Source organism: Platichthys flesus, chromosome 10 (genome assembly GCF_949316205.1).
Source record: "Platichthys flesus chromosome 10, fPlaFle2.1, whole genome shotgun sequence".
In the NCBI taxonomy this organism is placed as follows: Eukaryota; Metazoa; Chordata; class Actinopteri; order Pleuronectiformes; family Pleuronectidae; genus Platichthys; species Platichthys flesus.
Genome location: NC_084954.1, coordinates 21,842,061 through 22,077,597, shown reverse-complemented (window position 1 = coordinate 22,077,597; position 235,537 = coordinate 21,842,061). Strand labels below are relative to the sequence as shown.

Sequence of the window (235,537 nt, the reverse complement as noted above, 5' to 3'; positions counted from 1 at the left end):
TTACTTTGGCATCATGCAGTTTTTCTTTTCTTTCTTTTTTTCTTTGCTCAGCAGCTGGTACATGATGGAAGAGAGGGAGGGGGTTGTCGAGGACGTACACAAATGCTGCATGATTTTTTTTACTTATTGTATTTCTCTGTATTATGTTGATCACTTGAAAAACTTAGTTAAAGATTGGAGAAAGTTGAACACATGAAAGAGTAAAGTTCATGTCACAATCTGTTAGCATGTAAATGTTTTGTTGACCTGTTTATTAGTTATTATTTCAAAGCCATGAAAACGAAGTAGAGAAAATATTACCATGATTAAGAATGCCATCTGGATTTGTTTTAATCTATACTGACATCCCTCTCCAATATCTGTATCTCCAACTTAGATTTCATTTTTAGTTTTTAGGTTGTTGATACCGTAAAATGTAAAGTTAAACCTAACTCAAAGAGGCAGACACATGTAACACATTTGTAAATTTTCTCTTAACTCATTCTTCCTGTATATCTGTAAGGGCAGATTAAGTCATAGTTGAACCATCTTAATGCAAATAGAACACTGTAATACTCTGATTGTGTTAGTGGAATGGCTTAAGTCGCAACCGCAAGTGGAAGTTGAAGCTAATTCAAGCTGCACCTTTTCTCGTAAGCCAGGATTGGTTCAGCAACTTTGATAGAGTACCCCTCAGGAAAAGTGGCAATTGATAATTTAAACATCTGTATCACATCACAGTTAGAAACATGAGATAAACCTTGGGCAGTAAATTTGACCAGTGTATCTCATATCCAGAAAACATGAATGGAATGGAAAAATAAGAAGACCTTTTGTATATTTGAGCTCGATAAGTACTGGAATAATAGCCTGACGTTGTCAGACTCACAATTCTAGTCAGAATGTGAGTCTGAGGCCGCTCCATTGGGCTGTGATTATGGGGCTAGTTTCAACTGACCAGGAAATAAAATTCGTCTTCGCTCAATTGGATGGACCTACAACCAATCAGAGCAACGTAGTATGTGACGTATGTTAAGCAACGCATTGTGAGTTATTTACTAACGCCGGGTTCACACCAGACGCTAAAGCGATGCCGAAGAGACCCTCCAGCGCAGCGTCAAGCCTTAAATAACAGCTGGCTCCCATCCACTCCCATGTTAAAACTTTGTGCGGGTCACAGCGGAGGCTGAAACGCCGCCCTGCGCCAAGGCTGCCTCGCGCCGCGCAGCGATGGTTTCTGCGTTGAGTCTATTTTTTGCGCTTGACTCGAGTGTATCGCACCAGGAAACACACTGAAAAACGATCTTAAACTATATTGATGGCATGTTTTATATGATATAAATGATCAAATTCATCCCATACTTTGAAGTCGCCTTCTGTTGTCCTGGAGTTTTAATTTGACCAATGACATTATTAAATGTCCCCCTCTGCCCATCCACTACAGCCACACAAGCAGTGATACAGATAAAAAGAGAGAGAGGGGGGGACTATGTATTCTCCACATAGGCTTGAGTGGAGAATGCGCAATTTACCCTCGACACCCGACATTTAACGGAGCAAACAGTGGAGAAGTTCTTCAACATGGATGACATTAAATTAATAATTGAAGTGAAGAAGTGCCGTGAGTTGTATGATCCTCGAAACATGTTGTATAAAGACAACACCAAGAAAGACAAATGTTGGGATGCTGTTGCTTAATGTTGGAGCAACAAGTAAGTATATGCTTTTAATCTACTGGATCAACGGGTGATATTATTAGCGCTGCCCGGCGGTTTAGCGTCGCTTCAGTGTCCGGTGTGAACAGCCAAGCGCCGGCGCGATAGGGATTAGCGCGGTGCTTTGGCGTCGCCTCCACGTTCTGTGTTCCTCTTTCAAAATGAATGCGCTGTCGATGTCTTCTAAAACAGACTCAACGGCAGCATCTACACATCTCAGCTCTCCAGCAGCAGGCATGTTTGTTGAAAACGAATTCAACCCAAGGGCACTTTGATGACGTGGTTGATTACGTTACCGTTATCAATCATCTGTCCATCATCATATAAAGCCCGCCCTGACAATCTGATTGGTCCGGATGATTTCGAACCGGGCATAATTTCTCCCCAACGGAGCGACTCCAGACCGAACTTCCCGACCTCAAATGTTGTGGGCGGGGCTAAGTTTGTCTGGCATCCAGGCTACTGGAATAAGGCTACCCACCACACACTAGAGCAGTGGTTCTTAAAGTGGGGGGCACTCTCCAGGGGGGACGCAATGTCACAGATAAAAAAAAAAGGGAAAAAAAAGAATGACGACCTGTCACTGGTTAGTGAAAGCTCCCTCAGTGGTGAAATGCTAGGGGCTGGACCGACACAAACAAATCAAATACAGTTTTGTTCCTGATCCACCAATCAAAAGAGGAGTGTTATGATTTAAACGCGAGTTGCACGTACGCTTCCGAGTATAAAAGTAACTGCAGGCATGGTCAGCGCTCACCCTCACTGAGACGACACCCTGCAGAGTTTGTGCGATTGCTCTTGTTTCCTCTATAATTCAGATATTCATTGCTTTATAAACAGTCTTTTTAAAGACTCACTCCTTCCTTAGTAATACCTTCCTGCACTTGTAGCAGGCCTATTCGTAGCCTAATCTAAGGAGTAATTTGCTCCACAGTCTTTTTTAGAAAGCTCATAGCCCCAAGAGCTAGCCTTCTAGCTAGCTAACTGCTGCTAGCCCTTTCCTATACTATTCTGTGCTGTCCCTGTCTACATTGTGTACTGTTTGTTTTGTTAGGAACCATTGCGTCGCACAGCCCTTATTCATTATTCGTGTGCAAGTCGCTCACAGCCAAACACACAAACACACTCACAAGACCACGACGTTGCAATTAGAACTTTATTAATATCACACACACTATCAGCAAACAAACACAACTATTGACAAGTTTCTGATTCGTCAAAGTCAGATAACCGATGCGCCAGTTGCGAAGAAGCCAAAGCTTGGCAAATATGACGAGAGCTATTTGCACTTTGGTTTCACCGTCACTGGCACGACTGACCAACGTCCTCAGTGTGTTTTGTGTGCCGAGGGGCTGGCAAATGACAGCATGAAGCCATGCAAATTAAAAAGACACCTCGACACCAAACACCCCGACTTAAAAGAGAAGCCTGTTGACTTCTTTAAAAGGTAAACGTGATGGCCTCCAGCTACAACAATTCACCATCTCCAAACATAGCACTGTCTCCAAGCTATCTATCTATCTATATATTGTGGTGTAGTTGAGGGTTGTAGTTGGTGGCGGCCGGCGCGGGGGGGACAGGCGGTGGGCCCCCAACTACCCCTAACCAGCTTGCCAAAGTTTAGGAACCCCTCTACTAGAGGTATATCTGCTACCCAGAACATGGCACCTAAGAATCGTTTAAAGAAATGATTAATTCTTAGATCAGAATTAATCTATCATGCATAGTTTCAGGTTATAAAACAACAATGGAAACACAAAATATATACAGATGCAATCAGAAATATTCAACCCCCCCCAAAGATTTTAACGATTTATCAATTAAAGTTTTATCAAAGAGCATTTGTTTGCAACAGTATATTTTGTTAAGATAGCCATGTCACATTTATTCAACCCCTATATAATAGTGTTGTTTTTAAAGCTGTCTGACAGTTTTTATGGCCTAAAGTAGAGTTGAAACATAATTAAGCCTTTGGGAACTCTATAATGATCATTCATTTGCTTCAGCTGTGATGCATATAAACCCCACCCTTGAAGGTATTCAATGTGAGTTGCAATCATGTTATATTCAAAGAGACACCATTGGTGCATTATAAGGAAGTTTAAAATGTATGGAGCAGCTTCAAACCTGCCTGGCTGTTAAAGAAAGCCCAACATTTCATCAAGGGCCCTTAGCAACTTACTCAGAACAACTAAGAGAAACCTCTGTGTGACTGCAAGACAACTACAGGATGACCCGATGAAGGCTGTTACAAGTGCCTCAGTGGCAACTTTAAGACGTGCACTGAATTACCAAGGACTTCGTGGCCGGATTCCAAGTTGCACTAAGCTCTTAACCAAAAGTAACATCAAAAGTCGACTAGAATATGAGAGGAGGAATTTGGATAAGACGACTAAGTTTTGGTTGACAGTTCTATGGACTGATGAAACCAAACTTGAACTGTTTGGACATATGGACCAGCGGTATGTCTGGCATGCGAAAGGCCAGGCTTATGACCATAAGAATACCATCCCCATTGACAAGCCTGGAGGTTGGTCAATGATGATGTTGGACTGTTTTTCTGCGGCAGGAACTAGAAATCTTGATCGTGTACCTGGCATCATGGATTCCCAGAAATACCAGGCCATTTTAGAGAGGAATGTGATGCCTTCCGTTGACAAATTAAACCTTGGTGATCATTGGACTTTCCAGCCAGACAATGATCCAAACCCAGCTCCAAGTCAACCAAAGCTTGGTTGAGACAAAGGAACGTCCTGGAGTGGCCTTCTCAGTCACCAGATTTAAAACTGATTGAAAATCTTTGGTGGGATTTAAAGAAGGCAGGTGAAGCACGGAGGCATCAAACATCATTAAGGTAGAGGATTTTGCACATGAAAAATGGGCAAACATTCTGATCGAGCTGCTAGAAGGTTGTCCGCGTTTACCGAAAATGTTTGTTAGAAGTTATAAAAGCCAAAGGATGCGCCACAAAGTACGGAATAATACTGCACATGCACTTGTGTTAAAAGAGTTACATTTTTCATTTGAACTTCAAAGTTAAGTCAACTTCTGTTGTCAAGATAAGTCAAATATGTATCAATAAATATCTTTGTTGTTTAATGAGTTTTTTGTCATTTATTGTCATTATCCTATATCCACATCACTACAATGTCTTTTGAGGTGAGGGGGTTAAGTTATTGTGATTGCAACTGTATATATACATATAATTTTATTAATACATTGCATGTGCATCTACTGTACTAATGTCCCTACTTGTGACTTTGACACTTGACACATTACAAATGAAGCTTAGTGTAAGTTCATTGAGGATCAGCTGATCATAACCGAGCACTTAAGCTGTAATCAGCTGATTGTGGGTGTTCCTAAAGGTCCAATCAGGTCTGGCGCAGTCATTTCAGCCAATCATTCAGCACCTGTCAAACTTTAACAATCCCTTCTCTTCTCTTCCGCAGTCAGGCGTCCTTCAGTAACGAGCATAACCCCTCCTCCACCCCAATCTCCTCCAGTCTCCAGTAGAATATTCATCGACCTCAACTGATTATATGCCTAATATCAGATCATGTTGGCAGCAATCAACTTGATGACGGACCCCAATAGTGTCAGTGGATCGTGATTACGGCGGCACCCGATCACAGTGGGAGCTGATAGCGGACTGAAAAAGCAACAAACTGCCTGACAATATACCTGTTAATCGTGGCATCCATTGCACTTCTGTCCGTCCTGGAAGAGGGATCCCTCGCATGTGGCTCTTCCTGAGGTTTCTACGTTTTTCCTTTTGGTGAGGGTTAAGTTCAGAGGATGTCACAATTGGCGAAGTCCAATAAGACAATTCACACGAATATGGGCCATCCGAAACTCTTGTTTGACTGATGAACCAACACCAGTGTCTAAACCCCGGGGGGGGGGGGGGGGGGGGGGTATTCCTGTTCGATGCTCTGCTCCACCCCCTTCTAATCCTGATGACATCTCACAGGGGTCTAAAATGCCATAGACTGTAAAACATTCATATCTTCTGTGTGTATGCAAAATAATTATTGTAAATTGGGTATCAAGTCTCTCCTGATTGAAATTACATAACTGTACATTTTGCATAACCCATTCCGCTTAGAGTATATTTTATATTTGCCTATAGTTTTATATTTTAGTAATATCGTAATTTTTGTTTCCTATTTTTCTATTTAAAATTGCACAAACTCACCAAAGCAAATTCCATGTATGCGTTAACCTACTTGGCAATAAACCAGATTCTAATGTGCAACAGACTCACTCTTCCCGGAGCCTAATGTTACTAAGTGGTGCAGTATGACCACTTGCTTTTCATTAGCAAGACACTGTGATTAGAACATTTACTGCGATTAAAGTATGAATCATTTCTGCTCACCCGATAAGCAAGAGAGAAAATATTTGTATTGAAGAGGCAGGTTTATTACAACTACCTGCACTGTTTTCCTTAGGTGAATTTATGCTCAAGCTACTAACTGAACATCAAATTGTAGGTACATTTGGTTCATTGAAACTACCATTGTTTTGTTGAAGGAAACATCTGGCAATATTATCAAGTTGCCATCAAGGATACATGTGTAGTTTTGCCTTTATATAAATCCGGCAACCTATTAAAGCTTTATTTAAAAGAGGGATGAACTTTGTCACCTATCATCAGTGACAACATCTGTTACTATTTCTCCTCAAATCAATCCACATTATTGCACCACAATAGCAGAATATTCCAAATGTGTCCAAACAAGACAACGCACCAAAATGTAAACAATGCACAAGAAAGTGACTAATGAATGATCAATCAAATATTATTTGCACAGCCCATATTCACAATTTGTTTCATAAGGCTTAACAAGTTGTGACAAATCTTTTGTCCTCAACCCTCTAAATAAACAGGTGAAAATTGCGTATATACCTCAGAGAGAGCCACATGTGAGGGATCCCTCTCCCAGGACACACAGGAGTGCAATAAATGCAACGTTTAGCTGAGAACATCAGCAAAATAATATTTTTTATGATTAGAAGAAACAGTTTGTTACATAATGGAACAGTGCATCAAGTATTTATGCACTGTGATGCTCAATCAATCAAGCCTGTAAGAGAAACAGTGAGGAACAGGCCTGTAGAACCAATCACTTCGTGTAACAGAATGTAGCATTCAATATGAAGGATGCACAAAAAAATACTTCATAGAAATGTCCGTCTTCTAATGTTTGTTTATGTCACTTAAACATGGTTATGAAATATATTCAAATACAGATATGAATAAAAGGTTTTGACCGAATTGGTTGCAGTTAAAAAACTGCACTTTAATCAGGATGGCTTTGCAGCTGTTGAGGAAGAGACCATTAGAAAGTCTTCACTGCCCTCTTGTGTTAAAACCATATTATATTCATCGAGCTCTGTCAGTCTACCTGAGACCAAACAATTAATGGATGTATTTTTACTGCTGTCAAATGTCAAAAGGAGTTAGGAGACATGGGCCTCATTCACAAACAGTGCGTACATGCAAATCTATGCTTAAGCTGTGCATATGAGCGCTTGATGCACAAATCTGGGATTCATCAATATCTTCTTCCCTTAATTTTTACTCCGACCATGCGTACGCACAAATGATGATGGCCCAGCTCTCCTTTTGACTTAATGCATAATATATTAAAAATACTTTAATGGACAACATGATTAGTTTACTAATGCATTGACCAAATATAATAAATAACCATGACGTTGACACCCTTTCATCCTCATCATCTATAGTCATAAATCATAAATCATGCCATGATATTGTGCATCTGTAGTTGATTTTAACTGATTAATTTGTAGCAAAGGGATCAGATCTTTGAGCTTGTACAATTATAGTGTGGTACTGTAGTGGCCGCTCCACTAAGTTCCAAATACGATGGCCACTTGCTTGTGTCTGAGGAGTAATTTCTCACAGCTGACTCGTGTCCAAACATTAGACCCCGTCCCGTTGTAACCGAATGTTAAACGAATCCAGGAGGCTGGATTACACTTGAAGTGATGGATTTTATTTTCCTTTCCAGCACAGTTCAGAAACACCGTTCAAATGATCCATTCTCGAAGATTGGGATGCCTTATATCCAAACTGGTCACAATGTCACTTTATCTCTTATCACTGACGTCAACATTCACTTTCTCATCGTCTTCACGTAAATGTCATTCAGATTTTACCCACAGTCCATATAAATGTCACGTATATTTCACGATCAAACTTTGTGGCACCTATTGCACTTCTGTCCGTCCTTGGAAAGGGATCCCTCACATGTGGCTCTCTCTGAGGTTTCTATGTATTTTTACCCTGTTAAAGGGTTTTTTCGTAGTTTTTCCTTACTCTTGTTGAGGGTTAAGGACAGAGAGCGTCACGCCCTGTTAAAGCCCATGAGAAGAATTGTAACTTTTGAATATGGGCTATACAAGTAAAATTTGATTGATTGATTGATTGATTGATTGATATTCCTATATATTTATATATATATATATATATATTTCTGCTGTTTTTATAATATATATACAGTTTATATTTTGTTGTACTATCCACTCCAGCAGCACAAGATCACTTTAATAATGGACACTGACACAATCACATCATTGCATTCCACCTGTATCTGTATATATGCCCTCCGTATGTGATGTATGTGATTTATGTGATTTATTTATATATGTCAGTGATGTGTTAAGTGTACATGCTACTGGATGATCTGAATTTCCCTCGGGATTAATAAAGTATCCATCTATCTATCTATCTATCTATATACCTTGAAGGTGAGGAATTATCTTGGCATCTGTGTCCTGCACAACCTATGGCTCATGGCATTACCTTGTCACCTGCAGTAGAACCAAAACAAGACAGTCACGAAGGCGCACAGCCAAATGTGGGGCTTCCTGGCAGGGCTGTAGGGCTAGCTCACTACACCTTAAAACTTTTGAGTCCATGCCCATCCGCTGTGGGCCACAGCCAGGACTCACCTTGAGTATAAATTGGACTGAGACCAGAGAATCGGCTCACATTGTTTGGCAGCACATGATTGAGCAAGCATTGAGTAACACTTTCCAACAATGGCAACCCTAACAAGTCATCAGGAGCGCCCCTGCACTCCAAAAGACCTCAGTCTCCTGAGCAGATACAGTCTGCTCTGGCCCTTCTTAAAGAGTTCAGTGGCATGATCGGTGCAGTCCAGTTTATTGTTCAGGTGAGAAGTGGTCGATAGCTCAGAAAATAATAATGACGGCTGAGTTCCATTTAGCTGCTACAGTTTTATGTTGTGCATGCTGGATCACTGTCATGTTAACTGGGGCACTTGAATACAACAGAGGACTTGGTCAATGTTTTTGATGAAACACGTCTATAATCACACATGTGACATGAAGCAGAGCACCTAACTTTTAAAACCTGATATTACAGCTTAAGCAAAAGCATCACCAGAGTTATTGTTCATGGATATATTACTTTGTAAATAATAGAGGTAGTAATAAATAAATATTATTACCTCTTCCACTAGATTTGCATCATGACGAGTGTAAAGAGGTTGAAAACTGCATTTGATATGCTGTGCCTGCACAAGCTTCTTTCAATATATAAATATTCATACTGTACATCTTGGCAGATGTTTGGAGGTCCCTTTAATGCTGTGGATCCATGTAAATGATATGTATGGAAATTGGAAGTAAATGATATTTATATTAACACTTCCAGATGTGTGCTGGTTTCCTCACTACCTGAGAATAACGCGTGACACAGTAAAACTACGCCAACGAATAAGAATTAAATGCTAATGCCTAAAATGATATGTGTGTGTGTGTGTGTGTGCGTACTTCAAGATGGTGGGTGAAATGAGGAGATTTGCTTGAAATATCCACTCAGGTTGCAATATTATATTATAATTTATTCATAATTATAATTATTACAATTTGAGGATAACAGGAGAGCTAAGGGAGAAACTGTGAGCTTAGTATTTGTGTGACCACTGGTTTTCACTAAAGGTTGCTCAATATTAATACATTGTCTAAGTTCTTCCCTAATCAGTCCTAATATACTCTTATTTTTAACCAAGCATTTTAAACAGGCACTATTCCTACTTGATGGAAACGTGCTACAGTCCTACTGCTACACAAAACTGATAGTGTCAAACCTTAATATCTACCGACCTACATCCAAACCTCTGGAGGCGCTAGCGCACCACGTAGTTATTTATCTTCGGCCATGAGGATCCACAGAGGAAGAAGACGCCTGCCTCTGTCTTCTACCAGGTCCTCAGTCAGGCGATGTATGGCTGTGGTTCCTTTTGAGCAGTGTATTTACTAAATCTCATTTTACTGAAGAAAGATGTCTGGACGAGGAAAGGGAGGAAAAGGGCTCGGTAAAGGAGGCACAAAGCGTCACCGCAAAGTTCTCCGTGATAACATCCAGGGAATTACCAAGCCTCGCCATCCGCCGCCTGGCTCGCCGTGGCGGAGTGAAGCGTATCTCCGGTCTGATCTACGAGGAGACCCGCGGCGTGTTGAAGGTTTTCCTGGAGAACGTGATCCGCGATGCTGTCACCTACACCGAGCACGCCAAGAGGAAGACCGTCACCGCCATGGACGTGGTGTATGCTCTGAAGAGACAGGGCCGCACACTGTACGGCTTCGGCGGATAAACTTACTTTCCAACAACTCAACGGCTCTTTTAAGAGCCACACACCGAGTCAATGAGCTCACATCCTCTGCTCTCAAGTCATTCTTCCAGATTACAACAATTAAACCACCCACTAATCAATTTGAATACATTACTTTATTAATATTGTATATATAACCCATGTTAACCTGTTGATATAACGACGGCTGCCATTTATGACCTTTATTTATTGTTACGCAAGAGCTAATGTGTAACAGACTGCAGTGAGTTTTCCTTCCAATATTTACATAAATACAAATGATTATTGTTGCCTACAACAGCCATGTCAACATTTTCACTCACCTTAATCATGTTATGGATATAGAACCTTTGCTATCACAGATCGAAGTATTATGTACTATGTGATTGTCCGGAAAAGGGTTTATTCGTTCATCCGTTTCAACTACAATCTAAAACTAACATTTATATCTAATCTAGACTCTCAAATAACCTTACTGAAGAAATTGATATCTTTCTAATAATAAAACAATTAGAGTAGGGCGGGCATAAAAACAAGATTTTAGGCTTGGTTTTCGCGTCCATTGTAAATGACCTATTAATGCCCTATTGCTTTTTTTTGGATACTTTATTTTGAAACGGTTTCTTTTATTTTGAAAAGGCACTTCCTGGAAATACGGAAAAGATCGCTGCTTTGTGGTTGAATGAAAAGTATTCTTTTGTTGTTTTTAAGCACCTGGCTGAGAAAGGCACAAGTTCTTACGGTGTGTTCATATGTCACGGATGTGTGAAGAGAAAATAAAGGATAATGAACCATCAGTAAAAAAAAAAGAATCCGACCATCATTCAGCTGGGGACGCTACAGTAAGAACTTCACCTCATCGGTCACCGCCGCTCTGATCGACACCGGGATTACGGCGGAGGGACTTGATGTGATGGTCTAAGTTTGTGGCACCTTTTTTACAAAATGGAAGCATCTGAGGAATCACCTTTGGACAACACGGACTCAGACCAGCTGAGGGAGGTTTGTCAGCTTAGTGAAGAGGAGAATCCCCGCCGCTGTGGTCGACAACGGAACCCCACGGAAAAGATGCTTGCATTTCAGAGAGAGGAGGCTCAAAGAAAGGAGAAATGGCTCGTCCACTTTTACGAACTATGGAAAATCAAGGCACGCAAAGTAAGAGAACAGCTCAAATCTGACATTTCTGAAAGCCAAATGGTAACTCTTATAGAAACCCTTGAGAAAGGTAGGGATGATGTTACCAGTATATATGTGGAAATTAGAGATCACATTACTCCATCTAGAGAGATAAGACGTCGTGTTGATGCCTGCGATGCAGTCACAAAGGACATTGTAAAAATTGCATATGAACAGATATCAGGTATAGATGGAGAATTTAACAGTGATGTAGTAAAACAGCGTCTCCGTGAGCTGCTTAACAGAGACTATGCTCGCTCCATCTATGGATCCACAGCCTCACCTTCAAGTCACAACTTTAGTAGCAAATCCAGCATCCACTCTGTGAGCTCCATCGTAGCAGCTAAAAGAGCCGATGCTGCAGCAGAGTTAGCAGCTAAGGAAGCAGAGTATGAGGTGTTATTGGAAGAGGAAAGACAAAAGGAAAGGATCCAGCTCCTAGAAGAACAGCAGAGGAAAGATCTGGAAGTTCAGAAGCGTGAGCTGGAAAGACTGAAGGCAGAGAAGGATGTTAGAGCTGCACGAGCAAGATTAGTGATTTACAATCAGGAAGTGATGCAAGAGGCCAGTGTGTATTCTGATCACAACACTAAGAGACAGCAGCATGTGTCTCAACAGCAAACTGTGTCTTCAACTCCCATCCAGCAGTCTGCTCATGTCCCACAAACTGCTTCACCTTCACAAACAGATGTGTCATGTCTTGCTCAAGCAGTCCAGGATTCTATATCCTTGAACAGACTCCCAATGCCAGAGCCGTCTGTATTCACTGGTGACCCCATTCAGTTCATTGAGTGGAAAGCTTCATTCATTTCATTGATAGATAGAAGGAACATTTCTTCAGCAGACAAGCTGCATTATCTGAGAAAGTACATTGGAGGTCCAGCTCGGAAAATACTTGATGGCATATTTTATAGAAGTGATGATGAAGCCTATATGGATGCATGGAACCGTCTCAACCACAGATACGGTCAGCCCTTTGTTATACAGAGAGCCTTCAGAGAAAAGCTGACTAACTGGCCAAGGATCCAACCAAAAGATGCTGAGGGATGCGGGCATTTTCTGATTTCTTGCATGCATGTCAAGAAGCCATGCCTCACGTTAAAGGCCTTGATATTTTGAATGACTGTGAGGAAAATCATAAATTGGTTCAAAAGCTGCCAGACTGGGCAGCATCACGGTGGAACCGCCAAGTCACCCAAGTTATGAGAGACAGGCAGGAATTCCCAAACTTCAAAGAATTTGTTTACTTTATGGTGATGGAAGCAGAGGTCGCCTGTAATCCTATAACGTCAATCTATGCTCTTCATTCTACAGAATGACCTAGAGAGAAGCGTTATATCTACGAAAGGCTGAACAATAAATCTAGTGTTCTACATACCCAAACAGTTACAGAGACAGAAAACCAAGTGAAATCAAGGCCAAGTGTAAAACCACCATGTATGCTCTGTAAAGACATTAACCACCGTCTGCACAGCTGTCCTCAGTACATAGGGAGATCACTGGAGGATAAACAGAGATTTGTGAAGGAAAAGAGACTCTGCTACGGCTGCTTAAAGCCAGGCCATAGTGCCAAAGATTGCCGTTACAGACACACATGTGACACATGTAAGGGAAGACATCCAACTTGTCTCCATGATGACAACCACACTAAAGCCAAACAAGTGCCGGTCTCAAATCACGGCATCATAGACGAGTCAGCAACCACATTGTCTCTGAGTGTGGACACCAAGGACCAATCTGTAAACACTTCCATGATTGTGCCAGTCTGGGTCTCCTCCATCAGCAATCCAGGTTTGGAAAAGCTTGTTTATGCCTTGCTGGATACACAAAGTGACACAGTCTTCGTTGACCAGGATGTTAGCCAAGGTTTACAAACCAAAGCACAACCTGTGAGGCTCAAGCTAACTACCATGATTGGAAAGGATGCCTTAATGCACAGTGAAAGAGTTTCAGGCCTCAGAGTTCGTGGATACGACTCAACAATCCTCATTGATCTTCCTCCGGCTTACACCAAGGACTGCATACCAGTGAATCGAAAACACATTCCTACCTGTGAAACGGCAAGGCACTGGAATCATCTCAGCATTATAGCAGATGAAATTCCACCACAACTGGAGTGTGAAGTTGGTCTCTTAATAGGCTACAACTGCTCAAGGGCACTGGCACCTAAGCAAGTAATCATGGGAGGTGATAATGAACCTTATGCAGTGCGCACAGATCTAGGTTGGAGTATCGTGGGATGTTCATCACCTCATCTCGAATTACCATCTATCGCTAACATGTGTCACAGAGTTATCGTCAGAGAACTTCCACCAATTACCCCATCAGATGCTATCCGGGTCTTAGAGTCTGACTTCAAGGACAATAAGGAGGGCAAGGCTGTTTCTCAAGATGACATTCTCTTCCTAAATATGTTAAAAAATGGAATTCAAAGAAATGCTCATGACCATTGTGAGATGCCACTCCCCTTTAAGGAGAGACCACACCTTCCTAACAACAAGCAACTAGCCATTGTCCGGCTCGGTCATCTGAAGAAAAAGCTTTTGAAGGATGAAAAATATAAGGAGCATTACACGAAGTTCATGAATGAGGTTATTGAGAAGGGTGATGCAGAGGCTGTTCATCATGAAGGGAAGGAAGGAGAAAAATGGTACATCCCTCACCACGGGGTTTATCACTCCAAAAAGCCAGAAAAGCTCCGTGTCGTTTTTGACTGTTCAGCAAGGTTCAGGGGGAGCAGGCTTAATGACCACCTGCTATCAGGCCCAGATCTGACAAATAATCTAACTGGTGTCCTCATGAGATTTAGGCTGAATCACATTGCACTGATGTGTGATGTAGAAAAAATGTTCCACCAGTTCCACGTGTCTGAAGTTGACAGAGATTATCTACGTTTCCTCTGGTGGAAAGGCGGAGACCTGAGTGCAGAGCCACAGGAATTCCGTATGAAGGTTCATCTATTTGGTGCGACATCATTGCCAGGATGTGCCAACTATGGACTAAAATATCTTGCCAAGGAAAACGAGAGCCCGTTTCCTCTCGCCTCACAGTTCATTATGAGACACTTCTACGTTGATGACGGCGTCACAAGCATAGCAAGTGTAGATGAAGCTATTCAGCTTGCAAGGGAAGCTCAAGACCTCTGTGCTACTGGTGGTCTGCGACTTCACAAATTTGTGACCAATAACAAGTCAGTGCTAGAGAGCATTCCCCCCTCTGAGCGTGCCATTGAAGTCAAAGCACTTGATATCGCCTTCAATGATTCAACGTTGGAGAGAGCCTTAGGGATTCTTTGGCACATTGAATCTGATACTTTCAGATTTCTCATCTGCATTAAGGATCAGCAAGCAACTCGTCGTGGCATTCTTTCCACAGTTGCCTCCATCTATGACCCGCTGGGGTTTATTGCTCCCTTCATGCTCATTGGGAAAAGAGTGCTTCAGGAAATGTGTAGGCAAGGTACAAGTTGGGACGAACCTCTCCTCAGTAAATTAAAACCAGTGTGGGAACGGTGGCTGAGTGACCTTGCAAATCTGGAGAAAATCAACATACCTCGATGCTACGTGCCAGTTGATTTTGGATGCGTCTTCAGAAAAGAGCTACACCACTTCTCTGATGCGAGTACATGTGGTTATGGTCAATGTTCTTATTTGAGACAGGTGAATGAAGATGGAAGTGTTCATTGTGCTCTCATTACAGCAAAGTCTAGAGTAGCTCCTATCAAGGTTACAACTATCCCCAGGTTAGAGTTGGCAGCTGCAGTTGTCTCAGTTACAGCAAGTGACACCCTAAGGGAGGAGCTAGGTCTCATAGACATTGATGAGTACTTCTGGACTGACTCCAAAGTAGTTTTGGGGTACATTAACAACGAGGCACGACGCTTCCACACGTTTGTATCAAACCGGATACAAAGGATACGTCTGAGCACAGCTCCAGAGCAGTGGAGATATGTCCCCACAGACAAAAACCCTGCAGACCTGGCTTTGAGGGGTTCAAGTGCAGGTGAGCTTCTCACATCAAACTGGTTCACAGGACCTCAGTTCCTATGGGAGAAGGATTTACCTCCAGCTGCTGATGTCATTACAGAAATACCGATTGGAGACCCTGAAATCAAAAGAGTTCAGATACTGAACACACAGACCACGGAACAAGCAAGTCTCTTAGACCGTTTGTCTAAGTTTTCATCATGGTATAAGGCCACTCAAGCTGTAGCACGTCTCATCCGCCGTGTCAAAGGAAACAAATCTACAGACCACAGTACTGTCCAAGAGCGAGAAGATGCACAGTGCATTGTCATAAAGGACTTACAGAGACAAGTGTACAGAGAAGAGATTAAGTTGCTCAGCAAAGGGAATCGTCTTCCATCTCAGAGTAAACTATATCAGATGGATGCTCTCCCTTCCTCACAGAAACATCCAGTGATAATCCCAAAGGATCATCCCATTACCAAGATGATAATTGCACACTCCCATGAGCAAGTCAGACATCAAGGAAAGTGTTTTACGATCAATGAGATCAGATCTAATGGGTTCTGGGTTCCTGGAATAAACAGAACTGTTGCTGCATATATACGTCAGTGTGTTAAGTGTAGGAAACACAGGAGAGCTGCAGAAGAGCAGCGTATGGCAGATCTGCCGCCAGACCGTGTAGATCCATCACCACCATTCACCTATTGTGGAATGGACTGTTTCGGCCCATTTTACACCAAACAGGGACGTAAGGTGCACAAGCGATATGGACTTCTTTTCACGTGCCTTTGCTGCCGGGCTATCCACATTGAAATGTTGGACGACATGTCAACAGATGCTTTCATTAATGGCCTTCGTTGTTTTGTTGCCTTAAGAGGAGCGGTACGTCACATACGGTGTGATCAAGGAAGTAATTTTGTTGGAGCTAAAAACGAACTGAGTGAGGCTCTTAAGCAGGTGGACTGCAATCGTCTGACAACATTTTTGGCTGAGAAGCAGTGTGACTTCATCATGAACGCTCCACACTCAAGCCATGCAGGTGGTGTATGGGAGAGACAAATCAGAACGGTGAGGAATGTTCTTCAAGCCACTTTCTCATCCTCATCAGGTCGGCTGGATGATGCCTCGCTGCGCACATTCTTCTATGAAGCAATGGCTATTGTAAACAGTCGTCCACTCACAGTGGACAGTCTGAGTGATCCGAACAGTCCCGAACCATTAACGCCAAATCACCTGCTCACCTTAAAATCGGTTGTAGCCTTACCACCTCCTGGCAGCTTTATCAGAGAGGACATGTATGCTCGCAAGAGGTGGCGTCACGTTCAGTATCTTGCAGAGCAATTCTGGAGCCGTTGGAAAAGAGAGTACCTCTCGAACATCGCCACAAGACAACGCTGGCATGCTCCGAGGAGAAACCTGTTGGTCGGCGACATAGTCATGGAGAAGGCAGATGGTATGCCACGCAACGAGTGGAGATTGGCCAAAGTTGTAGAGACAGTGACTGATTCCGATGGACTGGTAAGAAGAGTGAAGATTCGTCTTGGAGAGGAAAAAAGGGACAAGGAAGGACGGCGTTCTGGCAAGCCCTCTATCGTTGAACGCCCAGTTCAGAAGCTGATCCTGCTACTAGAGACTGTTTAACCATCCTCCTCACACCAAACCTTTATCCTTTAAAGTATTGAAGTCATTATTTAGTAAATCATTCGTGTTTGCATCCCATATTGTTCTGAAATTCACTCGTGATTTGGTTGTAAATGACCTATTAATGCCCTATTGCTTTTTTTTTTATACTTTATTTTGAAACGGTTTCTTTTATTTTGAAAAGGCACTTCCTGGAAATACGGAAAAGATCGCTGCTTTGTGGTTGAATGAAAAGTATTCTTTTGTTGTTTTTAAGCACCTGGCTGAGAAAGGCACAAGTTCTTACGGTGTGTTCATATGTCACGGATGTGTGAAGAGAAAATAAAGGATAATGAACCATCAGTAAAAAAAAAAGAATCCGACCATCATTCAGCCGGGGACGCTACATCCATCAATGATACAGACAGGAGTTTAACTAAAAAAGAAAGATGCTGCTAGAACCTTATATATTGAACTCAATTTTTGCCTGTCACTCTCATCCCTGACTCAAACTACTGATTTACTGTGATTCTTAACCTCGAACTTGTTCATACTCAGCCTGTTAAATACGGCTCTCTTTAATGCCGTGGAGCCATGTACCTTAGGCGTATTCAAATGTGAATTATATTAATGTGTATTATGACTCCTAGCCCTTGCTTCCTAAATAATAATAAGACTAAACCAATGACACATATTGAATGCGAATATGCCCTACATGGCTTTTGTGTGTATTATACATGTTGCTGTGTGATATGAGGAGTTTTGTTCTTCAGAGGTGAGTGTGTGACTCTTAAAAGAGCCTTTGTGTCGGTGGTTTCCAGCGGCTTGGCTTTACTTGGACGTGGGGGCCTTCTCGGTCTTCTTGGGCAGAAGAACAGCCTGGATGTTGGGCAGCACGCCGCCCTGAGCGATGGTCACTCCGCCCAGGAGTTTGTTGAGCTCCTCGTCATTGCGGACGGCCAGCTGCAGGTGGCGGGGGATGATACGGCTCTTCTTGTTGTCGCTGGCGGCGTTTCCAGCCAGCTCCAGGATCTCAGCGGTGAGGTACTCCAGCAAAGCCGCCAGGTAGACGGGGGCGCCGGCACCAACGCGATGTGCGTAGTTGCCTTTACGCGGCAGCCTGTGAACACGACCGACGGAGAACTGGAGCCCAGCACGGGAAGAGCGAGTCTTTGCCTTAGCTCTGGCCTTTCCGCCGGTTTTACCTCTGCCAGACATTATGGATGAAGGTTGTTTCCTGAGATACGTCAACAGAAACTGCTGTGAACACAGCGAACCCTACTCTATATATGCGAGGAGCCAGCACGAAGATTAGTACCAGACCAACCAGAAAGAGCAGCGGAGGCCCGCCGGCACTTTCCTCCAATAAGCAGCGGGGACTCAGGGGTCGGTCCTTTGGGCGGCGCTGATCTCCATGAGGAGTCTCTCACCAATCAGGACCCCGGGATCTTCTTCTTCGCTTTGTTGTTTAATTGCGGCTGGCACCTAACGTTAACAGCGCATACTGTCACCTATTGTACTGGCATTTTTGTGTTGTTTAATTTGTTGTTTATTCGTTTTATTTATATATTTTAGCTGGCTAAACAACCCCTCGCCCCTTAATTTAAAGTTAAATATTCCTCATTCATCCAGAACGGGTTCAAAGGGAGCTCAAGCGCAGCATCAGGGAGAGCAAGGACAACTTCAGAAGAAAACTGGAGCACAAACTGGAGGAAAACAACACCAGGGACGTCTGGAGTGGTATGAATGAGATCACTGGTTTCAAGAGGAAAGATGGGGGAGCAGCTGGGGATGAACGACGTGCGAACGAGCTGAACACAGTCTTCAATAGGTTCAACTCCAACCCCCCCACCCCCAGCGGACCCTCCACTGACTCTATGACTGCCTCTACTGCTTCTCTGAGCAACAGAGAAGCAGCCGGTGGCACTGACCTCTCACATCATGAAGGTCATGAAAAGATTGGTCCTGACCCACCTCAGACCGCTGGTGTGCCCATCACAAGACCCCTTGCAGTTTGCATATCAGCCCCTTGTTGGGGTTGATGATGCAATCATCTACCTGCTGCAGAAGGCTTACTCCTCCCTGGAGAGACCCAACACCTCAGTCTGGATCATGTTTTTCGACTTCTCCAGCACCTTCAACACCATCCAGCCCAGACTGCCATACTGGAGGGCACGCAGGTGAGTGCTCCCCTCATCGCTTGGGTCGATGACTATCTGACGGGCAGACCACAGTTTGTGAGATTACAGAACTGTGTGTCAGATCGTCTGATCAGTAACATCGGGGCCCCCCAGGGAACTGTACTGTCCCCCTTCCTCTTCACCATATACACTGCTGACTTTAAGCACTGCACAGAGACGTGTCATCTGCAGAAGTTCTCTGATGACACGGCCATTGTGATGTGTGTTGAGGGCGGAGGGGAGGCTGAGTACAGGGACCTGGTTGACCGCTTTGTGAAGTGGTGTGGGGAGAACCGCATGCAGCTCAACGTGGCGAAGACGAGGGAGATGGTGGTGGATTTCAGGAGGAACAAGCCCCTGCCCTCTCCTGTCTGCATCGGTGGGACGGCTGTGGAGGTGGTCCCTGCATACAAGTACCTGGGTGTCACACTGGACAATAAACTGGACTGGTCCACCAACACAGAGGCCGTCTACAAGAAGGGCCTGAGCCGGCTTTATTTCCTGAGGAGGCTCAGGTCCTTCAACGTCTGCAACAAGATGCTGCAGATGTTCTATAAGTCTGTTGTGGCGAGCACCATCTTCTTTGCTGTGGTTTCCTGGGGTGCGGGCATCAAGGCTAAGGACGCCAACAAACTGAAAAAACTGATTAGGAAGGCAGAGTCTGTGGTTGGCTCTAAGCTTGTCACCCTGGAGGAGGTGGTGGAGGACAGGATGCTGGCAAAACTGTTGGCAATCATGGACAATCCGTCTCACCCCCTCCACAAAACACTGGATAAGCTAAGGAGCAGCTTCAGCCACAGACTCATTCAACCCCGCTGCTCTAAGGAACGATACAGGAAGTCGTTCCTCCCAACCGCAATAAGACTGTACAACGCATCTACCTCTGTCAGAGCCACCATCACAGAACTGCACTAAATATACCTGTCTCAATTCATCACTTTATACAATAATATTGTCTTTTGCACACTCAGTCTACATATTCTCACACTCATAGTATATTATATTATCTATTGTATCGCCAAATACTTATATTTATACCCATACTATATATCATATATTATATCATACTCTTTGTATATTCTTTGTATATATAAGTCTATATACACATATTTATACATGTGTACATGTTATTATTATTATTATTATATTTTACTATTATTATTATTATATATACTGTTGCTGCTATTATTACTATATACTGCTATTATATTGGTATAATTACTATCATATATAAATATACATTACATACTATATATACTCTACTATTTTTTATATACTGTCTAACAATAACATTTACCATCATATCATCAGTACTATTACCATCATCTGCCACTGCACCTTATCTACCTATTTATCTTGTGTTTCTGTTATTATTCTTTCTACTGCAATATTTTATATTTTATTCTATTGTATTGTATTTTATTGTATTCAAATGTACCGGCTGCTATGACGACTTAATTTCCCTTCGGGGATGAATAAAGTAATCTATCTATCTATCTATCTATCTATCCAATTTCTTTTAAAAACTCTAACAGGACTTTAAATTTCACTTCCCAAATACCCACATCTCCCCTGATCCTTCTGTAGCTTTCCTCGGTCTGTGTTAAATCTTTGGCAGTGACTGATGACATGTTCCACAATTTCTTTACCTAAACCACATTCACATGGTCCTTATGGATGTGTCACTATTCATTGCTTATTGTTTTCATTCATCCCACTTTTTGCTTTAACTGATACATATGGCCTCCTTTTCCTCCCTCATCCCATTGTTTGCGCCAGTCATGCATGATGGTACTCATTATTATTGTTCTGGCTTCGGCATAACTGATTGCTTCCTCCATAATTATTCCCTGTTTTAATGATTGTTTGGCGCGTGAATCAACCATTTAATTTCCCTCAATGACCTTTCGATTTGGGACCAACATGGATCTGACTTCAGTTTGTGAATAATTTGGTCTGTGTTTCATATATGTCATAAAAAAACTCTGCTCTGCAATGGGATGATTGACTGTATTGACAACAATGCTGATAGTGAATCTACATATTCTATAACCTTTTTATTTTGTTTGCTCCGTCCACTGTAATGCCATTGTTATTGCCAACATCTCTACTGTGTATACTTTTTACATTTATCTCTGGGGTAACAAAAGCAAACCAAGTCTTTCCTTCTTTCGGCTCCTTTGACCCATCTGTATATAGAATGGGTCAAGAGCATTGTCTGTTTTCCGTAGTCTTACCTCTACTATGTCTGCCCAATTTCCTTTTCTTTTGTCTCTCTTCATTTTTTCTTTAAAATAAAACTCATGTCATACAGGAGGAAAATGGAACTGTTGCACTTGATATTTTTTCAGGTAACCTCAGACTTTTTTGCTATTTTAGTTGCTATATATACATAACATTCGGTCTTTACTTTTTCCCTTTCCCAGCATGGTCTGACTTTAAGGGCCCTAACATTTGAATGTTCTTCTTCTTTGTGTCCTTTTAGGTTCGACCAGTAGATAAAAAATCTTCTGTTTGTATCTGAGGTTCATTGACAATTACCCCATCTCCACTTGGTGAGCTATATTTGGCAAGTTCTGACATTAAATTCACAGCTATTTGTCAGTAACATACATGAAAGTTGTCGAAACATCAAACCCCCACTAGTTGCTAACGTTGTTAAATGTACAGCAGCCTCATTTTAAACAATCCTTGACACTGCCGCCCTGCTGAACAATACGAAAGTAAACCAGAGCAGACTATCTCCATAGTATAGTTATCAAATATCTTTTAAAACAGATATCACAGACGTTGGAGAGGAAGTGGCGTTCCATCCACCAAGAGCATTTAAAGTGTACATACGAACCAAAGCCAGAAAATGGCTTACGCCAAAGAAAGTCATGATTTCTAAAACCTAGCGTAGGTGAGCGCACACCTGAACGCAATGTTTGCTTCATAAATCACAGTCCTACTGGAAACGTTTATACGTGGATGTGCCTCCAAATCCAAATCGGCCCTCCAAACGCCTACATTCAACAATAAATGGTGAATGCTTGAATATTAAATGATGCTGCTGACCAATGGGTTTCCACCGTGAGTTCTGACGGAGTCACGTCTTCAAGCGATGAGAAAAGGAAGCGAAACTTTCTGACACTGACATGAGGTATTTGTTAGTGAGGTGGAGGTGAAGAACGATTTCATGGGACTGCATTGATGTCACTAATAAAGAAAATACACTGATACCCTGATGCTGCAGCTGCGGATAACACAATGTGTGAGAGTGAAGATGAGCGAAAGAACGGAACCTGAAGTAAAAAAAAGATCAGTTATCACAGATCGATATCGAATCTAAACATAATTTACTTTAAGTTGTTTTATATATTTTTTTAATTAAAAGGTTCTTGTGGAACAGATATGTTGCGCAAGAAAAACCAGGCTGTTGGTTTTAATGTAAAAGATGAATTCGATCAGTAATCTGCTTCAGTTCACCACCTCACGTCTGCGTCGCTACTTTCCCGTCTCAAAAACGTTTGTACGCATGGGTGAGAGTTTGCGTGGGAATGCGCAAATTTTCCCATCAAGTTTGTTTTTATAAATCCCAACGTTTGCTTGAGAAGATAGATATATAGATAGATAACTTTATTCATCCCCGAAGGGAAACTAAGTCGTCATAGCAGCCGGTACATTTGAGTACAATGAAAACAAAAAAATAGAATAGAATAAAATAAAATAAAATAAAATAAAACAAAATATAAAATATTGCGGTAGAAACAATAAAAACAGAAACACAAGATAAATGGGTAGATAAGGTGCAGTGGCAGATGATGGTAAGTACTGATGATATGATGGTAATATTATTGTTACAGTATATAAAAAATAGTACAGTATATATAGTATATAATATATATTTATATATGAGAGTAATTATACCAATATAATAATAGCAGTATATAGTAATATTAGCAGCAAGAGTATATATAATAATAATAATAGTAAAATATAATAATAATAACAACAACATGTACACATGTATAAATATGTGTATATAGACTTATCTATACAAAGAATATATAAAGAGTATGATATAATATATGATATATAGTACGGGTATAAATATATATGTATTTGGCGATACAAAAGATAATATGATAAACTATGAGTGTAAGAATATGTAGACTGAGTGTGCAAAAGACAATATTATTGTATAAAGTGATGAATTGAGACAGGTATATTTAGTGCAGTTCTGTGATGGTGGCTCTGACAGAGGTAGATGCGTTGTACAGTCTTATTGCGGTTAGGAGGAACAATTTCCTGTATTGTTCCTTAGAGCAGCGGGGTTGAATGAGTCTGTGGCTGAAGCTGCTCCTTAGCTTGTCCAGTGTTATGTGGAGGGGGTGAGAGGGAATGTCCATGATTGCCAGCAGTTTTGCCAGCATCCTGTCCTCCACCACCTCCTCCAGGGTGACATGCTTAGAGCCAACTACAGACTCTGCCTTCCTGATTAGTTTTTTCAGTTTATTGGCGTCCTTAGCCTTGATGCCCGCACCCCAGGACACCACAGCAAAGAAGATGGTGCTCGCCACAACAGACTTATAGAACATCTGCAGCATCTTGTTGCAGACATTGAAGGACCTGAGCCTCCTCAGGAAATAAAGCCGGCTCAGGCCCTTCTTGTAGACGGCCTCTGTGTTGGTGGACCAGTCCAGTTTATTGTCCAGTGTGACACCCAGGTACTTGTATGCAGGGACCACCTCCACAGCCGTCCCACCGATGCAGGCAGGAGAGGGAAGGGGCTTGTTCCTCCTGAAATCCACCACCATCTCCCTCGTCTTCGCCACGTTGAGCTGCATGCGGTTCTCCCCACACCACTTCACAAAGCTGTCAACCAGGTCCCTGTACTCAGCCTCCCCTCCGCCCTCAACACACCCCAAAATGGCTGTGTCATCAGAGAACTTCTGCAGATGACACGTCTCTGTGCAGTGCTTAAAGTCAGCAGTGTATATGGTGAAGAGGAAGGGGGACAGCACAGTTCCCTGGGGGGCCCCGATGTTACTGATCAGGGGCCGGTATTTCAAAATGATTCGACAGGATTAATCCACCTGGATTGGATTAAATCCTGATCAGATCCTAAAAACGGGTATTTCAAAGCAAATCTGATCCTGAAGATTCAGATTCAGATTTGGCAATCCAATCCTGCCTTTGATCCGGATTAAAAGCTGCTGTTGAGTATTTCAAAACTTAAGTGGGAAATCTGGATCAGATTGATCCTAAAAATCAGGATCACCCTGATCCCACCTCAGAGGTGGATTTGAGGGAGATTACATGTTAAGATTTGAACAGTTGAAGTGTAACTGCCCCCAAAGTTCTTTGTTTAATACACCTAAGCTTCACTGCTGTTTGATCAATGTTTATTTCCTTTTCACGTTCCTTTTTTTTTTCTGCAAACATGCACGCTTTTCACTGCAATACTTTAACAAATCGGCGTCAGAAGTGCAACACAGAATAAACATTACACTACTGCGTGTAAGTGACATTACAAACTCCAATTAACAAGGAATTATGAAGGAAAAACAATGTGATTTATTAAACAAACAGTGTTAAACTATGCAGTATACATTTCAGTCTTTTAACTGCTTTTCCAGCAACTGAATTCTTAACTTCACTTCTTCTTGTTTAAGAAGTGTTAGTTTGATTTGTTCATTTGTTAGAATTATTTGTTGCTGAGCCCGTTCCGTTTCCGCCTTCAGTAGTTCATTGTAGCCATCCCCCTTCTCAGCTTGCCTTTTGTGCTTACATGGTGGTGGTTAATTTGTATTTCTCTTGATCCTCATTGATAAGGTCTGGTGCTTTTGTTTAACAAAACTTTGTATGTTTAAGTTTGAATATGAATGCCTTATTTAAGTAACAGTTTTTTTTGTTAAGTTACCCACTGATAAAGGCCTCCACTGAAACTCTGTCAAATGTTTTTATTCACATGCATTCAGCACACACACTTAATTTTCATAGCCAAAGCTCAAAAAGTAATGCCATTTGGAGCAAGTCTGTGCAAGTCTCTTCCCACAGACATCTGTAAAGAAAATCTAATATTAAGGTTTTAGGGCTGTCCCCTTTGTTAACAACTGTTTCCTAAAAAGATATGTACAACACATTTTAAAATCTACACACAATGCCTTGCGAGTGAATGCATTCAAATGGACTGTGGACCGCGACATACAGACGCTAGCCTATTTACTAGCTTGTTAGCTCCTTAACACAGGAGTCAATGGAGCAGCGTTAGCTCGCATTAGCGCGAACTCTGCTTAATTAGAGATCGCCGAGCTCTTCTTTCAACTTTGTGCTGATTTACATAATTGGTTAACTCAATATAATGATTGCCTTTCATCTAGTCTGAGGACGCATCAACACTGGCTAAGATTATACTTTAATTCAGAGACAATAGTTGAGCTAGCTTCTCCTTTTTTTGTAAAATGTTGGCGCCATTTCCTGTTTCCTGTCTGTGATCCAGGGGGCGGGACGGATTTGGACATCCCAATCTGCCGGTATCAGGATCACTCTGATCCAATTTAGCAAAGTTTTGAAATACCGGGATAGATCCAGTTGATCCGTGGCTGAGGACAGGGGGATTTGGTTATCCGGATCATTCTGATCTGGATTACAAGTTTTGAAATACCGGCCCCAGACTATCAGACACACAGTTCTGTAATCTCACAAACTGCGGTCTGCCCGTCAGATAGTCATCGACCCAAGCGATGAGGGCAGCACTCACCTGCGTGCCCTCCAGTTTGGCCTTCAGCAGTCTGGGCTGGATGGTGTTGAAGGCGCTGGAGAAGTCGAAAACATGATCCGGACTGAGGTGTTGGGTCTGTCCAGGGAGGAGTAAGCCTTCTGCAGCAGGTAGATGATTGCATCATCAACCCCAACATGGGGCTGATATGCAAACTGCAGGGGGTCTTGTGATGGGCACACCAGCGGTCTGAGGTGGGCCAGGACCAGTCTTTCCATGACCTTCATGATGTGAGAGGTCAGTGCCACCGGCCTGTACTCCTCCAGTGCAGCATGACATCCTTTTTTGGGCACTGGGACCAAGCAGGATGTTTTCCAGAGCACTGGCACTCTCTGAAGGTGTAGGCTCAGGTTGAAGAGGTGCTGGAGAACTCCACAGAGCTGGCTGGAACAGGCCTTCAGCACACGAGGGCTGATGCGGTCCGGCCCCGCAGCTTTCCTCGGTTTGAGCCTCTCCAGCTCTCTCCTCACCTGGCTGGCTGTGATGTGGAGTCCAGACTGGGGGGTGGGGGATGTCAGTGGTGGGTTTGAGGGTGGTGCAGAGATGTGTGTGTTGCAGGAGGTGGTGGGGGGCTGTGGGGGATGTGAGGATGTCCTAGGGGTGGGAGGTGTGAAAAGGTCTGTGGTAAAGGCCAGCGGGGGGGGGGGGGGGGGGGTAGATGGTGACAGGGGGTGATGGGGGGAGGTGGGGGGGTTGTTGCTCAGAGATGCAGTAGAGGTAGTCGTAGAGTCAGTGGCTTCAGTGGAGGGTCCACTGGGGGTGGGGGGGTTGGAGTTGAACCTATTGAAGAACGTGTTCAGCTCGTTCGCACGTCGTTCATCCCCAGCTGCTCCCCCATCTCTCCTCTTGAAACCAGTGATCTCCTTCATACCACTCCAGACGTCCCTGGTGTTGTTTTCCTCCAGTTTGTGCTCCAGTTTTCTTCTGAAGTTGTCCTTGCTCTCCCTGATGCTGCGCTTGAGCTCCCTTTGAACCCGTTTGAGTTCTGCTCTGTCCCGTGATCTAAAGGCCCTCTTCTTCTCGTTGAGAAGGGCCTTCAGGTCGCTTGTAACCCACGGCTTGTTATTTGGGTAACAGCGGACCTCTTTAGTGGGGATGGTGTTATCGATGCAGAACCCAATGTACTCAGAGACACAGTCAGTCAGGCCATCAATGTCCTCACCATGTGGCTCATACAGAGCATCCCAGTCTGTGGCCTCCAGCGCCCTACGCAGTGTTTCCATGGCCTCATGAGACCATTTCCTCACTGTCCTCACTGTGACTGGGTGCTGCTGAATCACAGGCTTGTATGATGGTGGGAGCAGGACTAGGTTGTGGTCTGACCTGCCCAGTTGTGGCAGGGCAGTGGAGCTGTATGCATCCTTAACATTTGTGGATGAGAGGGAAGCATGATTAAAGTCACCTGTGATGATGATGAAGGCCCCGGGGTGTTGTGTCTGTAATCTTGCAGTCACAGTGTGGATGACATCACACGCTGCTTCTGCGTTCCCAGATGGAGGAATGTAAACATTGATGGCGAAAACATTGGTAAACTCCCTCTGCAAATAATATGGACAAAGTCCGACGGCGACAAGCTCAATGTCCGGGCTGCAGACACGCTGTTTAACGATGACGTGCCCGGGGTGACACCACCTGTTGTTCACGAGCACGGCGAGTCCCCCTCCTTTCTTCTTGCCGGTCGCGATGGTGTCTCTGTCGGCTCGAACCGTCTGGAAGCCAGGAATGGTGACGTTGGAGTCCGGTATCTGCTCGTGCAGCCACGTTTCCGTGAGACACACTATACTGGACTCCCTGTACTCCCTTGTGTCCTGATGAGCGCTTCCAGTTCGTCCACTTTATTTGCCAGCGACCTCACGTTTCCAGTGATGACTGCAGGGATGAAGGGCTTAAACTACCTCTTCTCCATCCTCCGTTTAAGCCCCGCTCTGCAGCCCCGCCGTCTCGTCTTAAGTTCCTCCGGGATGGTGGGTCTCTCTCCGGCCAAGAGGGTAGTGTGCCTCAGGGCGATCAGCTTGTCGCGGGTGCAGGTGCTGGCGCCCCCGTCTATCTGGCGGCTGTGATGGAGTACCTCACCGCTGAGATCCTGGAGCTGGCTGGAAACGCTGCACGCGACAACAAGAAGAGCCGTATCATCCCCCGCCACCTGCAGCTGGCCGTCCGCAACGACGAGGAACTCATCATACTCCTGGGCGGAGTGACCATCGCTCAGGGCGGCATGCTGCCCAACATCCAGGCTGTTCTTCTGCCCAAGAAGACCGAGAAGGCCCCCAAGTCCAAGTAAAGCAAAGCTGCTGGAAACCACCAACACAAAGGCTCTTTTAAGAGCCATACACTCATCTCCAAAGAGCAAAACTCATATCACCAACCAACTTTTAGATTGATCAAGTACACCCACAAGTGATTTGAGGCACATTAGCATTCAATTCGTATTGATTGGGTTGTTTTTCTTCGTCACATGTTCTTATCAGTTATTGAGGAAACCATAGTTTATCTGGAAGTGTTAATATACATTTAGATAAGCCTTAGATACATGAATCCAAGGCATTAAAGAGACCTGCATGTATCTGTCAAGATGTACAGTACTAACCGTATATCTACAAAGTAATGTAGTCATTAACCATAAATCAGATTTTCAGGCTGTGTGTCCGGTCACATGCATGATTATAGTAATGAGGCTGTCCTGAGTGACAGTGCATGGAGCTCTGTCACCATCCAAATGGTTTGGATTCCTAGATACATTTTTGGGCACTGAAGTTTTCTCTTATTCCCCAGAGGAGACTCTCGATCAATTCAACCATAAGCTCCACTTTCTGAGCTTTCCACCACTTATAACCACCAATAACCAGAGCAAATTCCTTGTAGGTGTAAACCTACATGGCAATAAAATACTTCTGATTCTGATTCTGATCATTCAGCACAGTTAGTTTACTTTCTCCTGCCTCCCCTTTTCCTCCTGAACCAATGAAAAGGAGACACTGGGATGAAACCTTCAATTGTATTTGTGCATCCTGGTCTTCTGTTTATACACTCCTGATCAAAATCTTAAGACCAGTTAAAAAATTGCATGAATTTGCATTTTGCACTGTTGGATCTTAGGCAGGTTCTAAGTAAGGCTTATAGATGCAAAAAGAAGAAATGGGAACAAGAGACCAAAAGTTGTGAGCAGGCAATTTATTGAAAACAACAATTTAACTCAAATAGGCTGTTCATCAGCTGATTAAACGTTTAAGACCACAGCCTTTAAAAGCCAAAATCTGTGCAAAAATTTGGATTCCATATCATTTCCTGTCAAGTAATCACACTGTGAAGATCTCTTGATGGCAAAGGCAAAAAAGCTCACCGTCTTTGAACGTGGTAGGATTGTTGAACTGCATAAACAAGGCCTCTCACAATGTGCCAACGCTGCTGAGGTTGGACGCAGTAAGACAGTCATTTTTGTGCTGAGACGGAGGATCTGAATGGCTGTCCGTCAAGACACGGAAAGATCCTCGTCCCAAATTAAGGCCATTACTGGTGCTGACTGCAGCCCAATAACCATCAGACGGCATCTGCGAAGGAAGGGCTTAAAAAACAAGAAACGTCTTCAAAGGCCACTGCTCCTTCAACGCCACAAATTGCCGTTTAGACTTTGCAAGGGAGCACCAAACATGGGACATTCAAAGGTGGAAGAAAGTTTTATTCTCTGACGAGAAAAAATTTAACCTTGATGGTCCTGATGGCTTCCAACGTTACTTGCATGACAAGGAGATGCCACCTGAGATGTTTTCTACGCGGCACAGTGGAGGGGGCACCATCATGATCTGGGGTGCTTTTTCCTTCAATGGAACAATGGAGCTCCAGGTTGTGCAGGGGTGTCAAACAGCAGCTGGCTATGTGGAGATGTTGCGGCGGGCATCCCTTATGACTGAGGGCCCTCGTCTGTGTGGTAACGACTGGGTTTTTCAGCAGGACAACGCTCCAATTCACAATGCCCGTCTGACCAAGACTTTTTTCCAGGAGAATAACATCACTCTTTTGGACCATCCTGCGTGTTCCCCTGATCTTTTGGAAACACTTGCAGCGCCAATATTAAGGCAGCAGAGGGCATCCTAAGACCATAGTTTGATCAAGACTCAAATTGTGACAGAGCCATTTCGTCCCCTCTTCCCCCAATTTAAATCTGTCTGGAGCCGCACAACATATTTGATAACACAGGTTATAAAGTTAGATATATACATATATCTATATATGTATATATAGATATACAATATATATAAAAACTATAGTTTGTTGTATTTATTAAATAATAGAACGACAATATAAAAAACTGTTGACATTTAACTGCTATTTTTACCTGTTACAAAATAGGAAAACACCAAACTCTTTGGAATTGGAGAACAAAATACATGTGTGGGCCTAGTTTGGATTAAACTAAACACAGAGCTCAGCTTTTTTTGCTCATCTCCAGCTTGGTACATTTCAGCAGATGCTGTGAGCTTGCTCTGGAAATATCTTTCCACATTACATTTCCTATTGTTTGCTAATTCCTCGCCACATATCAAGCATACATGTAAGACAGCATCGGTGGCAGTGAAAGCAAATTAATCTGTCCACGCAGAATTAAACTCTAGTTTCCTCCCAGACTTGTCTTTTCTGGGATTTATCCATGATTAATTTACCGAGGCCGGGGTTCGGAACTATAGATCAGCGACCCCCGGACGTAATAGTATGTCATGCATATTTTAGTTGCTGAAATATTAAAACAAAGCCTGAGAGCAGGTCAGACTGGAGGCCGACACAGAAACTGCAGATCGGTACAAACCACCTGCAGCTTCTGCTTTGATCAAGAAGCTTAGGAGATGATCTCTGATCAGCTGAGACCAGAGAAACTCGTTGTTTTCACTGTTTCCCCTGTTGAGAAGCAGCCGGTCAGTCACTGAGAGGCTGCTCCACGTGAACGAGCTCCGATCTCACTGTGTCTCTCTGAGCGAGTGAGCGTGGGCTCAGGGCGGGGGGCGGAGCCCTGGATCTGTGTGTGTGTCCACTATCTGGGAGCGCGCACTCACACACACACACATTCACCCGCTCCTGGTATTTCATGATGGCCTGATACGATGATTATTTAAAAAATGAACGTGAACGCTACATTCACTCACGTTCATCATGTGAAAGAACTGATTCGTTAAGTTCACCGTTCGAGAACAATATGCGCAACATGCACTGCACAGGGAGCCACTGCAGAGGGGCTAAAGAGCTGCATGCGGCTCCGTAGCCTATGTTACATCTATTGACAACATTAGGACTCACCATCACGAACGATGCCATACGATGAATATGAGCGCAACAGCACTGCTGTAATACATCACTGCTTAAAACACTGCATTTATTGAACGATTAAAAAAATCACATGATACAGCTTGTCACACAAATTCAGCTTTAAAAGTTACTGTCATTTGTCTATAACAGACGAAAATTAGCTGCCTGCAAATGAAACTGATTGCCCCCAACCACTTGGAACAAGGAACAGATGCCAACAAGTGCATTATTTAGTAGAAGACATCAAGTTATCAAATTAATCAACTTTTCGTCCCACCGTCTGACTGTGGCTTGGAGTCAAAGTCTGATGACACGCCATCAAAACACGAGCATCTGTATCTTGGACATATTTGATCCAATCGACTCCAAACTAGACATGTAAGACAAGAGTCGCAACCTGATGACATCTACAGAGACACCAAGACTTAAAATAATAGCGCCACCTGCTGGCTACAGGAAGTGAAGCGTTTATTCTTGCTGCAGAGCTTAAAACGCACGCAAGGCAGAGACATGCGCTTGGTCATCGATGGCTCTCTCTTCCCCGACCGCAACAGACTTGAAATTGCCTCTGCTCGGGCCTGTTAGTGCTACAACGTAGCCCTAGTTGTAATTGTGTTTACATTAACCAGTGAGTGAATAAATAGGTCAGTCAGTCAGGGTCCAACAGGCTGCAGTTTAAGGCCTTCGTCCAACTCCAGCAGTACGAGGGAACATCAGTGTCTAACTCACGCTGTGGTGCGTAAAGGACCCATGTGTTCTTCATAGCAACAAATGAAGTTGCTCAGTGTGTATTTATATATGCACTAAATGGCTCTGTGTCTCTGTGTATATATTAATGTATGTGTGTGGATATATGTGTGTGTGAATGTCGGTCTGTGTATTTGTGTGAATGTATGTATGTTAACATACACAGATAATTTTACCAACTGGATGAATTTATTTAGCATGACAAAGATATATTTGCTCTGGTTTAATTTGTTCTGGTTTTATTACCATTCTCACCAATGTCGACAACAATTTCTTATTTTGTGGTTACATTAATACTTTTTTGATAGTTATCTAGATACAGTTATCTCATTTTTCACCTATGTGTGTTTTTGTACAGACTTGAAGCGTAAAGCTCCACAACTTCTATTCAGGGCATCAAACTGTTGAGGTTAAGCACCTAAGTAAACAACTCTGTCCATGGTCCCGAAACAAGATTAAAACATTTAAGTCTTTTTAAATTATTCTCTGAAAAATTACTTAGTGTTCTAACCATGAATATGAGAAAAAAACGTCACCTGGATAAACCCTCTACTCCCTGTTAGTAAATCGAACCTCGTTACTTTCCCTCTGTTGGTGTTGCAGTGTCTGATGACAGTTCATCAATACTTTGGTTTAATGACAGTCAATGATCAAGTTGATGCAGCTACAGAGCTCATTTGTATGACTCAAACAAGAAGCTGCAATAAAACAGGAGAAGCTGAGCTACTGGAAAAGAACAAAGCTTCTGACAGGACAGGTAGGAAAGTTCATCTGGTAGTGGTTCTGGTTCACATAACTGGAGATCAGCCCCATCTGTAGGCTGCCTGGTGTTACTACAGTATATATACATATATATATATATATACATATATCACATATATACAGTTGCAATCAGAAATATTCAACCCCCTCACCTCAATAGACATTATAGTGATGTGGATGACACATATAATGACAATAAATGACAAAAAACCTCATCAAACAACAAAAGATATTTATTGATGCGTATTTTAGTTATTTTGACAACAGAAGTTGACTTAACTTTGAAGTTCAAATGTAAAATGTAACTCTTTCAACACATGTGCATGTGCAGTATTATTCAACCCCCCAGCTTCAGTACTTTGTGGCGCATCCTCTAGCTTTTATAACTTCTAAAAAATGTTTTCGGTAAGTGCGGACAAGCTTCTTACACCTCTCGATTGGAATCTTTGCCCATTTTTCAAGTGCAAAAGCCTCTAGATCAGTGATATTTGATGGCTTCCATGCTGCAACTGCCTTCTTTAAATCCCACCAAAGATTTTCAATCAAATTTGAATCTGGTGACTGTGAATGCAACTCCAGGATGTTCCAGGATCTTTTTCTCAACCAAGCTTTGGTGGACTTGGAGATTTAGCTTTGGATCATTGTCTTGCTGGAAAGTCCAATGATCACCAAGGTTCAATTTGTCAACAGAAGGAATCACATTCCTCTTTAAAATGGCCTGGTATTTCTGTGAATCCATGATGCCATGTACACAATAAGGATTGCTAGTTCCCGCCGCAGAAAAACAGCCCAACATCATCTTTGACCAACCTCCATGCTGGACTGTGGGGATGGTATCCTTCTGGTCATAAGCCTGGCCTTTCACACGCCAGACAAAGTGCTGGTCCATACGTCAAAACAGTTCCAGTTTGGTTTCATCAGTCCATAGAACTGTCACCCAAACCTCTGTAGGCTTATCCAAATTCCTCCTGGCATATTCTAGTCGACTTTTGATGTTGCTTGTGGTCAAGAGCAGTGTGCGTCTTGGAGCTGGCCATTAAGTCCTTTATTATTCAGTGCACGTCTTATAGTTGCCACTGCAGCATTTGTACCAGCCTTCATCAGGTCATCCTGTAGATGTCTTGCAGTCACACAGGGGTTTATCTGAGTTTTTCTGACTAAGTTGCTGAGGGTCCTTGATGAAATACTGGGCTTTCTTCCACGAACAGGCATGTTTGAAGCTGCTCCATCAGTTGTAAACTTCCTTATAATGTTCCCAATTGTGTCTCTTGGAATATAATTTTTTGGGGAATTCTTTTGTTCACATATATTCATATATATATATATATATATATGTATGTATGTATGATGTGAAGCTGGAAGTGTAATTTTTTCTAAGCCGCTCACCCACAACTTCACAACAAGGTTTTTTACCGTCTTATATGTGTGTTAATCTATGTATACCGTTTTTAAGTATCACATATTAAGTAAGTAAAGACACAATGAAACTACGATAAATATACAAACAAGAGACTCTTTGAGGATAATATATAATTAAAAAAGAAATCGCTGCACATCAGATTAAATGATGTGCTTCAATAGTGGTCTGGCTCTATTTTAAACAGAGTACACAACTTTGTTAAATATTATTTGATATTTTGATATGAAACATCTTCATCTTTACAATTTAAGAAATAGATATTTAATATCTTTGTATTTAACTTGACTCCCTTTAGTTAAGAACGCTGTCTCTACATATATGTATTGACAGTGGTGATGATTGATGAGGATCAGCTCTTTGTGGAAAGACGTGTGTGGCTCTTACAAGAGCCTTTTACCAGGATGGACATGTTTCACAGTGAGGACAGCTCACTTCTTCTTGGCTGCTGTCTTCTTTGCTTTGGGTTTGGCGACCTTCTTCGCGGGGGCTTTCTTGGCAGCAGGGGCCTTTTTCACCACCTTCTTGGGGCTCTTCGCCACTTTCTTGGGGCTCTTCGCCACCTTCTTGGGGCTCTTGGTGGGCGTCTTGGCCGCTGCTGGTTTGGTCACCTTCTTCGGGGACTTTTTAGCGGCTGCTGGCTTCTTGGCTGCCGCCGATTTGGGCTTTTTAGTCACTGCTGGTTTCTTAGCGGCGGGCTTCTTCGCTTTGGGAGAGGCCTTTTTCACCGGCTTCTGGACCTTGGTCTCCACCTTCTTGCTCATCATGAACGAGCCAGAGGCCCCAGTTCCCTTGGTCTGGACCAGGGTCCCGCTGACCACCAGCTTCTTGATGGTGGTGTTGACGCGGGAATTGTTCTTCTCCACATCGTAGCCTCCGGCAGCCAGCACCACAGCTCCACCAAAACCCGTTTCCCAGCTGCTTCACATATGTGTTCAGAGAAACCGAGTAAAATCCAGCACCTACTGATGATACCGTTGTAATGAAGTCAAGTTATTGTGCAGTCAGCAAACACACCGCTGATGGCCGAGGCTCCTGGTGAAGTTGAGCCATACTTCCTATCAGAGCAGTGAACGTGTCATGCTGAGGCTGCTAGAGCCTCATTCTATAATTAGGACTTCAATTCATATCCATTTGGAAAAAGTCCATTTTACTAAATATTCACTTCAAGCAATGATCCAATTCATATTGTGGCACATTTCTCTCATTTAATACAAAAAGTCAAAAGGTTGTATCATTTATTTTGTAGAATATGTTTAAGCTTCAGTGGAGTTTGCATTGTCTCTGCTGTTTTTGAAAAACTATTTGTCTCATCAGTGTTAGCTCTCAGTCAACCTGTCCATATGTTAACAAAACCACATTAATATTACAAATGAAGGCTTTAGTGTCAACCAACACACTGTGTATCCAGAATGGACACACATGTGCAGTATGTGAAAGTGTTTGTGTAGATTGGTGTGGGTAAATAGTAGCATGTAAACATGTTATTTGAACCATTCAAAAATACCTTATTTATGCATTACCTCAGGGGGGAATAAAAACACTTGAAATTTACACTTGAGTTATAATTTTCCAATATATATTTTTGTTTAAAACTATAATAATTACAATTTGAGGACAACAGGAGGGCTAAGGGAAAAATAATAACATTGGTTTGGTTTTTCGCTCAAGGTGGCCCAATATTCACAGAGTAGTAAGCACACACAGTATATTTGTCAAGATTGATAATTGATAATACTGCTTTAAAAAAAAAAGGATTCCTCTGACCTTAAAGTCACAGTCAATCACAATCATAGCAGCTGAAGAGGATGTGGCAGATCACTGATTTGAGAGAGAGGACAACACGTCCTGCAGTAGAAAACTGCAATTGGATTTGAAAGAAACTATTTTCAACTCTAGAGGTTATGCAGGATGTATTCAATAGGCGTATCCTCTTCAATTTAATTCATCAAGGTTACATTATTAGTAAAGAGAGGCTGTTTCCATTTTGATGAACATCTCGTTAGAGTCAGGACAGTTTGTCTCCATAGAGAAAGTGTGTGGCTCTTAAAAGAGCCGTTGGTTTGATGTCTCCGCAAAGTTGTTTACTTGGAGCTGGTGTACTTAGTCACTGCCTTGGTGCCCTCAGACACGGCGTGTTTGGCCAGCTCCCCGGGCAGCAGCAGGCGGACGGCGGTCTGAATCTCCCTGGAGGTAATGGTGGAGCGCTTGTTGTAATGAGCCAGACGAGAGGCCTCACCGGCGATGCGCTCGAAGATGTCGCTCACGAAGGAGTTCATGATGCCCATGGCCTTGGAGGAAATCCCAGTGTCGGGGTGGACCTGCTTCAGCACCTTGTACACGTAGATGGCGTAGCTCTCCTTCCTGGACTTTCTCCTCTTCTTTCCGCCCTTGCCGGGGGCCTTCGCCACCGCTTTCTTGGAGCCCTTCTTGGGCGCTGGCTTCGCTACTTCAGGCATTGTCACGAGATTTGTTCGTTCAAATGAACACATGCGTTGACGGCCAGGCTGTATATGAACACGTCACATGTAAAGCGGTATGTGCCGTTCCCTCTCTGTCATTAGCTGAATGTGGAGCGCCAGTGTAACAGCACGTGGGAGTGTCTCCATGTTCATGAGTCCATTATTCTGCGGGGGACAGAGGTTGAACTGTTGGGGGGTTAAGAAATGCAAGATGTCCCTGAAGCATATTATTATTTATGTTAGCATCACATACGTATCATTTAGAACAATCTGAACCAAGGCAACCTGATAAATACACAGCTCTAAATGATAAGGGAACACCGTGGAGAGGCGGTGGTCTAGTGGCAGAAACTTGGACTATGGGCAGAGAAGGTCTCTGGTTCGCCTCCACGGAGAGACAACAAAAGAAGAACCTGGATTGATCTGTCCAAAAATCCAAGAGTCTCCCTACCCTGTCTAGTGCCCCTGAGCAAGGCACCTTACTCCCCCAACATCTGCTCCCGAGCGCCATACATGGTCGCTCACTGCTCTGTGTCCTGCACCAGATGGGTTAAAAGCAGAGATTAAATTTCCCCACCTGCATGAGTGTGCCTTTGCATGTCTGTACATGTGTTTGGGACTAATAAATGCATCTTAATCTTAATCTTAATGTCACAGTAAAACACCAAGTCAGTTGGACTTCAGATTCATCAACCTTTCCATTTAGGAAGCCCAAGTGATTATGAATGAATTTCACCGGTTTTTGTGCAAATGAAAGTGACAACAAGTGCAATAAAGAGGCACAAGCAAGACAACAACACAAAGGGAACAGTTTTATATGTGCTGGCCTTCGCTCTCTCCTCATCCTTCCTGACTGAATCTTCTGAAGTTTCATGCTCTGCTAGTGTCCTTGTCACTACCTGTAGCATTAGGCGGTCCCTGAAGTCCTATCAGGTAGCAGAGATAATCTAGCTCCTCCAGGATAGAACGGCCAAACGTGTAGGAGCAAGAAGGTTTGTTGTGTGCCGTAGAAGAGCATCAACCCATCAGCAGAACCGGTATCGGCTCCTTTGTGCGTGGAACATATACAGGTGTAGCTGGCCAACCGCCCTCCCAAAGAAAAGAAGGGAAAAAAATATGATTGTGATAAATTTTGCACATTTTTATTATAATGGTCATTATTATTTAAAATTGATTATATTAGACACGTTATAGACACTTGGTCCTGCCTGCTGCCTCTGAATAGTATAGTCCAATTAGCTGCAGCGTCAAGACCTGTCAAGTTTAAAGCCTGAAACATGCTTCTGCGTTTTCACGGGCCCGTAAGCGCAAGAGCCCTTCCGGGTCCCTTACGTGCTGACGGGTGTCGACCCCCTTTTCTAAAATTTACGGCAAAGCTCCGCAAGCTCACTCAGCCCGCAAGGCTGTGATTGGTCTGCTCTACACCCCTTCTGGAGCTGCATTTCCGGTTTCATGCCCCATAAAACCGGCAGAAATCACGGAAGATTTAGAAGAACGAAATGGACCATATAGAAGAGCACTTGGCAGAAGATATCCGATAGTATGATCACTTGTATAACCTGTCACTGACTGGCGGATTTGTCCGCCAGAAAAAGGCTACGAGGAGCCGCAGTGGCTATGTAAATAAACAATCGACGAAGAAGAAAGAAGGCGTCTCTAAGGTCGTCTCGACAAAAAGCATTACTCCGCCTAGTGTTCTGGCGCGGAATTGCTTTGTAAGACGCGCAACGGTTGGGGAAGCATGAATGAAAACGAGTCTTGCGCCACAGCGGCGTGAAAAGACGCAGACGCAGTCGCAGAAGCATGTTTCAGGCTTAATAGAGTACAGGGAGATTTCAGCCGGTAAAAAGTCACCTACATCACTCAGATAGACTTTCATAATAACACGTTGTCTTTCAAAGTGCATGCACTGCAATCCCCGACAGCACACACATGCACACAGGCCCTGGGAGCCCACTCACTCGCTCAGAGCAACACAGTGATATGTGAGGAGCGTTACCATGAACAATCTGGTGAGTGACTTTGTTGAAGAACAGTGGACACAGTTATAATACAAAGTTTCTCACTGGTAACATCTGGTTACACAACCAATCAAGTGCTGTGTTTTATTTTGAGTGTGTATTGCAATAGTGTCTCCATTAACCAGTGAGTGAGTCCATAGGTCAGTCAGTCAGGGTCCAGAAGGCTTCAGTGTAAGGCCGTTGCCAAACTCCCGCAGTACGAGGGAACGTCAGTGTTTAACGCACGCTGTGGTGTGCACGTAGAGGACCACTCCTGTGTTCTTCATAGCAGCAAATGTAGTTGCTCATTGTGAATTTAGTTATGCACTGAGTGCCTGTGTGTATATATATAAATGTGTGCGTGCGGATATGTGTGTGAGTGTCTGTGTATTCATGTTAATGTCTGTTTGTTAATCCATTTGAATTAAAATAGTAGTCAGATAATTGTTGTAACATGATGAATTTATTGAGCTTGACCAACATTTCAGTTTTTCTGGTTGTCTTACCACTCTCTCCACATGCTTGAGTGAAAGATGGAATGAATAATGTAACTACCTTAATTTGTGGCCAGATTGTTGTTGATGTCATAGTTATGTAGATACAGGGGGTTACTCGTTTTTCAACTATGTGGGTTTCTACACAGACTTGAAGCGTAAAGCGGCTGCGCTCTGCGCCTCAACATCCATTCAAAGCAAAAAACTGATCAGGTGCAGCACCTAATCAAACAGCTCTGTCCCTGTTCCTGAAAACAGATTTAAACAGTTTTTTACTCAACTTAATGTTCAACTGATCAAGTGTATGCAGCTCCATAGCTCATTTTCCAAACTCAGAACAGACAAGAAGCTGCAATAAAACGAGAGAAGCTGAGCTACTGGAAAACAAAGCTTCTGACCAGACATGTAAGAGAGTTCAACTGGTAGTGGACGTTGTTCCGGTATCTGGAGAGCAGCTCAGTCTGTCGGCTGCCTGCTGTTACTACAGTATATCGACACATGTATATATAAATAACAGTATGAACAAACTGTTTTGCAAGTGTCACTTACAAATTTGGAATTAAAGAGGAAACTACGATTTATAATGTTATTATTTGATGTTTTGTCATGAAATAACTTCGGAATCTTGACAATGTAAGACATCTACTCGGATAACAAGTTATTGTTGATAAGCAGAGGATATGAGCTCTCTTTGTCGAAGTGTGTGGCTCTTAAAAGAGCCGTTGTGTTGTTGGCCTGTTGGAAAGTAAGTTTATCCGCCGAAGCCGTACAGAGTGCGACCCTGTCTCTTCAGAGCATACACCACGTCCATGGCGGTGACGGTCTTCCTCTTGGCGTGCTCGGTGTAGGTGACAGCATCGCGGATCACGTTCTCAAGGAAAACCTTCAACACGCCGCGGGTCTCCTCGTAGATCAGACCGGAGATACGCTTCACTCCGCCACGGCGAGCCAGGCGGCGGATGGCGGGCTTGGTAATTCCCTGGATGTTATCACGGAGAACTTTGCGGTGACGCTTTGCGCCTCCTTTACCGAGGCCTTTTCCTCCCTTTCCTCGTCCAGACATCTTTCTTCAGTAAGATGAGATCTAGTCAATGCCCCGCTCCGCGGAACCACAGCCATTCATAGGCTGACTGAGGACCTGATAGAAGACAAAGGCAGGCGGGCATCTTCTTCCTCCGTGGCTTATCATGGCCGCTTAAGTCTATGGTGCGCTAGCGCCTCCACAGGTTTGGATGTAGGACGGTAGATATTAAAGTCTGACACTTTATCAGTTTTGAGTAGCCGTAGGACTGTAGCACGTTTCCATCAAGTAGGAATAGTGCCTGTGAAAAAGGCTTGGTTAGAAATAAGAGTATCATTAGGACTGATTGTGGAAGTACTTAGTCAATGTATGGATATTGAGCAAAACAGTGGTCACACAAAGACTCAGCTCACAATCTCTCCCTTAGCCCTCCTGTCATCCTCACATTTAAATTGTTTATCTTTTGAGTCCTTTTGACCCCAGCTATTAAAACCCTCCATAACATTATTAGAATAAAAATTGTAACCTAAGTGACCAAGTATGGTTTGTTTATTTGTTGATTACTTAAATAGCTTTTTATCTAAAACACAATCCCCAACCAAACGTGTTGGTTAAGTGTCCAGCAGTGTAAGCACTTGATGCTTGTCTGGCACTGTTTTTGACAGTGTTATGGACATGAACATGTAGTATAAGTCCGGGGTGACAGCGTGACTATGTTGCCCTTTCATTTGGCAACATTGGATACTGACCATCTTTAAAAGCACCTCATGTATGCTTGAAAGTGTTGTTGATTACAACCTGACATACGGCTGGATTCTGTTTTCCTATATTCATCTGGTTTGATTTGCAGATAAGGACATTGGATGAAATGGTCATGGTTTTCGTGGGGGTCTCCTTAACATTGTATTTTCAAACCCCCGCTACCCGTAGCTGTCCGTCAACAACGACGACAGCGTAATGAATGTCGCAGATTCAAAGTTCCCAAAACAGGCCTTATCAGACAGCTGCAAGTTTGAACAGCGATGTGAAGCACACTCATTTTAACCAGCTTCCAGATTAACACCAAGCAGCAAAGGTTACTAAAAGTCACTATGTGAGGGCTACACATTTCCCACACATATTCTTCCCAAACTGCCCCTGTCTAACAAACGGCATTTTGTTTAAAGTTGACTTTCATTGCCAGCTTCACAGACACGCACACATGGATAATACAGATTTCAGTCTTACAGAGGCGGTGACACTAGAGGCAGAAACTTGGACTATGGGCAGAAAAGGTCTCTGGTTCGTCTCTGGTTCGTCTCCACGGAGAAACCACAAAAAGACGAACCGATATTTATCTGTCAAAAAAATCCAGAGGATTCTCCGTACCCTGTCTAGTGCCCCTGAGCAAGGCACCTTACTCCCTCAACATTTGCTCCCCGAGCGCCGTACATGGTCGCTCACTGCTCTGTGTGTCCTGCACCAGATGGGTTAAAAGCAGAGGTTAATTTTCCCTCCCTGCATGAGTGTGCCTCTGCATGTCTGTGCATGTGTTTAGGACTAATAAATGCATCTTAACAAGCTCAACTAACCTCTGGGCAGAGGGACCATCTCTCAAATTTGTCTTTGCTTTCGTACCTTTGATTCATGAGTTAAAAACTATGAGATCAACAACAACACTGCTATTTTTGTTATGCTGGGGGGGACGGGGGCAATCATTGTTGGCATTTAAAGTATTGTGTGTTATGGTGTTTTTATATAAAGTAATATGTAAATAAAGTCTGTTTGAATGGATAAAATGAAATGTTTACAAGGCTACAATTTACACAACAAACACTGTGTTTATCACAAATGTACACACGTGTGCAGTATGTGAAAGTGTTTGTTGACACTAAGGCCTTCTTTTGTAATAGGAATGTGTTATTGGCCATACAAATGTGAGAAGAATTGATCTATTGATCAATAGGTAACCTATTGACAGGTTTACAGAGATTTCTCACACACGGGTCAAATCGTTTTTCAGAAACGTTTGTCATGTTGAAATGATCTTTTTACAAAAATAATAATGATCAAAACATACAGAAACATGTATCCCAGTGTTAATATGATGAGCAAAAGGTGGTATTTACTAAGTAGAAAAATTCTCAAATTCATTTACAGCTTAAACATTTTCTGGAAAATAAATGATGTAGCCTGTTAACTTTTGGTGTTAAATGAGAGAAAAGTGCCACAATATTAAGTGGACCATTGCTTGAGGTGAATATTGACAAATTCAACATGGATATGAACTGTACCGCTACTGACTCTCCAGCATCCTCAGAATGAAACGTTCACGGCTCTGATAGGAAGTCTGGCTCAACTTCACCAGGAGCCTCGGCCATCAGCTGTGTGTTTGCTACCTGCACAATTACTTGATTTTATTAAAAAGAGATCATCAGCAGGTGCTTGTTTTCACGAGGTGTCTCCGAGTGAACATGTGGAGCAGCTAGGAAACGGGTTTTGGTGGAGCTGTGGTGCTTTGGAACTCATTTTAGGAGAGAAACTAGTGGGAAAAGCCGCTGAGCAGCGCTGCTCACCGCGATGAACGGGTCGTGTTTGGAGGCTCCACCGACCAAATGCAGAGAGTATCAGAGCTCTTCATGACTTCAATATGAAGACAAATAAGTCCGCTACCTGCTTCCTCACTGTCAGCCTCCAGCACCGCTCACCCGCTGAGTTTTTACTCGTTTATCAGTGGAGAGAAAACACAAGTGTCTCGGCGTTCACACTGCACACGGGAGCCACGGCTCGACTGAGTCTCCACGGTTCTCATGGTGTGTTCAAGTACCGCCTCCCGATCGGGACTCTCCATCAGTCCGGTAACTCGCTCCGATAGTTCGTCGTTGATCTATACGCAAAGAGAAATATGGCAGAAGTCGCTCCAGCTCCCGCGCCAGCCGCCGCCAAGGTTAAAGCGGCCAAGAAGAAGGTCGTGAAACCGAAGACCGCCGGCCCTAGTGTCAGTGAGCTCATCGTGAAGGCCGTGTCCGCGTCCAAGGAGCGCAGTGGCGCGTCAGTGTCCGCCCTCAAGAAGGCTCTGGCTGCCGGAGGCTACGATGTGGAGAAGAACAATTCCCGCGTCAACACCACCATCAAGAAGCTGGTGGTCAGTGGGACCCTGGTCCAGACCAAGGGAACCGGGGCCACCGGCTCGTTCAAGATGAGCAAGAAGGTGGAGACCAAGGTCCAGAAGCCGGTGAAGAAGGTCGCTCCCAAAGCGAAGAAGCCCGCCGCCAAGAAACCCGCAGTGGCTAAAAAGCCCAAGTCGGCGGCAGCCAAGAAGCCAGCAGCCGCTAAAAAGTCCCCGAAGAAGGTGACCAAACCAGCAGCGGCCAAGACGCCCACCAAGAGCCCCAAGAAGGTGGCGAAGAGCCCCAAGAAAGTGGCGAAGAGCCCCAAGAAGGTGGTGAAAAAGGCCCCTGCTGCCAAGAAAGCCCCCGCGAAGAAGGTCGCCAAACCCAAAGCGAAGAAGACCGCAGCCAAGAAGAAGTGAGCTGTACTCACAGTGAAACATGTCCATCCTGGTAAAAGGCTCTTTTAAGAGCCACACACATCTTTGCACAAAGAGCTGTTTCCTCATAAATCATCACCACTGGCCATAAATATATGAGAGACCGAGTTCTTAACTAAAGGGAGTCAAGTCTTTTGTTCAATGTTAAGATTTAGAAGTTAGTTCACATCAAATAATATAACACATAGCTCTAGACTCTGAGTGAAGGAGAGGCAGACTACTACTGACACACATACATCATGTAATATGATGTTCAGCGATATCCACTTTATTTCATTAACCATACTTCTTAAATAGTGTGCCTTTGTTGTTAGAGTTATAGTAGTTTCCTCGTGTCTTTCCTTGCTAAATATGTAAGTGACTGCTGCTTAGGAAAATGACAATTCCAACTTCACATCATATATATATGAATATGTACTGTAGTATCATCAGGCAGCCAACAGATGAAGCTGCTCTCCAAATGATGTGAACCGGAACAACGTCCACTACCAGACAAACTCTCCTCCATGTCCTGTCAGAAGCTTTGTTTTCCAGTCGCTCAGCTTCTCCTCTTTTTTTGCACCTGCTTGTTTGAGTCATACAAATGAGCTCTGTAGCTGCATCAACTTGATCAGTGGCTGTCATTAAACTAAAGTATTGAGGAACTGTCATCAGACACTGCAACACCAACAGAGGGAGTAGAGAGTTTTTCCAGGTGAGGCTTTTCTCAGATTTATGATTAGAACACTAAGATCATTTTTTCAGAGTAAAATAATATGTTTTTTAATCTTGTTTCAGGTCCATGGACAGTGATGTTTGTTTTGTTAAGGTGCTGCACTTCAACAGTTTGATGCCCAGAGGTTGTTGTGGAGCAGAGCGCAGCCACTTTACGCTTCAAGTCTGTGCAGAAACACACGTAGGTGAAAAATTAGATGACTGTATCTAGATAACTATAACAAAAAAAATGGTGTGACCACAAATGAAGCAAGTGTTGTCGACATTACTCAATCCACCTGTCACTCAAGCACATGGAGAGAATGGTAATAACACCAGAACCAACACATCTATGGTCAAGCAAAGTAAATCCATCATGTTGCTAAAATGGTCTGTCTTGTGTCTTAATACAAATAGATTAACAAACAGACATTAACATGAATACACAGACCGACATATCCCCAGACATGCATTCATATACACACACGGCCATTTAGAGCATAGATACATTCACACAGAGCCTATTTTTTTCTGCCTGATTATTTTTCTGACTGATCAATGACTGGCCCATGGGTCATCTCATGACCAGCATTAAACATGAGCTCACCTGATAAGGCCAAAGCTATTTGAGTTCAGTGAAGAAGACCCTGAGAAGTGGTTGAAAGCTCAGAAAAGAAGTGGAGCTTCTGGTTGAATTGATCAACATCACGCTCCTCTGGGGAACAAGAGTGAACGTCAGTGGTCAAAACGTTTAATGGAGGAGTCCAAACCATTCACCCCTTGGACAGAGCTCCATGCAGTGTCGTTCAGGACAGCCTCATCACTGTCACACCAGAAGAATCACAGGAGGGAAGTATACAATAATAATAATGATGGCTAATTTCCATTTAGCTGCTCCACTTCAATGGTCCTGAAGTTGTGTATGCTGGATCACTGTCATGTGTACTGGGGCACTTTATTACAACAGAGGACTTGGTCAATGTTTTGAATGAACACGAGATTCATGTGAAACACGTCTGTAATCCAACATGTGACCGGACACACGGCACCTAACTTTTCAAAGCTCATGTTACAGATTAAGCAAAGGTACCAGAGTGATTGTTTAGGACTACATTACTATCATATAATAGTTTGTAAAATGTGTAAGGAATAGATATGTTTACTTCTCACCCTAGATTTGCACAATGACAAATGTAAAGAGGGTGAATGTTGCATTAAATTTATTCTACCCACACTAGTTTCTATTTCATTAGCAAGATAATATGTGTTGTTTTTGGATTCATACCGTCCATCATGAGAGATGTATGCCAAGGAGCCATGTACCTTAGACGTACTGCAATTTGAAGTGTGTATCTTTAATGCATCCAATAGTGTATTCATATTTATATATACATGTATCTTGCTCGTAGTGTATTCATCGTTCTTATACCTCTTAATACTGCACTATTCCATATACATTTCCCACTGTATATGTCTTATGTATTTACAAATTTCACTTCACTTAAAATATGCACTCTGCACTGTGACCGCCTTTTTTGCACTTCTGGTTTTATGCTAAACTGCGTTTAGTTTTTAATAAGCACTTGTACTGTGCAAGGACGATAAAGTTGAATCTTATCTAAAAAAGACTTTTGCGTGTACTTTAAGTCGATGGGTGATATGAGGAGTTCTGCTCTTTGGAGGTGAGTGTGTGGCTCTTAAAAGAGCCTTTGTGTCGGTGGTTTCCAGCAGCTTTGCTTTACTTGGACTTTGGGGCCTTCTCGGTCTTCTTGGGCAGAAGAACAGCCTGGATGTTGGGCAGCACGCCGCCCTGAGCGATGGTCACTCCGCCCAGGAGTTTGTTGAGCTCCTCGTCGTTGCGGACGGCCAGCTGCAGGTGGCGGGGGATGATACGGCTCTTCTTGTTGTCGCGGGCGGCGTTTCCAGCCAGCTCCAGGATCTCAGCGGTGAGGTACTCCAGCACAGCCGCCAGGTAGACGGGGGCGCCGGCACCAACGCGATGTGCGTAGTTGCCTTTACGCAGCAGCCTGTGAACACGACCGACGGGGAACTGGAGCCCGGCGCGGGAAGAGCGAGTCTTTGCCTTCGCCCTGGCCTTTCCGCCGGTTTTACCTCTACCAGACATAATGGAACTAGATTGATTCCCTAAGACACGCCAGAAGAAACTGCGGTGAACAGCTCGAACCCTCGTTTATATATCCATGGATCGAGCGGGACGATTCATGCCAGACCAACCACAATAGAAGCCTCAGGCAGAGCAGCGGAGGACGGCCTGCACTTTTGTCCATTAAGCAGCGAGTACCTCAGGAGGAGCCTATCACCGATCAGGACCCGGGGATCTGGAGCAGCGTCACCATGTCACGGCTCTGCAGTTTATAAGCAGAGTGTCTGTCAAGCGCTCCACTCTTTCTCCCGATCGCAGAGACAAGAAACAAAATGGCAAGAACCAAGCAGACCGCTCGTAAATCCACCGGAGGCAAAGCCCCCAGGAAGCAGCTGGCCACCAAGGCTGCGCGTAAGAGCGCCCCGGCTACCGGCGGCGTGAAGAAGCCTCACCGTTACAGGCCCGGTACCGTGGCTCTGAGAGAGATCCGTCGCTACCAGAAATCTACTGAGCTGCTGATCCGCAAGCTGCCCTTCCAGCGCCTGGTGAGAGAAATCGCTCAGGATTTCAAGACCGACCTGCGCTTCCAGAGCTCCGCTGTCATGGCTCTTCAGGAGGCCAGCGAGGCTTACCTGGTCGGCCTCTTTGAGGACACCAACCTGTGCGCCATCCACGCCAAGAGGGTTACCATCATGCCCAAGGACATCCAGCTGGCCCGCCGCATCCGCGGAGAGAGAGCTTAAACCACTGTTCCTCCACTGGCCATAACAACGGCTCTTTTAAGAGCCACTTCACTGCACTCAAGACAAAACTCCTCCGCTGCCCCGCTTCTAAGCACCGTCAATACATATAACACACTGAATAATTGACTGCAGAGTTCAAAGTAAATATCAATACCATTGAGGCTATACTTAATTCAATTACTTTATGTAAAGTAACCAAAGTATATTACAAATCTGTCTATAGATTTAAACATTTATCCATTTTAGTTTTACAACACGTTTTTAGTATTTCATAATACTACATAAGAGAGTTGACAGTAAAATATTATACATTTACATTAATAATATACATTAGTAGCTCTGCAAATAATACACATTGGAAAGTATGCAAGCTAAGACCTGGCCTGCTATTAATCTAATCATTAATATTGCTTAGTGATGGGAAGATCGGATCATTTTACCAACTTGGTTCTTTGCATCTCGTTCAGTAAAATGAACAAATCGTTTTTCAAGTCATTCATTCATTTCAATGCGGGAATTCCTGCATTAAATTAATGTATTATGACAGTTTGGATGATTTGAAATGGTCAATTATTATCAAATTAGCATTTAATTATCACGGCAAACAATTACGCTGCACTGAACTGTAAGTAAAGTACAAAAAGTTGAAATGACGAAACCTGTATTTATCACTTGTGAACAAATATCATTCAGGTCTTACTAAACCTAGTCACGCGAAAGTGAACGAGGTAAACAGATCCTTTCTGTTTCCCCTTCTGAGCCTATGCAGGTCACGTGGAAAATGAGCCAAAGACTCGTACCCGGCAGATGAACGAATCGTTCACCTCCCGACCGTGTCTTCAGCTCAATGATTTGTTCATCTGCCGGTTACGAGTCTTTGGAGCCTTTTTCACGTGACCTGCATCAGCCTAGGCAACAGTCCCGATGCGCGGCCAGGAGAACATGAACGATTCTCTCTTTGAGAGGACTCGTTACTCCCACGTCCTTGTAAGGATTTTTTTCAAAATGAATTGTTCACGTACGAAACATCGCTAATATTGCTACTTTCGCTTCACCTGTTAATTGGAACCATGGCCAGAGGTGCAATGAAATAAACTGTTTATTTGAAATGACATGACCTAGCCTTTTCTGAGAAACCCATCTACTCGGTGCAAACATTTATTAAACAGTATAAGTTATTTAAAAATGTGTCTTTGGTAAAACATGTCCCCCAGGGATTGGGGCTCTCATACACATGTGAAATATTTGCAGCCTTGAACATAATTGTAACAGTTGCCGTACAGTCATTCATCAACAGGACATGTTTACCCCAACGACATAGACCCGGATTGATCCCTGTCACTGCAATTGTACTTGCATTGATGCATCTTACCAACAGTCACACATTGATTTCCAAGGCAACCATATCAATGTCCTATTCCCACTCATTTCTCATTTAATACAAAAAGTCAAAAGGTTGTATCATTTATTTTGTAGAATATGTTTATGCTTCAGTGGAGTTTGCATTGTCTCTGCTGTTTTTGAAAAACTATTTGTCTCATCAGTGTTAGCTCTCAGTCAACCTGTCCATATGTTAACAAAACCACATTAATATTACAAATGAAGGCTTTAGTGTCAACCAACACACTGTGTATCCAGAATGTACACACATGTGCAGTATGTGAAAGTGTTTGTGTAGATTGGTGTGGGTAAATAGTAGCATGTAAACATGTTATTTGAACCATTCAAAAATACCTTATTTATGCATTACCTCAGGGGGGAATAAAAACACTTGAAATGTACACTTGAGTTATAATTTTCCAATATATATTTTTGTTTAAAACTATAATAATTACAATTTGAGGACAACAGGAGGGCTAAGGGAAAAATAATAACATTGGTTTGGTTTTTCGCTCAAGGTTGCCCAATATTCACAGAGTAGTAAGCACACACAGTATATTTGTCAAGATTGATAATTGATAATACTGCTTTAAAAAAAAAGGATTCCTCTGACCTTAAAGTCACAGTCATGTGTCGGCAACAACACAAGTTAACCTCAGGAGATTAGGGCCATGGTCAAATTATCAATGATATCATAGCAGCTGAAGAGGATGTGGCAGATCACTGATTTGAGAGAGAGGACAACACGTCCTGCAGTAGAAAAGTGCAATTGGATTTGAAAGAAACTATTTTCAATTCTAGAGGTTATGCAGGATGTATTCAATAGGCGTATCCTCTTCAATTGAATTCATCAAGGTTACAATATTAGTAAAGAGAGGCTGTTTCCATTTTGATGAACATCTCGTTAGAGTCAGGACAGTTTGTCTCCATAGAGAAAGTGTGTGGCTCTTAAAAGAGCCGTTGGTTTGATGTCTCCGCAAAGTTGTTTACTTGGAGCTGGTGTACTTGGTCACTGCCTTGGTGCCCTCAGACACGGCGTGTTTGGCCAGCTCCCCGGGCAGCAGCAGGCGGACGGCGGTCTGAATCTCCCTGGAGGTAATGGTGGAGCGCTTGTTGTAATGAGCCAGACGAGAGGCCTCACCGGCGATGCGCTCGAAGATGTCGCTCACGAAGGAGTTCATGATGCCCATGGCCTTGGAGGAAATCCCAGTGTCGGGGTGGACCTGCTTCAGCACCTTGTACACGTAGATGGCGTAGCTCTCCTTCCTGGACTTTCTCCTCTTCTTTCCGCCCTTGCCGGGGGCCTTCGCCACCGCTTTCTTGGAGCCCTTTTTGGGCGCTGGCTTCGCTACTTCAGGCATTGTCACGAGATTTGTTCGTTCAAATGAATACAGGCGTTGACGGCCAGGCTGTCTATGAACACGTTACATGTAAAGCGGTATGTGCCGTTCCCTCTCTGTCATTGGCTGAATGTGGAGCGCCAGTGTAACAGCACGTGGGAGTGTCTCCATGTTCATGAGTCCATTATTCTGCTGGGGACAGAGGTTGAACTGTTGGGGGGTTAAGAAATGCAAGATGTCCCTGAAGCATATTATTATTTATGTTAGCATCACATACGTATCATTTAGAACAATCTGAACCAAGGCAACCTGATAAATACACAGCTCTAAATGATAAGAGAACACCGTGGAGAGGCGGTGGTCTAGTGGCAGAAACTTGGACTATGGGCAGAGAAGGTCTCTGGTTCGCCTCCACAGAGAGACAACAAAAGAAGAACCTGGATTGATCTGTCCAAAAATCCAAGAGTCTCCCTACCCTGTCTAGTGCCCCTGAGCAAGGCACCTTACTCCCCCAACATCTGCTCCCGAGCGCCATACATGGTCGCTCACTGCTCTGTGTCCTGCACCAGATGGGTTAAAAGCAGAGATTAAATTTCCCCACCTGCATGAGTGTGCCTTTGCATGTCTGTACATGTGTTTGGGACTAATAAATGCATCTTAATCTTAATCTTAATGTCACAGTAAAACACCAAGTCAGTTGGACTTCAGATTCATCAACCTTTCCATTTAGGAAGCCCAAGTGATTGTGAATGAATTTCACCGGTTTTTGTGCAAATGAAAGTGACAACAAGTGCAATAAAGAGGCACAAGCAAGACAACAACACAAAGGGAACACATTTATATGTGCTGGCCTTCGCTCTCTCCTCATCCTTCCTGACTGAATCTTCTGACGTTTCATGCTCTGCTAGTGTCCTTGTCACTACCTGTAGCATTAGGCGGTCCCTGAAGTCCTATCAGGTAGCAGAGATAATCTAGCTCCTCCAGGATAGAACGGCCAAACGTGTAGGAGCAAGAAGGTTTGTTGTGTGCCGTAGAAGAGCATCAACCCATCAGCAGAACCGGTATCGGCTCCTTTGTGCGTGGAACATATACAGGTGTAGCTGGCCAACCGCCCTCCCAAAGAAAAGAAGGGAAAAAAATATGATTGTGATAAATTTTGCACATTTTTATTACAATGGTCATTATTATTTAAAATTGATTAAATTAGACACGTTATAGACACTTGGTCCTGCCTGCTGCCTCCGAATAGTATAGTCCAATTAGCTGCAGCGTCAAGACCTGTTTAATAGAGTACAGGGAGATTTCAGCCGGTAAAAAGTCACCTACATCACTCAGATAGACTTTCATAATAACACGTTGTCTTTCAAAGTGCATGCACTGCAATCCCCGACAGCACACACATGCACACAGGCCCTGGGAGCCCACTCACTCGCTCAGAGCAACACAGTGATATGTGAGGAGCGTTACCATGAACAATCTGGTGAGTGACTTTGTTGAAGAACAGTGGACACAGTTATAATACAAAGTTTCTCACTGGTAACATCTGGTTACACAACCAATCAAGTGCTGTGTTTTATTTTGAGTGTGTATTGCAATAGTGTCTCCATTAACCAGTGAGTGAGTCCATAGGTCAGTCAGTCAGGGTCCAGAAGGCTTCAGTGTAAGGCCGTTGCCAAACTCCCGCAGTACGAGGGAACGTCAGTGTTTAACGCACGCTGTGGTGTGCACGTAGAGGACCACTCCTGTGTTCTTCATAGCAGCAAATGTAGTTGCTCATTGTGAATTTAGTTATGCACTGAGTGCCTGTGTGTATATATATAAATGTGTGCGTGCGGATATGTGTGTGAGTGTCTGTGTATTCATGTTAATGTCTGTTTGTTAATCCATTTGAATTAAAATAGTAGTCAGATAATTGTTGTAACATGATGAATTTATTGAGCTTGACCAACATTTCAGTTTTTCTGGTTGTCTTACCACTCTCTCCACATGCTTGAGTGAAAGATGGAATGAATAATGTAACTACCTTAATTTGTGGCCAGATTGTTGTTGATGTCATAGTTATGTAGATACAGGGGGTTACTCGTTTTTCAACTATGTGGGTTTCTACACAGACTTGAAGCGTAAAGCGGCTGCGCTCTGCGCCTCAACATCCATTCAAAGCAAAAAACTGATCAGGTGCAGCACCTAATCAAACAGCTCTGTCCCTGTTCCTGAAAACAGATTTAAACAGTTTTTTACTCAACTTAATGTTCAACTGATCAAGTGTATGCAGCTCCATAGCTCATTTTCCAAACTCAGAACAGACAAGAAGCTGCAATAAAACGAGAGAAGCTGAGCTACTGGAAAACAAAGCTTCTGACCAGACATGTAAGAGAGTTCAACTGGTAGTGGACGTTGTTCCGGTATCTGGAGAGCAGCTCAGTCTGCCGGCTGCCTGCTGTTACTACAGTATATCGACACATGTATATATAAATAACAGTATGAACAAACTGTTTTTCAAGTGGCACTTACAAATTTGGAATTAAAGAGGAAACTACGATTTATAATGTTATTATTTGATGTTTTGTCATGAAATAACTTCGGAATCTTGACAATGTAAGACATCTACTCGGATAACAAGTTATTGTTGATAAGCAGAGGATATGAGCTCTCTTTGTCGAAGTGTGTGGCTCTTAAAAGAGCCGTTGTGTTGTTGGCCTGTTGGAAAGTAAGTTTATCCGCCGAAGCCGTACAGAGTGCGACCCTGTCTCTTCAGAGCATACACCACGTCCATGGCGGTGACGGTCTTCCTCTTGGCGTGCTCGGTGTAGGTGACAGCATCGCGGATCACGTTCTCAAGGAAAACCTTCAACACGCCGCGGGTCTCCTCGTAGATCAGACCGGAGATACGCTTCACTCCGCCACGGCGAGCCAGGCGGCGGATGGCGGGCTTGGTAATTCCCTGGATGTTATCACGGAGAACTTTGCGGTGACGCTTTGCGCCTCCTTTACCGAGGCCTTTTCCTCCCTTTCCTCGTCCAGACATCTTTCTTCAGTAAGATGAGATCTAGTCAATGCCCCGCTCCGCGGAACCACAGCCATTCATAGGCTGACTGAGGACCTGATAGAAGACAAAGGCAGGCGGGCATCTTCTTCCTCCGTGGCTTATCATGGCCGCTTAAGTCTATGGTGCGCTAGCGCCTCCACAGGTTTGGATGTAGGACGGTAGATATTAAAGTCTGACACTTTATCAGTTTTGAGTAGCCGTAGGACTGTAGCACGTTTCCATCAAGTAGGAATAGTGCCTGTGAAAAAGGCTTGGTTAGAAATAAGAGTATCATTAGGACTGATTGTGGAAGTACTTAGTCAATGTATGGATATTGAGCAAAACAGTGGTCACACAAAGACTCAGCTCACAATCTCTCCCTTAGCCCTCCTGTCATCCTCACATTTAAATTGTTTATCTTTTGAGTCCTTTTGACCCCAGCTATTAAAACCCTCCATAACATTATTAGAATAAAAATTGTAACCTAAGTGACCAAGTATGGTTTGTTTATTTGTTGATTACTTAAATAGCTTTTTATCTAAAACACAATCCCCAACCAAACGTGTTGGTTAAGTGTCCAGCAGTGTAAGCACTTGATGCTTGTCTGGCACTGTTTTTGACAGTGTTATGGACATGAACATGTAGTATAAGTCCGGGGTGACAGCGTGACTATGTTGCCCTTTCATTTGGCAACATTGGATACTGACCATCTTTAAAAGCACCTCATGTATGCTTGAAAGTGTTGTTGATTACAACCTGACATACGGCTGGATTCTGTTTTCCTATATTCATCTGGTTTGATTTGCAGATAAGGACATTGGATGAAATGGTCATGGTTTTCGTGGGGGCATCCTTAACATTGTATTTTCAAACCCCCGCTACCCGTAGCTGTCCGTCAACAACGACGACAGCGTAATGAATGTCGCAGATTCAAAGTTCCCAAAACAGGCCTTATCAGACAGCTGCAAGTTTGAACAGCGATGTGAAGCACACTCATTTTAACCAGCTTCCAGATTAACACCAAGCAGCAAAGGTTACTAAAAGTCACTATGTGAGGGCTACACATTTCCCACACATATTCTTCCCAAACTGCCCCTGTCTAACAAACGGCATTTTGTTTAAAGTTGACTTTCATTGCCAGCTTCACAGACACGCACACATGGATAATACAGATTTCAGTCTTACAGAGGCGGTGACACTAGTGGCAAATACTTGGACTATGGGCAGAAAAGGTCTCTGGTTCGTCTCTGGTTCGTCTCCACGGAGAAACCACAAAAAGACGAACCGATATTTATCTGTCAAAAAAATCCAGAGGATTCTCCGTACCCTGTCTAGTGCCCCTGAGCAAGGCACCTTACTCCCTCAACATTTGCTCCCCGGGCGCCGTACATGGTCGCTCACTGCTCTGTGTGTCCTGCACCAGATGGGTTAAAAGCAGAGGTTAATTTTCCCTCCCTGCATGAGTGTGCCTCTGCATGTCTGTGCATGTGTTTAGGACTAATAAATGCATCTTAACAAGCTCAACTAACCTCTGGGCAGAGGGACCATCTCTCAAATTTGTCTTTGCTTTCGTACCTTTGATTCATGAGTTAAAAACTATGAGATCAACAACAACACTGCTATTTTTGTTATGCTGGGGGGGACGGGGGCAATCATTGTTGGCATTTAAAGTATTGTGTGTTATGGTGTTTTTATATAAAGTAATATGTAAATAAAGTCTGTTTGAATGGATAAAATGAAATGTTTACAAGGCTACAATTTACACAACAAACACTGTGTTTATCACAAATGTACACACGTGTGCAGTATGTGAAAGTGTTTGTTGACACTAAGGCCTTCTTTTGTAATAGGAATGTGTTATTGGCCATACAAATGTGAGAAGAATTGATCTATTGATCAATAGGTAACCTATTGACAGGTTTACAGAGATTTCTCACACACGGGTCAAATCGTTTTTCAGAAACGTTTGTCATGTTGAAATGATCTTTTTACAAAAATAATAATGATCAAAACATACAGAAACATGTATCCCAGTGTTAATATGATGAGCAAAAGGTGGTATTTACTAAGTAGAAAAATTCTCAAATTCATTTACAGCTTAAACATTTTCTGGAAAATAAATGATGTAGCCTGTTAACTTTTGGTGTTAAATGAGAGAAAAGTGCCACAATATTAAGTGGACCATTGCTTGAGGTGAATATTGACAAATTCAACATGGATATGAACTGTACCGCTACTGACTCTCCAGCATCCTCAGAATGAAACGTTCACGGCTCTGATAGGAAGTCTGGCTCAACTTCACCAGGAGCCTCGGCCATCAGCTGTGTGTTTGCTACCTGCACAATTACTTGATTTTATTAAAAAGAGATCATCAGCAGGTGCTTGTTTTCACGAGGTGTCTCCGAGTGAACATGTGGAGCAGCTAGGAAACGGGTTTTGGTGGAGCTGTGGTGCTTTGGAACTCATTTTAGGAGAGAAACTAGTGGGAAAAGCCGCTGAGCAGCGCTGCTCACCGCGATGAACGGGTCGTGTTTGGAGGCTCCACCGACCAAATGCAGAGAGTATCAGAGCTCTTCATGACTTCAATATGAAGACAAATAAGTCCGCTACCTGCTTCCTCACTGTCAGCCTCCAGCACCGCTCACCCGCTGAGTTTTTACTCGTTTATCAGTGGAGAGAAAACACAAGTGTCTCGGCGTTCACACTGCACACGGGAGCCACGGCTCGACTGAGTCTCCACGGTTCTCATGGTGTGTTCAAGTACCGCCTCCCGATCGGGACTCTCCATCAGTCCGGTAACTCGCTCCGATAGTTCGTCGTTGATCTATACGCAAAGAGAAATATGGCAGAAGTCGCTCCAGCTCCCGCGCCAGCCGCCGCCAAGGTTAAAGCGGCCAAGAAGAAGGTCGTGAAACCGAAGACCGCCGGCCCTAGTGTCAGTGAGCTCATCGTGAAGGCCGTGTCCGCGTCCAAGGAGCGCAGTGGCGCGTCAGTGTCCGCCCTCAAGAAGGCTCTGGCTGCCGGAGGCTACGATGTGGAGAAGAACAATTCCCGCGTCAACACCACCATCAAGAAGCTGGTGGTCAGTGGGACCCTGGTCCAGACCAAGGGAACCGGGGCCACCGGCTCGTTCAAGATGAGCAAGAAGGTGGAGACCAAGGTCCAGAAGCCGGTGAAGAAGGCCGCTCCCAAAGCGAAGAAGCCCGCCGCCAAGAAACCCGCAGTGGCTAAAAAGCCCAAGTCGGCGGCAGCCAAGAAGCCAGCAGCCGCTAAAAAGTCCCCGAAGAAGGTGACCAAACCAGCAGCGGCCAAGACGCCCACCAAGAGCCCCAAGAAGGTGGCGAAGAGCCCCAAGAAAGTGGCGAAGAGCCCCAAGAAGGTGGTGAAAAAGGCCCCTGCTGCCAAGAAAGCCCCCGCGAAGAAGGTCGTCAAACCCAAAGCGAAGAAGACCGCAGCCAAGAAGAAGTGAGCTGTACTCACAGTGAAACATGTCCATCCTGGTAAAAGGCTCTTTTAAGAGCCACACACATCTTTGCACAAAGAGCTGTTTCCTCATAAATCATCACCACTGGCCATAAATATATGAGAGACCGAGTTCTTAACTAAAGGGAGTCAAGTCTTTTGTTCAATGTTAAGATTTAGAAGTTAGTTCACATCAAATAATATAACACATAGCTCTAGACTCTGAGTGAAGGAGAGGCAGACTACTACTGACACACATACATCATGTAATATGATGTTCAGCGATATCCACTTTATTTCATTAACCATACTTCTTAAATAGTGTGCCTTTGTTGTTAGAGTTATAGTAGTTTCCTCGTGTCTTTCCTTGCTAAATATGTAAGTGACTGCTGCTTAGGAAAATGACAATTCCAACTTCACATCATATATATATGAATATGTACTGTAGTATCATCAGGCAGCCAACAGATGAAGCTGCTCTCCAAATGATGTGAACCGGAACAACGTCCACTACCAGACAAACTCTCCTCCATGTCCTGTCAGAAGCTTTGTTTTCCAGTCGCTCAGCTTCTCCTCTTTTTTTGCACCTGCTTGTTTGAGTCATACAAATGAGCTCTGTAGCTGCATCAACTTGATCAGTGGCTGTCATTAAACTAAAGTATTGAGGAACTGTCATCAGACACTGCAACACCAACAGAGGGAGTAGAGAGTTTTTCCAGGTGAGGCTTTTCTCAGATTTATGATTAGAACACTAAGATCATTTTTTCAGAGTAAAATAATATGTTTTTTAATCTTGTTTCAGGTCCATGGACAGTGATGTTTGTTTTGTTAAGGTGCTGCACTTCAACAGTTTGATGCCCAGAGGTTGTTGTGGAGCAGAGCGCAGCCACTTTACGCTTCAAGTCTGTGCAGAAACACACGTAGGTGAAAAATTAGATGACTGTATCTAGATAACTATAACAAAAAAAATGGTGTGACCACAAATGAAGCAAGTGTTGTCGACATTACTCAATCCACCTGTCACTCAAGCACATGGAGAGAATGGTAATAACACCAGAACCAACACATCTATGGTCAAGCAAAGTAAATCCATCATGTTGCTAAAATGGTCTGTCTTGTGTCTTAATACAAATAGATTAACAAACAGACATTAACATGAATACACAGACCGACATATCCCCAGACATGCATTCATATACACACACGGCCATTTAGAGCATAGATACATTCACACAGAGCCTATTTTTTTCTGCCTGATTATTTTTCTGACTGATCAATGACTGGCCCATGGGTCATCTCATGACCAGCATTAAACATTAGCTCACCTGATAAGGCCAAAGCTATTTGAGTTCAGTGAAGAAGACCCTGAGAAGTGGTTGAAAGCTCAGAAAAGAAGTGGAGCTTCTGGTTGAATTGATCAACATCACGCTCCTCTGGGGAACAAGAGTGAACGTCAGTGGTCAAAACGTTTAATGGAGGAGTCCAAACCATTCACCCCTTGGACAGAGCTCCATGCAGTGTCGTTCAGGACAGCCTCATCACTGTCACACCAGAAGAATCACAGGAGGGAAGTATACAATAATAATAATGATGGCTAATTTCCATTTAGCTGCTCCACTTCAATGGTCCTGAAGTTGTGTATGCTGGATCACTGTCATGTGTACTGGGGCACTTTATTACAACAGAGGACTTGGTCAATGTTTTGAATGAACACGAGATTCATGTGAAACACGTCTGTAATCCAACATGTGACCGGACACACGGCACCTAACTTTTCAAAGCTCATGTTACAGATTAAGCAAAGGTACCAGAGTGATTGTTTAGGACTACATTACTATCATATAATAGTTTGTAAAATGTGTAAGGAATAGATATGTTTACTTCTCACCCTAGATTTGCACAATGACAAATGTAAAGAGGGTGAATGTTGCATTAAATTTATTCTACCCACACTAGTTTCTATTTCATTAGCAAGATAATATGTGTTGTTTTTGGATTCATACCGTCCATCATGAGAGATGTATGCCAAGGAGCCATGTACCTTAGACGTACTGCAATTTGAAGTGTGTATCTTTATGCATCCAATAGTGTATTCATATTTATATATACATGTATCTTGCTCGTAGTGTATTCATCGTTCTTATACCTCTTAATACTGCACTATTCCATATACATTTCCCACTGTATATGTCTTATGTATTTACAAATTTCACTTCACTTAAAATATGCACTCTGCACTGTGACCGCCTTTTTTGCACTTCTGGTTTTATGCTAAACTGCGTTTAGTTTTTAATAAGCACTTGTACTGTGCAAGGACGATAAAGTTGAATCTTATCTGAAAAAGACTTTTGCGTGTACTTTAAGTCGATGGGTGATATGAGGAGTTCTGCTCTTTGGAGGTGAGTGTGTGGCTCTTAAAAGAGCCTTTGTGTCGGTGGTTTCCAGCAGCTTTGCTTTACTTGGACTTTGGGGCCTTCTCGGTCTTCTTGGGCAGAAGAACAGCCTGGATGTTGGGCAGCACGCCGCCCTGAGCGATGGTCACTCCGCCCAGGAGTTTGTTGAGCTCCTCGTCGTTGCGGACGGCCAGCTGCAGGTGGCGGGGGATGATACGGCTCTTCTTGTTGTCGCGGGCGGCGTTTCCAGCCAGCTCCAGGATCTCAGCGGTGAGGTACTCCAGCACAGCCGCCAGGTAGACGGGGGCGCCGGCACCAACGCGATGTGCGTAGTTGCCTTTACGCAGCAGCCTGTGAACACGACCGACGGGGAACTGGAGCCCGGCGCGGGAAGAGCGAGTCTTTGCCTTCGCCCTGGCCTTTCCGCCGGTTTTACCTCTACCAGACATAATGGAACTAGATTGATTCCCTAAGACACGCCAGAAGAAACTGCGGTGAACAGCTCGAACCCTCGTTTATATATCCATGGATCGAGCGGGACGATTCATGCCAGACCAACCACAATAGAAGCCTCAGGCAGAGCAGCGGAGGACGGCCTGCACTTTTGTCCATTAAGCAGCGAGTACCTCAGGAGGAGCCTATCACCGATCAGGACCCGGGGATCTGGAGCAGCGTCACCATGTCACGGCTCTGCAGTTTATAAGCAGAGTGTCTGTCAAGCGCTCCACTCTTTCTCCCGATCGCAGAGACAAGAAACAAAATGGCAAGAACCAAGCAGACCGCTCGTAAATCCACCGGAGGCAAAGCCCCCAGGAAGCAGCTGGCCACCAAGGCTGCGCGTAAGAGCGCCCCGGCTACCGGCGGCGTGAAGAAGCCTCACCGTTACAGGCCCGGTACCGTGGCTCTGAGAGAGATCCGTCGCTACCAGAAATCTACTGAGCTGCTGATCCGCAAGCTGCCCTTCCAGCGCCTGGTGAGAGAAATCGCTCAGGATTTCAAGACCGACCTGCGCTTCCAGAGCTCCGCTGTCATGGCTCTTCAGGAGGCCAGCGAGGCTTACCTGGTCGGCCTCTTTGAGGACACCAACCTGTGCGCCATCCACGCCAAGAGGGTTACCATCATGCCCAAGGACATCCAGCTGGCCCGCCGCATCCGCGGAGAGAGAGCTTAAACCACTGTTCCTCCACTGGCCATAACAACGGCTCTTTTAAGAGCCACTTCACTGCACTCAAGACAAAACTCCTCCGCTGCCCCGCTTCTAAGCACCGTCAATACATATAACACACTGAATAATTGACTGCAGAGTTCAAAGTAAATATCAATACCATTGAGGCTATACTTAATTCAATTACTTTATGTAAAGTAACCAAAGTATATTACAAATCTGTCTATAGATTTAAACATTTATCCATTTTAGTTTTACAACACGTTTTTAGTATTTCATAATACTACATAAGAGAGTTGACAGTAAAATATTATACATTTACATTAATAATATACATTAGTAGCTCTGCAAATAATACACATTGGAAAGTATGCAAGCTAAGACCTGGCCTGCTATTAATCTAATCATTAATATTGCTTAGTGATGGGAAGATCGGATCATTTTACCAACTTGGTTCTTTGCATCTCGTTCAGTAAAATGAACAAATCGTTTTTCAAGTCATTCATTCATTTCAATGCGGGAATTCCTGCATTAAATTAATGTATTATGACAGGTTGGATGATTTGAAATGGTCAATTATTATCAAATTAGCATTCAATTATCACGGCAAACAATTACGCTGCACTGAACTGTAAGTAAAGTACAAAAAGTTGAAATGACGAAACCTGTATTTATCACTTGTGAACAAATATCATTCAGGTCTTACTAAACCTAGTCACGCGAAAGTGAACGAGGTAAACAGATCCTTTCTGTTTCCCCTTCTGAGCCTATGCAGGTCACGTGGAAAATGAGCCAAAGACTCGTACCCGGCAGATGAACGAATCGTTCACCTCCCGACCGTGTCTTCAGCTCAATGATTTGTTCATCTGCCGGTTACGAGTCTTTGGAGCCTTTTTCACGTGACCTGCATCAGCCTAGGCAACAGTCCCGATGCGCGGCCAGGAGAACATGAACGATTCTCTCTTTGAGAGGACTCGTTACTCCCACGTCCTTGTAAGGATTTTTTTCAAAATGAATTGTTCACGTACGAAACATCGCTAATATTGCTACTTTCGCTTCACCTGTTAATTGGAACCATGGCCAGAGGTGCAATGAAATAAACTGTTTATTTGAAATGACATGACCTAGCCTTTTCTGAGAAACCCATCTACTCGGTGCAAACATTTATTAAACAGTATAAGTTATTTAAAAATGTGTCTTTGGTAAAACATGTCCCCCAGGGATTGGGGCTCTCATACACATGTGAAATATTTGCAGCCTTGAACATAATTGTAACAGTTGCCGTACAGTCATTCATCAACAGGACATGTTTACCCCAACGACATAGACCCGGATTGATCCCTGTCACTGCAATTGTACTTGCATTGATGCATCTTACCAACAGTCACACATTGATTTCCAAGGCAACCATATCAATGTCCTATTCCCACTCATTTCTCATTTAATACAAAAAGTCAAAAGGTTGTATCATTTATTTTGTAGAATATGTTTATGCTTCAGTGGAGTTTGCATTGTCTCTGCTGTTTTTGAAAAACTATTTGTCTCATCAGTGTTAGCTCTCAGTCAACCTGTCCATATGTTAACAAAACCACATTAATATTACAAATGAAGGCTTTAGTGTCAACCAACACACTGTGTATCCAGAATGTACACACATGTGCAGTATGTGAAAGTGTTTGTGTAGATTGGTGTGGGTAAATAGTAGCATGTAAACATGTTATTTGAACCATTCAAAAATACCTTATTTATGCATTACCTCAGGGGGGAATAAAAACACCTGAAATGTACACTTGAGTTATAATTTTCCAATATATATTTTTGTTTAAAACTATAATAATTACAATTTGAGGACAACAGGAGGGCTAAGGGAAAAATAATAACATTGGTTTGGTTTTTCGCTCAAGGTTGCCCAATATTCACAGAGTAGTAAGCACACACAGTATATTTGTCAAGATTGATAATTGATAATACTGCTTTAAAAAAAAAGGATTCCTCTGACCTTAAAGTCACAGTCATGTGTCGGCAACAACACAAGTTAACCTCAGGAGATTAGGGCCATGGTCAAATTATCAATGATATCATAGCAGCTGAAGAGGATGTGGCAGATCACTGATTTGAGAGAGAGGACAACACGTCCTGCAGTAGAAAAGTGCAATTGGATTTGAAAGAAACTATTTTCAATTCTAGAGGTTATGCAGGATGTATTCAATAGGCGTATCCTCTTCAATTGAATTCATCAAGGTTACAATATTAGTAAAGAGAGGCTGTTTCCATTTTGATGAACATCTCGTTAGAGTCAGGACAGTTTGTCTCCATAGAGAAAGTGTGTGGCTCTTAAAAGAGCCGTTGGTTTGATGTCTCCGCAAAGTTGTTTACTTGGAGCTGGTGTACTTGGTCACTGCCTTGGTGCCCTCAGACACGGCGTGTTTGGCCAGCTCCCCGGGCAGCAGCAGGCGGACGGCGGTCTGAATCTCCCTGGAGGTAATGGTGGAGCGCTTGTTGTAATGAGCCAGACGAGAGGCCTCACCGGCGATGCGCTCGAAGATGTCGCTCACGAAGGAGTTCATGATGCCCATGGCCTTGGAGGAAATCCCAGTGTCGGGGTGGACCTGCTTCAGCACCTTGTACACGTAGATGGCGTAGCTCTCCTTCCTGGACTTTCTCCTCTTCTTTCCGCCCTTGCCGGGGGCCTTCGCCACCGCTTTCTTGGAGCCCTTTTTGGGCGCTGGCTTCGCTACTTCAGGCATTGTCACGAGATTTGTTCGTTCAAATGAATACAGGCGTTGACGGCCAGGCTGTATATGAACACGTTACATGTAAAGCGGTATGTGCCGTTCCCTCTCTGTCATTGGCTGAATGTGGAGCGCCAGTGTAACAGCACGTGGGAGTGTCTCCATGTTCATGAGTCCATTATTCTGCTGGGGACAGAGGTTGAACTGTTGGGGGGTTAAGAAATGCAAGATGTCCCTGAAGCATATTATTATTTATGTTAGCATCACATACGTATCATTTAGAACAATCTGAACCAAGGCAACCTGATAAATACACAGCTCTAAATGATAAGGGAACACCGTGGAGAGGCGGTGGTCTAGTGGCAGAAACTTGGACTATGGGCAGAGAAGGTCTCTGGTTCGCCTCCACGGAGAGACAACAAAAGAAGAACCTGGATTGATCTGTCCAAAAATCCAAGAGTCTCCCTACCCTGTCTAGTGCCCCTGAGCAAGGCACCTTACTCCCCCAACATCTGCTCCCGAGCGCCATACATGGTCGCTCACTGCTCTGTGTCCTGCACCAGATGGGTTAAAAGCAGAGATTAAATTTCCCCACCTGCATGAGTGTGCCTTTGCATGTCTGTACATGTGTTTGGGACTAATAAATGCATCTTAATCTTAATCTTAATGTCACAGTAAAACACCAAGTCAGTTGGACTTCAGATTCATCAACCTTTCCATTTAGGAAGCCCAAGTGATTGTGAATGAATTTCACCGGTTTTTGTGCAAATGAAAGTGACAACAAGTGCAATAAAGAGGCACAAGCAAGACAACAACACAAAGGGAACAGTTTTATATGTGCTGGCCTTCGCTCTCTCCTCATCCTTCCTGACTGAATCTTCTGAAGTTTCATGCTCTGCTAGTGTCCTTGTCACTACCTGTAGCATTAGGCGGTCCCTGAAGTCCTATCAGGTAGCAGAGATAATCTAGCTCCTCCAGGATAGAACGTCCAAACGTGTAGGAGCAAGAAGGTTTGTTGTGTGCCGTAGAAGAGCATCAACCCATCAGCAGAACCGGTATCGGCTCCTTTGTGCGTGGAACATATACAGGTGTAGCTGGCCAACCGCCCTCCCAAAGAAAAGAAGGGAAAAAAATATGATTGTGATAAATTTTGCACATTTTTATTACAATGGTCATTATTATTTAAAATTGATTAAATTAGACACGTTATAGACACTTGGTCCTGCCTGCTGCCTCCGAATAGTATAGTCCAATTAGCTGCAGCGTCAAGACCTGTTTAATAGAGTACAGGGAGATTTCAGCCGGTAAAAAGTCACCTACATCACTCAGATAGACTTTCATAATAACACGTTGTCTTTCAAAGTGCATGCACTGCAATCCCCGACAGCACACACATGCACACAGGCCCTGGGAGCCCACTCACTCGCTCAGAGCAACACAGTGATATGTGAGGAGCGTTACCATGAACAATCTGGTGAGTGACTTTGTTGAAGAACAGTGGACACAGTTATAATACAAAGTTTCTCACTGGTAACATCTGGTTACACAACCAATCAAGTGCTGTGTTTTATTTTGAGTGTGTATTGCAATAGTGTCTCCATTAACCAGTGAGTGAGTCCATAGGTCAGTCAGTCAGGGTCCAGAAGGCTTCAGTGTAAGGCCGTTGCCAAACTCCCGCAGTACAAAAACGTCAGTGTTTAACGCACGCTGTGGTGTGCACGTAGAGGACCACTCCTGTGTTCTTCATAGCAGCAAATGTAGTTGCTCATTGTGAATTTAGTTATGCACTGAGTGCCTGTGTGTATATATATAAATGTGTGCGTGCGGATATGTGTGTGAGTGTCTGTGTATTCATGTTAATGTCTGTTTGTTAATCCATTTGAATTAAAATAGTAGTCAGATAATTGTTGTAACATGATGAATTTATTGAGCTTGACCAACATTTCAGTTTTTCTGGTTGTCTTACCACTCTCTCCACATGCTTGAGTGAAAGATGGAATGAATAATGTAACTACCTTAATTTGTGGCCAGATTGTTGTTGATGTCATAGTTATGTAGATACAGGGGGTTACTCGTTTTTCAACTATGTGGGTTTCTACACAGACTTGAAGCGTAAAGCGGCTGCGCTCTGCGCCTCAACATCCATTCAAAGCAAAAAACTGATCAGGTGCAGCACCTAATCAAACAGCTCTGTCCCTGTTCCTGAAAACAGATTTAAACAGTTTTTTACTCAACTTAATGTTCAACTGATCAAGTGTATGCAGCTCCATAGCTCATTTTCCAAACTCAGAACAGACAAGAAGCTGCAATAAAACGAGAGAAGCTGAGCTACTGGAAAACAAAGCTTCTGACCAGACATGTAAGAGAGTTCAACTGGTAGTGGACGTTGTTCCGGTATCTGGAGAGCAGCTCAGTCTGCCGGCTGCCTGCTGTTACTACAGTATATCGACACATGTATATATAAATAACAGTATGAACAAACTGTTTTTCAAGTGGCACTTACAAATTTGGAATTAAAGAGGAAACTACGATTTATAATGTTATTATTTGATGTTTTGTCATGAAATAACTTCAGAATCTTGACAATGTAAGACATCTACTCGGATAACAAGTTATTGTTGATAAGCAGAGGATATGAGCTCTCTTTGTCGAAGTGTGTGGCTCTTAAAAGAGCCGTTGTGTTGTTGGCCTGTTGGAAAGTAAGTTTATCCGCCGAAGCCGTACAGAGTGCGACCCTGTCTCTTCAGAGCATACACCACGTCCATGGCGGTGACGGTCTTCCTCTTGGCGTGCTCGGTGTAGGTGACAGCATCGCGGATCACGTTCTCAAGGAAAACCTTCAACACGCCGCGGGTCTCCTCGTAGATCAGACCGGAGATACGCTTCACTCCGCCACGGCGAGCCAGGCGGCGGATGGCGGGCTTGGTAATTCCCTGGATGTTATCACGGAGAACTTTGCGGTGACGCTTTGCGCCTCCTTTACCGAGGCCTTTTCCTCCCTTTCCTCGTCCAGACATCTTTCTTCAGTAAGATGAGATCTAGTCAATGCCCCGCTCCGCGGAACCACAGCCATTCATAGGCTGACTGAGGACCTGATAGAAGACAAAGGCAGGCGGGCATCTTCTTCCTCCGTGGCTTATCATGGCCGCTTAAGTCTATGGTGCGCTAGCGCCTCCACAGGTTTGGATGTAGGACGGTAGATATTAAAGTCTGACACTTTATCAGTTTTGAGTAGCCGTAGGACTGTAGCACGTTTCCATCAAGTAGGAATAGTGCCTGTGAAAAAGGCTTGGTTAGAAATAAGAGTATCATTAGGACTGATTGTGGAAGTACTTAGTCAATGTATGGATATTGAGCAAAACAGTGGTCACACAAAGACTCAGCTCACAATCTCTCCCTTAGCCCTCCTGTCATCCTCACATTTAAATTGTTTATCTTTTGAGTCCTTTTGACCCCAGCTATTAAAACCCTCCATAACATTATTAGAATAAAAATTGTAACCTAAGTGACCAAGTATGGTTTGTTTATTTGTTGATTACTTAAATAGCTTTTTATCTAAAACACAATCCCCAACCAAACGTGTTGGTTAAGTGTCCAGCAGTGTAAGCACTTGATGCTTGTCTGGCACTGTTTTTGACAGTGTTATGGACATGAACATGTAGTATAAGTCCGGGGTGACAGCGTGACTATGTTGCCCTTTCATTTGGCAACATTGGATACTGACCATCTTTAAAAGCACCTCATGTATGCTTGAAAGTGTTGTTGATTACAACCTGACATACGGCTGGATTCTGTTTTCCTATATTCATCTGGTTTGATTTGCAGATAAGGACATTGGATGAAATGGTCATGGTTTTCGTGGGGGTCTCCTTAACATTGTATTTTCAAACCCCCGCTACCCGTAGCTGTCCGTCAACAACGACGACAGCGTAATGAATGTCGCAGATTCAAAGTTCCCAAAACAGGCCTTATCAGACAGCTGCAAGTTTGAACAGCGATGTGAAGCACACTCATTTTAACCAGCTTCCAGATTAACACCAAGCAGCAAAGGTTACTAAAAGTCACTATGTGAGGGCTACACATTTCCCACACATATTCTTCCCAAACTGCCCCTGTCTAACAAACGGCATTTTGTTTAAAGTTGACTTTCATTGCCAGCTTCACAGACACGCACACATGGATAATACAGATTTCAGTCTTACAGAGGCGGTGACACTAGAGGCAGAAACTTGGACTATGGGCAGAAAAGGTCTCTGGTTCGTCTCTGGTTCGTCTCCACGGAGAAACCACAAAAAGACGAACCGATATTTATCTGTCAAAAAAATCCAGAGGATTCTCCGTACCCTGTCTAGTGCCCCTGAGCAAGGCACCTTACTCCCTCAACATTTGCTCCCCGAGCGCCGTACATGGTCGCTCACTGCTCTGTGTGTCCTGCACCAGATGGGTTAAAAGCAGAGGTTAATTTTCCCTCCCTGCATGAGTGTGCCTCTGCATGTCTGTGCATGTGTTTAGGACTAATAAATGCATCTTAACAAGCTCAACTAACCTCTGGGCAGAGGGACCATCTCTCAAATTTGTCTTTGCTTTCGTACCTTTGATTCATGAGTTAAAAACTATGAGATCAACAACAACACTGCTATTTTTGTTATGCTGGGGGGGACGGGGGCAATCATTGTTGGCATTTAAAGTATTGTGTGTTATGGTGTTTTTATATAAAGTAATATGTAAATAAAGTCTGTTTGAATGGATAAAATGAAATGTTTACAAGGCTACAATTTACACAACAAACACTGTGTTTATCACAAATGTACACACGTGTGCAGTATGTGAAAGTGTTTGTTGACACTAAGGCCTTCTTTTGTAATAGGAATGTGTTATTGGCCATACAAATGTGAGAAGAATTGATCTATTGATCAATAGGTAACCTATTGACAGGTTTACAGAGATTTCTCACACACGGGTCAAATCGTTTTTCAGAAACGTTTGTCATGTTGAAATGATCTTTTTACAAAAATAATAATGATCAAAACATACAGAAACATGTATCCCAGTGTTAATATGATGAGCAAAAGGTGGTATTTACTAAGTAGAAAAATTCTCAAATTCATTTACAGCTTAAACATTTTCTGGAAAATAAATGATGTAGCCTGTTAACTTTTGGTGTTAAATGAGAGAAAAGTGCCACAATATTAAGTGGACCATTGCTTGAGGTGAATATTGACAAATTCAACATGGATATGAACTGTACCGCTACTGACTCTCCAGCATCCTCAGAATGAAACGTTCACGGCTCTGATAGGAAGTCTGGCTCAACTTCACCAGGAGCCTCGGCCATCAGCTGTGTGTTTGCTACCTGCACAATTACTTGATTTTATCAAAAAGAGATCATCAGCAGGTGCTTGTTTTCACGAGGTGTCTCCGAGTGAACATGTGGAGCAGCTAGGAAACGGGTTTTGGTGGAGCTGTGGTGCTTTGGAACTCATTTTAGGAGAGAAACTAGTGGGAAAAGCCGCTGAGCAGCGCTGCTCACCGCGATGAACGGGTCGTGTTTGGAGGCTCCACCGACCAAATGCAGAGAGTATCAGAGCTCTTCATGACTTCAATATGAAGACAAATAAGTCCGCTACCTGCTTCCTCACTGTCAGCCTCCAGCACCGCTCACCCGCTGAGTTTTTACTCGTTTATCAGTGGAGAGAAAACACAAGTGTCTCGGCGTTCACACTGCACACGGGAGCCACGGCTCGACTGAGTCTCCACGGTTCTCATGGTGTGTTCAAGTACCGCCTCCCGATCGGGACTCTCCATCAGTCCGGTAACTCGCTCCGATAGTTCGTCGTTGATCTATACGCAAAGAGAAATATGGCAGAAGTCGCTCCAGCTCCCGCGCCAGCCGCCGCCAAGGTTAAAGCGGCCAAGAAGAAGGTCGTGAAACCGAAGACCGCCGGCCCTAGTGTCAGTGAGCTCATCGTGAAGGCCGTGTCCGCGTCCAAGGAGCGCAGTGGCGCGTCAGTGTCCGCCCTCAAGAAGGCTCTGGCTGCCGGAGGCTACGATGTGGAGAAGAACAATTCCCGCGTCAACACCACCATCAAGAAGCTGGTGGTCAGTGGGACCCTGGTCCAGACCAAGGGAACCGGGGCCACCGGCTCGTTCAAGATGAGCAAGAAGGTGGAGACCAAGGTCCAGAAGCCGGTGAAGAAGGCCGCTCCCAAAGCGAAGAAGCCCGCCGCCAAGAAACCCGCAGTGGCTAAAAAGCCCAAGTCGGCGGCAGCCAAGAAGCCAGCAGCCGCTAAAAAGTCCCCGAAGAAGGTGACCAAACCAGCAGCGGCCAAGACGCCCACCAAGAGCCCCAAGAAGGTGGCGAAGAGCCCCAAGAAAGTGGCGAAGAGCCCCAAGAAGGTGGTGAAAAAGGCCCCTGCTGCCAAGAAAGCCCCCGCGAAGAAGGTCGCCAAACCCAAAGCGAAGAAGACCGCAGCCAAGAAGAAGTGAGCTGTACTCACAGTGAAACATGTCCATCCTGGTAAAAGGCTCTTTTAAGAGCCACACACATCTTTGCACAAAGAGCTGTTTCCTCATAAATCATCACCACTGGCCATAAATATATGAGAGACCGAGTTCTTAACTAAAGGGAGTCAAGTCTTTTGTTCAATGTTAAGATTTAGAAGTTAGTTCACATCAAATAATATAACACATAGCTCTAGACTCTGAGTGAAGGAGAGGCAGACTACTACTGACACACATACATCATGTAATATGATGTTCAGCGATATCCACTTTATTTCATTAACCATACTTCTTAAATAGTGTGCCTTTGTTGTTAGAGTTATAGTAGTTTCCTCGTGTCTTTCCTTGCTAAATATGTAAGTGACTGCTGCTTAGGAAAATGACAATTCCAACTTCACATCATATATATATGAATATGTACTGTAGTATCATCAGGCAGCCAACAGATGAAGCTGCTCTCCAAATGATGTGAACCGGAACAACGTCCACTACCAGACAAACTCTCCTCCATGTCCTGTCAGAAGCTTTGTTTTCCAGTCGCTCAGCTTCTCCTCTTTTTTTGCACCTGCTTGTTTGAGTCATACAAATGAGCTCTGTAGCTGCATCAACTTGATCAGTGGCTGTCATTAAACTAAAGTATTGAGGAACTGTCATCAGACACTGCAACACCAACAGAGGGAGTAGAGAGTTTTTCCAGGTGAGGCTTTTCTCAGATTTATGATTAGAACACTAAGATCATTTTTTCAGAGTAAAATAATATGTTTTTTAATCTTGTTTCAGGTCCATGGACAGTGATGTTTGTTTTGTTAAGGTGCTGCACTTCAACAGTTTGATGCCCAGAGGTTGTTGTGGAGCAGAGCGCAGCCACTTTACGCTTCAAGTCTGTGCAGAAACACACGTAGGTGAAAAATTAGATGACTGTATCTAGATAACTATAACAAAAAAAATGGTGTGACCACAAATGAAGCAAGTGTTGTCGACATTACTCAATCCACCTGTCACTCAAGCACATGGAGAGAATGGTAATAACACCAGAACCAACACATCTATGGTCAAGCAAAGTAAATCCATCATGTTGCTAAAATGGTCTGTCTTGTGTCTTAATACAAATAGATTAACAAACAGACATTAACATGAATACACAGACCGACATATCCCCAGACATGCATTCATATACACACACGGCCATTTAGAGCATAGATACATTCACACAGAGCCTATTTTTTTCTGCCTGATTATTTTTCTGACTGATCAATGACTGGCCCATGGGTCATCTCATGACCAGCATTAAACATTAGCTCACCTGATAAGGCCAAAGCTATTTGAGTTCAGTGAAGAAGACCCTGAGAAGTGGTTGAAAGCTCAGAAAAGAAGTGGAGCTTCTGGTTGAATTGATCAACATCACGCTCCTCTGGGGAACAAGAGTGAACGTCAGTGGTCAAAACGTTTAATGGAGGAGTCCAAACCATTCACCCCTTGGACAGAGCTCCATGCAGTGTCGTTCAGGACAGCCTCATCACTGTCACACCAGAAGAATCACAGGAGGGAAGTATACAATAATAATAATGATGGCTAATTTCCATTTAGCTGCTCCACTTCAATGGTCCTGAAGTTGTGTATGCTGGATCACTGTCATGTGTACTGGGGCACTTTATTACAACAGAGGACTTGGTCAATGTTTTGAATGAACACGAGATTCATGTGAAACACGTCTGTAATCCAACATGTGACCGGACACACGGCACCTAACTTTTCAAAGCTCATGTTACAGATTAAGCAAAGGTACCAGAGTGATTGTTTAGGACTACATTACTATCATATAATAGTTTGTAAAATGTGTAAGGAATAGATATGTTTACTTCTCACCCTAGATTTGCACAATGACAAATGTAAAGAGGGTGAATGTTGCATTAAATTTATTCTACCCACACTAGTTTCTATTTCATTAGCAAGATAATATGTGTTGTTTTTGGATTCATACCGTCCATCATGAGAGATGTATGCCAAGGAGCCATGTACCTTAGACGTACTGCAATTTGAAGTGTGTATCTTTAATGCATCCAATAGTGTATTCATATTTATATATACATGTATCTTGCTCGTAGTGTATTCATCGTTCTTATACCTCTTAATACTGCACTATTCCATATACATTTCCCACTGTATATGTCTTATGTATTTACAAATTTCACTTCACTTAAAATATGCACTCTGCACTGTGACCGCCTTTTTTGCACTTCTGGTTTTATGCTAAACTGCGTTTAGTTTTTAATAAGCACTTGTACTGTGCAAGGACGATAAAGTTGAATCTTATCTAAAAAAGACTTTTGCGTGTACTTTAAGTCGATGGGTGATATGAGGAGTTCTGCTCTTTGGAGGTGAGTGTGTGGCTCTTAAAAGAGCCTTTGTGTCGGTGGTTTCCAGCAGCTTTGCTTTACTTGGACTTTGGGGCCTTCTCGGTCTTCTTGGGCAGAAGAACAGCCTGGATGTTGGGCAGCACGCCGCCCTGAGCGATGGTCACTCCGCCCAGGAGTTTGTTGAGCTCCTCGTCGTTGCGGACGGCCAGCTGCAGGTGGCGGGGGATGATACGGCTCTTCTTGTTGTCGCGGGCGGCGTTTCCAGCCAGCTCCAGGATCTCAGCGGTGAGGTACTCCAGCACAGCCGCCAGGTAGACGGGGGCGCCGGCACCAACGCGATGTGCGTAGTTGCCTTTACGCAGCAGCCTGTGAACACGACCGACGGGGAACTGGAGCCCGGCGCGGGAAGAGCGAGTCTTTGCCTTCGCCCTGGCCTTTCCGCCGGTTTTACCTCTACCAGACATAATGGAACTAGATTGATTCCCTAAGACACGCCAGAAGAAACTGCGGTGAACAGCTCGAACCCTCGTTTATATATCCATGGATCGAGCGGGACGATTCATGCCAGACCAACCACAATAGAAGCCTCAGGCAGAGCAGCGGAGGACGGCCTGCACTTTTGTCCATTAAGCAGCGAGTACCTCAGGAGGAGCCTATCACCGATCAGGACCCGGGGATCTGGAGCAGCGTCACCATGTCACGGCTCTGCAGTTTATAAGCAGAGTGTCTGTCAAGCGCTCCACTCTTTCTCCCGATCGCAGAGACAAGAAACAAAATGGCAAGAACCAAGCAGACCGCTCGTAAATCCACCGGAGGCAAAGCCCCCAGGAAGCAGCTGGCCACCAAGGCTGCGCGTAAGAGCGCCCCGGCTACCGGCGGCGTGAAGAAGCCTCACCGTTACAGGCCCGGTACCGTGGCTCTGAGAGAGATCCGTCGCTACCAGAAATCTACTGAGCTGCTGATCCGCAAGCTGCCCTTCCAGCGCCTGGTGAGAGAAATCGCTCAGGATTTCAAGACCGACCTGCGCTTCCAGAGCTCCGCTGTCATGGCTCTTCAGGAGGCCAGCGAGGCTTACCTGGTCGGCCTCTTTGAGGACACCAACCTGTGCGCCATCCACGCCAAGAGGGTTACCATCATGCCCAAGGACATCCAGCTGGCCCGCCGCATCCGCGGAGAGAGAGCTTAAACCACTGTTCCTCCACTGGCCATAACAACGGCTCTTTTAAGAGCCACTTCACTGCACTCAAGACAAAACTCCTCCGCTGCCCCGCTTCTAAGCACCGTCAATACATATAACACACTGAATAATTGACTGCAGAGTTCAAAGTAAATATCAATACCATTGAGGCTATACTTAATTCAATTACTTTATGTAAAGTAACCAAAGTATATTACAAATCTGTCTATAGATTTAAACATTTATCCATTTTAGTTTTACAACACGTTTTTAGTATTTCATAATACTACATAAGAGAGTTGACAGTAAAATATTATACATTTACATTAATAATATACATTAGTAGCTCTGCAAATAATACACATTGGAAAGTATGCAAGCTAAGACCTGGCCTGCTATTAATCTAATCATTAATATTGCTTAGTGATGGGAAGATCGGATCATTTTACCAACTTGGTTCTTTGCATCTCGTTCAGTAAAATGAACAAATCGTTTTTCAAGTCATTCATTCATTTCAATGCGGGAATTCCTGCATTAAATTAATGTATTATGACAGGTTGGATGATTTGAAATGGTCAATTATTATCAAATTAGCATTTAATTATCACGGCAAACAATTACGCTGCACTGAACTGTAAGTAAAGTACAAAAAGTTGAAATGACGAAACCTGTATTTATCACTTGTGAACAAATATCATTCAGGTCTTACTAAACCTAGTCACGCGAAAGTGAACGAGGTAAACAGATCCTTTCTGTTTCCCCTTCTGAGCCTATGCAGGTCACGTGGAAAATGAGCCAAAGACTCGTACCCGGCAGATGAACGAATCGTTCACCTCCCGACCGTGTCTTCAGCTCAATGATTTGTTCATCTGCCGGTTACGAGTCTTTGGAGCCTTTTTCACGTGACCTGCATCAGCCTAGGCAACAGTCCCGATGCGCGGCCAGGAGAACATGAACGATTCTCTCTTTGAGAGGACTCGTTACTCCCACGTCCTTGTAAGGATTTTTTTCAAAATGAATTGTTCACGTACGAAACATCGCTAATATTGCTACTTTCGCTTCACCTGTTAATTGGAACCATGGCCAGAGGTGCAATGAAATAAACTGTTTATTTGAAATGACATGACCTAGCCTTTTCTGAGAAACCCATCTACTCGGTGCAAACATTTATTAAACAGTATAAGTTATTTAAAAATGTGTCTTTGGTAAAACATGTCCCCCAGGGATTGGGGCTCTCATACACATGTGAAATATTTGCAGCCTTGAACATAATTGTAACAGTTGCCGTACAGTCATTCATCAACAGGACATGTTTACCCCAACGACATAGACCCGGATTGATCCCTGTCACTGCAATTGTACTTGCATTGATGCATCTTACCAACAGTCACACATTGATTTCCAAGGCAACCATATCAATGTCCTATTCCCACTCATTTCTCATTTAATACAAAAAGTCAAAAGGTTGTATCATTTATTTTGTAGAATATGTTTATGCTTCAGTGGAGTTTGCATTGTCTCTGCTGTTTTTGAAAAACTATTTGTCTCATCAGTGTTAGCTCTCAGTCAACCTGTCCATATGTTAACAAAACCACATTAATATTACAAATGAAGGGTTTAGTGTCAACCAACACACTGTGTATCCAGAATGTACACACATGTGCAGTATGTGAAAGTGTTTGTGTAGATTGGTGTGGGTAAATAGTAGCATGTAAACATGTTATTTGAACCATTCAAAAATACCTTATTTATGCATTACCTCAGGGGGGAATAAAAACACTTGAAATGTACACTTGAGTTATAATTTTCCAATATATATTTTTGTTTAAAACTATAATAATTACAATTTGAGGACAACAGGAGGGCTAAGGGAAAAATAATAACATTGGTTTGGTTTTTCGCTCAAGGTTGCCCAATATTCACAGAGTAGTAAGCACACACAGTATATTTGTCAAGATTGATAATTGATAATACTGCTTTAAAAAAAAAGGATTCCTCTGACCTTAAAGTCACAGTCATGTGTCGGCAACAACACAAGTTAACCTCAGGAGATTAGGGCCATGGTCAAATTATCAATGATATCATAGCAGCTGAAGAGGATGTGGCAGATCACTGATTTGAGAGAGAGGACAACACGTCCTGCAGTAGAAAAGTGCAATTGGATTTGAAAGAAACTATTTTCAATTCTAGAGGTTATGCAGGATGTATTCAATAGGCGTATCCTCTTCAATTGAATTCATCAAGGTTACAATATTAGTAAAGAGAGGCTGTTTCCATTTTGATGAACATCTCGTTAGAGTCAGGACAGTTTGTCTCCATAGAGAAAGTGTGTGGCTCTTAAAAGAGCCGTTGGTTTGATGTCTCCGCAAAGTTGTTTACTTGGAGCTGGTGTACTTGGTCACTGCCTTGGTGCCCTCAGACACGGCGTGTTTGGCCAGCTCCCCGGGCAGCAGCAGGCGGACGGCGGTCTGAATCTCCCTGGAGGTAATGGTGGAGCGCTTGTTGTAATGAGCCAGACGAGAGGCCTCACCGGCGATGCGCTCGAAGATGTCGCTCACGAAGGAGTTCATGATGCCCATGGCCTTGGAGGAAATCCCAGTGTCGGGGTGGACCTGCTTCAGCACCTTGTACACGTAGATGGCGTAGCTCTCCTTCCTTGACTTTCTCCTCTTCTTTCCGCCCTTGCCGGGGGCCTTCGCCACCGCTTTCTTGGAGCCCTTTTTGGGCGCTGGCTTCGCTACTTCAGGCATTGTCACGAGATTTGTTCGTTCAAATGAATACAGGCGTTGACGGCCAGGCTGTATATGAACACGTTACATGTAAAGCGGTATGTGCCGTTCCCTCTCTGTCATTGGCTGAATGTGGAGCGCCAGTGTAACAGCACGTGGGAGTGTCTCCATGTTCATGAGTCCATTATTCTGCTGGGGACAGAGGTTGAACTGTTGGGGGGTTAAGAAATGCAAGATGTCCCTGAAGCATATTATTATTTATGTTAGCATCACATACGTATCATTTAGAACAATCTGAACCAAGGCAACCTGATAAATACACAGCTCTAAATGATAAGGGAACACCGTGGAGAGGCGGTGGTCTAGTGGCAGAAACTTGGACTATGGGCAGAGAAGGTCTCTGGTTCGCCTCCACGGAGAGACAACAAAAGAAGAACCTGGATTGATCTGTCCAAAAATCCAAGAGTCTCCCTACCCTGTCTAGTGCCCCTGAGCAAGGCACCTTACTCCCCCAACATCTGCTCCCGAGCGCCATACATGGTCGCTCACTGCTCTGTGTCCTGCACCAGATGGGTTAAAAGCAGAGATTAAATTTCCCCACCTGCATGAGTGTGCCTTTGCATGTCTGTACATGTGTTTGGGACTAATAAATGCATCTTAATCTTAATCTTAATGTCACAGTAAAACACCAAGTCAGTTGGACTTCAGATTCATCAACCTTTCCATTTAGGAAGCCCAAGTGATTGTGAATGAATTTCACCGGTTTTTGTGCAAATGAAAGTGACAACAAGTGCAATAAAGAGGCACAAGCAAGACAACAACACAAAGGGAACAGTTTTATATGTGCTGGCCTTCGCTCTCTCCTCATCCTTCCTGACTGAATCTTCTGAAGTTTCATGCTCTGCTAGTGTCCTTGTCACTACCTGTAGCATTAGGCGGTCCCTGAAGTCCTATCAGGTAGCAGAGATAATCTAGCTCCTCCAGGATAGAACGGCCAAACGTGTAGGAGCAAGAAGGTTTGTTGTGTGCCGTAGAAGAGCATCAACCCATCAGCAGAACCGGTATCGGCTCCTTTGTGCGTGGAACATATACAGGTGTAGCTGGCCAACCGCCCTCCCAAAGAAAAGAAGGGAAAAAAATATGATTGTGATAAATTTTGCACATTTTTATTACAATGGTCATTATTATTTAAAATTGATTAAATTAGACACGTTATAGACACTTGGTCCTGCCTGCTGCCTCCGAATAGTATAGTCCAATTAGCTGCAGCGTCAAGACCTGTTTAATAGAGTACAGGGAGATTTCAGCCGGTAAAAAGTCACCTACATCACTCAGATAGACTTTCATAATAACACGTTGTCTTTCAAAGTGCATGCACTGCAATCCCCGACAGCACACACATGCACACAGGCCCTGGGAGCCCACTCACTCGCTCAGAGCAACACAGTGATATGTGAGGAGCGTTACCATGAACAATCTGGTGAGTGACTTTGTTGAAGAACAGTGGACACAGTTATAATACAAAGTTTCTCACTGGTAACATCTGGTTACACAACCAATCAAGTGCTGTGTTTTATTTTAAGTGTGTATTGCAATAGTGTCTCCATTAACCAGTGAGTGAGTCCATAGGTCAGTCAGTCAGGGTCCAGAAGGCTTCAGTGTAAGGCCGTTGCCAAACTCCCGCAGTACAAAAACGTCAGTGTTTAACGCACGCTGTGGTGTGCACGTAGAGGACCACTCCTGTGTTCTTCATAGCAGCAAATGTAGTTGCTCATTGTGAATTTAGTTATGCACTGAGTGCCTGTGTGTATATATATAAATGTGTGCGTGCGGATATGTGTGTGAGTGTCTGTGTATTCATGTTAATGTCTGTTTGTTAATCCATTTGAATTAAAATAGTAGTCAGATAATTGTTGTAACATGATGAATTTATTGAGCTTGACCAACATTTCAGTTTTTCTGGTTGTCTTACCACTCTCTCCACATGCTTGAGTGAAAGATGGAATGAATAATGTAACTACCTTAATTTGTGGCCAGATTGTTGTTGATGTCATAGTTATGTAGATACAGGGGGTTACTCGTTTTTCAACTATGTGGGTTTCTACACAGACTTGAAGCGTAAAGCGGCTGCGCTCTGCGCCTCAACATCCATTCAAAGCAAAAAACTGATCAGGTGCAGCACCTAATCAAACAGCTCTGTCCCTGTTCCTGAAAACAGATTTAAACAGTTTTTTACTCAACTTAATGTTCAACTGATCAAGTGTATGCAGCTCCATAGCTCATTTTCCAAACTCAGAACAGACAAGAAGCTGCAATAAAACGAGAGAAGCTGAGCTACTGGAAAACAAAGCTTCTGACCAGACATGTAAGAGAGTTCAACTGGTAGTGGACGTTGTTCCGGTATCTGGAGAGCAGCTCAGTCTGCCGGCTGCCTGCTGTTACTACAGTATATCGACACATGTATATATAAATAACAGTATGAACAAACTGTTTTTCAAGTGGCACTTACAAATTTGGAATTAAAGAGGAAACTACGATTTATAATGTTATTATTTGATGTTTTGTCATGAAATAACTTCAGAATCTTGACAATGTAAGACATCTACTCGGATAACAAGTTATTGTTGATAAGCAGAGGATATGAGCTCTCTTTGTCGAAGTGTGTGGCTCTTAAAAGAGCCGTTGTGTTGTTGGCCTGTTGGAAAGTAAGTTTATCCGCCGAAGCCGTACAGAGTGCGACCCTGTCTCTTCAGAGCATACACCACGTCCATGGCGGTGACGGTCTTCCTCTTGGCGTGCTCGGTGTAGGTGACAGCATCGCGGATCACGTTCTCAAGGAAAACCTTCAACACGCCGCGGGTCTCCTCGTAGATCAGACCGGAGATACGCTTCACTCCGCCACGGCGAGCCAGGCGGCGGATGGCGGGCTTGGTAATTCCCTGGATGTTATCACGGAGAACTTTGCGGTGACGCTTTGCGCCTCCTTTACCGAGGCCTTTTCCTCCCTTTCCTCGTCCAGACATCTTTCTTCAGTAAGATGAGATCTAGTCAATGCCCCGCTCCGCGGAACCACAGCCATTCATAGGCTGACTGAGGACCTGATAGAAGACAAAGGCAGGCGGGCATCTTCTTCCTCCGTGGCTTATCATGGCCGCTTAAGTCTATGGTGCGCTAGCGCCTCCACAGGTTTGGATGTAGGACGGTAGATATTAAAGTCTGACACTTTATCAGTTTTGAGTAGCCGTAGGACTGTAGCACGTTTCCATCAAGTAGGAATAGTGCCTGTGAAAAAGGCTTGGTTAGAAATAAGAGTATCATTAGGACTGATTGTGGAAGTACTTAGTCAATGTATGGATATTGAGCAAAACAGTGGTCACACAAAGACTCAGCTCACAATCTCTCCCTTAGCCCTCCTGTCATCCTCACATTTAAATTGTTTATCTTTTGAGTCCTTTTGACCCCAGCTATTAAAACCCTCCATAACATTATTAGAATAAAAATTGTAACCTAAGTGACCAAGTATGGTTTGTTTATTTGTTGATTACTTAAATAGCTTTTTATCTAAAACACAATCCCCAACCAAACGTGTTGGTTAAGTGTCCAGCAGTGTAAGCACTTGATGCTTGTCTGGCACTGTTTTTGACAGTGTTATGGACATGAACATGTAGTATAAGTCCGGGGTGACAGCGTGACTATGTTGCCCTTTCATTTGGCAACATTGGATACTGACCATCTTTAAAAGCACCTCATGTATGCTTGAAAGTGTTGTTGATTACAACCTGACATACGGCTGGATTCTGTTTTCCTATATTCATCTGGTTTGATTTGCAGATAAGGACATTGGATGAAATGGTCATGGTTTTCGTGGGGGTCTCCTTAACATTGTATTTTCAAACCCCCGCTACCCGTAGCTGTCCGTCAACAACGACGACAGCGTAATGAATGTCGCAGATTCAAAGTTCCCAAAACAGGCCTTATCAGACAGCTGCAAGTTTGAACAGCGATGTGAAGCACACTCATTTTAACCAGCTTCCAGATTAACACCAAGCAGCAAAGGTTACTAAAAGTCACTATGTGAGGGCTACACATTTCCCACACATATTCTTCCCAAACTGCCCCTGTCTAACAAACGGCATTTTGTTTAAAGTTGACTTTCATTGCCAGCTTCACAGACACGCACACATGGATAATACAGATTTCAGTCTTACAGAGGCGGTGACACTAGAGGCAGAAACTTGGACTATGGGCAGAAAAGGTCTCTGGTTCGTCTCTGGTTCGTCTCCACGGAGAAACCACAAAAAGACGAACCGATATTTATCTGTCAAAAAAATCCAGAGGATTCTCCGTACCCTGTCTAGTGCCCCTGAGCAAGGCACCTTACTCCCTCAACATTTGCTCCCCGAGCGCCGTACATGGTCGCTCACTGCTCTGTGTGTCCTGCACCAGATGGGTTAAAAGCAGAGGTTAATTTTCCCTCCCTGCATGAGTGTGCCTCTGCATGTCTGTGCATGTGTTTAGGACTAATAAATGCATCTTAACAAGCTCAACTAACCTCTGGGCAAGAGGGACCATCTCTCAAATTTGTCTTTGCTTTCGTACCTTTGATTCATGAGTTAAAAACTATGAGATCAACAACAACACTGCTATTTTTGTTATGCTGGGGGGGACGGGGGCAATCATTGTTGGCATTTAAAGTATTGTGTGTTATGGTGTTTTTATATAAAGTAATATGTAAATAAAGTCTGTTTGAATGGATAAAATGAAATGTTTACAAGGCTACAATTTACACAACAAACACTGTGTTTATCACAAATGTACACACGTGTGCAGTATGTGAAAGTGTTTGTTGACACTAAGGCCTTCTTTTGTAATAGGAATGTGTTTTTGGCCATACAAATGTGAGAAGAATTGATCTATTGATCAATAGGTAACCTATTGACAGGTTTACAGAGATTTCTCACACACGGGTCAAATCGTTTTTCAGAAACGTTTGTCATGTTGAAATGATCTTTTTACAAAAATAATAATGATCAAAACATACAGAAACATGTATCCCAGTGTTAATATGATGAGCAAAAGGTGGTATTTACTAAGTAGAAAAATTCTCAAATTCATTTACAGCTTAAACATTTTCTGGAAAATAAATGATGTAGCCTGTTAACTTTTGGTGTTAAATGAGAGAAAAGTGCCACAATATTAAGTGGACCATTGCTTGAGGTGAATATTGACAAATTCAACATGGATATGAACTGTACCGCTACTGACTCTCCAGCATCCTCAGAATGAAACGTTCACGGCTCTGATAGGAAGTCTGGCTCAACTTCACCAGGAGCCTCGGCCATCAGCTGTGTGTTTGCTACCTGCACAATTACTTGATTTTATTAAAAAGAGATCATCAGCAGGTGCTTGTTTTCACGAGGTGTCTCCGAGTGAACATGTGGAGCAGCTAGGAAACGGGTTTTGGTGGAGCTGTGGTGCTTTGGAACTCATTTTAGGAGAGAAACTAGTGGGAAAAGCCGCTGAGCAGCGCTGCTCACCGCGATGAACGGGTCGTGTTTGGAGGCTCCACCGACCAAATGCAGAGAGTATCAGAGCTCTTCATGACTTCAATATGAAGACAAATAAGTCCGCTACCTGCTTCCTCACTGTCAGCCTCCAGCACCGCTCACCCGCTGAGTTTTTACTCGTTTATCAGTGGAGAGAAAACACAAGTGTCTCGGCGTTCACACTGCACACGGGAGCCACGGCTCGACTGAGTCTCCACGGTTCTCATGGTGTGTTCAAGTACCGCCTCCCGATCGGGACTCTCCATCAGTCCGGTAACTCGCTCCGATAGTTCGTCGTTGATCTATACCGTATAGAGAAATATGGCAGAAGTCGCTCCAGCTCCCGCGCCAGCCGCCGCCAAGGTTAAAGCGGCCAAGAAGAAGGTCGTGAAACCGAAGACCGCCGGCCCTAGTGTCAGTGAGCTCATCGTGAAGGCCGTGTCCGCGTCCAAGGAGCGCAGTGGCGCGTCAGTGTCCGCCCTCAAGAAGGCTCTGGCTGCCGGAGGCTACGATGTGGAGAAGAACAATTCCCGCGTCAACACCACCATCAAGAAGCTGGTGGTCAGTGGGACCCTGGTCCAGACCAAGGGAACCGGGGCCACCGGCTCGTTCAAGATGAGCAAGAAGGTGGAGACCAAGGTCCAGAAGCCGGTGAAGAAGGCCGCTCCCAAAGCGAAGAAGCCCGCCGCCAAGAAACCCGCAGTGGCTAAAAAGCCCAAGTCGGCGGCAGCCAAGAAGCCAGCAGCCGCTAAAAAGTCCCCGAAGAAGGTGACCAAACCAGCAGCGGCCAAGACGCCCACCAAGAGCCCCAAGAAGGTGGCGAAGAGCCCCAAGAAAGTGGCGAAGAGCCCCAAGAAGGTGGTGAAAAAGGCCCCTGCTGCCAAGAAAGCCCCCGCGAAGAAGGTCGCCAAACCCAAAGCGAAGAAGACCGCAGCCAAGAAGAAGTGAGCTGTACTCACAGTGAAACATGTCCATCCTGGTAAAAGGCTCTTTTAAGAGCCACACACATCTTTGCACAAAGAGCTGTTTCCTCATAAATCATCACCACTGGCCATAAATATATGAGAGACCGAGTTCTTAACTAAAGGGAGTCAAGTCTTTTGTTCAATGTTAAGATTTAGAAGTTAGTTCACATCAAATAATATAACACATAGCTCTAGACTCTGAGTGAAGGAGAGGCAGACTACTACTGACACACATACATCATGTAATATGATGTTCAGCGATATCCACTTTATTTCATTAACCATACTTCTTAAATAGTGTGCCTTTGTTGTTAGAGTTATAGTAGTTTCCTCGTGTCTTTCCTTGCTAAATATGTAAGTGACTGCTGCTTAGGAAAATGACAATTCCAACTTCACATCATATATATATGAATATGTACTGTAGTATCATCAGGCAGCCAACAGATGAAGCTGCTCTCCAAATGATGTGAACCGGAACAACGTCCACTACCAGACAAACTCTCCTCCATGTCCTGTCAGAAGCTTTGTTTTCCAGTCGCTCAGCTTCTCCTCTTTTTTTGCACCTGCTTGTTTGAGTCATACAAATGAGCTCTGTAGCTGCATCAACTTGATCAGTGGCTGTCATTAAACTAAAGTATTGAGGAACTGTCATCAGACACTGCAACACCAACAGAGGGAGTAGAGAGTTTTTCCAGGTGAGGCTTTTCTCAGATTTATGATTAGAACACTAAGATCATTTTTTCAGAGTAAAATAATATGTTTTTTAATCTTGTTTCAGGTCCATGGACAGTGATGTTTGTTTTGTTAAGGTGCTGCACTTCAACAGTTTGATGCCCAGAGGTTGTTGTGGAGCAGAGCGCAGCCACTTTACGCTTCAAGTCTGTGCAGAAACACACGTAGGTGAAAAATTAGATGACTGTATCTAGATAACTATAACAAAAAAAATGGTGTGACCACAAATGAAGCAAGTGTTGTCGACATTACTCAATCCACCTGTCACTCAAGCACATGGAGAGAATGGTAATAACACCAGAACCAACACATCTATGGTCAAGCAAAGTAAATCCATCATGTTGCTAAAATGGTCTGTCTTGTGTCTTAATACAAATAGATTAACAAACAGACATTAACATGAATACACAGACCGACATATCCCCAGACATGCATTCATATACACACACGGCCATTTAGAGCATAGATACATTCACACAGAGCCTATTTTTTTCTGCCTGATTATTTTTCTGACTGATCAATGACTGGCCCATGGGTCATCTCATGACCAGCATTAAACATTAGCTCACCTGATAAGGCCAAAGCTATTTGAGTTCAGTGAAGAAGACCCTGAGAAGTGGTTGAAAGCTCAGAAAAGAAGTGGAGCTTCTGGTTGAATTGATCAACATCACGCTCCTCTGGGGAACAAGAGTGAACGTCAGTGGTCAAAACGTTTAATGGAGGAGTCCAAACCATTCACCCCTTGGACAGAGCTCCATGCAGTGTCGTTCAGGACAGCCTCATCACTGTCACACCAGAAGAATCACAGGAGGGAAGTATACAATAATAATAATGATGGCTAATTTCCATTTAGCTGCTCCACTTCAATGGTCCTGAAGTTGTGTATGCTGGATCACTGTCATGTGTACTGGGGCACTTTATTACAACAGAGGACTTGGTCAATGTTTTGAATGAACACGAGATTCATGTGAAACACGTCTGTAATCCAACATGTGACCGGACACACGGCACCTAACTTTTCAAAGCTCATGTTACAGATTAAGCAAAGGTACCAGAGTGATTGTTTAGGACTACATTACTATCATATAATAGTTTGTAAAATGTGTAAGGAATAGATATGTTTACTTCTCACCCTAGATTTGCACAATGACAAATGTAAAGAGGGTGAATGTTGCATTAAATTTATTCTACCCACACTAGTTTCTATTTCATTAGCAAGATAATATGTGTTGTTTTTGGATTCATACAGTCCATCATGAGAGATGTATGCCAAGGAGCCATGTACCTTAGACGTACTGCAATTTGAAGTGTGTATCTTTAATGCATCCAATAGTGTATTCATATTTATATATACATGTATCTTGCTCGTAGTGTATTCATCGTTCTTATACCTCTTAATACTGCACTATTCCATATACATTTCCCACTGTATATGTCTTATGTATTTACAAATTTCACTTCACTTAAAATATGCACTCTGCACTGTGACCGCCTTTTTTGCACTTCTGGTTTTATGCTAAACTGCGTTTAGTTTTTAATAAGCACTTGTACTGTGCAAGGACGATAAAGTTGAATCTTATCTAAAAAAGACTTTTGCGTGTACTTTAAGTCGATGGGTGATATGAGGAGTTCTGCTCTTTGGAGGTGAGTGTGTGGCTCTTAAAAGAGCCTTTGTGTCGGTGGTTTCCAGCAGCTTTGCTTTACTTGGACTTTGGGGCCTTCTCGGTCTTCTTGGGCAGAAGAACAGCCTGGATGTTGGGCAGCACGCCGCCCTGAGCGATGGTCACTCCGCCCAGGAGTTTGTTGAGCTCCTCGTCGTTGCGGACGGCCAGCTGCAGGTGGCGGGGGATGATACGGCTCTTCTTGTTGTCGCGGGCGGCGTTTCCAGCCAGCTCCAGGATCTCAGCGGTGAGGTACTCCAGCACAGCCGCCAGGTAGACGGGGGCGCCGGCACCAACGCGATGTGCGTAGTTGCCTTTACGCAGCAGCCTGTGAACACGACCGACGGGGAACTGGAGCCCGGCGCGGGAAGAGCGAGTCTTTGCCTTCGCCCTGGCCTTTCCGCCGGTTTTACCTCTACCAGACATAATAGAAATAGATTGATTCCCTAAGACACGCCAGAAGAAACTGCGGTGAACAGCTCGAACCCTCGTTTATATATCCATGGATCGAGCGGGACGATTCATGCCAGACCAACCACAATAGAAGCCTCAGGCAGAGCAGCGGAGGACGGCCTGCACTTTTGTCCATTAAGCAGCGAGTACCTCAGGAGGAGCCTATCACCGATCAGGACCCGGGGATCTGGAGCAGCGTCACCATGTCACGGCTCTGCAGTTTATAAGCAGAGTGTCTGTCAAGCGCTCCACTCTTTCTCCCGATCGCAGAGACAAGAAACAAAATGGCAAGAACCAAGCAGACCGCTCGTAAATCCACCGGAGGCAAAGCCCCCAGGAAGCAGCTGGCCACCAAGGCTGCGCGTAAGAGCGCCCCGGCTACCGGCGGCGTGAAGAAGCCTCACCGTTACAGGCCCGGTACCGTGGCTCTGAGAGAGATCCGTCGCTACCAGAAATCTACTGAGCTGCTGATCCGCAAGCTGCCCTTCCAGCGCCTGGTGAGAGAAATCGCTCAGGATTTCAAGACCGACCTGCGCTTCCAGAGCTCCGCTGTCATGGCTCTTCAGGAGGCCAGCGAGGCTTACCTGGTCGGCCTCTTTGAGGACACCAACCTGTGCGCCATCCACGCCAAGAGGGTTACCATCATGCCCAAGGACATCCAGCTGGCCCGCCGCATCCGCGGAGAGAGAGCTTAAACCACTGTTCCTCCACTGGCCATAACAACGGCTCTTTTAAGAGCCACTTCACTGCACTCAAGACAAAACTCCTCCGCTGCCCCGCTTCTAAGCACCGTCAATACATATAACACACTGAATAATTGACTGCAGAGTTCAAAGTAAATATCAATACCATTGAGGCTATACTTAATTCAATTACTTTATGTAAAGTAACCAAAGTATATTACAAATCTGTCTATAGATTTAAACATTTATCCATTTTAGTTTTACAACACGTTTTTAGTATTTCATAATACTACATAAGAGAGTTGACAGTAAAATATTATACATTTACATTAATAATATACATTAGTAGCTCTGCAAATAATACACATTGGAAAGTATGCAAGCTAAGACCTGGCCTGCTATTAATCTAATCATTAATATTGCTTAGTGATGGGAAGATCGGATCATTTTACCAACTTGGTTCTTTGCATCTCGTTCAGTAAAATGAACAAATCGTTTTTCAAGTCATTCATTCATTTCAATGCGGGAATTCCTGCATTAAATTAATGTATTATGACAGGTTGGATGATTTGAAATGGTCAATTATTATCAAATTAGCATTTAATTATCACGGCAAACAATTACGCTGCACTGAACTGTAAGTAAAGTACAAAAAGTTGAAATGACGAAACCTGTATTTATCACTTGTGAACAAATATCATTCAGGTCTTACTAAACCTAGTCACGCGAAAGTGAACGAGGTAAACAGATCCTTTCTGTTTCCCCTTCTGAGCCTATGCAGGTCACGTGGAAAATGAGCCAAAGACTCGTACCCGGCAGATGAACGAATCGTTCACCTCCCGACCGTGTCTTCAGCTCAATGATTTGTTCATCTGCCGGTTACGAGTCTTTGGAGCCTTTTTCACGTGACCTGCATCAGCCTAGGCAACAGTCCCGATGCGCGGCCAGGAGAACATGAACGATTCTCTCTTTGAGAGGACTCGTTACTCCCACGTCCTTGTAAGGATTTTTTTCAAAATGAATTGTTCACGTACGAAACATCGCTAATATTGCTACTTTCGCTTCACCTGTTAATTGGAACCATGGCCAGAGGTGCAATGAAATAAACTGTTTATTTGAAATGACATGACCTAGCCTTTTCTGAGAAACCCATCTACTCGGTGCAAACATTTATTAAACAGTATAAGTTATTTAAAAATGTGTCTTTGGTAAAACATGTCCCCCAGGGATTGGGGCTCTCATACACATGTGAAATATTTGCAGCCTTGAACATAATTGTAACAGTTGCCGTACAGTCATTCATCAACAGGACATGTTTACCCCAACGACATAGACCCGGATTGATCCCTGTCACTGCAATTGTACTTGCATTGATGCATCTTACCAACAGTCACACATTGATTTCCAAGGCAACCATATCAATGTCCTATTCCCACTCATTTCTCATTTAATACAAAAAGTCAAAAGGTTGTATCATTTATTTTGTAGAATATGTTTATGCTTCAGTGGAGTTTGCATTGTCTCTGCTGTTTTTGAAAAACTATTTGTCTCATCAGTGTTAGCTCTCAGTCAACCTGTCCATATGTTAACAAAACCACATTAATATTACAAATGAAGGCTTTAGTGTCAACCAACACACTGTGTATCCAGAATGTACACACATGTGCAGTATGTGAAAGTGTTTGTGTAGATTGGTGTGGGTAAATAGTAGCATGTAAACATGTTATTTGAACCATTCAAAAATACCTTATTTATGCATTACCTCAGGGGGGAATAAAAACACTTGAAATGTACACTTGAGTTATAATTTTCCAATATATATTTTTGTTTAAAACTATAATAATTACAATTTGAGGACAACAGGAGGGCTAAGGGAAAAATAATAACATTGGTTTGGTTTTTCGCTCAAGGTTGCCCAATATTCACAGAGTAGTAAGCACACACAGTATATTTGTCAAGATTGATAATTGATAATACTGCTTTAAAAAAAAAGGATTCCTCTGACCTTAAAGTCACAGTCATGTGTCGGCAACAACACAAGTTAACCTCAGGAGATTAGGGCCATGGTCAAATTATCAATGATATCATAGCAGCTGAAGAGGATGTGGCAGATCACTGATTTGAGAGAGAGGACAACACGTCCTGCAGTAGAAAAGTGCAATTGGATTTGAAAGAAACTATTTTCAATTCTAGAGGTTATGCAGGATGTATTCAATAGGCGTATCCTCTTCAATTGAATTCATCAAGGTTACAATATTAGTAAAGAGAGGCTGTTTCCATTTTGATGAACATCTCGTTAGAGTCAGGACAGTTTGTCTCCATAGAGAAAGTGTGTGGCTCTTAAAAGAGCCGTTGGTTTGATGTCTCCGCAAAGTTGTTTACTTGGAGCTGGTGTACTTGGTCACTGCCTTGGTGCCCTCAGACACGGCGTGTTTGGCCAGCTCCCCGGGCAGCAGCAGGCGGACGGCGGTCTGAATCTCCCTGGAGGTAATGGTGGAGCGCTTGTTGTAATGAGCCAGACGAGAGGCCTCACCGGCGATGCGCTCGAAGATGTCGCTCACGAAGGAGTTCATGATGCCCATGGCCTTGGAGGAAATCCCAGTGTCGGGGTGGACCTGCTTCAGCACCTTGTACACGTAGATGGCGTAGCTCTCCTTCCTGGACTTTCTCCTCTTCTTTCCGCCCTTGCCGGGGGCCTTCGCCACCGCTTTCTTGGAGCCCTTTTTGGGCGCTGGCTTCGCTACTTCAGGCATTGTCACGAGATTTGTTCGTTCAAATGAATACAGGCGTTGACGGCCAGGCTGTATATGAACACGTTACATGTAAAGCGGTATGTGCCGTTCCCTCTCTGTCATTGGCTGAATGTGGAGCGCCAGTGTAACAGCACGTGGGAGTGTCTCCATGTTCATGAGTCCATTATTCTGCTGGGGACAGAGGTTGAACTGTTGGGGGGTTAAGAAATGCAAGATGTCCCTGAAGCATATTATTATTTATGTTAGCATCACATACGTATCATTTAGAACAATCTGAACCAAGGCAACCTGATAAATACACAGCTCTAAATGATAAGGGAACACCGTGGAGAGGCGGTGGTCTAGTGGCAGAAACTTGGACTATGGGCAGAGAAGGTCTCTGGTTCGCCTCCACGGAGAGACAACAAAAGAAGAACCTGGATTGATCTGTCCAAAAATCCAAGAGTCTCCCTACCCTGTCTAGTGCCCCTGAGCAAGGCACCTTACTCCCCCAACATCTGCTCCCGAGCGCCATACATGGTCGCTCACTGCTCTGTGTCCTGCACCAGATGGGTTAAAAGCAGAGATTAAATTTCCCCACCTGCATGAGTGTGCCTTTGCATGTCTGTACATGTGTTTGGGACTAATAAATGCATCTTAATCTTAATCTTAATGTCACAGTAAAACACCAAGTCAGTTGGACTTCAGATTCATCAACCTTTCCATTTAGGAAGCCCAAGTGATTGTGAATGAATTTCACCGGTTTTTGTGCAAATGAAAGTGACAACAAGTGCAATAAAGAGGCACAAGCAAGACAACAACACAAAGGGAACAGTTTTATATGTGCTGGCCTTCGCTCTCTCCTCATCCTTCCTGACTGAATCTTCTGAAGTTTCATGCTCTGCTAGTGTCCTTGTCACTACCTGTAGCATTAGGCGGTCCCTGAAGTCCTATCAGGTAGCAGAGATAATCTAGCTCCTCCAGGATAGAACGTCCAAACGTGTAGGAGCAAGAAGGTTTGTTGTGTGCCGTAGAAGAGCATCAACCCATCAGCAGAACCGGTATCGGCTCCTTTGTGCGTGGAACATATACAGGTGTAGCTGGCCAACCGCCCTCCCAAAGAAAAGAAGGGAAAAAAATATGATTGTGATAAATTTTGCACATTTTTATTACAATGGTCATTATTATTTAAAATTGATTAAATTAGACACGTTATAGACACTTGGTCCTGCCTGCTGCCTCCGAATAGTATAGTCCAATTAGCTGCAGCGTCAAGACCTGTTTAATAGAGTACAGGGAGATTTCAGCCGGTAAAAAGTCACCTACATCACTCAGATAGACTTTCATAATAACACGTTGTCTTTCAAAGTGCATGCACTGCAATCCCCGACAGCACACACATGCACACAGGCCCTGGGAGCCCACTCACTCGCTCAGAGCAACACAGTGATATGTGAGGAGCGTTACCATGAACAATCTGGTGAGTGACTTTGTTGAAGAACAGTGGACACAGTTATAATACAAAGTTTCTCACTGGTAACATCTGGTTACACAACCAATCAAGTGCTGTGTTTTATTTTGAGTGTGTATTGCAATAGTGTCTCCATTAACCAGTGAGTGAGTCCATAGGTCAGTCAGTCAGGGTCCAGAAGGCTTCAGTGTAAGGCCGTTGCCAAACTCCCGCAGTACGAGGGAACGTCAGTGTTTAACGCACGCTGTGGTGTGCACGTAGAGGACCACTCCTGTGTTCTTCATAGCAGCAAATGTAGTTGCTCATTGTGAATTTAGTTATGCACTGAGTGCCTGTGTGTATATATATAAATGTGTGCGTGCGGATATGTGTGTGAGTGTCTGTGTATTCATGTTAATGTCTGTTTGTTAATCCATTTGAATTAAAATAGTAGTCAGATAATTGTTGTAACATGATGAATTTATTGAGCTTGACCAACATTTCAGTTTTTCTGGTTGTCTTACCACTCTCTCCACATGCTTGAGTGAAAGATGGAATGAATAATGTAACTACCTTAATTTGTGGCCAGATTGTTGTTGATGTCATAGTTATGTAGATACAGGGGGTTACTCGTTTTTCAACTATGTGGGTTTCTACACAGACTTGAAGCGTAAAGCGGCTGCGCTCTGCGCCTCAACATCCATTCAAAGCAAAAAACTGATCAGGTGCAGCACCTAATCAAACAGCTCTGTCCCTGTTCCTGAAAACAGATTTAAACAGTTTTTTACTCAACTTAATGTTCAACTGATCAAGTGTATGCAGCTCCATAGCTCATTTTCCAAACTCAGAACAGACAAGAAGCTGCAATAAAACGAGAGAAGCTGAGCTACTGGAAAACAAAGCTTCTGACCAGACATGTAAGAGAGTTCAACTGGTAGTGGACGTTGTTCCGGTATCTGGAGAGCAGCTCAGTCTGCCGGCTGCCTGCTGTTACTACAGTATATCGACACATGTATATATAAATAACAGTATGAACAAACTGTTTTTCAAGTGGCACTTACAAATTTGGAATTAAAGAGGAAACTACGATTTATAATGTTATTATTTGATGTTTTGTCATGAAATAACTTCAGAATCTTGACAATGTAAGACATCTACTCGGATAACAAGTTATTGTTGATAAGCAGAGGATATGAGCTCTCTTTGTCGAAGTGTGTGGCTCTTAAAAGAGCCGTTGTGTTGTTGGCCTGTTGGAAAGTAAGTTTATCCGCCGAAGCCGTACAGAGTGCGACCCTGTCTCTTCAGAGCATACACCACGTCCATGGCGGTGACGGTCTTCCTCTTGGCGTGCTCGGTGTAGGTGACAGCATCGCGGATCACGTTCTCAAGGAAAACCTTCAACACGCCGCGGGTCTCCTCGTAGATCAGACCGGAGATACGCTTCACTCCGCCACGGCGAGCCAGGCGGCGGATGGCGGGCTTGGTAATTCCCTGGATGTTATCACGGAGAACTTTGCGGTGACGCTTTGCGCCTCCTTTACCGAGGCCTTTTCCTCCCTTTCCTCGTCCAGACATCTTTCTTCAGTAAGATGAGATCTAGTCAATGCCCCGCTCCGCGGAACCACAGCCATTCATAGGCTGACTGAGGACCTGATAGAAGACAAAGGCAGGCGGGCATCTTCTTCCTCCGTGGCTTATCATGGCCGCTTAAGTCTATGGTGCGCTAGCGCCTCCACAGGTTTGGATGTAGGACGGTAGATATTAAAGTCTGACACTTTATCAGTTTTGAGTAGCCGTAGGACTGTAGCACGTTTCCATCAAGTAGGAATAGTGCCTGTGAAAAAGGCTTGGTTAGAAATAAGAGTATCATTAGGACTGATTGTGGAAGTACTTAGTCAATGTATGGATATTGAGCAAAACAGTGGTCACACAAAGACTCAGCTCACAATCTCTCCCTTAGCCCTCCTGTCATCCTCACATTTAAATTGTTTATCTTTTGAGTCCTTTTGACCCCAGCTATTAAAACCCTCCATAACATTATTAGAATAAAAATTGTAACCTAAGTGACCAAGTATGGTTTGTTTATTTGTTGATTACTTAAATAGCTTTTTATCTAAAACACAATCCCCAACCAAACGTGTTGGTTAAGTGTCCAGCAGTGTAAGCACTTGATGCTTGTCTGGCACTGTTTTTGACAGTGTTATGGACATGAACATGTAGTATAAGTCCGGGGTGACAGCGTGACTATGTTGCCCTTTCATTTGGCAACATTGGATACTGACCATCTTTAAAAGCACCTCATGTATGCTTGAAAGTGTTGTTGATTACAACCTGACATACGGCTGGATTCTGTTTTCCTATATTCATCTGGTTTGATTTGCAGATAAGGACATTGGATGAAATGGTCATGGTTTTCGTGGGGGTCTCCTTAACATTGTATTTTCAAACCCCCGCTACCCGTAGCTGTCCGTCAACAACGACGACAGCGTAATGAATGTCGCAGATTCAAAGTTCCCAAAACAGGCCTTATCAGACAGCTGCAAGTTTGAACAGCGATGTGAAGCACACTCATTTTAACCAGCTTCCAGATTAACACCAAGCAGCAAAGGTTACTAAAAGTCACTATGTGAGGGCTACACATTTCCCACACATATTCTTCCCAAACTGCCCCTGTCTAACAAACGGCATTTTGTTTAAAGTTGACTTTCATTGCCAGCTTCACAGACACGCACACATGGATAATACAGATTTCAGTCTTACAGAGGCGGTGACACTAGAGGCAGAAACTTGGACTATGGGCAGAAAAGGTCTCTGGTTCGTCTCTGGTTCGTCTCCACGGAGAAACCACAAAAAGACGAACCGATATTTATCTGTCAAAAAAATCCAGAGGATTCTCCGTACCCTGTCTAGTGCCCCTGAGCAAGGCACCTTACTCCCTCAACATTTGCTCCCCGAGCGCCGTACATGGTCGCTCACTGCTCTGTGTGTCCTGCACCAGATGGGTTAAAAGCAGAGGTTAATTTTCCCTCCCTGCATGAGTGTGCCTCTGCATGTCTGTGCATGTGTTTAGGACTAATAAATGCATCTTAACAAGCTCAACTAACCTCTGGGCAGAGGGACCATCTCTCAAATTTGTCTTTGCTGTCGTACCTTTGATTCATGAGTTAAAAACTATGAGATCAACAACAACACTGCTATTTTTGTTATGCTGGGGGGGACGGGGGCAATCATTGTTGGCATTTAAAGTATTGTGTGTTATGGTGTTTTTATATAAAGTAATATGTAAATAAAGTCTGTTTGAATGGATAAAATGAAATGTTTACAAGGCTACAATTTACACAACAAACACTGTGTTTATCACAAATGTACACACGTGTGCAGTATGTGAAAGTGTTTGTTGACACTAAGGCCTTCTTTTGTAATAGGAATGTGTTTTTGGCCATACAAATGTGAGAAGAATTGATCTATTGATCAATAGGTAACCTATTGACAGGTTTACAGAGATTTCTCACACACGGGTCAAATCGTTTTTCAGAAACGTTTGTCATGTTGAAATGATCTTTTTACAAAAATAATAATGATCAAAACATACAGAAACATGTATCCCAGTGTTAATATGATGAGCAAAAGGTGGTATTTACTAAGTAGAAAAATTCTCAAATTCATTTACAGCTTAAACATTTTCTGGAAAATAAATGATGTAGCCTGTTAACTTTTGGTGTTAAATGAGAGAAAAGTGCCACAATATTAAGTGGACCATTGCTTGAGGTGAATATTGACAAATTCAACATGGATATGAACTGTACCGCTACTGACTCTCCAGCATCCTCAGAATGAAACGTTCACGGCTCTGATAGGAAGTCTGGCTCAACTTCACCAGGAGCCTCGGCCATCAGCTGTGTGTTTGCTACCTGCACAATTACTTGATTTTATTAAAAAGAGATCATCAGCAGGTGCTTGTTTTCACGAGGTGTCTCCGAGTGAACATGTGGAGCAGCTAGGAAACGGGTTTTGGTGGAGCTGTGGTGCTTTGGAACTCATTTTAGGAGAGAAACTAGTGGGAAAAGCCGCTGAGCAGCGCTGCTCACCGCGATGAACGGGTCGTGTTTGGAGGCTCCACCGACCAAATGCAGAGAGTATCAGAGCTCTTCATGACTTCAATATGAAGACAAATAAGTCCGCTACCTGCTTCCTCACTGTCAGCCTCCAGCACCGCTCACCCGCTGAGTTTTTACTCGTTTATCAGTGGAGAGAAAACACAAGTGTCTCGGCGTTCACACTGCACACGGGAGCCACGGCTCGACTGAGTCTCCACGGTTCTCATGGTGTGTTCAAGTACCGCCTCCCGATCGGGACTCTCCATCAGTCCGGTAACTCGCTCCGATAGTTCGTCGTTGATCTATACGCAAAGAGAAATATGGCAGAAGTCGCTCCAGCTCCCGCGCCAGCCGCCGCCAAGGTTAAAGCGGCCAAGAAGAAGGTCGTGAAACCGAAGACCGCCGGCCCTAGTGTCAGTGAGCTCATCGTGAAGGCCGTGTCCGCGTCCAAGGAGCGCAGTGGCGCGTCAGTGTCCGCCCTCAAGAAGGCTCTGGCTGCCGGAGGCTACGATGTGGAGAAGAACAATTCCCGCGTCAACACCACCATCAAGAAGCTGGTGGTCAGTGGGACCCTGGTCCAGACCAAGGGAACCGGGGCCACCGGCTCGTTCAAGATGAGCAAGAAGGTGGAGACCAAGGTCCAGAAGCCGGTGAAGAAGGCCGCTCCCAAAGCGAAGAAGCCCGCCGCCAAGAAACCCGCAGTGGCTAAAAAGCCCAAGTCGGCGGCAGCCAAGAAGCCAGCAGCCGCTAAAAAGTCCCCGAAGAAGGTGACCAAACCAGCAGCGGCCAAGACGCCCACCAAGAGCCCCAAGAAAGTGGCGAAGAGCCCCAAGAAGGTGGTGAAAAAGGCCCCTGCTGCCAAGAAAGCCCCCGCGAAGAAGGTCGCCAAACCCAAAGCGAAGAAGACCGCAGCCAAGAAGAAGTGAGCTGTACTCACAGTGAAACATGTCCATCCTGGTAAAAGGCTCTTTTAAGAGCCACACACATCTTTGCACAAAGAGCTGTTTCCTCATAAATCATCACCACTGGCCATAAATATATGAGAGACCGAGTTCTTAACTAAAGGGAGTCAAGTCTTTTGTTCAATGTTAAGATTTAGAAGTTAGTTCACATCAAATAATATAACACATAGCTCTAGACTCTGAGTGAAGGAGAGGCAGACTACTACTGACACACATACATCATGTAATATGATGTTCAGCGATATCCACTTTATTTCATTAACCATACTTCTTAAATAGTGTGCCTTTGTTGTTAGAGTTATAGTAGTTTCCTCGTGTCTTTCCTTGCTAAATATGTAAGTGACTGCTGCTTAGGAAAATGACAATTCCAACTTCACATCATATATATATGAATATGTACTGTAGTATCATCAGGCAGCCAACAGATGAAGCTGCTCTCCAAATGATGTGAACCGGAACAACGTCCACTACCAGACAAACTCTCCTCCATGTCCTGTCAGAAGCTTTGTTTTCCAGTCGCTCAGCTTCTCCTCTTTTTTTGCACCTGCTTGTTTGAGTCATACAAATGAGCTCTGTAGCTGCATCAACTTGATCAGTGGCTGTCATTAAACTAAAGTATTGAGGAACTGTCATCAGACACTGCAACACCAACAGAGGGAGTAGAGAGTTTTTCCAGGTGAGGCTTTTCTCAGATTTATGATTAGAACACTAAGATCATTTTTTCAGAGTAAAATAATATGTTTTTTAATCTTGTTTCAGGTCCATGGACAGTGATGTTTGTTTTGTTAAGGTGCTGCACTTCAACAGTTTGATGCCCAGAGGTTGTTGTGGAGCAGAGCGCAGCCACTTTACGCTTCAAGTCTGTGCAGAAACACACGTAGGTGAAAAATTAGATGACTGTATCTAGATAACTATAACAAAAAAAATGGTGTGACCACAAATGAAGCAAGTGTTGTCGACATTACTCAATCCACCTGTCACTCAAGCACATGGAGAGAATGGTAATAACACCAGAACCAACACATCTATGGTCAAGCAAAGTAAATCCATCATGTTGCTAAAATGGTCTGTCTTGTGTCTTAATACAAATAGATTAACAAACAGACATTAACATGAATACACAGACCGACATATCCCCAGACATGCATTCATATACACACACGGCCATTTAGAGCATAGATACATTCACACAGAGCCTATTTTTTTCTGCCTGATTATTTTTCTGACTGATCAATGACTGGCCCATGGGTCATCTCATGACCAGCATTAAACATTAGCTCACCTGATAAGGCCAAAGCTATTTGAGTTCAGTGAAGAAGACCCTGAGAAGTGGTTGAAAGCTCAGAAAAGAAGTGGAGCTTCTGGTTGAATTGATCAACATCACGCTCCTCTGGGGAACAAGAGTGAACGTCAGTGGTCAAAACGTTTAATGGAGGAGTCCAAACCATTCACCCCTTGGACAGAGCTCCATGCAGTGTCGTTCAGGACAGCCTCATCACTGTTACACCAGAAGAATCACAGGAGGGAAGTATACAATAATAATAATGATGGCTAATTTCCATTTAGCTGCTCCACTTCAATGGTCCTGAAGTTGTGTATGCTGGATCACTGTCATGTGTACTGGGGCACTTTATTACAACAGAGGACTTGGTCAATGTTTTGAATGAACACGAGATTCATGTGAAACACGTCTGTAATCCAACATGTGACCGGACACACGGCACCTAACTTTTCAAAGCTCATGTTACAGATTAAGCAAAGGTACCAGAGTGATTGTTTAGGACTACATTACTATCATATAATAGTTTGTAAAATGTGTAAGGAATAGATATGTTTACTTCTCACCCTAGATTTGCACAATGACAAATGTAAAGAGGGTGAATGTTGCATTAAATTTATTCTACCCACACTAGTTTCTATTTCATTAGCAAGATAATATGTGTTGTTTTTGGATTCATACCGTCCATCATGAGAGATGTATGCCAAGGAGCCATGTACCTTAGACGTACTGCAATTTGAAGTGTGTATCTTTAATGCATCCAATAGTGTATTCATATTTATATATACATGTATCTTGCTCGTAGTGTATTCATCGTTCTTATACCTCTTAATACTGCACTATTCCATATACATTTCCCACTGTATATGTCTTATGTATTTACAAATTTCACTTCACTTAAAATATGCACTCTGCACTGTGACCGCCTTTTTTGCACTTCTGGTTTTATGCTAAACTGCGTTTAGTTTTTAATAAGCACTTGTACTGTGCAAGGACGATAAAGTTGAATCTTATCTAAAAAAGACTTTTGCGTGTACTTTAAGTCGATGGGTGATATGAGGAGTTCTGCTCTTTGGAGGTGAGTGTGTGGCTCTTAAAAGAGCCTTTGTGTCGGTGGTTTCCAGCAGCTTTGCTTTACTTGGACTTTGGGGCCTTCTCGGTCTTCTTGGGCAGAAGAACAGCCTGGATGTTGGGCAGCACGCCGCCCTGAGCGATGGTCACTCCGCCCAGGAGTTTGTTGAGCTCCTCGTCGTTGCGGACGGCCAGCTGCAGGTGGCGGGGGATGATACGGCTCTTCTTGTTGTCGCGGGCGGCGTTTCCAGCCAGCTCCAGGATCTCAGCGGTGAGGTACTCCAGCACAGCCGCCAGGTAGACGGGGGCGCCGGCACCAACGCGATGTGCGTAGTTGCCTTTACGCAGCAGCCTGTGAACACGACCGACGGGGAACTGGAGCCCGGCGCGGGAAGAGCGAGTCTTTGCCTTCGCCCTGGCCTTTCCGCCGGTTTTACCTCTACCAGACATAATGGAACTAGATTGATTCCCTAAGACACGCCAGAAGAAACTGCGGTGAACAGCTCGAACCCTCGTTTATATATCCATGGATCGAGCGGGACGATTCATGCCAGACCAACCACAATAGAAGCCTCAGGCAGAGCAGCGGAGGACGGCCTGCACTTTTGTCCATTAAGCAGCGAGTACCTCAGGAGGAGCCTATCACCGATCAGGACCCGGGGATCTGGAGCAGCGTCACCATGTCACGGCTCTGCAGTTTATAAGCACAGTGTCTGTCAAGCGCTCCACTCTTTCTCCCGATCGCAGAGACAAGAAACAAAATGGCAAGAACCAAGCAGACCGCTCGTAAATCCACCGGAGGCAAAGCCCCCAGGAAGCAGCTGGCCACCAAGGCTGCGCGTAAGAGCGCCCCGGCTACCGGCGGCGTGAAGAAGCCTCACCGTTACAGGCCCGGTACCGTGGCTCTGAGAGAGATCCGTCGCTACCAGAAATCTACTGAGCTGCTGATCCGCAAGCTGCCCTTCCAGCGCCTGGTGAGAGAAATCGCTCAGGATTTCAAGACCGACCTGCGCTTCCAGAGCTCCGCTGTCATGGCTCTTCAGGAGGCCAGCGAGGCTTACCTGGTCGGCCTCTTTGAGGACACCAACCTGTGCGCCATCCACGCCAAGAGGGTTACCATCATGCCCAAGGACATCCAGCTGGCCCGCCGCATCCGCGGAGAGAGAGCTTAAACCACTGTTCCTCCACTGGCCATAACAACGGCTCTTTTAAGAGCCACTTCACTGCACTCAAGACAAAACTCCTCCGCTGCCCCGCTTCTAAGCACCGTCAATACATATAACACACTGAATAATTGACTGCAGAGTTCAAAGTAAATATCAATACCATTGAGGCTATACTTAATTCAATTACTTTATGTAAAGTAACCAAAGTATATTACAAATCTGTCTATAGATTTAAACATTTATCCATTTTAGTTTTACAACACGTTTTTAGTATTTCATAATACTACATAAGAGAGTTGACAGTAAAATATTATACATTTACATTAATAATATACATTAGTAGCTCTGCAAATAATACACATTGGAAAGTATGCAAGCTAAGACCTGGCCTGCTATTAATCTAATCATTAATATTGCTTAGTGATGGGAAGATCGGATCATTTTACCAACTTGGTTCTTTGCATCTCGTTCAGTAAAATGAACAAATCGTTTTTCAAGTCATTCATTCATTTCAATGCGGGAATTCCTGCATTAAATTAATGTATTATGACAGTTTGGATGATTTGAAATGGTCAATTATTATCAAATTAGCATTCAATTATCACGGCAAACAATTACGCTGCACTGAACTGTAAGTAAAGTACAAAAAGTTGAAATGACGAAACCTGTATTTATCACTTGTGAACAAATATCATTCAGGTCTTACTAAACCTAGTCACGCGAAAGTGAACGAGGTAAACAGATCCTTTCTGTTTCCCCTTCTGAGCCTATGCAGGTCACGTGGAAAATGAGCCAAAGACTCGTACCCGGCAGATGAACGAATCGTTCACCTCCCGACCGTGTCTTCAGCTCAATGATTTGTTCATCTGCCGGTTACGAGTCTTTGGAGCCTTTTTCACGTGACCTGCATCAGCCTAGGCAACAGTCCCGATGCGCGGCCAGGAGAACATGAACGATTCTCTCTTTGAGAGGACTCGTTACTCCCACGTCCTTGTAAGGATTTTTTTCAAAATGAATTGTTCACGTACGAAACATCGCTAATATTGCTACTTTCGCTTCACCTGTTAATTGGAACCATGGCCAGAGGTGCAATGAAATAAACTGTTTATTTGAAATGACATGACCTAGCCTTTTCTGAGAAACCCATCTACTCGGTGCAAACATTTATTAAACAGTATAAGTTATTTAAAAATGTGTCTTTGGTAAAACATGTCCCCCAGGGATTGGGGCTCTCATACACATGTGAAATATTTGCAGCCTTGAACATAATTGTAACAGTTGCCGTACAGTCATTCATCAACAGGACATGTTTACCCCAACGACATAGACCCGGATTGATCCCTGTCACTGCAATTGTACTTGCATTGATGCATCTTACCAACAGTCACACATTGATTTCCAAGGCAACCATATCAATGTCCTATTCCCACTCATTTCTCATTTAATACAAAAAGTCAAAAGGTTGTATCATTTATTTTGTAGAATATGTTTATGCTTCAGTGGAGTTTGCATTGTCTCTGCTGTTTTTGAAAAACTATTTGTCTCATCAGTGTTAGCTCTCAGTCAACCTGTCCATATGTTAACAAAACCACATTAATATTACAAATGAAGGCTTTAGTGTCAACCAACACACTGTGTATCCAGAATGTACACACATGTGCAGTATGTGAAAGTGTTTGTGTAGATTGGTGTGGGTAAATAGTAGCATGTAAACATGTTATTTGAACCATTCAAAAATACCTTATTTATGCATTACCTCAGGGGGGAATAAAAACACTTGAAATGTACACTTGAGTTATAATTTTCCAATATATATTTTTGTTTAAAACTATAATAATTACAATTTGAGGACAACAGGAGGGCTAAGGGAAAAATAATAACATTGGTTTGGTTTTTCGCTCAAGGTTGCCCAATATTCACAGAGTAGTAAGCACACACAGTATATTTGTCAAGATTGATAATTGATAATACTGCTTTAAAAAAAAAGGATTCCTCTGACCTTAAAGTCACAGTCATGTGTCGGCAACAACACAAGTTAACCTCAGGAGATTAGGGCCATGGTTAAATTATCAATGATATCATAGCAGCTGAAGAGGATGTGGCAGATCACTGATTTGAGAGAGAGGACAACACGTCCTGCAGTAGAAAAGTGCAATTGGATTTGAAAGAAACTATTTTCAATTCTAGAGGTTATGCAGGATGTATTCAATAGGCGTATCCTCTTCAATTGAATTCATCAAGGTTACAATATTAGTAAAGAGAGGCTGTTTCCATTTTGATGAACATCTCGTTAGAGTCAGGACAGTTTGTCTCCATAGAGAAAGTGTGTGGCTCTTAAAAGAGCCGTTGGTTTGATGTCTCCGCAAAGTTGTTTACTTGGAGCTGGTGTACTTGGTCACTGCCTTGGTGCCCTCAGACACGGCGTGTTTGGCCAGCTCCCCGGGCAGCAGCAGGCGGACGGCGGTCTGAATCTCCCTGGAGGTAATGGTGGAGCGCTTGTTGTAATGAGCCAGACGAGAGGCCTCACCGGCGATGCGCTCGAAGATGTCGCTCACGAAGGAGTTCATGATGCCCATGGCCTTGGAGGAAATCCCAGTGTCGGGGTGGACCTGCTTCAGCACCTTGTACACGTAGATGGCGTAGCTCTCCTTCCTGGACTTTCTCCTCTTCTTTCCGCCCTTGCCGGGGGCCTTCGCCACCGCTTTCTTGGAGCCCTTTTTGGGCGCTGGCTTCGCTACTTCAGGCATTGTCACGAGATTTGTTCGTTCAAATGAATACAGGCGTTGACGGCCAGGCTGTATATGAACACGTTACATGTAAAGCGGTATGTGCCGTTCCCTCTCTGTCATTGGCTGAATGTGGAGCGCCAGTGTAACAGCACGTGGGAGTGTCTCCATGTTCATGAGTCCATTATTCTGCTGGGGACAGAGGTTGAACTGTTGGGGGGTTAAGAAATGCAAGATGTCCCTGAAGCATATTATTATTTATGTTAGCATCACATACGTATCATTTAGAACAATCTGAACCAAGGCAACCTGATAAATACACAGCTCTAAATGATAAGGGAACACCGTGGAGAGGCGGTGGTCTAGTGGCAGAAACTTGGACTATGGGCAGAGAAGGTCTCTGGTTCGCCTCCACGGAGAGACAACAAAAGAAGAACCTGGATTGATCTGTCCAAAAATCCAAGAGTCTCCCTACCCTGTCTAGTGCCCCTGAGCAAGGCACCTTACTCCCCCAACATCTGCTCCCGAGCGCCATACATGGTCGCTCACTGCTCTGTGTCCTGCACCAGATGGGTTAAAAGCAGAGATTAAATTTCCCCACCTGCATGAGTGTGCCTTTGCATGTCTGTACATGTGTTTGGGACTAATAAATGCATCTTAATCTTAATCTTAATGTCACAGTAAAACACCAAGTCAGTTGGACTTCAGATTCATCAACCTTTCCATTTAGGAAGCCCAAGTGATTGTGAATGAATTTCACCGGTTTTTGTGCAAATGAAAGTGACAACAAGTGCAATAAAGAGGCACAAGCAAGACAACAACACAAAGGGAACAGTTTTATATGTGCTGGCCTTCGCTCTCTCCTCATCCTTCCTGACTGAATCTTCTGAAGTTTCATGCTCTGCTAGTGTCCTTGTCACTACCTGTAGCATTAGGCGGTCCCTGAAGTCCTATCAGGTAGCAGAGATAATCTAGCTCCTCCAGGATAGAACGGCCAAACGTGTAGGAGCAAGAAGGTTTGTTGTGTGCCGTAGAAGAGCATCAACCCATCAGCAGAACCGGTATCGGCTCCTTTGTGCGTGGAACATATACAGGTGTAGCTGGCCAACCGCCCTCCCAAAGAAAAGAAGGGAAAAAAATATGATTGTGATAAATTTTGCACATTTTTATTACAATGGTCATTATTATTTAAAATTGATTAAATTAGACACGTTATAGACACTTGGTCCTGCCTGCTGCCTCCGAATAGTATAGTCCAATTAGCTGCAGCGTCAAGACCTGTTTAATAGAGTACAGGGAGATTTCAGCCGGTAAAAAGTCACCTACATCACTCAGATAGACTTTCATAATAACACGTTGTCTTTCAAAGTGCATGCACTGCAATCCCCGACAGCACACACATGCACACAGGCCCTGGGAGCCCACTCACTCGCTCAGAGCAACACAGTGATATGTGAGGAGCGTTACCATGAACAATCTGGTGAGTGACTTTGTTGAAGAACAGTGGACACAGTTATAATACAAAGTTTCTCACTGGTAACATCTGGTTACACAACCAATCAAGTGCTGTGTTTTATTTTGAGTGTGTATTGCAATAGTGTCTCCATTAACCAGTGAGTGAGTCCATAGGTCAGTCAGTCAGGGTCCAGAAGGCTTCAGTGTAAGGCCGTTGCCAAACTCCCGCAGTACGAGGGAACGTCAGTGTTTAACGCACGCTGTGGTGTGCACGTAGAGGACCACTCCTGTGTTCTTCATAGCAGCAAATGTAGTTGCTCATTGTGAATTTAGTTATGCACTGAGTGCCTGTGTGTATATATATAAATGTGTGCGTGCGGATATGTGTGTGAGTGTCTGTGTATTCATGTTAATGTCTGTTTGTTAATCCATTTGAATTAAAATAGTAGTCAGATAATTGTTGTAACATGATGAATTTATTGAGCTTGACCAACATTTCAGTTTTTCTGGTTGTCTTACCACTCTCTCCACATGCTTGAGTGAAAGATGGAATGAATAATGTAACTACCTTAATTTGTGGCCAGATTGTTGTTGATGTCATAGTTATGTAGATACAGGGGGTTACTCGTTTTTCAACTATGTGGGTTTCTACACAGACTTGAAGCGTAAAGCGGCTGCGCTCTGCGCCTCAACATCCATTCAAAGCAAAAAACTGATCAGGTGCAGCACCTAATCAAACAGCTCTGTCCCTGTTCCTGAAAACAGATTTAAACAGTTTTTTACTCAACTTAATGTTCAACTGATCAAGTGTATGCAGCTCCATAGCTCATTTTCCAAACTCAGAACAGACAAGAAGCTGCAATAAAACGAGAGAAGCTGAGCTACTGGAAAACAAAGCTTCTGACCAGACATGTAAGAGAGTTCAACTGGTAGTGGACGTTGTTCCGGTATCTGGAGAGCAGCTCAGTCTGCCGGCTGCCTGCTGTTACTACAGTATATCGACACATGTATATATAAATAACAGTATGAACAAACTGTTTTTCAAGTGGCACTTACAAATTTGGAATTAAAGAGGAAACTACGATTTATAATGTTATTATTTGATGTTTTGTCATGAAATAACTTCAGAATCTTGACAATGTAAGACATCTACTCGGATAACAAGTTATTGTTGATAAGCAGAGGATATGAGCTCTCTTTGTCGAAGTGTGTGGCTCTTAAAAGAGCCGTTGTGTTGTTGGCCTGTTGGAAAGTAAGTTTATCCGCCGAAGCCGTACAGAGTGCGACCCTGTCTCTTCAGAGCATACACCACGTCCATGGCGGTGACGGTCTTCCTCTTGGCGTGCTCGGTGTAGGTGACAGCATCGCGGATCACGTTCTCAAGGAAAACCTTCAACACGCCGCGGGTCTCCTCGTAGATCAGACCGGAGATACGCTTCACTCCGCCACGGCGAGCCAGGCGGCGGATGGCGGGCTTGGTAATTCCCTGGATGTTATCACGGAGAACTTTGCGGTGACGCTTTGCGCCTCCTTTACCGAGGCCTTTTCCTCCCTTTCCTCGTCCAGACATCTTTCTTCAGTAAGATGAGATCTAGTCAATGCCCCGCTCCGCGGAACCACAGCCATTCATAGGCTGACTGAGGACCTGATAGAAGACAAAGGCAGGCGGGCATCTTCTTCCTCCGTGGCTTATCATGGCCGCTTAAGTCTATGGTGCGCTAGCGCCTCCACAGGTTTGGATGTAGGACGGTAGATATTAAAGTCTGACACTTTATCAGTTTTGAGTAGCCGTAGGACTGTAGCACGTTTCCATCAAGTAGGAATAGTGCCTGTGAAAAAGGCTTGGTTAGAAATAAGAGTATCATTAGGACTGATTGTGGAAGTACTTAGTCAATGTATGGATATTGAGCAAAACAGTGGTCACACAAAGACTCAGCTCACAATCTCTCCCTTAGCCCTCCTGTCATCCTCACATTTAAATTGTTTATCTTTTGAGTCCTTTTGACCCCAGCTATTAAAACCCTCCATAACATTATTAGAATAAAAATTGTAACCTAAGTGACCAAGTATGGTTTGTTTATTTGTTGATTACTTAAATAGCTTTTTATCTAAAACACAATCCCCAACCAAACGTGTTGGTTAAGTGTCCAGCAGTGTAAGCACTTGATGCTTGTCTGGCACTGTTTTTGACAGTGTTATGGACATGAACATGTAGTATAAGTCCGGGGTGACAGCGTGACTATGTTGCCCTTTCATTTGGCAACATTGGATACTGACCATCTTTAAAAGCACCTCATGTATGCTTGAAAGTGTTGTTGATTACAACCTGACATACGGCTGGATTCTGTTTTCCTATATTCATCTGGTTTGATTTGCAGATAAGGACATTGGATGAAATGGTCATGGTTTTCGTGGGGGTCTCCTTAACATTGTATTTTCAAACCCCCGCTACCCGTAGCTGTCCGTCAACAACGACGACAGCGTAATGAATGTCGCAGATTCAAAGTTCCCAAAACAGGCCTTATCAGACAGCTGCAAGTTTGAACAGCGATGTGAAGCACACTCATTTTAACCAGCTTCCAGATTAACACCAAGCAGCAAAGGTTACTAAAAGTCACTATGTGAGGGCTACACATTTCCCACACATATTCTTCCCAAACTGCCCCTGTCTAACAAACGGCATTTTGTTTAAAGTTGACTTTCATTGCCAGCTTCACAGACACGCACACATGGATAATACAGATTTCAGTCTTACAGAGGCGGTGACACTAGAGGCAGAAACTTGGACTATGGGCAGAAAAAGTCTCTGGTTCGTCTCTGGTTCGTCTCCACGGAGAAACCACAAAAAGACGAACCGATATTTATCTGTCAAAAAAATCCAGAGGATTCTCCGTACCCTGTCTAGTGCCCCTGAGCAAGGCACCTTACTCCCTCAACATTTGCTCCCCGAGCGCCGTACATGGTCGCTCACTGCTCTGTGTGTCCTGCACCAGATGGGTTAAAAGCAGAGGTTAATTTTCCCTCCCTGCATGAGTGTGCCTCTGCATGTCTGTGCATGTGTTTAGGACTAATAAATGCATCTTAACAAGCTCAACTAACCTCTGGGCAGAGGGACCATCTCTCAAATTTGTCTTTGCTTTCGTACCTTTGATTCATGAGTTAAAAACTATGAGATCAACAACAACACTGCTATTTTTGTTATGCTGGGGGGGACGGGGGCAATCATTGTTGGCATTTAAAGTATTGTGTGTTATGGTGTTTTTATATAAAGTAATATGTAAATAAAGTCTGTTTGAATGGATAAAATGAAATGTTTACAAGGCTACAATTTACACAACAAACACTGTGTTTATCACAAATGTACACACGTGTGCAGTATGTGAAAGTGTTTGTTGACACTAAGGCCTTCTTTTGTAATAGGAATGTGTTTTTGGCCATACAAATGTGAGAAGAATTGATCTATTGATCAATAGGTAACCTATTGACAGGTTTACAGAGATTTCTCACACACGGGTCAAATCGTTTTTCAGAAACGTTTGTCATGTTGAAATGATCTTTTTACAAAAATAATAATGATCAAAACATACAGAAACATGTATCCCAGTGTTAATATGATGAGCAAAAGGTGGTATTTACTAAGTAGAAACATTCTCAAATTCATTTACAGCTTAAACATTTTCTGGAAAATAAATGATGTAGCCTGTTAACTTTTGGTGTTAAATGAGAGAAAAGTGCCACAATATTAAGTGGACCATTGCTTGAGGTGAATATTGACAAATTCAACATGGATATGAACTGTACCGCTACTGACTCTCCAGCATCCTCACGGCTCTGATAGGAAGTCTGGCTCAACTTCACCAGGAGCCTCGGCCATCAGCTGTGTGTTTGCTACCTGCACAATTACTTGATTTTATTAAAAAGAGATCATCAGCAGGTGCTTGTTTTCACGAGGTGTCTCCGAGTGAACATGTGGAGCAGCTAGGAAACGGGTTTTGGTGGAGCTGTGGTGCTTTGGAACTCATTTTAGGAGAGAAACTAGTGGGAAAAGCCGCTGAGCAGCGCTGCTCACCGCGATGAACGGGTCGTGTTTGGAGGCTCCACCGACCAAATGCAGAGAGTATCAGAGCTCTTCATGACTTCAATATGAAGACAAATAAGTCCGCTACCTGCTTCCTCACTGTCAGCCTCCAGCACCGCTCACCCGCTGAGTTTTTACTCGTTTATCAGTGGAGAGAAAACACAAGTGTCTCGGCGTTCACACTGCACACGGGAGCCACGGCTCGACTGAGTCTCCACGGTTCTCATGGTGTGTTCAAGTACCGCCTCCCGATCGGGACTCTCCATCAGTCCGGTAACTCGCTCCGATAGTTCGTCGTTGATCTATACGCAAAGAGAAATATGGCAGAAGTCGCTCCAGCTCCCGCGCCAGCCGCCGCCAAGGTTAAAGCGGCCAAGAAGAAGGTCGTGAAACCGAAGACCGCCGGCCCTAGTGTCAGTGAGCTCATCGTGAAGGCCGTGGCCGCGTCCAAGGAGCGCAGTGGCGCGTCAGTGTCCGCCCTCAAGAAGGCTCTGGCTGCCGGAGGCTACGATGTGGAGAAGAACAATTCCCGCGTCAACACCACCATCAAGAAGCTGGTGGTCAGTGGGACCCTGGTCCAGACCAAGGGAACCGGGGCCACCGGCTCGTTCAAGATGAGCAAGAAGGTGGAGACCAAGGTCCAGAAGCCGGTGAAGAAGGCCGCTCCCAAAGCGAAGAAGCCCGCCGCCAAGAAACCCGCAGTGGCTAAAAAGCCCAAGTCGGCGGCAGCCAAGAAGCCAGCAGCCGCTAAAAAGTCCCCGAAGAAGGTGACCAAACCAGCAGCGGCCAAGACGCCCACCAAGAGCCCCAAGAAAGTGGCGAAGAGCCCCAAGAAGGTGGTGAAAAAGGCCCCTGCTGCCAAGAAAGCCCCCGCGAAGAAGGTCGCCAAACCCAAAGCGAAGAAGACCGCAGCCAAGAAGAAGTGAGCTGTACTCACAGTGAAACATGTCCATCCTGGTAAAAGGCTCTTTTAAGAGCCACACACATCTTTGCACAAAGAGCTGTTTCCTCATAAATCATCACCACTGGCCATAAATATATGAGAGACCGAGTTCTTAACTAAAGGGAGTCAAGTCTTTTGTTCAATGTTAAGATTTAGAAGTTAGTTCACATCAAATAATATAACACATAGCTCTAGACTCTGAGTGAAGGAGAGGCAGACTACTACTGACACACATACATCATGTAATATGATGTTCAGCGATATCCACTTTATTTCATTAACCATACTTCTTAAATAGTGTGCCTTTGTTGTTAGAGTTATAGTAGTTTCCTCGTGTCTTTCCTTGCTAAATATGTAAGTGACTGCTGCTTAGGAAAATGACAATTCCAACTTCACATCATATATATATGAATATGTACTGTAGTATCATCAGGCAGCCAACAGATGAAGCTGCTCTCCAAATGATGTGAACCGGAACAATGTCCACTACCAGACAAACTCTCCTCCATGTCCTGTCAGAAGCTTTGTTTTCCAGTCGCTCAGCTTCTCCTCTTTTTTTGCACCTGCTTGTTTGAGTCATACAAATGAGCTCTGTAGCTGCATCAACTTGATCAGTGGCTGTCATTAAACTAAAGTATTGAGGAACTGTCATCAGACACTGCAACACCAACAGAGGGAGTAGAGAGTTTTTCCAGGTGAGGCTTTTCTCAGATTTATGATTAGAACACTAAGATCATTTTTTCAGAGTAAAATAATATGTTTTTTAATCTTGTTTCAGGTCCATGGACAGTGATGTTTGTTTTGTTAAGGTGCTGCACTTCAACAGTTTGATGCCCAGAGGTTGTTGTGGAGCAGAGCGCAGCCACTTTACGCTTCAAGTCTGTGCAGAAACACACGTAGGTGAAAAATTAGATGACTGTATCTAGATAACTATAACAAAAAAAATGGTGTGACCACAAATGAAGCAAGTGTTGTCGACATTACTCAATCCACCTGTCACTCAAGCACATGGAGAGAATGGTAATAACACCAGAACCAACACATCTATGGTCAAGCAAAGTAAATCCATCATGTTGCTAAAATGGTCTGTCTTGTGTCTTAATACAAATAGATTAACAAACAGACATTAACATGAATACACAGACCGACATATCCCCAGACATGCATTCATATACACACACGGCCATTTAGAGCATAGATACATTCACACAGAGCCTATTTTTTTCTGCCTGATTATTTTTCTGACTGATCAATGACTGGCCCATGGGTCATCTCATGACCAGCATTAAACATTAGCTCACCTGATAAGGCCAAAGCTATTTGAGTTCAGTGAAGAAGACCCTGAGAAGTGGTTGAAAGCTCAGAAAAGAAGTGGAGCTTCTGGTTGAATTGATCAACATCACGCTCCTCTGGGGAACAAGAGTGAACGTCAGTGGTCAAAACGTTTAATGGAGGAGTCCAAACCATTCACCCCTTGGACAGAGCTCCATGCAGTGTCGTTCAGGACAGCCTCATCACTGTCACACCAGAAGAATCACAGGAGGGAAGTATACAATAATAATAATGATGGCTAATTTCCATTTAGCTGCTCCACTTCAATGGTCCTGAAGTTGTGTATGCTGGATCACTGTCATGTGTACTGGGGCACTTTATTACAACAGAGGACTTGGTCAATGTTTTGAATGAACACGAGATTCATGTGAAACACGTCTGTAATCCAACATGTGACCGGACACACGGCACCTAACTTTTCAAAGCTCATGTTACAGATTAAGCAAAGGTACCAGAGTGATTGTTTAGGACTACATTACTATCATATAATAGTTTGTAAAATGTGTAAGGAATAGATATGTTTACTTCTCACCCTAGATTTGCACAATGACAAATGTAAAGAGGGTGAATGTTGCATTAAATTTATTCTACCCACACTAGTTTCTATTTCATTAGCAAGATAATATGTGTTGTTTTTGGATTCATACAGTCCATCATGAGAGATGTATGCCAAGGAGCCATGTACCTTAGACGTACTGCAATTTGAAGTGTGTATCTTTAATGCATCCAATAGTGTATTCATATTTATATATACATGTATCTTGCTCGTAGTGTATTCATCGTTCTTATACCTCTTAATACTGCACTATTCCATATACATTTCCCACTGTATATGTCTTATGTATTTACAAATTTCACTTCACTTAAAATATGCACTCTGCACTGTGACCGCCTTTTTTGCACTTCTGGTTTTATGCTAAACTGCGTTTAGTTTTTAATAAGCACTTGTACTGTGCAAGGACGATAAAGTTGAATCTTATCTAAAAAAGACTTTTGCGTGTACTTTAAGTCGATGGGTGATATGAGGAGTTCTGCTCTTTGGAGGTGAGTGTGTGGCTCTTAAAAGAGCCTTTGTGTCGGTGGTTTCCAGCAGCTTTGCTTTACTTGGACTTTGGGGCCTTCTCGGTCTTCTTGGGCAGAAGAACAGCCTGGATGTTGGGCAGCACGCCGCCCTGAGCGATGGTCACTCCGCCCAGGAGTTTGTTGAGCTCCTCGTCGTTGCGGACGGCCAGCTGCAGGTGGCGGGGGATGATACGGCTCTTCTTGTTGTCGCGGGCGGCGTTTCCAGCCAGCTCCAGGATCTCAGCGGTGAGGTACTCCAGCACAGCCGCCAGGTAGACGGGGGCGCCGGCACCAACGCGATGTGCGTAGTTGCCTTTACGCAGCAGCCTGTGAACACGACCGACGGGGAACTGGAGCCCGGCGCGGGAAGAGCGAGTCTTTGCCTTCGCCCTGGCCTTTCCGCCGGTTTTACCTCTACCAGACATAATAGAAATAGATTGATTCCCTAAGACACGCCAGAAGAAACTGCGGTGAACAGCTCGAACCCTCGTTTATATATCCATGGATCGAGCGGGACGATTCATGCCAGACCAACCACAATAGAAGCCTCAGGCAGAGCAGCGGAGGACGGCCTGCACTTTTGTCCATTAAGCAGCGAGTACCTCAGGAGGAGCCTATCACCGATCAGGACCCGGGGATCTGGAGCAGCGTCACCATGTCACGGCTCTGCAGTTTATAAGCAGAGTGTCTGTCAAGCGCTCCACTCTTTCTCCCGATCGCAGAGACAAGAAACAAAATGGCAAGAACCAAGCAGACCGCTCGTAAATCCACCGGAGGCAAAGCCCCCAGGAAGCAGCTGGCCACCAAGGCTGCGCGTAAGAGCGCCCCGGCTACCGGCGGCGTGAAGAAGCCTCACCGTTACAGGCCCGGTACCGTGGCTCTGAGAGAGATCCGTCGCTACCAGAAATCTACTGAGCTGCTGATCCGCAAGCTGCCCTTCCAGCGCCTGGTGAGAGAAATCGCTCAGGATTTCAAGACCGACCTGCGCTTCCAGAGCTCCGCTGTCATGGCTCTTCAGGAGGCCAGCGAGGCTTACCTGGTCGGCCTCTTTGAGGACACCAACCTGTGCGCCATCCACGCCAAGAGGGTTACCATCATGCCCAAGGACATCCAGCTGGCCCGCCGCATCCGCGGAGAGAGAGCTTAAACCACTGTTCCTCCACTGGCCATAACAACGGCTCTTTTAAGAGCCACTTCACTGCACTCAAGACAAAACTCCTCCGCTGCCCCGCTTCTAAGCACCGTCGATACATATAACACACTGAATAATTGACTGCAGAGTTCAAAGTAAATATCAATACCATTGAGGCTATACTTAATTCAATTACTTTATGTAAAGTAACCAAAGTATATTACAAATCTGTCTATAGATTTAAACATTTATCCATTTTAGTTTTACAACACGTTTTTAGTATTTCATAATACTACATAAGAGAGTTGACAGTAAAATATTATACATTTACATTAATAATATACATTAGTAGCTCTGCAAATAATACACATTGGAAAGTATGCAAGCTAAGACCTGGCCTGCTATTAATCTAATCATTAATATTGCTTAGTGATGGGAAGATCGGATCATTTTACCAACTTGGTTCTTTGCATCTCGTTCAGTAAAATGAACAAATCGTTTTTCAAGTCATTCATTCATTTCAATGCGGGAATTCCTGCATTAAATTAATGTATTATGACAGGTTGGATGATTTGAAATGGTCAATTATTATCAAATTAGCATTTAATTATCACGGCAAACAATTACGCTGCACTGAACTGTAAGTAAAGTACAAAAAGTTGAAATGACGAAACCTGTATTTATCACTTGTGAACAAATATCATTCAGGTCTTACTAAACCTAGTCACGCGAAAGTGAACGAGGTAAACAGATCCTTTCTGTTTCCCCTTCTGAGCCTATGCAGGTCACGTGGAAAATGAGCCAAAGACTCGTACCCGGCAGATGAACGAATCGTTCACCTCCCGACCGTGTCTTCAGCTCAATGATTTGTTCATCTGCCGGTTACGAGTCTTTGGAGCCTTTTTCACGTGACCTGCATCAGCCTAGGCAACAGTCCCGATGCGCGGCCAGGAGAACATGAACGATTCTCTCTTTGAGAGGACTCGTTACTCCCACGTCCTTGTAAGGATTTTTTTCAAAATGAATTGTTCACGTACGAAACATCGCTAATATTGCTACTTTCGCTTCACCTGTTAATTGGAACCATGGCCAGAGGTGCAATGAAATAAACTGTTTATTTGAAATGACATGACCTAGCCTTTTCTGAGAAACCCATCTACTCGGTGCAAACATTTATTAAACAGTATAAGTTATTTAAAAATGTGTCTTTGGTAAAACATGTCCCCCAGGGATTGGGGCTCTCATACACATGTGAAATATTTGCAGCCTTGAACATAATTGTAACAGTTGCCGTACAGTCATTCATCAACAGGACATGTTTACCCCAACGACATAGACCCGGATTGATCCCTGTCACTGCAATTGTACTTGCATTGATGCATCTTACCAACAGTCACACATTGATTTCCAAGGCAACCATATCAATGTCCTATTCCCACTCATTTCTCATTTAATACAAAAAGTCAAAAGGTTGTATCATTTATTTTGTAGAATATGTTTATGCTTCAGTGGAGTTTGCATTGTCTCTGCTGTTTTTGAAAAACTATTTGTCTCATCAGTGTTAGCTCTCAGTCAACCTGTCCATATGTTAACAAAACCACATTAATATTACAAATGAAGGCTTTAGTGTCAACCAACACACTGTGTATCCAGAATGTACACACATGTGCAGTATGTGAAAGTGTTTGTGTAGATTGGTGTGGGTAAATAGTAGCATGTAAACATGTTATTTGAACCATTCAAAAATACCTTATTTATGCATTACCTCAGGGGGGAATAAAAACACTTGAAATGTACACTTGAGTTATAATTTTCCAATATATATTTTTGTTTAAAACTATAATAATTACAATTTGAGGACAACAGGAGGGCTAAGGGAAAAATAATAACATTGGTTTGGTTTTTCGCTCAAGGTTGCCCAATATTCACAGAGTAGTAAGCACACACAGTATATTTGTCAAGATTGATAATTGATAATACTGCTTTAAAAAAAAAGGATTCCTCTGACCTTAAAGTCACAGTCATGTGTCGGCAACAACACAAGTTAACCTCAGGAGATTAGGGCCATGGTCAAATTATCAATGATATCATAGCAGCTGAAGAGGATGTGGCAGATCACTGATTTGAGAGAGAGGACAACACGTCCTGCAGTAGAAAAGTGCAATTGGATTTGAAAGAAACTATTTTCAATTCTAGAGGTTATGCAGGATGTATTCAATAGGCGTATCCTCTTCAATTGAATTCATCAAGGTTACAATATTAGTAAAGAGAGGCTGTTTCCATTTTGATGAACATCTCGTTAGAGTCAGGACAGTTTGTCTCCATAGAGAAAGTGTGTGGCTCTTAAAAGAGCCGTTGGTTTGATGTCTCCGCAAAGTTGTTTACTTGGAGCTGGTGTACTTGGTCACTGCCTTGGTGCCCTCAGACACGGCGTGTTTGGCCAGCTCCCCGGGCAGCAGCAGGCGGACGGCGGTCTGAATCTCCCTGGAGGTAATGGTGGAGCGCTTGTTGTAATGAGCCAGACGAGAGGCCTCACCGGCGATGCGCTCGAAGATGTCGCTCACGAAGGAGTTCATGATGCCCATGGCCTTGGAGGAAATCCCAGTGTCGGGGTGGACCTGCTTCAGCACCTTGTACACGTAGATGGCGTAGCTCTCCTTCCTGGACTTTCTCCTCTTCTTTCCGCCCTTGCCGGGGGCCTTCGCCACCGCTTTCTTGGAGCCCTTTTTGGGCGCTGGCTTCGCTACTTCAGGCATTGTCACGAGATTTGTTCGTTCAAATGAATACAGGCGTTGACGGCCAGGCTGTATATGAACACGTTACATGTAAAGCGGTATGTGCCGTTCCCTCTCTGTCATTGGCTGAATGTGGAGCGCCAGTGTAACAGCACGTGGGAGTGTCTCCATGTTCATGAGTCCATTATTCTGCTGGGGACAGAGGTTGAACTGTTGGGGGGTTAAGAAATGCAAGATGTCCCTGAAGCATATTATTATTTATGTTAGCATCACATACGTATCATTTAGAACAATCTGAACCAAGGCAACCTGATAAATACACAGCTCTAAATGATAAGGGAACACCGTGGAGAGGCGGTGGTCTAGTGGCAGAAACTTGGACTATGGGCAGAGAAGGTCTCTGGTTCGCCTCCACGGAGAGACAACAAAAGAAGAACCTGGATTGATCTGTCCAAAAATCCAAGAGTCTCCCTACCCTGTCTAGTGCCCCTGAGCAAGGCACCTTACTCCCCCAACATCTGCTCCCGAGCGCCATACATGGTCGCTCACTGCTCTGTGTCCTGCACCAGATGGGTTAAAAGCAGAGATTAAATTTCCCCACCTGCATGAGTGTGCCTTTGCATGTCTGTACATGTGTTTGGGACTAATAAATGCATCTTAATCTTAATCTTAATGTCACAGTAAAACACCAAGTCAGTTGGACTTCAGATTCATCAACCTTTCCATTTAGGAAGCCCAAGTGATTGTGAATGAATTTCACCGGTTTTTGTGCAAATGAAAGTGACAACAAGTGCAATAAAGAGGCACAAGCAAGACAACAACACAAAGGGAACAGTTTTATATGTGCTGGCCTTCGCTCTCTCCTCATCCTTCCTGACTGAATCTTCTGAAGTTTCATGCTCTGCTAGTGTCCTTGTCACTACCTGTAGCATTAGGCGGTCCCTGAAGTCCTATCAGGTAGCAGAGATAATCTAGCTCCTCCAGGATAGAACGTCCAAACGTGTAGGAGCAAGAAGGTTTGTTGTGTGCCGTAGAAGAGCATCAACCCATCAGCAGAACCGGTATCGGCTCCTTTGTGCGTGGAACATATACAGGTGTAGCTGGCCAACCGCCCTCCCAAAGAAAAGAAGGGAAAAAAATATGATTGTGATAAATTTTGCACATTTTTATTACAATGGTCATTATTATTTAAAATTGATTAAATTAGACACGTTATAGACACTTGGTCCTGCCTGCTGCCTCCGAATAGTATAGTCCAATTAGCTGCAGCGTCAAGACCTGTTTAATAGAGTACAGGGAGATTTCAGCCGGTAAAAAGTCACCTACATCACTCAGATAGACTTTCATAATAACACGTTGTCTTTCAAAGTGCATGCACTGCAATCCCCGACAGCACACACATGCACACAGGCCCTGGGAGCCCACTCACTCGCTCAGAGCAACACAGTGATATGTGAGGAGCGTTACCATGAACAATCTGGTGAGTGACTTTGTTGAAGAACAGTGGACACAGTTATAATACAAAGTTTCTCACTGGTAACATCTGGTTACACAACCAATCAAGTGCTGTGTTTTATTTTGAGTGTGTATTGCAATAGTGTCTCCATTAACCAGTGAGTGAGTCCATAGGTCAGTCAGTCAGGGTCCAGAAGGCTTCAGTGTAAGGCCGTTGCCAAACTCCCGCAGTACGAGGGAACGTCAGTGTTTAACGCACGCTGTGGTGTGCACGTAGAGGACCACTCCTGTGTTCTTCATAGCAGCAAATGTAGTTGCTCATTGTGAATTTAGTTATGCACTGAGTGCCTGTGTGTATATATATAAATGTGTGCGTGCGGATATGTGTGTGAGTGTCTGTGTATTCATGTTAATGTCTGTTTGTTAATCCATTTGAATTAAAATAGTAGTCAGATAATTGTTGTAACATGATGAATTTATTGAGCTTGACCAACATTTCAGTTTTTCTGGTTGTCTTACCACTCTCTCCACATGCTTGAGTGAAAGATGGAATGAATAATGTAACTACCTTAATTTGTGGCCAGATTGTTGTTGATGTCATAGTTATGTAGATACAGGGGGTTACTCGTTTTTCAACTATGTGGGTTTCTACACAGACTTGAAGCGTAAAGCGGCTGCGCTCTGCGCCTCAACATCCATTCAAAGCAAAAAACTGATCAGGTGCAGCACCTAATCAAACAGCTCTGTCCCTGTTCCTGAAAACAGATTTAAACAGTTTTTTACTCAACTTAATGTTCAACTGATCAAGTGTATGCAGCTCCATAGCTCATTTTCCAAACTCAGAACAGACAAGAAGCTGCAATAAAACGAGAGAAGCTGAGCTACTGGAAAACAAAGCTTCTGACCAGACATGTAAGAGAGTTCAACTGGTAGTGGACGTTGTTCCGGTATCTGGAGAGCAGCTCAGTCTGCCGGCTGCCTGCTGTTACTACAGTATATCGACACATGTATATATAAATAACAGTATGAACAAACTGTTTTTCAAGTGGCACTTACAAATTTGGAATTAAAGAGGAAACTACGATTTATAATGTTATTATTTGATGTTTTGTCATGAAATAACTTCAGAATCTTGACAATGTAAGACATCTACTCGGATAACAAGTTATTGTTGATAAGCAGAGGATATGAGCTCTCTTTGTCGAAGTGTGTGGCTCTTAAAAGAGCCGTTGTGTTGTTGGCCTGTTGGAAAGTAAGTTTATCCGCCGAAGCCGTACAGAGTGCGACCCTGTCTCTTCAGAGCATACACCACGTCCATGGCGGTGACGGTCTTCCTCTTGGCGTGCTCGGTGTAGGTGACAGCATCGCGGATCACGTTCTCAAGGAAAACCTTCAACACGCCGCGGGTCTCCTCGTAGATCAGACCGGAGATACGCTTCACTCCGCCACGGCGAGCCAGGCGGCGGATGGCGGGCTTGGTAATTCCCTGGATGTTATCACGGAGAACTTTGCGGTGACGCTTTGCGCCTCCTTTACCGAGGCCTTTTCCTCCCTTTCCTCGTCCAGACATCTTTCTTCAGTAAGATGAGATCTAGTCAATGCCCCGCTCCGCGGAACCACAGCCATTCATAGGCTGACTGAGGACCTGATAGAAGACAAAGGCAGGCGGGCATCTTCTTCCTCCGTGGCTTATCATGGCCGCTTAAGTCTATGGTGCGCTAGCGCCTCCACAGGTTTGGATGTAGGACGGTAGATATTAAAGTCTGACACTTTATCAGTTTTGAGTAGCCGTAGGACTGTAGCACGTTTCCATCAAGTAGGAATAGTGCCTGTGAAAAAGGCTTGGTTAGAAATAAGAGTATCATTAGGACTGATTGTGGAAGTACTTAGTCAATGTATGGATATTGAGCAAAACAGTGGTCACACAAAGACTCAGCTCACAATCTCTCCCTTAGCCCTCCTGTCATCCTCACATTTAAATTGTTTATCTTTTGAGTCCTTTTGACCCCAGCTATTAAAACCCTCCATAACATTATTAGAATAAAAATTGTAACCTAAGTGACCAAGTATGGTTTGTTTATTTGTTGATTACTTAAATAGCTTTTTATCTAAAACACAATCCCCAACCAAACGTGTTGGTTAAGTGTCCAGCAGTGTAAGCACTTGATGCTTGTCTGGCACTGTTTTTGACAGTGTTATGGACATGAACATGTAGTATAAGTCCGGGGTGACAGCGTGACTATGTTGCCCTTTCATTTGGCAACATTGGATACTGACCATCTTTAAAAGCACCTCATGTATGCTTGAAAGTGTTGTTGATTACAACCTGACATACGGCTGGATTCTGTTTTCCTATATTCATCTGGTTTGATTTGCAGATAAGGACATTGGATGAAATGGTCATGGTTTTCGTGGGGGTCTCCTTAACATTGTATTTTCAAACCCCCGCTACCCGTAGCTGTCCGTCAACAACGACGACAGCGTAATGAATGTCGCAGATTCAAAGTTCCCAAAACAGGCCTTATCAGACAGCTGCAAGTTTGAACAGCGATGTGAAGCACACTCATTTTAACCAGCTTCCAGATTAACACCAAGCAGCAAAGGTTACTAAAAGTCACTATGTGAGGGCTACACATTTCCCACACATATTCTTCCCAAACTGCCCCTGTCTAACAAACGGCATTTTGTTTAAAGTTGACTTTCATTGCCAGCTTCACAGACACGCACACATGGATAATACAGATTTCAGTCTTACAGAGGCGGTGACACTAGAGGCAGAAACTTGGACTATGGGCAGAAAAGGTCTCTGGTTCGTCTCTGGTTCGTCTCCACGGAGAAACCACAAAAAGACGAACCGATATTTATCTGTCAAAAAAATCCAGAGGATTCTCCGTACCCTGTCTAGTGCCCCTGAGCAAGGCACCTTACTCCCTCAACATTTGCTCCCCGAGCGCCGTACATGGTCGCTCACTGCTCTGTGTGTCCTGCACCAGATGGGTTAAAAGCAGAGGTTAATTTTCCCTCCCTGCATGAGTGTGCCTCTGCATGTCTGTGCATGTGTTTAGGACTAATAAATGCATCTTAACAAGCTCAACTAACCTCTGGGCAAGAGGGACCATCTCTCAAATTTGTCTTTGCTTTCGTACCTTTGATTCATGAGTTAAAAACTATGAGATCAACAACAACACTGCTATTTTTGTTATGCTGGGGGGGACGGGGGCAATCATTGTTGGCATTTAAAGTATTGTGTGTTATGGTGTTTTTATATAAAGTAATATGTAAATAAAGTCTGTTTGAATGGATAAAATGAAATGTTTACAAGGCTACAATTTACACAACAAACACTGTGTTTATCACAAATGTACACACGTGTGCAGTATGTGAAAGTGTTTGTTGACACTAAGGCCTTCTTTTGTAATAGGAATGTGTTTTTGGCCATACAAATGTGAGAAGAATTGATCTATTGATCAATAGGTAACCTATTGACAGGTTTACAGAGATTTCTCACACACGGGTCAAATCGTTTTTCAGAAACGTTTGTCATGTTGAAATGATCTTTTTACAAAAATAATAATGATCAAAACATACAGAAACATGTATCCCAGTGTTAATATGATGAGCAAAAGGTGGTATTTACTAAGTAGAAAAATTCTCAAATTCATTTACAGCTTAAACATTTTCTGGAAAATAAATGATGTAGCCTGTTAACTTTTGGTGTTAAATGAGAGAAAAGTGCCACAATATTAAGTGGACCATTGCTTGAGGTGAATATTGACAAATTCAACATGGATATGAACTGTACCGCTACTGACTCTCCAGCATCCTCAGAATGAAACGTTCACGGCTCTGATAGGAAGTCTGGCTCAACTTCACCAGGAGCCTCGGCCATCAGCTGTGTGTTTGCTACCTGCACAATTACTTGATTTTATTAAAAAGAGATCATCAGCAGGTGCTTGTTTTCACGAGGTGTCTCCGAGTGAACATGTGGAGCAGCTAGGAAACGGGTTTTGGTGGAGCTGTGGTGCTTTGGAACTCATTTTAGGAGAGAAACTAGTGGGAAAAGCCGCTGAGCAGCGCTGCTCACCGCGATGAACGGGTCGTGTTTGGAGGCTCCACCGACCAAATGCAGAGAGTATCAGAGCTCTTCATGACTTCAATATGAAGACAAATAAGTCCGCTACCTGCTTCCTCACTGTCAGCCTCCAGCACCGCTCACCCGCTGAGTTTTTACTCGTTTATCAGTGGAGAGAAAACACAAGTGTCTCGGCGTTCACACTGCACACGGGAGCCACGGCTCGACTGAGTCTCCACGGTTCTCATGGTGTGTTCAAGTACCGCCTCCCGATCGGGACTCTCCATCAGTCCGGTAACTCGCTCCGATAGTTCGTCGTTGATCTATACGCAAAGAGAAATATGGCAGAAGTCGCTCCAGCTCCCGCGCCAGCCGCCGCCAAGGTTAAAGCGGCCAAGAAGAAGGTCGTGAAACCGAAGACCGCCGGCCCTAGTGTCAGTGAGCTCATCGTGAAGGCCGTGTCCGCGTCCAAGGAGCGCAGTGGCGCGTCAGTGTCCGCCCTCAAGAAGGCTCTGGCTGCCGGAGGCTACGATGTGGAGAAGAACAATTCCCGCGTCAACACCACCATCAAGAAGCTGGTGGTCAGTGGGACCCTGGTCCAGACCAAGGGAACCGGGGCCACCGGCTCGTTCAAGATGAGCAAGAAGGTGGAGACCAAGGTCCAGAAGCCGGTGAAGAAGGCCGCTCCCAAAGCGAAGAAGCCCGCCGCCAAGAAACCCGCAGTGGCTAAAAAGCCCAAGTCGGCGGCAGCCAAGAAGCCAGCAGCCGCTAAAAAGTCCCCGAAGAAGGTGACCAAACCAGCAGCGGCCAAGACGCCCACCAAGAGCCCCAAGAAGGTGGCGAAGAGCCCCAAGAAAGTGGCGAAGAGCCCCAAGAAGGTGGTGAAAAAGGCCCCTGCTGCCAAGAAAGCCCCCGCGAAGAAGGTCGCCAAACCCAAAGCGAAGAAGACCGCAGCCAAGAAGAAGTGAGCTGTACTCACAGTGAAACATGTCCATCCTGGTAAAAGGCTCTTTTAAGAGCCACACACATCTTTGCACAAAGAGCTGTTTCCTCATAAATCATCACCACTGGCCATAAATATATGAGAGACCGAGTTCTTAACTAAAGGGAGTCAAGTCTTTTGTTCAATGTTAAGATTTAGAAGTTAGTTCACATCAAATAATATAACACATAGCTCTAGACTCTGAGTGAAGGAGAGGCAGACTACTACTGACACACATACATCATGTAATATGATGTTCAGCGATATCCACTTTATTTCATTAACCATACTTCTTAAATAGTGTGCCTTTGTTGTTAGAGTTATAGTAGTTTCCTCGTGTCTTTCCTTGCTAAATATGTAAGTGACTGCTGCTTAGGAAAATGACAATTCCAACTTCACATCATATATATATGAATATGTACTGTAGTATCATCAGGCAGCCAACAGATGAAGCTGCTCTCCAAATGATGTGAACCGGAACAACGTCCACTACCAGACAAACTCTCCTCCATGTCCTGTCAGAAGCTTTGTTTTCCAGTCGCTCAGCTTCTCCTCTTTTTTTGCACCTGCTTGTTTGAGTCATACAAATGAGCTCTGTAGCTGCATCAACTTGATCAGTGGCTGTCATTAAACTAAAGTATTGAGGAACTGTCATCAGACACTGCAACACCAACAGAGGGAGTAGAGAGTTTTTCCAGGTGAGGCTTTTCTCAGATTTATGATTAGAACACTAAGATCATTTTTTCAGAGTAAAATAATATGTTTTTTAATCTTGTTTCAGGTCCATGGACAGTGATGTTTGTTTTGTTAAGGTGCTGCACTTCAACAGTTTGATGCCCAGAGGTTGTTGTGGAGCAGAGCGCAGCCACTTTACGCTTCAAGTCTGTGCAGAAACACACGTAGGTGAAAAATTAGATGACTGTATCTAGATAACTATAACAAAAAAAATGGTGTGACCACAAATGAAGCAAGTGTTGTCGACATTACTCAATCCACCTGTCACTCAAGCACATGGAGAGAATGGTAATAACACCAGAACCAACACATCTATGGTCAAGCAAAGTAAATCCATCATGTTGCTAAAATGGTCTGTCTTGTGTCTTAATACAAATAGATTAACAAACAGACATTAACATGAATACACAGACCGACATATCCCCAGACATGCATTCATATACACACACGGCCATTTAGAGCATAGATACATTCACACAGAGCCTATTTTTTTCTGCCTGATTATTTTTCTGACTGATCAATGACTGGCCCATGGGTCATCTCATGACCAGCATTAAACATTAGCTCACCTGATAAGGCCAAAGCTATTTGAGTTCAGTGAAGAAGACCCTGAGAAGTGGTTGAAAGCTCAGAAAAGAAGTGGAGCTTCTGGTTGAATTGATCAAAGTCACGCTCCTCTGGGGAACAAGAGTGAACGTCAGTGGTCAAAACGTTTAATGGAGGAGTCCAAACCATTCACCCCTTGGACAGAGCTCCATGCAGTGTCGTTCAGGACAGCCTCATCACTGTCACACCAGAAGAATCACAGGAGGGAAGTATACAATAATAATAATGATGGCTAATTTCCATTTAGCTGCTCCACTTCAATGGTCCTGAAGTTGTGTATGCTGGATCACTGTCATGTGTACTGGGGCACTTTATTACAACAGAGGACTTGGTCAATGTTTTGAATGAACACGAGATTCATGTGAAACACGTCTGTAATCCAACATGTGACCGGACACACGGCACCTAACTTTTCAAAGCTCATGTTACAGATTAAGCAAAGGTACCAGAGTGATTGTTTAGGACTACATTACTATCATATAATAGTTTGTAAAATGTGTAAGGAATAGATATGTTTACTTCTCACCCTAGATTTGCACAATGACAAATGTAAAGAGGGTGAATGTTGCATTAAATTTATTCTACCCACACTAGTTTCTAATTCATTAGCAAGATAATATGTGTTGTTTTTGGATTCATACCGTCCATCATGAGAGATGTATGCCAAGGAGCCATGTACCTTAGACGTACTGCAATTTGAAGTGTGTATCTTTATGCATCCAATAGTGTATTCATATTTATATATACATGTATCTTGCTCGTAGTGTATTCATCGTTCTTATACCTCTTAATACTGCACTATTCCATATACATTTCCCACTGTATATGTCTTATGTATTTACAAATTTCACTTCACTTAAAATATGCACTCTGCACTGTGACCGCCTTTTTTGCACTTCTGGTTTTATGCTAAACTGCGTTTAGTTTTTAATAAGCACTTGTACTGTGCAAGGACGATAAAGTTGAATCTTATCTGAAAAAGACTTTTGCGTGTACTTTAAGTCGATGGGTGATATGAGGAGTTCTGCTCTTTGGAGGTGAGTGTGTGGCTCTTAAAAGAGCCTTTGTGTCGGTGGTTTCCAGCAGCTTTGCTTTACTTGGACTTTGGGGCCTTCTCGGTCTTCTTGGGCAGAAGAACAGCCTGGATGTTGGGCAGCACGCCGCCCTGAGCGATGGTCACTCCGCCCAGGAGTTTGTTGAGCTCCTCGTCGTTGCGGACGGCCAGCTGCAGGTGGCGGGGGATGATACGGCTCTTCTTGTTGTCGCGGGCGGCGTTTCCAGCCAGCTCCAGGATCTCAGCGGTGAGGTACTCCAGCACAGCCGCCAGGTAGACGGGGGCGCCGGCACCAACGCGATGTGCGTAGTTGCCTTTACGCAGCAGCCTGTGAACACGACCGACGGGGAACTGGAGCCCGGCGCGGGAAGAGCGAGTCTTTGCCTTCGCCCTGGCCTTTCCGCCGGTTTTACCTCTACCAGACATAATGGAACTAGATTGATTCCCTAAGACACGCCAGAAGAAACTGCGGTGAACAGCTCGAACCCTCGTTTATATATCCATGGATCGAGCGGGACGATTCATGCCAGACCAACCACAATAGAAGCCTCAGGCAGAGCAGCGGAGGACGGCCTGCACTTTTGTCCATTAAGCAGCGAGTACCTCAGGAGGAGCCTATCACCGATCAGGACCCGGGGATCTGGAGCAGCGTCACCATGTCACGGCTCTGCAGTTTATAAGCACAGTGTCTGTCAAGCGCTCCACTCTTTCTCCCGATCGCAGAGACAAGAAACAAAATGGCAAGAACCAAGCAGACCGCTCGTAAATCCACCGGAGGCAAAGCCCCCAGGAAGCAGCTGGCCACCAAGGCTGCGCGTAAGAGCGCCCCGGCTACCGGCGGCGTGAAGAAGCCTCACCGTTACAGGCCCGGTACCGTGGCTCTGAGAGAGATCCGTCGCTACCAGAAATCTACTGAGCTGCTGATCCGCAAGCTGCCCTTCCAGCGCCTGGTGAGAGAAATCGCTCAGGATTTCAAGACCGACCTGCGCTTCCAGAGCTCCGCTGTCATGGCTCTTCAGGAGGCCAGCGAGGCTTACCTGGTCGGCCTCTTTGAGGACACCAACCTGTGCGCCATCCACGCCAAGAGGGTTACCATCATGCCCAAGGACATCCAGCTGGCCCGCCGCATCCGCGGAGAGAGAGCTTAAACCACTGTTCCTCCACTGGCCATAACAACGGCTCTTTTAAGAGCCACTTCACTGCACTCAAGACAAAACTCCTCCGCCGCCCCGCTTCTAAGCACCGTCAATACATATAACACACTGAATAATTGACTGCAGAGTTCAAAGTAAATATCAATACCATTGAGGCTATACTTAATTCAATTACTTTATGTAAAGTAACCAAAGTATATTACAAATCTGTCTATAGATTTAAACATTTATCCATTTTAGTTTTACAACACGTTTTTAGTATTTCATAATACTACATAAGAGAGTTGACAGTAAAATATTATACATCTACATTAATAATATACATTAGTAGCTCTGCAAATAATACACATTGGAAAGTATGCAAGCTAAGACCTGGCCTGCTATTAATCTAATCATTAATATTGCTTAGTGATGGGAAGATCGGATCATTTTACCAACTTGGTTCTTTGCATCTCGTTCAGTAAAATGAACAAATCGTTTTTCAAGTCATTCATTCATTTCAATGCGGGAATTCCTGCATTAAATTAATGTATTATGACAGTTTGGATGATTTGAAATGGTCAATTATTATCAAATTAGCATTTAATTATCACGGCAAACAATTACGCTGCACTGAACTGTAAGTAAAGTACAAAAAGTTGAAATGACGAAACCTGTATTTATCACTTGTGAACAAATATCATTCAGGTCTTACTAAACCTAGTCACGCGAAAGTGAACGAGGTAAACAGATCCTTTCTGTTTCCCCTTCTGAGCCTATGCAGGTCACGTGGAAAATGAGCCAAAGACTCGTACCCGGCAGATGAACGAATCGTTCACCTCCCGACCGTGTCTTCAGCTCAATGATTTGTTCATCTGCCGGTTACGAGTCTTTGGAGCCTTTTTCACGTGACCTGCATCAGCCTAGGCAACAGTCCCGATGCGCGGCCAGGAGAACATGAACGATTCTCTCTTTGAGAGGACTCGTTACTCCCACGTCCTTGTAAGGATTTTTTTCAAAATGAATTGTTCACGTACAAAACATCGCTAATATTGCTACTTTCGCTTCACCTGTTAATTGGAACCATGGCCAGAGGTGCAATGAAATAAACTGTTTATTTGAAATGACATGACCTAGCCTTTTCTGAGAAACCCATCTACTCGGTGCAAACATTTATTAAACAGTATAAGTTATTTAAAAATGTGTCTTTGGTAAAACATGTCCCCCAGGGATTTGGGCTCTCATACACATGTGAAATATTTGCAGCCTTGAACATATTTGTAACAGTTGCCGTACAGTCATTCATCAACAGGACATGTTTACCCCAACGACATAGACCCGGATTGATCCCTGTCACTGCAATTGTACTTGCATTGATGCATCTTACCAACAGTCACACATTGATTTCCAAGGCAACCATATCAATGTCCTATTCCCACTCATTTCTCATTTAATACAAAAAGTCAAAAGGTTGTATCATTTATTTTGTAGAATATGTTTATGCTTCAGTGGAGTTTGCATTGTCTCTGCTGTTTTTGAAAAACTATTTGTCTCATCAGTGTTAGCTCTCAGTCAACCTGTCCATATGTTAACAAAACCACATTAATATTACAAATGAAGGCTTTAGTGTCAACCAACACACTGTGTATCCAGAATGTACACACATGTGCAGTATGTGAAAGTGTTTGTGTAGATTGGTGTGGGTAAATAGTAGCATGTAAACATGTTATTTGAACCATTCAAAAATACCTTATTTATGCATTACCTCAGGGGGGAATAAAAACACTTGAAATGTACACTTGAGTTATAATTTTCCAATATATATTTTTGTTTAAAACTATAATAATTACAATTTGAGGACAACAGGAGGGCTAAGGGAAAAATAATAACATTGGTTTGGTTTTTCGCTCAAGGTTGCCCAATATTCACAGAGTAGTAAGCACACACAGTATATTTGTCAAGATTGATAATTGATAATACTGCTTTAAAAAAAAAGGATTCCTCTGACCTTAAAGTCACAGTCATGTGTCGGCAACAACACAAGTTAACCTCAGGAGATTAGGGCCATGGTTAAATTATCAATGATATCATAGCAGCTGAAGAGGATGTGGCAGATCACTGATTTGAGAGAGAGGACAACACGTCCTGCAGTAGAAAAGTGCAATTGGATTTGAAAGAAACTATTTTCAATTCTAGAGGTTATGCAGGATGTATTCAATAGGCGTATCCTCTTCAATTGAATTCATCAAGGTTACATTATTAGTAAAGAGAGGCTGTTTCAATTTTGATGAACATCTCGTTAGAGTCAGGACAGTTTGTCTCCATAGAGAAAGTGTGTGGCTCTTAAAAGAGCCGTTGGTTTGATGTCTCCGCAAAGTTGTTTACTTGGAGCTGGTGTACTTGGTCACTGCCTTGGTGCCCTCAGACACGGCGTGTTTGGCCAGCTCCCCGGGCAGCAGCAGGCGGACGGCGGTCTGAATCTCCCTGGAGGTAATGGTGGAGCGCTTGTTGTAATGAGCCAGACGAGAGGCCTCACCGGCGATGCGCTCGAAGATGTCGCTCACGAAGGAGTTCATGATGCCCATGGCCTTGGAGGAAATCCCAGTGTCGGGGTGGACCTGCTTCAGCACCTTGTACACGTAGATGGCGTAGCTCTCCTTCCTGGACTTTCTCCTCTTCTTTCCGCCCTTGCCGGGGGCCTTCGCCACCGCTTTCTTGGAGCCCTTTTTGGGCGCTGGCTTCGCTACTTCAGGCATTGTCACGAGATTTGTTCGTTCAAATGAATACAGGCGTTGACGGCCAGGCTGTATATGAACACGTTACATGTAAAGCGGTATGTGCCGTTCCCTCTCTGTCATTGGCTGAATGTGGAGCGCCAGTGTAACAGCACGTGGGAGTGTCTCCATGTTCATGAGTCCATTATTCTGCTGGGGACAGAGGTTGAACTGTTGGGGGGTTAAGAAATGCAAGATGTCCCTGAAGCATATTATTATTTATGTTAGCATCACATACGTATCATTTAGAACAATCTGAACCAAGGCAACCTGATAAATACACAGCTCTAAATGATAAGGGAACACCGTGGAGAGGCGGTGGTCTAGTGGCAGAAACTTGGACTATGGGCAGAGAAGGTCTCTGGTTCGCCTCCACGGAGAGACAACAAAAGAAGAACCTGGATTGATCTGTCCAAAAATCCAAGAGTCTCCCTACCCTGTCTAGTGCCCCTGAGCAAGGCACCTTACTCCCCCAACATCTGCTCCCGAGCGCCATACATGGTCGCTCACTGCTCTGTGTCCTGCACCAGATGGGTTAAAAGCAGAGATTAAATTTCCCCACCTGCATGAGTGTGCCTTTGCATGTCTCTACATGTGTTTGGGACTAATAAATGCATCTTAATCTTAATCTTAATGTCACAGTAAAACACCAAGTCAGTTGGACTTCAGATTCATCAACCTTTCCATTTAGGAAGCCCAAGTGATTGTGAATGAATTTCACCGGTTTTTGTGCAAATGAAAGTGACAACAAGTGCAATAAAGAGGCACAAGCAAGACAACAACACAAAGGGAACAGTTTTATATGTGCTGGCCTTCGCTCTCTCCTCATCCTTCCTGACTGAATCTTCTGAAGTTTCATGCTCTGCTAGTGTCCTTGTCACTACCTGTAGCATTAGGCGGTCCCTGAAGTCCTATCAGGTAGCAGAGATAATCTAGCTCCTCCAGGATAGAACGGCCAAACGTGTAGGAGCAAGAAGGTTTGTTGTGTGCCGTAGAAGAGCATCAACCCATCAGCAGAACCGGTATCGGCTCCTTTGTGCGTGGAACATATACAGGTGTAGCTGGCCAACCGCCCTCCCAAAGAAAAGAAGGGAAAAAAATATGATTGTGATAAATTTTGCACATTTTTATTACAATGGTCATTATTATTTAAAATTGATTAAATTAGACACGTTATAGACACTTGGTCCTGCCTGCTGCCTCCGAATAGTATAGTCCAATTAGCTGCAGCGTCAAGACCTGTTTAATAGAGTACAGGGAGATTTCAGCCGGTAAAAAGTCACCTACATCACTCAGATAGACTTTCATAATAACACGTTGTCTTTCAAAGTGCATGCACTGCAATCCCCGACAGCACACACATGCACACAGGCCCTGGGAGCCCACTCACTCGCTCAGAGCAACACAGTGATATGTGAGGAGCGTTACCATGAACAATCTGGTGAGTGACTTTGTTGAAGAACAGTGGACACAGTTATAATACAAAGTTTCTCACTGGTAACATCTGGTTACACAACCAATCAAGTGCTGTGTTTTATTTTGAGTGTGTATTGCAATAGTGTCTCCATTAACCAGTGAGTGAGTCCATAGGTCAGTCAGTCAGGGTCCAGAAGGCTTCAGTGTAAGGCCGTTGCCAAACTCCCGCAGTACGAGGGAACGTCAGTGTTTAACGCACGCTGTGGTGTGCACGTAGAGGACCACTCCTGTGTTCTTCATAGCAGCAAATGTAGTTGCTCATTGTGAATTTAGTTATGCACTGAGTGCCTGTGTGTATATATATAAATGTGTGCGTGCGGATATGTGTGTGAGTGTCTGTGTATTCATGTTAATGTCTGTTTGTTAATCCATTTGAATTAAAATAGTAGTCAGATAATTGTTGTAACATGATGAATTTATTGAGCTTGACCAACATTTCAGTTTTTCTGGTTGTCTTACCACTCTCTCCACATGCTTGAGTGAAAGATGGAATGAATAATGTAACTACCTTAATTTGTGGCCAGATTGTTGTTGATGTCATAGTTATGTAGATACAGGGGGTTACTCGTTTTTCAACTATGTGGGTTTCTACACAGACTTGAAGCGTAAAGCGGCTGCGCTCTGCGCCTCAACATCCATTCAAAGCAAAAAACTGATCAGGTGCAGCACCTAATCAAACAGCTCTGTCCCTGTTCCTGAAAACAGATTTAAACAGTTTTTTACTCAACTTAATGTTCAACTGATCAAGTGTATGCAGCTCCATAGCTCATTTTCCAAACTCAGAACAGACAAGAAGCTGCAATAAAACGAGAGAAGCTGAGCTACTGGAAAACAAAGCTTCTGACCAGACATGTAAGAGAGTTCAACTGGTAGTGGACGTTGTTCCGGTATCTGGAGAGCAGCTCAGTCTGTCGGCTGCCTGCTGTTACTACAGTATATCGACACATGTATATATAAATAACAGTATGAACAAACTGTTTTTCAAGTGGCACTTACAAATTTGGAATTAAAGAGGAAACTACGATTTATAATGTTATTATTTGATGTTTTGTCATGAAATAACTTCGGAATCTTGACAATGTAAGACATCTACTCGGATAACAAGTTATTGTTGATAAGCAGAGGATATGAGCTCTCTTTGTCGAAGTGTGTGGCTCTTAAAAGAGCCGTTGTGTTGTTGGCCTGTTGGAAAGTAAGTTTATCCGCCGAAGCCGTACAGAGTGCGACCCTGTCTCTTCAGAGCATACACCACGTCCATGGCGGTGACGGTCTTCCTCTTGGCGTGCTCGGTGTAGGTGACAGCATCGCGGATCACGTTCTCAAGGAAAACCTTCAACACGCCGCGGGTCTCCTCGTAGATCAGACCGGAGATACGCTTCACTCCGCCACGGCGAGCCAGGCGGCGGATGGCGGGCTTGGTAATTCCCTGGATGTTATCACGGAGAACTTTGCGGTGACGCTTTGCGCCTCCTTTACCGAGGCCTTTTCCTCCCTTTCCTCGTCCAGACATCTTTCTTCAGTAAGATGAGATCTAGTCAATGCCCCGCTCCGCGGAACCACAGCCATTCATAGGCTGACTGAGGACCTGATAGAAGACAAAGGCAGGCGGGCATCTTCTTCCTCCGTGGCTTATCATGGCCGCTTAAGTCTATGGTGCGCTAGCGCCTCCACAGGTTTGGGTGTAGGACGGTAGATATTAAAGTCTGACACTTTATCAGTTTTGAGTAGCCGTAGGACTGTAGCACGTTTCCATCAAGTAGGAATAGTGCCTGTGAAAAAGGCTTGGTTAGAAATAAGAGTATCATTAGGACTGATTGTGGAAGTACTTAGTCAATGTATGGATATTGAGCAAAACAGTGGTCACACAAAGACTCAGCTCACAATCTCTCCCTTAGCCCTCCTGTCATCCTCACATTTAAATTGTTTATCTTTTGAGTCCTTTTGACCCCAGCTATTAAAACCCTCCATAACATTATTAGAATAAAAATTGTAACCTAAGTGACCAAGTATGGTTTGTTTATTTGTTGATTACTTAAATAGCTTTTTATCTAAAACACAATCCCCAACCAAACATGTTGGTTAAGTGTCCAGCAGTGTAAGCACTTGATGCTTGTCTGGCACTGTTTTTGACAGTGTTATGGACATGAACATGTAGTATAAGTCCGGGGTGACAGCGTGACTATGTTGCCCTTTCATTTGGCAACATTGGATACTGACCATCTTTAAAAGCACCTCATGTATGCTTGAAAGTGTTGTTGATTACAACCTGACATACGGCTGGATTCTGTTTTCCTATATTCATCTGGTTTGATTTGCAGATAAGGACATTGGATGAAATGGTCATGGTTTTCGTGGGGGTCTCCTTAACATTGTATTTTCAAACCCCCGCTACCCGTAGCTGTCCGTCAACAACGACGACAGCGTAATGAATGTCGCAGATTCAAAGTTCCCAAAACAGGCCTTATCAGACAGCTGCAAGTTTGAACAGCGATGTGAAGCACACTCATTTTAACCAGCTTCCAGATTAACACCAAGCAGCAAAGGTTACTAAAAGTCACTATGTGAGGGCTACACATTTCCCACACATATTCTTCCCAAACTGCCCCTGTCTAACAAACGGCATTTTGTTTAAAGTTGACTTTCATTGCCAGCTTCACAGACACGCACACATGGATAATACAGATTTCAGTCTTACAGAGGCGGTGACACTAGAGGCAGAAACTTGGACTATGGGCAGAAAAGGTCTCTGGTTCGTCTCTGGTTCGTCTCCACGGAGAAACCACAAAAAGACGAACCGATATTTATCTGTCAAAAAAATCCAGAGGATTCTCCGTACCCTGTCTAGTGCCCCTGAGCAAGGCACCTTACTCCCTCAACATTTGCTCCCCGAGCGCCGTACATGGTCGCTCACTGCTCTGTGTGTCCTGCACCAGATGGGTTAAAAGCAGAGGTTAATTTTCCCTCCCTGCATGAGTGTGCCTCTGCATGTCTGTGCATGTGTTTAGGACTAATAAATGCATCTTAACAAGCTCAACTAACCTCTGGGCAGAGGGACCATCTCTCAAATTTGTCTTTGCTTTCGTACCTTTGATTCATGAGTTAAAAACTATGAGATCAACAACAACACTGCTATTTTTGTTATGCTGGGGGGGACGGGGGCAATCATTGTTGGCATTTAAAGTATTGTGTGTTATGGTGTTTTTATATAAAGTAATATGTAAATAAAGTCTGTTTGAATGGATAAAATGAAATGTTTACAAGGCTACAATTTACACAACAAACACTGTGTTTATCACAAATGTACACACGTGTGCAGTATGTGAAAGTGTTTGTTGACACTAAGGCCTTCTTTTGTAATAGGAATGTGTTTTTGGCCATACAAATGTGAGAAGAATTGATCTATTGATCAATAGGTAACCTATTGACAGGTTTACAGAGATTTCTCACACACGGGTCAAATCGTTTTTCAGAAACGTTTGTCATGTTGAAATGATCTTTTTACAAAAATAATAATGATCAAAACATACAGAAACATGTATCCCAGTGTTAATATGATGAGCAAAAGGTGGTATTTACTAAGTAGAAAAATTCTCAAATTCATTTACAGCTTAAACATTTTCTGGAAAATAAATGATGTAGCCTGTTAACTTTTGGTGTTAAATGAGAGAAAAGTGCCACAATATTAAGTGGACCATTGCTTGAGGTGAATATTGACAAATTCAACATGGATATGAACTGTACCGCTACTGACTCTCCAGCATCCTCAGAATGAAACGTTCACGGCTCTGATAGGAAGTCTGGCTCAACTTCACCAGGAGCCTCGGCCATCAGCTGTGTGTTTGCTACCTGCACAATTACTTGATTTTATTAAAAAGAGATCATCAGCAGGTGCTTGTTTTCACGAGGTGTCTCCGAGTGAACATGTGGAGCAGCTAGGAAACGGGTTTTGGTGGAGCTGTGGTGCTTTGGAACTCATTTTAGGAGAGAAACTAGTGGGAAAAGCCGCTGAGCAGCGCTGCTCACCGCGATGAACGGGTCGTGTTTGGAGGCTCCACCGACCAAATGCAGAGAGTATCAGAGCTCTTCATGACTTCAATATGAAGACAAATAAGTCCGCTACCTGCTTCCTCACTGTCAGCCTCCAGCACCGCTCACCCGCTGAGTTTTTACTCGTTTATCAGTGGAGAGAAAACACAAGTGTCTCGGCGTTCACACTGCACACGGGAGCCACGGCTCGACTGAGTCTCCACGGTTCTCATGGTGTGTTCAAGTACCGCCTCCCGATCGGGACTCTCCATCAGTCCGGTAACTCGCTCCGATAGTTCGTCGTTGATCTATACGCAAAGAGAAATATGGCAGAAGTCGCTCCAGCTCCCGCGCCAGCCGCCGCCAAGGTTAAAGCGGCCAAGAAGAAGGTCGTGAAACCGAAGACCGCCGGCCCTAGTGTCAGTGAGCTCATCGTGAAGGCCGTGGCCGCGTCCAAGGAGCGCAGTGGCGCGTCAGTGTCCGCCCTCAAGAAGGCTCTGGCTGCCGGAGGCTACGATGTGGAGAAGAACAATTCCCGCGTCAACACCACCATCAAGAAGCTGGTGGTCAGTGGGACCCTGGTCCAGACCAAGGGAACCGGGGCCACCGGCTCGTTCAAGATGAGCAAGAAGGTGGAGACCAAGGTCCAGAAGCCGGTGAAGAAGGCCGCTCCCAAAGCGAAGAAGCCCGCCGCCAAGAAACCCGCAGTGGCTAAAAAGCCCAAGTCGGCGGCAGCCAAGAAGCCAGCAGCCGCTAAAAAGTCCCCGAAGAAGGTGACCAAACCAGCAGCGGCCAAGACGCCCACCAAGAGCCCCAAGAAGGTGGCGAAGAGCCCCAAGAAAGTGGCGAAGAGCCCCAAGAAGGTGGTGAAAAAGGCCCCTGCTGCCAAGAAAGCCCCCGCGAAGAAGGTCGCCAAACCCAAAGCGAAGAAGACCGCAGCCAAGAAGAAGTGAGCTGTACTCACAGTGAAACATGTCCATCCTGGTAAAAGGCTCTTTTAAGAGCCACACACATCTTTGCACAAAGAGCTGTTTCCTCATAAATCATCACCACTGGCCATAAATATATGAGAGACCGAGTTCTTAACTAAAGGGAGTCAAGTCTTTTGTTCAATGTTAAGATTTAGAAGTTAGTTCACATCAAATAATATAACACATAGCTCTAGACTCTGAGTGAAGGAGAGGCAGACTACTACTGACACACATACATCATGTAATATGATGTTCAGCGATATCCACTTTATTTCATTAACCATACTTCTTAAATAGTGTGCCTTTGTTGTTAGAGTTATAGTAGTTTCCTCGTGTCTTTCCTTGCTAAATATGTAAGTGACTGCTGCTTAGGAAAATGACAATTCCAACTTCACATCATATATATATGAATATGTACTGTAGTATCATCAGGCAGCCAACAGATGAAGCTGCTCTCCAAATGATGTGAACCGGAACAACGTCCACTACCAGACAAACTCTCCTCCATGTCCTGTCAGAAGCTTTGTTTTCCAGTCGCTCAGCTTCTCCTCTTTTTTTGCACCTGCTTGTTTGAGTCATACAAATGAGCTCTGTAGCTGCATCAACTTGATCAGTGGCTGTCATTAAACTAAAGTATTGAGGAACTGTCATCAGACACTGCAACACCAACAGAGGGAGTAGAGAGTTTTTCCAGGTGAGGCTTTTCTCAGATTTATGATTAGAACACTAAGATCATTTTTTCAGAGTAAAATAATATGTTTTTTAATCTTGTTTCAGGTCCATGGACAGTGATGTTTGTTTTGTTAAGGTGCTGCACTTCAACAGTTTGATGCCCAGAGGTTGTTGTGGAGCAGAGCGCAGCCACTTTACGCTTCAAGTCTGTGCAGAAACACACGTAGGTGAAAAATTAGATGACTGTATCTAGATAACTATAACAAAAAAAATGGTGTGACCACAAATGAAGCAAGTGTTGTCGACATTACTCAATCCACCTGTCACTCAAGCACATGGAGAGAATGGTAATAACACCAGAACCAACACATCTATGGTCAAGCAAAGTAAATCCATCATGTTGCTAAAATGGTCTGTCTTGTGTCTTAATACAAATAGATTAACAAACAGACATTAACATGAATACACAGACCGACATATCCCCAGACATGCATTCATATACACACACGGCCATTTAGAGCATAGATACATTCACACAGAGCCTATTTTTTTCTGCCTGATTATTTTTCTGACTGATCAATGACTGGCCCATGGGTCATCTCATGACCAGCATTAAACATTAGCTCACCTGATAAGGCCAAAGCTATTTGAGTTCAGTGAAGAAGACCCTGAGAAGTGGTTGAAAGCTCAGAAAAGAAGTGGAGCTTCTGGTTGAATTGATCAAAGTCACGCTCCTCTGGGGAACAAGAGTGAACGTCAGTGGTCAAAACGTTTAATGGAGGAGTCCAAACCATTCACCCCTTGGACAGAGCTCCATGCAGTGTCGTTCAGGACAGCCTCATCACTGTCACACCAGAAGAATCACAGGAGGGAAGTATACAATAATAATAATGATGGCTAATTTCCATTTAGCTGCTCCACTTCAATGGTCCTGAAGTTGTGTATGCTGGATCACTGTCATGTGTACTGGGGCACTTTATTACAACAGAGGACTTGGTCAATGTTTTGAATGAACACGAGATTCATGTGAAACACGTCTGTAATCCAACATGTGACCGGACACACGGCACCTAACTTTTCAAAGCTCATGTTACAGATTAAGCAAAGGTACCAGAGTGATTGTTTAGGACTACATTACTATCATATAATAGTTTGTAAAATGTGTAAGGAATAGATATGTTTACTTCTCACCCTAGATTTGCACAATGACAAATGTAAAGAGGGTGAATGTTGCATTAAATTTATTCTACCCACACTAGTTTCTATTTCATTAGCAAGATAATATGTGTTGTTTTTGGATTCATACCGTCCATCATGAGAGATGTATGCCAAGGAGCCATGTACCTTAGACGTACTGCAATTTGAAGTGTGTATCTTTATGCATCCAATAGTGTATTCATATTTATATATACATGTATCTTGCTCGTAGTGTATTCATCGTTCTTATACCTCTTAATACTGCACTATTCCATATACATTTCCCACTGTATATGTCTTATGTATTTACAAATTTCACTTCACTTAAAATATGCACTCTGCACTGTGACCGCCTTTTTTGCACTTCTGGTTTTATGCTAAACTGCGTTTAGTTTTTAATAAGCACTTGTACTGTGCAAGGACGATAAAGTTGAATCTTATCTAAAAAAGACTTTTGCGTGTACTTTAAGTCGATGGGTGATATGAGGAGTTCTGCTCTTTGGAGGTGAGTGTGTGGCTCTTAAAAGAGCCTTTGTGTCGGTGGTTTCCAGCAGCTTTGCTTTACTTGGACTTTGGGGCCTTCTCGGTCTTCTTGGGCAGAAGAACAGCCTGGATGTTGGGCAGCACGCCGCCCTGAGCGATGGTCACTCCGCCCAGGAGTTTGTTGAGCTCCTCGTCGTTGCGGACGGCCAGCTGCAGGTGGCGGGGGATGATACGGCTCTTCTTGTTGTCGCGGGCGGCGTTTCCAGCCAGCTCCAGGATCTCAGCGGTGAGGTACTCCAGCACAGCCGCCAGGTAGACGGGGGCGCCGGCACCAACGCGATGTGCGTAGTTGCCTTTACGCAGCAGCCTGTGAACACGACCGACGGGGAACTGGAGCCCGGCGCGGGAAGAGCGAGTCTTTGCCTTCGCCCTGGCCTTTCCGCCGGTTTTACCTCTACCAGACATAATAGAAATAGATTGATTCCCTAAGACACGCCAGAAGAAACTGCGGTGAACAGCTCGAACCCTCGTTTATATATCCATGGATCGAGCGGGACGATTCATGCCAGACCAACCACAATAGAAGCCTCAGGCAGAGCAGCGGAGGACGGCCTGCACTTTTGTCCATTAAGCAGCGAGTACCTCAGGAGGAGCCTATCACCGATCAGGACCCGGGGATCTGGAGCAGCGTCACCATGTCACGGCTCTGCAGTTTATAAGCACAGTGTCTGTCAAGCGCTCCACTCTTTCTCCCGATCGCAGAGACAAGAAACAAAATGGCAAGAACCAAGCAGACCGCTCGTAAATCCACCGGAGGCAAAGCCCCCAGGAAGCAGCTGGCCACCAAGGCTGCGCGTAAGAGCGCCCCGGCTACCGGCGGCGTGAAGAAGCCTCACCGTTACAGGCCCGGTACCGTGGCTCTGAGAGAGATCCGTCGCTACCAGAAATCTACTGAGCTGCTGATCCGCAAGCTGCCCTTCCAGCGCCTGGTGAGAGAAATCGCTCAGGATTTCAAGACCGACCTGCGCTTCCAGAGCTCCGCTGTCATGGCTCTTCAGGAGGCCAGCGAGGCTTACCTGGTCGGCCTCTTTGAGGACACCAACCTGTGCGCCATCCACGCCAAAAGGGTTACCATCATGCCCAAGGACATCCAGCTGGCCCGCCGCATCCGCGGAGAGAGAGCTTAAACCACTGTTCCTCCACTGGCCATAACAACGGCTCTTTTAAGAGCCACTTCACTGCACTCAAGACAAAACTCCTCCGCCGCCCCGCTTCTAAGCACCGTCAATACATATAACACACTGAATAATTGACTGCAGAGTTCAAAGTAAATATCAATACCATTGAGGCTATACTTAATTCAATTACTTTATGTAAAGTAACCAAAGTATATTACAAATCTGTCTATAGATTTAAACATTTATCCATTTTAGTTTTACAACACGTTTTTAGTATTTCATAATACTACATAAGAGAGTTGACAGTAAATTATTATACATTTACATTAATAATATACATTAGTAGCTCTGCAAATAATACACATTGGAAAGTATGCAAGCTAAGACCTGGCCTGCTATTAATCTAATCATTAATATTGCTTAGTGATGGGAAGATCGGATCATTTTACCAACTTGGTTCTTTGCATCTCGTTCAGTAAAATGAACAAATCGTTTTTCAAGTCATTCATTCATTTCAATGCGGGAATTCCTGCATTAAATTAATGTATTATGACAGTTTGGATGATTTGAAATGGTCAATTATTATCAAATTAGCATTTAATTATCACGGCAAACAATTACGCTGCACTGAACTGTAAGTAAAGTACAAAAAGTTGAAATGACGAAACCTGTATTTATCACTTGTGAACAAATATCATTCAGGTCTTACTAAACCTAGTCACGCGAAAGTGAACGAGGTAAACAGATCCTTTCTGTTTCCCCTTCTGAGCCTATGCAGGTCACGTGGAAAATGAGCCAAAGACTCGTACCCGGCAGATGAACGAATCGTTCACCTCCCGACCGTGTCTTCAGCTCAATGATTTGTTCATCTGCCGGTTACGAGTCTTTGGAGCCTTTTTCACGTGACCTGCATCAGCCTAGGCAACAGTCCCGATGCGCGGCAAGGAGAACATGAACGATTCTCTCTTTGAGAGGACTCGTTACTCCCACGTCCTTGTAAGGATTTTTTTCAAAATGAATTGTTCACGTACGAAACATCGCTAATATTGCTACTTTCGCTTCACCTGTTAATTGGAACCATGGCCAGAGGTGCAATGAAATAAACTGTTTATTTGAAATGACATGACCTAGCCTTTTCTGAGAAACCCATCTACTCGGTGCAAACATTTATTAAACAGTATAAGTTATTTAAAAATGTGTCTTTGGTAAAACATGTCCCCCAGGGATTGGGGCTCTCATACACATGTGAAATATTTGCAGCCTTGAACATATTTGTAACAGTTGCCGTACAGTCATTCATCAACAGGACATGTTTACCCCAACGACATAGACCCGGATTGATCCCTGTCACTGCAATTGTACTTGCATTGATGCATCTTACCAACAGTCACACATTGATTTCCAAGGCAACCATATCAATGTCCTATTCCCACTCATTTCTCATTTAATACAAAAAGTCAAAAGGTTGTATCATTTATTTTGTAGAATATGTTTATGCTTCAGTGGAGTTTGCATTGTCTCTGCTGTTTTTGAAAAACTATTTGTCTCATCAGTGTTAGCTCTCAGTCAACCTGTCCATATGTTAACAAAACCACATTAATATTACAAATGAAGGCTTTAGTGTCAACCAACACACTGTGTATCCAGAATGTACACACATGTGCAGTATGTGAAAGTGTTTGTGTAGATTGGTGTGGGTAAATAGTAGCATGTAAACATGTTATTTGAACCATTCAAAAATACCTTATTTATGCATTACCTCAGGGGGGAATAAAAACACTTGAAATGTACATTTGAGTTATAATTTTCCAATATATATTTTTGTTTAAAACTATAATAATTACAATTTGAGGACAACAGGAGGGCTAAGGGAAAAATAATAACATTGGTTTGGTTTTTCGCTCAAGGTTGCCCAATATTCACAGAGTAGTAAGCACACACAGTATATTTGTCAAGATTGATAATTGATAATACTGCTTTAAAAAAAAAAGGATTCCTCTGACCTTAAAGTCACAGTCATGTGTCGGCAACAACACAAGTTAACCTCAGGAGATTAGGGCCATGGTCAAATTATCAATGATATCATAGCAGCTGAAGAGGATGTGGCAGATCACTGATTTGAGAGAGAGGACAACACGTCCTGCAGTAGAAAAGTGCAATTGGATTTGAAAGAAACTATTTTCAATTCTAGAGGTTATGCAGGATGTATTCAATAGGCGTATCCTCTTCAATTGAATTCATCAAGGTTACATTATTAGTAAAGAGAGGCTGTTTCCATTTTGATGAACATCTCGTTAGAGTCAGGACAGTTTGTCTCCATAGAGAAAGTGTGTGGCTCTTAAAAGAGCCGTTGGTTTGATGTCTCCGCAAAGTTGTTTACTTGGAGCTGGTGTACTTGGTCACTGCCTTGGTGCCCTCAGACACGGCGTGTTTGGCCAGCTCCCCGGGCAGCAGCAGGCGGACGGCGGTCTGAATCTCCCTGGAGGTAATGGTGGAGCGCTTGTTGTAATGAGCCAGACGAGAGGCCTCACCGGCGATGCGCTCGAAGATGTCGCTCACGAAGGAGTTCATGATGCCCATGGCCTTGGAGGAAATCCCAGTGTCGGGGTGGACCTGCTTCAGCACCTTGTACACGTAGATGGCGTAGCTCTCCTTCCTGGACTTTCTCCTCTTCTTTCCGCCCTTGCCGGGGGCCTTCGCCACCGCTTTCTTGGAGCCCTTTTTGGGCGCTGGCTTCGCTACTTCAGGCATTGTCACGAGATTTGTTCGTTCAAATGAATACAGGCGTTGACGGCCAGGCTGTATATGAACACGTTACATGTAAAGCGGTATGTGCCGTTCCCTCTCTGTCATTGGCTGAATGTGGAGCGCCAGTGTAACAGCACGTGGGAGTGTCTCCATGTTCATGAGTCCATTATTCTGCTGGGGACAGAGGTTGAACTGTTGGGGGGTTAAGAAATGCAAGATGTCCCTGAAGCATATTATTATTTATGTTAGCATCACATACGTATCATTTAGAACAATCTGAACCAAGGCAACCTGATAAATACACAGCTCTAAATGATAAGGGAACACCGTGGAGAGGCGGTGGTCTAGTGGCAGAAACTTGGACTATGGGCAGAGAAGGTCTCTGGTTCGCCTCCACAGAGAGACAACAAAAGAAGAACCTGGATTGATCTGTCCAAAAATCCAAGAGTCTCCCTACCCTGTCTAGTGCCCCTGAGCAAGGCACCTTACTCCCCCAACATCTGCTCCCGAGCGCCATACATGGTCGCTCACTGCTCTGTGTCCTGCACCAGATGGGTTAAAAGCAGAGATTAAATTTCCCCACCTGCATGAGTGTGCCTTTGCATGTCTGTACATGTGTTTGGGACTAATAAATGCATCTTAATCTTAATCTTAATGTCACAGTAAAACACCAAGTCAGTTGGACTTCAGATTCATCAACCTTTCCATTTAGGAAGCCCAAGTGATTGTGAATGAATTTCACCGGTTTTTGTGCAAATGAAAGTGACAACAAGTGCAATAAAGAGGCACAAGCAAGACAACAACACAAAGGGAACAGTTTTATATGTGCTGGCCTTCGCTCTCTCCTCATCCTTCCTGACTGAATCTTCTGAAGTTTCATGCTCTGCTAGTGTCCTTGTCACTACCTGTAGCATTAGGCGGTCCCTGAAGTCCTATCAGGTAGCAGAGATAATCTAGCTCCTCCAGGATAGAACGGCCAAACGTGTAGGAGCAAGAAGGTTTGTTGTGTGCCGTAGAAGAGCATCAACCCATCAGCAGAACCGGTATCGGCTCCTTTGTGCGTGGAACATATACAGGTGTAGCTGGCCAACCGCCCTCCCAAAGAAAAGAAGGGAAAAAAATATGATTGTGATAAATTTTGCACATTTTTATTACAATGGTCATTATTATTTAAAATTGATTAAATTAGACACGTTATAGACACTTGGTCCTGCCTGCTGCCTCCGAATAGTATAGTCCAATTAGCTGCAGCGTCAAGACCTGTTTAATAGAGTACAGGGAGATTTCAGCCGGTAAAAAGTCACCTACATCACTCAGATAGACTTTCATAATAACACGTTGTCTTTCAAAGTGCATGCACTGCAATCCCCGACAGCACACACATGCACACAGGCCCTGGGAGCCCACTCACTCGCTCAGAGCAACACAGTGATATGTGAGGAGCGTTACCATGAACAATCTGGTGAGTGACTTTGTTGAAGAACAGTGGACACAGTTATAATACAAAGTTTCTCACTGGTAACATCTGGTTACACAACCAATCAAGTGCTGTGTTTTATTTTGAGTGTGTATTGCAATAGTGTCTCCATTAACCAGTGAGTGAGTCCATAGGTCAGTCAGTCAGGGTCCAGAAGGCTTCAGTGTAAGGCCGTTGCCAAACTCCCGCAGTACGAGGGAACGTCAGTGTTTAACGCATGTTCTTCATAGCAGCAAATGTAGTTGCTCATTGTGAATTTAGTTATGCACTGAGTGCCTGTGTGTATATATATAAATGTGTGCATGCGGATATGTGTGTGAGTGTCTGTGTATTCATGTTAATGTCTGTTTGTTAATCCATTTGAATTAAAATAGTAGTCAGATAATTGTTGTAACATGATGAATTTATTGAGCTTGACCAACATTTCAGTTTTTCTGGTTGTCTTACCACTCTCTCCACATGCTTGAGTGAAAGATGGAATGAATAATGTAACTACCTTAATTTGTGGCCAGATTGTTGTTGATGTCATAGTTATGTAGATACAGGGGGTTACTCGTTTTTCAACTATGTGGGTTTCTACACAGACTTGAAGCGTAAAGCGGCTGCGCTCTGCGCCTCAACATCCATTCAAAGCAAAAAACTGATCAGGTGCAGCACCTAATCAAACAGCTCTGTCCCTGTTCCTGAAAACAGATTTAAACAGTTTTTTACTCAACTTAATGTTCAACTGATCAAGTGTATGCAGCTCCATAGCTCATTTTCCAAACTCAGAACAGACAAGAAGCTGCAATAAAACGAGAGAAGCTGAGCTACTGGAAAACAAAGCTTCTGACCAGACCTGTAAGAGAGTTCAACTGGTAGTGGACGTTGTTCCGGTATCTGGAGAGCAGCTCAGTCTGTCGGCTGCCTGCTGTTACTACAGTATATCGACACATGTATATATAAATAACAGTATGAACAAACTGTTTTGCAAGTGTCACTTACAAATTTGGAATTAAAGAGGAAACTACGATTTATAATGTTATTATTTGATGTTTTGTCATGAAATAACTTCGGAATCTTGACAATGTAAGACATCTACTCGGATAACAAGTTATTGTTGATAAGCAGAGGATATGAGCTCTCTTTGTCGAAGTGTGTGGCTCTTAAAAGAGCCGTTGTGTTGTTGGCCTGTTGGAAAGTAAGTTTATCCGCCGAAGCCGTACAGAGTGCGACCCTGTCTCTTCAGAGCATACACCACGTCCATGGCGGTGACGGTCTTCCTCTTGGCGTGCTCGGTGTAGGTGACAGCATCGCGGATCACGTTCTCAAGGAAAACCTTCAACACGCCGCGGGTCTCCTCGTAGATCAGACCGGAGATACGCTTCACTCCGCCACGGCGAGCCAGGCGGCGGATGGCGGGCTTGGTAATTCCCTGGATGTTATCACGGAGAACTTTGCGGTGACGCTTTGCGCCTCCTTTACCGAGGCCTTTTCCTCCCTTTCCTCGTCCAGACATCTTTCTTCAGTAAGATGAGATCTAGTCAATGCCCCGCTCCGCGGAACCACAGCCATTCATAGGCTGACTGAGGACCTGATAGAAGACAAAGGCAGGCGGGCATCTTCTTCCTCCGTGGCTTATCATGGCCGCTTAAGTCTATGGTGCGCTAGCGCCTCCACAGGTTTGGGTGTAGGACGGTAGATATTAAAGTCTGACACTTTATCAGTTTTGAGTAGCCGTAGGACTGTAGCACGTTTCCATCAAGTAGGAATAGTGCCTGTGAAAAAGGCTTGGTTAGAAATAAGAGTATCATTAGGACTGATTGTGGAAGTACTTAGTCAATGTATGGATATTGAGCAAAACAGTGGTCACACAAAGACTCAGCTCACAATCTCTCCCTTAGCCCTCCTGTCATCCTCACATTTAAATTGTTTATCTTTTGAGTCCTTTTGACCCCAGCTATTAAAACCCTCCATAACATTATTAGAATAAAAATTGTAACCTAAGTGACCAAGTATGGTTTGTTTATTTGTTGATTACTTAAATAGCTTTTTATCTAAAACACAATCCCCAACCAAACGTGTTGGTTAAGTGTCCAGCAGTGTAAGCACTTGATGCTTGTCTGGCACTGTTTTTGACAGTGTTATGGACATGAACATGTAGTATAAGTCCGGGGTGACAGCGTGACTATGTTGCCCTTTCATTTGGCAACATTGGATACTGACCATCTTTAAAAGCACCTCATGTATGCTTGAAAGTGTTGTTGATTACAACCTGACATACGGCTGGATTCTGTTTTCCTATATTCATCTGGTTTGATTTGCAGATAAGGACATTGGATGAAATGGTCATGGTTTTCGTGGGGGCATCCTTAACATTGTATTTTCAAACCCCCGCTACCCGTAGCTGTCCGTCAACAACGACGACAGCGTAATGAATGTCGCAGATTCAAAGTTCCCAAAACAGGCCTTATCAGACAGCTGCAAGTTTGAACAGCGATGTGAAGCACACTCATTTTAACCAGCTTCCAGATTAACACCAAGCAGCAAAGGTTACTAAAAGTCACTATGTGAGGGCTACACATTTCCCACACATATTCTTCCCAAACTGCCCCTGTCTAACAAACGGCATTTTGTTTAAAGTTGACTTTCATTGCCAGCTTCACAGACACGCACACATGGATAATACAGATTTCAGTCTTACAGAGGCGGTGACACTAGTGGCAAATACTTGGACTATGGGCAGAAAAGGTCTCTGGTTCGTCTCTGGTTCGTCTCCACGGAGAAACCACAAAAAGACGAACCGATATTTATCTGTCAAAAAAATCCAGAGGATTCTCCGTACCCTGTCTAGTGCCCCTGAGCAAGGCACCTTACTCCCTCAACATTTGCTCCCCGGGCGCCGTACATGGTCGCTCACTGCTCTGTGTGTCCTGCACCAGATGGGTTAAAAGCAGAGGTTAATTTTCCCTCCCTGCATGAGTGTGCCTCTGCATGTCTGTGCATGTGTTTAGGACTAATAAATGCATCTTAACAAGCTCAACTAACCTCTGGGCAGAGGGACCATCTCTCAAATTTGTCTTTGCTTTCGTACCTTTGATTCATGAGTTAAAAACTATGAGATCAACAACAACACTGCTATTTTTGTTATGCTGGGGGGGACGGGGGCAATCATTGTTGGCATTTAAAGTATTGTGTGTTATGGTGTTTTTATATAAAGTAATATGTAAATAAAGTCTGTTTGAATGGATAAAATGAAATGTTTACAAGGCTACAATTTACACAACAAACACTGTGTTTATCACAAATGTACACACGTGTGCAGTATGTGAAAGTGTTTGTTGACACTAAGGCCTTCTTTTGTAATATGAATGTGTTATTGGCCATACAAATCTGAGAAGAATTGATCTATTGATCAATAGGTAACGTATTGACAGGTTTACAGAGATTTCTCACACACGGGTCAAATCGTTTTTCAGAAACGTTTGTCATGTTGAAATGATCTTTTTACAAAAATAATAATGATCAAAACATACAGAAACATGTATCCCAGTGTTAATATGATGAGCAAAAGGTGGTATTTACTAAGTAGAAAAATTCTCAAATTCATTTACAGCTTAAACATTTTCTGGAAAATAAATGATGTAGCCTGTTAACTTTTGGTGTTAAATGAGAGAAAAGTGCCACAATATTAAGTGGACCATTGCTTGAGGTGAATATTGACAAATTCAACATGGATATGAACTGTACCGCTACTGACTCTCCAGCATCCTCAGAATGAAACGTTCACGGCTCTGATAGGAAGTCTGGCTCAACTTCACCAGGAGCCTCGGCCATCAGCTGTGTGTTTGCTACCTGCACAATTACTTGATTTTATTAAAAAGAGATCATCAGCAGGTGCTTGTTTTCACGAGGTGTCTCCGAGTGAACATGTGGAGCAGCTAGGAAACGGGTTTTGGTGGAGCTGTGGTGCTTTGGAACTCATTTTAGGAGAGAAACTAGTGGGAAAAGCCGCTGAGCAGCGCTGCTCACCGCGATGAACGGGTCGTGTTTGGAGGCTCCACCGACCAAATGCAGAGAGTATCAGAGCTCTTCATGACTTCAATATGAAGACAAATAAGTCCGCTACCTGCTTCCTCACTGTCAGTCTCCAGCACCGCTCACCCGCTGAGTTTTTACTCGTTTATCAGTGGAGAGAAAACACAAGTGTCTCGGCGTTCACACTGCACACGGGAGCCACGGCTCGACTGAGTCTCCACGGTTCTCATGGTGTGTTCAAGTACCGCCTCCCGATCGGGACTCTCCATCTGTCCGGTAACTCGCTCCGATAGTTCGTCGTTGACCTATACGCAAAGAGAAATATGGCAGAAGTCGCTCCAGCTCCCGCGCCAGCCGCTGCCAAGGTTAAAGCGGCCAAGAAGAAGGTCGTGAAACCGAAGACCGCCGGCCCTAGTGTCAGTGAGCTCATCGTGAAGGCCGTGTCCGCGTCCAAGGAGCGCAGTGGCGCGTCAGTGTCCGCCCTCAAGAAGGCTCTGGCTGCCGGAGGCTACGATGTGGAGAAGAACAATTCCCGCGTCAACACCACCATCAAGAAGCTGGTGGTCAGTGGGACCCTGGTCCAGACCAAGGGAACCGGGGCCACCGGCTCGTTCAAGATGAGCAAGAAGGTGGAGACCAAGGTCCAGAAGCCGGTGAAGAAGGCCGCTCCCAAAGCGAAGAAGCCCGCCGCCAAGAAACCCGCAGTGGCTAAAAAGCCCAAGTCGGCGGCAGCCAAGAAGCCAGCAGCCGCTAAAAAGTCCCCGAAGAAGGTGACCAAACCAGCAGCGGCCAAGACGCCCACCAAGAGCCCCAAGAAGGTGGCGAAGAGCCCCAAGAAAGTGGCGAAGAGCCCCAAGAAGGTGGTGAAAAAGGCCCCTGCTGCCAAGAAAGCCCCCGCGAAGAAGGTCGCCAAACCCAAAGCGAAGAAGACCGCAGCCAAGAAGAAGTGAGCTGTACTCACAGTGAAACATGTCCATCCTGGTAAAAGGCTCTTTTAAGAGCCACACACATCTTTGCACAAAGAGCTGTTTCCTCATAAATCATCACCACTGGCCATAAATATATGAGAGACCGAGTTCTTAACTAAAGGGAGTCAAGTCTTTTGTTCAATGTTAAGATTTAGAAGTTAGTTCACATCAAATAATATAACACATAGCTCTAGACTCTGAGTGAAGGAGAGGCAGACTACTACTGACACACATACATCATGTAATATGATGTTCAGCGATATCCACTTTATTTCATTAACCATACTTCTTAAATAGTGTGCCTTTGTTGTTAGAGTTATAGTAGTTTCCTCGTGTCTTTCCTTGCTAAATATGTAAGTGACTGCTGCTTAGGAAAATGACAATTCCAACTTCACATCATATATATATGAATATGTACTGTAGTATCATCAGGCAGCCAACAGATGAAGCTGCTCTCCAAATGATGTGAACCGGAACAACGTCCACTACCAGACAAACTCTCCTCCATGTCCTGTCAGAAGCTTTGTTTTCCAGTCGCTCAGCTTCTCCTCTTTTTTTGCACCTGCTTGTTTGAGTCATACAAATGAGCTCTGTAGCTGCATCAACTTGATCAGTGGCTGTCATTAAACTAAAGTATTGAGGAACTGTCATCAGACACTGCAACACCAACAGAGGGAGTAGAGAGTTTTTCCAGGTGAGGCTTTTCTCAGATTTATGATTAGAACACTAAGATCATTTTTTCAGAGTAAAATAATATGTTATTTAATCTTGTTTCAGGTCCATGGACAGTGATGTTTGTTTTGTTAAGGTGCTGCACTTCAACAGTTTGATGCCCAGAGGTTGTTGTGGAGCAGAGCGCAGCCACTTTACGCTTCAAGTCTGTGCCGATACACACGTAGGTGAAAAATTAGATGACTGTATCTAGATGACTATAACAAAAAAAATGGTGTGACCACAAATGAAGCAAGTGTTGTCGACATTACTCAATCCACCTGTCACTCAAGCACATGGAGAGAATGGTAATAACACCAGAACCAACACATCTATGGTCAAGCAAAGTAAATCCATCATGTTGCTAAAATGGTCTGTCTTGTGTCTTAATACAAATAGATTAACAAACAGACATTAACATGAATACACAGACCGACATATCCCCAGACATGCATTCATATACACACACGGCCATTTAGAGCATAGATAAATTCACACAGAGCCTATTTTTTTCTGCCTGATTATTTTTCTGACTGATCAGTGACTGGCCCATGGGTCATCTCATGACCAGCATTAAACATTAGCTCACCTGATAAGGCCAAAGCTATTTGAGTTCAGTGAAGAAGACCCTGAGAAGTGGTTGAAAGCTCAGAAAAGAAGTGGAGCTTCTGGTTGAATTGATCAAAAGTCACGCTCCTCTGGGGAACAAGAGTAAACGTCCGTGGTCAAAACGTTTAATGGAGGAGTCCAAACCATTCACCCCTTGGACAGAGCTCCATGCAGTGTCGTTCAGGACAGCCTCATCACTGTCACACCAGAAGAATCACAGGAGGGAAGTATACAATAATAATAATGATGGCTAATTTCCATTTAGCTGCTCCACTTCAATGGTCCTGAAGTTGTGTATGCTGGATCACTGTCATGTGTACTGGGGCACTTTATTACAACAGAGGACTTGGTCAATGTTTTGAATGAAAACGAGATTCATGTGAAACACGTCTGTAATCCAACATGTGACCGGACACACGGCACCTAACTTTTCAAAGCTCATGTTACAGATTAAGCAAAGGTACCAGAGTGATTGTTTACGACTACATTACTATCATATAATAGTTTGTAAGAAGTGTAATGAATAGATGTGTTTTCTTCTCACCCTTGATTTGCATAATGACAAATGTAAAGAGGGTGAAAATTGCAAATCTGTTCTACCCACACTAGTTTCTATTTCATTATGAAGATAGTATGTGTTGTTTTTTCATTCATACCGTCCATCATGAGAGATGTATGCCATGGATCCATGTACCTTAGACGTACTGTAATTTAAAGTGTGTATCTTTTATATTTAAACTTCCAGATGAGTGATGGTTTCCTCACCAGATGACACAAACATCTGACACAGAAAAAACCATACCAATGAATATGTATTTAATGCTAAATGCCTGCAGAGGGTGGTGAATACTGCCCAACGCATCACCGGTTCCTCGCTCCCCACCATTGAGTCTGTCAAGAGCAAGAGATGTCTGCGGGGGGCTCGCAACATCGTCAAGGACAGCTCACACGCAAGCCACAGACTGTTTGCCCTCCTTCCCTTCTGGGAGGCGCTACTGGGTTCTCCGTTACCGGACCAGCAGGTCCAGGAACAGCTTCATCCCTGTGGCTGTCACCCTGCTTAACTCTGCACCACACTGAAAGAAGCTGCCCCCTACCACACACCTCCTCCAGTGACTATACTTTAGTGTTGTGTCGTTCGTGAACGATTCGTTCGTTTTGAATGAATCGTTACAAGGACTCGGGAGTAACGAGTCCTCTCAAAGAGTGATTTGTTCATTTTCTCGTGGCCGCGCATCGGGATTGTTGCATAGGCTGCTGCAGGTCACGTGGAAAATGATCCAAAGACTCGTATCCGGCAGATGAACGAATCACTGATCCGAAGACTCTGTTGGCAGAAGAACGAGTCACTGATCTGAAGACACGGTTAGTGAGGTGAACGATTCGTTCATCTGCCGGGTCCGAGTCTTTGGATCATTTTCCACGTGACCTCCATAGGTTCAGAAGAGGAAACAGTTACCTCATTCCCTATCGCGGGAAAGCATCCATGACTGACAGCTTTTGTGTGGCAGATCATATTTTTTTAAAGAAAACCTCCTCTATTTATATACAGTAAAACATGACAGTTTGTATGGTTTTAAATTGTCATTTATAGTCACACTGGCATTTAATTATCACGGGAAATAATTACACTGCACTAAACTGTAAGTGTTAATGTAAAGTGAAAATAACAAAACCAGTCATTATGACTTTTGAATAGGGCTGAACGATATGGGGAAATAATCTAATTGCAATTTTTTAAGTATAAACACACGGCATGCACTTTTTAAAAAGTGTGTGCAAATTTACCATCTTGAGAATTTTTTTTTTTTTAAATATAGGTGTCTTACTGCTGTCAAGTCAGTAACATTTCCAGTGTTGGGAAGGATACTTTCAAAACGTATTCTGTTACAGAATGCAGAATACATGCCAAAAAAAGTAATCTGTAACGTATTCCGTTACATTAACTAATCTGAGTAACGTATTCTGAATACTTGGATTATTCCACATTGAATTACATTTTATAAGTGTAGGAATGCGGCGCTGTTATAGTCAGTGGATCAGCAGCAGTTTAAGCTCTGTGTCCGCGGATGCGGCGGGCCAGCTGGATGTGCTGGCAGCGTGCGGATCGGCAGCTCCGTAGATCCCCGTTCAGGTCCGGGTGGACGTGCAGCGGTATGGAGGCGCCGGGCCGCAGCAGGAACAGCTGAACACCTCCGTCTCGCAGATGTGCATGTAGGTGACCGGGGGGCTCTGTAGCCCCGCCGCCCCGGAGCTCGGCTTGCTTTTCCGAGGAGCGATTTTCCCGTCCGCCGCCCGCACCGCGGTCACCGGCGAAATGAGCTCGCTCTGTGTGGCCGACACGTTGGCCGAAGACTCTGTGGACAGATGAACGAAACACGTCGGGAGTTGAACGATTCGTTCATCTGCCGGGTACGAGTCTTTGGATCGTTTGCACCCCCCCGTTGAAACGAACGAATGACTCAAAAAGAGATTCGTTCATTCTAGTGAACGCGATTCAGAACCGACACGGTAAAAAGATCCGAACTTCCCATCACTATACTTCCCTCCTCCAACTTGGACTGCCACCCACCGTCCTCCAACCACTAAACATTTGAACATTTGCATTAGACTGCTACTTTTTTTGTTTTACTACTGTATTATCCCGCCATTAGTGTATTCATATATATTTATCTTGCTTAAAATATAGCATAAAATACCTCTTAATACTGCACTATTCAATATATATTTCCTACTGTACATATCTTATGTATTTACAAATTTCACTTCACTTATTCACTTAAAATATGCAGTTACTGTGCACTTTTACGCACTTCTGGTTATATGCTAAACTGCGTTTAATTTTTAATAAGCACTTGTTCTGTGCAAGGACGATAAAGTTGAATCTTATCTAAATAAAGACTGTTGCGTGTACTTTAAGTCGATGGGTGATATGAGGAGTTTTGCTCTTTGGAGGTGAGTGTGTGGCTCTTAAAAGAGCCTTTGTGTCGGTGGTTTCCAGCAGCTTTGCTTTACTTGGACTTGGGGGCCTTCTCGGTCTTCTTGGGCAGAAGAACAGCCTGGATGTTGGGCAGCACGCCGCCCTGAGCGATGGTCACTCCGCCAAGGAGTTTGTTGAGCTCCTCGTCGTTGCGGACGGCCAGCTGCAGGTGGCGGGGGATGATACGGCTCTTCTTGTTGTCGCGGGCGGCGTTTCCAGCCAGCTCCAGGATCTCAGCGGTGAGGTACTCCAGCACAGCCGCCAGGTAGACGGGGGCGCCGGCACCAACGCGATGTGCGTAGTTGCCTTTACGCAGCAGCCTGTGAACACGGCCCACGGGGAACTGGAGCCCAGCGCGGGAAGAGCGAGTCTTTGCCTTCGCTCTGGTCTTTCCGCCGGTTTTACCTCTGCCAGACATAGTGGATGACGATTGTTTCCTAAGACACGTCAAGAGACACTGCTTTTAACAACTCGAAATCTACTGTATATATCCGCGGAGCGAGCACGACGATTCATGCCAGACTAACCAGCGAGAACAGCCGGCACTTTCCTCCAATAAGCAGCGGGGACTCAGGCGGTGGGTTGCTCCTTCGGGCGGCGCTGAGCTCTACGAGGAGCCTCTCACCAATCAAGACCCGGGGATATTCTTTTCTTTGTTGTTTAATTGTGGGTAGCACCTAATGTTAAAGGAGCATTACCGCCACCTACTGTACTGGAGTGTTTTCTTTGTTTAGTTTTTTGATTATTCATATTCTTGATATCATTTCTCAGACCAAACAACCCCCCGCCCCTTAATTTAAAGTTTAATATTTCTAATTTATCCAGTTTCTTTTAAAAACTCTGACAGGACTTCATATTTCCCTTCCCCAATACCTAACATGTTAATCATATTTCACACTTCCACCCCACATTTCCTCTGATCCAACTCTAGCTTTCCTCGGTCTGTGTTATATCTTTGGCTGTGACTGATGACATATTCCACAATGTCTTCCCCTAAACCAAGTTCACATTCATTATGGATGTGTCCCTTTTAGATGCAGTGTTGTATGTCCTTGCCTTGATATATTTGTTTCTTCCCTGTTGTTTTCATTGCCCAAACTTTTTGCTTTAACCGAAACATATGGCCTCATTTCCCTCCCTCATACCAAATGTTTGTGCCAGTCAGTCATGATGGTACTCATTATTTTAGTTTTTTTAAGGTATTACTGAATGTTTCCTCTATAATTATTGCATGTTTTAATGATTGTTTAGGGAGTGAATTGTCTATTTCATTTCACTCAATGCCCCTATGAGCTGGGACCAACATGAATCTGACTTCAGTTCTTGAATAATTTAGTCTGTGTTTCATATATGTCATAAAGAATATCTGCTCTGCAATGGGATGAGATGGAATGTAATGACAACAATGCTGATAGTGAATCTGAACATACTATAACTTTTGTATCTCTACTGTGTAGAGGTAAAGTTACATTTATCACTGGGATAACGAAAGAAAACCTAGTCTTTCCTTCCTTTGGCTCCTTTTACCCATCTGTATATATTGGGTCCATAGTATTGTGTGTAGTCCGTAGTCTTACCTCTACTATCTCTGCCCAATTTCTTAATTTGTTCTTGAATATAAAAGTCATGTCATACAGGAGGAAAAGGAACTCTTGCACTGTGGTTTTTCAAGTAACCTGATACTTTTTTTTGACATTTTAGTTGCTGTATATACATAACATTCGGTCTAAGCTTTTTCCCTTTCCCAGCATGGTCTAAGGGCCCTCACATTTGGTTGTTCTTCTTCCCTGTGTCCTTGTAGGTTTGACCAGTAGTTTAGAATAATCTGTTTGTATCTGAGGTTCAGGGGCATTAACCCCCATCTCCACTTGGAGAGCTATATCTGGCAAGTACTGACATTAAATTCATAGCCATGTGTCAGTGACATACATGAACGTTATCAACATTTCACTTCCACACTAGTTGCTAACTTTGTTAAATGTACAGCAGCCTCATTACAAGCAACCCTTTACACTGTCACTCTTCTTAACATTAAGAAAGTAAACCAGAGGAGATTAACTCCACGGTTTAATTATCAAGGACCTGTTTTAAAACAGACATCACAGCAGCTGGATAAGAAGTAGCGTTTCACCAACCAAGAGGATTTTCACCTAGACAGGGAAGAGCTAACAAGAAGGCACTGATAAATAACAGAGAGTCATGGTTCTACTGATCCATTCCTCTAACTTTGAAGGGCAATGATTTTATTAGCTTCTTTACTAATACAATTATAACCATCAGGGGAAATCCCAACCTCCCCCTCATGAATAACACAGATCACTAATTCTTGAGACATGGGATAAAACACGTACTGCAGTAGAAACTGCTATTGTGTTGAAAAATTCAAATATTTTCAATTGTAGATGTTATGCAGGATATAAACAGAATGGAATCAATCTGATTATCCCCTTCAATTTAATTGAATTATTATAATATCAAATATATGACACAGTCTTCCCACTACATCTAAAACATCAAGTCAGCAGAGAAGGCTTGAAACATCCATTTACAATAGAATGGATACAAATATTGTTTAAATGATTTAAACAAGCTTAAATCAACCTAAGAGAACTGAATAGATCATATCAGAGAATACAAAAATGATCTTTAGTGACACCTTCATATTTCATAAGGTTTCATTGTTTCCCAGCTTTATGTAAATACCATAAGACATTCATTAAAATCAGTCAATATCAAGAGCAGCAGTCCCTCTGATGGATCTATTCTCACAGAGTGCATCCATGGCTGACTACATCCCGTCCGGAGTCTAGTTTCCGGTTTCATGCCCCACAATACGCGGAAATCACAGAAGATTTAGAAGAACGAATATGGACCAAATAGAAGAGCACTTGGCAGAAGAGATACGAAAGTATGACCACTTGTATAACCCGTCACTGACTGGCCGATTTGTCCGCCAGAAATAGGCTATGAGGAGCCGGAATGGCGATGTAAATAAACAGTCGACGAAGAAGAAGACGTCTCTTCTTTGTGTGTTTTGTCTTTGAAAAAAACCGTTACATCGCCTATGGTTCTGGCGGTGAATTGCGTAGCAACACGCGCAACATGTTTAGGAAGCATAAACCAAAACGGATCCATCGATGCAGCTGCGTGGCCTTCCGCGGTTGCAGTCGCAGGACTATAATTAGGCCTTAAGGCCGAATTATACTCATGTTGCACGGACGCACGCATGCATGCAAGACACGCAACACGCCCCTTTCGTGCCCTCCGGCGTCTTGCGTGCGTCCGTCGATTTTTCTAAATACACGACAAAATGACGCGAGCCTCACGCAGCCCGCAAGGCTTGTGATTGGTCGGCTTACTACATCCCGTCCGGAGTCTAGTTTCCGGTTTCATGCCCCACAATACGCGGAAATCACGGAAGATTTAGAAGAACGAATATGGACCAAATAGAAGAGCACTTGGCAGAAGAGATCCGGAAGTATGACCACTTTTATAACCCGTCACTGACTGGCCGATTTGTCCGCCAGAAATAGGCTATGAGGAGCCGGAGTGGCGATGTAAATAAACATTCGACGAAGAAGAAGACGTCTCTTCTTTGTGCGTTTTGTTTTCGAAAAAAAAAGTTACTCCGCCTAGTGTTCTGGCGGTGAATTGCATTGCAACACACGCAACACGTTTAGGAAGCATAAACCAAAACGGATCCGTCGATGCAGCTGCGTGGCCTTCCGCGGTTGCAGTTGCAGGACTATAATTAGGCCTGCGAGTCTTGCGTGCATGCGTGCGTGTGTGCAACCCGACTATAATTCGGCCTTTAGGTGACTCTCACCCACTACTATAACCTGTAGAATACAAGATGAATGCAGCAGCAATGATGACACAGAGCATTCAGTTTCTAATCAAGACTGCATCTGGGCGGAAGTTACCCTCAAAGAGACAGTACGAGGCGCAACTGCTCCCGTGCCAAACGTTCCACCCGAATGCTGCTGTCATTAACCGATCTCTCTAATGAAACATAAACCCACGTGACTATCAGGTATATTATTAGGAATAATCTTAAATTACTGTTAAAATAATTAAATCAAATATTTTGGGGCATACCATATGTGGAAGGGGGCGCAAAAAACTCTGCCCAGCTGTTTTTGGCGCCCCCCTCTGAGGGGCGCCCTAGGCAACCACCTATGTCGCCTGCAGGGCCCTGGGCTTTGCCCTTAATGGATATCGCATGCGCAGCACTGAAAACTTTAGTCCACGCCCACCAACTGTGGGCCCCACCCCGGTCTCACCTTGTATAAATTGGACTGAGACCTGACGACCGATTCCACGTTTTCTTCAGCAACCATGGAGCAGCACGGAAGTTATTCAAATCCTTCTATCCGCCTGTGCCCGGTTTGCCAGACCGGCTACATTCTATCTTATGACCTGCATGCATGCTGCAAGTCCTGCCTGGGCCCAGAGCACGCCGGCCTGGCGCTCACCTCCGGAGACGAGTGCGCCTTCTGCAAGCTCCTGACGGAGCACGAGAGACGCAGGCGAGCTGACGCATACGCCGGCAGGGCCGATGACAGGTTCTACCTCTTGGTCGAAGCAAACAATCTTTTTGATAAGCGTGGACCGGAGTCAGCTGACTCCGCTCCCGATGCTAAATAGTATAATTATCCACCTGCAGATCCCCCCCTCGAGCTCGAGGGGTCGGAGTACTCACCACCGGCCTCTACTCCCCTGACAGCCATTGGCGCCCTGATGAAAGAGTTCCCGAATATAATCAAGAAGGCGGCCGCTTCCAGGAACCTGACGGTGCCATCCCCGCAAGCCGCGGTTCCGCCAGACGAGTGGGTCGGAGATGTGCCTCCGCCACACAAGACTCGTCAAGATGTTTTTTGGCCCCGTTTCCCGGGCTTCGAGGCGTACCAGTCCAGTTCGGCTGAAAAACCGGGCAAGCTGAAGGCGTCGGTTGCTTCGTACGTCCCCATCACAAGAGTGGTGGGGTTGTCTGACCGAGGCTTCCCCCCAGTACCTCCACTGGAGCCTGGCCTGGCTTACGTGTTCAGCGTCAGAGTCAATCCCTTCGGGGGACGGCGGCCTATACCGCCATCCCCTTCGAGCCAGCTGGTGACGAGGCTCGCGGACTGCTCGCACCAGTGTGCTGTCCAGGCGTCAGCAGCAGCCAACAACGTGGCGCTGTTGGCGCACTGGATGAAATCGATGACCACCGAACCTGACCTCCTGGCCGATCGAGCAGAGGACCTGGCCAAAGCTTCCAGCACAGTCCTGACCCTGAGTGCCGCCGCCGCTGTAGCAACCTCCCGCATCACCGCCTGGCAGACGATGATTCACCGGAGCCTCTGGCTCAACCTCTCCGACCTGCCGGAGGGGCTGCGGAAGGAGCTCAATAAAGCGCCCAACGGACTCTTCGGGCAGACGGCTCTCGACCACATGCTGAAGACTGCAGACAAGGCCGACCCGTCCCATCCTCCTGCTAAAGGCCAAATTATACTCGTGTTGCACGGACGCACGCATGCACGCAAGACACGCAACACGCCCCTTTCGAGCCCTCTGGCGGCTTGCGTGCGTCCGCCAATTTTTCTAAAGGCCTAATTATAGTCCTGCGACTGCAACCGCGGAAGGCCACGCAGCTGCATCGATGGATCCGTTTTGGTTTATGCTTCCTAAACGTGTTGCGCGTGTTGCAACGCAATTCACCGCCAGAACACTAGGCGGAGTAACTTTTTTTTTCGAAAACAAAACACACAAAGAAGAGAAGTCTTCTTCTTCGTCGAATGTTTATTTACATCGCCACTCCGGCTCCTCATAGCTTATTTCTGGCGGACAAATCGGCCAGTCAGTGACGGGTTATACAAGTGGTCATACTTTCGGATCTCTTCTGCCAAGTGCTCTTCTATTTGGTCCATATTCGTTCTTCTAAATCTTCCGTGATTTCCGCGTATTGTGGGGCATGAAACCGGAAACTAGACTCCGGACGGGATGTAGTAACCCGACCAATCACAAGCCTTGCGGGCTGCGTGGGGCTCGCGTCGCTTTGTTGTATAGTTAGAAAAATTGGCGGACGCACGCAAGCCGCCAGAGGGCTCGAAAGGGGCGTGTTGCGTGTCTTGCGTGCATGCGTGCGTCCGTGCAACACAAGTATAATTTGGCCTTAACTATACGACAAAGCGACGCGAGCCTCACGCAGCCCGCAAGGCTTGTGATTGGTCGGGTTACTACATCCCGTCCAATCACAACATCGCTCCTCAGGCAGGAGGAGCGATGTTGTGCACACTATCCAGGGCGCCAGGGCCGCATCTACCAGAGCTTCATACACATCCAAATGGAGCGCTTTTCAGCGTTGGTGTGTAGACAGGAGTCTGGATCCCACGGTGTGTCCCCTGCCTCAGGTATTGTCATTCCTCCAGCTTTTGATGAATAGGAATTTGGCTTACAGCACGGTGAAGACATGCGCTGATGCTATTTCTTCCTGTCATGAGGGGTCATCCTCTGACGAAGCGTTTCCTGAGGGGCGTAAGAAGAGACAGGCCAGTGTCACATTCCTTGGCCCTTCAGTGGGATTTAGCACTGGTTTTACGGGCATTGGCAAAAGCCCCCTTTGGACCATTGGATCAAATTTCGCTGAAGTTACTGTCAGTCAAAACAGCTCTGTTGTTGGTTTTGACATCTGCAAAGAGGGTTGGTGATTTGTCTGCTCTCTCTGTGGCACCTTCATGTCTTCGGATCCAAGGAGATGGCAGCTCGGCTATTCTACGCCCTAATCCTGCTTTTACACCTAAAAGCATCACGATATTCACAGCGTCTGTTTGTGCATTAGAGGGAGCATTCTCAAGGGCTCCCCCTGTCGGCACAGCGCCTGTCTCACTGGCTCTGTGAGGCCGTTTCACAGGCTGCGTCGCATAAGGAATGGATCTCCCACGGAACATTAAGGCAAGGTGCTCAACAAACTCCTTGGCGGAGTGACCATCGCTCAGGGGGGCGTGCTTCCCAACACCCAGGCTGTTCTTCTGCCCAAGAAGACCGAGAAGGCCCCCAAGTCCAAGTAAAGCAAAGCTGCTGGAAACCACCGACACAAATGCTCTTTTGAGAGCCACACACTCACCTCTGGTAAAGAGCGAATGTCCTGATGTCATCCACCATTTCTAAAAACACACGTCATTTTTGGCTCATCGGCATTCAAAACGTATTCATTGGTGTAGTTTTTATTTGTCAGTAGTTCCAGTCAGTAGTGAGAAAACCAGCGCTCATCTGGAAGTGTCAATATAAAAAATACACAGTTCAAATTCCAATACGCCTAAGGGACATAGATCCACGGTATTAAAGAGACCTGCATGTATCTGTCAAGATGAACAGTATGAATGCACTATTTAATACTTTTCTAATGAAAAACTAGTGTGGGTACAAGAGATGGAATGCAATTTTCAACCTCTTTACATTTTTCATGATGCAAGTCTAGTGGAATAAGTAATGTTATATATCTATTAAATGTATTACTAACTTTATTATTTACCATGTAATGTAGCCATAAACAATAACTCTGAAGGTAATTTTGCTTACAGTTTTCAACAATTGCAAAAAAGTGCAAATATACAATGAATTCACCACTACACTACACAAATGCAACATGTCCCAGTTTTCATGCTACTACATTAGTGTGCAAAACACTGTAAGCTCAGCAAATATCGGACAAACAGATAATTCTGTATCCAGTACAAGTTACAATGACAGATTACACTGTATATCTGCGATGGTTTGGTTGAACTCTTAAGGCCGGCGCATGCTTCTCCAACTGCAGCTGCGTTTTGATTAATGGTTCTCCAAGGGTTGCTTGTGTTGCAAAGCAATTCAACGCCAGAGCACTAGGTGGGGTAACGTTTTTGTCGAAGAGGACCTTAGAGACGCCTTCTTTGTGTGTGGCAGTCGTCGTTGACTGTTTATTTACACCTCCACTGCTGCACCTCATAGCCTTTTTCTGGCGGACAAATTTGTCCCTAATCTTCCTCCACAGATTCGTACACTGCCTCTTCCTCTTCCTCCTTCTCCTCCGCCGTGGAATCCCCCTCTCACCCTCACTCTTCTTTTTCTGACTCCTTCAATTTTGGGGAAAGTCAGGTGAACTCACCTGATGTATTTTTAAGGTTCTTAAACCTGATTGGTGTGTCTGCACACCTGATGACTGTGTTGAACCAATTGGCTCATATAGTGGACAACACGTGTGAAGCTGACATTGTGCTTATAGTGGTCTGGGCCCATGTTTTGCTCCTTGAGTGTAAGGTTTTAATAATTGTGTAATACTTATGATTTTAGTGTTTATGCGATCAAAAAAAACTTTAAGCTGTAAAATCAGCTTTTAAAAGTTAGGTGCTGTGTGTCCGGTCACATGTTGGATTATAGACGTGTTTCACATGAATCAGGTTTTCATTAATAACATTGACCAAGTCCTCTGTTGTATTAAAGTGCCCCAGTACACATGACAGTGATCCAGCATGCACAACTTCAGGACCATTGAAGTGGAGCAGCTAAATGGAACTCAGCCATCATTATCATACTTCCCTCCTGTGATTCTTCTGGTGTGACGGTGATGAGGCTGTCCTGAACGACACTGCATGGAGCTCTGTCCAAGGGGTGAATGGTTTGGACTCCTCCATTAAACGTTTTGACCACTGAAGTTTACTCTTGTTCCCCAGAGGAGCGTGACTCTGATCAATTCAACCAGAAGCTCCACTTCTTTTCTGAGCTTTCAACCACTTCTCAGGGTCTTCTTCACTGAACTCAAATAGCTTTGGCCTTATCAGGTGAGCTAAGGATTAATGTTAGTCATGAGATGACCCATGGGCCAGTTCCTTTAACTGATGAACATCCTGAGGTGCATTTGACAGCTGAAAAGAGGATAGGTGGACCTTTGAAATACAGTGATACATGTTTGACAAGAACTAAACAAATTAACTTTGTGTCCACGGGACATCTCGTTCTCCACAGTATATGAAGAAGTCAAGTCAAACTACACTAAACTTTCAAGGATTTTAAACCATTATTTATTTCTGTTATTTGAATGTATTACTCTGATCGTGTCTTCAGGCACATTTCCTTGGAGAGGTCTCCTGTAGAAAACAGTTTAATTGAAGACATTGTGAACACAAACACAAAGTCAGACATTTGGTAGCAATCATCTATTATTTATTTGTTGTGAATATTCATACAAAAAGCAGATTCTCTCAGGAACATGTGATATCTGATACACAGGAAATTTCATTTTACATTCAATACAGTTCATTCACTTTCCCCTGCCCTCCCTCTACCTCCTGGACCAATGACAGGGAGGCACAAGGTAACCTGCAATTCTATTGGTGCATTCTGGACTTCTATTTCAAGCATTAGCTTTTTTTAGTATATATATATGTATATATACATATATATATATATATATGCTCTAAACAGTGATAACAGTGATAATAAGTCAGGTCTACTTCATACACCATCTTTACAGACAAGCACACACACAGAACCATTCACACACACACACACGCCTGCACACTTATTACATAATAAATTTAGAACTGGTGTCGATCAGGAACTCAACTAAAAACTATAACTGTCCTTCACCCAGTTGTCCCTCAGGGCTCAGGCTCAGAGCACTACTTGAATGTGATCAGACAGGTTAGCTGACATGGAGAGCTGTCATTGGTCAGTCAGGAAAACAAAGTGAGCAAGTAAAAAGTGATATCAAGTGCTGTGTTTATTTTACTGTTTATTGTAATTGTGTTTACATTAACCAGTGAGTGAGTCAATAAGTCAGTCAGTCGGGGTCCAGAAGGCTGCAGTTTAAGGCCTTTGTCCAACTCCCGCAGAACGAGGGGACCTCAGTGGCTAACGCACGCTGTGGTGTGCACGTAGAGGACACGTGTGTTATTCGTAGCAACAAATGTAGTGGCTCAGCGTGAATTTATATATGCACTAAATGGCTGTGTGTGTATATTTAATGTCTGTCTGTGTATTCATCTTAATGTCTGTTTGTGTGTGTGTTTCACATTTACTTCTCACTAGGGGGATCTATGCACATTTTTACATATCTAACCCAGCATTAAGAAGTTTAAACTCAAATTCAGATGTTTAAACTCAAATTCAGACGTTTACATTGATCATCTGGACTGTAAAAGTTAAAAGGATTTGTGTGTCATAATTTAAATGATTACAGGGTAAAGTCTAAGGAGGCACCATGAAAAAGGTCCAGCATCTCTGATAAAGAACAAAACAAGAAAGAAAAATAAATTTCAGGATGACAGAAATAACTGTCATAACAATGTCACAAAAAGAAAGGTTTCCCTCCCTTTCATGACAGTAGGTCAATGAACTAAAATGTGTCCATTTTGTGTTATTATCAGTGACACCAGGTTAAGAGTGTGGAGAGGATGTAATCTCTACAAAATGTATTACGGTCAGTGTTAGGCGAAATGGCTGTGATGTAGATGGAATTAATTTAAGTCACCAACTTCTGGAGAAGTTGTACTTTTTTAAGGAAAAAAGATTATGCAGGAATAAAGTCATGGAGGAAAGGCCTGTAATGAAACAAATAGTTCTGAGAATAAAGTCATAGTATCACCAGAAAACCTTATTTTGAAGATGAAACGTGTAATGATTAGTGAAGTTGTAGTTTTATGAGAAACTGACAATTAAAAAAGAATTAAGAATAAAAACGAGTATGAACATTGTATAATTTGACTTCAACTCAAAATATTACGTTATTGTTTTAAGAATGAATGGTTGTGTCATGATCACAACTGTAGAATAAAAGTTAGTTTTGACAGGAAGTTATTAATTAATAATAATTTAACAAGAGAAACATCTTCCAGTTATAAAAATAAGAAATCTTACGCTGCTTTCAGACATGCATGGAACTCTGGATAATCTCAGACATAAGTGGTCTCACATACATCTTTTCTGGAGAATGGCCAGTGAGAACCTCAGGACTTTCTGCAGAAGGCCTCAAATAATAAGAATATCTCAGGATGAAAAAGCAGTGGCATACACATAAAAGACACAGATGAAGAGGTCAGGAGAGTTTTTGGTGATAAGGGCCGAGTGCCAGTGTTTATATGCCGTGAAAAAAAAAACAGTTGATTGTTTGAGCAGAATTGATATGCAACTTCCTGCCTCTGCCTGCTGCCCCACCCGAACTCACAAGAGAGTTCTGTGTTGTGAACTCGTCTGAGCAGACAATCTGCTGCTGCATTGTTCGTGTGTAAAAAGTGTTCAAAGTTAAGATTAAAGTCAGAATTGCAAGGAAATCCCCCAAATTATGAAATAACCCTAACCCTAACCCTGCAAACAATATTTTACTTGGAAGTTGGAATTTTTCAAGACATTTATTTTCTAATGATGTTGTGACACTCGATTTAATAATATCATATATATATATATATATATATAATACTAATATTACGACTTTATTCTCAACATCTCTCATTCCTGTTATTCCATACATCAACCGTAATGTTAGGTCATAAACATCAGCACAGCACATTGTGTAAAAGGAGGTCCAGTTTGAGAAATGTGAAGAAATGGGCTCTGTGAATGATGTGTGTGTGTGTTTTCAGCGCAGCCAGGAGCAGGGCACCCACTGAGGTTCAGTGTCCAGTTTGTTGATGAGTCGTAGCAGCTCGGTGAAGGCTTTGTCCTGGTCTGTGTTGACGATGACACCATCAAACAGGTGACCACAGCTCTGCTCCATCTCTCGCGCTTTCTCTATAATGTCCCGCAGCTCCTCGGGCTAAAGACAAAACACACATTAATAAGGCAAGCATTTTACAAATGTCAAAACCAGTGATGATTTGTCAGAGTGTGAAGAGATAGTGTCGACAGTTAATCAGGGACCTTGGGGTTCTTGTTCTCTTTAGCCAACAGGGCGCGTAGTCTTTCCTGGGAGGGTGGAGCTATAAAGATGATGTAAGGTTTCAGGTCTGAACTCCTCAGCACCTTTAGAGCCTGTGGACACACATGCATGCACACACGGTTCAATGAGCATCTTTTGAATCTGAGTAATGTAGTTCCCTTCCAAGGAGTTTTAAACGTGTTATGACACAGTCTTATTTCAATATTGCTGCGTCTTTATGACCTGAAACAGCTCATGATTAAATCTGGGAGAAACTGTCTTTTTCTCTGAACTATTGTCTGTTGGGCAAGAGTCCCTGCTGAACTGACCATGTGGTGGGATCACACAATGGGCCATAAAAGTGAGGCCTTTGATCCAAGATGAAGCCAGCTAAAGTCCCTTTCAGATCAAGCATGGAGATTGTATCTTCTGGTGGTAACTTAATCCCTGGGGTCTAACCAGATACCCCTGCTCTGCTCCTGGCCGCTCCCACTCTCCTTTGACCTCTGACACTCAATTGGCTAAAAGCCAGCATCATCCTATGACCAGCACCTCAAGGAGGCTGGACCTCTCAGGTAGAATAAAACCACTGAGACATCAATAACCACGTCTCTTTCTCCCTGCTGAGGACTTCGACCAGGGCCCTTCGGGGCCTCTCAGATGTTCCAGCTCTAAAGGATCAACTTTAACTTTTAGCTGCCCATTCCCAATTCCCTGAAGATAGAGCTGACCTTTCCAGTTAGTTGATCCGGAGGTATTTTTAGGGAGCAATTACAGACGTTTGTTTTATTTTCATTTTGTTTTATTCCTTTAAATCAGTCGACGTCTTACTTTGATAGAGACTATTTTTGTTTTTAACTTGAAAAGGCAGCGCACAGGAACTCGCTCGCAGGCCGAGCTCAGAGACTTTCTTTCCAAATCCACAGCTGCGTCACCGCTGTTCATTCCCTGCAGAAGAGACGAAGCAGAATCCCGTCAGAGAAGAGACAAAGCAGAATTCCGTTCCAAGAGCAAGAGAAGTTCGCTCTATTCGGCCCAGCGCTGACCTCCGTTGCAACCACGAGACCCACCGGAGCACCGCTTAAGAGGCCAGGACTTCACTGATTTGTTTTCCAGGAATCCGCCGTTCGAGCACGCATCCTGAGGTTTAACGAGAGATTCACAGGACTTCCGGAACACCCGCGCCCCACGCGCAAGCAACACCGCGGAGGTCACAGTAAGAGGCTTTATTGTCTGGGCAGAGACTAGTTTAAATACTTAGCGTGTATTTTCGCAACGTGGCTTCACTAGGCAACCTCCATCTTGAAAGTATGTGAATGTAACATCACCTTGAATTCGGCCAGACGACGTCACCACGTGAACTCGTCAGTACGCCATAGCCACTTCCCCCTTTTCTTTCTCACACACACACAGACAGGCAGACACACACACGACCACACACACACACACATAGACACCCCGTATCACATGCGTGGTCTTAATTGTGATAAGTGCTGCTGCTGTTGTTGCCATCTTTGAAATATTGGAGTTTGTTAAATGAAGAATCATTGAAATAACATAAACTTTATTTCCCTTTTTAATAAATACTTTTGTAATTAAAGTATTTGTATTTCTGTGATTATTTGTGCATATGTATGTGAATATAGCTGGATTACTATAGTCTGTGCTCGAACTTAAAACCCTTCATTGTTTATAATATAATCATTAATATTAAATATTGAGATTATTAATTTAACTTTTATCACTTGAGACTGATAACTATAGTTTGACTAGTTGGTCCCTGTAACCAGGGTGGTGCCCCGCGACAATAAGCAATGATTACAGATTGTATTATTCTTAATTGATAATTTTATTGTTTTTGTTAATTATTTTAACTATTATTAATGGATAACTGTATCATTTCTAATTAATTGTTTTACTATTCTTAATTAATAGCTTTATAATTTGATTATTTTTAATAAATAATTGTTATTTTAATAATCATATTTCATGATTATTAATAATTAGCCAACGTCTAATCTACTCCTACTATTGCACAACATGTCAATGTTTGTCCCTGTGACTAGTTACCCGCAAAGTCAGAGCAACGATAGTCAGGCTGGAAAAGCCTATGGTTATGTGGCGGGAGAGGGAACAGAAGCAGGGGAAGCGAGCTGGGCTACAGGCTGAAGGCTAACCCGTACAGAGCAGCGCTCCAGAATCCTGCAAACAGCTGTGTGTAGGGGGGGGTATACATTTCTTGTACCTGTATACATTTAATACTCAATGGTAATATTAAATCAGTTCTTATATTGTAAGAGGATCTTTTTTTACTGACAAATGGGTTCATATTCTATGTATATTAATCTTTTTATTTTTTATCTTTCCGCAGAGCGGGGGATCCCCTGCAGTGTTCACTAAGACTTCATACAGACTTGTAACTAGGAGGTAAGGGGGATACAATCAGCAGTAGCAACTGCAGAGCGTCTCACTCTGACTTTCGGGTTCACACATGCATCTGTGGAGTCCAGTGGATATCTGAAAGCAGTTTCAGCGTGCATTTGGAGCAGAGAGACAGTGGTCTGAGAGGAGGATGTACACTGACTCATTTACTGTTTTGTCTGATATATCATTACATTAAAAACAATCTAAAGAGAGCTGCAGTGTCTCAGTGTTTTCTTGGTGAGTGTCCTGAACTTGATATACATGTGTGTTTTCTGTACGGTCTGGACCAATGCTTTTAACCTGTCCCCAGGTGACAGGGGAAACATTTCTGCTTTTGTCCACAGAGGCACCAAAATCAACACAATTTAAAAGTTCCTTTCTCTCATGTTACTGTTGGTGTGTGTGAGTGTGAATAACAACCTGTGTGTGGAGACAGAGCACACAGATCTTTCCAGTGTTGATGACCTGCCTCACTGAGTCTGAACTGGTCCCATACAAGTTCTTCTCAAAATCACCAGATTCGATCAGCTTCCCTGGGGAAAGTAGACAATACTAAGTTAGAAACTATCTGGTTATAATTTTGTTACACAATTCTTACACAAACCATCACTGAATGTCCAGATTATTCTTGCAAATAAACATTCAGCATTTTTACAACTTAGCTTACCAGCTGACAGTTCGGCCTCAAATGTCTGACGAGAGACAAAGTGGTAATCTCGACCACCCAGCTCTCCTTCTCTACGGCTTCTCGTGGTGTCTATTACATGTGTGCAAAAAACACAGTATTTTGAATCCACTAACACATGGAATTGTTTGTGCACTTGTATGTGCGTATGTTTGTGGGTGTAAGAGAGTCTTACGAGGTACAGCTCCAGCGAAACGTTCTGGTTGGTTGTTGAGGAGTCTCTGCCTAAGTTCTCCCTGTCCGCAGCTGGTTGGGCCAATCAGTGCAATAGGCCGCTTCCTATTGGCTGGCTGGTGGTACAGAGCCATCTCCTCATAGGTGAGAATCTCCTCATTATCAAAATCTGGACCAATGATTAGGACAGAATAAACAAGTAATAATTTGCTCCAAAAAAACACTGCAAGAGTCTAGAATAGGTTTAGTCATTTTCTGTTACATATTATATCTTTAAGCTTAGGGTTTAAGAAACACACAGACACAATGGTCTCACCATCATTCTTGTGAGTGTTGTACAACGGCTTCTTTCTCTTCCTCTTGTTCTTCTTTGCACACCAAAGCTTCCCTGTGGACATATACACAACGTAAAATTCACTTTCAAACTCCAAGTGATTGACTCCATCAATCATTTCTTATATGGAAGGGAAAAGGTACACGTACTACCTTTATATAGCACGGCTCTCCTGTCATTACTAAAACTATACTATGAGGCCCATTCACTCCTCTCAAATACACACTCAATCAGTTTTCAGACATGAACTCTGGAGAATGTCGGCACAACTGGGTCTGGACTTTCTCCATGGTTTACCTCTCACACATGAAGAACCCAGCAGGAGACTCTCTGCTCAGACGCGTCCACAACACAGAAATCACTGGAGCACACACAGACATATCCGCACAGACACACACACACACACTTAGCTATATAAATTGAGTAATATAGTTTGGTCAAATTGGACACTGGATGAAAAGTAGCTCACTCAATTTCCTGTCTCATATTTGGTGGCAATGTAGTTATAAGCAATGTTTAACCTTAGATCAAATTATGAACTTTAAAAGGTTATTTACTGTTACAGGGTTACATTTGTGGATAGCCGAGAAACTGACCAGGCTTCTCAGGCTCCTTGTCTTCTTCTATGGTTTGTTTCATGGCTTCTCTCTGCTGCTGAAAACTCTTCCCTGTGGAAAACAGAAGAGAATATGAGGAAAAAAAAAAACAGCCGTCATATCATATAATGCAGAGTGGACGCAAGTTTATACAGTATTTTCAGCTAACAACCAACAACCCTGTGTATTTACCAGCAAGAGTCTGACCAAACATTCTGCCCATGCTTCACCAAAACCACAAGATATTAAAAAGAAGAAACCCTAAAAGACTCCAGCCACAGACAGACAGTAGTACCTGGTACTAGTCCAGCCAGCGGCTGGTTATCCTCATCTCCATCCCTGTAAGCCTGCCACCAGTTGGGGTCTGACTGACTGATGATGTGGAGAATGTCTCCTTTCTGGAAAGACAAGCCCAACTCTCTGCAAGGCACATAAGGGTCATCTGAGGGGTCGTAGTCAAAATGAGCCTTCACATGAACCTGGATAAGAGAAAGGAGAGACCAGGAAAACTGATTTATCTATAACAGTAGAGATATTTTATATCAGAATACTTCAAATAATCAGCATTTGCAAACCCAAGGTAACTGGTCATTAGTCAGTCTGGTGGAAGAACAGATAACAAACATAATTTCTTCCAGATTAAACCACCATTTATGTTGAGCACTCACCACAGTCTCTTTGACAGGAGGAGGTTTACTCTGATTGCTGGGAATCAGCACAAAGGTCAGTAGGCCATGCATGTCCGCCTGGAAAACACATACACACACAGACACACAAGAGAGAGAAAAGTGAACTTGTTATTTATCATCTTGGCTACTATTTCTGATACATTTTGGACATCTTACATTTGTATCACATTCAATCCAAATATCATTAAATACTAGCCTGACTTTGTCAGACTCACAATTCTAGTCAGAATGTGAGTCTGAGACCGCTCCATTGGGTTCTCATTATGGGGCGTGTTTCAACTGACCAGGAAGTAAAATTCCTCTTCGCTCAATTGGATAGACCTACAACCAATCAGAGCAACGTAGTATGCTAAGCAACGCATTGTGAGTTATTTACTAACCCGGGTTCACACCGGACGCTTCAGCGCAGCGCCAAGCCTTAAATAACAGCTGGCTCCCATCCACTCCCATGTTAAAACTCTGCGCCAAGGCTGCCTCGCGGTGCTTCAGCCTCCGGTGTGACCGGCACAAAGCCGTGCAGCGATCTACTGGATCAACGGGTGATATTATTAGCGCTGCCCGGCATTTCAGCGTCGCTTCAGTGTCCGTTGTGAACAGCCAAGCGCCGGGGCTATAGGGATAGTGCAGTGCTTTGGCGTCGCCTCCACGTTCTGTGTTCCTCTTTCAAAATGAATGCGCTGTCGATGTCTTCTAAAACAGACTCAATGGCAGCATCTACACATCTCAGCTCGCCAGCGGCAGGCATGTTTGATGAAAACGAATTCAACCCAAGGGCACTTTGATGACGTGGTTGATTACGTTTCCATTGATCATCTGTCAATCATCGTATAAAGCCCGCCCTGACAATCTGATTGGCCCGGTCGGGGCATAATTTTTTCCCAATGGAGCGGATCCAGACCGAACTGCCCGACCAAAAATGTTGTGGGCGGGGCTAAGTTCGTCTGGCATCCAGGCTAATTAAATACTGCAATCACTCACTTTGTAGATAATAAAGAATAACAATATATTTTACACTGTTCCTTTCTAGACACCCAATCCGATGTGAAATGTTGGACAGTAAAATGTAGAGCTGTAGGCTCCCATTTGTTGGTTGGTCACAATGCTTGTCTAAAAAATCGTATTGCTCTAGTTGGTTTTGATGAGAAAGGCGCTGCATCCATGTTCTTCCTGAATTAATCTGTTATTGTTGGTTGTGGGAGGGATGGGTTAGCTCGCTGGTCCAAGGCCATGTAGCGAGACTCCCTACATGGGCATGGTGTGACTATGACGTTTATTTCGGTCGTAATCCCATTCTACGCACTCTAGCGTATCGTTTCTGACATAGAGGAACCACAACAAATCGTGGGAGTTGTTTTTTTCCAGAGTTTTTTGGAGGGTAGACATGCCAGATACCCAAATTAACGTGTAGAAGCACTACAAAAGTGGAATTTTCATAATATGTCCCCTTTAAGTAATTAAGAGATTAATATAATCACTACACAAGTATTCTGAGTTGATAAAATACTTACGAGAATGTCAAAGACTTGGTTGACATCTTTCCCTCTTATCTCAATGCTGTTGATCTCCAAGATTTCATCTCCCTCTGATAACAGTCCACTCCGCTCAGCTGCTCCGCCGCGAACAATGCGACTAATCACAACACTGTCCATTTCATTACGAACAGTCGCTCCCTACAGACACACAGGGGAATAACACACACATTTATTAATGAGATGTACACTACAAGTTAATACTTTGGGGTGCTTTGTCAAGCAAGGGATCCCCCATGGGATTCATCAGGAGCATGCGCCTTGAACGAATGACAGACGCAAAACTGAGAAGAAAATCACTGAAATCAAGACAAATATCTCCCCTGAAAAAGCAGTGACATTTCGCAGAAGACACAGACAGAGATAGTCCAGAGAGTTTGTGGTGATAAGAGCAGACGCCAGTGTTTGGTAGTTGTCAAGAAAACCACGTGATCTCTGAGGAGTAAATGTGCCACTTCCTGCCTATGCCCTGAATAATGCAGAGAACTTGTTGCTATGTTGAATCGGTCTGTGTAAGAGAACCTCCACATGTCAGGTCGGAAAATGTCTTTAGAGAGCATAAAAACAAAGCAACATCTCAATAATATGGCAATGACAATATTTACTTTGTTATCTTTATTAATATGACTGACATCTACTCTATTATCAGTGCTCTACAGAGGCAGTATCACAGCCTAAGAGGAACCATACAAATTGATATGGCAGGGGATGAGCCAATATCTTTTTAGAATAAGCAAAAGATCATCCGTCCTCTCAGTCAGATGTAAGTTCACTACCTCTGAACATTCATTTAGTAAAAGGCTTTGTTTCATTTTTCTATGATTATATAACTAAACAATTCATTCGACCTCATGGCCTAACTTGTCTGAATTAACCAATGTTTTAGGGAACAGACTTTTGTAAATATTGTTTTATAGACAGCTGCATTCAAAATTTGCATGATAAGCAAGAATAAGAGTGTTTGTGTCATTAACTTTTTCTGCTGCACGATATATCGAAAATGTATCGTCATCGCGACATCAACGTGCACAATATACATATCTCAAAAGACGGCATACACTGAGATAAATGGATGAAAATCCATGCGCCATACATTCACGCTCTGCATGTCAATATATTTGGCCAATCAGATGGAGCCCTACTGCCCTAGATAATAAACTAAATTGATAGTTTATTATATAAAGTGAGTGATTGTCGGAGCAGGAGAATAAGAAAAGAAAAGAGAACTATATATATATATATATGTAATATATATACTTATATAAAACAATTGCAAGGCTTATTTATGTACATAGAGCCTGAGTGAAAAGTAACACAATCACTGACTCGTGTGTGCGTTTGCAGGCAATATTTTCAGATTTTCTCAGAAAGGCACAGTACATTTACACAGTGAATTCATCGCACAGGATCCAGCTAAATAAGTGGTCCTCAATTTTGAAGAGGTGTTTCAGTACTGGTAGCCAGTGTAGCAGATTTCTAATGGACAGACCCAAAGAGGATGGAGGGAGGGTTTTGTTTATCAGTTTATCAACCACTCATCCAGTGGAGATTGTATGCATGAGGAATAACACTGAAGAATTTAAGAGATAACTAATTTAGCGTTGCCTTCTTTATATATGTATATATATATACATATATAACTTAGACTTAGTTAATCTATGTTAAAACTATAACATAGACTAACAATGAACACTTGGAAGAATAAAAAATAAATATTTATAAAACTTATTTTTCATGCCTTTTTCTTTGTGTTAAATCCTGACTTCTACATTACCTACAATGCAACTGAGCTCCAGCGTTATGCTCCCTTCATGGAATGGAGCCAGCAGCACCAAGCTTGATGCAGCGACCAGGAGCTACTTTTTAAATTGTCATATTTGCAGTGTTAAGGCTGCAAATTAAGATGCTAATACCGATGTTAACTATGCTCATCAACACCTGTAAACACATTCTAATGTGAAATATAGCTGGAGTTCCCCAGTGACAGTTATTGGAACGCAAGCTGAACTAGGAGTGTGAAGGGAGTTCAGCTCTTCATACAACTGTGTTCTACTTTAATTAGGCTGAACGTGACTGGGTATTACCAGTGGTACATCTTGGGCCTTCTCTATGCGAACGATCTTGACAGTCTCTCCTCCCCACTGGGTCAGTGTTTCTCCCTGGTCAGGCACTGCTTCGGGCTGCATTTCCGTCTCTGCTATGCTGTCATGGGCCAGGAGCATCGACTGCAACACACACAGACACACACACACAGTCACTACAGGATTATTTTCTTTACTTTCAGACTATGTGTGTGTGAGGGGGTCTCTACCTGGACGTGTGTGTCTGACAGCAGGCTGTGGAGTTCAAGTCCCTCTTTGTTCTGACTTGACTGGATGAGATCCCTTACCTAATCACAGAACATCACTGATGTTAATTCGTATAATAGCTATGCAATAGTTCAGAATCACCCCCGTACAACAAGCAACCGTTCCTGAACATAACAGTCTTGTTACAGTAACATAGCCAAGATAAACAAGAGAGAAGACAGGAAGCAAAGACACAATAAGTTCCAAACTCGTTTAACAGTTAGGATGAAGTAAACACTTTATGAAACATGGTTAGAATTAGGTTCTGAAGGATACATTGTTTAACATTTAGTCATTTTTTAGAACGACAATGTGCCTGATTCGAGAGAAAACAATCAGTGAAATGTGTGTAAAATGTATGCAACGTAACTCAAGTTTAATATGAGAAAGGATTTAAAGGTCTTTCATTCTGTCCCATGTCTTATCAACTGCTAAAAAAAAATTTGTGAACACTTAATCTCAGAAACGGCTGAGAATCCTACCCATTACTTAGACAGCTTCTCTCTGATCACCCGTGATCAGTTTACCAAATTAATCTCAGGTTCTAAACCAACAACCTGTATCTTAGATCCCATTCCTACCAACCTACTTAAAGACATTCTGCCCCTAATTGATAGTTCGTTACTTAACATTATCAATCTGTCATTATCATTAGGTTATGTACCACAGTCTTTTAAAATAGCTGTCATCAAACCCCTACTCAAAAAACCCACCCTAGAGGTTTTAGCCAATTACAGACCAATATCTAACCTCTCCTTCATTTCTAAAATCTTAGAAAAAGTGGTAGCCAATCAGCTGTGTGAGTTTCTCCAGGAAAATAATATATATGAAGACTTTCAATCGGGGTTTAGAGCCAATCACAGTACAGAGACAGCCTTGGCAAAAGTCACTAATGACCTTTTAATAGCCTCAGATCAGGGACTTGTGTCTGTCCTCGTTCTGTTAGATCTCAGTGCAGCATTCGACACAATTGACCATCAAATTTTATTACAAAGACTAAAACAGTTAATTAACATTAATGGAACCGCCCTTAACTGGTTTAAATCGTATTTTTCTGATCGCTCCCAATTTGTGCAAATTAATGATGAGTCATCTGTGCGCACCAAAGTTAATCATGGTGTTCCACAGGGCTCTGTGCTCGGCCCAATTTTATTCTCATTATATATGCTTCCACTAGGAAACATTATCAGGACACACTCGGTAAATTTCCACTGCTATGCGGATGACACCCAGTTATATTTGTCAATAAAACCTGAACAAAGTAATCAATTAACTAAACTTCGAACATGTCTCAAGGACATAAAAACCTGGATGACCCGCAATTTTCTCTTATTAAACTCAGACAAAACAGAGGTTATAATACTTGGCCCCAAACACCTTAGAGATGCATTATCTAATGATATAGCTGCGCTAGACGACATTGCCCTTGCTTCCAATGAAACAGTCAGGAACTTGGGAGTGATCTTCGATCCTGATTTATCCTTTAATAGTCACTTAAAACAAATTTCTAGGACCGCTTTTTTCCACTTGCGTAATATTTCAAAAATTAGACATGTCCTTTCACAAAAAGATGCAGAAAAACTAGTCCACGCCTTTGTTACATCGAGACTGGACTATTGTAATTCATTATTATCAGGCTCCAGCAGGAAGTCGTTAAAGACTCTACAGCTTGTCCAAAATGCTGCAGCACGTGTCCTGACGAGAACAAAGAGAAGAGAGCACATTTCTCCAATATTAGCATCGCTACACTGGCTTCCAGTTAAATCTAGAATAGAATTTAAAATTCTCCTCCTCACCTTCAAGGCCCTTAATAATATAGCGCCTTTATACCTTAAAGAGCTGTTAATACCTTATAAACCCACTAGAGCACTCCGCTCCCAGAATTCAAGCCTACTTGTCGTCCCTAAATTCTCTAAAAGTAGAGTAGGAGCCAGAGCTTTTAGCCATCAAGCCCCTCGGCTGTGGAATAATCTACCACTTTCAGTTCGGGAGGCAGTCACCATCTGTTCGTTTAAAAGTAGGCTCAAAACCTTCCTTTTTGATAAAGCTTATAGTTAGAGCTAATTAGTGCGCCAGAACGTTACTTGTTCTATTTTATGACACATGACACACGGAGCTTCTCTTTCCAGCTTCTCCTTCCTCTTCTCCATCCCTATCCCCCTTCCCCGGAATCCCTTTGCTTTATCACCCGCAGATCCAGGGCCTCTGTGGCCGCACCATGGATTACGGTTTGTGGATCGCGCACCGGGGGTCGCGGTGTTTGATCCAGTGTGGCGGATTCTGAGTCATGTGGGCTGATCGTGGTGCTGGTGGCGGACCCTGTGTCGCGTTGGCATTGGGCACGGGCGGTGGACCAGGACCGCAGTGGTGGCTTGTGATGGGTCCTCCTGGTGGGCGGCGGTGGACGGTGACTGAGGACTGAAGTGGCGTCTGGTCTGGATGGTGGATCGTGGTCTAGATGGTTGCTGAGCATGGACTGTGCTTCATCAATGCTGCTAGAGACTTTGATTATTGATGATGTTCTCCTGCACGTGGCATCTATTGCACTTCTGTCCGTCCTGGGAGAGGGATCCCTCACATGTGGCTCTCTCTGAGGTTTCTACATATTTTTACCCTGTTAAAAGGGTTTTTTGTAGTTTTTCCTTACTCTTGCTGAGGGTTAAGGACAGAGGATGTCACACCCTGTTAAAGCCCTATGAGATGAATTGTAATTTGTGAATATGGGCTATACAAATAAAATTTGATTGACTTAAATGACTAATCAGATCTTGATCAATGGATTTTTCAAGTTGAAAATATTTACTGATCTACATTGAATAATTTGTTGAGAACAAAATTACGTAAAAAACGTGAATTTCATCGAGGCAACTCATGTGACTCAGAAGTGTGTATGGCCTCTGTGTGCCTGTATGCTCTCCTAACAATGTCTCTGCATGCTCCTGATGATTAGTGGCGTCAGATACACAGATACATTGTGTCCCATAGGTACTAAATTGTATTTAGGTCAGGGGAATGTGAGGGCCAGTCAGTGGCATCAATGCCTTCGTCATCCAGGAACTGCCTGACAGTTTGGTCATACCGGTCCTTCTGATGGGTTGATGCTCTTCTACGGCTCTGTCACGCTCTCCTCTTGTAACGCCCAGTCCCCTTCTATCTCCTCCACGTGCTTGGGACTGTGCTGGGAGACACAACAAACCTTCCTGACCCTGAATGTTTGGATGTTCCATCCTGGAGGAGCTTGACTATCTGTGCTACCTGATTGGACTGCAGGGACCACCTCAAGCTACAGGTAGTGACAAGGACACTAGAGCACAAAACTAGAGAGGAATCAGTCAGGAAGGATAAGGAGAGAGCAATTGTCTGTGGCCAACACATATAAAACTGTTCCCTTTCTGTTGTTGTCTTGCTTTTGCCATACCATTGCACCTGTTCTCACTTTCATTTGGACCAAAATGTATTCATAATAACTTTTGCTTCCTAAATGGACAGATTGATAACGTTGTTTTTAGTTATTGTTTTTTGGTTACTCACCATGGCGGTTTTTATTTTTTTAATATTTCGCTTCAACTTTGCGAACAATGACAGTGTTTCTCCAAATAAAGTGTGAACTTCTCATTTTTTTCACTTTTCTTTTTTGTTGCCAAATGCAGGGCAGGGGCTGGAGATGCCAATACAGAGCAGAAATAATGTGTTGGTCGTTAATGACATTCCACTGAAATGAGCCATGAATAGCTCTACCAGCTCAACACTGGAGCAGAAACATAATTACAGCACTGACCGTATTAGCAGACTGAGTATTGGCTTCACTTGAACTCGTTATGATCAACACGATGTAATTTGGTTGATAGAATAACTCAACAGTCACTTTACTTGTTCCAACCACTAAACAGATAGTTTGAGCTGAAACTGACATTATAAAGTGTTACACAGGCTGTTTAAAATTAACAGGAGAGTTTGGCTGATTGAGTACATGCAAAAAATATGTCTTTGTATGAACACCTTTAATGAGCACTAGTGTTTCTAAATGATGTGGAACAGAGCTGCTTTGTCTCAAACCCCATTATTACTCACACACTCACTGACTCAGACCCTGTGTGTGTGTGTGTGTGTGTGTGTGTGTGTGTGTGTGCGTGTGTGTGTGTTTGTGTCAGATGATGCAACAAGGATCGACAAGTGATTAAATAAACAATTGTATCAAATGTATTAGATTTGGAGAACAGCGTGTTACCTCCATGGCCAGCTGAAGTGCCTGGTGTGTGTGAGGGTACGGAGGAGAGGGTCGGTGCATGCTGGTGGCCACAGCATTGTGGATCTTCAGCGCTGACTGGAAGTCAGACTAAAGGATACAACAAGAAAAAAGAGAGCAGGATGTTCTGTCAGAATCCACTTGAAATTATTTCCAAATAAAGTCAAATGCTTTGTGAAACCTTGAATCATTTGTTTCTGCATATAAAAATAACTAACTTGGGTGTCACATACGTGCAGTGATTAGTACTGATGCTTCACAGGAAGAAGGTTCTGAGCAACTTCCCCCACTGACAAAGGGAAAAAAGTCAGTCGCCTACTTTTAGCAGGTTTACCCATGTTTAAAAAATGTAATTGTGGTGTAAAGAAGGTCTGCCCACAGTGTACCCTACCTCTTGCCCAATTTTAGCTAGGACTGACTTCGGCCCCAAAACAACCCTCAAAGTACAAGTTGTATAAGTGAGGTAATTGAATGGAATAATATTCACTGATAAAACTGAAGTGCTTCAGTTTGTAAAATATTCATTCAATATTTTTCAGAGGTGGTTTTGACCCTAACCCCTTTTTTTGATAATTTACACTTCATACAGAAAAAACACAAGTATTTAATAATTAACTAGCTAGACAAATAAATGCTGCCAGCTCTCTAACTTAGTCAGAAGATACAACTGAATTATATATATTTTCCAGATCTCCAATTCCCACTGGAACAACAAAATGATATAAAGGGATCATTACTTCTTCTTCATTTATTCTACAAATGACATAATTGTGCATCACATCATCTAGTTAAAAGTGGGATACACACAGTCTGGGAATAAAACCGTTCCTTAGGAAACACAAGGGGACATGTCAGTGTGGAAGTGTTGCTACAGACAGCAGTAGGACAATGAAATACAAGAAGAACAATCAACTGTTCAATTCCACAATTATTCCATTATCGATAGTAGGTAATCTGCCAAGTTTGCATCCATTTGATAGGGCATCCAGTTAAATGATGTCACTTTGGAAATTGTATTCATTTCTAAAGCATTTTACAGCTTTCATATCTGCACTGTTAGAAATCAATCGGCCACAAAAATCCTGAAAAGCCAGCTCCATCAAACAGCAACACTCCAAGAACAGTTCACGTGTCAGAGTGACATCAAAACTGCAGCTGCAAAGGTTTACCAATAACACATTCAGTTACATATGTCTATTACTGTCCATGTCAGTAATATTCAGTAGTGCAAATTCTTCCCACAGGTTCTGCAGCATCAGAGATTTGAAAAGATTATTTTGAAGACAAAACTATAGTCTTGGTTTCAGAGCTCCAATGTGAGCTCTCCAATGCGAGCACAATGTAAACAATGTAAACAAATGTTACAATGTACACATGGAAATACTGAAAAACATAACATTTAGGAAAGTTTTACACTTGGACTAAAGGACAGAACAAAACTAACGGAGGTCCAACTGTGGTCTCCACCTTCCTCCATAAATGCAGTATTCATCCCAGGGGTAGGAAGCTTGTAAGGTTCTCATTGCCATGGACATTCGCACTCAGACAGCAGTGACGACATGGCTCCATCTTTGTAAATCTCATTTACCTCTGAGGTCAGTAAGTATTGAAAATACCACAATTACATATTTACCCGAGGCTCTTTTCCTCTAATTCCCTTTATATTACCTTGTTTAGTAGTGCAAGTACCAGCTCTATGTCATTTTGACTCTGCTGGTCGGACAGGCAGCCTCGGACCTGTTTCAGGGACAACAACAACTCCTCCAACTCTGCAACAAACACACAATCACAAAAAAACACACTTAGATAGATTCACAAACCAGGATGTTGACGGATCAAGCACCTAGAGAACACTAAGAAAACAATCTAAATCAGATGTTTTATTAATGACCAGAGGACAATGTTGTCCTGCCTTCAGATAAACGTCTAAAGTTTGTGTGTGTGCACTTTTCAATTCATTGCTCAGTGAAGACTGACGTTCCACAGTGTTTGTGTGATTAAGCGATTGTGTAAACATCACCACCCATGGCACAGTTTTAATTAAGTTGCCCTCAAGAGCCTATCCAGTCCCTCTCTCTCTCCCGGAGGAATTTCCTCCCTGACAGCAGACATGTCTCCTTTACATTCCTTCCCCTCCTAACTTTCTCCTTCCATCCTTTACTTTCACCATCTATTCTTTATGTACCTCTTTTTTTTACAACGTAAAATTATCTTTTTAACATCTCTTTTATCTTTATTCTTTCCTTTTCTTCTGAGACCTTTATTGAAAGGACCTGCTCTGGGCTGTGTGTGTGTGTGTGTCAGGTGTGTGTGGTAGTGTGTGTTACCTAGCAGTGCATGTGCGTGCTGGGTGCTGAGCAATGTCTGCTGCGGTATGTATGCATCTTCCAGGAATGTAGGATTGTCTATGCCGATGTGGGGATTCTGGGAGAGCTTCCTGAGCCTGAGTGAGGCGTTCAGGTCAAGCTGCCGACCCTCCTCCTCTCTACGACGCCGAAGGTCCTCCTAAAACACACGCACACACAGGCAAGAAAATAAACATAAATCAGGAATACAAGTCATTGTACATTTCATAAGTCTCTTAATCCGATTTTGTATGACGGCACGCCATACACCTATGTATTAATTAATTGTTCATCAATATTCATTAGGCAGCTCATACCTGCAGAAATAACTGATATTTTCCACACTGTTTAATTGTTGTCTGTAAATCTTTTTCCATTCACACGACCTTTGTTTTACACAATATGTTTTTACCAGAAAATAACAAAAAACTACAAAAACTGCTCCAATAAGCAGGACGGGCCCAGAGGTAATATACATCAACGATCAATCAAATATCACAAATGAACATTGTGCGCACGCTCAGTGATTATTATCCTTATTCTCCTCCATTGGCGCTTCTAACTGCGAACTCAAAACAACGGTAACTCATAATTGTTTTAATAACATGTTTATCTAATAATTGTTTCACATCTAATTTGTTGTGTCCCGTCTGGTACATTGCCAAAGTGCTGATATACATGTAACATTCAGCCATGTAATGTAATGTATAAAAAGCCATCAAATTTTATACAAATGTACAAAAAAATATCTATTGCAGTGGAAGTGTAAAATGACGAGCGCCTCAGAGTGGTACTTAATTACAGTACTTGAGTAAATGTACTTTGTTGCATTCCTCTACTGCCTAAAACTCTTGATATAATTTGCAGACTATGGAACACCAACCTTTCATTGGTTCTCTGGGTGTTTCCATACCATTTTACTTGCAGAGTAATTTGATCGACCTTGATATTTTTTTGAATGTGTTATATAAATAAAATTGACTTTTATGTTAGCAAAAAATGTAAGTAAAGTTATTGATGAATGAATTAACAAGTGTGTTTGTTTATGTGTGCGCACCTGATGTTGTCGTATCCTCTCCAGCTGTGCAGAACGTCGGAGCGGTAGCATCCGACCCCCCAGCTCTCCCGGACAGTCGATGGCCATTTCTCTGTGCTGCTGTCCTCCCCTGAGATCTTCATCCCCTCCTCCTCCCCCTCCCTCCACAGCAACATGGCCATTCAAATGGGAGGTTGTCATCCTTCACATATACTCACACACACCACAACTCAAAATTGAGTGTTTGTGTTGTTTACAGGGAGGTTTATGTATGTGTGGGTGTAGATATGAAGGAAGTCTAGGAGGGAAGCTCCGTAAACAGGGCAGCCATGATACCGTTACCTGTGGATAAAGAAAATTATGTCATTAATATAGTATGACTGGTGCTGTACTGCAGCTCAACACTCCTCCAAAACAAAAGTGTCTGTTTTCAGACATGATCTGTGGGTAGAATCCAAAGAATTGGCTTCAGCGTTTACCCGCAGTTTGCCTTTCACACACGCACAACTCAGCGGGAGGTTCTCTTCACAGAGACATTCACAACAGCATCAAATCCTTATAATTCAGGCGAGAGGTGGTGTAGCCGGCAAAGGCAGGAGGTGACGTATTAATTTGTCACTTTAAACTCTAAAGAAAATAAAACAAACATAAATTAAACTTCAGGACTGTACGTGACCATACAACTGATTAGTGTTGGTGTTATTGTTTTAATGTGAAAAGTGAGTGCAGGTCATCGGGGGTGTGAGAAGGGAGGATAGGCCGCAGGGTAATCCAGCACAGTGCAAGGACACTGGACACGTAATGTGTGTCTGCCCTGATCCTGAAGCAGCGGAGGGCCGTACAGTTTGGTACTGTAACAACAAAGAAAAGGAAAAAAAAAAAAAAAAAGAGTATAGTGACGGTTTTAGAATTTCAGCATCGGCTTCTTAACCGAAGTATTGGTTCTCATGACATCCCTACATCTGGACATACTAAACAACTTAATACACAGCACCCACCCTCCACGCATTTTCAAAGTGGACACAAATATTGAAACATAAGACTTTTTTCAAACCTTAAAAAGTCTGCATGTCTACTCTTAGTTTGAGCCTTTGGTTTCACCTGTGAATACTGAGATTTAAAAAAAAAAACATGAAGAGCAAAGAGCTGTCAGGGGAAAAAAATCATCCGATTAGACATTCTGAGGTTGAACAAATAGGGATTATTGATCAGAGCCATTATACAAACATTAGCCATAGCCAATATAACAATTTGGAGTGTCCTGAAAAAGCGATGACTGGTGTACTGAGCAAAAGACACAGAACATGTCAGTCAGTCAGTATCACTACCCACTGAGGCCAGACCCTTCATCAGCTTTGAGAGTCAGAGAGCCAGACTAGAGTTTGCAAAAAGTATTATGCAAGATTATTGTCCTGGTTTAACAAGATTATAACATCAACAATTGCCTTTTTCAAAGCCCTATGTCTGATGCTTTTTGCTGTCACTTATGGTCACATTATCATCTCTGTTCTGTACACTGCCTGTTTGAGGCGGGGCTCAGCTCCTGTTACACACAAATGCACGCACTCACACACGCACACACGACAGCAGAGTAGAGGCCGAAGTAGAGACAGTAAACCAGGTCAAGTTAAGGTAACGTAAAGTTCAGGACAGCAAGTGATATTAACATCTGCTTTGTCAGCAGAAGTTAAAACGAAAGCGGTTCGTGTTTAGCCTGTTTAACTTAAATTCTTTTAAACATAACTGCTGCCTGAGACCCCGACTTGACTGTGTGCCTTTGTACACAGAAATTGCTCGTAGCCTAAACATGTAAGCATGTTGTATCATTGTAAAAAGCTGAATTTAACTGCCCAACAGCTTTTAGCAAAGAAAGCAGATTCAGCAGCTCTTGTTATTGATTGTCCATGTAACCTTCTAAACTATAGCCGAGGCAGATGTCTGTTGTTTTCTTTAGGAAAGGGTTCCTGTGATAGGAGCCTGACAATTTAGAGAAGGCTACATGGTGACAGAAATGGACAAATTAGCAAGTGGTTGTGTATTTCTCGGTCTTGTCAGGCGTGTTGGTTTATCCTAAATATGAGAAGAGCCGGACTGGTCCAATTTAAATATTTATTGAGATGCAATGAAAGTTGAACAACATAGCTATGGACAATTATCACAGCCTAGGCTAATTAAATTAGCAATAGGTAGTTAATAATGGCCCCGAACAAAAGGGGTTTGATATAGTTATAACAGTAGATATAATATGATTGGTTATGAAAGATTGAAGGGGAGTCACCGCAAATCAATTTGGTTCTCCCTTGTTGGTGCACAGGCATGTCCACGCCTCTTGGCACAGAAATCCAGGAAGTGACAAGAAGCCGCTCTCTATGACGCGTCTACTACTCTGATAGTTGCTAAGCAAAATGTTCTCTTCATGAAAGGCCTTGACACAGCTGATGCCATGTGGGCCATTGGAGAAAGGAATATGATGTTCCTGCTATATTCAAACAATGTCCTGTTGATGTAAACATGAGGATCCTCGAAACCAAAACAACGAGACAAAACAATGTCAACCAAGTCACTCTGTCCGACCTCCAGAACTTATCAGACAGCTGCTTGAAATATATTTGGATGAGTCTAAGGGAATAATGGTTTAATACTAAAAGTTAGAATTCAGAACAATTATAAGATTCATTATTAACAATATGCAGCAAGGGTTATTTATAAATCATTTGAATAAAGGCCTTATATCTGGTTCAAACTGATCATGCTTCCCCCCCCCTCTTTAGTTGCAAATAGTTTCAGTCAGACCCAAATACCAGCTAGAATTTGAAATCCTAACAGTCTACGTCCTCGTTGCCAAACTTCTGTTTTTGCTTGTCCAGACTTGAAGCAGCCTCAAAGTTTTATAAGTGTTGTGAAATTGATGAAGATGTTTTCTTACTTTGCTTGTGTTTTGTCAACTTGCATGGGTTTTCTTAAGCGTTGAGCTCTCAGGGCCACTGTATAGAACAGATGAGGGCAGCTTGAACATGGAGTAGAAATGATGTGATGCAGTTATACAAATAAAAGGAGCGTCTTGTGGAATCAGTTCTATGAAGAACTTGTGTTTTCTAGAGCAAAGGGTGGAACGAGCCAAGTGTTATCTGTGTTGACGACTGGTTAGACAACACAAGCTTAGGGCTTCAGACTGTAACCAGTCTTATTTTGCGACAATGCGACTACATTTTACAACTAGGCGCACCACTGCGAGTTGAAAAATGTTGAATGTTTTTATTTTTTTAATCATCATTGTATTGAGAGAGCGTGGCCTAGGGGATAGAGCGGGTGTTCTGCAACAAGAAGGTTGCCGGTTCAAATCCCACTGTTTTCCCATCTGCATGCTTAAGTGTCCTTGGCAAGATACTGAACCCCTAAATGGCCCCTCATAAATGCTGAGTGTTCTAAAAATGTAAGTCGCTTTGGACAAAAGCGTCAGCTAAATGACATGTAATGTAATGTTATGTATTAGACATCTAGTGAAATACCAGGAACGAGCTAGAATTAAAATTAATATCATTATACCAGTGGTTTGAAATGTTTTTTTGATAATGCAAGAGGTCAGTGCAAATAGTGCAACGATGGGATGCACCCAAATGAAAAAATTGTATCACAGGATACAACCAATGTAAAAAGTTAGTCTGGGGACCTGAATATGGTTCCTGTTCTGCGCTCTACTGGTTTCTATCTTCATTACTTCTGAGACAACAATGTCATGAGAGCCCCCACTCTCCTGATAACCATGACAACAGCTTTGTCAGCTGCTGGGTGGTCCCACCCAACACACACCCACACCCACGATGAAAAGAGATAGTGGGAGGGAAGAGTGGATGGATGATAAAATGTTGGGACAGACAACAGAGGGCAAGCAAGGTATAAATGACTGGAGAGATAAGAAGAGAGATGGATGGAAGCCTTATCTTTGAGTGTCACAATAACAACTATCTCTTGCCAGCAGGACACGCACACACAGACACACAAACACTTTTGTTGGGAGCAGAGGGAAATCAAGGTAAGCACGAAGAAAGGAGGTAAAAATAAACACGTGAGAGATGGATAGAGGCCTCATCTTTGAGTGACACAATAACAGCTATCTCTTACCAGCAGGGCAATAATCACACACACACTATCACACAGTGACAGAAAGAGGGAGAGGGAGTGGGAGAGGGAGAGGGAGCAGAGGTCTCATGATGCAGCAGTGAGGAATGCAAGGCAGTCCTGAGAACAAAATTCCATAGATGGGGGAAGGGAGTGTGTGTATGTGTGTTGTATGATCTCAATATATTTGTACTGATCCCCTTGAACTCTCTAAATCTTGGGAATAACAATGCATTATTATTGAACACGGGGAGAAAATAGATTAAAGGCAATCTAAAAGTAGTCACACAACATTACATGTTTTCTTGATTGACTAATGTAAATTTCAACTGTATTTTTCCGGAGAGTTTTTTAAGAAGAACATTTAGAACCAGTAGGGTTGTGATGTTGGTAAAATGTGGACAAAAAATATTAGACAAAATCCATGATCAGTATGACGGAACCACGATAGCCCAGCAGTGTGTCATCACTGCAGAGGCAAAAAAAAAGGTGGTTCCTTAATTGTAATTGAGGTTAAATTATTGATTGAAGATATATTGCCCGGGCTTTACACATGTAAATGTCAACACTGTTATTCTGTTGAAAGATTAATTGAGATATTTACACAATACCTTATTTGACTGTCTTCCAACTTCATGTGTCAAATGACTCTTTTCGGTCCAATCATGACCGAGGGTTCAGTAGCAAAAGTTCGGTCTATCGGAGCAACACATCAACATTTTAAAGTATAAAAGCATAAAAATGGTAAATAGCAATATTATTGTATGATTTTTGGATCTGCAGCTGAAAGCTGACAAATGTAGTAAAATCCCCAAACCCTAGATTACACAGATGTATATATACTGACAGCTGGTTCACTGCTCTGACAGCTGCCAAATTCCAAACCAAACATACAAAGCAACCAATGACATACAACAATGTGAGAACCCACAGATTTGTAATTGAATGAAACAAAGAAAGAACTCCCTAATTCAATTTTTGCATTTTGGTCTTTTCTCTGTCATTACAGTATACAGTATATGCTATGTGTAGGCAGAAGTTGTTTCTACTTTGTGGAATCCAGTTCTAAACATGCACCAAAGGGTTATTTGAGGTTAAACAGTTATATTGATGATAGCTGGCTACATGAGACACCTTGAGTCATGAGTCTCATACACTTTGCTGCAATAATTTGTCTATACAGACCCTGCACAGTCTATGGGATATAATGATGGTGAGTTGATGATGTTATCTCATAGCAGAGATATCTCATCTCTACAAAGAGAATGTGCTCACTGTTTGCAGCTCTCAGTTTACGTTTGTTTACACGTTACTATCTCTGGCAGCCTGCCTCTTCCGGGGAGTTAACGCCAGCTAGTCTGCTGTGTGCAGACAGGCTATTGTTTTGTCAACACATGAACTGGTTTGCAAACTTTCAGTCTCTACTCTGATAGTGGTCCAAGCAATATTTTAAGAGGGTGTGCTGTGGTTAGTTGTGTTGGATGAAATAGCACTTTTTATATGCATTACACCTGTTGAAGGTTTATTCAATGTTATTGCTAAACAGTTTTATACCTATCAACAAAATAAAGAAGACAAAAAATGATTTTGCCATAGAAACACTTTGCATTCATCTGTCTGGGAATTTCAAGTTTAGCAGACCTAGAAACATAATTTTTGTTTATCTTGAGTCAAAAAAAGTATGACCTCACAAGAATGTAAATGGAAACAGGACTGAGCAACAGTGGAAGTAAAAAAAAAACACCTGATAAGGTCTCGAGACAATGGAGCCAGTGATAATAGTGAGAACATCACTGCAGTAAGAGTAGAGAGTGTCTGAGGCACAGACATCAGAGAGGAGGGAAGTGCAGGAGGATACATGCAGCTCCACTGGAGAGCAAATCTCCCTACAACATCAAACATCATGCTGACACCACTCCCAGGAGGTTGTTGAAAGTCATTCAGAGAGCCTTACAGAGGAGGTTTTTTTTGGGTTGATCATGACTTAGGGGATCACACACAAAAACTGACCAAACCTCAAAAACAACTACAACATGGTACACTGACTTTAACTGTTTTTTCCAGTGTCTTTCACCTCAGCATGGGAGGTAAATTAACAAAATGAGATACAAAACAAATAGCTAAAAGAGCACCATTTAAAATAAGACAAAATTAAATGAAATGTGGCAAATTTTTAAAAGCGATCTGATTGGTTGCAAAGTGGTTGCATACAAGGGCATAATTCATTATAAAACTATTAAACCTTATTTTTCGATACAAGACATGTATTGATCACGTTGGCTTGATTCTAAGCAGCTCTCTAACTCTACAACTTTGGCAGGTGAGTCAGAACGTTACATTTTAACATTGACTACATTAACACCAATATTTGCCCCATTGAAGGTATTCTGAATAAGACCTTTTTTTTATTATTGTGTTTACATGAGTTGCTAAGAAATTTTCAATTCTTATTCCCATGTTCATGTCAGAGAGTAGACTGATTATGACTCACATCGTTACTGGTGTTATTCAGCCAGTTTTAAGACCCCACCCTGAAACTGTTTAAGGTATGATGCTACCATATACTGTTTCTTGTGTTTTCTTACTAATTGTTCAAAAGCGGCAACTCCTTTGAATTTTTCCAACTTGTTTCCACCCAGGTTAAGTTACATCAAGCAGTTGTAACTGCTGTATGTCAATGCTGCAAAATGCTGCCAACATTCTAAATGGTATAATGCTATCAAGATATGTCTACAATGTTGCCAAAGTCAAAATGTTCCACAACCTTATTCAATTACTATATATTATGATTTGACCATATTAAGGTTAAGTTAATCAGAAAATTATGTTTATATGTGTCTTATTCTATTGGCTTAATTGGGTATTAATATCGGTCTAGGGCTGAAAAGCTTATTGCATTTGCGATAAAATCACGAAATGATCAAACACGATTTTCTAAACGCAACGTCCGCGATAACAACGTGCAATCCCAGAGTAGGGCTCTGGACTGCTGTCCTCACCCGCAGCCAGAATGCCGCGGAACAACAAAACTCCTCTGATCCGGAAGATAGCGAAGCAGACCTCCATTACCTACAAGCTCGGCTTGCTTTCCCGGGGAGCGATTTTCAAGTCTTGGCCCAATGGGGCGGACACAGAGAGAGAGCTCATCTCGCTGGTGGACACGGTGGCGCACCTGAAAATCGCTCCCCGGTAAAGCAACCAAAGCCTGATTTGTTGTTCTTGTTTCTGTAATGAGCAGTTAAATCAAAATGTAAAATGTGGGAAAGATTATTTTACACTAAATGTATTTAATATTGTTTTGGTCATATTTAAATCATTCATTACGTTTTGTTGGGGGGGGGGGGAAATCGCATATTAAATCGCAATTGCAATATTGGGGGGAAAAATCGCAATAAGATTATTTTCCCAAATCGTTCAGCCCTATTGGTGTCCATGCAACTCATTGAGGGAGGTCAAGAGCAGCACTGTCAGAAGATGTAAATAAAGCTGCTTCCAAGCAGGTGTCTTGAATGAATGGATGGATTTTCTCGTACTCTTAGGCTCGCTTATTAAAATACTGTTGTTCTATTGATGTTCCTTTATGTAATCCATACATTCTAACTGAAAGCTGGGTTTGAATATCAGTGTTTCTGACTGCAGATGCAGTAGAGGTGTGACGTGGTGGTTTGATTTGTAAAACCCCTGTAGCTGATGAGGACCTCCAGCTGTTTCAAACTGGATTCCTGCCATTAGACCAGTGACTTGGTCAAATAAGAATTTATTTGCTGACCTACTGAACTGTGTATTTTTGTATAAGAAAAACACTCAGGATTGATAAGCTACAAACCAAAACAAGGAACCCCCAACACACAAACACATAGACGACAACATCTGTCGCTATAGCTTACCCCCTGGTGTGAATGCATGAATGTGGGTATGCATGCGTGTCTTGCTGAGTTAACAGTTCAAGGCAAAGCTATGGGAAGCAAAAATCCCTTCAAATGAAGGGTTGGGAACACGACTATATCCCTGGTAAAGCCATTTTTACTCCTTCAAAATAGTTCATAGTTTATCTATAGTTTCTCTTAGCTATCAGCCTGCTCAATCATAGATTAATTTACTTCAGCCTCCATCTATAATAAATTAATGTAATGAAACTGACACTACGCAAAAAAGCAATTCACCACTGTTCACAGCAACAACTCCCAAACAACTCAAGAGTGTCAACGCTTATTAATTAGTTCTCAGCTATTGCATTCATTGTTTTTCTTTGAATTAATTGTGGGTAATAAGTATATACACACACACACCACACAAATATGACTTGCAGGCAAGGATGCTTAGCAGCACAACACAAGCACATCATTTTTATATTATTGGCACTATCGCAAAAAATCATTCACTGCACGTGCCTATAACTTATTGTTCTTATTAGGGATGCACCGATATGGAAATTCTTGGCCGATACCGATACTTAAAATAACAATCTGGCCGATGCCGATACCAATATTTGTTTATTTTCTTTTTGTTGTTATTCATTCACCCTTTTGTGCCAGAAAAATTATTAAATCATTATTTAAAAAGCACTATTTAAAAAATGTTCAGCCCTTCATCACTCTTATCTTTTAATGAGCACAAATTTAATCAGATTTATGAAACAATCTTTGATTTAACTAAACTTTATTTAACAGAGACATATTATGCCCATTTTACCGCAAGTTGAAATGGTTCCTTGGGATCTTAATGAAATGACTGTAACACAGTATTGCCCGTTTATTAGATGTGTTACGGCTTCTGTATGTATGACGTATGTTGTCAATTCCCTTGTTACCTGTGCATGAGACTTGTTTTAATTAAACAGTCGAATTCCCCTGGTCCGCACCAGTTCTCAGGGTTCCCCCAGCGGTCGCCGTAGCTGAGGTGATCCGCGAGAAGGGCCCGACACACGTCCAGAGTGGCCGCGTACCCAGTCCCCTCCAACGGCCCGCCTTCCGCGCCGGCGATGGACACCGCCCCGCGGTCCAAGAGAAAGAAAGCCCCCGCACCAGCGACGCCGGGAGGCGCCACCGGATGAGGACCTCCCGGTGCCGCGCACTGAGCCTCCGGCGGCGCTGAGAGGAGGGCGACGGAGCGACTGCTCCCCCAGCCGCGGCACGTGCCCAGCGGTTTTACCACAAATGAACATCGGCCAATGATATCGGTGAAAGTCAAGTTTATTACCGATAAGCCGATATCAGTAAACGACGCGAATATCAGTAAACGACGCGAATATCGGCCGCACCCCTAGTTCTTATGTATATAGTGTTACTTTATGTCCAATTGTTTTTTTATGTCCCAGGCACCAACCACACCAAGGCAATTTCCTGTATGTGTAAATATATTTGGCAAATAAAATAATTCTTAGAAGAGCTGTTCAACATTATGCAACAATCATGAATTTGACAACAATCTGGTGAAATTTTTTTCTGTTGGTTTGATTTTCTTGTGAAACAGGATCTGATAGCTGAGTCAACAGCTGCTTCATTCAGCACAATATTACATACGCTTCTTGAGTTGAACAGGAAAACAATGTGCGGGGACGGAAAACTTGTGGTATACAGTACTTCACCATGCACTGTTATTGTGAAATGCAAGAAAACAATTGCCCATTGAGAGCTGTACCGAGAGCTAGGAAAGTAATTAAAACATACTTGTGAGCCTCAGGGGCTTTATGTGTGATAAAGAGGAAGCATGACAATACCACTCCAGACAAAAGAAATCATCAGCAGTGCCAGATTAACAATCTCACTTCAACATCGTACAGGAAGTATACACTCCCAGAAAATGTGCAGCGTTCGCTTAAAGCTGGGCTGATACTACAGTAGTTTTAACATCCTGGCTGAAATTTGGTTGCAGTCTAGGAGAATCTTAAAATATTCTTCTGTTAATCTCATTATATTACAAGATTTGAAAATAAAGGCGCATCACAGGATATTATTAACATTAATACTCCATATGTAATGACACATCACTGGGAGGAAGAAGATGGTGAAAAAAGACTATGGCTCTACCTGTAATAATGCTTTGCAGTGTTACGAAACAAAGCAGAAGAAATCAGTTTGGATGAAATAATGGTTGGGGAGACATGGTCAACACAACACGTCTATTCTTCAGCAAGGGGAGCCATTACAATTTTCCATTTAATGTCATCAAGACACCTGGTATAGGTGGTCGCCATTTCAACAGCTTGACTCGGGCTCTCTGGGTTCAATCAGAAAGTACTGATATAATTACCCTGACTCTAAATCCTAAATATTAAACATGTTTGATAATTTTGATGAGCGGCCCTGATGATACTATGGGCGGTTCGGGAGGTTTAAGAAAGACTCTTCAACCCTCAAACTCCCAGACGATCTGGGCTGAACATCAACACCAACTGAGGTTCTTGACTTCCTGCAGTCTGAGCAAACTTTAGGTGATTGCTTATTTCAAAATTTGAATTTACAAATTTCCGTTCTCCATTAAAATGAACATGTAGAGTCAAAAAATTAAAACACAGATTGGACAATTAGGTCCATGCAGCAACATGTTACGTTATAGACCTATTATTTCCTCAAAGATGATTCAATTTCCTTCTCATGGTGTCAGGTGAAACTGAGTATAAAGCAGGACGGAGGTGTAAACTGAAGGTCTGATGTTACTGTGGGATTATCTCAGCGTAGTTCTTGTTTATTTTTGCAGTGCAGCAATGAAAAGCAGCAACTTGATTCTTCTGAGGGGGCGAAAACAAACCCTTCTTTTCCAACGGCACATGCAGGTGCAGTGTACGTAAGTTCTGGCAAAAGTTCAGTAGTAGGAACATACAAGTATGTATGTATTAATGCCATTAAACATTCCTTTGCCTTCCCCATATGCACATGCAATCTGCCTCTAGCTGCAACACTTTCATTGCCAGATGATGTCATCCTTAGGAGTTCTGCAACATGTTAAGTTGGCAAGCTTTGTGTCCTCATTCTCTATTGGCCTGCATCCAGGAACATTCACAGGAGCCAAACTCAGGAATGTCCCCATGCTGTGCTCTTGCTATCAACAGGGGTATTGATATCTATATTTTAGCACAACTGTAGCACAGCCAATCTGAGAGCAGTGGAATGAGACTCAATAGCATGTCGAAGATAAGGTCACCAGAGCTGTGTTGGAGTTGCAGCTTAAAGAAAAAACCTGTAGCCAGAGTAGCTCTGTTAGCTGGTGAGTGTGGCAGGTAAACATTCATTTAGACTAAACTTCAGTATGTTCAGCACCTGCCTGCCCGCCCAGTGAAGTCAGTGATTCCATCAAGGATGAAGATAAGCTTCATGTATGAAATGTTATTATGAAAAGTACAAAACATTGTAGAGACTGATAATGCTAGCTTTCGTTGTACCTTAAAAATACATTGTAAAAACTAGGAAAGAAATACAGACAAACCAAGTGACACAAAATTGTCCTCACCTGCATGTCTCCACATCTAATTTCTACATGAAATGCTAATGTACTTGTATTGCCTCTCTACAAGACAAGATGTGTCAGGACATCAGTGTGTAAGTCACCGGAACGATCAAGATTCATAACCAGACATCATCGAATAAGAACTAAATACATGTGGTAGATAGGGCTTGTCGATATGTGAAAACATTTTTTAGCAGAGCAATTTTTTCATACCGGTCTATATCGATATCACAATATAAATCATAATAGGGGCGCTGCAATGAGGTGCACTACTCTGTGCAGGTCAACATGTGACTCTCCTCCTCTGATATTTTCTAATGTGTGTGTGTGTGTGTGTGTGTGTGTGTGTGTGTGTATGTGTGTGTGTGTGTGTGTGTGTGTGTGTGCGCTTCAAGAAAGCGTAGGGTTATGTGGTGCCAAATGAATATATGCGACTGTTATATATAAATGTAAATGTCTCGTCAAAGGTAAAGCTAAATATTTAGGATTAATGCAAATAGCCCACACACACCTTCAACTGTCCTCAGGGCACACAACCACACTACAGACCGTGAATTGGTTGTGAAAAGACAGCAGCATGGAGGGCTCTCTTCATTTAGAAGATATAGAAAGAGCAGGCTGGCATGTGCACATATGGACATCAAAGGGAAAACCTGTCCAACCAATATACTGATTGAATAAAAAATTAAATATCAGTTGGAGAGATTATACTAGTCCCCCCACGTCTCCTGCTCATTGCTGAGCACCACTCTGACCTGGATTCTGAATAATTATCAGCACCGCTGCTCCAGGATCAGGACAGATGCTCATTATTGTCTGATTGCCCTGTATGTGTCAGAGTCTCTGTCGGAGCCTGCTTCCTCCTCACTCTCACTCGGACTTGCGCTCACTTTACACTTGAACAATAAACACTATCAATGATCACACATAATTAGGACATGTTAAAGTGCTGATGTTTAGTCTGTGTTTATTTGATTTACTCAGAGTTCATAAGACACATGCTTAAACCTGCTACACAACAGGAGACGTAATGTGATGCGCAGAGGCAGGACATCTTAGGAGTCATGATTCGACACCATCGATAAATAACTAAATACATGATGTCAGTTTGTGTGAGGAGGGAAAGAGACGAGCACACACAAGCACACTTCTGTACACAGAAGTTCTTCCCGCAGATTATGATACAACGCTGTGTTTCAACTTAATTGTTGCAGGAAAAATGCAGCCGTGTTTATCCAGGAACATAAATATTAAGTCAGCAGGTTTTTATAGAGATCAGTTCCTCTGTGAGTGATTAGAAAACATCAGAGAAGCAGAGTCATTTGTTTACCCGTACAGAGTAATGCACCTCGGTGCAGTGGCGCTGATATGAGTTATATTGTGATATACAGTATATAATGATGTTGACTTTAATGGAAACATTATTGTGATCATATTAATTTCCATATCGCCCAGCCCCAATTGAAAACCGAATTTTGAAAATTACAGAACACTTGTAATAACAGTGACCGAAAAATACTTTTTTAAAGCACAAATCATGAGACTAGAGAAGATGCACACTTCTGGTAGTTACAGTGATAAAAAATATATAAGAATCGTAACCCTCTGAATTGGAATCGAATAGAATCATGAGGGGGCCTAAAGATTCCCAGGCAAACAATTGTATCCACAACATGTAAAATACGATGTGGAAGTAACTTAAACTGCAGACAGAGAGGGAGTAAAAAACCAGTGTTTGTGTGTGTGTGTGTGAGAATGCCACTGGGAGCAGAAGCAGAGCTCAATCTTATCTTGTGTTTAACAGTATACACACACTTAAAAAGGGCTGTACCACCTTGTACCAGACTAAGGGATTCAGAGCGAAAATGAGGACCAGGGAGAGATGTAGGAACTTAAAATCATGTTTGTCAGTTATGATGTACTGATTTGAACAGACATGAGATATTTCAACAATCTGTCATCTAATATCTAAAAGAGTTAATCGATTTAAACTAGGAAAGTTTTCAAATATGAAGAAATGCTTCAATAGACAGTAGTGGAAACATATGAAATAATAAGACATATTTTTTTCCTGGTTCGGTTGAAACACGCCCCATAATCACAGCCCAATGGAGCGGTATCAGACTCATATTCTGACTAGAATTAAGAGTATGACAATGTCAGGCTAGCTTCCACTATAAACTCTACTGAAAGTCAGGCTGACACCAAAACAAAAAACAAGGATAAGTGGGTTATTTAAAGGCAACTAAAGCCGCCAAAATAAAGCAGTTGACTCATTTCCCATTGCCAGTAGAGGAGGAGTTTGCCTTTCTGTTTTTTCCTGCTGAATCATGTTCAGAATCACTGACGCATCGTAAACTGAGGTGCTCAGGGGCCTCGTTGTCTCTCCAAATTAGCCCATTAACCCACGTGTCTCGTTTCCATCACTGACAGTCAGAGCCAGAGCTGACAAAAACCTAGTTCTACTTCAGAGTCATTTGACCCAAAAGTATCCATACCCAATGCAGGTAAAAGCCAGGTGCGACAAGTTAGTGGGTTATTTGACCAATAGCCAACCAGCCCCTTGTTCCAGTTGGCTGTGACAGGTTTAACTGACTGATAACATTAGACTGCTTAGCAAACGTTCAAACAGCACACTAGAATTAAGCCTGTTAATTAGCAATGGCCGGGGAGGAATTCTCATCGGCTCCAAGATGGAAGAGACCCTGATTTGGTGACACATGTTGATTGGCAGCTCAATGGGCCTCAATCAGGTCACAGTGAAAATGAGAGTGAGGGAGTGAGCGAAAGAGCGAAAGAGCATTCCAGAGAACAGAGGACTTCTTTATTTTGTCCGTCCTCACCTCTCTCTGCTTTACTAGCCCACTCTGTGTGTACGTGTGTCCCCGTAAAATCAGCATTGACCTCTTAACAATAGTGATGTGACCTTAAACCTGCTTGTCTTTCTGAAGGTCAGCCCAGAGTTTCAAAGGATCAGAATTGCCATTGATGTTTCAGAGTTTTAAGTCTGGGACCAAGCGGACTAGCTAAGAAATGAATCGTGACCGTAAAACATTAGATTCAGACCAAAGAAAATCGGAAAACAAGAAAAAAAAAAAAATGTTTCTATTTGCTTAAGTGTGAAGGATCTATGCATCCCATATACCATTGCAAATGATCCCTGTCCAACAACTTCCAGCATTTGCTTATTCTTGTTGTTAATCTAAAGTTGCAATACATTGTGGTTAGTTTTTCTTTTATGTATGTATATAGTGTTTGAAATATTGTATAGTACAGTGACCTAGCATCGTACGAACGATCAGAGCGTAGCTGTTGTGGTAAACATTGACATGGTAACATCATTGATGATTGTAGACAATGTAATACTTCCCCTTGACATAGTGTATTCCTTTTTTTTAAATGCAGTTGATATCACTTTGACTGCAGGACTTCGAATACCTGGGGAAGTGAGCTGTACCAAAAATAAGCAGCTCCTGTTAGTGCAGTATCTTTGGAAATACTGCAGCTCATTGCCGGGTGGAGGTAGGGAAGGTTGTGGTTTTAAAACTTTTCTTTAGAGAACACTATTCTTCAAGATTCTACAAATTGAAGGGGGATAAATTGTCTTATAACTCCTCACTGTTTTTCCAAACTTTATAAGCATTATATTGATATGTAATGGATTTGTGCAGTAGTGCTTTTGATAAAATATATTAATTCATCATATTATTTTATTGCCTAGCCTTACTGTCAATGTTTGTTTGTTTTTTGCAAAGCAAAAAGGTATGCCTCCTTGTTCCACATAGTTGCCGACTCTCATACTCGGTTGTTTACAACTAGGTTTTGTTCAGCATTGTTCCTGCAGCTACAAGTGATGTCTTGTCACTTTCAATAGCAAGTCACTGTAGATCCAATCTGCCTTGAAGAAGTGGCACTGCTCAGAGGTAGGGCTGCAACTAACGACTACTCTAATAGTCGATTAGTCATCGATTATTTAAACGATTAATCGACTAATCGGATTATGAATGACACATATTCTCAATTGCTCTTATTTAGCCATCAGCTTTTAAATTTAGCTTGAGGTTGTTAGAGGCATGTGATGACTGAAAATAAAGATAATCAAGATCGGTACTTCAAGCAAAAAAAAGTATTTTAATAAACTTTGCTGCATATTAGTGTACTGTTGACACAAAAGCAAAGAAAAATCTAGTTTTTGTCCATTTTAAATCAAGGACAGGCAAAGTGATAATAGCAACAAAAAAAATCAAATTTAAGTTTCCCTTTTTCCTGTGAACCAAGAACAGGCAAAGTGCTGATACAAAAAATATATAAAATTTCAAGTATCCATTTTTCCTGTTAACAAAAAGGACAGGAAAAGTAGCAGCAAAAAGAACATCAATAAACAAAACTACAGTCTACTTTGGACTAAATAATTGTAATTAAAAAAGACGTTTGTCAGGCAACAGGATAACATTACGCTTTTAAACTCGTTCAATTATTTTTTTTGTAATGGATTCTAGAATCCTGCGCACAGGTATATACGTGTATGTAGCAACCTAGCTAACAGGCCATCTTACCGAGGCGAGTCCGTATCGTTTACGTTACGATGTCAAACCTCCTCCTCACATGCCCGCCGCCGCTCATCCGACGAGCGGACCAGTGTACAGCGGGTCCAGCGTGCATGTAGTTATTTTCGGGCCATGTTGAGGGTGAAGTTCTCCCGAACTATAGACCTCCTGTTGCGCGATGCTGTGACAGCGGACGCCGCCATTGGTCCATGTTTTGTCACTACTGCACATGCGCGACTTTCAGAGATAGGAAGGAAGCGAGATGGCTCACTTCTCAGCTGTTTCCATCAGCACCTCCGGTAAAACAACGTTTTGGTTCAGCTGCACGGCACGAACGACACGCGCTATGACGTAACCAACGACTCATCGACGAGTATATCCGTCGTCGACTGTTTTTGTCATCGAATTTTGTCGACGACGTCGACTAATTGTTGCACCCCTACTCAGAGGTTGTATTATAACCAGAGGTGTACTGCTGAAATACTGTACTCAAGTAAAAGTACCTTACTTTGATGAAATTTTACTTAAGTACAAGTAAAGGAACCCATGTGCAAATCTACTCACGTAAAAGTAAAAAGTAGTTAATTTAAAATGTACTTTAAGTAAAAGTTACTTCCAAAAGCCTGATGGGGGCCGCTACTATACAGTGCAAAAAAGGACAAGGGGTCATAAATCCAATCCAAAAACAGTTATTTTTAATTAAAGGATAATCTTTACAAATATAAGTGCAATGGCATTAAACATGTCAAACATTAAACATTTAACACAACATTTGAGAACTTTTTGGAGGACATCTATAGACATGAACCACATGACAGCTAAAATAAAAAGTTAAAATGCGGCTGTCCCACTGTATATTTAAACTTTTGGTTCAACTTTGGTCCACCTTTAGAGCACTAGTCTAGAAAACTTCTTGTTGAGTTTAAGCATTATATAGCTGTTGCCTCTTTTGCGTTTTAAGGCAAACTGCTTGCTGAGATTTGGCCACGGGTTTTCTTCATCTGCTTTAATCTCAACTGGCGGAAAGTGTGATGCTTACGCTTGTTGGTCGTCCGCAGCTTGTTGGTAGTCCACAATATCATCCTTCTCTAGCTCTTGTGACTTGGCACTGGCAGCTTGCATCGACTTCATCATCCACTTTATTCAGCATCTACCACCAGTGTTGTGCAAGTTCACACCTCTCATGAACTAGTTCAAAGTTCAGTTCATCCAAGTAAACATGAATAGTTCACGCTCATAGTTCACCATTTAAATTCTGAACTAGTTCATAGCTCAGTTCATTTCATAGTTTTAAGGTGGAAAGTGAGAATGAAAGACTTAATTTGTTTTTTAAAGAAAACTTTATCCATCACTACCCCTTGCCTTTAACTGTATTTCATATGTATCAATTACTAAAATATATATATATATTTTTTAATATTGCTAATTTTGCCTGTTTATTTTTCCATACACTGCAATCAAAGGACACAACAAATCAAAGTTGTGACACGTTTATTTTGAAAAGGTTTATTTTATTTTGAAAGGGACTTCCTGTAAAATACGGAAAAGATCGATACCGTGAGCCTCGCGGTTGGAATGGACACATTCCAAATACAGTGGTAGACACGTTGCACAACAGTGTCTACCACTGCATTTAAACTCCAGGACAACAGAAGGGGTAAACAAAGTATGGGATGCATATTTTACCATTCATATCATACAAAATATGTCATTAATATTGTTTAAAATCATTTTCCAGTGTGCTTCCTGGCGCGATACACTTGCAGTATGCGGAAAAAATAGACCATGGTATGTTATTCACAACAGTTGATTGACATGTAGGTTTAGCTAATAGGAAGCCCCTATGTTGCTATGGTATGGACCAATAGGAGGAGGCAATTAATGCGGGGGTCGGACACGGAAGTGAGGACCCGAATAAAGATGTCAACATTAGTACACAGTGTGTCTCACGCAAATTATTAAGCGAACTCAACAGACTCAACGCCGAAACCGTCGGTGTAGGGCGCGAGGCGCTTCGCAGCCCATGTGAACCGCACAAAGGTTTAACAGGGGGGAGGATAGGTTGCTCCGGGCTTCCCTTGGCGCTGCCCGGTGCGGCGCTTCAGAAATAAAAAGAAATGGTCAATTTCATTTTTTTGGAGGAAAATTAATAATTTAGATTAATCAACGAATCGGTAAAATAGTCGACAGATTAATCAATAGAAAAATAGTCGTTAGTGGGAGTCCTAGTTTCTTGTAAATGCAAAGATGGCAGAAGCTCATGCAAGCTAAACCATTACAACCACCACCCACTCCTGGCAAGAAATCACCTTTGTTGAAAAAATCCCCCTTCTTTGAATTCAGCATAAGATCAAATGTCCAAAGCAAACAATTCTGGATGCAACAAATAACAGTTGTATTTCAAAGCTATTCTGCACTGTTCCACTGCCAAGTTTGTCTTCAATGGTTGTGCTTGTCTGATTCTAACTAGTCATTAAGTGTCCGTTCCAATGAATCATCTGCAACACAAAAGAATCAGCTATGTTGACGATGTGACAGATAAACTGCCAAAGCAGCACTGTGGTATCATTGAACCTGTGCTGACAGCCCAACACAAACTGCATGACACTGCAAAGAGAGAATCATTCACTACCATTGGGTGATTTCCGTGCCAGTGTCTTTGAGGACTACACCTTGTCACTGATAACAGTCTCCAGGTAAACTGTTCCACTTGCTATGCTGTCTTAACACCTTGGTGTCTGTATTTCTTCAAACTTCAAACTCCTTGCTTGCATCCTAGCCAAAATATCTGAAACGTTTGTATTTAAGAAACTGAACACGTCTGAGCCACTGGGAGGATTTAAAACTGTCACCATCCGTCTCATACTCTAGCATTGTTGCAAAATAATAAACACAAAAAATGCAGAACAATGTGAGGATAAGAAATCCCATTCAAAGTAAACCACTGGTCACTCGGTCGTTTCCTATAGTTTCTGTGCAATGTGATGTTGGCACAACCCAACACATACCGTTCTCTGATAGAGATAAGGAGGCTACATGTGGGAATATGTCAGTCACTTGTTCCTTTACTTTGACTGTAGGTGCACATCAGCGAATCCACACGTCCCTGATTAACCAGAGGAGACTTTTAACACTTTGTATTGCATTTAAAAAGTCGTACCTTTACATTTTGACGTGTGATAATATAGCAGCCTGCAACGTCAGCCAACGCAACTGGATGTAAACACTAACCTCGGACAAAAAAGCACAAATTAAACACAGTCCTCCATTATTAACAGTTGTCTGACGTCAATGCGTGTCGCTGACACCATCTCTGAAAGTCATGTATACTCTTTTAGTGTTTGGCAGCTTGCTGAAGAGCTAGGTGCCAGGTGAGGAAGGCTCGCTAAGAGAGACGAGTGTGTTGTTGAGCCACTTCCACCATCAAACTCACCCACAAGCAGCTGGACATGGAGCTAATTACTTTAAACTGCCTGTGGTCAGTATAAACCTTTGAAATTGAGTTAGGGAGTAACCCCCCACACACACAGAAGACTACACTTACTCAAGAAGCGTGGGTTCGTTGTTCTGAATGTTATCGGGCTAGCGTTAGCAGCTAACTAGCTAGCTGGCTGCTTCCTGCGGCACCTGTTGATAACAAAGCCACTTCAGAGCATGAGCGAGAACCCGGGGACACTCACTGTGTTTCGGAGCCGTCCACCTCCGCCCTGGGCTGTTGGATCCGACCGGGAGCTCGTGGATAAGGTTTCCTGTTTAAGTCCGAGAGCTGGAAAAACTTCGGTTTAGTTCGTGAGACAAGTGTGTGACAGGCTGACTGCTGGTGTAGCGGAGCAGCGGAGCAGGGCTCTTACTGCCGCTCCTCCTCTCAAACTGTCACCTCCGACTCCAGACAGGGGGGAGGAGACTGCATACCACACGCACATAAAACAACGACGCTGATTGGATGCAGCGATCCTCCGAGCCAATCGAATCTCCTGCTACAGCCGTGGAATGTAGCGCATGAACATGGCATGGCGGAGTGATTATTATTATTGATAGATTAGTATTAAAAGAAGCCAAATTAACTTCAAACCAAAACAGCATCCATGAGAAAGCATCTGAAATGCGTAGATTGATTAACATGTCCGATCATTTAGCTCCTATATTTCATATAATCAGGTGTTTCCAAAACTTTAATGTCAATCATAATTTAAAACGCAATTTCCCCTAGTTCAAAACAATGACTTTACTAAAGGTCTGTGTAACAGTAGTAGCTTGGGTGTTGTTTTTGAATAAATGTTTTCTACTACACTGGTAAACTGTATCACCTTTATTTAAAACTGGTAAACTAGTTAAAACAAGTTAACTTAGTTATTGCTTTATAAAAGCCGACCTCTGGGTCTTACTAAAAATCCACACACACAAGTGTCACCACCAATGACAACCTTGTATTAACTGAACTTTATGTATTGTGGAGCTTATGTAATAAGTAGTTCACACAAATTCCTTTGAGGTATTGTGCATTCCATGTAGTGCTGTTGTGGCTATACCACTACTATGACTAATAATACTACTACTACTACTACTACTACTACTACTAATAATAATAATAATAACAAGTATAGACTTTACTTTACAAATTACTCAAATATGTCTTTGTCTCACCATGAACATTATATTGTTTAATCCCATGCTTGTTTAAAGGTCCAGCATGTAGAATTTAGTGACATCTAGTTGTGAAGTCGCATGTTGCAGCTGAATACCCCTCAACTCACCATCTCCTTCCAAACACGAAAGAGAACCTGTGGAAACCTTCAGTTGTCATACAAACTCAAAAGGTGTTTAGTTTATTCAGTCTGAGCTACTGTAAAAAAAACATGGCGCTCCCAATGTAAATATTAAGTATTTAAGTATAAAGGGTCTGTTCTAGAGTAAAGAAAACAAGTTTGTAAAAGTTAGATGAAAAACAATAGTGAAAAGATCTCTATGATTATTTTATATTCAAGTTCTGCCAATAGATCCCTTTCCCCTAAATCTTACACACTGAACCTTAAATGTTGTTCTCCGTGTGTTTTTCTACTTTCATGGTGTTTTTTTTTTGTTTGGAAACATTTTATGACTTTGCTCTGGCAAAAGTGTTATATTAAATGAACTTTACTTACTTATTGTAATGTAAATTCACTGCCAGCAAAGTCTGGTGAAGTTGCTTTTAATTGTATATTCACCCTGTAAAAATAAATTATAAAAAATATAAAAAACCTTTACAATAAAAATTGCTCATATTATCCTTTGTCTCACTATGTTCATTGTATTGTTTAACCCCGTGCTTGTTTAATGTCATTTCCCAAGTTTGTTTCACTGTCTTTTATTGCATATACATGTTGTGTAATTGCATGGTGTTATTACATTTTGTAAAAACACATATTAAATTATCTTCACTTACATATTTATAATACAAACACAAGAATAAAAATGAGGACAAAACCAATTTCCAAACTCATGAGAACAGATGTAGGTATCTCAAAAGGAAAAAAAAAGAACTGTTTATATGTGTTGAGGTGATTTACACTTGGTTTGAATGTCAGACAGAAGTCCATTTTATACTCTTGGACAACAACCAATACGTTTTATTTAGAGTTGATCTTCCCCCCGTACGACTGATGCTAGATCAGAAAATAAGTTTGAAAGCAGCGCCTGTACCAATAATGCAGGGGTGTCATGCAGCAAAGGGTCAGGGCTGGATTTTGACTCCTGGCACTTCTCTATCTGTGTAATTACCACACAGTCATCCTCTTTGGGCTTGGCACCTTGGCCATAAGCATAATAGGTTCACATACATTGTATAATAAACTCATTTAAGATGCTGTGAATAATCAAACATGTTGCTGTTATTTGAATTATCGTTACTTTTTTCCATGTTAGTTATATTATTGCTGTATGAATTTATTACCGCAATGGCTGCATAGTTATATTTTGACTGCATCACACATGATGCCAACTTCAAACTTACCACTGTCGACTTTGTCTGTCAAAGCACTTTGTAAACTGTTTTTAAAAGGTGCTATATAAAGTTATGTTGTGAGCATCATTAAGCTTGTCTTTATCATCTTTTTTCTTCAAAATTATTAAATTTCACAGACAAACTGGATTTGAGAAATAATATCCACTTGTTGAAACAAATATAGTACAGAATAATCAGGATTATTTTTATTAATTCATCTTCAGTTTCAATAATATTACAGAAAAAAACATCCTCTTTATCATATCTATACAGTAGTAGTAGAATGCTGTGTCATTGCTTCATTACAAGTGCTGGTCATAGTTTATAGTATGTGCAGTGTGACACAGAGTTCAGTCCAGTGTTACGATCACTCAGTACAAAGGCAGTTTAACAAGAACCTGCTTCTTCTTACTCAAATTAATCTATCTGGGATTGATTGGTCCTCAATGGGCAGGTGCCAAAACAAGCTCTGATGCTGCGCTCATGTCAATATGGGTTTCTCGTAAATATGAACTTCTGGATGTGCAATATAATAAATGTGTTTTAATTCAGTTTATTTAAAAAAAAACATGTGGATGTGGACTTTTCAGTGAATTTATGTCTGCCTTTCACCCTGTTTTTTCAATTTGTATTACATGACATGAACCCAGCATGAGCCATTGGCAGATGTACGGTGTGCATTTGAGGTAACAGGAAAGTTTCTGACATCTGAGCCAGAGGAGTGAATGAGAAGACTGTGTTGGTACCCCGAGCATGGGCTCTGAAAACTCATCTTACGCACCAGTGGTCACATCAAGATCTTTCATAAATGTAGTTTTTAGTCAGATCAGAAGACGTCCAGACGCTGCACCCTGGTCTCAGTCCTGGAATCAATCCTGCCCAAAGAGAAAGACACCCCCCACTCCCTTTAATGGGCATGCAAGTGTGTGGGACGGATAAGTGGAGGATGAGGAGAGGAAGGAATGAGTGGAGAGGTGGAGAAAGACTGTGTCAGCCTATAAAGAGAGGGTCAAAGGTCAGAAACACTGACTTCTGTGGTATTCAGGTCAAAACTATTTTGTAGACACAAGGTTCTTATCTGGAAAGAAAGTCTTAACTATGATCATCAGGGGGAATGACATCAGAAAAACTCCAACAATGTCATGTGGTGTTATAAAGTACCATTACATTTAAATACGAGCGTTTCCACCATGACCTGAATTAAGCATCAGACCTTTGACCATGAGGGGTTGTTTGGCACTGATCAATCTGACAGGGAGAATCAGAAGAAGTAGAGGGGAGAAGGTATGGGGCATAAGTGAATGTTGGAACTCAGACACTGCATATGATGCATTTGAATGATCCTTGTTAACTGGTAAACAATTTAAGGTTGGTCTTTGATCAGCAGGACGCTGTAGCTCTACTTGCTTGTTAAATAAACTAGTCATGGGCTGAATCTCACAGAAGGTTTTCTAGATGTCTCAGTGTTGCTCAGACTACAGTACAGAACATCGAGTGCGAAGCGGTCACATGTTGTAGGTTGATTTACAGCCTTGAACTGCACCGACTTCGACAAGCACCTTAACACCATTGTGGTAGAAATACACTAGTTGTACAGTTTACGAGCACCTGAATGTGACATCCTGCTTTCAAGCGATGTCACGTCAGAGTTTCTCTGAGTTTGAAACATGTCTTGGACTTCTGTTGTCCACGTTCGTGTGGTTAGTAGGTAAAAACCTGAAAAAAGATGGAGGCTCCTGATTAGCCAGAACACAAAGCAAAGTCAGTCTCTGACATAAGCTGTTGACTAGGTATAGTAATCTTTGGCTGCTGACAGAATGATAATATTCCATATTATTTTCACTAGATCCCATGAAAAGACCAAAACCAACAATATTTGTAATCCTATGTGACACAGTAAAAAGTTACACACACACATGCTTCCACACACTGTTCTACTGTCAGAGATACTCAATCTAGCACCAAATGATGAGTCTGCTGCTGAAAGCAACCCACAGTAAATGTCCCATTTACTTATGTAGGAACTAATATTGAAGTAACATTTGCTAAGACTACAATGCCCAGCTGTTAATGGGTAGAGATGGAGCAATACATTTTAAACGAGTACTGACAGTGGTAGGTGAATTATGTAACACTTGGAAAGAGCGTGGCCAGCTGCCAACCCACACACCTTCACTCCAAGTTTTCATTAAGTCTTGTAACAGTGTTGCAGTTCAATTTTCCGTCAGTAGGAATCAGTTGAATTTAATTTGTCATTTTTCTTGAACCTGTTCTTTACCTAAGTAGATAATTTCCCAGTACATTTCACTCTACTACAAAAATCTGTTATTTGAACTCCACTACATGTTAACAATGCACTGTGTTACATGATCACATTATTTTTATAATTTTAAAGTAATCAACGACTACAAGAGAATCAATCCCCTGATCCTATCAAAGTGGGAAAGTAACATTAGACCCTGCCTTGTGCTGCAGAATCAGTCACTAATGAAGAAACACAACAGAGACTCAGACATAAAGATGTGGTAGACTGTTGATTAGGTAACATGGTAGACTCAACTATACTTAGACTTTTGATACTTAAATTATATTTAAAAGCAAGTACTTTTTACTAAAGTAGAAACGATAATATGTAAATTTGTCTCTATTTATTTGTACTTTTACTTCAGTGAGTGTTTTCCTCACAACGTGTTTTAGTCTTTTCATGAGATTTCATGACCATTTGAAAAATATGGAACAAAGTCAGCCATATCTTTTTTATAGCTTTAAAAATGAACAAAAAATGACAAAGGATAGACATGTTGTAGTTGTAAACCTTATGTAAATCAAACACCACTTGAATGCAGGGTCTGCGTTGTGTAATATAGCATCGTGATTTTGTTCAGATTTGATGTCGGAGCAGAGGGTTCTGGTGTGGTGAGTGAGGATGGAAGTCCAGCCTCACTCTGACTTAAAGCTGAGCGTTTCATGGCTTTCACTGAGAGTCCAATGGGATTCAGGGTCTCAGTATGGTCTCAAAGTGTTAGCATACTGTATCTGGACAAAACAATACAAAGGATCCTTTTATTATTTTTTCCTCTTTTGGCAACAAATGTATATATTTTTTTTCTGTACTGGCACAAACTATTTCAGCAGCTTTGATCAGAAGATGTCCTTATAAGCCTTTAGATCAATATTCATGTTAGGGTCAGTGTGTTGTAGGAGGAGATGTAGTAATACTGCAGGATAGGGAGCTTCTATATCTTAATAGAGGGTGACAGAACAGAGGCAGCAGTAGAAACAGAAGAAGAAGAAGAAGAAGAAGAAGAAGAAGAAGAAGAAGAAGAAGAAGAAGAAGAAGAAGAAGAAGAAGAAGAAGAAGAAGAAGAAGAAGAAGAAGAAGAAGAAGAAGAAGAAGAAGAAGAAGAAGAAGAAGAAGAAGAAGAAGAAGAAGAAGAAGAAGAAGAAGAAGAAGAAGAAGAAGAAGAAGAAGAAGAGGAGAGGTCAGGAGAAATGAAGGAAGGAAAGGGAAGTTTACGTCTCTATATCTACCAGGGAAACTCACAAAGCAAATGAACAGGAAAGAAGAGGAAATGGTTACTACTAAGATGATAATATTCAATCAATAATAATAAATAGAATATTAATTAAGAATATTAATAATCATTATCATCAGGATAGTAATAATAATATTACAGAATAAATCTCATATTTTATATATTTCTTTTCACTTTTTTTTTCTTCATTGAAATACAGTGATCTCCTCAGAGCAGACCAATGAGGATTCAGCCCACGCTGGCTCCAATTGGCTGTTGCATATGACATCACAGCTAATGGCGACCAGGTAGACATGCATCACTTCCTGCCCCCGCCAATATCCTGTCCAGACAGGAAGTCCTGGCACTGACATGGTTATCGGTAGCGAGTGACATTGAAGTCTGGGGATAAAAGCAGGTTGTTGGATAGTTAGTGGGAGTGTTTTTTCCTGCCTTTGTGACAAAGTGAAACATGTGTACAGGGGATTAAAACATATGAGAGTGATGTACCTGCATCATAATCGTCCGATCACCATGACGTCAACGACCTCTCCCTTATGTAGCTCCACATACTGCTCTGTTTTAGGAGGCAACATCAGCAGGCCGTTGGCGCTACGCATTGACATGAGCCTACTGGATACCTGGTTACCTGGAGAGAGCCACAACAATCATGCATGTCTGAGTAAGTTGTGTGTAAGCCTCCAGGATATGCATAAAATAATAATAATCATTCATATTGTCATTATTATTATATACTTTTTATATAGTACTTTTCAATAGACAGGTTTACAAAGTGCTTTAAAGACAACAATGCATAAACAAGTTAAAGCAAAAGACTAAGGATAAAACACACAAATAATTAAAGCAATTTTCTAAAAGTGTGTTTTTAAAAAGAGGACACTGAGGCAGATGCTCTCATTAACAAAGGAAGGTTGTTACACAGTTAGTGCTAACGGTAAAATCCCTACCACCTGGTCTCTAGTCTAGCCCTGGGTATGGTGAGCAACACTTGGCTAGCAGATCAGAGAGTCAGAGCAGGGTATAAGGGATGAGGAGGTCTGCAAGGTAGGGCGGTGCGAGGCCATTCAGTGATTTCAAAACTAGAAATAAAATCTTGCAAATTAATTCTGAAATCCATGCGTAAGCTTTGCAAAGGTGAGAATGGGTGTGATGGGATCATATTTTCGTGTTCATGTAAGAACCTTAGCTGCTATGTTTTGAGTTGAAGGGCAATACTGGCATGAAAAGAATGATTTGATCTGAGCAGTACTGATTTGACTGATATCGGATTTGGAAACACAATTCTTGCCTCATGGGTTTGCATTGAAGACCACGTCTAAAATGTGTGTGTATATCCGTGTGTGTGTGTACCTGTGCTCTGTGCCCAGGGCAGTGGCTCCTGATGATGCCAGGTGAGAATACAGCGGTGATACTCTGGTCTTGGATCCAGCTTAACATCACAGGAAAGCTGAAATACACACAAACACAAGGTTATGGGCATGTTACATATCTGTCCAACTTCATTGTATCTAACTTCTTGGAACAGGAATACCATTTTAATGCATATATGCTACATTTCATCATGGAGTTATTTATTTTTTAAACGCTCACTTCCAAACATCTCTATAATTTCTACGACAAAAAAGTTTATGTGTGCCATTTTATAAAACTCATTAACAGATATCTGGCATCTGTGGTAAAGCAAATTTACATTACCGTTAAAAGAGTTGTTGTCATATTATGATCAACCACCGAGACGGTGTCTCTACCCTTAATGTATTCATATATAAATTTGAGATTCTGGATTAGTGATTGTGTGTGTGTGTGTGTGTATGCGTTTTACCCTAGCTTTAATGATAGTAGGTCTAGGATCCAGAATGCCTTGCATCTTCCTCAGAGCAGGAATCACAAACAGGTTACAAGTCACCACTGCAGACACTGGGTTACCTTTAAAACAACATAACAACACAACACTGGGTTACTGAGGAGGAAAGCATAGGCACTAACAACAACTGAGATATAAAGTTAGGAGATATTTACTACAATCTACACAAGTGCATATATACAGTGTACAGTGCCAGGTTTATAAATATCTAATTAGTGTCTGCATAGTCTCCCTTTGCATTGAACATGTTGGTGTTGTATTGTACATGCCTGATATAACAGACATATCCCTGGTGAATAAATTATTTTTGATGCTAGTCATAACTAGCACTAGACACTTTGTACGAAGGCAAAAAAACTCACGGTCAGCAAGTTTGGGAGTAACTCCCAATGCAAGAGCAATACATGGTTGACTGAGCCACTCAAGCAGGTTTCAGACAGGAACTCTGACAGATGTCTGGAGCATTGAGCCTGGACATTGGGCTGGAGCTTTAACGTGAGGGCAGCCGGAAGAGGCAAGATGTAACGTATTAATTCCGCTGTGGAGATCATATGCTTTGGTTTACAGCACATTGAAACAAGTATAGACCTTCATCACCAAAACCTCTCTAGACATCTTGGTTGACGTCCTATAATGAGTTGCCGTTCTTTTTCTTCCTGAGATATGTTTTCTTTTTTTGCATTTGTCCATTTGTCGCATGTTAGAGATGTCCTTAACACCCCAACTGGCTGGCAATTAATCCTGAAGAGGATCTCATTCTGTGTTCTCACATCGGTTCCGCCGGACTCTCTGCAAGTTTTTTTAACTTGGGGGCCAGACAGAGGTAGTCTGGAGGCTCTCACTTGGACATTTGCGTTCACACAAGTCTAGAGTTCAGTGCATATCAGAAAGCAGCTTTATTGTATTGAAGCAGGCGCCAGATAATGAGAGAATTACGAATAAACGAATTACGATTAAAAAATATGTATCTTATTTTAGTAATTATTCTGGTAGTTTCTCTAGAACAAGGCAAACACCACTAAAAGATTTAGCTGTGCCTCAGCTTTACCAGTTTAAGAATAAAGAAACGTAGGTGCTGGTCCAGGCAGTGTCCTATTCAGAAGAGAGGATGACTCCTATAAACCCATAATCATGGTTCTCTAAAGAGTCATGTAGACGTTACTGTGGGTCTATGCAGACAAGGGCATTATGGGTTACCACAATTCAAACAGGATTTGCAAGACTTAACGACAGAAATCCTCAATATGAACAAAAACAATTTGTGTGGACCAGTAATATGCTATTTGATAGAACACAGCAATGAGGATATGTGGCTGGTTAAGCAAGAGAATGCATTAATATCCAATAATTTTCCAGGTTACAGTGATTATGGGTATCAATATGTTTACATATATCATGTTTTCAATCAGCTGAGGGTCATCTGAGGTTCAAAGTTTGTACTTTGGGCTTGGGCAAAGATGACACCCAAAATACATTTAAGGTTTCACAGTATTGCCTGCAGGCAGCATAAGGAGATTGCAATATACTCATATTTACGTTGTATCGAGAGCAATTTTCACCTAATGCTGCTTTTAAAGTGATTCTATCTTCTATCTATCTATCTACCTATTTATATTTATGTATTCCTCTCTGTATTGTGAACTAAATGCAACACAATTATGTTCAAGTAACACTTGTCTGTATGACTTTGAGTGACAATAAAGGTCTTTTGAAGTTTTGAAGTTGAGGTTCTGTCAATGTTGATGATTTGAGGTGATATCTGTTGCTCTGCTGTTACTAAGAAACACTTTGGTAAGTGATTGTGTTTGTCAGTACCTGATGTTACCTGTTCTTGTAACGAAAACAATTTTTCGAATTAATTCATTGACTAAATATTTGACGAGAGCCAGCAAAGAAAACACGGGGACAAACTATGAAAATATGCAGGCGACAGAATGACCTTTTAGCAAGAGTCATCAGGAGATAACATATCAACCCCGGCAACCACAAAACCTGAAACAGCAGATGATTTGGTGCTTTAACAGTTATATGTAGCTGTACAATCTTCAAGAGTAGCCAATTGTTTCTTAAAACAATTGAATCTCTTCATACACACACCCTGTAAAACATAATGTGTGGCATCTGTCTGTTGCTTACTGGTGAAAAGTTCTAATGTGAGAGCCTACTCTCCATTTGACCAGGTCAAACTTACCATGCCAACTCACATGTGTATTTTCAAGTTTTAATTCTTAACTTCAGTTACTTGTCACATAAACTCCTGATTCATGAATTGGGATTAGGACTGAGCCAACACATACAGTTGGTTACATGTACTTCCCTGAACATGGCTTCATATGAATAACAACATTGTGTGAGGAGCCAAAACAGTTCTGATCAAACGGGGTCTAGGTGATTGGACAATGGTGAGATACACACTTACTGACAACACTGACACAACACACAAAAGCAGTAACATCAGATAAATATGGTACCTGGCAGAGCAAAGATGAGTTTCCGAGCTCCATCAATGTCAGCTGTTGCAAAGGTAGTAGGAAGACTGAAAAACAGCAACACGCAGATTGTAATTTTACTTTTACTGGCTGTGATCATATCAGACCATACGTGCTTATACAAAATGGACGTAGCTTCGGGGAGCCTATGTGGAAGTGCTAAAAAGTGTAATCTGCAGAGATCCAGCAGGGGCTGGGTCAAACTGGCTCCAAGAAATCTCTGGCTCCTTAGACAGCCATTAAAAAAAAAACGACAATTTCTCCCATGAAATACTCTGTCAAAAAATGAATATGGTCTCATTCGCTAAACACTCTGCATCTTAACAGAGATCTGTTGATGCATCTGAAAATTATATCGTAATTAATTAGATATTAGAGCTTAAAAGCTGCAGATTTGGGGGCAGGTCTGTTTGATTGACACACTCTTGGATTATTGACAGGCAGCAGCTTGGACGGGTCAGACTATGGAGAGATTCATCGTGTTTGCTCACTTCTCTGACATTTACTTCTATTCTGTCATTACCAGTTGCTGCAGAGGGTTTTTACACCGATAATTTGACTGTTCGTACAGTTGCTTTATTAGGGCCCGCGCATTCACAGTGTTATCAAGGCCTGTTCTTCAGTAGCAACATACACGGAGGAGCTGATATCTCCGTCTTGTTCGGTGAAGAAACTCTTGTTTTCTTAATGTTTTACAGTCTTTATCTTCACATTTTCACTAGGCTCCAAAAAAGTGACTGTGTCTTTCTATGTGTTCTGACCGGAGAAGGGGAAACTGTTAGCATGCTAGTCACTCTCCCAGTGAATGTGAATTATGATGTTAACCAATCTAGCTAGTTAGCCGATAGCTTTGCAAAACTGGGCCTACCAGTTCCCTCAGAGCTGCTAACCCGTGTTAACCAGGTGTTAAAGATACGCCCTTTTTAATTTAACTAAGGTGACATGAAGGCGTTTATTTTGTTTCTGCCACATGTGACCCACTCTAAATGATGTGAGCTGCTCTATTGTGAGTTATTAAAATTCCGAGAGGATGTTGTGATAGTTCAGTTTACAGCATAAATGTTATGAACAAAGAGGTTAGTATTGTTTCTCACCAGGGGTCAATAGGAATTTTTTTTTTCCATGTTTCCTCCATTTTTTATGTTTAACCCCATCCCCCGTCTTACCCTGGCTTCATAAAGACTCGACCAAAGTGGATCTGAGCATGTAGATCAATATCCAGCACCTGCTTTAGGTAGTCCTGACAGACAAACATGAAAAACAACAACATTATAAAACTGAACTGAGTCAACAGAAATGAAAAGCAAAGATGACAAATCATTAGTAAAAACGTATAAGCTGTAGTTGTTGCTGTAATTTTACTGGTTTTAAAGGTTAATGTATTAGTGAACAATACAATGTTATTTTTTTACTTCATAGTGACATGATGATGATCAAACAATTTTTATGATCTATATGATTTTAAGGTCATGTCTACAGTTCTTTAGGACTGAATTGTCTGACATCTTTATGTCGTCTTCATGACATCACATATCATTTGGTTGGTAATACTTTTTTGATCAACATAAAATGTTATTTTCTGAAAATGTTGATTTTTCTGACCATTATTTTGTTGACCTTGACCTTTAACCTTTAACCTCTAAAGGTAAAGCATCTGGTGATACTGTATGTTGGCTTACAGCACAACAAAAGAAAACACAAAGCTGAATCAAGCACATATAAATACCGTGAACAGGGATTGTCATCTTCCTCATTACATTTTATCTCCTCAACATGGAATTCTGTATTTAGTAAGAAGAGGTGGGTTGTAAGTTTGAGGTACCTTCTCTCCCATGGACACGCCTCCTGAGGTGATGATGACGTCGGCACGACTGATTCCCTCGTGGAGAGCTGACAGCAGATCATCAGGGCTGCAGGACACATCAAACCCAGTTTACTAATCCTGAAGAAGCCACTGAGCTGTACAATTTCTCATGTGGCTGTTGAGAAGCTTTTGTGATGTCTGAGAAAATGACCACACTACAACTGCTGACAAACAAGATATGAGGCTTTTCAAAGAGAATTTACCACACAAGGAGATTTGAAAAAGGTGTCAGTCAATTTGCATTATGGGAAGTGCAGGATTATGTTTTTTTCTCCTGATCTTTATTGAACTGTAGTCTTTCAGTTTGAGAGCAGGACTGTATTTAACGTTCACATAACTGAAAAGCAGACAGTATGTGAGGAGCCATATATAACTTATATTTTGAAGTTATTTTAATAACGCTGGTCAAGTGTTTGTCGCATCTGTTTACATCGACGACTACTGGTGATGTTACAGCTTCTTGAATTGTGTCCCAATTTGTAGTGGAAGATATTGATCACAACACCTATTAGCTCCATTTCATGGGGCAAAATAACCCTTGAAGACAAGGGGTAGGGGGAGGTAGAAGTGGGGAAATGGGATTGGGCCTAAGTCTCTTGTTTTCTTCATCAGGCTTTATGAAAGTGGAATATTAAATCAAAGAAGAAGTATTTTAACTATATAAATTTGAAGTTAATATAATAACACTGGTCAAGTACAATTACAACCAAGTAGAACTGTTTGGCTCAACCAACCAGTCAAGGTGTAGGAATAGTGGTAAGAAGTTAGAGTGTTAAATTATGGCCAGAGGTACATTATGATGTCACAGTAAAGTGTATTTGACCTTTGACCAACAAATCTAATTAGGGCATCTTTGAATCTAGGTGAAGAATTTGAAGAAATTTATTCAGGGCATTAATGAACGTTTAAGAGACTGGGAAGAATGGATGGACAAACCATCTCCAACACAGAGTTATAATCATTATGATCCCAAGGTTCAAAATAAATATCAGTTGTGGGCAAAATATTTCAGCACAAAACTGTAAATGATTGGATGCTATTGTGAGCTACATGTCCTGAATCTGAGATGTTTGTTATCAAAATAAACGTTCATACTTGTCTCCAACGATGCCCAGGTTGATGGTGGGGTAGCCATGCTCCTGAATGGTGGCCAGAAGAGTGGAGCGGTTAGAGTCTCTGATCTTCCCTGGGTGGAGGTCATCCTCTGGATTCAACAGCTGCACACACGCACACACGCACACGCACACACACACACACACACACACACACACACACACACACACACACACACACACACACACACACACACACACACACACACACACACACACACACAGATATCACACCTAGCATCTTGATTCAGTGACGTCAGAGTGTAATTGCATCTGTTTATTGGCATGTACCTCATTTCCAGTGGACATCACAGCCACCACAGGAAACTTGTGCACGCTGACCTCAGTCACTCCAACTGTAGCCAGCAAACCAATCTCTGACGGACCCATGTGTGTTCCTTTAGACAGCACACACTCGCCTCGCCTGATGTCATGACCTATTGGCCTTTGGAACACACGCACACACACACACATATGTTACATGAATAGATAACAGTGGCTTTCTAATGCAGCTTTAATAATAATTAGCTTCCACTGGTTTTGTTGTTTTACCTGATGTCCTGTCCTGGCCGGGCCTGAACCATAATCCTCACCTCCAACTCCTCTGTGCCCTGTAACAGACAAATGTTCAACATCATCATACCCACAACATCATCATACCCACTAAGAAGACGTATGCTGTCCATACACAACAGTAAAGTAGCCAGTGATCAGAAAACATCCAAAGTGTTGTGCTTACATCCTCAGACTCCCTCAGCAGCTCGGTATCTTCTACTTGGACCACAGCATCAGCTCCACATGGAATGGGAGCACCGGTCGTCACCCTCATCACCTGACCTGGCATCACTGTATGGGTGGGCTGCACACAAAACACCCCGACACAGACACACAGACAAACACATACACACAAAATTGACTTAGTCTGATAGTTGTCAAGTGCTTCTTGGATAACACTTAATTTTACTAATTTAATGTTTGCTTCAGAAATCAGTTGAGCAGAGTGTACAGTAAAATATTGTCACTGATTACAAGTGTGATATGGTGCAGTACTCAAATTCGTAGCAAGGTAGTTAACTGGTAGTAGTGAAAGTCATAGCTTTAGATTTACTACTGCAAATTTAAAACAGTGACAGTTGTTTGTGTTGTAAGTATTTCAACATTATCTGCTGCAGTTGTTACTCTTTGTGACTTGCAGGAACTACAGTAGACAATAGAAAATCATAATATGTATATAGTTATAATATATCTTCCTAATAACGAGATCTACTCAGTAGGGGATGGACGATCGAGTTACCAGCAGAACTGAGGCGGTCTCATCTGCTACTATAGACGATAAACTACTAATTTCTAAAGCACAGGGGTCAAAGACGTAAAGAATAAACTCATGCAACCCGCAAAGCTGTGATTGGTCTGCTAACTACATCCTTTCCGGACTTTCCGGTTTCATGCCACATAATACCGGCAGAAACAACGGAAGATTGAGAAGAACGAATATGGACCAAATAGAAGAGCGGTTGGCAGAAGAGATCCGAAAGTATGACCGCTTGTATAAGCCTGGAGAAGCATTTTCCAGGCATTTTTTTTATTTCCAAGGAGAAACACTGAAATTACACTTAAATTATATGGCACAAGGCTGCTACAAAGAAACTTGAAACTACAAACCCCACTGGTCTGACACAACATGACATGCAGACAATTTGTTTGATAAATGTCAAATTAACAAGATTAATTAATACTGAGCATCACTGTTTCATTTTCCAGTGTTTATGACAACAGTGCTGTGTCACATTTCCTCCATTCTGGTGGAATGACATCGGCTCTGACTGTGAAACTCATCTGTTTATGTGGCGCAATGTCTCATCATCCTACAAATTCAGACATTCATTCGCTTCCACTGCCATATCTGTTCTGAAGTCAGGCAGATGGGGTAAGGGTTTGGATTTTCTGTTTATTAGTCTAGTTTTAATTGTATTTATTCAACAATACTGCATTCATTCAAGAATTGTGAGGTCACCTGGGGACTACTATCTTTCTGCCGAATCTGTGACATTCACTAAGGGGATAGTTAGGCTTTGGCAGACGTATGTGCCCTGTTCAGCAGTATTACTCCCAGTAGTTATAGTAGTGGAACTGTTTTTACACATGCTAACAGTTATATTGTGGAAAGTGTGAGTAGCTGTTTTGCTAAACAAATAGTGCTAGATACTAGATACAGTCCAAGGCATGATCTCTAAATTAGTGTTAATGTGTTAGAGCTGACCTGTTGTCCAGCCTGTGATTCTCCCATGATGAAGCGATCTCCGGGGCCATCAGCAGCTAAAGGTCAATGAACATGATGTTAATCCAGTTAATTGTGAAAATTACCACGATTATTGATTATTTAAAATTTGAGTGACAGCTAAGATGACAGGTTACAGTTTGATCTTTAATTCACTCCATGTCAGCACGTTAACAAACATACAGTAAATGAATAGATAGCATTCATTTTCAAGGATGCTCCATCACATTAATCTGGTGTCAAATATGATATCGGATTCGTTGTCTCACCTCGCACTGCATAGCCATCTTTAACAGAGGCAGGGAACGGAGGAAGGTTGTCTTTGGCGTAGATGTCCTGAGCAAGCACTCGACCCAAACCGTCTGCAGAGAGCAGCCACCAACCAGTACCAAAAAAAGGATACACAATATTGATAACGTGAATGTGTGTATAGTTGACAATTGAGTACTAAACTGCTGCAGATTACAGATATAATTTCCTCCTCTCCTCCTGGTTCTTAAAATAGCAAAAGACAGTAAGAAGACAGGTAATGTGATGAGACTCACCTCTGTAGTTAATGACTTCAACTCCCAGAATAGGTGTCATCTCTAGAACAGTGATGAAGGCTTTGTCCATTGACGTCAATGGGAACGGGGACATGCGATGACGACGTGCCACTTTACTGATGTCCACTGCACTGTGACCTGCACACACACAAAAAAAATAAAAAATGGGAGTGATTAAATGGTTAATATGCTGCTCTAGATGGTAAATGGTCTGTTTTTATAGAGCACTTCGCATATCTTGATGACCAATCACACCTTCTCAGTGTGTACATCATGGTAGAGCCACGGAAGGAAACTGAAGAGGATGTTGTCAGAGGAAAGGAAGACAAGAAAAGAGAAACCGACCAGGTAGGAAACTGAAAAAGAGTGAATATCCCAGCATATTGGTCTCGTTGGCGAGAGCGTAAAGAGGCCAGAGAATACAGGACAGATGTGGACCTGATGTTGTTGTTGTTATCAGACAAGTGCTAAATGTTTGGTTGTGTAAGTGAAGTTGTCAACTCGCTAGTTTATCATCAGAAGCTGGTAAACCCATTTCCGGCAAACAATTCGATGCCATAATGCTCGCACATCGATAAAAGAGTCTGCGACTTGCTTGCTGTGTTATCTTCTATGCTACTGTTCTATACCCATGTTCTATGTTGAATGGAGTATATGTGGTTCTTTTGCTTTGCTCTTTATCTTCTACAAAAAAGTGGTCTTCTTGACTAATGCATCAAGTTATTGACTTTTGTAAGGACAGCCCCCACACAAGCGTGCACACATACACACGCATACACACACACAAACACACAGATTGAACTTACTTGCTCTCAGAATGTTCTCATTACTGCCACATCGTGACTGAACCTGCAGAGAGACAAACAGATATAATATTCTCCCTCATGACAAGACAATCTGCTTGCAAAGGTTTGAAATGTTGATAAGTGTCTCACCCACACACACACGACCTTGAAATATGAATAACATGAATTTTAGCTCTTTGTCAAATTCCCTGATTGAACAAAACAACACAGGATTAACAGAGACAAGAATGAGTGCAGGGTTTGACTTAAACATCATCTCATGTAAGATATCAGTCAGTTATTCATCTTTGCTATGAAGGAAGTTCCTGACACATTTTTCAAAACCTGCAGTGACATTTTACTTTCTTAATTTATCAGATCTGGTCATTCACTAGTTTATCAATATTTGTTCTGCTCCATTGTGTAATTATTAAAGCTCTGCTATGGCATATATTGCTCCTTTAAAAAAAATATATATATTTTTTTTTAACACAGAATAAACAACTAAAATATAAAAATAAATATATTCTTAAATAAAGTCAATAAGGGTGTAACGGTACACAAAAATCACGGTTCGGTACGTATCGCGGATTTAAGTTCATGGTTCGATACTTTTTCGGTACATTTTTGGTAAGGTAGAAACAATGAACAGAAAACGTTAAACTGATATTTTATTAATTTGTATTCAACCCTGGTTAACTGAGCAGATTGTGGCTGTGTCTTTCTTACCTAAGTAAGTTTCCAAAGTAAAATATCCAAGTAAACACTCTCACAAATAAATAAATATCCATTAAGGTGTAGCATGTAAACAATTAAGTGTAACTGCACCGTTATTTTATTATATGATTATCATTATTAAATATTTGTATTTTTTCATTAACTTATCCAGATTGTTGCGGAGAGGGTTTGGTGCGCTGCTGGTACTAACAATGTCTCTGCTGTGGAGAACTCTTACGCTAGGGACAGAGGTTTATAAAGACTGACTATAAATTACTTGCTGGCTGAAATCCGGACAAGACAGAACTTTAAAGCAGAATGTTCGCTGCTATAAAAACCCATATGTCGCTCGTTATTGCTTTGACACGGTCTGAATTATTTGCAGGTCGCAGCTCTAATGCAGTGGAGAGCTGAGTTTGCTCTGAATTGTTTTCTTTGTGGTATTTCCAAAGATAGTGGACATCACTTTGGTGATGACATTTCACATAGCAGACTTATATGATGAGGGAGGGTCTTCACGCTCCTGGTTGTCTGCGGTCGATATAACCACGAGCCGACAGCACATCTGGTCCTTCACTAAAGTTGTCCCTCGGAAATGTAAAATGCACACAAACAAGTTCCATGCGTGGACTCGCAGCATTTGTCGGTACACGTGCGTACCGAACCGAGGGGCCAGTACCAAAATATTTGGGTAAGACACATGTTACACCTCAGATCAGAAAACAGGGTTGATTCTTAATCATATAATATTCAAGGAAGTATAGAAATATGACTTGCATATTATATAAGCTTTCTTCCAATAAAGGTATGGTGTTCTCTTCAATTGAGTTACATTTCAAGTTAAATCAAATCAATGTAAATCGAACATGGTCTTAAGGACAATTCAAGCATCATTTAAATTGTTGCAGTTTTCCTGTTTACATTGGGAATATATGTAGGTGAATGCACAACAGTGAAACATATTTATATTTCGGTTTTCCAAACCTCAAAATCCCTTTCACTCCAATTCAACTCCAAAAGACTTAATTAGTAAAATGTTATCCATCACTTTGAGCGAGAGGCCAGTAGTCACGACTGAGAAAGATTAAAGATTATAACAGCCAACTGCTTTATATTACTAGTTAATAATGCTACGTGAATTTGATGACCAAGTAAAGACAGTTTGATAGTCACATTTAATAAACCAATCTATTACTCTTAAGTTTTAGCAAATAATCTCAGTTGTTACAATGGGAGCAAACTAATTATTGTTTGCTTTTGAAGTTATAGGAAAACAAATGAGTGACCTATTCTTTACTGGGAGTCTGTTTTAAAGTGCTGTAAAAAAGAGTAACTGCAATCATGCAGGAGCTGTCCATTTTTCGTCAATTTATTTTAGCAAACTTATGTATTATTTAAAAGTAAATTTTCAGGTTTCTTATTTCTTTATGCTCATTTTTGGGTGTCTGCCTTTAAGAAAGTTTGTGTATACCTTGGGTGTCGGGCAGGAGGCAGTTGAAAGGCGGGAGGTTGCCTGGGTCGCCCTTGGTGACTCGGAAGGGGTGGAGCTTAAAGAGGCTGAATCTCGAGGAAGCACCTGAACGCCTCGAGAAATGATCGAGTCCGGGATCTAGACACAGACACAATGTTGTTGTTGTTTTTTTACAAACATGTGGACAAACTTCACCAACATAGACACCAACTTCATCCATGTTTCCTCAGTGATCACTGGTCCTCATGCTTCATATGACACTAGGAAGCAAAGTAACTGTGATGGCACTGATGAATACATTTAATTTCTTACTTAATGACATGTGTAAACTTGCCTGCAGAGTCTTAAACTGTATTTATATCCACACAATATATTCTGACTTATCAGTGGTTAGTAAATAATAGAATATCAATCTAATGTTATTTAACTCAAGTTCATTATCAATTAAGTAGTAAAGGAAATTGTTGCAGGGGATCAGTAATACTGGTCATTTTCTTTCTTTTTATAAAAATAAATGAATTTAATTTGAAATGGAATCACAAACACAATGTATAAATGAAGTGAAGCATGTGTCCGGAGTAATGAACAAACAGAACCTCTGCAGCTGCTCAAATCAGATCAGGACTGTGTTTGTGATGTAGGCAAGTTAATTTGTAACTTTGTCAACCTTGAAGTAGGAAATCAGTCATGGATACTGGAGTGTGCAGCATGTAACAGGGACATGTGGGTGATTTTAGTTTCTGTGCTCTCGTCACTGAATTACCAATGTGTCCCACAGGACAATTTACACAAACTATGTTGAATATTTATAAGATCCAGTTCTTTCCCAGGATGTTTTGCTGTAACTTTAATTGTAACACCTACAAACTGTTGCTTTCAATCATTATCAATGAGTGTAGGCTCCCATTTTTCAGACGATCTGTAGTGATCTAAGCAAGGATTCATGTTTTGCCTCTTACACAATCATGTGAATTCTTATCTAGTCAACAGCAGCAAAGGATGTATTTGTTCTAGCTGAAATGAAGGCAACATGAGTTCAAAGTCCTAACCAAGATCAGCACTAATCCAGGAGCACCTAACATATGATTGTGCTCATGTTTGATGGCATCATTCCTTAAACAAGGCTTTACATTTACATATGGTGCAATTACTTGTCATACATGTGTTAAACGACAGATTTGAGCCACCTGAGGGAGTGAACCTATTCACAAAACGCACTGACATAGAAAAATATGAACAATCCACTTGGAGGAATATTAAAGGAATATTAATTTGTCTTCTATTATGTACTAATGTAGTGTGCTGTGGATTCAGATGTGAGCGGTGAAAACAGAAACATTGATGTGAAAGAAAAGAAAACTCTCCTGAGCTGAAGAAGACAGCCAAATTAATTATCTGCGGATTCATCACCTCACTTATATCACTTGATCCAATGTTCACATGAAAAACATTGACTAAATGCAGCTTTAAATGAACAAAAAATAATGCATATTGTAGCATGTTAAAGATTAGAGTGTTCTGTGAAAACTTAACTTAATTTTCTCTACATTCCAGATGCTCATCGTGAAAATGGTGCTTCATTTTTGAAAATGTGCTTTTCGGGAATGTGTAAGACATCCAGACAAGTCTTTGCTAGTGTGGTACTGACATTATCAGCTGACAAATGGCTCAGGGAGGATGGATTTGTGTGCGTCTCAGCACGAGTGTCTCACCTGCTGGTCATGAGTACAGGAGCAGGTGTAATGAGTGGGTGGGGCGGGTGTGGTGCCAGGCAGATAGGGACCCCCCTTAGCCATGACCACAGCATGGCTTGTCTGATGGACACACACATGCAGGGAACACAAACACACAAACACTTACAGACAGATGTATGTGGGCACGGACAGACAGGTGAGTGAAAATCAATGGTGAACAGATACAAAAAGTTCACATCTGAATCTAATACCAGCTCCTTTTTAGATGCTTCTAATCATTATCTAAACTGTGCTGTGAATACTCATGACATAAACATTGAATAATCAACATAATCTGCATTAAAACAAGTGCTTTAGACCTCAATTACCCCAGGTGTCAAAGGCCAAATGAAATGAAAAACACAAAATGTACAACACAGTCACTCACTGAGGATCGTAAATACATAAAAGCAAGTGAGCTAAAGATACGCTAAAAATGAGACGTTGGGAAATATAAAATAATAAATGTGTATTGAGCGCAACAGCTACGATTAATGTTTTGTCCGGACATACGGCACATGGAGAAGCGTGCCAACTTAGCTTATCTCCGTGGTCATGTGACCATTATCCTTAGCCATCTCCTGGTGCTCCCAAAGAAATGCTGCAATAATGTCCTTAGAACTTCCGAGGTTATGCTTTCACTTTATTGGTCTGTCTTTTAGTTAGCAGGATTACACAAAAACTAGTGGACGGCTTACCATGAAACTCGATGGAGGGTTACAGTATGGGTCAGGAAAGAACCTATAAAATTTTGCTGGGAATAAATATGTGGTTCCAGAAATTGTGTTTCACTTCCTCTGCAGCATGTCCCTTATAACTATTTCAGTCTATGGAGGTTGTGAGGTGCACGTAGACATTATGATGTCGGGGAAACAAAATAGTAAAGGCAAGTTCATGAGTGGAAGAGAGCTGCATTGCATGCCACTTGCAGGTGCTCACACAACTGCATCTGAATCTATGAGGTCTGACTGCGTGTAGGGTAAAGACTATATGGATGATAGCGTGAGTGAGCATATGGCAAATAGCGCTGTGCACAACTTGTATAATGCCAATCAGCAAGTTAGTGATCTCTTATTATGAGAAGTCTAATATTAGTTTTTGGTTCATTGTGAACTCTGCAGGACATATTAGAATATGTCGGGTATGCAATGCACTTATACCAGGCTTAGAGCCAATAAGAGTGACATCCACATGCTTAATCAATTTGTTAGCAATTGTGAAGCGTTAAACAGTCTACAGCTGAGAACAAGCTTTTCCAGTATCCAGATACAGACTGCATATCACCGAGTGTAACTGGGACCTTAATGGCATGTGAAAGGGCCTTGGTTTAGCTACCATGATTTCACCCTCCTTATCTCCTTGGAAATGTTTGACTAAGATTTCCTCAATCAGCAACTTTCTTCGGCTTAACTTAGACTAGTAAAATATTAATTTCAAATTTGAAGAAAAGACATGCTGTACATCCTGAAATACTCTTTGGGGCTTTCTCCCCTTTGTCACTAATCTGTGATTTCTGTTTGGAGTAGCATCAGCCTATGGCATTAAAGCAGTATCTATAGTGCAGTAGCCTGCTGCTGCAATGACCCAATTTCCCCACAGGGATCATTAAAGTTTTATTGATCAAGATTTCAGCAGCAGCTCCGGTGTTCTCGTGGCTCGCCGCACGGTTACCTTGGCAGCAATAGCAGCTGCGGTGATGTGGGAGGAGCCGTGCTGCGGATGGTGGTGGTTGTGCACATGGTGACCTCTCCTAATGTCCTCCTCCTCATCGTCCTCTTCCTCACACTGGGTGCCGCGCTCCATGGTGTGCATGTTGTTGTGAGTGTTGATGTGCGTGTTGGCCAGCAAAGACGAAGGGGACGGCAGCTGCTCCAAAGCGGCATGTGTGTATTTAATTCTGACCGTTGCCTCCCGCAGCAGGTCAATGGCATGGGGCAGAGCGGGCAAGATGAACTGAAAACACTCCTAAAGCAAGAAAATAAATTATAATAATAACAAAATAAATAAAAAGAATATATGTGTATATATGGACACACAGTACATAAGCTGCATTCACTGATTATTTTTTGCCGCTTGGGACCAGGAAAATCTGAAATCCCAACACTGACACATTATTACCAGATGACATATACCTCTTTTCAAAATTACCGGTTATACGTGGAAGTGGTGTAAGCATTGACGCGTCATGCTCTGACTTCATTGCTATTCCAGTGTTGCTGTTACACTCTATGTAACAAAATCCTCGACCTCGAAAGAAGAAGCTAGACTCAGGTCAAACTGCTTGTCAAGCCAAATAAGCGTGTATACCTGTGTTTTCTTTTCTTTTTACATTACATTACATTTAGATGACCCTTATATCCAAAGTGACTTATAATAAGTGCATTCATCCATGAGGGTACAAACCCAGAAAAACAAGAATCATTTGAGTACAAATTGCCTCAAGAAAGCCAAACTACAAAGTGCTATATGTAAGTGCCATATAAGTTAATGTTTTTATCCAAGGTTGGCAAACAAGCTCAAATATAAATCCCAAATAAGCATCAAGTGCTGAAAATTTAGCACAAGATGAAGTCCCCAGTAAAGTTCAGGACCTACACTTAGAGTGCTCTTCACTGAATTTATTGTCATTTTTGTGAAGTTCTGTCAAACAAAAGTTGAGTAAATTAAATGAGTGAGGATATATGTCATTCTAATAAGGTACACAGTAAGCATGGGTGAGTTAAGTCAAAGAAATCGTACCTGAGAGCCCTTCTTGCTTCCTGGCAGGTTGATGATCAAAGTCTTACCACGGATACCACACACCGGCCTGGAAACAAGGTAGAAGAGAGACGTTTAGACCAGACGAGGACACCACAAACATCATCTGGTTACAATCAAACTCATTAGAATGGCTTTTACAGTTGGCAGCATGTCTGACTGAGTAGCGAGAACATCAAGTCTTTACCTGGACAGCATGCCGAGTGGTGTAACGTTGAGGGATCCCATAAGCATGGCCAGAGCCATACCTGGGGCCTCTCGCTCTATCACCTCTCTGGTTGCCTACAACATAAACAAAAGGACTCAGACTTTGATAAATCTTTTCAGGCGTTTGTGTGTCCCAAAGATTTTGTTTGTTGCATTTAATTCAGAATATGTTCTTTCAACATGTTTAGCATTTTTAGACAGGACTTATTAGTTTAGTCTATCAATTTATTGTATTTAATCAGAACCAACTTTGTTTTAATGAAACAATGTCAGGGTTTTATTGTGTGTACCTCAGGTGTTACATCCCTTGGTGCAAAGCCAGTTCCTCCAGTAGTCAGAATGAGGTTCAGCTCCTGTTCATCGCACCACTCCAAGAGAGTGTCCTGCGCACACATAAACCCGTACACAAAGTTAAAACTATACCATGCATCCTGCTCAATTCTATGAATCCAATGATTCCTGCAATGGTTAACAATTTTTTCTGTAAGGCACATTCGGGGTAGAATTCCACTGATAATTAACATTTGTCCTCGTCAAGTGTATTAGGAGCAAGACAACCAGCTCTAAGGTGCTGCTTAGAACCTCCAGAGAGAATTTCCCCAATAGGATCAACACAAATCTTATAGTCTGCCTGCATTAAGTGACTGTGAGCCCCGTACCGAGGAATCATAACTGGCTGAGCGTTGGATGACGGACAGATAGAACATTTCAATAGTGTTTAATGGGAACTATGTTGAAAAATTAGTAAAACTAAACTAGATTAAAGCATGTAATATGATGAAACGTATTCCATTTTTTGCCAGTGAATAAACCAAAGGACACGTTTGAATTTTTCCCCCACTGCTCAAAATATGTCTCACAAAGTTACATGACTGTAAGTAATGTTATATGCAGCCTGACAGACATGGCTCTTTGGGGGCTATTGTTGATACCAATAATTTCGGGTAAAATTTCTGATACGGGACGACATATATATATATATATTTTTTTTTTTTTTGAATTGACATAATTCCTCCGATGTCATTATCAAACCCCTATGACTCAATAGCCTTATTCAGACTGGATATCTGACAGATTTATCATTAACTAAATTAGTATTATTAAATATTATTATTCAAAATTACTATACATTATTAGAAAACTGAAATAGAAACATACATATAGAAATATATATAAAACATTTTTACATTTTCATGTTAATGTAAAATGTAAACACAAACATAAACATAAACATAAACATAAACATAAACAAAACAAAATGTCTATGTATTGTTTATTCTTAAAAATAAAAGTATTTATATCTATGCACAACAGCAAACACAAATACCAATTCTGATATATGTCTGTTAAAGGCATATCAGTCAACTGATCATCCGATAAATGTTGTTGACTACATCACTAACACACAACAGAAGCAAAACTGAAATAAAAAAGATAAATTAAATGTAAAAGCGGTGCCACACGGGCAGAAGCCACCAATGAGATTTGGGTGATAACGGCCAATGCCAGTGTCGATGTGCTGTAAATAAAAACGTGATCTCCTCAGCTGAATTAATATGTTACGTTGTTCCACTGCTTGCTGCACAACTCCTCAAATGAATGCTCCAGAGATTTCTTTGTTGTTGTAAATGGGTTTGAACTGAGAACCTCCTGCTGCATTGTTCATGAGTGAAAGGCAAACTCTGCAGAGTATATGGACCCAATTGTGCAGACATTCCCTTGAGTTCATGTCTGAAAAAGGCTTTTGTTGGCTAACTTTAATGTTGCTATCAAAGGAGTTGTTAACTTCCAAGATTCAATGTCGGCAGGAACCATCATCTCCCTCTGGGCATTCGCTGAAGGAATGTGTTGATGTTCTGAACTAAACCCAGACAGTGAACAGTATGTAAGTGAAGTGAGTGGATCCAGCTTCTGAATGACTCACAGCCTAGGGAGCTGCAGTGATGCTTGGTTAGAAGGATCAACTGTACTAGAGTAGATTAGAGAGAAAGCGGTTCTGTTCAGAGAGTCTGGAAATGCTTACATCATTTACAGAGGTGAGTCAGTGTGTATACGACTAAAGAGCAGTGACGATGACACCTACAAACCTGTTAACTGTACACAAAGAAGGTGACAGCTGCAACCTCAAAATAGTTAGAAAGCAAAAAAACATTTACTAACATATCTGCGATGACAACTAGACAAAATGTCTTTGGATTGTTGTTGACAATAATCGTACGAAAACAAACTTCTGGGATTCATCAATATGTTCATACCTAAATTTCTTCGCAGAGTAAAAACTAATTTAAAACTTTGTCAGACAAATGATGGACCAGCTGTCCTGGAAAATGTAAACACACACCCTTTTAACTAACTTAGTTTACAATATAGTTTACACTAAAGGTATTCACCTTTAGTGTCTCCACTTTAGTCAGGTACCTGTATGCCGTAACTAATTAGCTAGTAGCACCCACACACCCTTGGCAGCGCAACAGAACTGAGGCACATTACTCTGCTGGTCAACAAGTGACTCTGCCCCGCGCTGCTTCTTAATCTGCAGGGATAACTTCTGTCTGCAAGAGAGTGTGTGTGTTTGTGTGTGTGTGTGTGTGTGTGTTCACGCCTCTGTCCCTCCTCAGACTTGAACTGATAATCACATGGAACTATTTTGAATCGATGATTTCAGATCATGACTCCAGATCATTCAGGTCTCTTTAACCCTGATGTCCTGACTGTGCGCGTCAATTCACGTGTTGTGTCGCAGGTTTAAACGTGTCTCGAACTCTTAACCTTTGTGTCGTGTTCGGGTCAAATCTGACCGATTTACATTTCGATCAATCATAAATATTGTGTTTTACATTTTATTGTCTCAAGGGCTTATGATATCCTCCACACTAGGCATTTGAACATTTACAATTGCTGATCACTACTTTCATTGAATTTTGAGTTGTTTAGTCAACTTTGTAACACCTGTGGTGTTCCCGGTCAAAAATGACCGCCATAGGAAATGAATGGGTGACCCTAGATTGTGTTCATTCATCAGATAGTACACAACCACAAATCCACCACCACCACCACACGCACACACAAACACACCTACACGCACACACACACACACACACACAAACACACCTACACGCACACACACACACACACACGCACGCATGCACATACACGCACGCACACACACACACACTCCACCCCACGTGAGCCCCTTTCAGACTGACCATGTGTCCTCTCTTTCCCATGCTTATGTGCCTGTCCCCCTACGTGAACCACACCTTCCAGACTAAACGTGTAACACTTCAAAGTTACCAATTAGGTGTTTGTTATGGGAACCTGGCTCTTTCCCGGGCTAATGTGTCCATCCCCCCACGTGAACCACACTTTCGATACAAAACGTATGATATCTTCTCACAGATCCCCTATATATAGCTTGCTTGTGCATTGCTCTTATTTTACTCTGAACACAATGAGTCGGCGCCCGATCAGACGTTTTTCTGTCAGAGAGGCTCTTGACCTTTTTTTTCAAACTGATGAAGACGGGATTGGAGTTGAACCAGAAATAGAGGAGGATGTTTCAGAAATAGAAGACAACGATCCTGATTTTGATCCAGACCATCATGAGACCGAACAGTCAACATATGGCGAGGAAGAGGCCCCTGAGGAAGAGGCACCTGGGGAAGAGGCCCCTGTGGAAGACACACCTGAGGTGACATTCCAGTCCAAGGATGGCAACTTGCTCTGGTATTCATCCCCCCAGGACAGAGGAGGCAGAACAAGAGGGGAAAATATCATTAGGATGTCTTACATGTTTCAAATGTGATGCCTACGTTTGCAAGACACACTGTGACCTGATTGCAAAATGCCACTCCTATGTCTGAACACACACACACAAACACACACACACACACACACACACAAACACACTCACACACAATGTGTTCATGTTGATGTTCTGATGTTCTGTGAATTTGGTCTCTGTTTTGATTTTTCTACAATAAATGTTAATTTTGGAATACAACTTTCAATTTCTGTGATTATTCACTGCAGTTATTCATGTAACCAGCAGTCTGAGACATTGTTTACAGGTTAAAAGGGAGTTAAATACAATTTGGTGACAATCAATGGTTTTTGTGTTAATGTAAGGGCAGTTAAAACAGGCCGGTCAAATTTGACCGGGAGCACCAAAGTAAGGGGGGAGAAACGAACACGACACAAAGGTTAAGTGAATCAAACAAACACAAAGCACTGTACGTGTTCCAACAACTTGTGATCAGTGATGGTGTTTAAGGTGCTAAAGTGTAAAGTGAGCACAGGTCAGAGTGAGGAAGCAGACTCCGACAGAGACAGGACGACCGGACCTTTAATGAGCGTCTGTTCTGATTCTGAAGCAACGGTGGTTATAATTATTCAGCGGCGTAAACGTCCACATCCCGATGTACCTACGAAGGGAGAAATGTCCACAGCTCTAGTGCTCAGCTTCGTGCAGGACACAGCATTCACCACCTTAGTTATAGCAGCCCAGGTGGAATATTTTAAACATCATCACTCTGGAGGACACACTACAGAGAAGTGTTCCTTTTATGGCTTCCACCGAGACAATTACTTCAATTTCTGCTGTGAAATATTTTTTCTCTCTTATGACTTCAACTTCTCTGTTCAGCACACCGCTCTCTCCATCACCAGCAGATGTCCTTATATGGAGAAATAGAGGCGTGGCAGTATGCTAATTACAGAGAATAGACACGCACCTGTCGATTTTAAATGATTCTGATTCACAAGCATACGCATGGTGGGGATAACAAAATCGGCTGGTGCGAACGTGCCATGAATCCGGCGGTGATTTTGCGCACGCACTTATTTTCTGCGGAGAGTAAGAACATTTCTGAACACACGTTAGTGAATGAGGCCCATTGTCTCACAGACTGTGAGTAATTCGGTTGAGCGTGAGCTCAACGCAAAGACACGCACCTTGATTTCATCGATTTCATCTGGAACTACTTTGTAGGCTGCTATGACTCCTCCCAACCTGCAGGGGGGGACAAAGATACAGTGAGTGAAATGTGTGTGTCTGTGTCAGCTTGTGTGCAGACTGTAAGTTTTATATATAGTCTCACAGTGAGGGGTCATGGACCAGGTCTTTCAGGTTGACTCCGCTCCTGTCCTCAGCCAAGTTCTTGTAACAGCTGTCACTGACTGAAGAAGAGAGAGGTTCAGGTTACTGAGGAGAAGGTCTGTGAAGGCGCACACACTCTGACTGACTACAGTTATAACTAAAACTGACATATGAAACAGATCCAAAATAAGCCTCATAAGACACTTGAATGGAATTTCACACTTGTACATTTGATTAATGGTGGTTTTACACAGACTTGTGATTGAGTGTGTGCATCTCATTGACCAACTTTGTTTACATGGACAGCAATATTTTCACTATTGACCTAATTCTGAATGAGACATATAGAGGGCAGCATGGTGGTGCAGTGATTGGCATTGTCTCCTTACATTAAAGATTCCAATAGGACGTAATAATGTGATTAAAACATGTCTCCAGGTCGAAATCCTCAACATGTCTTAAAGGTTCAGTGTAAAAGGGATCTATTGGCATATACAAAATTGAATATAAAATTATCCTAGTGATGTTTTCACTAGTGTTTCATCTAAATTGTACAAATTTGTATTTTATTTGTTTACCCTCGAATGGGCCCTTTATATTTAAATACTTAATATTTGCATTGGGAGCAGGTCCTCTCTAAGGAGGCCGCCCTGATATTTTACAGTAGCCAAAAATGGACAAACTAAACAACTTTTTAAGTTTGTATGACAACTGAAGGCTACCACAGGTTCTCAGGGGTATTCAGATGCAACATAAAAACTTCATCCCTAGATGTCAGTAAGTTCATCACAATGAACCTATAATTAGAATATTTCTCGTGCATGACCTTATTGAGGTTACGGAAATCAGAAAATGTTGTTTACATGGTGTCTATTTCTATTTCAGGCTATTGTCGTGAATCTTGAATTCTCTTGAATAAAACTGAATCGAAATATTGTAGTCCATGTGAACATAGACAGTGTTTCACGAAAAAACATAAAACAAGGTCATTGACACTGTGTTTAAAGCCTATAGTCCACCAGACGGGGCTAGGCTAGCGGACTTAGCTACTGATGGTGTGTCTAATGGTGTGCACCTCATAGGAAGATATCAGAGGACATTTAGTTTCAAGTCAAACATGAATGTCGTGGCTTGCGGACACTTAGATGACACCACACAAGCAGTTGGAGGCATGTTATGTTTTTTCTGTTGTTTTTTTACATGTCAGGTCTTGATCAACAGTTACTTCAATTGTATCGGATTCGGCTGCAACACTGTTAACCCCTGAGACCCCTAAAGAGTTTTGTGGACTCAATCACTTCACCCACCCCTCCACCAGCATAGTTGTGAGTAAATGATGAGTGACTTTGATTTTTCAGTGAACTATTCCTTTAAATGTGCCCCCTACTAAATCAGGGATTGTGAATGGATGTTTGCCATATAATTGGCCCCTCTGTGTAAATTGTGGCCCTGTGATCCTTGATCCGCCACTGCCTGAAACTGACATAAAGCCTTCTAGTTCAAATGCCTCATCCACTGTTAGACATGTAAAAAAATACAGCAACACATACGTGATCACACACACACACACACACACACACACACACACACACACACACACACACACACACACACACACACACACACACACACACACACACACACACACACACACACACACACACACACACACACACACACACACAGTTGGTGTGTGAAGGTGACAGGAGCCTGTGTGTTGTCAGGTGGATGGAGAGCAGCCATGTAGCTACTGGTAGACGAGATGCTAGCAGGTGAGAGCCCAGCAGACTTCTCTGCCAGCTGCTGCTGCTGCTGCTGCTGCTGCCTGCCGTCCTCTTAGCATTACTCTCACGTCCTCCTCTGCCTCCCCGGCCAGGAGACAGCGGAGCTACCGGTGAGTGCCACCCGGCTGGATGTGGACTGGTCCCGGTGACAGTGACTCCGCCGCACGACTCTCACCCACCAACAACATCCGCCGAGATAATTAGAGCAGATCCACCTGCACCTCAATTCATCTCCGCTCACCGAAGCCTCCTAACTAGCTTTTAATGGGCACGACTCGTGATTCACAAATGTACATTTCGCCCCTTTATTTACATACAAGACGCAGACATCGAGCCTGAGGGGCGGTCAAGAGAACCTCGAAGGAAACGTTCATCAACAACAGCCTAAACGCACCGCCGCCATCGTATCGGCTCTGCAAAGGGACATGAATAATGCAGCGGATATTTACTGTCGTTCCTGTCGAATTGAAAGCACAGTTCCCATTAAAGCCCATTGCAGCACTCGCGCCACCGGGGAATAGCCACCTTATTTTGAAAGTCTCCGCCGGTGGTACATGTTCCGCCTTGACGCTACATTAAACATGTCCCCGTGCTGTCCGCTACAACACTAAACATGACAGCCCGTCCTCGCATGTAAATGAATGCGCGTCCAACTCCGGCTCAGTACCGCGAATAGCGTGGATTCCGAGCGAATCTTCACATCGGTGCGAGCTGTCCGCAGCCAGGCAGCGCTACAGCGAGGCTAGCAGCCCGCTAGCTAGCACCGCAGCGAGGACAGCCCGCATCGTGACACCGACGCGCACAAGCAACCCGCGGCCAAACGGCTCCGGTGTAAACCGCGAAGAACCGTCCTGTCACATTTTACCGAGCGGCCTCGCTTACCCGTCAGAATGCCCACTCGGGTCTGATGGTCGTGGTTGGTGAGCACCATTCCGTCCGCCGCCATATTTACAACCTCTGTCTGCACTGTGACGGCACGTACATAGAAACAATGTGGTGCGCGAGGCTGCTGCTGCACCTCTGGAGGACGAGCGTGCGTGTGGGTGTGTGTGAGTTCGCGCGTGTCACGGTATCATCAGCCGTTACTCCATTTAGAACCAATTGTACTTTAAGTTTAACAGCAAGCTCTGACAAGTTCCAGTGAATCGTCTTCTATTTAAAAAACGGTTATTTATCTATTTGTCCTTTCCACAATTAAATACATAGATATTATTATGATATTATATATCATATTATAAGTAGCTGGGATCTGTTTGGCACTCAACAACATAAAAACGGACATGATAGGTATCTAAAAGTCTCTACTTGGTTAGTAATTTGTTTTGTCTAGTACAGATTGCTGTATGTTAGCATATTATTATTATATTATTATATTATTTACATATTTACATGTTCTGTTTGGATTACACGATTGTGTGTTCTTTAACTAATTTGTCTGCCAAATAATATCCCAGGCTTATACTGAACCATAATTCAGCATTGAATACTACAGGTAAAGCAGGATCCAAACAGTAGATAGAGAGTGGGAGGAAGGAATGAGAAATCAGTCAGTTCAAATCTAAAAACAAACTACAGGGATGTGGATGCTTGGGGTAGTGTTACATGCCTTGTGATGAGGAACTACAGTGTCATGTGGTGGTAGTGTGTAGCAACCTGGTGACTGGCGGAAAATCAGCCTGCTGACTGAGTTGAGCACAAGATGCAATCAGTTGTCACCACAGCAAATGAGGCTGAGGGACCATGAAGGGGGGAGCTGCTCTGTATCTGGGACATCCTGCTCCACCAGTGAGCTGGGACACAGCCACCATTTAGACCATTAATGTCTGGATGATTTAAAAAAAATACAGTATTTGGCTGTGTGATTTATCTTAGTGAATTAGGTAGACATTTTCTTATTGGCATATTGCCTTGTACGCTTTAAGTGTTTTTTTTAATTTATTTTTGTGTTTCATTATATGTGTTGACATTTATGATGTACTGTATTTTATACTTGGGCCAACAACACCAATAAATTCAATCCAGCTGCCCAAAACCACACACACTAATAGATATGAGTCCCCTAAACATGCTAGTGTTTTCATCAAGATCTTTTATTTCTTAAGAAATTCACAACAATCTTGAAATCTGCCCTTTCTCGCTATAATAAAGGAATGAAATACAAAATCCTGGCTCTGCCCCCTGTTCCGGAACACAACCAAATTAAACGGTATCTTCCCTGACTCATACCACATCCATCCACCTCATTTCGTGATAATCTGACCAGTAGATGTTGCGTAATCCCGCAAAATTTCAAACAAACAACTTAGTTTGGCTACTCAAGTGCCTGTGGCTGAGGGGTAGAGCGGACATTCTTAAACCAGGATGTCGGCCGCTCCAATCCCAGCCTATGCCAAAGTTTCCTTTGGCAAGATGCTGAACCCCAAATGGCCCCTTATATGTTCAATGCACTAATCGGAAGTGGCTTTGGATAAAATCAACAGCTAAATGACATGTAATGTAAGACTTGTGGATATGTGATGATGTTGATGATCATGACGATGATTATGATGCAGATGACTAAATGTTTTTTAACCTCAGATATGACCACAAACAAATCTGCTACCCACTAATTGCATGCATCAAAAAAGAGGGCTCAATTAACCAGGTAGGTTAATAACTTCCATTTTACCCATGCCTGATAATATGCTGTTCTCATTATTGAACTAGATCTGCATGGGGCAATAAGAATTGTACTGTCTGCCCTAAAACAGCCATTGACCTTGTAGGAAAGTCTCACACTGTCTCTACATTTTGACAAACACTGGAGAGCTTTTCAATTCCTTAATTCAAATTTCTATCATAGCCGGATCAGGCTCTCTGCTAGCCCTGAACATTTCATGGGGAAAATTCAAGCAAAAGGACCTCCTCCTCCAGTTCACATTGAAAATGAATTTAATAAATTTCAGTGCAGCCCTACTCAGCTTCTTTGATATAAAATATCACATCAGCATGATCGAAGCCCCAGAGGGATCGTGGAAAGGTTATTTTCAAAGACTTAATTAGAAAAAATTAAATACATAACTTTTCCAGCTATAGCCTTACAAACACTTTCATAAAATTCATAAATTCAAACTTGGCCTAGTTCTAACTTATCTGTTAAACAGACTTCACCTAAAATGTTGAATGTTGTGGGACAATTCTAAACTACCAATACTATTTACTATAAAACACAACTCCATGTAAGCAGATATAAATAAACCAATTCCTACATTTATAATATATTTGTGCTTCTACAACAGTGTTATTTGAAAATAATGTTGTCTTCTACAGTGACTTTCTGTTTACACACTGGATTGTTTTTTTTATTGGAGAATGAAAGAAATGTTTCCCACAGACTGATTAAGACATTGCAACAAACTGTGCAAGCTGACAATTGTTTTGTATTATCATAGTGCAACCTTATTTTGTAAATCACTAGTTTGAAACTATAGCTAATCGTAGTTACCAGGACATAAAGAAGGGCTTGCAATGGATTCTTGAAAAGCTGGTGTGATCCAATTCTGAGGTGAAATGTTTGATGTCTGGACCTGCACGCTTGTGTCATGTCAATACTTGCTGTGAAACATGGAAAACACATTGACTTTGTCTGCTCAATCCCTAAACATCCATGGATCACTACATAACTCATATTGGAAGGTTTGGTTTCTATTAGAAGGTCATACCTTTGAAGTAGTAAGCCTTGCCTCCATCATGAGTTACTTGGTGTCTGCCCATGAGGGGGCAGCAGTGTACAGCAGTTTGGTTAATGGATGACAGCCATCACCCTCACTGGGCCCACATACAGTGCCTTGCATAAGTATTCACCCCCCTTGTACTTTTCTACATTTTGTCATGGTATAACCACAGATTAACATTTATTTCATCGTGATTTTATGTATTGGACCAAAACAAAATAGTCCATCATTTGGAAGTGGGGGAAAATATTAAATGGATTTCAAAATTATTTACAAATAAAAATCTGAAAAGTGTTGAGTGCATATGTATTCACCCCCTTTACTGTGAAACCCCTAAAAACAATCTGGTGCGACCAAATGCCTTCACAAGTCACATTTGCAAGTCACATACTTGGTAAATAGGGTCCACATGTCTGCAATTTAATCTCAGTATAAATACACCTGTTCTGTGAAGGACTGAGAGTTTGTTATAGATCATTTCTGAACAAACAGCATCATGAAGACCAAGGACCTCACCAAACAGGTCAGGGATAAAGTTGTGGAGAAGTATGAAGCAGGGTTAGGCTCTGAAAAAATATCCAGAGCTTTGAATATCTCACGGAGCACCATAAAATCCATCATCAGAAAATGGAAAGAATATGGCACAACCGCAAACCTACCAAGACAAGGCCGTCCACCCAAACTGAAAAGCCGGACAAGGAGAACATTTATCAGAGGAGCAACCAAGAGGCTCATTGTTACTCTGGAGGAGCAGCAGAGATCCACAGCTGAGGTGGGAGAATCTGTCTACAGGACAACTATTAGTAGTCTACTCCACAAATCTGGCCTTTATGGAAGGAGGGTGGCAAGAAGAAAGCCGTTGTTGAAAGGGAACCATAATAAATCCCATTTGGAGTTTGCCACGTGGGAGTCACAGCCAGCTTGTGGAAGAAGGTGCTCTGGTCAGATGAGACCAAAATTGAACGTTTTGGTCTCAATGCAAAACGCTATGTGTGGCGGAATCCCAACACTGCCCATCGCCCTGAGCACACCATCCAAACAGTGAAACATGGTGGTGGTGGTAGCATTATGCTGTGGGGATGCTTCTCTTCAACAGCTACAGGCAAACTGGTCAGAACTGAGGGTAAGATGGATGGAGCTAAATACAGGGAAATCCTTGAAGAAAATCTGATGCAGTCTGCAAAAGATTTGAGACTGGGACGGAGGTTCCTCTTCCAGCTGGACAATGACCCGAAACATACAGCCAGAGCTACAAAGGAATGGTTTGGATCAAAGCTTGTTCATGTCTTAAAATGGTCCAGCCAAGGCACAGACCTAAATCCAATAGAGAATCTATGGCAAGACTTGAAAATTGAGGTTCACAGACAGTCGCCATCCAATCTGACTGAGCTTCAGCTTTTTTGCCAAGAAGAATGGACAAACCTTTCCATCTCTAGATGTGCAAAGCTGGTAGAGACATACACCAAAAGACTTGCAGCTGTAATTGCAGCGAAAGGGGGTTCTACCAAGTATTGAGTCAGGGGGGTGAATACTTATGCACCTAACAGACCACAACTTTTTGTTCTAATTATTGTTTGTGTCACAATAAGATATATTTTGCACCTCCAAAGTACTATGCATGTTGTGTTGATCAAATGGGAAAAAGTTTATTTAAGTCTATTTGAATTCCAGTTAGTAACAGTACATAATGGGGAAAAGTCCAAGGGGGGTGAATACTTATGCAAGGCACTGTAGTTAAGACAGGGCAGCAAACTCAGACAAGTACTGGCTATAGTCTCCTCCTGAGCCCTTTCTAGCTACTTGTGAAGGTCAAAGCACTGGAGATGCCTTTGATTTAATAGGTAATAACTGTTGCAGATGATTAAAATCGAAATTATGATCTCCTGACCTAACCGTACAAATAAAGTGTAATGTGTAATAATATTTACATAGACTATATAAAAGTTGCATTTGTTCAGTTATTTTCAGTAAGTCATCAGCTCTTAGATATTAGCATACCTAAATGAAATAAGGCAGTAGTTTATTTTTTGTGATAAAATACAAAGTGGGTGTTGATATTTCTGCACATATCAAGATGAAGTTCCTTTACCAAAGTGTTATATCTGAAGATGGAGGCAGTGTACAGCAAATAAAAATGCAATACACCTTTGATAGGGAAACAAGTTTATCGGAATGCTCAAATGTCCATCTGCACAGATGTACCACATTGCTTTGAAATTTTCCAAATTTGTTTGACGAGATGGAAGTCACATTACATTTCATTTAAATGACGCTTATATCCAATGCGACTTACAATAAGTGCATTCAACTCTGAGGGTAGAACCCCAGAACATCAAGACTCAAGAAAGTACAAATGTCTTCAAGAAACCCAAACTACAGAATGCGATAGGTAAGTGCCATATAAGTGCTACTAAATCACTACAGTTTATTATTTTTTTAAAATTGTAAATAGTTTAAAATAACCTTAACCCGAGAGTCGAGAAATCTCATCAGCGGCTCTTTTTCGTTGGGCGGAAGAGGAAATTTGGCATGGATGCCAGCATCCTCACGAACCTCCAACGGTGTACCATCAAGAGCTTGCTGACGAGCTGCATCACATTCTGATCTGGGAACCGCTCTGCTCACAGCTGCAAGTCACTGTATATAGTTATAGTGTTGTATTATATTTTACTTTTTTATATTAAGCTCTTTCTTCCTTGCTTTTATTTGAATTTAATTATTGCACTGCTGAGTTGACCTGTTTCTTCTCATCCAACACCTTTCCTTGTAGTGTTGACCCTGTGTTAACTTGAAGATGACAATACAACTTGAAACTTTAGGTATGATATGTAATAATCATGTGACAGATGTTTAACTCTACGGATCTTATTCTATTCACTGATGAAGAAAAAAACATTTATTATACTAATGTATAATAAACATTATAACTGTATAACTTCAACTTCAATCTCCAGTGTAGATTATCTTTATGGTGGCCACATCTTGCTCCACTGCCGGTTTTGAGTTTGTTAGCTCATCATCTCTCATTGTGAAGAGGTTGGAGTTGACTT

The 235,537-nt window shown here is 42.7% G+C and overlaps 31 protein-coding genes and 1 pseudogene across 33 annotated transcripts; 10 read left to right on the top strand and 22 right to left on the bottom strand.

Moving 5' to 3' along the window:
* The first annotated feature begins 10,035 nt into the window (after nucleotides 1-10,035).
* LOC133962251 (histone H4-like) lies at nucleotides 10,036-10,348 on the top strand (annotated as a pseudogene).
* A 7,592-nt stretch (nucleotides 10,349-17,940) lies between these two features.
* On the bottom strand, nucleotides 17,941-18,330 carry LOC133961398 (histone H2A-like). Its single transcript, XM_062396487.1, has one exon. It carries the CDS (start codon nucleotides 18,325-18,327, stop codon nucleotides 17,941-17,943), a length of 387 nt encoding a protein of 128 aa, XP_062252471.1. The 5' UTR covers nucleotides 18,328-18,330.
* Nucleotides 18,331-27,735: 9,405 nt separating this feature from the next.
* Nucleotides 27,736-28,333, top strand: LOC133962103 (histone H2A, sperm-like). Its single transcript, XM_062397554.1, has 2 exons — nucleotides 27,736-27,819; nucleotides 27,971-28,333. Exons 1-2 carry the CDS (start codon nucleotides 27,736-27,738, stop codon nucleotides 28,331-28,333), a joined length of 447 nt encoding a protein of 148 aa, XP_062253538.1.
* An 8,018-nt stretch (nucleotides 28,334-36,351) lies between these two features.
* LOC133962049 (histone H2B-like) lies at nucleotides 36,352-36,732 on the bottom strand. Its single transcript, XM_062397484.1, has one exon. The coding sequence runs from the start codon at nucleotides 36,730-36,732 to the stop codon at nucleotides 36,358-36,360; it is 375 nt and encodes a 124-aa protein (XP_062253468.1). The 3' UTR covers nucleotides 36,352-36,357.
* A 2,447-nt stretch (nucleotides 36,733-39,179) lies between these two features.
* Nucleotides 39,180-40,378, bottom strand: LOC133961522 (histone H4). The gene has a single exon (XM_062396648.1). It carries the CDS (start codon nucleotides 40,290-40,292, stop codon nucleotides 39,981-39,983), a length of 312 nt encoding a protein of 103 aa, XP_062252632.1. The 5' UTR covers nucleotides 40,293-40,378; the 3' UTR covers nucleotides 39,180-39,980.
* A 5,832-nt stretch (nucleotides 40,379-46,210) lies between these two features.
* LOC133962303 (histone H2A-like) lies at nucleotides 46,211-46,603 on the bottom strand. The gene has a single exon (XM_062397849.1). The coding sequence runs from the start codon at nucleotides 46,595-46,597 to the stop codon at nucleotides 46,211-46,213; it is 387 nt and encodes a 128-aa protein (XP_062253833.1). The 5' UTR covers nucleotides 46,598-46,603.
* A 300-nt stretch (nucleotides 46,604-46,903) lies between these two features.
* Nucleotides 46,904-47,461, top strand: LOC133962404 (histone H3). The gene has a single exon (XM_062398002.1). The coding sequence runs from the start codon at nucleotides 46,909-46,911 to the stop codon at nucleotides 47,317-47,319; it is 411 nt and encodes a 136-aa protein (XP_062253986.1). The 5' UTR covers nucleotides 46,904-46,908; the 3' UTR covers nucleotides 47,320-47,461.
* A 1,137-nt stretch (nucleotides 47,462-48,598) lies between these two features.
* Nucleotides 48,599-50,070, bottom strand: LOC133962405 (histone H2B-like). The gene has a single exon (XM_062398003.1). It carries the CDS (start codon nucleotides 50,058-50,060, stop codon nucleotides 49,686-49,688), a length of 375 nt encoding a protein of 124 aa, XP_062253987.1. The 5' UTR covers nucleotides 50,061-50,070; the 3' UTR covers nucleotides 48,599-49,685.
* A 1,881-nt stretch (nucleotides 50,071-51,951) lies between these two features.
* On the bottom strand, nucleotides 51,952-53,150 carry LOC133962406 (histone H4). The gene has a single exon (XM_062398004.1). It carries the CDS (start codon nucleotides 53,062-53,064, stop codon nucleotides 52,753-52,755), a length of 312 nt encoding a protein of 103 aa, XP_062253988.1. The 5' UTR covers nucleotides 53,065-53,150; the 3' UTR covers nucleotides 51,952-52,752.
* A 5,831-nt stretch (nucleotides 53,151-58,981) lies between these two features.
* On the bottom strand, nucleotides 58,982-59,374 carry LOC133962407 (histone H2A-like). Its single transcript, XM_062398005.1, has one exon. It carries the CDS (start codon nucleotides 59,366-59,368, stop codon nucleotides 58,982-58,984), a length of 387 nt encoding a protein of 128 aa, XP_062253989.1. The 5' UTR covers nucleotides 59,369-59,374.
* A 300-nt stretch (nucleotides 59,375-59,674) lies between these two features.
* LOC133962403 (histone H3) lies at nucleotides 59,675-60,232 on the top strand. The gene has a single exon (XM_062398001.1). It carries the CDS (start codon nucleotides 59,680-59,682, stop codon nucleotides 60,088-60,090), a length of 411 nt encoding a protein of 136 aa, XP_062253985.1. The 5' UTR covers nucleotides 59,675-59,679; the 3' UTR covers nucleotides 60,091-60,232.
* A 1,714-nt stretch (nucleotides 60,233-61,946) lies between these two features.
* Nucleotides 61,947-62,841, bottom strand: LOC133962006 (histone H2B-like). Its single transcript, XM_062397433.1, has one exon. It carries the CDS (start codon nucleotides 62,829-62,831, stop codon nucleotides 62,457-62,459), a length of 375 nt encoding a protein of 124 aa, XP_062253417.1. The 5' UTR covers nucleotides 62,832-62,841; the 3' UTR covers nucleotides 61,947-62,456.
* An 8,910-nt stretch (nucleotides 62,842-71,751) lies between these two features.
* On the bottom strand, nucleotides 71,752-72,144 carry LOC133962296 (histone H2A-like). Its single transcript, XM_062397841.1, has one exon. The coding sequence runs from the start codon at nucleotides 72,136-72,138 to the stop codon at nucleotides 71,752-71,754; it is 387 nt and encodes a 128-aa protein (XP_062253825.1). The 5' UTR covers nucleotides 72,139-72,144.
* Nucleotides 72,145-72,444: 300 nt separating this feature from the next.
* Nucleotides 72,445-73,002, top strand: LOC133962467 (histone H3). The gene has a single exon (XM_062398084.1). The coding sequence runs from the start codon at nucleotides 72,450-72,452 to the stop codon at nucleotides 72,858-72,860; it is 411 nt and encodes a 136-aa protein (XP_062254068.1). The 5' UTR covers nucleotides 72,445-72,449; the 3' UTR covers nucleotides 72,861-73,002.
* Nucleotides 73,003-74,499: 1,497 nt separating this feature from the next.
* LOC133962469 (histone H2B-like) lies at nucleotides 74,500-75,601 on the bottom strand. The gene has a single exon (XM_062398086.1). It carries the CDS (start codon nucleotides 75,599-75,601, stop codon nucleotides 75,227-75,229), a length of 375 nt encoding a protein of 124 aa, XP_062254070.1. The 3' UTR covers nucleotides 74,500-75,226.
* An 8,904-nt stretch (nucleotides 75,602-84,505) lies between these two features.
* LOC133962468 (histone H2A-like) lies at nucleotides 84,506-85,081 on the bottom strand. The gene has a single exon (XM_062398085.1). The coding sequence runs from the start codon at nucleotides 84,908-84,910 to the stop codon at nucleotides 84,524-84,526; it is 387 nt and encodes a 128-aa protein (XP_062254069.1). The 5' UTR covers nucleotides 84,911-85,081; the 3' UTR covers nucleotides 84,506-84,523.
* A 135-nt stretch (nucleotides 85,082-85,216) lies between these two features.
* LOC133962466 (histone H3) lies at nucleotides 85,217-85,774 on the top strand. The gene has a single exon (XM_062398083.1). It carries the CDS (start codon nucleotides 85,222-85,224, stop codon nucleotides 85,630-85,632), a length of 411 nt encoding a protein of 136 aa, XP_062254067.1. The 5' UTR covers nucleotides 85,217-85,221; the 3' UTR covers nucleotides 85,633-85,774.
* Nucleotides 85,775-86,911: 1,137 nt separating this feature from the next.
* Nucleotides 86,912-88,383, bottom strand: LOC133961984 (histone H2B-like). The gene has a single exon (XM_062397412.1). The coding sequence runs from the start codon at nucleotides 88,371-88,373 to the stop codon at nucleotides 87,999-88,001; it is 375 nt and encodes a 124-aa protein (XP_062253396.1). The 5' UTR covers nucleotides 88,374-88,383; the 3' UTR covers nucleotides 86,912-87,998.
* An 8,891-nt stretch (nucleotides 88,384-97,274) lies between these two features.
* LOC133962413 (histone H2AX-like) lies at nucleotides 97,275-110,569 on the bottom strand. Its single transcript, XM_062398010.1, has 3 exons — nucleotides 110,016-110,569; nucleotides 97,839-97,850; nucleotides 97,275-97,668 (listed from the first exon to the last, which is right to left on the bottom strand). Exons 1-3 carry the CDS (start codon nucleotides 110,396-110,398, stop codon nucleotides 97,275-97,277), a joined length of 789 nt encoding a protein of 262 aa, XP_062253994.1. The 5' UTR covers nucleotides 110,399-110,569.
* On the top strand, nucleotides 97,962-98,525 carry LOC133962414 (histone H3). Its single transcript, XM_062398012.1, has one exon. It carries the CDS (start codon nucleotides 97,973-97,975, stop codon nucleotides 98,381-98,383), a length of 411 nt encoding a protein of 136 aa, XP_062253996.1. The 5' UTR covers nucleotides 97,962-97,972; the 3' UTR covers nucleotides 98,384-98,525.
* Nucleotides 99,663-101,134, bottom strand: LOC133962416 (histone H2B-like). The gene has a single exon (XM_062398014.1). The coding sequence runs from the start codon at nucleotides 101,122-101,124 to the stop codon at nucleotides 100,750-100,752; it is 375 nt and encodes a 124-aa protein (XP_062253998.1). The 5' UTR covers nucleotides 101,125-101,134; the 3' UTR covers nucleotides 99,663-100,749.
* A 135-nt stretch (nucleotides 110,570-110,704) lies between the features above and the next one.
* Nucleotides 110,705-111,130, top strand: LOC133962415 (histone H3). The gene has a single exon (XM_062398013.1). It carries the CDS (start codon nucleotides 110,710-110,712, stop codon nucleotides 111,118-111,120), a length of 411 nt encoding a protein of 136 aa, XP_062253997.1. The 5' UTR covers nucleotides 110,705-110,709; the 3' UTR covers nucleotides 111,121-111,130.
* Nucleotides 111,131-112,399: 1,269 nt separating this feature from the next.
* LOC133961985 (histone H2B-like) lies at nucleotides 112,400-113,871 on the bottom strand. Its single transcript, XM_062397413.1, has one exon. The coding sequence runs from the start codon at nucleotides 113,859-113,861 to the stop codon at nucleotides 113,487-113,489; it is 375 nt and encodes a 124-aa protein (XP_062253397.1). The 5' UTR covers nucleotides 113,862-113,871; the 3' UTR covers nucleotides 112,400-113,486.
* An 8,912-nt stretch (nucleotides 113,872-122,783) lies between these two features.
* On the bottom strand, nucleotides 122,784-123,176 carry LOC133962283 (histone H2A-like). Its single transcript, XM_062397821.1, has one exon. The coding sequence runs from the start codon at nucleotides 123,168-123,170 to the stop codon at nucleotides 122,784-122,786; it is 387 nt and encodes a 128-aa protein (XP_062253805.1). The 5' UTR covers nucleotides 123,171-123,176.
* Nucleotides 123,177-123,470: 294 nt separating this feature from the next.
* On the top strand, nucleotides 123,471-123,902 carry LOC133962408 (histone H3). Its single transcript, XM_062398006.1, has one exon. The coding sequence runs from the start codon at nucleotides 123,482-123,484 to the stop codon at nucleotides 123,890-123,892; it is 411 nt and encodes a 136-aa protein (XP_062253990.1). The 5' UTR covers nucleotides 123,471-123,481; the 3' UTR covers nucleotides 123,893-123,902.
* Nucleotides 123,903-126,232: 2,330 nt separating this feature from the next.
* On the bottom strand, nucleotides 126,233-126,643 carry LOC133962412 (histone H2B-like). The gene has a single exon (XM_062398009.1). It carries the CDS (start codon nucleotides 126,631-126,633, stop codon nucleotides 126,259-126,261), a length of 375 nt encoding a protein of 124 aa, XP_062253993.1. The 5' UTR covers nucleotides 126,634-126,643; the 3' UTR covers nucleotides 126,233-126,258.
* An 8,911-nt stretch (nucleotides 126,644-135,554) lies between these two features.
* Nucleotides 135,555-136,112, bottom strand: LOC133962411 (histone H2A-like). The gene has a single exon (XM_062398008.1). The coding sequence runs from the start codon at nucleotides 135,939-135,941 to the stop codon at nucleotides 135,555-135,557; it is 387 nt and encodes a 128-aa protein (XP_062253992.1). The 5' UTR covers nucleotides 135,942-136,112.
* Nucleotides 136,113-136,247: 135 nt separating this feature from the next.
* Nucleotides 136,248-136,663, top strand: LOC133962409 (histone H3). The gene has a single exon (XM_062398007.1). The coding sequence runs from the start codon at nucleotides 136,253-136,255 to the stop codon at nucleotides 136,661-136,663; it is 411 nt and encodes a 136-aa protein (XP_062253991.1). The 5' UTR covers nucleotides 136,248-136,252.
* Nucleotides 136,664-138,523: 1,860 nt separating this feature from the next.
* Nucleotides 138,524-139,413, bottom strand: LOC133962001 (histone H2B-like). Its single transcript, XM_062397429.1, has one exon. The coding sequence runs from the start codon at nucleotides 139,403-139,405 to the stop codon at nucleotides 139,031-139,033; it is 375 nt and encodes a 124-aa protein (XP_062253413.1). The 5' UTR covers nucleotides 139,406-139,413; the 3' UTR covers nucleotides 138,524-139,030.
* A 10,782-nt stretch (nucleotides 139,414-150,195) lies between these two features.
* On the bottom strand, nucleotides 150,196-150,719 carry LOC133961979 (histone H2A-like). The gene has a single exon (XM_062397403.1). It carries the CDS (start codon nucleotides 150,580-150,582, stop codon nucleotides 150,196-150,198), a length of 387 nt encoding a protein of 128 aa, XP_062253387.1. The 5' UTR covers nucleotides 150,583-150,719.
* Nucleotides 150,720-159,322: 8,603 nt separating this feature from the next.
* On the bottom strand, nucleotides 159,323-198,431 carry pals1a (protein associated with LIN7 1, MAGUK p55 family member a). Of its 2 annotated transcripts, XM_062396495.1 has the most exons (18): nucleotides 198,235-198,431; nucleotides 178,464-178,784; nucleotides 177,389-177,566; nucleotides 176,730-176,830; nucleotides 175,044-175,151; nucleotides 170,779-170,856; nucleotides 170,552-170,692; nucleotides 168,447-168,608; nucleotides 166,918-166,995; nucleotides 166,545-166,728; nucleotides 166,250-166,321; nucleotides 165,636-165,707; nucleotides 165,321-165,488; nucleotides 165,128-165,217; nucleotides 164,881-164,993; nucleotides 162,868-162,984; nucleotides 162,039-162,149; nucleotides 159,323-161,934 (listed from the first exon to the last, which is right to left on the bottom strand). In XM_062396495.1, exons 2-18 carry the CDS (start codon nucleotides 178,641-178,643, stop codon nucleotides 161,758-161,760), a joined length of 2,130 nt encoding a protein of 709 aa, XP_062252479.1. In that variant the 5' UTR covers nucleotides 178,644-178,784; nucleotides 198,235-198,431; the 3' UTR covers nucleotides 159,323-161,757. The 2 variants fall into 2 exon arrangements, with proteins under 2 accessions (XP_062252479.1, XP_062252480.1); XM_062396496.1 differs by lacking the exon at nucleotides 162,868-162,984.
* Nucleotides 198,432-200,715: 2,284 nt separating this feature from the next.
* On the bottom strand, nucleotides 200,716-229,806 carry gphna (gephyrin a). 2 transcript variants are annotated; one of them, XM_062396637.1, is made up of 25 exons: nucleotides 229,657-229,806; nucleotides 226,992-227,070; nucleotides 226,846-226,903; nucleotides 222,183-222,275; nucleotides 221,873-221,967; nucleotides 221,668-221,734; nucleotides 220,600-220,893; nucleotides 218,908-219,009; nucleotides 217,196-217,333; nucleotides 215,029-215,071; nucleotides 214,223-214,360; nucleotides 213,947-214,039; nucleotides 213,660-213,715; nucleotides 212,139-212,258; nucleotides 211,952-212,010; nucleotides 211,691-211,844; nucleotides 211,383-211,504; nucleotides 210,246-210,333; nucleotides 209,590-209,663; nucleotides 208,406-208,470; nucleotides 205,893-205,996; nucleotides 205,421-205,517; nucleotides 204,560-204,698; nucleotides 204,245-204,451; nucleotides 200,716-201,409 (listed from the first exon to the last, which is right to left on the bottom strand). In XM_062396637.1, exons 1-23 carry the CDS (start codon nucleotides 229,718-229,720, stop codon nucleotides 204,565-204,567), a joined length of 2,337 nt encoding a protein of 778 aa, XP_062252621.1. In that variant the 5' UTR covers nucleotides 229,721-229,806; the 3' UTR covers nucleotides 200,716-201,409; nucleotides 204,245-204,451; nucleotides 204,560-204,564. The 2 variants fall into 2 exon arrangements, with proteins under 2 accessions (XP_062252621.1, XP_062252622.1); XM_062396638.1 differs by lacking the exon at nucleotides 218,908-219,009.
* Nucleotides 229,807-235,537: the final 5,731 nt, after the last annotated feature.

Excerpts from the sequence above, each read along its gene's own strand:
- LOC133961398 (XM_062396487.1), bottom strand. The coding sequence starts at position 18,327 with ATGTCTGGCAGAGGTAAAACCGGCGGAAAGGCCAGAGCTAAGGCAAAG.
- LOC133962103 (XM_062397554.1), top strand. The coding sequence starts at position 27,736 with ATGGTGTCTCTGTCGGCTCGAACCGTCTGGAAGCCAGGAATGGTGACG. Across the intron at positions 27,820-27,970 it reads GCTCGTGCAGCCACGTTTCC|CCCCGCTCTGCAGCCCCGCC; the intron begins GTGAGACACACT and ends CCTCCGTTTAAG.
- LOC133962049 (XM_062397484.1), bottom strand. The coding sequence starts at position 36,732 with ATGCCTGAAGTAGCGAAGCCAGCGCCCAAGAAGGGCTCCAAGAAAGCG.
- LOC133961522 (XM_062396648.1), bottom strand. The coding sequence starts at position 40,292 with ATGTCTGGACGAGGAAAGGGAGGAAAAGGCCTCGGTAAAGGAGGCGCA.
- LOC133962303 (XM_062397849.1), bottom strand. The coding sequence starts at position 46,597 with ATGTCTGGTAGAGGTAAAACCGGCGGAAAGGCCAGGGCGAAGGCAAAG.
- LOC133962404 (XM_062398002.1), top strand. The coding sequence starts at position 46,909 with ATGGCAAGAACCAAGCAGACCGCTCGTAAATCCACCGGAGGCAAAGCC.
- LOC133962405 (XM_062398003.1), bottom strand. The coding sequence starts at position 50,060 with ATGCCTGAAGTAGCGAAGCCAGCGCCCAAAAAGGGCTCCAAGAAAGCG.
- LOC133962406 (XM_062398004.1), bottom strand. The coding sequence starts at position 53,064 with ATGTCTGGACGAGGAAAGGGAGGAAAAGGCCTCGGTAAAGGAGGCGCA.
- LOC133962407 (XM_062398005.1), bottom strand. The coding sequence starts at position 59,368 with ATGTCTGGTAGAGGTAAAACCGGCGGAAAGGCCAGGGCGAAGGCAAAG.
- LOC133962403 (XM_062398001.1), top strand. The coding sequence starts at position 59,680 with ATGGCAAGAACCAAGCAGACCGCTCGTAAATCCACCGGAGGCAAAGCC.
- LOC133962006 (XM_062397433.1), bottom strand. The coding sequence starts at position 62,831 with ATGCCTGAAGTAGCGAAGCCAGCGCCCAAAAAGGGCTCCAAGAAAGCG.
- LOC133962296 (XM_062397841.1), bottom strand. The coding sequence starts at position 72,138 with ATGTCTGGTAGAGGTAAAACCGGCGGAAAGGCCAGGGCGAAGGCAAAG.
- LOC133962467 (XM_062398084.1), top strand. The coding sequence starts at position 72,450 with ATGGCAAGAACCAAGCAGACCGCTCGTAAATCCACCGGAGGCAAAGCC.
- LOC133962469 (XM_062398086.1), bottom strand. The coding sequence starts at position 75,601 with ATGCCTGAAGTAGCGAAGCCAGCGCCCAAAAAGGGCTCCAAGAAAGCG.
- LOC133962468 (XM_062398085.1), bottom strand. The coding sequence starts at position 84,910 with ATGTCTGGTAGAGGTAAAACCGGCGGAAAGGCCAGGGCGAAGGCAAAG.
- LOC133962466 (XM_062398083.1), top strand. The coding sequence starts at position 85,222 with ATGGCAAGAACCAAGCAGACCGCTCGTAAATCCACCGGAGGCAAAGCC.
- LOC133961984 (XM_062397412.1), bottom strand. The coding sequence starts at position 88,373 with ATGCCTGAAGTAGCGAAGCCAGCGCCCAAAAAGGGCTCCAAGAAAGCG.
- LOC133962414 (XM_062398012.1), top strand. The coding sequence starts at position 97,973 with ATGGCAAGAACCAAGCAGACCGCTCGTAAATCCACCGGAGGCAAAGCC.
- LOC133962416 (XM_062398014.1), bottom strand. The coding sequence starts at position 101,124 with ATGCCTGAAGTAGCGAAGCCAGCGCCCAAAAAGGGCTCCAAGAAAGCG.
- LOC133962413 (XM_062398010.1), bottom strand. The coding sequence starts at position 110,398 with ATGTCTGGTAGAGGTAAAACCGGCGGAAAGGCCAGGGCGAAGGCAAAG.
- LOC133962415 (XM_062398013.1), top strand. The coding sequence starts at position 110,710 with ATGGCAAGAACCAAGCAGACCGCTCGTAAATCCACCGGAGGCAAAGCC.
- LOC133961985 (XM_062397413.1), bottom strand. The coding sequence starts at position 113,861 with ATGCCTGAAGTAGCGAAGCCAGCGCCCAAAAAGGGCTCCAAGAAAGCG.
- LOC133962283 (XM_062397821.1), bottom strand. The coding sequence starts at position 123,170 with ATGTCTGGTAGAGGTAAAACCGGCGGAAAGGCCAGGGCGAAGGCAAAG.
- LOC133962408 (XM_062398006.1), top strand. The coding sequence starts at position 123,482 with ATGGCAAGAACCAAGCAGACCGCTCGTAAATCCACCGGAGGCAAAGCC.
- LOC133962412 (XM_062398009.1), bottom strand. The coding sequence starts at position 126,633 with ATGCCTGAAGTAGCGAAGCCAGCGCCCAAAAAGGGCTCCAAGAAAGCG.
- LOC133962411 (XM_062398008.1), bottom strand. The coding sequence starts at position 135,941 with ATGTCTGGTAGAGGTAAAACCGGCGGAAAGGCCAGGGCGAAGGCAAAG.
- LOC133962409 (XM_062398007.1), top strand. The coding sequence starts at position 136,253 with ATGGCAAGAACCAAGCAGACCGCTCGTAAATCCACCGGAGGCAAAGCC.
- LOC133962001 (XM_062397429.1), bottom strand. The coding sequence starts at position 139,405 with ATGCCTGAAGTAGCGAAGCCAGCGCCCAAAAAGGGCTCCAAGAAAGCG.
- LOC133961979 (XM_062397403.1), bottom strand. The coding sequence starts at position 150,582 with ATGTCTGGCAGAGGTAAAACCGGCGGAAAGACCAGAGCGAAGGCAAAG.
- pals1a (XM_062396495.1), bottom strand. The coding sequence starts at position 178,643 with ATGACAACCTCCCATTTGAATGGCCATGTTGCTGTGGAGGGAGGGGGA. Across the intron at positions 170,857-175,043 it reads CACTTCAGCTGGCCATGGAG|GTAAGGGATCTCATCCAGTC; the intron begins GTAACACGCTGT and ends TTCTGTGATTAG. Across the intron at positions 166,322-166,544 it reads GCTGGCTGGACTAGTACCAG|GGAAGAGTTTTCAGCAGCAG; the intron begins GTACTACTGTCT and ends TGTTTTCCACAG.
- gphna (XM_062396637.1), bottom strand. The coding sequence starts at position 229,720 with ATGGCGGCGGACGGAATGGTGCTCACCAACCACGACCATCAGACCCGA. Across the intron at positions 217,334-218,907 it reads CCTGTACTCATGACCAGCAG|ATCCCGGACTCGATCATTTC; the intron begins GTGAGACACTCG and ends GTCTGTGTCTAG. Across the intron at positions 214,361-215,028 it reads TGAGAACATTCTGAGAGCAA|GTCACAGTGCAGTGGACATC; the intron begins GTAAGTTCAATC and ends GTGTGTGTGCAG.